This window comes from Rana temporaria, chromosome 3, assembly GCF_905171775.1.
Source record: "Rana temporaria chromosome 3, aRanTem1.1, whole genome shotgun sequence".
Classification (NCBI taxonomy): domain Eukaryota; kingdom Metazoa; phylum Chordata; class Amphibia; order Anura; family Ranidae; genus Rana; species Rana temporaria.
In genome coordinates, this window is record NC_053491.1 from 263012402 (window position 1) to 263295623 (window position 283222).

At 44.5% G+C, this 283222-nt stretch overlaps 2 protein-coding genes across 3 annotated transcripts; one reads left to right on the forward strand and one right to left on the reverse strand.

Moving 5' to 3' along the window:
• The first annotated feature begins 61604 nt into the window (after nt 1–61604).
• Nucleotides 61605–183021, forward strand: SEPTIN8 (septin 8). The gene is made up of 10 exons (XM_040344635.1): nt 61605–62026; nt 127592–127706; nt 145925–146120; nt 158042–158228; nt 165119–165280; nt 166519–166615; nt 168758–168926; nt 172135–172267; nt 172559–172749; nt 180375–183021. Exons 1-10 carry the CDS (start codon nt 61997–61999, stop codon nt 180376–180378), a joined length of 1284 nt encoding a protein of 427 aa, XP_040200569.1. The 5' UTR covers nt 61605–61996; the 3' UTR covers nt 180379–183021.
• A 39046-nt stretch (nt 183022–222067) lies between these two features.
• Nucleotides 222068–274998, reverse strand: CCNI2 (cyclin I family member 2). 2 transcript variants are annotated; one of them, XM_040344637.1, is made up of 7 exons: nt 274882–274998; nt 245520–245682; nt 242239–242373; nt 241945–242019; nt 228130–228270; nt 226430–226660; nt 222068–223171 (listed from the first exon to the last, which is right to left on the reverse strand). In XM_040344637.1, exons 2-7 carry the CDS (start codon nt 245631–245633, stop codon nt 222782–222784), a joined length of 1086 nt encoding a protein of 361 aa, XP_040200571.1. In that variant the 5' UTR covers nt 245634–245682; nt 274882–274998; the 3' UTR covers nt 222068–222781. The 2 variants fall into 2 exon arrangements, with proteins under 2 accessions (XP_040200571.1, XP_040200570.1); XM_040344636.1 differs by lacking the exon at nt 274882–274998 and adding an exon at nt 257975–258390.
• Between the last annotated feature and the right edge of the window lie 8224 nt (nt 274999–283222).

A 283222-nucleotide genomic window follows, 5' to 3' on the forward strand; every position in this document is an offset into this window, starting at 1 on the left:
GTAGATCGCAACCCTTGGTTGCTGACCCCAGAGCCTGGAGAAGAGGGGTGGCTGGGGAGGCATTTAATGGAACTGATTGTTGTATTCTCCTCCCTGCAGCAGCTGAATGCCGGAAATTCCGGCTTCTCCTCCTCTCCCTCCCACTGACACTCAGCTTCTGCAGGGAGAAAAATACAGTTATCAGTTCCGCTAAATGCCACCACCTGTCCTGTCCAGATTTCCCTTCCTGGTGTTGCCCGCCATATGTGCTCCCTTGCCTGCCCCCCCCACCAGCGCTGCTGGGTTCCCCTCCTCACTTCTCCTGCTGACTGCTGCAAGGAAGGGACTGGTAAATGTGTCATTTACCAGCCCCTTCATTTTCTGAATGAACGCAGTGGGTGATCATTGACTGTATTCATTCATAACTGAAGCAGTTTACTATGCTTTAGTTTGTGAATGAATAGAAAGCCGCACAGAGCATTTCCCATTCATTCACTGTGCACTGAGGCTGCAAAGAAAAATACTGGAGAATCGCTGTCCTTGGTTCCTTTTCTGTGTCTCAAAAGTGAGACATCAGGGGCCGGTTAGACCCTTGATATTTCACCAAAGCCCCCTAACGGGGCTCCTAAAAATTATTGTAAAATAAAAGCTAAAAAAAAATACAAATAAAAAAGCTACTGACACCAGTCTCTTGCCCTACTGACACCGTCCACTGCTCTTTTGACACTGTCCACTGCCCTACTGACAATGTCCACACTCCATCCAGTGCCATACTGACACTATCCACACACCATCCACGGCTCTACTGACACTGTCCACTGCTCTACTGACACCATCCACTTCCCTACTGACACTGTACACACACTGGCCACTGCCCCACTGACACTGTCCGCTGCTCTACTGATGCCATCCACTTCCCTACTGACACTGTACACACACTGGCCACTGCCCCACTGACACTGTCCACTGCTCTACTGACACCATCCACTTCCCTACTGACACTGTACACACACTGGCCATGGCCCCACTGACACTCTCCACTGCTCTACTGACACCATCCACTTCCCTACTGACACTGTATACATAATGGCCACGGCCCCACTGACACTGTCCACTGCTCTACTAGGCTAAGTTTATGTTTTTACAGTGACATTTTTGTAAGGTAACCCTGGTGATCTTTGCCTACCCCTGATCTGCAGTCTCCGTTCTCAAACACTAAACTGATGCTTTTTCCCTTACACCAGTTAAAGTGATCCATGCCTTATAACAGAAAGTGAGGTAAATATATACATGTCAGATAAGTAGCACTATTTACCAGCTAAAATAAAATCATTTTGTTGCCTTCCTAATTTTTGCTGTTCCTTTTTGCCATTTGCAATGATTGCATTATATAATGTTGCTACTAGGCAGTGCATCATTATGTTTAATCATTGCTTGTTTCTTGCACCAGGTGGCAAGGCTATCACATTATTTGGAAAAGACAAATAAAATGAAATGCCGGTGACATCACGCATGGTGACAGATTACACACAGTGTTAATTAGCGTGAGAGTGGTGACAGATTAAACACAGATTACACACAGTGATTTTAGTAAGTATGACAGTTTGAGTAAAGCATTGCACAGTGTGGGAGGATAGCCTGTAGACACTGCGGTGGGTTGAAGAAGAATATTGCCTGTTGTGGCTGAGGAGTGACCAGGCCAGTGTGGAGTCACCTGGAAACTTATTACTGGGGAGGAGGTGCAGCAGGTACTATTTCATGAGAAACTGTCATGGAGGCTACTTGTAGTGCATAGAAATTGTGCTGCTTCCTCAGAGAAGAGCTGCTCCATCAGGTGGGGTGGCTACATCAAGAGAAAGAGGTTCCATCAGGGAAAGCTGCTCCATCAGAGGGAGTGGCTACATCAGGAGAGAGCTGCTCCAGCAGGAGAGAGCTGCTCCATTATGGAAAGTGGCTACATCAGGGAAAAGAGGTTTCATCAGGTGGATCGTGGAGCAGCTACATGAGGGGAGAGCAGCTATATCAGGGGAGAGCTGATTCATCAGGGAGAGTGGCTACATCAGGGGAAAGAGGCTGCATCAGGGAGAGTGGCTACATCAGGGGAAAAAGGCTGCATTAGGGAGAGTGGCTACATTAGGGGAAAGAGGCTTCATCAGGGAGAGTGGCTATATCAGAGGAAACAGGCTACATCAGGAGAGAGCTGATCCATCAGGGAGAGTGGCTACATCAGGGGAAAGAGGCTTCATTAGGGAGAGTGGCTACATTAGGGGAAAAAGGCTGAATTAGGGAGAGTGGCTATATCAGAGGAAACAGGCTACATCAGGAGAGAGCTGATCCATCAGGGAGAGTGGCTACATCAGGGGAAAAAGGCTGCATTAGGGAGAGTGGCTACATTAGGGGAAAGAGGCTTCATCATGGAGAGTGGCTACATCAGAGGAAATAGGCTACATCAGGAAAGAGCTGATCCATCAGGGAGAGTGGCTACATCAGGGGAAAGAGGCTTCATCAGAGAGAGCTGATCCATCAGGGAGAGTGGCTACATCAGGGGAAAGAGGCTTCATCAGGGAGAGCTGATCCATCAGGGAGAGTGGCTACATCGGGGGAGAGCTGATCAACCAGGGGGGAGCTGCTCCATTGGGGAGATTGGCTACATAAGGAAAGGGAGGTTACATTAGAGGAGAACTACTCCATCAGGGAAGGGAAGACTTGCTCCACCAGAGAGGTGTTGCTTTAATGGGGGAGAGCTGCTCCATGGGGGGTGTGGCTACATCAGGAGGGAATAGCAACATCATGGGAGAGCTGTTCTGTTAGGGGACAGCTGCTGCCAAAAGTGTGTCACCTGTCTGTTCATGTAGTTTGGCACATGTGTGTCCTTTGACAGGTAAAACAGTTAACATTAAGGCTTCATTTCCACTGGCGTTTTTACAGCCACTTTTCTGAGCGTTTTTTACAGCTTAAAAACACCTGTCCATGTTATTCTATGGCTTCATTCCCACATAGGCGTTTTTGAGCTGCAAATGGCATAGGCGTTTTTGAGCTGTAAAAAAAACGCAGGACCAGGGCGTTCTGAAGCTCCAGCAATAGAGCTGTAAAAACGCCAGACGTTAAACGCTCAAAAATGCTCAAAAACGCTCCAGCTCACACAAAAAAAAAAATAAACATGGACAGGCGTTTTTAAGCTGTAAAAAAGGCTAAAGAAAGTAGCTGTAAATACGCCAGTGGAAATGAAGCCTAAGAGCCCATTCACACCTCCGCGACAAAACGCCCGACGCCGGACGCTCGTGCCGCTGGAGGGGAGAATTCCCATTGCTGTCTATGAGATGGTTCACATCTCATAGACGCCGTACGCCTGCCGCCTGAAAAAAAGTCCCGGACCCTTTTTTTCAGGCGGCATTGGCGTTCGGCCATACAAAGCAATGGGAAGGCTTTGTTAAAAAAAAAAAAAAAGTTACACACTCGCGGCAAAATACGCAACGTACGCGGCGTATCTTGTCGCGGAGGTGTGAATGCAGCCTTTAGGCTTAATTTCCATGGACGTTTTTACAGCCACTTTTCTGAGCATTTTTTTGCAGCTTAAAAACAGCTCTCCATGTTAGTCTATGGCCTCATGCCCACCATGACGTTTTTGAACTGTAGATGGCTGAGCCGTTTTTAAGCTGCAAACAAAAAACAGGACTGGTTCTGAAGCTCCAGAGTAGAGCTCAAAAACGCTACCGCTGCGTTTTTGAGCCCCTTTCACACTGGGACGGGGGCGGCATTGGCGGTAAAGCGCCGCTATTTTTAGCGGCACTTTACCGTCAGATTTGCAGCGGTTTTACCCCGGCTAGCAGCCAAGAAAGGGTTAAAAAACCACCGCAAAGCACCTCTGCAGAGGCGCTTTACCAGTGGTATAGCCTCGGTGCCCCATTGATTTCAATGGGCAGGAGCAATGGAGGAGCGGTATACACACCGCTCCTTCACCGCTCCAAAGATGCTGCTAACAGGACTTTTTTTACTGTCCTGCTAGCGCACCGCTCCAGTGTGAAAGCCCTCGGTTTGCAAGCGCTATTTTTAGCATTATAATGCCTGCAAACCGACCCAGTGTGAAAGAGGTCTTAGTGTCTGTCTTCAACTTGTTTAACTGAGATCTGAAATTGAAAGATTGTTGCCATGCATAGCAAGGCTAAGAGCCGGTTCACACTTAGGCGGCATGACTTCGGGGGCGACTCCGCAAGGCGTCCTGAAGACGCGACTTCAGAGGCGACCTGCAAAGTGACCTCTGTATAGAAGTCAATGCAGGTCACCCAGAGCCGCCCCCGAAGTCGTACAGGAACCTTTTTCTAAGTCGGAGCGACTTGCGTTGCTCCTATTAGAATGGTTCTATTGCATAGAATAGGACGTGACTTGTCTGGCGGCTGTGCCGCCTAAAGAGTCGCCCCAGTGTGAACCGGCTCTTAACTGCTTATTTTGGGTAGGAGAGAGGAGAAACACTTTACTTACCTGATCCTCTGCTCCTCCCAAAGACAGTGCTCTCCCATGCTCTAAGGACTGTCTCCTGGACATGGCTATGGACCCTGCATTATTCTTGATGACTTAAGGGCCTTATACTACTGGAGCACGGGGAAAAAGACACTGCGTTGACTGATCTAGCAGAGAAGTGGAAGATCAGGTAAGTCCATCTTTTTTTTCTGTGTCCCCTAGACCTAAACAAGCAAAAACAAGCAAATAATGCTCACCGTGTGGGCACAGCCTCAGCAGCATCATTTTATCAAATAACATTTTATTATTGTTTGAATTTGCGATACAGAATATGGAGGTACAGAATTTCAATTATGAAAACTGTGATATGCATCATTGCTGTCTGACAATTATCCATGAACATTGAAACTATGTTTAATGACAGTAGTTATTCTTTATCTAGCGTTATTATTTCGTCCGATATGTACTTCATATTCGTCTCATAAATCGTAATAATTTGTATGTAGTTAAAGGAAGCAGAATCATTTTAAAGTCTGCCACAGTCTATGTAAAAATAGTAGTTTCACAATAGATTGATAGTGATAAATAATCTAAGCAAACAAAAAAACAAGCTAAAGATTTGCGAGGAATAGATATTTGGTGTAGAAGCCATAGTACAGTTTCAATAAATGGAGCAGATGGGCGGAAAGAGCGGGCATAATTATGGCGGTGGGGGGTGGAGATGTCATGAATGGAGGAGGGTTTCTACTAACAGAAGATGAATCAGCACAAGGAACACATTCTGCTGACTAATGCCCTGTATACACGATCGGTTCATCCAATGAAAACGGACCGATGGATTTTTTTTATCAGATATCCGATGAAGCTGACTTTCATCAGTCTTGCCTACACACCATCAGTTAAAAATCCGTTTGTGTCAGAACGCGGTGACGTAAAACACTACGACGTGCTGAGAAAAATGAAGTTCAATGCTTCCGAGCATGCGTCGACTTGATTCTGAGCATGCCTGGATTTTTACCGATGGACTTTCCCACAGACGATCGTTTTTTTCTCACGGTTTTTTAACCATCAGATAATTTTAAAACAGGTACTAAGTTTTTTCACCAATGGGAAAAAAAACGATGGGGCCCACACAGGATCGGTTCGTCCGATGAAAACGGTCCATCGGACCGTTTTCATCAGACGAACCGATCGTGTGTACAGGGCATTAGCTATGTCCCTTGTGTTGATTTTTCTGCTTTTATCTTAGTTACACTCTGTGCTTTTACAGAGAGGCCTGGAGTGACAAGCCCAAAGGAAGAATAACAGAGGGCCGGGCATGACTGGGGTGGGGGTGGACAACGGAGAGTTAACTGGGAAGGAGGAGGTTCAGGGTGAGTGACTGTAGGGAAGAATTGTGTGTTGGGGGGTGGAGCCATATAAATAGGGGTGGGGTGCACGTGGCGGCATTGCGGGAGAATTAGCGTGCATGGAGGCAGGTTTTCCCACCCACCCTCCCTGTTTTTTGTTGTGCGTTTGGTGTTGTGTGTTTTTCTTTCTTTCAGGTTCGTTGAGATGGTTGTCATTACAGCTGTGGCGGTGTCCTTTGGTCTTTGATGGTGACAGTTAACAGATGGAATGGAAATGGTGGGGGGCTCATCGGTGGGATGGGCCCCTCCTGGGGTTACTCCAGTGCAACAGTGTCTGCTTGAATACGGTTATGGTGCACTGCGGGGTAAAAAGGGGTTGTCTCCGAGCTGGAGTCGGCTGGAGGCCAGTTATGTACCGCAGTGTAGTGGTGACAAGAAAGGTTAAGTGGGGTTGCTGTCAAAGACCAATTAGACTGGTGTTAATAAAGTTGTTTTGGTTAAATGTTAATGAATAAAGATTTGGAATTATTTTAATTTTATTTAAATATTTTAATTATTTGAGTTTGAAAATAGGCTGTTGTGGCCATTTTACTCCAACTTCTGTGTCTCTCTCGTTAATGGGAAAGGTGTGGGGGTTTAAATAAGAGGGGGGATAGGTGAAGGTTTGGCTATCCGATCTACACTAGTCATGGCAATTTCTTTTCCTTCCTTTATTCCCACTTCTCAGAAATGAATTGCAACAGTTAGCAGAATAATTCTTTTAAGCAACCTGTGTGTAACCACAGGACAATAGTGTCCAAATATTATATAATTTGGGGTATTTAGGTATGATTTTTCTAACATTATAACTTGGATAGCTCTTAACATCTGCAGAGTTGTTCTAATAATAACTGGTCACCTTTCTTACAGACATCAGCAGAGAGACACTGCCACATGCATCCTCCACCCTCAGCTTCCATCTCCCTATGCAAGGAGCCCCTCCTGTTCATACTTGAAAAGCAAGCAAGCATGCCAATGTAGAGCCTCATATTAGTCTTCCAACTGCACACTCTGGTGGTGACTTGGAGATGCTCCCTGTAGAGTGCTGCATGCCGTGAAGTCCTCATGATCCTCAAAGAAAAGGTAAGCAGTGAATACTGAGCCTGCAGGGACAAAATTAATTCAAATAAACTGTGCTGAATTAAATATGGAGACTGCTAATGCTAACCACCTTATGAAAATGCTTTTTGCCTGGCACTCATACTGATTTTCTGACTCCAGTACATTGAATAACTGATAGGCATGCAGCCACTGAAATCATAGGGAAGCCAGAACTTCTTATTTGCATGCTTACTCCATGTCAGTCATTTGGACTATATTGAAGCCATTATATCAACATGACAAGAGGCAATCAGGCGGGTAGTGGGTTAGGGACTGAGACAAATGGTGACATGGGAGAGGGGAGTTCCTGCACCTATTCTCTGAGAAAAAAAGCCCTGATTAGAAGTATTTATGGCAACGTCACTGACAGCTTTCTTTGTAGATGTTCCCTATATTGGCACAAATCTTCACTTTTTGAGATCAGGCCCACTTTAATTTAAAAGAGTTAACCAATTAAGGAGCACCGCACGACCATATACGTCGACAGAATGGCACGGATGGGCACATGGTCGTATATACACGTCCCTGCCTTCCCGCGGGTCAGGGGTCCAGTTGGCCCCCCCCTCCGGTGCCAGTGGTGGTCCGTTTGTCTGTGGGAGCGATCCGAGATGAGATGATTGGTTTCTGGCCACCCTCTCGCGATCGCTCCCAGCGAATGATCTGCTTCCTAATGTAATGATTAATACATCCCCGTAGAAAGCAGCGGCCTAGTACACCCTGGTCGTTCATCCAGCACTGCAGTAACACTTGGTGATGTGGCTTGTCCCATAAGTGCAGTTCAAGCTGGTGAGGTGGCAAGCACAAGTAGTAGTATTTGCGCTTATCACTTTACCTTTCAAGCACAAGTAGTGTCCTGCTGCCACCAAGAAGAAGACAAAGACAGGCCCGTCATGCCCATAGTGCCCTTCCTGCAGAATTCGCCTATCCTGATTGGGTCCCCACCACTTCTGCAGAACCCGTACTTCCCCAATTCACTGGCCAACCCAGTATTCAGATGGATATTGTGTGATTTTACACCACTTGATTTTTATTCACTGTTTTTCACGGAAGATCTCTATAGATCTATTGTGGACCAGAGTAATTTATATGCTGGTAATTTCTTTGCTGCTAATCCCCAGTCCGTCCTTGCCAGAGAATGGAAACCACTTACGGTTTCCGAATTTAAGACCTTTCTGGGCCTTTGCCTCAACATGGGCATACACCAATTTCCGAAGTTGCGGACGTATTGGTCCACACGTCCACATGACCATATGTCTGTGTTCTTTACTTCCATGGCCAGGAAACGATACGAGGCGATCTTGCAGTTCTTGCATTTTAACGACAATGAACTTTGTCGTCCACGTGGAGACCCTGAATACGAGCGGCTCTACAAAATTCGGCCCCTCATAAACCACTTCAAACGAACGTTTTGCAGCCTTGTATACTCCCCATCAAGTTGTCTGCGTTGATGAGTCCCTAATTAAATTTTCTGGCCGCTTGTCTTTCAAACAGTACCTTCCCAGCAAGCGTGCCAGATACGGGGTCAAGCTCTATAAGCTCTGTGACAGGGCAACAGGCTATACATGGAGCTTTATGATTTATGAGGGAAAAGATAGTCAGGTAGAGCCAGAGGACTGCCCAGATTACATAGGGAGCGCTGGCAAAATTGTGTGGGACTTGGTGTCACCCTTATTTGGAAAGGGGTACCATTTGTATGTGGACAATTATTACACAAGCGTGCCACTTTTTAGTCACTTGTTTGATCATCAGATTGGAGCATGTGGCGCCGTGCGACCTAATCGCCGGGGCTTTCCCCATCGGCTTGTAGATTCCCATCTCAGGCTGGGGGAGAGAGCCTGCTCAAGGTGTAATAATTTGCTCGCTGTGAAGTGGTGGGACAATAAGAATGTTTTGGTTCTTACCACCCTTCACGCAGACACGACAGTCCAAATTCGTACGGCGGCTGGTGTTGTGGAGAAACCCCTCTGTGTCCACCAATATAACCAACATATGGGAGGGGTGGACCTCAACAACCTTCACGCAGACACGACAGTACAAATTCGTACGGCGGCTGGTGTTGTGGAGAAACCCCTCTGTGTCCACCAATATAACCAACATATGGGAGGGGTGGACCTCAACAACCAGTTGTTGGCGCCATGTCATATTGCCTGTAAGGCGAGACGCTGGTACAAAAAAGTGTCTATATTTATTTCAATTGGCTTTGCTGAACGCTCATGTCATATACAGAGCTTCAGGACGGACTGGATCCTTCCTTCAATTCCAGGATGAGATCATCATAGAACTCCTGTATCCAGGCGGTTCTGCATCTCACCATTCCCAACCAAATGCAGTAAGCCGACTGCATGCGAGGCATTTTCCTTTTGTCCTCGAGAGTACCCCTACCCAAAAAGCCCCCCAAAGAAAATGTTGTGTCTGTAGAAATCGCGGATATAGGCGTGACACCCGTTATTATTGTCCACTCTGTCCTGACAATCCTGGTCTTTGCATTGGGAAACGTTTTGAACGCTACTACACACGAGTGAAGTTTTAGCGTAGGGTAAAGCATTTCACAGACTAGGACACACTTACACAGGGTCTCCCAAGATGCCATTGCATTTTGAGAGACCCAAACCTGGAACCGAAGAGTTGAACAGTTACAGTTACAAAAAAAGTGTTAAAAAAAAAGTAAACAATAAAATATATAAAAAAAAATAAAAAATAGTTGTCATTTTATTGTTCTCTCCCTCTCTGTTCTCTCTCTATTGTTCTTTTTTTACTGTATTCTATTCTGCAATGTTTTATTGTTGTTATGTTTTATCATGCTTGCTTTTCAGGTATGTAATTTACTTTACTGTTTTCAGCTGTTGCGCATATTCATTTATCTTGACAGCAACAGCGTTTGCTCCCACGATACATAAAGCCGTGACTCCAACGCTGTAGGAGGTGATTTTACCACCACAGTTAAAAAAAAGAGTATATATGCCGAAGCATGGGGGCATTAGGGGCGGAGGAGCGATTTTGCTCCTAATGCCGCGTACATACGGTCGACATTCCGACAGAGGCTTGCCCGTGGAAAAGTCCGACCGTGTGTACGCGGCATAACTTTTTATGCCGCGTACATACGGTCGATATTCTGACGGAGGCTTGCCCGTGGAAAAGTCTGACCGTGTGTACGCGGCATTACTGTTTTGAGGGAGGATGTGCCCATGCTTCAGCATATATAAATGGTGCATGTATGTCCATCATTAGAAGTGGGTGGATGAAGGGAGGTATTCTAATGGTGGGCATACCCACCGATCAATCTCTTTTTTTCGTTCAGCCAACAGGCTGCATGAAAAAAAAAAAAAAGATTACAATACATGTCCAACAAGAACCATCAACGTACTGGTATGTTGCTGGACTTTGAATGGTTATACCAGAATGATGCCTGTGGGTTTAAGTATCATCTTGGTATCATTCTTTTCAGCCAGCGGTCGGCTTTCATTTAAAAACAATCCTAGCAGCTAATTATCCTCTAGACTGCTTTAACAAGCAGTGGGAGGGAATGTCCTCCCCCCCGGATATAAACAGCGCCATTGGAAAATTAAGAGAGCATTTTATCACAACGATCTTGGTGTGGTCAGATGCTTTGAGGGCAGAGGAAAGATCTAGGGTCTAATAGACCCCAATTCTTTCAAAAAAAGAGTACCTGTCACTAACTTTTGCTATCATAGGGGATATTTACATTCCCTGAGATAACAATAAAAATGGTAAAAAAAAAAAAAATGGAAGGAAAAGTTTACAAAAAAAACAAAAAAAAAAGATACAAAAAATTATGAAAAAAAAACACCCCTGTCCCCCCCTTGCTCTTGCGCAAAGGCGAACGCAAGCGTCGGTCTGGCGTCATATGTAAACAGCAATTGCACTATGCATGTGAGGTATCACCGCAAAGGTCAGATCGAGGGCGGTGTTAGCAGTAGACCTCCTCTGTACATCTAATGTGGTAACCTGTAAAGGCTTTTAAAGAATAATGTATGTAGTTTGTCACCACTGCGCGTTTGTGCGCAATTTTAAAGCATGTCATGTTTGGTATCCATGTACTCGGCCTAAGATCATCTTTTTTATTTCATCAAAAAATTGGGCAATATAGTGTGTTTTAGTGCATTAAAATAAAAAAAAGTGTATTTTTTCCCAAAAAAAATGCGTTTGAAAAATCCCTGCGCAAATATTGTGTGGAAAAGAAAAATGCAACACCCACCATTATAATCTGTAGGGCCTTTGCGTTAAAAAAATATATATAATGTTTGTGGGTTCAACTTAATTTTCTTGCAAAAAAAAAAATGTTTTCATGTAAACAAAAAGTGTCAGATGGGGCTTTGTCTTCAAGTGGTTAGAAGAGTGGGTGATGTGTGACATTAGCTTCTAAATGTTGTGCATAAAATGCCAGGACAGTTCAAAACCCCCCCAAATGACCCCATTTTGGAAAGTAGACACCACAAGCTATTTGCTGAGAGGCATGTCGAGTCCATGGAATATTTTATATTTTTACACAAGTTGCGGGAAAAAGACAATTGTTTATATTGCTCACACATGCCATGGTTATATGTGGAATTACACCCCAAAATACATTCTGTTGCTTCTCCTGAGTACGGGGATACCACATGTGTGAGACTTTTTGGGGGCCTAGCCATTTACGGGACCCCAAAAACCAAGCACCGCCTTCAGCTGTGTAAATTCAAGAAAATGTACCCTTGTTTGTAGACGCTATAACTTTTGCGAAAACCAATAAATATACACTTATTGAAATTTTTTTTACTAAAGCCATGTGGCTGAATAAATTTTGGCCTAAATGTATGACTAAAATTGAGTTTATTAGATTTTTCTTATAACAAAAAGTAGAAAATATTACTTTTCCATTTATATTGGCAAAAATAAAAATCGCAGAGGCAATCAAATACCATCAAAAGAAAGCTCTATTTGTGAGAAGAAAAGGACGCAAACTTTGTTTGGGTACAACATTGCATGACCGCGCAATTACCAGTTAAAGCAGCGCAGTGCCAAATTGTAAAAACACCCTGGGTCCTTAACCTGCATATTGGTCCGGGTCTTAAGTGGTTAAAGGAGTAATGGGCCAGATCCTCAAAAGAGATACGCAGACTTAACTGCTGTTCAGTCTGTGTCTAACTTTGGAAACGATCCTCAAAATGCTTTTTCCAAAGTTAGGCAGAAGATCCGGCATGTGTAATTGAATTACACTGCCGAATCTTAGGATGCAGTACCGCATCCGCCGCTGGGGGCATTTCGAGTCGAAATGCCGTTTCTAGTATGCAAATTAGCACTTAAGGCGATCCACAAAGCTTTCCAGCTTCGTTTTTTCGCCGTAAGTGTTATTTTGCAAGTGTAAAACTAGGGCTGATGTTACAAAGTGTAAACTAGTCACACCATGTAAAAGCCCATTCCAGCGACGGCATTTGGTATGCATTCCCGAGGGAGAACTCCACGGCAATTTGTAAAAACAAAACCGGCATGGGTTCCCCCCCAGGAGCATACCAGGCCCTTAGGTCTGGTATGGGTTGTAAGGGGACCCCCCTACGCCGAAAAATCGACGTAGGGGGTCCCCCTACAATCCATACCAGACCCCCACCCTAAGTGAATGGATATGGGGTACATCGTACCCCTATCCATTCACCTGTAGGCAAAAAGTTAAAGTTAGTAAACACACAACACAAGGCCTTTTAAAATAATTTATTATTCTGCTCCGGATGCCCCCCCTGTCTTCTTTATTAGCTCTATTAGCAGGGGGGGCTTCTTCTTCCACTCTCCGGGGGTCTTCTCCGCTCTCCGGGGGGGGTTTCTTCTTCCGCTCTCCGGGGGGGGGCTTCTCCGGACTCCGGGGGGCTTCTTCCATCTTCTCCCCTCTTCCGCTGTTGACTCGGCGAACCCCGGTTCTTCTGCAGATGTCCGGTGCCTTCTTCTTCAGCGCTGGCTGCCTGCTATCTTTGTGTAGGCAAAAAGTTAAAGTTAGTAAACACACAACACAAGGCCTTTTAAAATAATTTATTATTCTGCTCCGGATGCCCCCCCTGTCTTCTTTATTAGCTCTATTAGCAGGGGGGGCTTCTTCTTCCACTCTCCGGGGGTCTTCTCCGCTCTCCGGGGGGGGTTTCTTCTTCTGCTCTCTGGGGGGGGCTTCTCCGGACTCCGGGGGGCTTCTTCCATCTTCTCCCCTCTTCCGCTGTTGACTCGGCGAACCCCGGTTCCACGTGGGTACCTGCCGGAGCATGATGGGACGGTGATGCCTATATAAATGGGATGCAAGGCGCGCTTCCATCATTACAGCGACAACAGGCGACGAGTCAACATCGGAAGAACAGAAGAGAAGAACCTGACAAAAAGTGTCAGATGGGGCTTTGTCTTCAAGTGGTTAGAAGAGTGGGTGATGTGTGACATTAGCTTCTAAATGTTGTGCATAAAATGCCAGGACAGTTCAAAACCCCCCCAAATGACCCCATTTTGGAAAGTAGACACCACAAGCTATTTGCTGAGAGGCATGTCGAGTCCATGGAATATTTTATATTTTTACACAAGTTGCGGGAAAAAGACAATTGTTTATATTGCTCACACATGCCATGGTTATATGTGGAATTACACCCCAAAATACATTCTGTTGCTTCTCCTGAGTACGGGGATACCACATGTGTGAGACTTTTTGGGGGCCTAGCCATTTACGGGACCCCAAAAACCAAGCACCGCCTTCAGCTGTGTAAATTCAAGAAAATGTACCCTTGTTTGTAGACGCTATAACTTTTGCGAAAACCAATAAATATACACTTATTGAAATTTTTTTTACTAAAGCCATGTGGCTGAATAAATTTTGGCCTAAATGTATGACTAAAATTGAGTTTATTAGATTTTTCTTATAACAAAAAGTAGAAAATATTACTTTTCCATTTATATTGGCAAAAATAAAAATCGCAGAGGCAATCAAATACCATCAAAAGAAAGCTCTATTTGTGAGAAGAAAAGGACGCAAACTTTGTTTGGGTACAACATTGCATGACCGCGCAATTACCAGTTAAAGCAGCGCAGTGCCAAATTGTAAAAACACCCTGGGTCCTTAACCTGCATATTGGTCCGGGTCTTAAGTGGTTAAAGGAGTAATGGGCCAGATCCTCAAAAGAGATACGCAGACTTAACTGCTGTTCAGTCTGTGTCTAACTTTGGAAACGATCCTCAAAAGGCTTTTTCCAAAGTTAGGCAGAAGATCCGGCATGTGTAATTGAATTACACTGCCGAATCTTAGGATGCAGTACCGCATCCGCCGCTGGGGGCATTTCGAGTCGAAATGCCGTTTCTAGTATGCAAATTAGCACTTAAGGCGATCCACAAAGCTTTCCAGCTTCGTTTTTTCGCCGTAAGTGTTATTTTGCAAGTGTAAAACTAGGGCTGATGTTACAAAGTGTAAACTAGTCACACCATGTAAAAGCCCATTCCAGCGACGGCATTTGGTATGCATTCCCGAGGGAGAACTCCACAGCAATTTGTAAAAACAAAACCGGCATGGGTTCCCCCCCAGGAGCATACCAGGCCCTTAGGTCTGGTATGGGTTGTAAGGGGACCCCCCTACGCCGAAAAATCGACGTAGGGGGTCCCCCTACAATCCATACCAGACCCGTATCCAAAGCATATCCTACCCGGCCGGTCAGGAAGGGAGTGGGGACGAGCGAGCGCCCCCCCCCTCCTGAGCCGTGCCAGGCCGCATGCCCTCAACATGGGGGGGTTGGGTGCTCTGGGGCAGGGGGGCGCACTGCGGGCCCCCCCACCTCAGAGCACCCTGTCCCCATGTTGATGAGGACAGGACCTCTTCCCGACAACCCTTGCCATTGGTTGTCGGGGTCTGCGGGCGGGGGCTTATCGGAATCTGGGAGTCCCCTCAAATAAGGGGGCCCCCAGATACCGGCCCCCCACCCTAAGTGAATGGATATGGGGTACATCGTACCCCTATCCATTCACCTGTAGGCAAAAAGTTAAAGTTAGTAAACACACAACACAAGGCCTTTTAAAATAATTTATTATTCTGCTCCGGATGCCCCCCCTGTCTTCTTTATTAGCTCTATTAGCAGGGGGGGCTTCTTCTTCCACTCTCCGGGGGTCTTCTCCGCTCTCCGGGGGGGGTTTCTTCTTCCGCTCTCCGGGGGGGGGCTTCTCCGGACTCCGGGGGGCTTCTTCCATCTTCTCCCCTCTTCCGCTGTTGACTCGGCGAACCCCGGTTCTTCTGCAGATGTCCGGTGCCTTCTTCTTCAGCGCTGGCTGCCTGCTATCTTTGTGTAGGCAAAAAGTTAAAGTTAGTAAACACACAACACAAGGCCTTTTAAAATAATTTATTATTCTGCTCCGGATGCCCCCCCTGTCTTCTTTATTAGCTCTATTAGCAGGGGGGGCTTCTTCTTCCACTCTCCGGGGGTCTTCTCCGCTCTCCGGGGGGGGGTTTCTTCTTCTGCTCTCTGGGGGGGGCTTCTCCGGACTCCGGGGGGCTTCTTCCATCTTCTCCCCTCTTCCGCTGTTGACTCGGCGAACCCCGGTTCCACGTGGGTACCTGCCGGAGCATGATGGGACGGTGATGCCTATATAAATGGGATGCAAGGCGCGCTTCCATCATTACAGCGACAACAGGCGACGAGTCAACATCGGAAGAACAGAAGAGAAGAACCTGACGTCACAGAAGACCGCGCCGGCTGCCTGTTAGAAATTGAGCTAACACACAAAGATAGCAGGCAGCCAGCGCTGAAGAAGAAGGCACCGGACATCTGCAGAAGAACCGGGGTTCGCCGAGTCAACAGCGGAAGAGGGGAGAAGATGGAAGAAGCCCCCCGGAGTCCGGAGAAGCCCCCCCCCCGGAGAGCGGAAGAAGAAACCCCCCCCGGAGAGCGGAGAAGACGCCCGGAGAGTGGAAGAAGAAGCCCCCCCTGCTAATAGAGCTAATAAAGAAGACAGGGGGGGCATCCGGAGCAGAATAATAAATTATTTTAAAAGGCCTTGTGTTGTGTGTTTAGTAACTTTAACTTTTTGCCTACAGGTGAATGGATAGGGGTACGATGTACCCCATATCCATTCACTTAGGGTGGGGGGCCGGTATCTTGGGGCCCCCTTATTTGAGGGGACTCCCAGATTCCGATAAGCCCCCGCCCTCAGACCCCGACAACCAATGGCAAGGGTTGTCGGGAAGAGGTCCTGTCCTCATCAACATGGGGACAGGGTGCTCTGAGGTGGGGGGGCCCGCAGTGCGCCCCCCTGCCCCAGAGCACCCAACCCCCCCATGTTGAGGGCATGCGGCCTGGCACGGCTCAGGAGGGGGGGGGCGCTCGCTCGTCCCCACTCCCTTCCTGACCGGCCGGGTAGCGTGCTTTGGATACGGGTCTGGTATGGATTGTAGGGGAACCCCCTACGTCGATTTTTCAGCGTAGGGGGGTCCCCTTACAACCCATACCAGACCTAAGGGCCTGGTATGCTCCTGGGGGGGAACCCATGCCGGTTTTTTCATTGAAAATTGGCATGGAGTTCTCCCTCAGGAATGCATGCCGAGCGACGCTGTCATTTTTTTTTTTTTTTCCCGACGCAACTTTTTTAAGCCGTCGCGATCCTCAAAACTCGGCGTAACGAAACTTTGCGCATGCGCAGTACGGCCGGCGCGGGAGCGCGCCTCATTTAAATGGGACTCGCCCCATTTGAATAGGAATGCCTTGCGCCGGCGGAATTTTAGTTACACAGCCTGAAATTTCTAGATAAGTGCTTTGTGGATCGGGCACTTAGGTAGAAACTTTAAGGCAGTGTAACTTAAATGGGATTTTTTAAGTTACGCCAGGTTTTTGTGGATCTGGCCCAATGTTCTTATTTATGGGGGTTGCAGTCCATCTGTCCTGATGTTAATGTCCTTGTCTTGTAACCAATTTTGTCAGTTCACAAAAAAAGGGTAGTATTTACCAAGATGCATTGCTAGTGCTTTACATTGGCACGCTCTGCCTCCATCCACTGGCATTAAAGCCAGGTGACAGGATGAGCTCCCTGTTTGACAGAGTTGGTTTTTCAATCAGACAGATGACAAAAATAATGTATCCACTTTCCTTTTATTTCCTGTTACATTGGCAATTACATTAATGCACAAAAACATTATCTGACACTTTTTTCCTTGATGCTGATGTGGCTTGAATGACATCACCACTCCAGCCTGAATGCTATAAAATATTTGTCCTTTGTGCCTGAATTGTGACTGTAAGGATGGTGATATTCCTAAAAGCTGCCGGCAAATATTTAAATACTGTGGTTGGAAAATACGTTTTTGTTTTGCGTGTTTTGTTTCATCAGTAATGTTTGACCATTCTTCCAAAAGCGCATTTGTGTGGTCAGGCCAGTGGCGTAACTAGAACCTTCAGGGCCCCGATGCAAGAAACCATGAAGGGCCCCCCTAACCCCCGGACAGGGCTCTTTTTTCTAAACCCGTTGGCGGAACAGGACTCGGTGGGTGGCTGCATATAAAGGAACCGATTTCTCCAGTTCCCCCTGCTTCTCCTCCTCTCCCTCCTGCAGGCATTCAGCGGCTGCAGGAGGAAAATGGAGGCATCGGTTGCTCTATGTCTGTGATTCTCAATATTTTTCCAGTCAGGGCACCCTTGAAGTATACTCCTAGGTGAATGAGGCTATACTGCAAACCCCCCTGCAACTGTGTGCATTGCGTGCAGTTGCAGCATAGCGATGATGCATTTAAGGGGTTAAAACAGGCGGTCAGTAGGCAAGATATTGCCTCTTTACCGGCTGTCAAATGCCTCTGAAAAGCGATCTGAGCATGGATCGCTTTTTGGAGGAACAGCCTTTTTTTGCTGGTACTATGAACAATCAAAAAATAAATAAACAAGTAGGTTCTGATTGTACACATATCAGTCAGGATTAAAAGCGCATACATAAAATGTGCATACATACATGTAAACACAAACACATATAAAAACACACACATATATATAAATGCACATATGCACGCACATATAAACTAGTGGCGGCTGGTGCTCCAAATTTTTAGGGGATGTAAGCAAACTGAAAAATTCTTAAAAAAACATAATTTGCAGTCACTGTGCCCTTCATTTACAGCCACCCTGCCCATCAAAAGCTGCCACTGTGCCCATCAAATGCTGCCACTGTGCCCATCAAATGCTGCCACTGTGCCCATCAAATGCTGCCACTGTGCCCAGCAAATGCTGCCACTGTGCCCATCAAACGCTGCCACTGTGCCATCAAACGCCACCACTGTTCCCATCAAATGCTGCCACTGTGCCCATCAAACTCTGCCACTGTGCCAAACACTGCCACTGTGCCCAAATGCTGTCACTGTGCCCATTTAAATGCCGCCACTGTGTCCAATAAATGCCGCCAGTGTGCCCATCAAATGCCAGTGTGCCCATTAAATGCTGCCAGGCTGCAACTGTGCCATTGAATGCCATCACTGTGAATCCCCCTGCCCACTCGGCCAGAACTTACCCTGTCTCGTGGGGCAGCAGGTGACCGCCACAAGCGGGGTCCTTCATGCGTCTCCTGCTGTCCTCATCTCCCTTCCTCTCCTCCTGATAATCGTCCAATAGCTGCTCCTATCATTTCAGCCAATCAGGTGACGGGTAATAGACCCGCACACCTGATTGGTGGAGAGGTGGTTCAGTGTTAGAAGGGCAAATTAATATTAACTTTCCTAACACACCTGGGTGGACTGTGAGCTCCCAGCATGGCGCTCGCAGTTCACCTATTTTAAAGCCTATTAGAGCCTATGGCTCTAATCAGGTGCTTCAAACCCTCCCCCCCACTGTAATTCAGGCACCCAGCGCCCGAAAAGGGGCCGGACATCTAAATATGGGGGTGGCAGCGGTGACCATGGATAGATTCATGCTATGCATGAATCTATCCATTAGTCATAGAGGGGGTGGCTGGAGAGAGGGGGCGGCACCCATGCACCCTTATGGACGCACCGCCACTGATAAACATATGCACATACATGCACTCACATACATACATATGCACACACACATGCATACATACATACATGCACACACACACACACACACACATTAGGGTGACCAGACATCCCCGGTTTCTGGGGACAGCCCCCGTATTGAGAACACTTTCCCCTGACCAAGTCTGTCCCCGGTTTTGTCCCCGGATTGGATTTAAACAGGGGCTGGGGCAATTTCAAAGACAGTCAGTGCAGAATAGAAAAAAAAATCTGAATTACACACCCGCCGCTCCTACTAGCTTAGGGGGGGGTGTAATTTTTTTCCATTATCTGTGCTCCTTTCTGATGATTATGCCTCTTCTGCCTTGGCTCAAGTCCCGGCCTGCTGCCTGCCTGCTTATCTCCTTGCTTTCCCCTGGCGGAGTGATCTTCCTCCGCTCCCCACCCAGTAGTAGCTGGGGCCCAGAGAGTGAGACTTGACAGGCTGTTAGGCGGGCGGTGGCGGCAACGGGCAGAGAGTCGCTGATTTCCATCATTACTAGTAAAAAAAAAATATGTTCCCGGATTTCCTTTTACAGATCTGGTCACCGTAAGTCCCCATTCACATCTAGGCGTTTTGTCGCCTGTAGTGCGACGCCGCTGCCGCCAGAGGGATGAAAAGACATTGCCCTCTATGGAGATGGTTCACATCTCCACGCCGAACGCCTGCCGCCTGAAAAAAACTTTTTTTCAGGCGGCTTTCGGCGTTCGGGAACCATCTCCATAGAGGGGCACATCTAGGCGGACAATCGCAGCGTTTTGTCGCCGCAAATCACGGTACAAAACGCCGCTATTTGCCGCCGCAATTCGTGGGACAAAACGCCGCAAATTTGTCTGCCTAGATGTGAATGGAGCCTAAAGTGGTAGTAAACTCTGTACTACCACTTTAACCTACAGGTAAGCCTATAATAAGGCCTATAATAAGGCTTACCTGTAGGTATAAAGAATATCTCCTAAACCTGTAAGGTTTAGGAGATATTCCCCCGCAATGCGCTGCTGACTGCAGCGGCACATGCGCAGCGGGGATCCTCGGCTAAAGGGCCGGAGAGAAGTCTCCTGCGTGCATGCGCGGGAGTGACGACATCGCCGCTCCAGCCAATCACAGCGCTGGAGCGGCGATACCCGGAAGACACGCCGAGGAAAGATGACATCTCCCTCGGCGTGGGCCAGGTTCGTTCCAAGGTAAGTATTTCATAATCAGCTAGTATGCGGTGCATACTAGCTGATTATGGCTTTTGCTTTTCAGGTTTAAAAAAAATGACAGTGGGTATACAACCGCTTTAACATACATACATATGCACACACACATGCACACGCGCACACACACGTATACATACACATGCATGCACACACACATATACATGCACATTGCACACACACACACACACACACATATAAACACACATACAGTAGATAGTCATAAAAAAAAACGGCAGACATTTACCTTGGCTCTTCCTGCCGTGTACTGCACTCTAGGGGGAGACAAAGAGCACACACTACTTTCATGTGACGATCTCCTTCCCTGCACAGTTCGGCTGACGATCGAGGAGCTCATCTCAGCCGCCCCTGCCGCTCAACTGCCGATCCTTCTATCGAAGAGTACAGGGGGCCCTCAAGGGCCCCCTGCAGCAAGGGGCCCGGTCGCCATTGCGATCTCAGCGACCCCTATAATTCCGCCACTGGGTCCGGCACTGATATTGGAAGAGAAGGTCTGGCTCACAGTCTCTGCTCTAATTCTTCCCAAAGGTGTTCTATCAGGTTAAGGTCAGGACTCTGCGCAGGCCAGTCAATTTCTTCCACCCCAAACTCGCTCATTCATGTCTTTATGGACCTTACTTTGTGCATTGGTGTGAAGTCATGTTGGAATAGGAAAGGGCCATTCCCAAACTGTTCCCACAAAGTTGGGAGCATGAAATTACCCAAAATGTCTTGGTATGCTGACACCTTAAGTGTTCCCTTCACTGAAACTAAAGGGCCAAGCCCAGCCCCTGAAAAACAACCCCAGACCATAATACCCCCATCACTAAATGATTTGGATGAGTGCACAAATCAAGCTCCATAAAGACATGGATGAGGAACTTGACTGGCCTGCACAGAGTTCTGACCTCAACCTGATGAATTAGAACAGGAACTGGGATGTCATTAAATAGGATGTAAACCCTGGAAAAACCTGTAAGACAAAGGCATAATGAACTAGTATAAAGGAAAGAGAAAGGCACCTCTAAGTGCAATGGTTAAAAGATTTATTACATGCAAAATGGGATTAAAAACACTTACAAGAGAGTAAGAGGTCATAGGCATATAATGAATAGCACTCATGCAGATCGCTGTAATCCTTGTCTGTCTGCCGGAGAGAGAAAGCCGTCCTGCAGTTGTCAGAGTCCCTGGTGATGTGGATCAGCGAGGAGGGGAAGATGCGATGAGGCGGCCCGGGTTCTGGAAACAAGCTGGAACACACACGGCCAATGTAACATCAGGTGAATGTGGTGGGCGGTATCTGGTTTCGGAGCATGCACGGCTCCTTCATCAGACCTACGCCCATGCTTGGAGAACATGCTCTGCTTCAGTATGTCACAGTACATGTTGGTATTCATGGTTCTCTCAATGAACTGTAGCTCCCCAGTGCCAGCACTCATGCAGCTCCAGACCATGACACTCCGACCACCATGCTTGACTGTAGGCAAGACACGATTGTCTTTGTACTCCTCACCTGGTTGCCGCCCCGCACACTAGTCTGCGTGTCTTCAGCAAACTGCTTGTGGGCTTTCTTGTGCATCATCTTTAGCAGAGGCTTCCTTCTGAGATGACAGACATGTAGACCAATTTGATGCAGTGTGCGGCATATGGTCTGAGCACTGGCAGACTGACCCCCCACCCCTTCAACCTCTGCAGCAATGCTGGCAGCACTCATACGTCTATTTCCCAAAGTCAACCTCTGGATATGACACTGAGCACGTGCACTCAACTTCATTGGTCGACCATCACAAATCCTTTTCTGAGTGTAACCTGTCCTGTTAAACTGCTGTATGGTCTTGGCCGCCGTCGTACAGCTCAGTTTCAGGGTCTTGGTAATCTTCTTATAGCCTAGACCATCTTTATGTAGAGCAACAATTATTTTTCTTTCCAATGAGGTGTCATGTTGAACTTCCAGTGACCAGTATGAGAGAGTGAGAGCGATAACACCAAATTTAGCACACCTTCTCCCCATTCACACCTGGGACCTTGTAACACTAATGAGTCACATGACACTGGGGAGGAAAATGGCTAATTGAGCCCAATTTGGACATTTTCTCTTAGGGGTGTACTCATTTTTGTTGCCAACGGTTTAATGGCTGAATATTGAGTTATTTTGAGGGGACATCAAATTTACACTGTTATACATGCTGCACACTCACTACTTTACATTGTAGCAAAGTGTAATTTTTTCAGTGTTGTCACATAAAGATATAATAAAATATTTACAAAAATGTGAGGGGTGTACTCACTTTTGTGAGATACTGTGTATATATATTAGAGCTGCACGATTCTGGCTAAAATGAGAATCACGATTTTTTTGCTTTGAAGATAGATCACGATTCTCTTGGCGTAACATCATCTTTCACATTAAAACAAAAAAAAATTGGGCTAACTTTACTGTTTCGGAATTTCCGACAACAAAAATCTGAGAGCTGTTTCTCAAATTTTCCGACAACAAAATCGTAAATTCTGAGCGTGTGTAAACAATTTTGACGCACAAAATTCCACGCATGCTCCTCTGAATCAAGTAGGAGACGGAAGCGCTCAGTCTGGTAAAACTGGCGTTCGTAATGGAGATAGCACATTTATCACGCTGTAAAGGACTGAAAAACACGAAGCTGAAAACGCGAATTGTCGCTCACCAAACTTCTACTAACATGAGATTAGCAGAAGGAGCCCAAAGGGTGGCGCAATTGATATGGAACTTCCATTTTATTGTGCCGTCGTACGTGCTGTACGTGACCGCGTTCTTGACATTCGCAATTTCCGACAACATTCGTGCGACCGTGTGTATGCAAGACAAGTTTGATCTAACTTCCGTAAAATTATCCACGGTTTTGTTGTCGGAATGTCCGATCGTCTGTACATGGCATTACAGCTTCTAATGGGGCGTACGTGGTGACACTGATGAACATGAATATTAAATAACTTAATTAATTTTTGAATAGTGCCTAACAAAGCAAAAGCTCAACTATGTATATTGTTCCATGGGTTAAGTACCTGGAAATGCAAATGCGTGTTGGCAGACCACAGCAATACTTACCTGACATTGGGTTAAGTCTTGTGCATTTTTCCTCCCCAAACAAAAATTCCTCTCCCCCCAACACAATGTCCCAAGACTAAGTTACCCCAGCACATTTTCTCTTCTCAAAGTAGAAGTTTGGGCTAAAACTAACTCTAAATCTACCATCTACCGTTAGCCACATTCTAAGACTAATCGATCTAACCGGCTAAAGCAAAAATCGATGTACACACCTTTTCTGCAGCTGATCCCGCCTGGTCCCATGCTGAGCTGTCAGCGGTGGATTCTCTGTGTAGGTGTGTGCAGAAGAGGCAGCCAACAATGGAAGCCCCATAGTAAGTCTATGGGTGACGTCACTCTTCATGCATTTCACAGCCGTTGTCGGCTGTCTCTTCCACATCCGCCTCTGCAGACGGACCGGCTTTAGAAAAGGTATGAATAGCAATTTTTGCTTTACAGGGTTAGATAGATTAATCTTAGAATTTGGCTTCCAGTAGATTTAGAGTTAGTTAGTTTTAGGCTGAACTTCTACTTTAAGGGGCAGATCCACAGAGAGTACGCCGGCGTATCTACTGATACGCCGGCGTACTTTCAAATTTCCCGCGTCGTACCTTTAGTTTGAATCCTCAAACCAAGATACGACGGCATCTGGGTTAGATCCGACAGGCGTACGGCTTCGTACGCCTTCGGATCTTAGATGCAATACTTCGGCGTCCGCTGGGTGGAGTTTGCGTCGTTTTCCGCGTCGAGTATGCAAATGAGCTATTTCCGACGATCCACGAACGTACGCGCGGCCGTCGCATTCTTTTACGTCGTCTCTAGTCGGCTTTTTCCGGCGTATAGTTAAAGCTGGTGTTTTGCGGCGTATATTTAGACTTGCCATGTTAAGTATGGCCATTGTTCCCGCGTTTAATTTGAATTTTTTTTTTGCGTAAGTCGTCCGTGAATCGGGATGGACATAATTCCCGTCTATGTTAGCGACGTCATTTAGCGCAATGCACGGCGGGAAATTTAGGGACGGCGCATGCGCAGTTCATTCGGCGCGGGGACGCGCTTCATTTAAATGAAACACGCCCCCTAATCACCGATTTGGATTCCGCGCCGTTACGCCACTTGAGATACACTACGCCGCCGTAACTTACAGCGCAAAATCTTCCTGGATTCAAAATAAAGCCAGGTAAGGTACAGCGGCGTTGCGCTGTACCGATGCGCCGGGGCAGATCTTTGTGGATCTGCCCCTAAGTGTTCTTACCAGACCTTGGCGTTGCATATGTTGCTGAGTGCTCCAGGTCCCAACCCCACAACGGCTTGCATTTTTTTCTCAACTGCCTGTCAGATCTGTAGCCCAGAGTAAAGGAGGACTTTCTGAGTACTTACCCTAGCTCTGAGACACAGATCTAATAGTTGGCTGGTGGGACGTTGGGCATGGAGAGAAGCAAAATAATGCAGGTGTATTGCAGACTGCAGCACATCAGCAACCAGGGGAGGGCTGGCAGCCTTAAGCCTGGGGGGCAAGTCGAGTCGGGTGGCCCATTGTGCCACCGAATCATCTCACCATCCATGCCCTCCGGGTTTTATAACGGATATTGATGTTATGAAGCAATACAAATATGACACAGCAATGACAGCATGACCCTGATCTTGGTAAATAGCCGATGACACTGCTCTTTACCCATGTGATTGGCTGTGTCCAATAACAGCCAATCACATGTAAATGACAGCCTGTGAGGAGAGCCGATTAGGGGCATCTCCTCACAGGGGACACCGTACAAATAATTAGGGCATTGATTACAGTGCAGCCCCAACAGTGCCCAGCAAATGACACCAATCTGTTCTGCTTTTTAGTGCCACCCATTAATGCCCATCATTGCTACCCATCAGTACCGCCTATCTGTGCCCCCCATCAGTGAACTTCAGTGAAGGAGAAAAATTACTTACAGTGCCCTGAAAAAGTATTTATACCCCTTGAAATTTCCCACATTTTGTCATGTTACAACCAGAAAAGTAAATGTATTTTATTGGGATTTTATGAATACTTTTTCAAGGCACTGTATTTACAAAAAAAAAAAAAACATAATTTTTTTTTATTTTTTCCATGTTTTAGCAAAAAATAAAAAAAAACAATTGTTAAATACCACCAAAACGAAAACTCCATTTGTGTGAAAAAAAAAGAACAATGTAATATGGTACAGTGTTGCTTGACTGCGCAATTGTCATTCTGAGCCCAGGTTCACACTGACATCGGGAATTAAATCGTGTGAGTTCAGCTGAATTGAACGATTTCATACTCGCATTTCAGTCCCGACTTTGGAGTGCGATTTCAGAGACATCTGTGCGGGTTCCTGTACAAATTTCTATTGAAATCGCTCCCCGAAGTTGCCAAAAGTAGTACAGAAACTACTTTTGGGAATCGGTGCACCACCACAAATGGAATCGATGCAACGTTGCATCGATTCGGATGGTGTCATCGCTGGCAATTGTCACCGTTTTGGCATGCGATTTGACATGTCAGATTGCATGCCAAATCGCTCCAATGTGAACCTGGGCTTAGTGTAATGGCTCTTTCACACGGAGCGGACCGTTTCTGTGTCCGCTCCGTGTGTCCGCCAAAGCTCAGCGGGGATCCCCGCTGAGCTGTCGGCGGATAGGGCGGTCCCCGCACACAGTGCAGGGACCGCCCTGTCTCTGCTCCGCTCTCCCCTATGGGGGACCGGATGCAGACGGACCGTCTGTCCGTCTGCATCCGGTCCGTTCCGCCGAATGGAAGAAAAATAGGGGTTCTTCTGTTCGGAAAAGCGGATCCCAAATGACGCGGACGCTAGCGGATGCTCCATCCGCTAACGGACGCGTTCCCATAGGGATTCATTACAAGTCCGTTAACAGACTTGTAATGAGCGGACGAACGGTCCGCTAGTGTGAAAGGACCCTAAGAGAACTGAAAATTGTACTGGGCAGGAAGGGAGTGAAAGTGCCTGGCAGGCAAGAGGTTAAATGATAAGGCTCAAGGGAGAGAGGAGTAGGAAAAGAGGGGGGAGGGGAGAGGCTGTTTACAGCTCACTCACTTGCACAGTCCTAGCAGGAGGCTCACTGTCACTGGCTCACTCAGCTTCTTCATGTTTAGAATATGACACTGTGGCTGCTGACTTCAAAGTTTCCCACCGGAATTTCTGCTTCAGAGAAGACATGGTCTGCATCGAGTGTGTCGGTGTGGGCAGGCATAGGGAGAGAGGGGCGGCATAGGGAGAGAGGGGCGGGAGGAGACAGTGCTGATCGTTCTCCCATTAGTGGAGACTGAGGAGGGGGAGGGCTGTACTCTGCAAGACGGAATACACTCACACTCACTGAGCCCTGTGCAGCTAACATTCTTGTCACAGGACACAGCACAGCTGCAGCATAGGCTGGATGGAGTGTGATCTTTCACTGCAATTCGGCCGCTAATTCACGATCCAGGGCCAGTGCAGGCTCTCTCTCAGACTCACTGATATTTCTCTGCAGGCAGCCCCAGCCAGCCCACGAGTCACAGATGTACGGCGCTCGTGCCTTAACCCTCCCCTGACGTGCCACATGACCTAAACTTCCTACAACTCCCACAATGCAGCACGGCAGCAGCCAGCCAGCCAATCGGCGCCCGCCGCTGACGATTTTTAGCAAAAAAAAAAAAAAAACAGCGCTGCGGACCTTTTTAAACATAATGTGAGCGGCCTGGGGGGCAATGTCCTCTTTTCCACCTGGGCCAGTCCGCCCCTGTCAGCAACACATGCAAGTGCCCCAAGTGCCCAGTGCTAGCGAAGCCCTTTCCTCTTACCTTTTTTGTTCTGGGGAAAATTCTAAAATGTTGGATTTCCCTAGAGATACACTTTAAATGAAGTAACAGGTTTACACTTTTTTTGTGATTTAGCAGCTGTCAAGCTCCTGGGAAGCTAGTCAAGGCAGGTTGCTGGATATCCAACATGTTGAGGGGCCGGGCTGCATAACCATCCACTGGCAAGAGAAGCACAAAAAAGTGAGGATGAGAAGACCTTGGGTAAGCTAGTCGCAGACATCTAATAATATTGCAGACATTAGATTGGATGCGCATGAATGATCCAGTTGTGGTCAGCACAAAGCAGTCTACAGAGTTGTCATCTCCACTCTGCTGAGCTAACAAGTTCACATAAAAGAGGAATGGGAGACAGCATAAAAGAGGATGCCTTAGCTGTCTTTTCAATGAAGGGACAATAGTGATTCGAACTCTAACCTACCAAAATGACTATTACCTATGATACTAACTTGAAAGAAAATAATTAAGTCGTTAGGTGGAAGGAGGGGCATTTGATACACCTGGAAAATCAATTGAGAAGATTTGGCTTAGGAAGGAGTAATACCAACAAGTGGCCACTTCCCCCACCTATAACTGGTCTATTGCAGTAAGGACCGCTGGAAGGGCGACATATGTCAAACAAATACAAAGAGATTTCCAAGCTCAAACTTGCCAACCAGCCAACGACCAACCAAATTGACCTGTCTAACAATATGCGTTAAGAACTGGGGTTTAGTCTGCACCAGGGCTTTTTTCCTCAGAGATTAGGTGCAGGAACTCCCCCTTCTGAGTCACTCATTGCCTCCGCCCCCTACCCACCCCTGAGCACTGTCCCTTGGTTTCACCCCCTACCCACCCCTGAGCACTGTCCCTTGGTTTCACCCCCCCTGAGCACTGTCCCTTGGTTTCACCCCTACCCACCTCCCAGTACTGACCCTTTTAGAGAATACAGAACCAAGTATTAGTTTGTGGTGCTAAGTAAATTTGTATGGTGTTTGTTGAAGTGGTGTTCTGGGAAATACCTGTCCTGCAGTCCCTCGATGTCGGCACCACAGCTGATGTTTCCATCAGCTGTCGGGTGCTGCCGCCTTCATTGCGAATAAGAGAACCCGGCAGTGTAGCCTTTCGGCTTCACTCTGGGAACCCTAATGTGCATGCGCGAGGCCCCGCTCCTCTTTCCTATTAGCCTGGCGGCTGGGGGAGGAGGAGGGAGCCCCGCAATGAGGTCACAGCCACGTCACGGCCGGACTTCCGGAAGTGGGAAAGGATACCTGTCAAAGTATCCTGTAACCCCCGAAAGGTGCCAATTGTGGCACCGGAGGGGGGGAGGAATCCAATGAGCCGAAGTTTTCACTTTAGGATGGAGCTCCGCTTTAATAATAGCGAGATTCTCTGCAGCCAGCAACACTAGACCCACCCCAGCAACAATAGATCCCCTAGCAATAATAGACACCCCAACAACACTAGATCCACCCAGCAACAATAGATCCACCCCAGCAACAATAGATCCCCCCAGCAACAAAAGACCCCACCCCAGAAACAATAAATCCCCCCAGCAACAATAGATCCCCCAGCAATAATAAATACCTCCAGCAACTCTAGAAGCACCCCAGCAACAATAGATCCCCCACACAACATTATACCTCTCTGCCCCAGAAACAATAGACCACCCGTTACAAAATACCACCCCCCAACGAAAATAGATCAAGCCCAGCATCCATAGATCCACCCCTGCAATAGACCCCCAGAAACAACAACACGTTTCCCAGCAGCCAGCCTCAATAGACCCCCCAGCAGCCAGCAACCATAGACCTCTCTTTCAACAATTACCCTCCCAGCAACATTAGACCCCCACACAAAAATTGATTCCTGCCAGCATACCCCAGTACCCATTGCCATTACATACATCCAGTGCTAGAGGTACCGGAACTGCATTCCCCCACGTTCCCGCTGAAAAAAAGGCAAGGCACACTGTTTTCTGTAGTCCCTAACTCTAAATTCAGTGAGTCTCTACAATGAGAGCACATGCATTTTAATGGATAGGCGGAGGGCAGGTGGACCTGGAAGGAACCCACCCCTCCTTAAAGGTACAGGGGCACAGTGCACACCCAGCACCATATCACTGTGGCAGCAAAGATGTCAGTGCCTTGCCTGACCAATATCATCAAAAATACAAACCAGTGGCCAATGTCCCCACCTATAACTGGTCTATTGCAGCAAGGAGCTCTGGAAGGGTGACGCATTATATGTCCAACAAATACAAAGGGATTTCTAAGCTCAAAGGGCCAGATCCTCAAAAGGGATACGCCGGCGTAACTGCTGTTACGCCGTCGTATCCCTGTTTCTAACTATGGAACTGATCCACAGAATCAGTTTCCCATAGTTAGGCAGAAGATCAGTGTAAGGGACTTACACTGCCGGATCTTAGGATGCAGTACCGCATCCGCCGCTGGGGGCATTTTGTGTCGAAATGCCGCCTCAGGTATGCAAATTAGCACTTACGGAGATCCACAAAGCTTTTCAGCTTCGTTTTTTCTCCGTAAGTTTTAGTTTGCAAACGCAAAATTAGGGCTGCTTTTACAAAGTGTAAACTGTTTACACCATGTAAAAGCAGACCCTTCTGTCCAGCGACGCGATTTTTTTTTTGTTTTGAATTTTTTTTTTTTCGCCGTATCTTTTTTTTTCCCGACGCAACTTTATTGACCCGTCGCGATCCACAAAGCTCGGCGTAACGTAATTTCGCGCTATGCACGTCGGGAAAATGACGTCACGAGTATGCGCAGTACGGCCGGCGCTGGAGCGCGCCTAATTTAAATGAAGGAATCGCACCCATGAAAAGAGGAACGCCTTGCGCCGGCGGAATTTAAGTTACACAGCCAAAAATTTCTAGGTAAGTGCTTTGTGGATCGGGCACTTAGGCAGTGTAACTTAAATGGGAAAATTTACGTTACGCCGGATCTTTGTGGATTACCCCCAAATTTACCAACCAGCCTGTGGCCAACCAAAGTGACCTGCCCAATAATATGCGTTAAGAACAGAGGTTTAGTCTGACACATTTGCAAATACATGTGTAAGCTATTTTCTGTAGTCCCTAACTCTAATTTCAGTGAGTCTCTACAATGAGCGCACATGCATTTTAGTAGATAGGCAGAGGGCAGGTGGACCTTGAAGAAACCCACCAGGGGCACACTGAACACCCAGCAGGTAGGAAGGAGTAAAACTGGCCATAGGTGGGTAGAATTTCGAACCAAAATTCATAGGAAAAGAATGTTATAAGAGAGTTTGTTTGTTTTGTCTAATCATTAATGGAGCAAATCAACATTCTTTTTTGACCGCAGCGATGAGAAAATTCAAAGAAGCAGGATAGACATTTTTTTTTTTTCGAACAAACCAATTTCTAACAGTGTATGTGGTTTTCGTTTGGTAAAGTAAATTCATTCCAAATTGTTAAAAGCAAACAAAATCTTTCAAACGATATTCAAATGTTCTGAGGATTTTGATACAAATTTTTCTAAGACTTTTCAATATTTGCTTGAAACTCTATCCTTCTATAGCCAGCTTAGAGATTCCAGAAATGAGAGACAACTAAATATAAAACACTTCTTTTGCACGTAATGTTTTATTTATGTAAAAAATGGCACCAGATCAACAGAGAACTAACAAAAGTAATGTGCGGGGGCGTGGCCTGGAGCGGCATGTAGGCGGACGTCTTTCCTAGCAGCTCCGTGATCCCTCTGTACAATCCTGCACCATCCTGCCATCCTGCCCTCATACACCGTAGGATAAACTTGCTAATCCCTCGGGGGACCCCTTGGGATACTTTTCGGAGGAGTCTGGTGGATGGGAAAGAGGAAAAAACAGCCCGCGGCCAGGATGAATGTCACCACGCGCTCCGGCCATGATGGCCGCCGCAGCATCGCGCCACTCTCCTCGTTGGCATCTACGCCGGAATTGTTTACTGACGACCCGGAATCGTCTCCCCCACCCTCTCCCAGGTCCTCCACCACGCCGGTACTGCCTGCCCCTGGGTCCCCCAGCGAGGATGGCCTGGAGGAAGGCCCGGAGCCGGAGCCTACGCTGCTGGAGGTCCTCAAGTTACTGAAGGTAAACCATGCAGATACTATGGGGAAGATGGAGGAACTAAAGCTGGACATAACTATTATGCGCCAGGATATGCACAAGATGCGGGACCGCGTTAAGGAGACAGAGCGCCGTATCAGTGACCTGGAGGATACTGTGGGCCCTGTCATTCCTACGGTTAAAGCCCAGGGTGTAAAACTTCGCGCAATAGAGGACAAAATGGACGATTTGGAGAATCGTTTACGCAGAAACAATCTGCGCTTGGTGGGCCTTCCTGAACGGGTCGAGGGGTCCGATCCGGTAGCTTTCCTGGAGAGCTGGTTTACCCAGGAATTTGGGAAGGACTGCCTATCCCCCTGCTTTGTCCTGGAACGGGCCCACAGGGTGCCGGGCAGGCCGCTGCCTGCTGGAGGCCCCCCTCGTACTATGGTAATGCGCCTTCTTAACTACAGGGACCGGGACTCTATCCTGAGGGCCGCCCGGATTAAGGGGAGCCTAAAGATTAATAACGCATCGGTGTCCCTCTTCCCGGACTACTCCCCTGCGGTCCGGACCGCGAGAGCCAAATATCAGCATGTCAAGCAGAAGCTGAGGGAGAAGACCATCCAGTATTCTATGCTATTTCCAGCTACGTTGAGAGTGGTACACCAGGGCCAGGTGAATTTCTTCCAAACCCCTGCCAACGCCTTATCCTGGTTTGAATCCCTGCACCAGCCTGGCCGTGCATCTGACAGGGCATCCGATGGGTGATTCCTCTACTTTTGTTGTTTTATTTTCCATATATTCGTTTTTCTTACATGGGATAGCCCCCCTTGGGGCCTTTTTTCTTTGGTTGAACTCCGCTCCACCAGAATGCCTCCGGGGCAGGAGGTTGTTCAGATACTCATCGTTACAAGAGGACTAAGGTCTCCTCATGGTGACTGTGCTGCTATTATTTAGCATAATACCGTTCTGTTTGAAACACGTTTATGTCAGTTAAGTGATCATTGACTGTTCCTAACTCGCTTGCTGGCGTGCCTGCGGCGGGCCATGTTCCCTGTGTCCACAGGTAGTTCGGGGTTAAAGCCAGCCCCGTGTTTTTTTGGGGGCCTGGCAGGGGTTAATTGTAAAGGGTTGCTGTTTAGGATGTGTATGTTTGGGAGTGTGATTGATTTCCTGCATGTGGTGTTGCGTGTTGTGTGCTTGTGTGCTTGTGTGTGTGGGTTTCTGGTCCTCTCGCTCCCCCCGCCTGTGCCCTGTCTGGGTCACTGTCACTTGATCCACCCTGTGTCCCACTGTATTTAAAGCTTTAACATGTCTGTGGTAAAGTGTATTTCATGGAATGTTCGGGGGTTAAACTCTAAATTTAAGAGGGCTTTGTTGTTTGATTTCCTTAGGGCATATAACCCCCATATTTTATGCCTGCAGGAAACGCATCTCTTGGGTTCAAAGGTTATGGCATTGAAGAAATGTTGGGTTATGCATGGTTTCCATTCCACCTACTCTAGCTATGCACGGGGGGTTTCCATTTTAGTGAGGAAGGGTCTCCCTTTCTCCTGCGAACGGGTGGTGCTAGACCCCAGGGGTCGGTATGTGTTCCTCCAATGCACAGTGCATGCCACGCCACTACTGTTGGTAGTGGTATACGCCCCCCCCCCTGTAACGGCAGACATTTTTACAGACTTAAGTGTGCAATTTGCTGCCTTCCCAGTTATGGCTGCCCTTATAGTGGGTGACTTCAACTCGGTGCTCGACCCGGTGCGGGACCGCTTGAGGCCCATCCCCTATGACTCTAAACTGTTCAGTCAGTGGTGTGACTCCTTTGGTTATGTAGATCTCTGGAGGCTCAGTCATCCGGGGGCTCAGGAATATACATGCCAGTCCCGGACGTACCGTACTCTTTCCAGGCTGGACTATGCTCTGGGGACTCCGGATTTGATTCCCAGTGTACAGACAGTTTCCCATCTACCTCAGACGTTGTCCGACCACTCCGCCATGACTGTGGAATTGGTGATGGGTCATAGGCCCTCCTTTCGGGTGTGGCGGCTCAGTCCCTTTTGGGTCTCCGCGCCTGAATTTCAGGAACAGATCAGGCAGGATATGTCCCACTATTGGGGGGGACAACGCTGGGTCGGCCTCCTTTGGTCCCACCTGGGACGCCTTTAAGGCGACGGTGAGGGGTTCATACATTTCTAACATCTCCAGTCATAGGAAATCCTCCCGGGCCGCTCTTTTGGCCCTGGAGTCCTCCCTGGAGGGGGCCAGGGCTCAATACTCTGCGCACCCCACCCCGGACTCCCATGGGGCCCTGGTGGGGGCGCACAGAGCCCTTGACCTTCACAGGGTGGATGTGACGCGGAAACAACAGCTATATTTGTCAGCTAGGATACTTGAGCATAGTGGTAAGAATGGCAAGATGTTGGCATTTCTGTCCCGCACGGAGTACGTGGATCGGACGATACCCCGTATTCAGTTGCCGGATGGATCTGTCGCTTCGGACCCCATAGCCATAAATCAGGCCTTTAAATCCTTTTATGAAAGTCTATACGCCGCCCCTCCCCCCCCAGAAGAGGAAGAGACATTGGGATTCCTAGAATCTCTTCGGTTCCCAGTCCTAGAGGAATCACATGTTTCGATACTGGACAAACCCCTAACGGTAGAAGAGGTCACTGAGGCTATCCATTCACTTCCCCCAAATAGGGCTCCTGGGTTAGACGGCTTGCCCGCCGAGTTGTACAAAAACTACGCGGAGGAATTGGCACAGAAGTTACACTCCTTGTTTGGGCAGGCTCTGCAGGAGGGTGAGCTCCCCTCCTCCATGTGTGAAGCCCTGATTGTGGTGCTCCCTAAGCCTGACAAGGACAAGTTGCTATGTGGGTCATATCGCCCCATTTCGCTTCTAAACAGTGATGTGAAGGTGCTAGCTAAAGTTCTGGCCCTGAGATTACAGAAGGTTATTCTCCATCTTATTCACAGGGATCAGGCGGGGTTCATGCCTGGGAGGAGTACGTACGACAATATCCGGCGGCTCTATTTGCACATTCACCAGGCGGAGGCCAGGGAAAAGGGGGGTTTGGTTCTGTCTTTGGACATACTAAAGGCCTTTGACACCGTTAACTGGTCGTTCCTGTGGGAGGCAATGCACCGAATGGGCTTTAGTGCCCGATTCATCAAGTGGGTCCGCTTGCTGTACACCAATCCCAGAGCCAGGGTTAGCACTAATAAAGATGTTTCAGATGTTTTTACTTTGCAGAGGGGGACCAGGCAGGGCTGTCCGCTCTCGCCACTCCTGTTCGCATTGGCCATTGAGCCTCTGGCTCTGGCGGTGCGACAGACGGCGGAAGTGGCTGGGATCTGTTACGGTTCCCTCTCTGAAAAGATATCTCTATATGCGGACGATGCCCTGATTTATCTCGACGGAACGGAGCGGTCTTTTGTCTCCCTGATGAGGGTGGTGGAGGAATTTGGGAAGGTCTCCGGGTTAAGAGTTGGTTGGGAAAAATCGGTTGCATTCCCTATAGGCCCTATGCTTGATTATTCCTACCTTTCAAGGTCCAAATTGTCCATTCAACCTACCTTTAAATACTTGGGGATAAATGTTAATGCAGACCTGTCTTCCTACGAAACTCTAAATGTTACCCCAATTGTTACACACATGGAGACTAGGCTCAAAACCTGGACCTCCTTGCCGCTTAACCTCATTGGCCGTGTGAACATTTTCAAGATGATTTACCTACCAAAATTTTTGTATGTGTTTCGGGCATCCCCAATTTTTTTGTTAAAAAAACTTTTTAAAAAACTTGACTCGATCCTTTTCACCTTTTTGTGGCAGGGATCGAGCCCTCGCATGGCCAGGGCCTCTCTCCAGGCGCCTAAACTGGAGGGGGGTCTGGCTTGCCCTAACCTACGTCGGTATTTTATAGCATCTCAACTAACGTATGTCTATGATTGGTTCCTGGAGGCCTCCCCATCATGCTCCACAGCTCTACTGACTGCTCAAGTAGGCTCCAGGGACTCGGTGGTCGATGACCTTCTCAGGTCTAGGGCGGGACGATGCTCCCGTTATGCTCCGACAGAGGTAGGCTGGTTGGCATGGCACGAGGGCAATGACTTGCTCACTGATTCAGGAGGGGTATCTCCTAGGGCCCCCCTATGGCACAATGCAAATTTCCCTGAGCTCCTGGGTCATCCCGACTCTGGGTGGTGGACCCAGGTTGGGATCACGCGTGCTTCCCACATTTTTATCAATGATCGGTTTCTCTCATTTGAAGAACTGCGGGCCCGCACTGGGATACAGGCGAAATTTCTATTCAGATACATTTCCCTCCGCCATGCGGTTCGGGCACAGTTTGGGGGTCTGGCCCAGGGGCTCTCAGAATCGCCTCTGGAGGCTCTCATGTCATACTCAGACTTAGAGAAATTGGTCACAGTGTTCTATACACGCCTACAGTCTGTGGGGGTTGCACCATTTCAAATTGCCCAAAGAAAGTGGGAGGTGGATATTCCGGGGCTGTCCGAGGAGGGATGGGAGGAGGCCTCGGAGGCGTGCTTCCTTGATCTCATAGGCTCTAATGATCAATACATACAATTTAAGTTCATCCACCAGTTGCACTATACCCCTGCCAGGTTGGCCCGTATGGGTCTGAATCCCAGTGCTTCCTGCCCCAGGTGTGACTCCACGGAGGCCAACTATTTACATATGTTTTGGTCATGTCCAGCTGTTTCACTATACTGGAAGGAACTATTTTCTTTTTTTAAGGACACTTTACACATCTCTGTTCCCCTCGCCCCGGAGACCGGATTGTTGGGGGTGCTAAATGACTCTGTACCTACCACCCATGCTCGAACTTTAATACGAATTGTTCTATTCTATGCCAGGAAACTGATTTTGTTACATTGGAAAAATGCATCTGCCCCTAATACCCAAATGTTGTATCGTATGGTGAATAAGGTATTACCTATGTTTAAGTGTATATATAAGGGAAGGGCCTGTCCCAAGAAGTTTTACAAGATTTGGCAGCCCTGGTTGGACATAGCGGACTCCTTTTGGGGGGACACCCCTCTCTCTCAGCCATAACTGGCTGTGGGTGGGGGGGGGCTCCGGGCGGCCTGGGCTGGGGTGTGTGGGCGTGGGGGGTGAGGGGCTACGAGGGCAGTATGGATGAATGTGGGTGTGAGTTGGAGTGAATGTCGGAGGTGTATGATATGCTATGTTTCTATCTGTTCCTTTGGCTGACAGCCATATGTTTGTGCCGGTGTACCAGCCTGGGCTCAGGCTGGGTCACCTGGCGACAAAGTATCCCTCTGTTGAGGGATCGGTGCAGCTATGCTCCGGGAGGGGATGGGGCATGGGGGTGTGAAATGTTTGTTTCTATGCCACCTCATGCTGACTCTGTGACAACTAATGTTCCCTTCCTTCCTTTCCGGAAGTGTATGTCAATGTAAAACCAATAAAAATTGTTTTCAAAAAAAAAAAAAAACAAAAGTAATGTGCACAAAGGCAGGTTCAATGAAGAATTTAATCACACAACAGATAAAGTACAAAATCCTTTTAATATTATTTTGTTTTTACTCTCATCTGTAAAATAGTTCCTGGTTAAAGAAGCAATGTTTAAAAATGTAAAAAAAAAAAAAAAGTAGGCTGCTCAGCCATTTGGGCAAAACTTAATTTTTTTTGCACACAAAGCATTAAGTACTATGTTGCCTACAGTATATCATATGGTTCCATCTTGATAGACCACTGCATGATCATTGTGTTATGTGCGCTTTTTTTCTGTAATTCTTATAAAACCCAATAAAAACTATTGGAAAGATTTTTTTTTTTTTAAAAGTACAAAGATTTAAAATAAATACTTCACAAAGTTAGGTGCAGTTGTTCTTAAATCAGATAAGCTTTTTCCTCAACTTGTTTTTCAAGTAAAACCTGGTAACAAGAATGTTGATGACTTGCCTTTGGTGACATAGTAAAATGTCACGCTCAGACAGTAATGCCACGTACACACTATAATTTTTCAGCATGAAAAAAAACAACAGTCTTTCCAACTTCAACATTAAAACGACGTTGCCCACACACCATCGTTTAAAAAAAATTATCTAGCAAAGCGCCGTGACGTACAACACGTACGACGGCACTATAAAGGGGAAGTTCCATTCGCCTTTGGGCTGCTTTAGCTGATTCCGTGTTAGTAAAAGACGATTTGCGCTTTTTTGTCTGTTACAGCATGATGAATGTGCTTACTCCATTATGAACGGTAGTTTTACCAGAAAGAGCATTCCCGCCTCATAACTTCTGAGCATTCGCAGGTTTTTAACATCGTTTTAGCCCACACACGTTAATTTTTTACAACCCGAAAAACGACATTGTTTAACCACTTAAGGACCCCTTCACGCCGATATACGTCGGCAGAATTGTCATGGTCTTACCTCTTTGCAGGCTTCTCATCACTGACCTGTGCTAGCAGCCATCTTGCTTCATGGGGTTCTTGTAACCTGTCACACCCTGCGGCTCCTCCTTTCCACTGGGAGGAGCTGGCTGCTCAGCATATATATATATATATGACGGCAGCTGCAGCATTCCCTCGCTTGGGCCTTTTGTCTGACACCCCTTCTGTGATCGTGCTGCCTGCTCCTGGTCACCGACCCGGCTACGGACGTTCTTTCTGGTTCCTGATCCCTGACTTCGTTTCACCCCGTCTCTGGCTACAGACTCCGGCTTGGCTGACTCTCATCCCTGGCAATCGACCCTGGCTCTGTTGGACGACTCTTCTGGCTGTTTCGAGCGTCAGTGTGGACTTTGACCTTGCTGTTTGGTTTCCAATAAGGTGCGCGCTGGTGCCCTGCCTCCGCATTTCCCATATGATTGTGCCATAGATTTACAACCTGGTGCCATTCCTCCTCGTGGCAGGGTATATACACTGTCGGTTGCTGAGAATGAAGCCATGGAGGAGTACGTGAGGGAGGCGCTTTCCCGGGGGCACATTCGCAAATCCTCTTCCCCAGCGGGGGCTGGATTTTTCTTTGTAAAGAAGAAGGGCAGAAAATTGAGGCCTTGCATCGACTATAGGGGCCTAAATCGCATCACGATTAAGAATGCATACCCGATTCCGTTGATTTCCGAGTTGTTCGACCGTCTCAAGGGGGCAACGGTCTTTACCAAACTCGACCTGAGGGCTGCGTATATTCTTGTAAGGATCAGGGAGGGTGATGAGTGGATGACCGCGTTCAACACCAGGACCGGTCATTACGAATCCCTGGTTATGCCCTTTGGGTTGTGCAATGCGCCCGCAGTCTTTCAGGAGTTTATCAATGATGTTTTTCGTGACCTGTTGCAGCAGTGTGTAGTGGTCTACTTGGACGATATCTTGGTATACTCTGAATCCATGGAAGTCCACATTCTGGACGTCAAGCGAGTGTTGCAACGGTTACGAGAGAACAAGCTTTTCTGTAAGCTTGAGAAATGCGAATTTCACCGGTCCCAGGTAACCTTCTTAGGTTACATCATTTCCGCGGAGGGGTTCTCCATGGACCCTGAAAAGGTTTCGGCAGTCCTACAGTGGCCACAGCCCACTGGTCTTCCCTCCCTGCAGCGCTTTTTGGGCTTCGCCAATTATTATCGGAAGTTCATCAGGGACTTCTCCATGCTGGCCAAGCCTCTCACGGATCTGACCAGGAAGGGCAGTAATTCCCATGATTAGCCGGCCGAGGCCATCCTGGCTTTTGAGGCTCTAAAATCAGCTCTAAAATCAGCCTTTGCTTCAGCTCCAATACTGTCTCATCCCAATCCTGGGTTGCCCTTTGTCCTTGAGGTGGATGCGTCTGAGACGGGAGTAGGCGCCCTTCTGTCTCATCGTCGGACACCAGAGGGTCCTCTGCTTCCCTGTGGGTTCTACTCCAGGAAACTGTCTCCCGCGGAATGCAACTACCAGATTGGTGACAGAGAGCTGTTAGCTATCGTGCAGGCTCTCAAAGAATGTAGGCACTTGCTCGAGGGTTCTGTGGTTCCGGTTCTCATCCTGACGGACCACAAGAATCTGACGTACCTTTCGGAGGCCAAGAGATTGACACCCCGTCAGGCCAGATGGGCTCTGTTTCTGTCACACTTTAATTATGTTTCACCTCCTCGGTTCCTCGGCCTCGTCCTGTCCAGATCATGAAGAATACGAGGTGAGCGATATCCTGGACTCACGCTTAGTCCGTGGCCGGTTGCAGTTCTTGGTCCACTGGCGTGGGTATGGTCCAGAGGAGCGTTCCTGTGTTCCTTCCGCAGATGTCCATGCTCCTGTCCTCCTCCAGGCCTTCCACGCGCGCTTTCTCCAGAAGCCGTATTTTGCACCGCGGAGGAGGGGCCCTTGAGGGGGAGGTACTGTCATGGTCTTACCTCTTTGCAGGCTTCTCATCACTGACCTGTGCTAGCAGCCATCTTGCTTCATGGGGTTCTTTTAACCTGTCACACCCTGCGGCTCCTCCTTTCCACTGGGAGGAGCTGGCTACTCAGCATATATATATATGACGGCAGCTGCAGCATTCCCTCGCTTGGGCCTTTTGTCTGACACCCCTTCTGTGATCGTGCTGCCTGCTCCTGGTCACCGACCCGGCTACGGACGTTCCTTCTGGTTCCTGATCCCCGGCTTTGTTTCCCCCTCATCTCTGGCTACAGACTCCGGCTTGGCTGACTCTCATCCCTGGCTATCGACCCTGGCTCTGTTGGACGACTCTTCTGGCTGTTTCGACCGTCAGTGTGGACTTTGACCTTGCTGTTTGGTTTCCAATAAAATCTTCTTATTCATTTATCTGTTTTGTATGTCTGATTCATGCTTCCTTGACAAGCACACAATCAATATTACAAAGGAGTGGCTATGGGACAACTCTGTGAATGTCCTTGAGTGGCCCAGCCATAGCCCAGACTTTAACACAGGTAAACATATCTGGAGAGATCTGAAAATGGCTGTGCACCAAGGCTCCCCATCCAACTTGATGGAGCTTGAGAGGTCTTGCAAAGAATAATGGGAAAAAATGCCCAAAAATAGGTGTGCCAAGCTTGTAGCATCATACTCAAAAAGTGATACAATAAAACAGGGTGAAATATCCGCGCTGTTAAGCATAATAAAGTTCCCAAAGAAGCAGCCAGCACAATTTGTTTGATAGCAAATAAAATAAATAAAATGTCCACATGCGGCTCTGAAATGGAACTATAGCAAACAGTCTTTGGAGAAGGAAAAGATGATCCCCTCACCAGCTTCAGTGTGACTGCAAAGCACACCACACCACAGTGTCACTCCAATCTCCTTACCAGAAGTATGTGTAATGCATGCATGAACATAGGACTCAGCATGGCCTCCAGCTCAACCCTCTAAACGAATAACTCAGTATCTCGTGGGAAGGACCTGCATCAACACTACTCAGGCTGTGCCCGTGCCGCTCTCTTCAACTCCCTCTGCTCCCTTACTCAAAAAGACTTGAGGCTGTAATTGGTGCCAAATGTGCTTCAATATTGATAAAAGGCTGTAAAAACTTGATTTATATTTTTTATTTTTTAATACATTTGCAAAGATTTCAAACTAACTTTTTTCACGTTGTCATTATGGGGATGTTTGTAGAATTTTGCGGAATATAATGAATTTAATCCATTTTGGAATAAGGCTGTAACATAACAAAATGTGGAAAAGTGAAGCATTGTGAATGCTTTCCGGATGTGCTGTTTATCCACAATATTTTTAGAGATTACAGTGTTTTATACTGTATGTGACTTGTTTTTCTGACATACTGTAAACAGTTGATTATTACTGTCACTTAATTGTTCTTCTTTCTGACATAGCACTGTATATGCCTTGCAAAAAATAAAAGAATAAAAAAAAAAAAAAAATTGGGAATAATCTAAACTGTTATCTGAAGACTTCCTCTACTATAGAGTTCCCTAAAAGCCTGATGTTTCCTGGATGAAATATGACTGTTTATGTTTATAACAGTGGTTCTCATCCCCTGTTCTCACAGTGAGTTACACATTCCTTTCAAATGATTCTATGTGTAATTACCGAGGCTGCCTGCCTCCTCTTTCTCTATTCACTCTGAGCACATCCAGTTGTAATGACAGGGCTTACATTATGCAGCGACACCCATAAACACATGCATTCCCTGTTCCACTCTGTCTCTCTCTTTATCCGGCTGAATCACGCATCAACTGTCACATTGCTAAAGCTGCTGTCAAGTGCAATGTAAACAATAGTGATTTCACGTAAATGTGAACTTCGCAAATTTGGGTTGTGGAAGGAAACGATTAACAACAATGAACTTGTTTTTTTGCTTATTAATTGGATTAACATATTTTACTGTTCTATGGTTAATGCGCTCAAATACTTCATTTGAAATAAGAAAATCCTGTTTAAATTAATTTAGAAAATCAGCTACTCCTTGAGGGTTTAATAAAGTCTGCTCACTAAGGAGATAAAAATGCAAACAAAACAGAATTAATTTATATACAGTAAAAAGAAAATAACTTCCTTATAGCAAGGGCCTTTGCAAATTTGTGGCTTACTGTGTATTCACCCGCTCCACACACTCATTCTACATCACAGAACAAAGCTTCAAAGTGTAACTATGTGTAATTGGGCCCCATGGCAAAACATTAATGGACCCCCAAGTTTGACTAATCTTTGTCACAAAGCAGGTCCTCTAGTAAAACAGAATGCTAATTGTTTTCATAGCAAATAGAAATTCTGAAACTTTATACAAATTAATTTATTCTAAACATATTTTCCCAATACTGTTGCTACTTCATAAATCACTGTATGGCCATACAGCCACCCCCCCCCCCCCCCATGTTAATGGACCCCATTACAGTTGCACAGTCTGATATGGTTAACCCTTAACCACTTAAGACCCAGACCAATATGCAGGTAAAGGACCAGGCCTTTGCGATTCGGCACTGCGTCGCTTTAACTAACAATTGCGCGGTCGTGCGAAGTGGCTCCCAAACAAAATTGGCGTCCTTTTTTTCCCACAAATAGAGCTTTCTTTTGGTGGTATTTGATCACCTCGGTGGTTTTTATTTTTTGCACTATAAACAAAAATAGAGCGACAATTTTGAAAAAAAATCATTATTTTTTACTTTTTGCTATAATAAATATCCCCCAAAAATATATAAAAACAATGTTTTTCCTCAGTTTAGGCCGATGCGTATTCTTCTACCTATTTTTGGTAAAAAAAATCGCAATAAGCGTTTATCGGTTGGTTTGCGCAAAATTTCTAGCGTTTACAAAATAGGGGATAGTTTTATTGCATTTTTATAAAAAAACATTTTTTTACTACTAATGGCGGCGATCAGCGATTTTTTTTTTTTTGTGACTGCGACATTATGGCGGACACTTCGGACAATTTTGACACATTTTTGGGACCATTGTCATTTTCACAGCAAAAAATGCATTTAAATTCCGGGGACCGATCTCGGGACTCCAACGGCAATCGGGTCCGCGGGTCCCGGTCACGGAGCTTCGGACCGGGTTGAGGGAGCGCGCCGCCCACGACTGGGCTTAAAGGACAACGTACCTATACGTTAATGTGCCCAGCCGTGCCATTCTGCCGATGTATATCGGCGTGAAGGGGTCCTTAAGTGGTTAAGCAGTGGTTCTCAATCTCAGTCCTCAAGTACCCCAACGGGCCATGTTTTGGGAATTTCTCTAAGATGAAATAGCTGTCCAAAATACCAAGCCATTGACTCTGATTTAAAGCACCTGTGCAAGATAAAGGAAAACCTGCAAACATGGCCTGTTGGGGGTACTTGAGCATTGAGGTTGAGAACCACTGCCCTAAAGGACACATTAGGCACCACCCTTGATCAAATCAAGCCCAGATCTATCCAAAAATAAAGTCAAGACAGTTGTAACGTGCAATGTATTGTATGTGGGTACGTTTTTAGGAATTTCTACTTCTTTGACATAGCAGTGGGGTTTGCTTGTGTAGTTAAATGACCCTGTGAGCTATCTGTGCCCCTGTTAGGGAGATTCACCCTCTTTGTTTGTCCTGTTTACCATTAACATCAAAAGTGGAAATAAAAGAAAATCACAAATTTAGGGTGGTCCCAAAACACTAATCAAGGGTAAATCTCCAATAGGGGCATTAGCCCTGACTTCTAGTGACCCTAGTGGCAAACAGGGTTTAGGGGCATTTCCTCTCATTTGCTGATATGGCTTTGGGACAGGAATTGAAGGGAAATCAACCCAATGGGACACAGATGGTAAAAATATACACATGACAGGGGTTAGAACCCTCCCTAAAAAAGCTTTGTCTTTGGTTCTGTTTTAAGTTAAAGGGGTTTTAAAGGTTCAATTTTTCCTAAATAGCTTCCTTTACCTTAGTACAGTCCTTCTTCACTTACCTCATCCTTCCATTTTGCTTTTAAATGTCCTTATTTCTTCTGAGAAATCCTCACTTCCTGTTCTTCTGTCTGTAACTACACAGTAATGCCAGGCTTTCTCCCTGGTGTGGAGTGTCGTGCTCGCTTCCTCCCTTGGACTACGGGAGAGTCAGGACGCCCACTAACACACAGCTCCTTTCTCTATCTGCAACGTAGAGAGCGTCCTGACTCTCCTGTAGTCCAAGGGAGGGAGCGAGCACGACACTCCACACCAGGGAGAAAGCCTTGCATTACTGTGTGGAGTTACAGACAGAAGAACAGGAAGTGAGGATTTCTCAGAGGAAATAAGTACATTTAAAAGCAAAATGGAAGGATGAGGTAAGTGAAGGAGGACTGCACTAAGGTAAAGGAAGCTATTTAGGGGAAAAAAATTGTACCTTTACAACCCCTTTAAGGGAAGACATGAGCAACTACAGAATAGGAGTGATACCTGTTCAAGAACTTACATGTAATGGAACAATGTAATAGATTCAAGTAATTATGCAATTTTCTATAAAGAACATTAAAGGGGTGTTCCAGTCATTTTTAATGTTTATTAAAAGTCAGCAGCTGCAAAAAGTGTAGCTGCTGGCTTTTAATAAACATGCACTCACCTGCTCCACGTTCCAGCGACGCGCCGGCCGGAGAGGGGGGTAGAGGAGTGGAGCCCCGGCCGGAGCGTCTTCATTCTAAGTGTGGGCACCCAGCCGTGACAGCTTCTGGCTTCACGGCCAGGCACCCACTGCGCATGCGCGAGCGGTGCTGCGCCATCTGATTGGACAGGCGATCGCCTGGGACCTGTCACGTGTCCCAGGCGATCGCCTACAGGGAGGGGCTGCCAAAAGGCGATATGACTATTCGCCTTAGCAGCCCCTCGGCGGAAGGCGGAAGTGGGACAGGAAGTCCCACTACTCCTGAAGCCCCCACTCCCCCCCCCCCCCAAGAATAAGTCCTTTGCTTGCTCTGGCAGCAGACGTAAAGAGGAAGTAAACCCTCTAAAACTTTCCCTTAAAAAAAAGCCCTGCAAGAGAAAGGCAAAATGAGCTAGTATGCATAGCATACTAGCTCATTATAAATTACTTACCTGAGATCGAAGCCCCCACAGCAGTGCTGGGACAAGGCCATTTGGTGCCCAGGGCGAAGATGGCAAACTGCGCCCCCCCCCCCCCCCGTTTTTAAGAAAGAGTTAATGTAGTTTTAAAACAATACAAATTCAGTTTATAGTGTAAAAAAAAAAACGCAGAGGTGATCAAATACCACCAAAAGAAAGCTCTATTTGTGGGAAAAAAAGGATGTCAATTGTATTTGGGTACAGCATCACATGACCACGCAATTGTCAGTTAAAGCAGTGCGGCAAAAAATGGCCGGATCATTAAAGGGGTAAACCCTTCTGGAGCTGAAGTGGTTAACACATACAAAGAAAAACCCTCTCTTACTAATAATAACTGGTGTGATGTGGGAAACCCAGCGATTTCTGTGCGGGTTCCTGCATTGCATCTAAATTGCCAGCAGTTCACACTGACATCTGCGAACTGCTGCGGGTGTCAATGTGAAGTTAAGGACCCCCCCAGATTGGTTTTCATATCCTAGTGTGTACTGTGAAATGGTACAGAAATTGGATGGCATGGGTGTGAACACCCAGGGCTGCTGACAGAAATCGCGGGGCCCCGTACAGACTACCGGACACCACCTAGGAAAATATAAAAGGCTATATTTCGCTAAAAATACAATAAAATCATTATTAGCAGACACAAATTCAACATAAATTACAGAATTCCTGCTAAATCTAAAAGATTATACTGAGTTATTAAATAAAAATGAAGATGAAATGAAAAAAATATACAGGCTGGGCAGTTGGAGACCTGGGATCAGAGAGACAGGGAAGATGAGAAGGGAGGAACTGCAGGGAGAGAAACAAAGTAACAGAGGTAACAATCTTAACTAGCAGAGCTAACATGGGAGGGGGGGGCTTACAGGGAGAAGGATTAGTGAGGGAAGACTGTCTCTTTCTCAGCAGATAAAAGCTGGCTGCAGGGAGAGGGGGAGAGACCAGCTTTCAGCTGCTTGAAGAAGAGATCTATAATTGTTGTCCATCACTAATCCCCCGCCATGTGTGGGCCCCCCTGTGTTCTTGGGCCTCCTACAAGAGGACTGGTGGTCCCCCCCTATCAGCAGCCCTGTGAACACCTATGCCAACTGATTCCAGATGCAAGTTCAGCCATACAAACTGTATATAAACTGTATGGCTGAATTTGCATCACAAAGACATTGCATGTGATCTGCACAGCAATGCGGTGCAAATCACATGTGATGTCTATTAAGGATGAGCTCCAGCGCGTTCGCATAGTACACGTGCAGAGTCCGCCAGGAAGTCTGCACAGCGCTGCGCTAATCACAGCCAGGGAGACATTGTCCCGATCCTTGGCTGCAGAGATCATAGTTTTGTGCTATAAACAAAAATAGAGCGACAATTTTGAAAAAAAATGAATATTTTTTACTTTTTGCTGTAATAAATATCCCCCAAAAATATATAAAAAAAAACTTTTTTTTACTCAGTTTAGGCCGATACATATTCTTCCACATATTTTTTGTAAAAAAAATCGCAATAAGCGCTTATTGATTGGTTTGCGCAAAAGTTATAGCGTCTACAAAATAGGGGATAGTTTTATGGCATTTTTATTAATATTTTTTTTTTTACTAGTAATGGCGGCGATCTGCGATTTTTATCGCTACTGCGACCTTATGGCGGACACTTCGGACACTTTTTATACATTTTTTGAACCATTGGCATTTTTATAGTGATCATGGCTATAAAAATGCATTGATTACTGTAAAAATATCACTGGCAGGGAAGGGGTTTGTAACGGGAGTCACTTTTGGGCATGTATTGAGCCAGGAAATAAGGGACATATATTGGATTGTTTTAGCATGGACAGTAATCCACCATAAATTCCTTAATGTCTGCAAAGAATATTCTGACCCTACCGGTCAATAGAATGACTCTTTCAATGCTTAGCCCAGGCTATTGAGTTGTTAAATGAGGCTGGCTCCTGAAAGACATTTCATTGTGTGATAACACTGTTTAAAGCCTATTGATGATCAGGTGTGAATACCTTTCTGTTGGAGACAGACCGTCTGTCTAAAGATGTGGATTGAGGGGAACTCATTGTGTGATGGTGTTTTGTTTGAATTCTATTGATAAAAGAATCTGATTGAAGCCCATGGAGTGATGTTGGGGGTGGAGAGTTCTTTGTTCCTTTGATGATTGTAACCTGTTGTACTGTATATAAGAAAGCTAAGTTACCATTAAAGGTGTTCATACATTTGACTCAGTAACAGAGCTTGTCAGTCTCGTTATTGAGGGAATTCTTATGGAATGGATCGGGTCTGCTGGATGGTTGGACTGGCGGAAGCTGTCTTGGGTTGATGGAATGGGAGATCGTGAACGATGTTAACCCCTGACCGTTACAGGGTCACGTTATATTACGTGATTTTGCGCAGCCGAGCCGACCTTCCCCGTAAAACTATGGTGGGTGGTCAGCAAGCGGTTAATAAAACTGTTCATCTTCAGGACAGTCCCTAGCATCGCCTTTTGACTAACACCCATCCACTGACTCTTCTAGCTGAAGGGGTGACCGTCACCTGTGGTGTTTATATTGGTCCAGCAGTGCACCAACACCTTTGCAGCCATTGTGCTATATGCTGGGTGTTTGGTGTGCTCCTGTACCTTTAAGGAAGGGTGGCTCCCCTTCAGTCCACCATCTATCCATTAGAATACATGTGCCTCCACTGTGGGGATGCTCATTGTTTAGTATTAGGACTACAGATTACAGGGTGCCTTGGCGCGGCTCTGTGGCTCACGCATACGTTTGCAAATGCGTGCGGACAAAACCCCTGTTTTTAACGCATACTGTTAGACAGGTTAATTTGGTTGTTCTACAGGCTGGTCGGTAAGGAGGCTTGGTTTTTCCCTGGGCATTCCCCAGGTTTTGTTGTTACCCATGACACAGATCTGTACTCACTGTAGGTCGAAACAGATTCTTTCTGGCGTGTCCCCCTTCCAGTCAGCTCTGTAGGACATCTGGGTTGCAGCTATTTTCAGATTCAGGCCCTCAGGTCAGCAACCTAAGGCCGCATGGCAGCTTCTTCTCCCTTTGGGATCTTGCTCTCCTGTCGAAGACCCCGAACACATGTGCCCTTGGCATATATACAGTCACCCAGCATGCACTGAGGCACTTTCCTCTGCCAATAGCCAGTGCTGTACCCTGCTCTCATTTGTCAGGTTTCCTCCCACAGTCCAATATGCCCCACTATTGGACCAGTGTGAAACATTCAGACAACATGAGCAGCACCTAAGCAGCATGAGCAGACCCTATCAATGGATTCCTGCTCCCTGGTAGGCAGAGAAAATCTAAATTTACCAGAGAGCCTTCCTGGGAAGCTGAAAGACTCAAAAACTATACTCTCCTCTAGCACCTACCTACAAGGGTGCTACACATACATTGGTCTGGCTGTGAAAAATGATGTCCCACAGGCAGGGTTCAAGTCCTGGGGAATAAAGTGTGGGAACTCCCACCCAAGATCCACTCCCCCACCAAAAAAAATGATACGCTCATATGCATAATTACTAAAGCACATGTTTTTCTTAAGCAAGTTCTTTCTAAATCGCGGCAGACCTCCGCAATGTCTCCTGGGAACAATGACAAAAGCTCCCAGGAGACATTGCAGCATCGAGGAAGTAACGGAATACCCGCACACTACCCGATGAATCCATATACAGGAATCGGCCAGTAACATTAAGGATTACTAAGGTTTGCCTGCCCCTGACAGTGACTCGAGCTGGGCATGGCCGCTGTCAGGAGAGTTTAGTAGACCAGTACTGTGTGCCTACACAGAGGAGACCAAGACTGTATGCAGTGAAATAAAGGTGTTTATTTACAAATAAGTGAACAAAACATGTGGGACAACCAGTGCACAATAACCAGCAAACAGTATGTACAATCAAAGGGAGATACCGTATCCATAAACAAAGCCAGGCCGAGGTCATACACAGGGGAAGTCAGCAGATGGGTGAGGATGGGAACACAGTGGATCAGGGAGCGGACGGATGGACGGGCTGCGAGGTAGGAATCCAAGGGAAGCAGGAATCAGGAAGGAAAGTCCAGGCAGGGATAAGGATCAGGATACAGGGAGGAAAGTCCAGGCAGGGATCAGGATCAAGGATCAGAATCAGGGTCCAAAAATCAGGGTCAGGATACAGGCTAAGGATCAAGGTAAATAGACAGATACCAGGGCGTGGACTGATTGCACACGCCGGGTATATATATGCTTGCTAATTACGTTACACCTGAACGCAGGAAGGGCTGTATGCTCCATACTGCCAAGAATCCCCCGCTGGTGGACGCCAGTACTGCAGCCCAAGGATAACATAACACCACCAGGGAAGAACTCCCCCGACAGTCCAAGACTGTCGGGAGACACCTGGTGGTGGGCCACAGTACTGCAGGCCAAATACCAGGCAGTAACACCAGCAGGGGGAACCTTCCCTGACAGCCGCTCAGTGAAGGATTGGCTCGGGTGGCTCGGCTGCTTTAGTCCTGCAAAGGAAACTACGTTCCTGCTGTGAAAAAAGTGCAGGAACTCCGTTCCCACGCGTTCCCACAGGACTTGAGCCCTGCCCACAGGGGTGAAGTAATCAGTTATCACCCTTGTGTTATTTTATGGTGTGTCTATGTGCATTCATTTGTTTTTGTCCTTTCCGACATACCTCACCAGTTTAACATCCATGATTGCATTTGTTGCATTGAATGAAATTATACCACCTTACTGGAGGGGCCGAAGTGTGATCCAGTAATACTGAAGGTTCCTGTTGTGTGTGTGATACTTTATAGAGGACTGATGTGGCTGCACAGGTTTTGTTCTATTGTTTGTGACCCTGACGTCAGAATTAAGTCTTCTGCTGATTCATTTAGGTCCGAGGTTTGGTGACTCGCTGCATGATGGTCAGAACTGGGGTCTTGAAAACTGAAAAAGAAAATCTCAATTATCACAAAGTGGGAAGAAAAATAAATATAAACAAATAGCTGGTTATAATCAGTGACCACATATAATTCTGCACTAGAAGAGATAGGAAAGATAACCACTGAGCTGCAACAGAGGATGAAATACTGAAAAAAATCTTCTAAAAACTTCAAATGCTTTCCTACAGGCAACCACCCAACTTCAGACATTAATGAATAGCAGGAAACTTCATTCTTACTACAGGAATGCGTTCAAAACAAAATTCAAAAGGAAAGTTACACTACAGGAAACCTGAAGTACTTAGCAGGTAGTTCCCTTACACATCTAAAGGTTTAATTTTTAATTATGAATGTTATGCATCATAATGAAGGATGTCTTTTAGACCAAAATTAGATCTGGTAAGATAGACTACATAAAGCAGAACTAAACCCTTGTATCCTTTAAAGCCAAGAAAACTTCCTTCTTAGTATCTGTTTGGTCTGCAGATGCCATGCACATGTGATTAGTTTTGAGGCCAGCCATTTAATGGCTTGACGGTTTGACATAACGTTCCTTAAGTGTAGCTATTTTTGCGATAGTTACGTCGATGGGTTTAGTTCCACTTTTATTATTTTTGTACAAATGATTTTGTGGATGAATTAACGTACTGAAGAAGTGGATAATGTCCATGAAACGCGTTGGGCCAAAATAAATCAGTATAGATTTTTAGCCACAAGCATGTTGTCAGGAGAATATAGTAGACCAGCACTGTATGACAGCACAGAGGAGACCAACAATGTATGCGGTGAAATGAAAAGGTGTTTATTAATAAATAAGTGAAGACAACCAGTGCGCAACAAATAGCATATACAATCGGGGGAAATACCGTATTCGTAAACGAAGCCAGGCCAAGGTCATACACAGGGGAAGTCAGCAGATGGGTGAGGATGGGAACACAGCGGATCAGGGAGCAGATGGATGGAAGGGCTGTAGGGCAGGAATCCAAGGGGGAACAGGAACCAAGAAAAATCAGGCAAAAGGAAGGATGGGTCCAGGATGGGCTCAGGATAGGGAACAGAATCAGGGTCCAGATAGCAGGGTACGATAACAGGCTCAGGTCCGGGAGGTAGAACGATACCAGGGCGAGGTCTGCTTGAGCTCGCCGGGTATTTGTAGAGGTGTGCAGTAATTGAGTTCAGGTCACACCTGAGCACAGTAAAGGCCGTCTGCTCCACACTGCCAGGGTCCATCCGCTGGTGGAGACCAGTACTGCGTCCCAAGGGTGATATAACGCCAGCAGGGGAAAGTTCTACCGACAGTTTGGAACTGTTAGGAGACACCTGCTGGTGAGACGCAGTACTGCAAGCCAGGTAACAAATAGCACCGGCAGATGGAATCTTTCCTTAATGCTTGTTTTGTAATGTTGTGTCTTAATGATATTTTGTACAACAAAATGAAGAGCATTTTATGGATGTGGACTTCAATAAAAAGTAGCGTTTTAATGTAAGATGATGTGACTCAAAAGTCCCACTTTTTAAAACAACCTTTTCTTTATATGCTATATACATGTATTGGGATGTGGCATTGTTTATATTCTATTAATTCTGATTTATATTAAACTGTGGAGGTAAGCAGCAACCTAAAGCCTAGTACACACAGGCCGAATGTTGGCTGGCAACGGCCAGTTTAATATAAACCATCCAACATTTGGCCCGTGTGTATGACAGGCTGGTCTGACAGAAGCTGGCCATTCGACTGGCTTCTGTCAAAGGCTCATGACTGAAAAAGGTCAGTCTACCGACTCCAGATCAGCGCACTCAGCCAATGGCTGAGAGAGCTGACGGGAGTTTTTTTAGCGGATGGGCCGTCCCCCTGTCTGAACACAATAGCACAGTAGGGGAGATCATTGTACTAACATTGAATTGTTAGTACAGCATTTTCGTTCTACCAAAAAACTAGCGGTGTGTACTAGGCTTAAGTGAGATCGACACAATGTTTGATAAATTTTACACAGCAATTTGGATTGTGCTGACGAAGATGTCTGCTGGTTATTTATGTAAATAAGGGGGCACAGCAACTACTCATACAATTCCGCCTCTATGAATCTTCATAATGAAGCCATTGTAAGTGACATTTTATATGATTTACATAAGTTCTAACTCAAGGGCAGTGTAAGCAAATAGTGTCATGAGCAGATCTCTTGATGATAAGCCTCTCACCAAGCGTTGACACAGAGCCTTTATAGTATTTTAAAGTGTATTCATCACCTACATACAATGTTGGTCAACTTCATTCATATAGTAGACTTTTGATGTGTTATACTAGAGCTTATTCAGTGCAGCTATCAGCCTGTTCAGTCAGTAACTCACAATCAGTAAATAAATCACTTGTATTGGTAGACTGAATACTCATTTTGTTAACACTGAACAATCGAACAGCTGGACTGCATAGTAAATAGGAACATTGTGGTCCAAATGATGGAAAGCAGAGTAAACTCTTAAGGGCCGTACACACGGGCTGAATATCAGGCAGCATCAGCCGGTTTCTATTGTCACTGACATTCAACCCGTGTGTACGGCAGCCGCTCCAACAGAAACCGGACGTTTGGCCTGCTTTAGTCAAAGGGGCATGATCCATAGAGGTCTGCCAACCGGCATGGCTGAAAGCGCTAAGTGGTGTGTTCTGGCGGGGGGCGGCCCCCTGTCAGAACACAATAGCTCAGAGGGGGAGATCGGTGTACTAACATTGCATAGCTAGTATTATGCTCTTCAGTTCGGTACTAACCCGCAGGGTTACACAAATAAAAACAATAAATGAATAGTGTCTGCTAGGCTTAAGCCTCATGTTTCTGTGCCATCAAAGGCTGTCACTGTGCCCACCAAATGCTGCGACTGTGCCCACCAAATGCTGTGACTGTGTCCACCAAATGCTGCGACTGTGCTCACCAAATGCTGCGACTGTGACACCAAATGCTGCGACTGTGCCATCAAATGCTGTCAGTGTGCCATGTGCCCAATGCTGCCAGTGTGCCCAATGCTGCCAGTGTGCCCAATGTTGCCAGTGTGCCCAATGCTGCCAGTGTTCCTAATGCTGCCAGTGTGCCCCAAACGTTGCCCCCCCGCATGCCCCGCTGTCTCCCCGTCCCTTACCTTGTCTCCGGTTGGCAGCGGGTGACGACAGCAAGCCACGAGCAAGTGGTGTTCTCCATTTCGTCCTCGATGAGGAAGACTCTTCTCCCGCCCGCTACTTCTCCGGAAAGTGATTTCCGCTAGCGGTTATAATAGCCGATTGCAATATTTGCATATAAAATCCGACAGATTTGAACTGTCTATGGCCAGCTTTAGTTAGGCAGAGCAATCTTAAACAGTTCAAGGAGGATACCCAGCACTCTTTTAAGCTAGGTAGCAAAAGAAGGACCTGTCACCTAACTAATCTGTTTCAACTATTCAGGTTAAAAACAGATATATTTATCCTTCCCAAGTGAACCTTTCTAATTTTCTGGTTTCAAACAGATCAGAGCAGCTGCCATTGTTTCTTTTCTTCTAGATTTAAATTTGACCTTTTGTGAAGATCCTCACTTCCCATAAATCAATACAACACGTCAGCATTACCAAATAACATAGTACGTTTTGTAATATAGATACTCTTGTGTTACCTCAGCGATGGCCAAAATCAGGGCTTTTTTTCAGCTGGAACTTGGTGGAACTCAATTCCACCACCCCTGGCTCAAGCCCTCTCTCTGCTCACCACTATTACCTGTAAACAAAGAAGACTGGCTTCTGTGTCTACCTGCTTGTACCAGCTTGTCTCTTGGGGGCAGTGGAGGGGTTGCATGCAGTGAAAGTAAGAAGTAGATTGAGAATTCAAAGGTAAGCAGCTATGGAGGAAGGCTGAACTCTGCACTCTGTGTGTAGTGCACCCCTGAACTCTGTACTCTGTATGCAGTGCACCCCCCAACTCTTCACTCTGTTCATAATGCACGCCTGGTATTTAATGCCCTTTTAAAACTCTCCCACTGTTAGTGAAATTTGACCACACCCACCATTTGATGCGGTTTAGAGGGTGTGTGTATGTGGTGGGGGTAGGGTTGCCACCTGTCCAGGATTCACCCGGACAGTTCGGGTTTTGAACCATGTGTCCGGGTTTCAGTCTGTCTGAAACCCAGACACAATATTCAGACAGGAATGTGGCTCAGAACAGGGCCTGATAAAAAGGGATATGGGGCACTATGCGCGCCGCATTACTATTCTTTTTGGAGCTCCCAATAGTGTCCCAGGTCTGTAACAATGTATGCAAAAAAATATTTTTTAGCTGTGCACCACTAAAGTGTTCGGGTTTGGCTTGAAGAAAAAGTGGCAACCCTAGGTGGGGAGAGGGGGGTTTTTAGGGGCTGTGGTTCAGTTCCTGTATTTTTTGAGAAAAAAAGCCCTGTAGCGTGTCCTTCAATGTGCACAAATGAGTACTTTTCAAATATATCTTAATCACATTTCACAATCAATGTGTTCAATCAAGATACATTCCCAAGTGCACTGCGTATACATTCTACATCATCCAGTGTCATCCACCAGCACAGAAGAACAAGGAGTCCTGGAAGTGATGGTTTGGCCCTCATAGAGCTCTGATCTCAGCATCATTGGGTCTGTCTGGGATTACATGAAGAGACAGAAGGATTTGAGGCAGCCTACATCCACAGAAGTTCTGTGCTTAGTTCTCCCAGATGTTTAGAACAACCTACCTGCCGCGTTACTTCGTGTGCAAGTGCACCTAAAAGAATTGATACTAGTTTGGACCCAAAGGGGTGGACTGGTCACACCAAATACAGACATGATCTGGATTTTTTTCTTCTTTACGCTCACTTTGCATATTGAAAATGACTAAAAAATAAACAATTAAGATACTGTATATATATTTTTAAAGCATTCTTACTTTACAGTATTTCATTACAACCGCCTAAAATGAGAGAGAGAGAGAGAGAGATAGAGAGAGAGAGAGAGAGAGAGAGAGAGAGAGAGAGAGAGAGAGAGAGAGGAGCAATTGAGTGCCAGTTCCCCTTGAATAGACGATTTAGAATGTCTGGGTTAAGGGTAAACAGGAATAAACAGCAAAAGTGAGCTCTTAGGACATGGATATAATAATGGAGGAGTTGCTGCAATTTCTACATATACAAGCAACATTAACAAATGTGTGACAATTCTAACAATAGTGTCATTCTAGAAGTGTGTATTTGTTATTCCTTGACAACCATAAAAACAAATGTACTTATAAGGATGCAACCAAAAATAGAGTAAACAGTAACATTATTGCAACACCAAATTAGCAAAGATAACATTCTAAAAAAAAATATACAACAACAAAAAAAATAATCAAAAAGAACCATATACTGTAAGATCTATGGGCCAGATTCACGTAGAATCGCGGCGGCGTAACGTATCCTAGATACGTTACACCGCCGCAATTTTTCATCGCACGTGCCTGATTCACCAAGCACTTGAGATGAAAACCTACTCCGGCGCAAGGCGGGCCAATTCAAATGGGCGTGTGCCATTTAAATTAGGCGCGCTCCCGCGCCGGACCTACCGCGCATGCTCCGTTTCCGAACTCCCGCCGTGCTTTGCGCGAAGTGACGTCATTTTTTCGAACGGCGACGCGCGTAGCGTAATTCCCGGACGGCTTACGCAAACGACGTTATTTTTAAAATTTCGGCGCGGGAACGATGGCCATACTTTACACAGCAATACGATTGCTGTGTAAAGTTAAGGCACCAAAAAAAATTACTAACTTTGCGACGGGAAACTAGACTAGCGGCGACGTAGCGAATGCGAAAAACCGTGGGGGATCGCCGTAACTCCTAATTTGCATACCCGACGCTGGTTTACGACGCAAACTCCCCCCAGCGGCGGCCGCGGTATTGCATCTTAAGATCCGACAGTGTAAAACAATTACATCTGTCGGATCTTATGGCTATCTATGCGTAACTGATTCTATGAATCAGTCGCATAGATAGAAACAGAGATACGACGGCGTATCAGGAGATACGCCGTCGTATCTCATTTGTGAATCTGGCCCTATTTTTCTACCTACTTCCTCTATAGCCTGTGCCCCCAATATATTCCTAGCAGCTAGTGTACAGAAGTTGCTAAAACACCATAACTGGTAATGAGCTCTGGATATCGGAGGAGATAACCCCCTCTCTAATACGCCAGTAAGAACATTTTTGGAAAATCTGTTACTGGCATGAATTCCAGTTCACAGCAGAATTCAGAGACATTATCTCAGGCTGAGGACAGAAAATGACTACGCCAACACCTCCATCCTTGACCCTTTAATTAATCCCTTCTTACTCCCTCCCTTTTTTCACCCCTTTCTTGTCACTTATCCCAACCCCTCTGGGTATCCCCCCCCCCCATACTCATATTTGACAAACCTCAAAACCCCTCCACGCATTAAACTGGAAATTGACAAGAACCAAGAAGGTCTTTAAGGACGGCAGTCCAGAATGTCTCACGGTCTCACCAATCTACCATTGTGGTTGGGGGGTGGTAAAAAACAGGTGGTTGAGCTGCATTTTTACTGCCAACCCCCCCCCCCCCGGCTTTAAAAGCAAAGCTGCCCGGGCATGAATCTCTGACTTGTGAAAGCTCACTACCCTACTGTCTTTAAAACACTGGTTTGCCAGAGTAGAGGGAGAGCTTGACAACGTCTCCTCATGGAATGGAGGATCAATTTAGAGATACTGGGTTGCCATGGACAGCATTTACTTGCATGTCTCAGTATACCAATGTTTTCTGCTATTAGAACAGTAGAGCCCAATGCATGTTGGCGCGTTATGGTCCTCAGTCAATGCCCACCCAGGGGGAGGGGATGGGTGCAGATGGAGCAGTGCCTTCTCACCCCTCTTGTCCACCTTTGATTCTAAAGTCCCCCCAACTCCCTTTCTCCTGTCCCTTTTTGTGTACCCCTTTTTGTCCTCTCAGACACAGAGAACAGCCCACTATACTGGCTTTCCTGCACTCTGCAATAGACTTCTATTATATTCTGCGGGTTTGGTGCATTTTCAGAAAGCTCACCAAACTCGCAGGAAATAACAGAAGTCTATGGCTTAGTGCATGTAACCTGCAGGTAAACTGCTCTGCATCAGTTGAAAGCAGCCCAGTAACCACTGCAGAACAGATATGCCCATACATACACTGTGATTTTAGTAATAAACTGACATTTAATAACAGTATTCTATTCTAAACCATCTAAGAGCAGGAGGTCGTGGGCCACATCAGAAGGCTCCGCGGGCCACATGTGGCCCCCGGGCCACTGATTGGGCACCCCTGTGCTAGATGTTGCCCTGAAGTCCATTACTTCTGTTTAGAATGTCTGGTCTTACATAATTATTGTATTGTAACGTCTTAAATTTATGTCCGGTGGGTCGTTGTTGGCACCTGTATTGTAAATGCACTAAATGGAAAAAAAAGCTGTAAAGGCAGAAGATGACCCTCCTGTGACTTTTGGCGGGTAGTACCAACTTTCAAGTGCAACTCATTAAAGCAAATGGGGCCAAGCTGCAACTTTGTACAATGCATGTGTTTGCGGCGCGGTAATGTGGGCTTTTTTTAGGGGTCAAAACAAGTGGTGAGAAGGCGATATAATGAGTGAAGCTTTTAGGGGTTGAAATAGAAGGTGATTCACAACAGGTCAGTTTTCAGAGGGTTTCTGCTAGTGTAACACCTGCAGTGGGGCTCCCTGCACTACAAGGGTTAAATGCTTTTTTCATTTAGGGGAACATATACAGCAGGTATACCTACATTAGTTCTTGCCCCAGCAAGCTTTGTCTCCTCCTTCTCTTCATCACTCCATCTACTGTACATTGGACGGTGTCAGTTGGGAAAAGATTGGCTTCAGTAGGGCAGTGGATGGTGTCATTCATTTTTATGACGAACAAAACAAAGTCAAGTCTTCTCTTCTCTCTCCTGCTGCAAAGTTAAAGGTGGGGAGGTCAGACAATAAAAAACGGGGGGGGGGGGGGGAAGTTAGTTTATAAAGGTGGGGAGGTCAAACGAAAAAAGGGGGGCGTCCGGGCCCCTGGGGACCATTGGGCCCCTTACAGGTGTAATGCCTGTACCCCCCTGATGGAAAACATCAAAATCAAAGCCTAGTCAAGTAACAAGGGACCTCCTCTTTTAAAATAAAAAATATGAAAGTAAAAAGTTGAATTCCAGGTATGGATTTTTTGCATAATTACATTGGTCCAGCTTGGAGCAATGGAGATATAGGCCCAGATTCTCAAAGGGCTTACGACGGCGCAACGCAATGTACGCCGTCGTAAGTCCTAATCTGGGCCGATGTATCTATGCGACTGATTCTTAGAATCAGTTACGCATAGATATCCATTAGATCCGACAGGCGTAAGGCTCTTACGCTGTCGGATCTTAAATGCAATTTTTTTTTTGCCGCTAGGTGTCGCCTCCGTCGTCTTCCCTGTCGAGTATACAAATTAGCAAAATATGCAAATTCCCGAACGTACGCGCGGTCGACGCAGTGAAGTTACGATGTTTACGTTAGATTTGCGACGCGTAAAGTTGCCCCTGCTATATGAGGGGCAACCAATGTTAAGTATGGCCGTCGTTCCCGCTTCGAAATTTTTAAAATTACGTTGTTTGCGTAAGTCGTCCGTGAATGGGGCTGGATGTAATTTACAGTCATGTCGAAACCAATGACGTCCGTGCGACGTCATTTGGAGCAATGCACCCTGGGATATTTTCCGGACGGCGCATGCGCAGTACGTTCGGCGCGGGAACGTGCATAATTTAAATGCTCCACGCCCCCTACCCGGCTCATTTGAATTAGGCGGGCTTGCGCCGGGTGATATACGCTACGCCGCCGCAACTTTACAGGCAATTTCTTTGTGAATAAAGCACTTGCCTGTAAAACTTGCGGCGGCGTAACGTAAATGACATACGTTACGCCGCCGCAGTTTTACGCCCATCTACGAGAATCTGGGCCATACAGTACATATCCCATACCTGGCTGATTCCTGCTTGAGTGGGGAATCATTGTAGTTGGTGATACTACAGTGATCCTTGCTGTCTTCTGGGTGCAGCTGCATACCTCCCAACATTTTGAGATGGGAATTAGGGACACCTATCAGCAAACGTATGTAGTCATAGGTCACGTCCCCCTGCCACACCCCTTTAAAGGTGAATTAACCAAAAAAAAGGTTAATTAACCCACAAGGGCTTTATTTTTACCACTACTATTCCTTTACGTTGGCGTTTAAAATTTACAAATGCAGCAATTTAGAATTTGGATGAAAGGTTTAGCGCTGGGAAACACATTGCTCCAAATCAGGGACAGTCCCTCGAAACCAGGGACAGTTGGAAGCTATGCAGCTACCCTGCCACGTAGTAACCACAGGGAGTCGCCCATTTGGCATGGGCACCATTCAGAGAACACCTTGCATTTTTCTAAATGAATGCAAAAAAATGATCTCCTTGGAAGAGGTGGGGGGAGGTGATGGCACGACCTCCACTTCCTCCAATCAGAGAATACTTTGCATTCATTGGGGAAAATAAAAGCATTCTCTGAATGGTGCCAATGCTGAATGAGCAACCTCCTGTGGTTACTATGTAGTAGGCAGGGGCGGACTGACAACTCATGGGGCCCTTGGGCAATAGGAGATTCTGGGGCCCCCGGTCAATAGGAGATTATGGGGCCCCTGGGCAATAGGAGAAGATTATGGGGCCCATGGGGAATAGATTATGGGGCCACACAGTATATGCACCAGTGGCGGCTGGTGCTCAAAATTGCAGCCTCACTGTGCTCATCAAATGCAGCCACTGTGCCATCAATTGTCACCACTGTGCCATGCCATCAAACGCAGCCACCGTGCCATTAATTGTCACCACTGTGCCATGCCATCAAACGCAGCCACTGTGCCATCAATTGTCACCACTGTGCCATGCCATCAAACGCAGCCACTGTGCCATCAATTCGCACCACTGTGCCATGCCATCAAACGCAGCCACTGTGCCATCAATTGTCACCAATGTGCCATGCCATCAAACACAGCCACTGTGCCATCAATTGTCACCACTGTGCCCTTTAATTGTCACCGCTGTGCCCTTTAATTGTCGCCGCTGTGCCCTTTAATTGTCCCCACTGTGCCCATTGTCCCCACTGTGCCCATTGTCGCCACTGTGCCCATTGATGTCGCCAGTGTGCCCTGTAAAGTGCCCCTTTCCCCCCCGCCCGGCACTTACCTTTACTGGAGTCAGCCATCCACGTCCCTCGATGTCTTCTACCACCCTCGATGACTGACAGGCGTCTCAGCCAATCAGGTTACCGGTAGCCAGAATCAGCCAACCTGATTGGCTGAGACGCCTGTCAGTCTTATCCAAGGAGCGCATCCCTAGTGCGTTTCTTGTATAAGCTTCCGGGACCCGAGGGCTGTACTCGGAAAAGCACTTCCGTACAGCCAACCAGCTGCCGTTATTCAGATGGCCGGATATGAGCGCCGACCATCTGAATAGAACAGCGGCAGCGACGATAATAACATAGATTCGTGCAATGCATGAATCTATGTTATTAGACTCAGTGGCGGTAAGAGCCAGAGGGGGCAGCGCTCCAGCGCCCTCTATGGACAAACCGCCACTGATATACACACAGAATACACATACACACACTGAAAAGGTACTCGAGAGGCAGGGCAGCTATAATGTTGGATTTTTTTTTTAAAACACAGATTTTTACAACCCTGGGCCCCCTAGTGGCATGGGGCCCTCAGGCAGTGCCCGAGTGCCCGAATGGTCAGCCCGCCCTTGGTAGTTGGGCACATGCCTGGCATGGATCATGCAAGACAACAGTGATCACTGTACTAGTACAGGCTACTACAATGATTCTCAACTTCCACAGGAATCGGCCAGCCATGGGATATGTATAGATCCAAGCTGAACCAATGTAAACATGCAGGAAAAAAACGAACCTGGACCTCAGTGTTAAAGTAGAGCTTGTTTTGCCATCTGTGTCCCTTTGCAACAATTTCCTTTAATTTCCTGTCCCATAGGCAAAACAGGAAGTGAAAGGAAATCCCTCCAAAGTGAAAGAATCCTGGGGTGTCACCATTGGAAGATTTCCCTTATATTACTGTTCTGGTGACAACCCAACATTTGTGATTTCCTTTCACTAATATTAAACTGGACAAATAGGGGGATGTGGGGATATGAGATATTTACAAATACGGCATGCGCCATAGACAATGAAGCAGGCACACTTTAGAAACAGCGATCGTGCCGGCCGGCTCCGGCCAATCACAGCACCGGAGCCGCAATACCTGGAAGTAACTCCGGGACGACATGTTGCCGGCCGGTGCTGTGTGGGGGACACGACGATGCAAACTAGCTCATTATGCCTTTGTCTTGCAGGTGTTTGTTTTTTTTATTTTATTCAAAAGTGGGTTTTTACAACCACTTTAAGGCTGGGTTCACACATATGTGAATTGGATGTGCGTTGCATGACAGGCAACGGTGACTGGGTCTCAATGGAGTCGGTTTACACATGCCGCAGTCCAGATTGGAAATGGGGTCCGGTGCGTCTTTGGGTCCGGTTCAGGTGTGACTTCAGGCTAAAATTCCGACCTGAATTGCACCTGAACCGATGTACAGGAACACACCGCACCCCGGGCATAGGGTTGCCACCTCATCCCTTTAAAAGCGAAAATTAATTAATTGCACAGGTTCTCTGGCTGATTAAGGTGCAAATTAAACTCACTTGGTGCCTTATCGACATTAAATTAGTCCCAGAACCTGTGTAATTACTACGGTATGTGTTTGGGTTTAAAGGGATGAGGTGGCAACCCTACCTGGGCATGAACTTGCGGCTGCACATGTGTGAACCCGGCCTAAAGGGGGAACAGACAGCGATAAAAACTGATGTGTGTTCTAATCCATCTACACTCCGTCCAAAACAAAAAAGCTTGTTCCTGTAGTTACACTTTAATAGCACGTTAGTGTTATTGAGTGAATCTGGTTTAGCTGTAGAATTCTCATTGTTGTAATACCCTCAGACGTCCAGTAGAGGGCATTAGAGGCCCAGGGCTGCCTTTGGCTCTGTACAATTTGAATACAAACACTGATATTACAGAGCGGAATCCTTCTATAGAACCATTATTATCAGTGTTTTGTGGCGGGTTATCTCTCGGGTGTGCGATCCCTTTGGATCCGCCTTAGGTGCTGTGTACAGAATACAGTGACAGCATCACCTTTGTAGCGGGGCTCCGCACTACAGTTCCCAGCATGCTCCACAGCGGGAGGGCGGGGCCAGGCCGGAGAATCGGTGACCGCCCGGTGTGTATGTAGCTGTGTGCTGTGAGCGGCCAGTGCTGTGTATACTGGGAGCTGTACGGAGCCGGGTGTACAGAGCGCTCAGTCCGGACCTAGGTGGGAGGTGATAGGACTCACTGATGCAGATGGGAGTTTCCAGGAAGTCCAGTGGCCATATTGGATCCCATTGAGATCTATGAGCTGGGATTGCATCAATTCACAAGAACACAGCAACCAGGGACACAGTGCCGGGGACTGAGCCTTGCAGAGACACCATGGCAGCGACTGATGTGGAGCGATGCAGTGTGAGTGATGAGGGGGCAATGTGGGGGGGACACGGGCCCGGGATGTGTATGGACACTCCGGAGAGATAGCCGGCACACATGGCAAACTTTTCATCATAGTACAACTTCTCCCTGCCATCCTACACCCAGCTCTGGGCTCTGCTACAGAGGGGGCATCACTTTATACAGAGCTTTAACTTCAGGGGCCCACTACTACTGGGGGACCATGTCACCGACACCAACTTCAAGGCTAGGGAAACCCAGTCCAATCATTGATATAGGGCCCCTATTTCACACTGTCATGATATAGGGCCCCTAACTTTACGCTGTGACATTATCATGTCGCGATATAGGGCCCCTAACTTTACGCTGTGACATTATCATGTCGCGATATAGGGCCCCTGACTTTACGCTGTGCTATTATCATGTCGCGATATAGGGCCCCTGACTTTACGCTGTGACATTATCATGTCGCCATATAGGGCCCCTGACTTTACGCTGTGCTATTATCATGTCGCCATATAGGGCCCCTGACTTTACGCTGTGCTATTATCATGTCGCCATATAGGGCCCCTGACTTTACGCTGTGCTATTATCATGTCGCGATTTAGGGCCCCTGACTTTACGCTGTGGTATTATCATGTCACGATATAGGGCCCCTGACTTTACGCTGTGGTATTATCATGTCACGATATAGGGCCCCTGACTTTACGCTGTGGTATTATCATGTCACGATATAGGGCCCCTGACTTTACGCTGTGGTATTATCATGTCACAATGTAGGGCCCCTGACTTTACGCTGTGCCATTATCATGTGGTGATATAGGGCCCCTGACTTTACGCTGTGCTATTATCATGTCGCCATATAGGGCCCCTGACTTTACGCTGTGCTATTATCATGTCGCCATATAGGGCCCCTGACTTTACGCTGTGCTATTATCATGTCGCCATATAGGGCCCCTGACTTTACGCTGTGCTATTATCATGTCGCCATATAGGGCCCCTGACTTTACGCTGTGCTATTATCATGTCGCCATATAGGGCCCCTGACTTTACGCTGTGCTATTATCATGTCGCCATATAGGGCCCCTGACTTTACGCTGTGCTATTATCATGTCGCCATATAGGGCCCCTGACTTTACGCTGTGCTATTATCATGTCGCCATATAGGGCCCCTGACTTTACGCTGTGGTATTATCATGTCACGATATAGGGCCCCTGACTTTACGCTGTGCTATTATCATGTCGCCATATAGGGCCCATGACTTCACGACACTTCAGTGTGCTATTGCCATGGCACGATATAGGGCACCTGACTTGGTGACCCTCCAGTGTGTTATTGCAATTGTATGTCATGATATGGGTCTCCTGACTTTATGATCCTTTAATGTGCTACAGCAATGGCATGGTATAGGGCCTCTGAGCTGGTGTCTCTTACATATGCTTTATCTCTATTATAACAAGATGTAGGTCACCAGACTTCATGATTCTTCATTGTGCTAGTGCAATGCTGTGTCATGATATAGGGCCCCTGACTTGGTGACCCTTAAATGTGCTTTTTCAATTCCCTGTCATGAATGGGGGTCTCTTGACTTGATAACCCTTCAATGTGCTGTCGCAATGCCATGATTTAGTGCCCCTGGCTTGGTGACTCTTGGGTATGCTTTTGCCATAAGATGTCATGATATGGTTCTCCTGACTTGATGAACTTTCAATGTGCTATTGCAATGCCATGTCATGATATATTGCCTCTGGCTTGGTAAACTTCAATTTGCTATTGCAATTCCATGTTATGATATAGGGATATAGGGCCCCTGACTTGGTGATTTGCGTATGTTTGTGCGGTGACGTTCTGCCCGCAGACTGTGGCCGGAAGTGGGTGCAAATACCTGTCACCTGAAAGGTGTCAAATGTGACACCGGAGGGGGGAGGGTTCCGATCAGCGGGAGTTCCACTTAAGGGTGGAGCTCCGCTTTAAGGTTTGACCTCAGATGGTTTTGGTAAACCCGAAGAGAAAAACCTGCAGGAAAACTGATGGTGTGTGGGGCTTTAGTATTGCAATACCATGTCACAATCTAGTGCCCACTAAAGGTGCTTTTGCAATGCTAAGTCATGATATACGGGCCACTGACTTGAGCTCCGAATTTACTATTGCAGTGCCACGATATGGGTCTCATGACTTGGTGACCCCTACATGTGCTTTCGCAGAACCATTGATGTAGGTAGGACCCCTGACTCGGTAACCCTTAAATGTTCTATAGCCACGCCATATCGTGATATGGAGGCTCCTGACCTGATGACTCTTAAATGTGTTCAGCGCCATGATCTAGGTCTCCTGACTTGGTAACCTATAGCAATGCCATGTTCCAGGTCTCTTGGGACTAGGTTGCCCTTAAATGTGCTGTTGCAATAGCCAAATAAGTTACTGATAAACTCGCTAGCTTAGAAAGGATCTTCAGAATACTTTTTAATTTTCAGCTTTTTGTAAGTAGAATGCGTCTTGTACAGCAGTGTAACGGTTAAATGGTGATTTGCATGTGACAGGTCAGCCTTCAGCCATGTGACAGTGACCTTCCTCCCCTGTGATGCCACTTGTGACAGCACCTCTGGCTCTTGCCTTTTCCAGGCTGGGCTTTGTTCATAGAAGTTCTTAGCGTGTTACACAATGTACGCCAGGAGCTGGAATTCCAATAAAAGTGTCCTGCTAATCTGTGTTTGCCATCTCCTCTGTGCTGGTACGGGTGGCATGACAAATTAACACATTCTTTGCCGAAGTAAAGCCTCTAGTCTCGTATTTCCATTTCACAAATCTAGAGTATGGGAAGTGGAAGCAAATGATAATGGGAGTCAGAAAAATGCATTGCGGTGGTGTGTGGGCGCAGTGCGCTGAAAAAGACTAGTGCATGCCTGTTTTTGTTTTTTTGCGATGCGCAAAGCACTGCACAGCAGGCAATCAAAAACTTTTATGGGAAATGTCTGTGTGACATTTTCAGTAAAGTTGGTTAAAAAAAAAAACTATATAGAGCAATGATTCCCACCATACTGCCCTGCACAAGCTGGTGTGAATGGACCCTTGGGGTGAGTGTTGGCCAGGGCACTGTCTGCATGTTGTTCCTGTGTTTCCTCAGACATTCCAAAGACATGCTGGTAGGGAAATTGGCTTCTGTCTAAACTGGCCCATGTACAGTATCTCACAAAAGTGAGTACATGAGCTGTATTAGCCACTTATTGAAGTGATACCATGGTCTGTCTTGGATTACACATATACAGTATCTCACAAAAGTAAGTACACCGCTCACACTTTTGTAAATATTTTATTATATCTCTTCATGTGACAACACTAAATAAATTACACTTTTCTTAGGGGTGTACTAACTTTTGTTTCCAGCTGTTTAGACATTAATGGCTGTGTGTTGCGTTATTTTGAGGGGACAGCAAAGTTACACTGTTATACAAGCTGTATACTCAATACTTTACATTGTAGCAAAGTGTCATTTCTTCAGTGTTGTCACATGAAGAGATATAATAAAATGTGAGGGGTGTACTTACATTTGTGAGATGCTGTCTATGTGTAGTCTATAAATCCAAATACAGACCGTGGTATCGCTTCAATAAGGCTGCATTCACACCTAAGCGACAAAACGCCCGACGCGGGACGCTTCTGTCGCTAGAGGGGAGAATTCCCATTGCCGTCTATGGAGATGGTTCACATCTCATAGACGCGCAACGCCTGTCGCCTGAAAAAAAGTCCCGGACCCTTTTTTTCACGCGACAGGCGCGTTTTCCCATAGACAGCAATGGGAATACTTTAGAAAAAAAAAAAAGAAACATTTGTAATCGTGGCAAATCTGCCGCTACACGCGTACGCGGCTGTCGCTTAGGTGTGAATGCAGCCTAAGTGGCTAATGCAGCTCATGTATTTGTGAACCACATGACTGACTTGCGCTGCTCATTCCAAAGGAAAGTGAAGGGGAAGAAGAAAGGTTTGGGAGTTCAGAGGATATTGATGAAAAATAGTTTACAGGGCTTCTGACCGGCACATATGCACTAGCAAAGAGGGTGGTCTTTCATGCACACATGCCACACATATCCATGGTCAGCATAGCTCAATCCAAGCACAGTGAGAAAAATCTCTAAAGGAAAATTGTACAATTTAATGTATGGCCAGCCTAAAGTCAGGCATACACTATTCGTTTTTTTGTTTGTTTAATAAAGCGGGCTGAATGCAAAAACCTAAAGAGCTTGGGAGGAACAGCTGTACTAATTACCCAATGTTGGTACAGCGATTTCCCCTACTGAGCTAGTGTGTTGCGACAGGAAGACAGCCCCCTCCACTAGAACACACAGGACATGGCTGAGAATGCCGATTTTTCTGGTCATACCCTTTTAACAGAAGCTGGCCTGGCTGCCACACACACGGGCCGAATGTTGGCTGGTTTCCACTGAACCGGCCAATGCCGCCCAATATTTGGCCTGTGTGTGTGGCCCTTAGGAATTGCGTCACTTTAATTCTAAGTAGGCATTCAGTTGATTGTTAAAGCGTCAGCTCACTTTTACAGAAAACAAAAAAAAAGTTCTAACACCGTACACCCCCCGTTGCCACTGTACTGACCTCTGGGGGTTGCTGAGCTATCGGCTCCCCACAGCCGATCCAGCGGTTCAAGGATTTGAAAACCGCGCTTTTCTCTGGGCAATGCTTCCAGGATGGAGCGTTGGCACCATCCCAGTGAATTAATCGGGTCTGTCCTGGAAGTGCTGCATGAAGAAGAGCAAGGATTTCGCTGGAGGGGCTGCGGGGATGCTGACAGCAGGGACCGGGTGGGGTATTTCTTTTTCTGTAAAGGTGAACTAACCCTTTAAATGTGGTGTAGCATTTTACTGACTTGACTAGGCTAAAGAACCTGCGCCAAGAGAAATATGGGAACCACCATTACAGTTTTATAGCTGCAGGCCCCAGAGCTGTCATCTTCATCTTGGCTTCTCGAGTGCCCCCCATGGAGAGCCACATTCCATGCTGTGTCCATTGATGCAGACAGCAGGACTCGCGCCCCCCCACCGGCTCCTGTGTCACTGGATTTGATTGACAGCAGCGGGAGCCAATGGCTCCTGCTGCAATCAATCTGTCCAATGAGGACCTAAGACTGCTGCTGGAACAATCGGGTCCAGGTAAGAAAAAGGGGTGCCTGAGGTCAGGTGCCGCTGCAGCAGCACAAAAGGTTGTTCACCTTAAGCTGCACGATTAATCGTTAAAATGGTGGTTGTTGCAATATTTTATGTCGCATCGTATTTGCGCAGCAGTTTTTCAAACACAATTTTATTTTTAAATACACTTTTATTCAAAAAACGAAACAGTAAAGTTAGCACTTTTTTTTTATTTTTTTTTTGTATATTGTGAAAGAAGATGTTACACCACGAGAATCATGATCTTTATTCTAAGCAAAAAAAAAAGTGATTCTCATTTTAGGCAGAATCGTACAGCTCTACCTTAAAGCGGAGGTTCACCCAAAAAATATTTTTTTAACATTGTATTCAGCCGAGTTGTCAGAATGACAATCGGCAGTTTTTTATTTTATTTTATCCCCGTACATACCGTATTTTCACCGCCGCTTCCGGGTATGTCTTCTGCGGGACTGGGCGTTCCTATCTGATTGACAGGCTTCCGACCGTCGCATACTGCGCGTCACGAGTTGCCGAACGTCGGTGCGCAGGCGCTGTATAAAGCCGACTCGCAGTCCGCGCAGTATGCGACGGTCGGAAGTCTGTCAGATAGGAACGCCCAGTCCCGGAGAAGACATACCCGGAAGCGGCGGTGAAAATACGGTATGTACGGGGATAAAAAAAAACAGCCGATTACATTCAGCCGAGTTGTCAGAATGACAATGTTAAATTTTTTTTTTGGGGGGTGAACCCCCGCTTTAATGCATAGAATGCATTAAGGTGGAAAACCATGAGTTTTCAGCCCCCATGAGTTTTCAGCCCCCATGAGTTTTCAGCCCCCATGAGTTTTCAGCCCCCATGAGTTTTCAGCCCCCATGAGTTTTCAGCCCCTTTGAGCCGGGTATACATGGTCCAAATTTTAAATATGGTTGATCCGGCTACTCTTCATTTCCACCTTCTGTTCATGTCCCCAATTCAGCTAGGGATTTTGAAGCTTCAGTGGCAACTCTGCACATGCTCAGTTTTGAGTGAGTTTCTATGCTGATCATTTCCTACCTATCACATCGGAGTAGCCCATGTGACTATATGTGGGCGTATACACCAAGGTATATGACAGCCTACTCGCTACCTCCTCCTCCATGCCCACTAACCAGCTAAACACAGTGGGGGTGGGATATTACATGTCGATTTTAATGGTGGCTTCACCTCCCTCATATTCTAAGACGCAGGCTGGAGGGGTGTGACTGGCATGTTTTTAATGTCCAGTCACCAGATGCATTCATGAATATTGCCACAAAATCTGCTTGCTGATCACCTGTCCCTTTCCAGCATTCACGGGTGCCACTGCCTTCAGAGCCCAATATGTTTTCTCACTAAATGCAAGGCTTTCTCTGATTGAATAAGGTTGGGAGGTGACATCACCACCTCCACCTCATCAGTCTTTCACCTTTCTTATCTGGCATTCTTCAAAGCTTTATCATTGGTTAGATTTGGAAGAAGTACTGAATGTTCTTCCTCCATATTTCTTCTGTGAAACTTCCAGCCTACAATAACTAGTCGATAGTGGTAGTTTGATTGTGAGAAACTCCTATTGTCATTGTTTCATCTGTGTTTTTTTTTTTCTTTCCTGTTTTGGATAGAGGTGAAGAGGGATTAGAACCCCTGTTGTTTTTTTTTTATTACTCTCTGCGTCTCATTAGCGGTTTTCACTCCTATCTATCTATCCTATCTATCCATCTCATTTTTGGGTTGTCGCTAGAACAAGAATAGCCGGGGGAAACAGGGATCCCCTCACTTTTCAGGAATTTTCTCACTTCCTGTTTTGGCTATGGAACAGGAAGTGAAAGGAAATCTCCCTAATGAGATACAGATAGTTTGAAAACAAATCCTGACTGGTTAGAACCCTCTTGCTCTATCCAAAAAAAAAAAAAAGTCTGGCCTTTTAATTTTTTCTTCAACAAATCTTAGCGTTTTGTGTCCATGCTTTTTATAGACAGAAAGTACTGTAGACATGATTTAGTGGGCCTTGAACACTGTACTGCAGTTATTTGTCTGTCTTGTTGACCCTTTTATTTATTTATTTTTATATATATATATATATATATATATATATATATATATATATATATATATATATATATATATATATATATATATATATATATATATATATATATATATATATATATATATATATATATATATATATATATATATATATATATATATATATATATATATATATAAAAATCTGTTAGTAAACCACCTATGCATACAATAAAAAAAAAATAGATTTTGGTCACTTTAAATAATTACATTTATTTTCTCCTCTACTAAAAGATTCCATTTCCACATACTTCCCACAACCACAATTAAAACGCTGTGTGCAAAGGAAGTCCATTAAATTGGAAGAGGGGGGGTGTCCTAATTGGATGGGATTCACATAATATGTTTTTAGTAAGATCTCTTTTCAGGAAAATTTCATGTTTTATTTGGCTGTTAACATTTATTCTGAAGGTTTCTGCCAGGCTTTGCAATGTTTTTAATACATTTTAATAGTTATTTTATACAAGGAATCAACACATAAATCCTTTAACCTGTTTAGTATGAACATTTGTTTTAAAAGGTAATTGGATTGTGTGCTAAAGTAACGTGGACTTGTATAAGAGTGGCACACCTCACACTGAACCCTAAGGCCCCTTTCACACTGAGGAGTTTTTTTTAGACTTTGAGTGCTAAAAATACCACCTGAAAAACTCCTGCCCTGCAGTCTGTGTGAAAGCCTGAGGGCTTTCACACTGGAGCTGTGCGCTGGCAGGACTGCTCCAAATGTCCTTTGGAGTGGAGAAGGAGCGGTGTGTTTAACGTTTAGTTACTTTGGGCCGACCTGGACCAATGTAGCTGTGTAAAAATTGCCAAACCTGGAGCTTTAAGGAAAACCACCAATAAGATTAGGAATTTTGTGGTGGTAGGGTAGGGCTGCTCACGTGGTTCTTGTAGTTGTAAGTTGACCTAATTCTATGGCTGCAATGGACTGTGGTGAGAATTGCTATATGGGTGCTGTCAGGGCCACTGATAGGCCAGTACAACTGGCCCTGTTGTACCGGGCCCAGCCAGCAGGGGGGCCCGGGCAAACTCCACAGAGAAGTTATTAATGTAGGTAAAAAAAAAAACTCAGCCCTGACCGAACATTGTTAGTCTGCCGTACACCATCCCCCCCACGCCCGCGAGTTGATTTCTATGATTTTTTTTTTTTTTTTTTTAGCACAATACCTTTTGTGCTAAAAAAAAATATTTTTTATTTCCGCTCGTGTAGGTGCACTGCAGGAGTCAGGATGGTACTATTTTCTCTATTTCGGGCGCGGAAGAATATCTCTTCTCTCCCGCGCCCGCTCCTCTGCTGGCTCAAGTTCTGGCCAGCTTGTCCTTCCCTGGCGCCACGGAGTGATTTTCTCCCTCCGCTCTTGGCCCTCTGACCTCGGAGAGAGGAAGCAGTGGCAGAGGAAAAAAAAAAAGAAGCCTGTGACCTGGCATCTGACTGTTTTTTTTTTTTTTTTTGTGACACTGTCAGACTGACTCTCCAGCGAGTCCAGGCAGCCAGCAACAGCACTACAGGTACAGGATCAAGGAGGAAGTGACTCCTGGGGCCAGAATAAGGTGTGTACTTTATTGGGGGGGGGGGGGGGGTTTCATGATCTACTATCTAAAGCAGCATCTAAACAATATGGCATTGGCGGCACTGTCTGCAGGTAGCACATGCGTTATGGCATGCGCTACCTGCAGACAGTGCCACCCATGCGGCCAATGCCATATTGTGCTGCAGATAGTGCAACCCATGACGCTAATGCCATGTGCTACCTGCAGAAAGCACATGGCATTAGCGTCATGGGTGGCACTTTCTGCAGGTAGCATATGGCATTAGCGTCATGGGTGGCACTATCTGCTGACAGTGCATCCCATGACGCTAATGCTATAACGCATGTGCTACCTGCTGTCAGTGCCACCCATGCGGCCAATGCCATATTGCGTTATGGCATTAGCGTCATGGGTGGCACTGTCTGCAGCACAATATGGCATTGGCCGCATGGGTGGCACTGTCTGCAGGTAGCACATGCGTTATGGTCCATAACGCATGTGCTACATGCAGACAGTGCTACCCATGCCGCCAATGCCATATTGTGCTGCAGACAGTGCCACCCATGACGCTAATGCCATAACGCATGTGCTGCCTGCAGAGACTGTGCCACCAATGCATTGATGGAATGGGTGGCACTGTCTGCAGCACAATATGGCATTGGCGGGCGGCATGGCATGGGTGGCACTGTCTGCAGCACAATATGGCATCTGGAGAGGGGCCAGGGGTGGAGCTACAGGGGGCCCAGTCAGGTAGGCTGTACGGGGCCCCGTGATTTCTATCAGCTGCCCTGGGTGCTGTGTGTATGTTGTAAAGATAACTGTATATAGGGGCTGCTGTGATGGGGGATGTGTATGTATTGCTGCCATATGGAGTGAAGAGAACTGTATCTAGAACTACTGTAAGGGTTCAGGATTACATCCATCAGCCCATAGTAGTAGTATTATTACTGGCTCCTAGATTTTGGGAACATTTATTCTGGCCTAAGCTATAGAGAGACTCTCAGGGGAGCTTCTGCTTGTGAAATTCACTAAAGAATTTGGGGTACAGGAAACATTTCTCTGGCTTTTATTACAAATGAACCACGGGACACGTATTATTATTATTATTATTATTATTACTACGTATTCCATTGTGGTACCTAAAAGATAAGGAAGAGATATTAACCACTTCAGCCCGGACCATATTGCTGGCCAAAGACCAGGCCACTTTTTGCGATTCGGCACTGCGTCGCTTTAACTGACAATTGCGCGGTCGTGCGACGTGGCTCCCAAACAAATTGGCGTCCTTTTTTTCCCACAAATAGAGCTTTCTTTTGGTGGTATTTGATATCGCCTCTGCGGTTTTTAGTTTTTGCGCTATAAACAAAAATCGAGCGACAATTTTGAAAAGAATTAATATTTTTTACTTTTTGCTATAATAAATATCCCCCCCAAAAAAAAAAAAAAAAATATATATATATATATATATATATATATACATATATATATATATATATATATATATATATATATATATATATATATATATATATATATATATATATATATATATATATATATATATATATATATATATATATATATATATATATATATATATATATATATATATATATATATATATATATATATATATATATATATAATTTTTCCCCCCTCAGTTTAGGCCGATATGTATTCTTCTACATATTTTTCGTAAAAAAATTGCAATAAGCGTTTTATTGATTGGCTTGCGCAAAAGATAGAGCGTTTACAAAATAGGGGGTAGTTTTATGGCATTTTTTTTTTATACTAGTAATGGCGGCGATCAGCGCTTTTTTTATCGGTACTGCGACATTATGACGGACACTTTTGACACATTTTTGGGACCATTGGCATTTTTATAGCGATCAGTGCTATAAAAATACATTGATTACTATAAAAATGCCACTGGCAGGGAAGGGGTTAACACTAGAGGGTGGGGAAGGGGTTAAGTATGTTCCCTGTGTGTGTTCTAACTGAAGGGGGGGGTGGACTCACTAGTGGAAATGACTGATCGCTGTTCATACATTGTATGAACAGACAATCGGGCATTTCTCCCCCTGACAGGACTGGGAGCTGTGTGTTTACATACACAGTTCTCGCTCTGTAACGAGTGATCGCGGGTACCCGGCGGTGATTGAGCCCGCCGGCGTCACGGACGAGCGGGGGGGGGGGGGCGTGCGTGCGCGCCCCCCTATTGGCTGCTCGGCGAGATGACGTAGATATACGTGATCTCGCCCAGCAGAGCCGACCTGCTGCCGTAAAACTGTGGCATCTGGTCGGCAAGGGGTTAAAGATAAAACACTCCAGGGAAATCCCCTGTGCAAAATGATGACTTTGCAAGCCTAACATTTTTCATTTGTTACAGTTTCTGTTTGAACAACTACTAGTAGTAGTCATTGTTGCCAAGTGACAGATTCCAAATGCAAATGACATTAGACCAGTGAGTCACAAAGATGCCCATTAAAGCGGAGTTCCACCCTAAAAATGAACTTTCTATTAACCGCTTGCCTTTAATGTGTAAAAAAAAAAAAAAAAAAAAATATTTTTTACTCACTTCTATCTGGCTGTTACTAGGCAGAATTCGTAATCTGCCTAGTTCCTGGTTCTAGGTGGTTCAACTTCCTGTCCTAAGACCCCATTGCCTTCAGGGAAATGATGACACTCATTTCCTAGGAGTCTCTGGGCATTACTGTCTCTAAAAATCTAAAGCACTCAGGCATGGCAGCACCTATGCAAGTGTGTGTTGTAGCGTACCACAATGTGCCGTAACGCACTCCTCTGCGTTTAAAGCACCAGGAATTTATTTAGCTAACCATATCTGTACCTAACCATTCCCTTCAACCATTGAAGTTTTGCCCTGTTAGCCGTCAACATGAACATCACACAGTCTGGGGCTCCTATACAGGCACTTGAAAAGGAAAACATGGTGCAAGATTGTTTCTTTCTAACTATGCATTACATTGTTTCTTTTTTATCTTTTGATAGACTGTTTTCATGATTTGCCACTATGGTAGACGTAGGGAGCGGTTTATATTTGGAGCTGGGACCAGCCTGTCCTTTGCCACTTTGACAGCTCTATCTTCAGCTCCTAATTGTGCATTATCTTAAAAAGCATATTGTAATCAATCCCTGGATAGAGATCAAAGTATCCAGCCAGCCGTAGTCCTTGGCACGACAAAAGTCCTTTATGTGTCTTCCTGTACTCTTGGAATACGTTTTATTTGTATTCCTGTTTAACTTTGCATCATCATTACCACAGGACCCTAATTTATTATTGAAGCCAAGTAGAGCTTTTATCACAATTGTGGTCTCTGGGTATTTGCGTTAACAAAATGATTTGATGTTTTATTAAAAACTATCCAATAATATTTGATTAATTAGGATGCTTTCTTAAGGTTTTATCCCTTGGATTAACAAGTCTGCACACCCCTGTAAAACGCCAGGTTTTTGAGATTTAAAAAAAATTGGATCGATATAAATCGCTTTTAATTTATAAAAAAAAAAAAATTCCCACACCTTCAACCTTTTCATGCCAGAGGGTAAAACAAACCTTAAAGTGATTGTAAGGCTTGTTTTTTTTTTTCCTCCACTGTGCAATTCGCTTTGCACAGTGTCCCCCTGGCGGCCCTGGTAGTTCCTCCCCCCTGCATCGTATAACCTCCTAGGAGAAGCGCTCTCCCGGGGGGGTTACCTTGTGGGCATGCTTCCGAGTTCGGCATTCGTCCATAGACGCTGAATATAGGAGTCTGCCCCGCCCCCAAGCGCCCGTGTATTTTTAGTGGTGCTTTACTGCCATTTTTGCAGAGGTTTTAACCCCCGCTAGCGGACAAAAAAAATGGAGTAAGACCACCTGCAAAGCATTGGTGCAGCGGCGCTTTGCCCTTGGTTTGGCGGCACTGCCCATTAATTTCAATGGGCAGGGGCGCTTTAGGAGTGGTGGAGGAGCGGTGTATACACCTCTCCAAAGATGCTGCTCGCAGTTTTTTTTTTTTTTTTTTTTCTTTTTTACGAGCCGTTTTTCAAGCACTTTACAGGTGCCTTTGTTAGCCCAAAAGCGCTTGAAATATGCCTAAGGCCCCTTTCACACGGGGCGGATCAGTAATGATCCTCCGCTTGCTCAGCGGGGATCGCTCCGTTGATCCCAGCTGAGCCGGCGGATGACAGCGCAGTCCCTGTGCGGGGACCGCCCAGTTTTTTTTCCGCTCTCCCCTATGGAGGGATCAGATGAACACGGACAGACGGTCCGTGTTCATCTGATCCCTCCAAGATGGAAGGAAAAGTAGTTTTTTCCTCAGTCACACTTTGGTGGAGCGGGTCGAATGTCAGCGGGCATGTCACCGCTGACATCTGCGGCTCCATAGAGGAGCACGGAGCGCCCGTTCAGGTCCACCTAAAAAACTGGCAGGCGGACCTGAACGTGTGAAAGAGCCCTTAGTGTGAAAGGGGTCTAAGGGCTCATGCACACTACAGCTAAAAAAAATAATAAAAAGCTGCTTTTAAACAGACATTTCGGCTTGAAAAAGCTTGTGCTTTTATTTTTGTGCTCTTGTGCATGTTTTTTTATTAGCTCCTTCAAGCTCATTTTGGGCTCCTTTAAGCTTCTTTGAGCATAAGCATTTATTTATTCATTTATTTTTAGCTCTTTGGGGCACTAACTCCTCTCAAAAATGTTGTATTTGGTTTTTTTTTTCTGCCTGGAAAAAGTGTGTAAGCGCTCCAAAGCCTGTCCATGAGCCCTTACTCTGACAGTCTAAAAAAGCTAAAAACATAAAAGTGGAAGAATAGTTTTTACTAAAAAATTCAAACGCTGCAAACCTCATTCTATAGCTAATGCTACTGGTGTTTTTCTAACTCCCAGTGTGCATGATGCCTTGCCATTAAAGAACAACCCTGAATAAATTCTCCTGCTCCTGACGATCGCAGCAATGTCACATATGTGCATGTTGTTTGTGTCTGTAGTAGGACCCAGAATCAATAGTACAGCTCTGCGCAGAAACCATCGGCTTCCATTTCTTTTTTTGGCCAAAGATTTCTTTAACAAGCTGAAGTTAGAAGACGATTGGCTACCATGCACAACTGTACCCGATTTTTCACTCTCCAGCTTTCGTTGATTAAACCCTAAGTGACGATGAGCCCTGGTTTACGTTGGTGCAATTTGACATGCAATTGCCGGGAATGGCAACATCCTAATCCTTTCAAAAAGTCGTTTGTGTACTACTTTTTTTTTTTTTTGCACAATTTCCATTGACATCTGTGCAGAAACTCACACACATGTCTCTGAAATCGCGGCCGAAATTGGGACTGACATGCGGGAGTTCGGCTGAACTTGCACGGCTTTGTTCCCGCAGCTCAGTGAGAACCTGGGCGGATACAGATTACATTTTTTTTTTCCTACCTTAAATATGCTGACCCTGACATTTGACCCTGGTTTTGATCTTTGACTCTAACCTTGACACTAACCTTCACCTAGATCAAACCTTGATCTAGCTATTTTTCTTCATAATACATTTTTTAGCACACTTTTACATCTTTCTATTCATTCAGAAGAGAGAAAAAAAACCCATATAGACTACACAGTGATCACTCTGATAGCCGGTCTGAGGCTATAAGTGTTCAGGTGACTGGGAGTCCTAGGTCCCAATTGTTGGTACGAGACCCAGGGCTATCGGTGAGAGTCACACAGCACGTTCTTGGCAGAAACACAGATACACATATATAAAGCCTACCTCCTGGATGCAGCGTGTGTGTGTGTGTTGTGACCTATAATCGGTTTTAAAAATGGATTAAAATAAACAAATCTTTAAAGGGTGATAAATTACAAATAAACTCACAATAGCGTAGTTGCATAAATGTACACACCCTTAAAATACTTTGTTGAAGCACACCTTTTTTATTTTTTTGATGGCATTCAGTCTTTTGGGTTTAGGCATCTATCAGCATTGCACATCTTTCTTTGGGAATCTCTGCTGCCTCTTCCTTGCAAAAGTCCCCCGAATCTACAGTAATTAGATCAGGGCTCAACAAATCCAGGTCGCCATGGCGACTAGAAATAGCGTCCTGGCGAGTGGGGTCTTGGCTTGGAAGGTGGGCAAAAAAAATAAAAAAAGTTCCATAGGACTGGCGCTCCGAGGACTAGGCTGAAGCCGCGGCCTCGCCTAAAACATCCTGCCCGCAGCGATCCTGGGAAAAGGCCGCAAGCGGCATCTGCCTAGTCCGCAGAGCGCCTTTTCCCCAGGATCGCGGCGGACTAGGCCGAAGCCGCGGCCTCGCCTAAAAGCTTAGGACTGGCACTCCGCGGACTAGGCCGAAGCCGCGGCCTCGCCTAAAACATGCTGCGGGCAGGTTGTTTTAGGCGAGGCTGCGGCTTCGGCCTAGTCCGCGGAGCGCCGGTCCTATGGGATGTACAATTAATAAAAAAATAAAAAAACTGCTGAAGTTCACACATGGCTTAGAACTCTGCCAGCTCCCATATGACAGTGCTAGACCAATCTCCAAGCAACACTGTTGTCACATGGATCAAATTCACTTGCTTTATCAAACCTGCAGGTACTGGCTATTTTCTTTGCTCCCTGTGACTGAATAGAGATGTAGGGGGATAAAGGAAAAAAAGGTATGCTGCTGGGGTAGTGGACATTAAAACAGGTTTGTCTTAAAAGAGAGAGAGAAAAAAAAAAGATATGTTTTTAAAAGGAGAAGCTGGCTAACCCACTAAATTTAACCAATATATATTTTTTATAGTTTATTGCAACAGTAATGCAAATAAGCAGTCCAGTTTTTGACAACCTAAAAGATAGATCAGTGCCATATTATTCTATTATGATGGTCAAAGATATAGGGACATCTAAGCAGTAAGTCTTCATGTAGAAGATCTGTTTTGAAAATGGACTAAAAGGTCATTACTGACTGGCATACAGTGAGGGGAAAAAAGTATTTCATCCCCTGCTCATTTTGTACATTTTCCCACTGACAAAGAAATGATCAGTCTAAATTTTAACTGTAGGTTTATTTTAACAGTGAGTGACAGAAAAACAAATATCTAGAAAAACGCATTTCAAAAAAGTTCTAAATGGATTTGCATTTTAATGAGTGAAATAAGTATTTGACCCCTTCGCAAAACATGACTTAGTACACATGTGTGGTTTGTATACCGTTTACATATGCGGGCACTGCTTGCGTATGCGTTCGCTTCTGCTCGCGAGCTCGGCACGCGTTTTCTGGCTCCTAACTTTTTTAGCTGGCTCCTAGATTCTAAGCAAAATTGTCAAACCCTGAATTAGATTCAGGTCTGGGACCTAGCTGGACCATTCCGAAACTCTGAGCTTCTTCTGGTGGTTTGTTTTTTTATTGAATTGTACATAACTTGCGTCCTAAAGGTGAAGAAAATTCAGAAATGATTTATCTTGGTGCGTGTGTGTGCGTTTGTGTGCGTGCGTTTGCATGCGTGTGTGTGTTTTTATGGTAGAACGAAGCCCTCCTATCCTTTTTGCAGCCAAGGAAGATGTCATCTTGGTGTCTGTTTATTCTTCACTTGCCATGGTGCTACACACATGATCTCGGCTATGACACCAGCTATTTGAGAGCACAAGCAGCAGTGACGGTTATCGTGCACAGCATGCTTTTAAATGTAGTTTTGGAAAACTGGCAAATCAATGGGTTTAGTTCTGCTTTTTAAAGCAGAACTACAGATGTGGATAATTTGGTAGTGCCCTTCCATGAAAAAAGAACCCACAATTTCCTCTGAAATCATTTTAAACCAAATGTAATTTCCTCCTGAAGTCATTAAGTTACCAAAGTAAATGTCACAGATCATTGTTTTTGTTATAAGATAAATTCACCTTTTTAGCACATGTTACACCCATATTTAGGATGAACCAGCTCCTGTCTCCCTCTCCACCTAACCACTTCCTTTGTGACAGTAGGCATCCACTGTCACGTTTTAAAATTGGCACAGCTGTGCGCGGCCCATTCAGTCACAGGGATCTGTAAAATGAAGAAATTCCAAGTCCCGTCTGTCACCGCAGCAGGCGGCTTCAGCTTGTAGTTCTCCAGTGGATGGTGAGAACGATGATGAGGGCCTTTTGTAGGTCATTTACACTTCCTACAGCTCTGAAACTGATAGCCTGTACAGAGGTATGAGCCTGACATTGCACCCATAATCCACTGCAGGTGGAAAACAATATATGCATCTTCTTTTTTCCTGCAAAAGTGCTTGTTTCCACATGAAGGTGAACTTTTCCTTTTTTAAAGTGGTTTTAAACCCTGGTCTGAACTAGATCAATGTAAATGATTATAGATGGAGAGATATATAGATGGAGAGATATATAGATGGAGAGATATATAGATGGAGAGATATATATAGATGGAGAGATATATATATAGATGGAGATATATATATATATATATAGATGGAGAGATATATATAGATGGAGAGATATATATAGATGGAGAGATATATATAGATGGAGAGATATATATAGATGGAGAGATATATATAGATGGAGAGATATATATAGATGGAGAGATATATAGATGGAGATATATATAGATGGAGAGATATATAGATAGATAAAGAGATGCCTGGAATTATCTTTTAGATTGTGTAGTCAAAATTGAGAAAATCTGCTCTATATGTCTATATTCCCATTAACACAACATGCCTATAAGAAATGATTAGAAATATTACTCATCGTATATATTTTTTTTTATATGTTTCTTAGGTGTCCTGGCTGACTGCAATTTTTTTTTTTTAAATAATGTCAGTATAAGGCAGGCCATAGACGGTGTAAATTTCTTTCCTGCAACCACGGGTTGCAGGAAAGAAATTCACACAATTCCTCCATAAACACTGACGGATCTGTCCCCCTGTAAACCTTCTGTTGCTGAGCAATTGTCTGCTCCCGGCGGGGGTGGAGAAAGGTGTCCCGCCGGGGAGGCTATAGCAGCCACTAGCAATAATCGCCAGTGAGTTCAGCGGGCTGGGTGTACCCAAGTTGATTGATCAAATTGGTACATTCAGCCTGCCCATTAATGGTTCGAATCTTGTCCAGTTTCTGCCTAACTGGCTGAGATTTGAACCGTCTAAGGCCGGCCCAAGTCTGTCAAGTCGTATCTCTTCTGTACTCTATCCTAAACTAAAATTTCTGGCTATACTGGCTGTATTCAGGGCTGGCATTGTTGTTGGGTTGAATACATTCTTGCATTTCTCCCCTATGACCCCCATGTGCTCTACATTTTACGTATTTGTTTAAGACGAATGTATTCGTACATACCATGCACACCTTAGGCATGAGAAGTGCTTGTTGGACTGTGTAAAACAATTTTATTCCTGTAGGTTATGTATGTCTATACCTTATAGTTCTCCAACAATTGCACCATTAAGTTTTTCAGATAAAAGGAGCAATTGCTCTCAAAAGTTACATTTCTTTTTTCTTTTGCATACCAATGTAGAAAAAGGCAAACATTTTATTCTTTTAACAATAGCTACTATATACATATAAATATAAATTTATTTATTTTTTATAACCACTTCAAACCCAGGTCAGTTCTGAATTTTCTCACATGTATGTAAAAATCTGCATATTTTTTTTTTTTTTTTTGCGTGAAAATTACTTGAAACCCCAAACATTAAATAGCCATCAAAGGCCATGGAGAATAAAATAATGGCTGTTGCAATTTATGTCCCATTTCCATGCCTTTTGAAAAGGTATTCATACCCCTTGAAATTTTGTCATGTTACAACCGAAAACCTAAATGCATTTTATTGGGATTTTATGTGATAGACCAACACAAAGTGGCACATAATTGTGAAGTGGAAGGAAAATGATAAATGGTTTTCAAATTTATTTTACAAATAAATATGTGAAAAGTGTGGCGTGCATTTGTAGTCAGTCCCCTTTACTCCGATACCCCTAAATATAAAATCTAGAGGAATCTATTGCCTTCAGAGGTCCCCTAATTAGTAAAGAGTCCACCTGTGTGTTTTTAATCTCAGTATAAATTCAGCTGTTCTGTGAAGCCCTCAGAGGTTAGTTGGGGAACCTTAATAAACAAACAGCATAATGTAGGCCAAGGAACACACCAGGTCAGGGATACAGTTGTGGAGAAGTTTAAAGCGGGGTTAGCTTCTAGAAAAATTAAATAATATTTTAAGCTTTGAACATCTCACAGAGCACTGTTAAATTCATCACTTGAGAATGGAAACAATTGCAAACCTACCAAGACCATGGAGGAGCTGCAGAGATCCACAGCTCAGGTGGTAGAATCTGTCCACAGGACAACTATTAGTTGTGCACTCCACAAATCTGGCCTGTACGGAAGAGTGGCAAGAGGAAAGCCATTGTTGAAAGTAAGCCATAAGATTTCCCATTTACAGTTTGCGAGAAGCCATGTGGGGGACACGGCAAACGTGAAGAAGGTTCTCTGGTCAGATGAGACCAAATGGAACTTTTTTAGCTTAAAAGCAAAATGCTATATGTGGCAGAAAACTAACACTGCACATCACCCTGAGCATACCATCCCCACTGTGAAACATGGTGGTGCCAGCATCATGTTGCGGAGATGCTTTTCTTCAGCAGGGACTGTGAATCTGGTCAAAGTTGGATGGAGCCAAATACAGAGCAATCTTAGAAGAAAACCTGTTAGAGCTTGCAGAAGACTTGAAAATTGCTGTCCAGACTCTCTCCATCCAATCTGACAGAGCTTAAGTTATTTTGCAAAAAAGAATGGAAATGTCACTCTCTAGATGTGCAAAGCTGGTAGAGACATCCCCAAAAAGACTTGCAGCTGTAATTGCAGCCAAAGGTGGTTCTACAAAGTATTGACTCAGGAGGGCTGAATACCAATGCACGCCACACTTATCACATTTATTTGTAAAAAAAAATTTAAAACAATTTGTTTTCCTTCCACTTCACAATTATGTGCCACTTTGTGTTGGTCTATCACATAAAATACATTTACGTTTTTGGTCGTAACATGACAAAATGCTGAAAATGTCAAGGCACTGTACGTACGGTGGTCGGAAAGCAGTTAGGCATGGGTGGGTAGAAGGTCAAGTTGCGTGATATTTAAACATTAGCTCCTAGCACTACCCTGTGCTTTTTGTGTTTTTATGTTGGAAAACCTTAAAAAGCAGTATTTAAACCCAAAACTAAATGTAATCTATTGCTGCTTACCAATCATTAGGTATGGTGGCGGAACTATTTATCCCCCCTCTATTTTTAACCTGGTGACCTGCCCAGTAACACCCCTCCTGTATTAGAGTGTCTCCATTATGAATGAAGGAGCACAGGGGGCACCTTTTGGACAGCCGCACTGTCAGTCTGGGGGAGGGGAATGTTGGATGTACTAGCAGATTTAGATACAAATTGAAGCCAAACTCCAGCTAATCCTTTATAAGCAGTTGCGGCAAATAGTTTTTTGTTTCCTTTTTTTTTGTGTGTGTGCTGAATCGCACATCACACCAGCATTGTGGTGTGAACAGGGCACAAACCTATTGTATGTGCCCAGCCCTTGTGATGCCTGGCAGTGCGGACAGCACAGCATTCTCTAACTAGACAAGGTGGAGATTATGATGTCGCTACTCTTCGTCTCTTCCAATTGGGGAATGCGTTGCATTTAGTGAGAAAAATGCAACGTGTTCTCTGAATGGCGCTGATGAGCGGGCGGCCTCCTGTGTTTGACACATTTGATAAAATAGCCATACTAGGGATTTGGCTTTAAATATCTTCATCTTCCTTTTTTGCTTTTAAAACTTTTTATACAATACTCCTTATAGCAGGGATCGACAAATCCCGAGCGCCAGGTCGCCATGGCGACTAGAAATGGTGTCCTGGCGACTTGGCTTGGAAGGTGGGCAAAAAAAAAAAATTTTTTTTTTTTTTTTATGTGAGCTGGTGCCATCTGGTGGTGAGCCGTTGGTATTACAAGTTACCACCAGATGTGAGCTGGCGCCATCTGATGGTGGCCGTTGGTATTACAAGTTAAGCATTACAAGTTAAACAGCAATTCTAATGTCATTTTTTACTATTTTCACTGCCATCTTCTTCCCTCTAATTGGAACCCCCAAACATTATATATATTTTTTATCCTAACACCCTAGAGAATAAAATGGCGATCGTTGCAATACTTTCTGTCACGCCGTATTTGCGCAGCGGTCTTACAAGCGCACTTTTTTTTGGAAAAAATTACACTTTTTTTAATTAAAAAAATAAGACAACAGTAAAGTTATCCCCATTTTTTTTTTATATTATGAAAGATAATGTTACGCCGAGTAAATTCATACCCAACATGTCACGCTTCAAAATTGCGTTTGAACAACGTTTACATATGCGGGCGCTGCTCACGTATGTGTTCGCTTCTGCGCGCAAGCTTGTCGGGACGGGGTGCGTTTTCTGGCTCCTAACTTTTTTAGCTGGCTCCTAGATTCCAAGCAAATTTGTCAACCCCTGCCTTATAGAATACTGTGCTCCTTTCAGACGTTTATGTAAACCTACCTTGCTCATAATGACCCCTAAAAATGAGAGAAAATACAGTTCCTCATTTTTCTAGAAGTTCTCGTGTTGTATAAAGTTTGTTGTAAAGTTCTCTTGTGCTGAAATGACTGTAGGTTTTGTGGTCACCTCTCTGTATGCACCATGTACAGATCTGTAACCAGCATGACTGCATTCTGCAGGAAACTTGCTCAGCCTGCAGTGTCACTTGGTGCTTCTATCTGATGAGAGCCGTGAGGTTATGCTGGGGAAAGGTCCACCCACATACATATTACACGGCTCAGATTGTACATGCTGATAAAACATACATTCTGTATTGTATGTCTTGTAATGTTTTGCAGTTATGGACGGCTTGGAACAGTTTGCTGATTCAAGTAGTAGGATAAAAATCAATTTTTGTTTAGATTTTAGATTTTTTTTTTTTTAAACAAAAATGTTTATCCACCCTGATTAAAAGAGGTTGTACAGGTAAAAATGTTTTTCCTAAATAGCTTCCTTTACCTTAGTGCAGTCCTCCTTCACTTACCTCATCCTTCCATTTTGCTTTTAAATATCCTTATTTCTTCTGAGAAATCCTCACTTCCTGTTCTTCTGTCTGTAACTCCACACAGTAATGCAAGGCTTTCTCCCTGGTGTGGAGTGTCATGCTCGCCGTCTCCCTTGGACAACAGGAGAGTCGGGACGCCAACCAACACACCACTCCTTTCTCTATCTGCAACATAGAGCATCCTGACTCTCCTGTAGCCCAAGGGAGGGGGAGAGCAGGAGAGTCAGGATGCCAACGAACACACCGCTCCTTTCTCTATCTGCAACGTTGGAGCATCCTGACTCTCCTATAGCCCAAGGGAGGGGCGAGCACGACAGGAAAGTACAGTGAGATTGTCTGTTTCTAGTGATCAGGAACAGCGATCTCTCTGTACTCCCAGTCAGTCCCATCCCCCCACAGTTAGAAACACCTCCCTAGGGAACACTTAACCACTTGGTTCCCCACTAGTGTTAACCCCCACCCTGCCAGTGTAATTTATACTGTAGTCGGTGCATTTTTTTTAGCGCTGATTACTGTATAAATATTGCTCGTCCCAACAGAGTAAGTATGTGGATAAATTACTGCACCACGAGCGTGGAGAAAAGCTGCTACACAACAATAAAGGCCTGTACACATGATCGGATTTTCCGACGGGAATTGTGTGATGTTGTCAGATTATCCAATCGTGTGTACACAAGTCCTTCGGACAAAAATCCAAAGTACAAATACGCATGCTTAGAAGCAATGCTCACCCATAACACAACAAAAATTGCCCAAAGGGTGGCACTAATGAGCTGGAAAACATCGTTTTGTGTTTGTTGGCCGGCAATTCTTTGCCGTTTTGTATGCGATCCAAGTTCCTGACCAACGCCCTTCAGACAGAAGTCCTACACTTTGTCAGATGGAAATCCGATCGTGTGTATGAGGCTTAAGACTAATTGTTTACAAATGTGAGTAAAAATGTGTGTAGCGCTGAAGATATGTCGAGTACACACTAAGAGCCGGTTCACACTTGGGCGGCACGACTTCGGGGGCGACTCTGCAAGGCGTCCTGAAGACGACTTCAGAGGCGACCTGCAAAATGACTTCTGTATAGAAGTCAATGAAGATTGTCCCGAGCCGCCCCCGAAGTCATACAAGAACCTTTTTCTAAGTCGGAGCGACTTGCGTCGCTCCTGTTAGACCGGTTCTATTGCATAGAATGGGACGCGTCTTGTCAGGCGGCTGAGTCGCCTGACGAGTCGCCCCAGTGTGAACCGGCACTTAAGGCATGCATATATTCAGCGCTACACATTTTTACTCAGAGTGTCCAGCGTCCGAAATGTCCGCCACAATGTTGCAGTCCTGCTAAAAATCGCTGATCAGCACCATTACTAGTAATAAAAATTAACAATAACAATTCCATAAATTATATTTTCTATTTTGTAGACGCTATAACTTTAGCGCAAAGCGATCAATAAACGCTTTGTGATTTTTTATTTTTATTTTTTTTCTCTCCAAAAATATGTAGAATACATATTGGCCTAAACTGATGAAAAAATGTTTTGGGGGGGATATTTTATTATAGCAAAAAGTTAAACATATTTGTTTTCTCAGAACTGTTGGTCTTTTATTTAGTTTTTTATAGTGCAAAAAAAAAGCAGAGGGGATCAAATGCCACCAAAAGGAAAGCTCTATTTTGGGGACAAAAACTTACATTTTTCGCATGACCATGCAATTGTCCGTTAAAACGACACACAGTGGTGATGTATTGCAAAAAATGGGTGTGATCATTAACCGGTTCCCGACCGTCTCCTGTACATTTACGTCGGCAGAATGGCCCAGCTGGGCAAAGTGACGTGTATATCTATGTTGCTTTGAAATTCCTGCCGTGGGGGTGCGCGCCGCAGGCAATGCGGACGATTCCCTGCCACAAGCTCTGTGGCTGTGGGACCCGCGGACTCTATGTCCACCGGTGTCCTGCAATCTGGTCACAGAGCCGCAGAACGGGGAGAGGCAAGTGTAAACATGCATCTCCCAGTTCTGCCTAATGACACTGTCACTGGTCGTCTGTTCCCTCTCATCAGGAACAGCGATCAGTGATGTGTCACTCGTAGCCACACCCCCTAACGGTAAGAATCACTCCCTAGGGCACACTTAACCCCTTCAGCGCCACCTTGTGGTTAACACCTTCACTGCCAATGTCATTTTATAGGTCCCAAAAGTGTCTGATGTGTCCGCCATAAAGTCGCAGTCACGATAACAGGCAGCAGCTCTCCACTTGGGGAGGTGTGAGAACCGAGCTATCGTGTGTAAAAAAAATTTAGGGAGGACACTGAACAGGGACTAAAAAAAACCTGACAGAGGTTCTAGCTCTCCCTATTTTATTCAAAGCAAAGACAACATTTTGGTGACTTTGTGCCTTTTACTAAGCATGTGATGTAAATGGAGAAGGGAGAGGTACAATTGGTAAGATCTTGGGCCCCCTTGCATGTAACAGGTGTTTTGGCACAGTACAGCGTTTATTTGTATGGATTGCAGCCACATACTTGGTGAAGCCTTTGTAACACATAGGTGTGGTTTTGAGGTTTTGGCACACAGCATGAGCTTGTCTGGAATCTCTCCGAAGTTGAATCTTGGCTTTGTATCTACAGTGTTTTACCCACCTATATTGGGACGAAGATTTACATAGCTGACGTCCCTGTAAATCCTAAGTAAATATTACAAAAATAATGTAATAGTTGAACAGTCAGTCTTGCCTATTATGTGTTCTAGTTCGGAGTTTTAATGAAATATCCTGTGTTTGACCTTCTGCAGCCACATACAAGGATCATCTTTGGTCAGATCATGTGACCTAAGGATTCCTTCTTTCCTAGAGCGAAAACCAAAGATAGTTGGGTTGCATTTGTAATGGTATAAGTGTACCAACTGCCTGCCCCAGACTTCAAGCGGGGGTTCACCCTATCGACGAATTTTTTTTTTTTTTTTTTTTTTTTTTTTTTACCATAAAATCAGGCATTGTAGCGCGAGCTACAGTATGCCTGTCCCGAATTTTTTACCCCCGTACTCACCTTGTTCTCGTAGATTGAAGATACCGGGGAATGGGCGTGCCTATGGAGACGGAGGATGATTGACGGCCGGCTCTGGCGCGTCACGCTTCTCCGGAAATAGCCGAAATAGGCTTGGTCTTCACGACGCGTGCGCATAGCCTGTGCGCAGGCGCCGTGAAGAGCCGAGACCTACTCCGGCTGTCTTCGGGGAGAGTGACGTGCCAGGGCCGGCCGTCAATCATCGGGGGGGGGGGGGGGTGAACTACCGCTTTCAGTACTGTCAATTACTAGTTAGTCTCCATGTGTATTGGCTGTCTGACTGGTAGTTAAAGCAGGGGTTGATAAATTTGCTTGGAATCTAGGAGCCAGCTAAAAGTTAGAAGCCAGAAAACGCGCCCCGTCCCGACGAGCTTGCGCGCAGAATTGAACACATACGTGAGCAGCGCCCGCATATGTAAACGGTGTTCAAACCACACATGTGAGGTATCGCTGCGATTGGTAGAGCGAGAGCAATAATTCTAGCCCTAGACCTCCTCTGTAACTCAAAACATACAACATGTAGAATTTTTTTAACGTCGCCTATGGAGATTTTAAAGGGTAAAAGTTTGTTGCCATTCCACGAGCGGACGTAATTTTGAAGCGTGACATGTTGGGTATCAATTTACTCGGCGTGCGCTTGTAAGACCGCTGCGCAAATACGGCGTGGCAGAAAGTATTGCAACGATTGCCATTTTATTCTCTAGGGTGTTAGGATAAAAAATATATATAATGTTTGGGGGTTCTAATTAGAGGGAAGAAGATGGCAGTGAAAATGCTGAAAAATAGTGAAAAATTACATTAGAATTGCTGTCTAACTTGTAATACCAACGACCACCACCAGATGGCGCCATCTTACACACCTGGTGGTAATAACTTGTAATACCAGCGGCTCACCACCAGATGGCGCCCCCCTTCCAAGCCAGGTCGCCAGGACCCTATTTCTAGTCGCCCTGGCGACCAGGATTTGTCGAGCCCTGAGTTAAAGAATATATAAACCCACCATTCCATATTCCTTGTATGAAAAAATATCCTGTTTTCTTTGTATTGCTTCCTTTTGTGTGAGATCCCTGGTGTTCCTGCCAGTCCCTCTGCTTTAAATAAGTACATAGTGCAGCGCAAATACAAAAAATCTCTAAATAACAAAATTAGTAGCAATTAATAATTAATAGAAGTCCATATAGTGCACAGTGATAAAGAAGGTGCTCCAAAAAAACCATGGTGACGAATTGTGCAGCAATCTTTCATAAGATCAGTGACCCACAGGAAAGGAATATCCTCCACCAAGGCTATGGATGGTCTCTCACCTCAGCAATTCGACCTGTGGCTAGGTCAAAAAGCATATAACATATCCTCCAAATAATAGATGGTAACAGCATACAAGAAGTCAGCTCTGTGCGTCCCCAGATGGAGCCAGCAATCAGTAAGACAACTCGGCAATCTCCCAAAACGTATTCCATGGACCGAAAAGGCAACAAAAGAAAAGGACTAGTGCTCTCCGTTTATAAAAACTTTAATCTAAAACATATTCAGTAAAAATCACTCACATTTGTAGACACTCTCAGCCGAGTGTATAGCAAGCAGCATGTACCGGAGCTCAACGCTTCCGGATCAATACAGTCAGCGTGTGGGTCTCGTGAGGCAGGCGAACGTGGGTGACGTCGACGTGACTCCTCCCCCTCGTACGCGTTGCGTCCCAGAGTTGGCGGGACTTCTTCAGCAGTCCCTCTGCTTTCCCTATTAAACTGGCCACACTAAGCAGAACACACTGTGGTCATTTCTCTACCTCTCTACCTCTGTTCTCCAATGATCAGACTTGTCCTGACAGCAGGACTCGCCCCCACTCCTGTGTCACTGGATTTGATTGACGGCAGCGGGAACCAATGTCTGCTTCTGCGATTAATCCAATGGGGACCCGAGACAGCAGCTGACTTTTTTTAGGCATGCTCCCCTAGGCTTCAGAGGGGGTCTCACTGCTGCTTTATTCCCATGTGGTGAACAGAACTTCCATAGAGACCGTTTTTCTGCATGAAAGAGACTTGTACACACAATTAGAAAATCATATGAAAAATACTGCTTTCAAAGCAATTGCCCGATGATCTGATCGTTGGTACACAGCGTTCAAAAGCTGAACATGGCAGTTTTTTTCAATTTATTATCTGATGGGGCAAGCACAGAAATTTTTCTCGTACGATATCAGGTTGTATGTATGAGTTTAATTTAATCGGTTCAAAAGTACACTACAACACATTACATCACTTCTGAATTTTTATTCTTTTGTACGAGAATTTTTATCCCTTTTTAATAAACTCAATATGAGACTAGCATGCCAAAATAAAAAAAATCATTGATCATTCGATCATCACTTTGTGTGTACCAGGCAATACTGCAGACCTCCCTTTCACACACTGAATCATAGGACTCAGGAGCTGGAGCTAACTGTGTACTGTATGCTGCATTTCTCTTCCCTGTTTCTCTCGGAGTATAATGGACTTGCTGAGTTCCGTACTGTATTGGGTGAAAATGTTCCTGTATTATGCACACAGAAGCAGTGAGGAGTGAAGGAGAGCTCAGGCTATTGTCTTTGCAATGCTATCTGGACTGTAAACACATGTAACACCAAGCATCTGGTTTACTATCTTCTACTGTTGACATTTAGGCAAAGGTCTGTGTATTTAGACTTTTTGTGTTGACTTGATGTCTACTAAATGTTAGTTACTATTTAAGTTGACGCGCACCCTAGAATTCTATGAAAGACAAAACCAAACTGTGGGAATTAGAAAAAATCTGCAAGGGGGGGTATGCTCAATTGTTTCATCCCTGTCCCTTGCTCCAACACTGACCTCTACTCCCCTATGCTCCAGTCTATTGGAGGCTTACAGATTCCAAAAACCCACCCCATCAAACCCCTACATCACCTTGGGGGCCAGTTATGGGGAGGAAGTCCTTATTACCTCGGCCTTTTTAGTGTGTGTGTGTGTGTGTGCACTTTTTGTCCCCCTTTACAGTGTACAGTCCAAATGTTAAAAGGCATGGCCTAGTAGGGTTCACATACCCAAGCTATGGGCCTGAATAAGGGTCTGGTATGAAATCAAAAGGGATCTCTGCACCCCCCACCTGGGAGATCCATCCCTGCTGATAAAACACGATTATAACTAGCCAATGGCAATAATTTCATGCTAGAAATCCGACATGCTGGTTGTACCCAAGTTACGATAATCCAGAGATCGACTTGGGTACAATCAGTCTACCCATAGATGGATCGAATCTCGGCAGGTCCCTGCTAAACTGGCCGAGATTCGAACCATTAATGTCCGGCTTGAAGCTCCAGGGAGCAAACAAGAAAGGTCCTGGGGTGACAGCCAACTAGCAGGTAAACGCAAGCACTGTGTCGCATTGATAGAAAAAAACACAGTCAAACATGTAGCTATGACTAAGCATTGAGGTTCAATGTGAAACGCGTCAACTGTTTATTTCCCACTGTATGCTGTTTTTTTTTTTTTTTTGTAGTGCATTTCTTTTTACCCAATAAAGGGCACGTCTTTTTTAGACTTATTGGAGTGCGGTTGTCCATATACAATTCTTCTTTTGCATGCTCTGTGCATTGCCGGCACCCGTTGGTTCCTGAGTGGACATTGATTGCCTTAGGTGTGCTCACCTGGAGCGGCAGTCTTCTCTATCAAACATGTGACCGGTGGAGGCTGTAGCAGCCTAAATCAGGGCCCATAATACAGTCCTTGGTTAGATTTCTAGAAAGGGTTTCAAAGATGGTGAAACGGATCATTACAGCAAAGAAGACGCCGTTCAGTAGTCGGATTGATTGCAAGCATTACAATTAGGGTTGTCCAGATACCGATACCAGTATCGGTATCGGGACCGATACCGAGTATTTGCGGGAGTACTCGTGCAAATACCCCCGATACCTAAATAGAATACTTTCCCCCCCCCGCCGCTGCCACCGCATCGCGCCGCCGCATCGAGGGACATGGCTAGAGGGACATTGCTGCATATGTGAGGGACATGGCTAGAGGGACATTGCTGCATATGTGAGGGACATGGCTAGAGGGACATTGCTGCATATGTGAGGGACATTGCTGCATATGTGAGGGACATGGCTGCATATGTGAGGGACATGGCTGCATATGTGAGGGACATGGCTAGAGGGACATGGCTGCATATGTGAGGGACATGGCTAGAGGGACATTGCTGCATATGTGAGGGACATGGCTAGAGAGACATTGCTGCATATGTGAGGGACATGGCTAGAGGGACATGGCTGCATATGTGAGGGACATGGCTAGAGGGACATGGCTGCATATGTGAGGGACATGGCTGCATATGTGAGGGACATGGCTAGAGGGACATGGCTGCATATGTGAGGGACATGGCTAGAGGGACATTGCTGCATATGTGAGGGACATGGCTAGAGGGACATTGCTGCATATGTGAGGGACATGGCTAGAGGGACATTGCTGCATATGTGAGGGACATGGCTAGAGGGACATGGCTGCATATGTGAGGGACATGGCTAGAGGGACATGGCTGCATATGTGAGGGACATGGCTGCATATGTGAGGGACATGGCTAGAGGGACATGGCTGCATATGTGAGGGACATGGCTAGAGGGACATGGCTGCATATGTGAGGGACATGGCTGCATATGTGAGGGACATGGCTAGAGGGACATGGCTGCATATGTGAGGGACATGGCTAGAGGGACATGGATGCATATGTGGGGGACATGGCTGCATATGGGGGGGACATGGCTGCATTTGGGGACACATTTTAAAAAAGTATCGGTATTCGGTATCGGCGACTACTTGAAAAAAAGTATCGGTACTTGTACTCGGTCCTAAAAAAGTGGTATCGGGACAACCCTAATTACAATAGCATACTTCCCAACTTTTTTGAGATGGTAATGAGGGACGCCTATTAACAAGTATGCAGACATAAGACACACCCCCTAAAAAAGAAACAAATAAAAAAAAAATAGTATTCCACACGTTTGCTAAAAAAATAAAAAATAAATAAAAAAAAAACAATTTAGCAAATGTAGCAATTTAGAATTGGGATGAAAGGTTTAGCACTGGGAAACATTTTTTGAAAGATAAATAATATATTTTCTATAAATCAGACCAAAATGAGGGACAGAGGAACTTCATTCCAAAATGAGGACAGTCCCCCGAAATTGGAGACAATGCATAGGCGTGTGCCAGGTGTGCCCAGGCACACCCTAATCACCCTGTGAGGCACAGATTCCCCCTACTGCCCTGGCTCCCATCTTTCCCCCCCGCAGCGCTGCCAGCTTCCCTCCTCAACTATTGGCTGTTGCTGCTGGGATGTTTTAGGAGTGGGGAAGGGGCCAGTAAATATGTAATTTACCGGCCCCTTCCTTTCTGAATGAACATTGTGAGTGATCGGTAGTGCGTGTTTGGGCTTTGGGGTGCACACCCTAATGCAATAGACTGCACACCTATGAGACAATGGCATACATTCATACAGAAAGATTTCAGAAGATGAAAATTTCTTGCTAGCCAGTCATTTTTCACTGTGATTAATTCAGTTTTTTTTTATACTGAGCCGGATATCATGCAGTAGTAAAAGGCACACCTTCTTCACACATGATAAATATAGGTGTAGCGGCAGACAGCCGGAAGATAAATGATCCTAGCATGCTCACTCTGCCAGCAACAGATGTCTGTTCTCAAATAGAAAGCCTCTCAGGTTCACTGTAAAGCCATTAATCAGTCTGGATGAGCGCGCGCTGGCAGGACACACTGGGCCGCCGAAAAACTGGAGACATGAGCTGGCCAATACTATACACAGACAATACACAGGTTCCCTGCTTGTAATAGGATAATGGTTATTACAAACATAGGAAAGGGCGTTATTTCTATTAGGTCAACTCGCACCAACCAAGAATTTACCATCGCATCAGGGGAAGCATGTTTAACGGAATAAAGAAACGTAAATTCGTATAAAGATTATTAAAACAGAAATCTGTGCTGCTAGAATATCCATACGTCTGTATTTATAAGTATACAGTATATAGAACAGCAAGGGCCCATTCACACCAGCTGTGTTCATTTCCATCAGTGGGGAATCTATGAACAGATCTCATGCTGGATTGGAGACAAACGATACGGATGTCACTTTTGGGATGTCCTTGTCAATGCAAATTTTTTTTTGGAGGTTTTTTTTAACTTGGAGGTAATCTGATGTAATGGCAACACATGCCCATTTACATCCACCTGCCCATAGACTTACATGGAGCTTCTGTTTGGATCCGCCTGAAAAAAACTGATAAGTGGATCTGATCAAGACCGCCTATATAAAAATAATAAAAAAAATCTCCCTGCAAGGTAATATCATAATTTGCTAGTAAGCATCGCATACTAGCACATTATGAGAGACTTGGACCCCTTCCGCACAAGCGAATCAGTTCAGCAGAGCTCTGAGTAATGCCCTTGCTTCTGAGCGCATGCGCCGATGATGTCATTGGCTGCTGCTCACTGGAGTATCTCCTAAACGGTGCACGTTTAGGAGATATTTATTTAACCTACAGATGAGCATTATTCTAAGCTTGCCTGTAAGTAAAAATGGATGAAAAGAGTTTACTACAGCTTTAAGTCCAACAAGGTGCACACCACCTTGTGGACCGATCTTCTTCCCTTTTTTTTTTTTTTTACAACTTGACAGTTTTACTGCCCTAACAATAGTAATGTCAATTTTAGATTAAAGAGATAAGTCAACAAGGTTGCATGCATCTCCTTGGACCTAACCCATAGTAATCGCGCTCATTTTAGAAGGTGGCTGAATTCCTGTAGTTTAACCTTGAGAAAATCGTAGATGGCTATGCCTTTTACATTGCACTATGGTCGATATGACCTTATGCCAGGGCTCGACAAATCCCGGGCGCCAGGTCACCATGGCGACTAGAAATAGGGTCCTGGCGACTTGGCTTAGAAGGGGGGCAAAAAAGCTGGCACCATCTGGTGGTGAGCCGTTGGTATTACAAGTTACCACCACCAGATGTGTAAGCTGGCGCCATCTGGTGGTGGCCGTTGGTATTACAAGTTAAGCATTACAAGTTAAACAGCAATTCTAATGTAATTTTTCACTATTTTCACTGCCATCTTCTTCCCTCTAATTAGAACCCCCAAACATTATATATATTTTTTATCCTAACACCCTAGAGAATAAAATGGCGATCATTGCAATACTTTCTGTCATGCCGCATTTGCGCAGCGGTCTTACAAGCGCACTTTTTTGGAAAAAAAATGCACTTTTTTTAATTAATAAATAAGACAACAGTAAAGTTATCCCCATTTTTTTTTTAATATTATGAAAGATAATGTTACGCCGAGTAAATTCATACCCAACATGTCACGCTTCAAAATTGCGTCCCCTCGTGGAATGCCGACAAACTTTTACCCTTTAAAATCTTCATAGGCGACGTTTAAAAAAAATCTAGGGGTTGCATGTTTTGAGTTACAGAGGAGGTCTAGAGCTAGAATTATTGCTCTCGCTCTACCAATCGCGGCAATACCTCACATGTGTGGTTTGAACACCGTTTACACATGCGGGCGCTGCTCACGTATGTGTTCGCTTCTGCGCGCAAGCTCGTCGGGACGGGGCGCGTTTTCTGGCTCCTAACTTTTTTAGCTGGCTCCTAGATTCCAAGCAAATTTGTCAAACCCTGCTTTATGCATTCATGAAGCTGAATACTTGTTGAATATCCAGATCTGGCAGATTTTTCAAAGCCAGATGTGGCCAAATTTTGTAAAAAAAAATGAGGATGCATCACATGGTGTGATAACTGTTTACAGATTGAGACATGAAAGTCTTCAAAGAGTGACGTATAAAACTGAAAACAGAGCTCCAGTCTGCAGCAGCCTATATTTCATATTCCCTGCATGTTGTGCAGCTTTCTTCCCGGATTTCAAACAGACTCTGCTGCCAGACCATTCATTTCATCCAAATAAAAGGTTCTAAGTGCGTTTAACATAGTTGTTTGCCGCATGGCCGATTTAAGGCCTAACTCCAGCCAGGTTTTTTATTTCTTGTTCTTTGTCCCCAGTAGTGAGATTTCCACACTTCCTGTCTAGTAACATGTTGGAAAAGTTTTCAGTAGGATGGGAACTACAGAATTGCCTCCACAAAATGAATGCGGGCATCAACTTGGCAGAACTTTTTCCACTCTACTGAAAAGTTTATGTACTAAGAAGTATAAAGCCTCGGGGCCGTGAATATGCCAGCGGTCTGAATGAAGCTGCCAATTCGGCTAGCTTCTGTCATATGATCATTACAGAAAAAGGTCTGCAGGGGAGATTGCTGTACCAACATTGGATTGTTAGTACAGTGCTTCCGACCTGAGCTGTCAGTTTTTTTTTTTTCTGTTCAATCCACTGGGTTGCACTTTTTAGTGTAGACACTTGACCTCACTTCCTGTCCCTCTGACTAGGAGATAAGAAATCTTTTGTAATACCGTGTGGGTGCAGTACAGACTTATGTGATAAGCTTGTGCCAAACACTTTAAATGAGGTATGCAGCATTAAGCAATAGCCTGCATAGCAGTGGTTTACACTTCACATGTGGCAAGCCAATAAATGGATTATATCTTAAAGCAGAACGAAACTTACAAAAATACTTACCTCAGCTTTCTAGCAATGAGGTGGTTAGTCCCTTGCAGACCACTGTGTTCTTCTCCCCGGCTACTTCAGAGTCCCAGGTTTTCAGCCTCTTAATTTGCTGATTAGAAAATTGCATCATCTCGCACATGTGCACAGGAGTTAGTCAGGCCCCTTTCACATGGGGCAGGGGAGGTGCGGTATAGCGGCGCCACTATGCCGTAAAATTTACGATATTCGGCAGCTAGCGGTGCGGTTTTAACCCCCGCTAGTGGCCGAAAAAAGGGTTAATACTCTGCAGAAGCGCATTGCCGGCGGTATTACCGCGGCTTCCCATGTATTTTAATGGGAAGGAGCGGTAAACACCCCGCTCCTATATCGCTCCAAAGATGCGGCTAGCAGGAATTTTGAAGCGGTCCTTACGGCTGTCACACTGAAGACTGCAGGGCACAATTTTTTCCCGGCGGTATAGCAGTGCTATTTTTAGCGCTAAACCGCCTGAAAAACATGTCGGTGTGAAAGGGGCCTCAGTCATTCCTGCACAGCTGGAGTGTACCAGGAATGCACATTGAGCTGCACATGCACAGCTCAGTGTGCATTCAATAAAAGACTGCAAGCACGCAAGTTTTTTTTTTTTTTTTTTTTTTATAGCAGGAGACTTGACATATGTCTCCTGCAATAAAGGGCTATCTGCTTGCAGTTTTTCATTCGTCAAGTTTAGTTCCACTTTTAGGCCTCATGCACACTGGAAGTTATATAAGAAAAAAAAAAAAGCCAGTAGCTTAAGGCTCCACGTACACGGGACGTTTTTACAACTGCTCCTAATAATTAAACTTGACAGATGGTAACCCATGTTTAAAACGCCCATTTTGCCGCGTTTACATGCCATGTTTAGCGGCGTTTTGGAACGCTGCTAAACGCTGGTCACCGTGTTTAGCCACCTGAAATGCCGAAATCTTCTGCGTCTGAACCCTTTTTTTTGCTTTCAAAAAAACTCTGTGAAACGCAAGTGCCTAAAAACTGCAATAAACGAGACTTAAAGGGTCACTAAAGGAAATTTTTTTTTTAGCTGAAATTACTGTTTACAGGGTATAGAGACGTAATAGTTAACCGATTCCCGTTAAAAATGATTAAAAATAGATAAAAAACAATCATATAATGTACCTACAGTTTAGTTTCGTTTTTGCTGTTGTTTCCTGGTTCTCTGATGTACAGAGACAAAGAGCCAATAGAGGGCAGTGATGTTTTGTAAAACAAAACCGTATTGGTGCTGACACACAGTAATCACACCTCCTTGATTAGTCACCACAGTGTGAAATCTCCCAGTGAAGCTATTTAGCTAAAAAAAAAATTCCTTTTAGTGACCCTTTAAGCAGGCCATACACGGTCGAATTTCGAAAAAAATTTCTTTTCAAAATTCATTTTTTTGTGATTCGATTATGCCACCATTGATTTTCGAACCTTCATGTTGCTGAGAATATTCTTTTCTCTCTGGGAATATTCTTTTCTTGCACATGCGCATTTTTTTTTCTATTACTTTTCTCGCACTATTCTCCCATCATTGATCAGAAAATCGTTTTTTTTTTTTTTTTTTTAAATTTCAACATGTCGGATTTCTCAAATTTTGTTTGCCGCACGAAAATCGGCTGTTTCTGCAGCCCACTAACGGTGCGAAATTCGTACGAAAATTCTTTCAAAATTCGAACCGTGTATGGCCACCTTTAGGCCTCATGTACACTGCTGGTAAATGCACATTTAGGAGCAGTTGGGAATTTCTTTCAACTGCCCCTGAACTCTCCTCTGTTATCTTATCAGTACATGTACACAGGGTCGTTTTATAATTGTTTCTAGGCAGTTGAGTTTAGAGGCTTTTTCTGGAACCCAAAAAAATGCGCTCCAAAGCTGTGTTTATAGGCATTCTAAACGCGGTAACTCGCGTTTAGCAGTGTTTCGTTTTATAGGCGTTTTTCATTTTAACAAAATAATAAACTTATTTTTAAACGCTTCTAGATGAAAACGCGGCATGCAAACGCAGCTAAACGGCTTTTTTTAGACGCCAGTTTCTAGCTGTCAAGTTAAATCGTTCAGGAGAGGTTGCGCAACGTCTCGTGTACATGAAAGCTGTAGAATTGTTTAAAAAAAAAAAAAAAAACTCCTCAAATTATACTCCCACAAAGGCTTATGGCTCAAACACTGATAAACGCAGAATAACGTTTTTTGGTGTTTAAACTTTTTTCACAGTTAGCGTTTTTACTGCTGAAAAACTCCTCTAAAAACCCACTCCAAGCCATAAAACATCCATGCCCATAAAAAATGCTAAAGACAGGCTATGTGTGTATGGAGCTAGTGGGTTTTGAGGAGTTTTTTTAGCTGTAACACTCAAACTCTTAAAGCTTAGAAACGTGGCTATTCAGTGTTTTTTTTAGCCTTATTTTTATAAGCTTTTGTGGGAGTATAATTGTGCTAAAAAACAAAAGCTAGAAAATGCTGAAAAGCGCTACTGCAAAAACAGCTGAATAACTCATTCAACAGCTATAACGCCATTGGCGGTTATTTAATGTCCACTGTGCATGAGGCCATGGGCTCCATTCACACATGAGGGTATCGATTTTACTGGTGTTTTTCCGGGCTTTTATTTTTTATTTTATACTTATTTTTTTTTTTTGCAGCTTTTTACAATTTTGCTTGTTGGGCATCTTGAAGCTTCAGAGCTTAGCGTGTGTGTGTTTTTTTTTTTTTTTTTTTTTTTTTAAAGCTGAAAATCACTCCGGTGTGAACGGGGCCTAAAGCTGAACTACAAGCAAGCGACTAAATTACACAGACGCATGCATTGAAAAGAGCTCTTTTTACCTGTTTGTATTTCTAGTAATCCAGTTCCGAGAGTTACACAGCTGTGTTGTACAGCCACCAAGCTTCCCTCCACCTTCCTCATGTGTACATGTAACTGTTTGGGCAGATGAATGTCAGTATTGGGGGACTGGCTGGCACAAGCATATCTGTAGTACTGAATTACTGGTCCCATAAAAGCAGTGCCAGTGAGGGACACGCACATAAGCGTGTATAACCGCCAACGTGTTTTTTTTCTCCCTTAAACGCAGAATGGCTACGCATGGTTTTACTGCCATGCACATGAAGGTTATGTGTGGACATAAATGCTTTTAGCAGGCTCAGCAGTGTTCTGTGGCATGTCAAGACCTTTGCTATGCAGTGCAGTAACATGCAGTAAGTCTGTTTTACCACACCACACATTAATACAATGCACTAGCGTGAATGGGCTTTTAGGAGCTCATTTAAGGCAAAATGACCGTGTCTGCGAATAGTCGTTGCCAGGGCGTGAATAGTCGTTGCCAGGGCCGTTGAATTGGGGATTGTAAGGGGCTGATGCCAAGTCAAATTCATGTACTACATGTTTAATGATTTACAGGCAGTCCCCAGGTTACAACCAAGATGGGTTCTGTAGGTTTGTTTTTAGGCTGCTTTCACACTGAGCAGTTTTTGGGGCACTTTTTGCGTAAAAAAAAAAAGACCAGCAAAGCTTAAGAAAAATGCATCCCTTTAACTTCTATGTATATCTTCACACTCCTCTGTTGTGCTTCCGTTGCGGTGTTGAAAAATCCTGCTTGGTGCATATGTGGTCAGTTTAAAAAAAAAAAAGAAAAATGCCAAAACCTCACCTCCCCTTTTGAAATGCATTTAAAAAGGCGGGAAAACTAATTTTTTGATGCAAACACGTATATGCGCTTTTACCACTCTTTTGCTGCAGATCAGTGTGAAAGTAGTCTTAAAACGGGAGTTCACCCGAATTTTTTTTTTTTTTAACATTAGATTCATGCTCATTTTGTGAAGGGGAATCGGGTGTTTTTTTTAAAGTCGAAGCAGTACTTACCGTTTTAGAGAGCGATCTTCTCCGCCGCTTCCGGGTATGGTCTTCGGGACTGGGCGTTCCTATTTGATTGACAGTCTTCCGACGGTCGCATACATCGCGTCACGAGTAGCCAAAAGAAGCCGAACGTCGGTGCGGCTCTATACGGCGCCTGCGCACCGACGTTCGGCTACTTTCGGAAAATCGTGACGCGATAGATGCAACCGTCGGAAGACTGTCAATCAAGTAGGAACGCCCAGTCCTGCAGCCCATACCCGGAAGCGGCGGAGAAGATCGCTCTCTAAAACGGTAAGTACTGCTTCGTTTTTAAAAAAAAAACTACCCGATTTCCCTTCACAAAACGAGCCTCAATCTAATGTTAAAAATGTACATTTCCGGGTGAACCTCCACTTTAAAGAGGAACAGCAATTTGCTCACATCATTTGTAATAACATCTTTGCCATTCTGAAGCTTCCCTCCAACCACTTTGCTTATTTTATATATATATATACTGTGATTCTGTACTTGCCAAATATGCTGCAGAAATCTCCCTCCACAAAGTCTGGGTGCATCCATTTTACCTGTGGGCAGCTGAAGCTGCTGCCTGTTCACTTCCTGGATTCACACAGACACCCCTCCAGCTCTGCAGCTCTGATTGTCCCTCTTATGACTAATCCCCCTGTTAGTACTTATTGACCACAGAGCTGCAATAATTTGCTTTAAAACTGCATGAAGATTCTCTATTAAAGCTTAAATGTAAGTGTTCTTAAAAAGAATCCCTCCTTCCTATTTTTCCCAACCTGTATAAAAAAGATCTGTATACTTACCTATTTTTATTCTGCTCCGATTACATGATCCTGCACCTCCTGTGTAATGGAGCACTTGATAACGACGGAGCCGTTGTCACCAATAGGCCCCCATACTCTCCCTCTTCTCCCCTGCAGCAGCCACCTGCTCACTGACACGGGAGCATGAGTGGCCTGGGGAGGATTAAAAATACGCAAGTACACAGGTTTTTTTAGTGTGTGTGTGTGTGTGTGTGTGTGTGTGTGTGTGTGTGTGTGTGTTGCCCCTAAATAAGTATTCTATACTGCTTGACTATGTTACTGGTAATTCTCTGAACCTTTCAGACGGTTTAGGACTTCCTTGGCCCAATGTACTGGTAGAAAGATAGTCTGTTGCTGTCCAGCTTTGCACTGTGATCTTGTATGAGATGTCTGCTTTAATTTATTTGTTCTGTTTCAGAGGCCTGTGGCTCGCGTTACACGTCTACATGACTGACGTTTCGATTATTTCTTTAATTTAATAACATTTTAGACATGTCTAGGGGACTTTGGGCTTGCACTGGGCAGGGTGCAGAATAACAAAGCTTCATTTCCTCCGAAAATTCCTCAGATTCTGAAATGGTGCACGTTAGGCCTCCATGCACAAGATACTTTGATCTCCCAACAATGCTATGCAGTTTATCATGTTGATATCATTGACTTCATAACACAAAAAATGAGTGTCTAGCAAGAATGTTGCGCTTTTTTTTTCTTCCTGGTTTTGTTACCTAAATTCCATCTCTTTTAGAAATGTAGGAAATACTGTAAACTATGCTTATTCTTGTGATGTCCATGAAAGTGAATAACTAGCTTGCTGGACGCAGTCTACATCCAGGGCTGATCGTTGCATTAGCAGCCTCCTATTGCTTTCAAAGGGGCGGCCTCCTGCAGCCAATTGTTGTGAACCATTGCTGTTTTTTTTCACATTGCCAAGTGGGAATTTAACCTTTTTAACTCCACTTTCGGTAGAAAAAAAATGTTGGCAAAAAAAAAAATATATATTTATATTATGTTTGCATCACAAGTCATAATGTAATTAATTTGATAAAAAAATTACCCTTCCCTCTCAATCTGCAGCTTTGCGATTTTTCTGATATGCAATATTCTACCTGGAGGCATTCTGTACATAGAATCTTCCCCCCCAGTTATACAATTTTCTGCTTGTGTAATTGGCTTACTGACTTTTCCAGAAGTCTGCATAAAAATACAAATATACATTTTTGTAAATTTTTGCTAAGCTACTCTCAAAAAGGGAAATCGCGTTTAAAGGGATGCAGACCCAGCAGCTTTCCTCAGAGCCCTCCAGGTGCAGCAGCTGATTGATAATTTGAAAACCACTCCCATACATTATCACTTTGCACATGGACACAGACAAACACTCAGAGTAACAAAACGTAGGACTCCACCCAGGGGGAAGGTTTTTTTTTCCCCCCAGCAAAAGTAGAGTTACTCTTTAGAGAAAACACTGATGTAGAAATGTATAGGTTGCCATTGCTGAATTTTAATCTAATGGTGTTTGTTGATTAGTGTAATGCCAATTCTCTGACTTCGTAATATTCAAAGCTGCTGACCCTAAACTAGAATGCAACAGTAAGGGGCCCATTCACGCCACTCATGTTAACGCTTGTTAACATGCATTGTATTTAGGCAGTCCATATATATATAAAACCCAACGTGTGTGTGTGTGTGTGTGTGTGTGTGTGTGTGTGTGTGTGTGTGTGTGTGTGTGTGTGTGTGTGTGTGTGTGTGTGTGTGTGTGTGTGTGTGTGTGTGTGTGTGTGTGTGTGTGTGTGTGTGTGTGTGTGTGTGTTCCAGCATCACGTCCAAACGGCTAAAGATATTAACATGAAACTTGGCACACATGTTACTTGTATGTCAGCAACAAACATAGGATAGGTGGTTTAACCCTTACCCACCCCCATTTGCCATGGTCGGGGTTTTTCTTTAAAGTCCCATTCAACTCCATGGGAAATACATGTTACTTCATAACTTCCAAACGGCTGTAGATATTTCGATAACACTTGGTCACATGTTACTTATATGTCCACTTAAACTATAGGAAGTTAATTTATCCCTTAACTACCCCCATTTGTGAGGGTCGGGGTTTTTGTTTAAAGTCCCATGCAAATCAATGGGAAATGTATGTTCCCACATAACTTCTGTACGCCTGGAGATATTTCAATAATACCTGGTACACATATTACTTATATGCCAAATAAAAATATATGACAGTTAAATTAACCCTTACCTACACCCTTATATAAAAGATGGGTATATTTATATTACTATGATTTTCCTCCCCAAAAGGTTAAAGCGGATCTCCACTCTAAAGTGGAGTCCCGCTGATCGGCACCCTCCCCCCTCCGGTGTCACATTTGACACCTTTCAGGGGGGAGGGGGGTGCAGATACCTGTCTACAGACAGGTATCTGCACCCACTTCCGGCCCTACGATACGGGCAAAAGACGGGTTTTTTTCTCCGCTTCCCGTCCGTCCCCCGTTGTATGCTGGGAACACTCGGCTCCCAGCACACAGCGGGAGCCAATCGGCGGGCGCAGCGCGTCTCGCGCATGCGCCGTAGGGAACCGGGCAGTGAAGCTGGAGCGCTTCACTTCCTGGTTCCCTCACCGTGGATGGAGAGGGGAGCAGCAGGGTGACGAGCGATCGCTCGTCATCTGCTGCGATCGGCGCTGGACTCCAGGACAGGTAAGTGTCCTTATATTAAAAGTCAGCAGCTGCAGTATTTGTAGCTGCTGGCTTTTAATATATTTTTTTAGTGGCACATCCGCTTTAAGATAGGAAGACCGGGCAACGCCGGGTATTCAGCTAGTTTTAAATAAACATGAACGTGTTGCTTAACACACCCCAACAGATCTGTAATATGTTTTGTATTGCAGCGCAATCCACAATAGTGTTACCTTCTGCGCTGCAATTCGTAGGTTTTTCCAACATTTCTTTCTCACGCTGTTTTAAAAGATTAGTTGTGGCAGATTTGCAGTTGGGATTGTTGGGGTAGATCTGCAGTTGGGGATGGTTATGGTGGATTTGCAGTTGGGCGTGGTTAGGGTGGATCTGCAGTTGGGCGTGGTTAGGGTGGATCTGCAGTTGGGCGTGGTTAGGGTGGATCTGCAGTTGGGCGTGGTTAGGGTGGATCTGCAGTTGGGCGTGGTTAGGGTGGATCTGCAGTTGGGCGTGGTTAGGGTGGATCTGCAGTTGGGCGTGGTTAGGGTGGATCTGCAGTTGGGCGTGGTTAGGGTGGATCTGCAGTTGGGCGTGGTTAGGGTGGATCTGCAGTTGGGCGTGGTTAGGGTGGATCTGCAGTTGGGCGTGGTTAGGGTGGATCTGCAGTTGGGCGCGGTTAGGGTGGATCTGCAGTTGGGCGCGGTTAGGGTGGATCTGCAGTTGGGCGCGGTTAGGGTGGATCTGCAGTTGGGCGTGGTTAGGGTGGATCTGCAGTTGGGCGTGGTTAGGGTGGATCTGCAGTTGGGCGTGGTTAGGGTGGATCTGCAGTTGGGCGTGGTTAGGGTGGATCTGCAGTTGGGCGTGGTTAGGGCGGATCTGCAGTTGGGCGTGGTTAGGGTGGATCTGCAGTTGGGCGTGGTTAGGGTGGATCTGCAGTTGGGCGTGGTTAGGGTGGATCTGCAGTTGGGCGTGGTTAGGGTGGATCTGCAGTTGGGCGTGGTTAGGGTGGATCTGCAGTTGGGCGTGGTTAGGGTGGATCTGCATTTGGGCGTGGTTAGGGTGGATCTGCAGTTGGGGATGGTTAGGGTGGATCTGCAGTTGGGCGTGGTTAGGGTGGATCTGCAGTTGGGCGTGGTTAGGGTGGATCTGCAGTTGGGGATGGTTAGGGTGGATCTGCAGTTGGGCGTGGTTAGGGTGGATCTGCAGTTGGGCGTGGTTAGGGTGGATCTGCAGTTGGGGATCAAAAGTGTAAATGTTTCACAGCACTTTGTATTGGATGAGGAAGCTGCTGATCTATAGCTATTCTAAAGCTGTCAGGTAAACCATTATAACTTCAGATGCATTTTTTGTTTCTCAGAGCCGAATATTACTCAAGTATGTATGAGATTATACCTTGAGACAATTCTGGTGTAAACCCAGGGGAACATTTGGCTGATCAGTCTGTGGTTATCTGACTATGGATTAATTTTGTTGGCACATATTTTGCTTCTCTTGAAGGGCCACTTTCATCATATCAATATAACCTTTGGGCTCAGTTCACATATATGCAAATTGGATTCGATTTGACCGCATCTGATTTGCATGACCTGAAATAATAGTTTTAATTGAAACTGTTCTCATATGTATTGCAGCTGCAGGACAAGTTTAAAAAGAGTCCGGTGTGTTTTCTGAGCACGGCAGTGCGGTTCAGGTATGAATTCCAGGCTCTATGGGATTGCTTCTGAATTTCAGATTTTCAGCACGGATTGCTCTCCTTATAAAGGAGTTGATACTCTTTATTATGTATTGGTCAGCACTAAAATTGCAGCTGTGACAAAAATCCTCTCCTGAGCCCTGCAACTTTGTGTCAGAACCACGCCCAAAATGCACCTGAGCCGCCAATCCAATGCTTTTCTTTTTATTTGCAGTGAAAACGGGCATATGATTCTCACCAGATATGTGTTAACCCAGTCTTAAAGCGGATGTGCCACTAAAAAAATATATTAAAAGCCAGCAGCTACAAATACTGCAGCTGCTGACTTTTAATATAAGGACACTTACCTGTCCTGGAGTCCAGCGGTGATCGCAGCAGATGACGAGCCGATCGCTCGTCACCCTGCTGCTCCCCCCTCCATCCACGGTGAGGGAACCAGGAAGTGAAGCGCTCCGGCTTCACTGCCCGGTTCCCTACGGCGCATGCGCGAGTCGCGCTGCGCCCGCCGATTGGCTCCCGCTGTGTGCTGGGAGCCGAGTGTTCCCAGCATACAACGGGGGACGGACGGAAGGTAAGGAAAAAACCCGTCCTTTGCCCGTATCGTAGGGCCGGAAGTGGGTGCAGATACCTGTCTGTAGACAGGTATCTGCACCCCCCTCCCCCCTGAAAGGTGTCAAATGTGACACCGGAGGGGGGAGGGTTCCGATCAGCGGGACTCCACTTTAGAGTGGAGATCCGCTTTAAAGATATTCTTTACCAGACCTTTTTATCCATGGAGCCTTCTGGGTTCTTCAGGAGTGCCTTAGCAAAATGCCTAAAAATTGCCCAAAAAATTATCAAGAAAGTCGAGGGATCATGACTGATTTTTTTTTTTTTTTTTTCGCACAATGCCACAGTTTTTTTCATTGTGCAGCGCTGCAACCGTGGGTATTGTGCAGCGCTGCAACCGTGGGTATTGTGCAGCGCTGCAACCGTGGGTATTGTGCAGCGCTGCAACCGTGGGTATTGTGCAGCGCTGCAACCGTGGGTATTGTGCAGCGCTGCAACCGTGGGTATTGTGCAGCGCTGCAACCGTGGGTATTGTGCAGCGCTGCAACCGTGGGTATTGTGCAGCGCTGCAACCGTGGGTATTGTGCAGCGCTGCAACCGTGGGTATTGTGCAGCGCTGCAACCGCGGGTATTGTGCAGCGCTGCAACCGTGGGTATTGTGCAGCGCTGCAACCGTGGGTATTGTGCAGCGCTGCAACCGTGGGTATTGTGCAGCGCTGCAACCGCGGGTATTGTGCAGCGCTGCAACCGCGGGTATTGTGCAGCGCTGCAACCGCGGGTATTGTGCAGCGCTGCAACCGCGGGTATTGTGCAGCGCTGCAACCGCGGGTATTTGGCAGCCGATTATGTAATTGGTTGACAGGGAGGATGTGGGGTGCCTGCACAGCATCTTGTTGGCCTCTCTCCTCCCCTCTCATCATTGGGGTCACATTAAAGGGGTTGTAAAGGTACGTTTTTAATTATCTAAATGGGTTCCTTTAAACTAGTGTATTGTTGGTTCACTTACCTTTTTCCTTCCAAAAATTATCTTTTACAACCCCTTTAACTGAGGGAGAAGAGAAACATTGGAACTTCTGGCATTACCAGTGTGCAAAAGTTTGCTCTTTGAGAACAGATCTCCTCTAATGTTGGGTGTCCTTCATGTTGAACATTTTTCAGGCCTTCCCATTGAAGTCTATGGGCCCAAGCTGCCTAAAAGAAGCTCCATGTACTTTTTGGAGCTGGCATTTTTGATTTGTTAAAAAAAAGGCTCAGATGTGAGCCATTTGAGCGTATTGGAGCTACAAGCTTTAAGCCCTGTTCACTCGGAGTGAATGGGGCCTGAAGCGCAAACGGTTTTTCATTTTGAACTCTGATCTGTGTATCAATTTGTTGGCAGAACTGACAAAAGCCCAAAAGTACTCTCTTTAATGGGATGGGTTTTTGCATTCTAATATCAGCAGGAAATTGGTTAAAAAAAAAAAAAAATTACTTTTAGCAAACTTCTTGCTAATACAGGTAAGTCTCTGCCTGGTAGTCTTCTTGATGGGGCATGTGGAACAATTTTTCTCAATGATTAAATGCCTCAGCTATCAGGCAGGGGCCATTCACAGTCCGAATCTCAGCCAGTTCAGCAGTAACCAGCCGAGATTCGAACTGTTCATGTACAGTCTGAATGTACAAAGTTGATCAACTTGGGTGCAACCAGCCTGCCGGATTTACTTGCGCTTATCGCTAGCAGGCATATATGGCCTGCCTTAGGAAACCTTAGTCTAACGGTAAAATTGTGGAATTGGTGTCCTAGGTGCCTATTTCAAAGGGTAATCCAGTTCGCTGGTAATGTAAAAAAAAGCGAAGCCCTTACCTGTAATAACAGACCTGATTTCTATTTTTACTAGGAAGTATAGAAAACCAAATCTAACGTGCAACTAGTTGCTATGGTAAATGTCATGTAGGGGGCTCTTCATGATTTAGATTTTCAGTGAACTGCTTTCATTTGGCCATTATTGGTCATGCTGGGGAATGGCGTTCCTCATGTCTAGAAGGTTTAACCTTTCTCAGATGAGAAGGACGATGAACTTGTCTGTATCGTCTCGAGAGAATTGCATTTTATAGTTTTAAAGGATTATTTCAAAGGAATTTTTTTTTTTTTTACCCCCACAATACTGCATTGTGATACTATTAATTTTAACTGTGAATCCCTGCATGGATTTTCTCAGTGAATTTTGGCTTCCTTTTCTCTATCCCAGTAATGACCGGGGTCAGTTCAAGAGACTTCCCAGCTGGGATAACAGAATTATCATTCCTTCAGTCCATTCCCATAACCTCCTGTCATCCCGGAGCCCCTGAGCCTCCACTCCATTCAGCAGTGAGAATTGGTTTTATGTGGTATTTTTTGTTGTTGTGTACATTTTATAGTGGCTACATATTTTGATTGTATTTCTGGCATACATGGTAAGAAATGTTCAGCGCTTAAAGGTAACTTGTTACTAGACAATACAGAACAAACTGTCCTAGCGGGGTCATAGTATGTACTACAGGGTGTCTAAAAGGCAATGGCTTTATTCCTCTCTGCTGGGATACGGGCGCAAAGCAGGGCTTTTTTCTCAGATAATAGGTGCAGGAACTCCCCCTTTCTGAGTCACCCCTCTTCTTTGCCCCTACCCACCTCTCAGCACCTTCTCTTAGTTCCATCCTATACCCACCTCCCAGTACCGCCCCTTTTAGACAATACAGAACCAAGTATCATTTTGTGGTGCTAAGAATTTTTTTTATATATGTGATCACATTCCTTCTGTTCTCAGGTACACAATTCCGCACAAAAGAAGCAACACAAAGAGAAAAGGATGCTTTAGAAAGTACATGGTACAACAGGCACAAATCGGGAATTTGAAATGTTGGGTTTACGTATTCTTTAAATTTTTCAACAGTAGCACTGACATTCAAGCAGCTCAGCTCACCTTTTACACTTAAGTGCTTCCAACACATACTGTGAGGGATAAATACTTGTTCAATCTAGAGTGATTGGCGTAAGCAGTTCTACTTACCTAGTTTCTTGTTGCCTGGTAGCCAGTGCTCTGGCGTCCTGGGTTTTGGCCCTTGCCATCCTCCTGTTACATTCAGGACTACTGGTCTCGCATTGTACTTGATATTAAAGAGCCTCCGGCTGGAGGGGCAACAAAGAAAAGCGGCTTCAGGAGAAGCATACAAGGTTTTTATTTATTTATATAGAGAATATATATATATATCTCATCTCTCCATCTCTGCTTGGAGTTGGGCCTTAATATTTGCAAATAGTAACAGTTGCTCACTGTGTATGTTGTAATTCAGGACTCGACAAAATCCGGGCGCCAGGCCGCGGAGGGCCCCGCGACGGCCAGTAATTGAGGCCACAGCTTTGCGGCCTTGTGAAGTCCCAAGCTTCCTTCTGTGACCTGGTGCCATCTGGTGGTGGTTGTTGGTATTACAAGTAAAACCAGTTCTAATGTGTAATTTTTCACCGTCATCTCCTTCCCTCTAATTAGAACCCCCAAACATTATATATATATATATATATATATATATATATATATATATATATATATATATATATATATATATATATATATATATATATATATATATATATATATATATATATATATATAATATATATATATATATATACATACACCCTAGAGAATAAAATGGCGATCACTGCAATACTTCCTGTCACACCGTATTTGCGCAGCGGTCTTACAAGCAGGCTTTTTTGGGGAATAAATACACTTTACTGTTTTATTAAAAAAAAAAAAAAAAAAAAAAAAGTTATCCCTTTTTTTTTTTTTTTATATTGTGAAAGATAATGTTACGCTGAGTAAATTGATACCCAACATGTCACGCTTCAAAATTGCGTCCGCTCGTGGAATGCGGACAAACTTTTACCATTTAAAATCTCCATAGGCGACATTTAAAATTATTCTACAGGTTACATGTTTTGAGTTGCAGAGCAGGTCTAGAATTATTGCTCTCGCTCTAACGATCGCGGCGATACCTCACATGTGTGGTTTGAATACCGTTTACATATGCGGGTGCTGCTCACGTATGTGTTCGCTTCTGCGTGCGAGCTCGTCGGGACTGGGAGCGTTTTCGGGCTCCTAACTTTTTTAGCTGGCGCCTAGATTCCAAGCAAATTTGTCAAACCCTGTTGTAATTGTTCTTTTTAATCTCTCCTACTTGGTTTGTTGATGCAATGAAAGCATCTGAATGGCAGGAGCACTCTTGTTCTAAATTTGGCCTGTATATATTCCCGCTTCTATTCTGTCCCAAGATACATTAGCTGTTTCCTGATTGCCCTTCCCTGGAGATTCATGCTTTTATTTTCTAAGGTTCCCAAGATTTTCTGCATGTTTTAAAATCTGTGGAAATTACTTTCTCACAGTGTGCATAAAGTTGCAGCGTGTAAGGCTTCATGTACACGGCACGTTTTTACAACCTCTCCTGAACGATTTAACCTTGATAGATAGTAACCGATGTTTAACCACTTAACCCCCGGACCATATTGCTGGTCAAAGACCAGAGCACTTTTTACGATTCGGCACTGCGTCGCTTTTACTGACAATTGCGCGTCGTGCGACGTGGCTCCCAAACAAAATTGGCGTCCTTTTTTTCCCCCACAAATAGAGCTTTCTTTTGGTGGTATTTGATCACCTCTGCGGTTTTAGTTTTTGCGCTATAAACAAAAATAAAGCAACAATTTCGAAAAAATTAATATTTTTTACTTTTTGCTATAATAAATATCCCCCAAAAATATATAAAAAAACAATTTTTTTCCTCAGTTTAGCCCGATTTGTATTCTTCTACATATTTTTCGTAAAAAAAAATCGCAATAAACGCTTGATTGGTTTGCGCAAAAGTTATAGCGTTTACAAAATAGGGGGTAGTTTTATGGCATTTTTATTAATATTTTAGGGGCGGGGAAGGGGTTTAGTATGTTCCCTGGGTGTGTTCTAACTGTAGGGGGGTGGCCTCACTAGGGGAAATGACTGATCGCTGTTCATACATTGTATGAACAGAAGATCAGCATTTCTCTCCCTGACAGGACTGGGAGCAGTGTGTTTACACACACTGCTCCCGGTCCCTGCTCTGTAACGAGCAATCGCGGGTGCCCGGCAGCGGCTGGTCGGCAAGTAGTTAAAACCTTGGTTTCGCGGGGTTTAAATGCTGCGTTTGCATTTTAGAAGCGTTTTACTTATTTTTTTTATTTTTTATATGAAACGTGCCTAAACGCGAGTTGCCACTGCTCCCCCTGGGCTGTACAGCATAGATCTCAGGAGTGTAAGGCTGGGTTCATACCTCTGTATTGAGGTAAGGAATGTGTTACTGCAGTCTTTACCACAGTACTGCACCATGCACACAATAATGCATTGGGGTGCCATTAATTTTTAATGGTAACCCTGTGTACTAAAGCAATATATGGGCTGTCAGTTGAAAATGGGTCACAGGAGTGCAGAACGAACTGATCCTGTGATCCAAAGGCGAATCCTAGCCAAAAAAGCTTTGGCTATACTTCTTTAATATTCTGGCCAAAGAAATGAATGCCTAAACGCGTTTGCACTAAGGTGGCTTTTCTCCTGCCAGGAGGAAGGCGTTTAGAAGAGTTGGGCAAATGCCCAATGTTCACGGGCCTTAGGAACTGGACTTCTGTTAAATAAACATTGGTAGTATTGCTTCTTTCAACAGACATCCTGTTGTGGTTGGTGTATTTTGACAGCCGGCCACACTGGCAGTCTAAATACCCCAACAGCGGCTGCATCTGATTTTAAATTCTGCTGACCAATTTCTGTCTGGCTCTTTCAGTTTTCCAGCCGTCGCGGTTATCCGCTAGGTGCAATTTGCACAGCATATTATTAGCCTAATGCACACAGACAAGTTTTCATTAGTGCTGTAGTGGCTCCTTGGTTTTTAGGATCTTCCTGGTTTGTATGATAACAGCAAAAATAAACTGCAGTGTTCTTGTTGGCATAGTGGCATGTTGGGTGATTTCTCCAATTCTACACTTGAAGCTTGGCTGGCGATTTTTGCCGGTTACACAGTAGGTGGTCTGTTCTGTTGAAGTAAGCTCTGCTGTGAATTCCTGACACCTATATATTCTGGCTTGCTATTTGAGGCCAATGCCAGTATTTTTAAATAGCATTTTCTGGCGCACTTGCTAGTTAACTCACACGGTGTATGGAGAGGTGCCTCCTACTGTATAACCTTATTGGGCATTTAGAGGAAATCTATTACAAGGGAAATGCAACGTGAGTTACGTCCATCCCTATTCACGGACGACTTGCGCAAAAAAAATTATCAAATTTCGACGCGGGAACGACGGCCATACTTAACATGGCAAGTCTACCTATACGCCGCAAAATACCAGCTTTAACTATATGCCGGAAAAAGCCAGCTACAGACGACGTTAGAAAATGCGACGGCCGCGCGTACATTCGTGGATCGTCGTAATTCGCATACCCGACACGGAAAACGCCACCCAGCGGACGCCGAAGTATTGCACCTACGATCCGAAGGCATACACCTGTCGGATCTAACCCAGAAGCCATTGTATCTTGTTTTGAGGATTCAAAACAACGATACGACGCGGGAAATTTGAAAGTAAACCGGCGTATCAGTACATACGCCGGCGTACTTCGTCTGTGAATCTAGCCCCCTGTGTTCTGCTTGTTTTGTAGTGCATTTTTTATCATTTTTTTTACAATAAAGACAACCTTATGGTTTTTCTTGGAGTGCGGCTGTCCATCCCGTCTTTCCTTATATCAAATAAAATGTATGGCCTAATAGAGCTTTCTTTTGGTGGTATTTATTTATCACCTCTTGCGTTTTTTATTTTTTGCACTATAATCAAAAATAGACCAATAATTTTTGAAAAACAAAATGAAAATATATTACTATGTGATGCAAACGCTACAGGATCTTCCTATACCTTCCCTGATTAAGCCAAATCTGCCTTTCTTGTTTTATTCCACACGCTCCCCTCCCAGATCACCCCTGCAATATTTTCTCATCCCACTGTAAACACAGCCTATATAAGAATAGCAACTCTGCTCTGACATTAGGAGCAGTGCAGCATTGTTGCCACACCATCACAAGGAAGCTGCATTGGGTAGACACTGGCGGGAGAAACAGGTATTTGTGGGATTTAATAAGAAGATTGAGAGAACCAAGTGCAGCAGCACATATATTGAGGTGTTTTTTAGAATGTATATAAAGGCCAATGCTCTACTAAACTAGTTAATACATCATGGAGGCTAATGGAATAGACAAGATGCCAAAATCTTTGATCCTGAGAAAGTTCTGAAGACATCTAATCTGGCCACAATGCTTGAATGTTTAAGAATGTATTCTGTACCAGAGCCATGAAATGACAGAGCTGAAGCTTGTGGTTGCCTGGGAACAACACCCCTGAAGTCCTGGGATGCTTTCTTTTGCCTAATCAAGCTAGTTGGATAAGCTGCATATTCACTAGATCATTTGGGAAGCTTGGTTATCTGTTGGCATAGGGTTTTTTTTTTTTCTTTCTTCTGCCTTTCAAATCCTGTTTTACAGACCGAGCTGCAAATGAAAAGCTTAAAATATCTCAACCAAGTGAGAATGTAATTCTAGGAAAAACAAATGCAGCTGTGCTGAGAGGAAACTCCTTTCATACACGGAGAACTCTGGTTAGAAGGCACCCATTGGTTAGAATTAGGATCTCGAAGGTGCTACGATCTAGCAAAGGAGGCATATCGGAGTGGGGTTAGAAGTGTCTCTTGTGCATATGTACTTTTCTACCTTGCCTAGTTTCTGGTTGTTATGTGTGTTTTTTTTAAACAAGTGAACATCTCAAAGATTTATGCTTCCGTCTCTCACCTCCTGACCTGGTGTAAACTTGTATGCTGTTGGGGTTACTGGTGTAAACTGGTATAATGTTGTTTAATGGTACATCAGCCTGAAGAATGCATAGGAAGCGAAGAAGTAAGGCAATAGCTATATAGGCCTTAGGGATGAGCTAAGGTGGGTTTATATCTTAATCTAAACCCACCAGAGCTATCCCGCCAGAAAGTGGTCATCGCAAAAACTGCCAACGAGGCATTCCCCGCCCCACAGCCGCATGCATAAGTGGTAAGGAAAGCCTTGGCCCAATGTGATTGCCAGTCCGCAGTGACCGAATCCTGACAGGATAGCTCAGGTGGGTTCAGACTAGTGTCACTTAAGCTCATTGATTATGCCAACTTTGGGGGTCTTTGCTTCTTTTCAGCTTGGAATTTTATTTCCCTTTTACAAAAGCCACAAAATCGAAATAGAATATTTTGAAAGCCCAATACAGGATTTTTCTTGCTACAGATTAGTATTTTGTTGCTCTTCTTCTAGCAACCTTGTCAGTACAAAAGCCTAAATGGGCAACTGTAATACAAAGTGTGAATACCGGTATTTGTTTACCGTTCTTGCTGTGTCTGCCACCAGAACAGCGTTCCTTTCGAGAGAAAACTATAGCTGAAGAGTGCTGGGAAATCGACAAGTCTTAATGTGTGAATCTCATTGATCCCCATCATCTAGTCCTTGCATAGCAGGTGGTGCCGGGTAGAGGGAACACACAACCGCTCTCCTCCCCTACTAGTTGTTGACCCAGAAGTGACGTGTGTTGTCACTTCCAGGTCCCCGTGGACAGTTTCCCTGGCCTTCAATGGCAGGAAAGAATGTAAAGCAGTGTGAGGTGCATTGCATTACATTCAATAGAGCACAGGGGAGACATGCAGGGCCTTTTAGACCATGGAAAATATAGGGTACTAACCTGTTTAAGGTTTGACATGTTTGGTATCCATTTACTCGGTGTAACCTCGGCTTTTTATATTTGATCAACAAATTGGGTACCGTAATGTTATTATTTGGTGTGTGTGTGTGTGTGTGTGTGTGTGTGTGTGTGTGTGTGTGTGTGTATATATATATATATATATATGTGTGTGTGTGTATATATATATATGTGTGTGTGTGTGTGTATATATATATGTGTGTGTGTGTGTATATATATATATATATGTATGTGTGTATATATATGTGTGTGTGTTTGTTTGTTTGTTTGTTTGTTTGTTTGTTTGTTTGTTTGTTTGTTTGTTTGTTGTGTGTGTGTGTGTGTATATTTACCTTTTTGTAATACTATATTGGGACCTAAAAATTAAAACCATCACTATTTTATTATCTAGGCCCTAGATCAGTGATGGTGAACCTTGGCACCCCAGATGTTTTGGAACTATATTTCCCATGATGCTCATCTAAAGAGTGCATGAGCATCATGGGAAATGTAGTTCCAAAACATCTGGGGTGCCAAGGTTCACCATCACTGCCCTGGATTCTAGGGTTTCTGCTTTCGGAAAATTATATAATATCCCTTCTAGACCGTAAGCTCTAACGAGTAGGGCCCTCTGATCCCTCCTGTATTGAATTGTATTGTGACTGTACTGTCTTCCCTGATGTTGTAAAGCACTGCGCAAACTGGTGGCGCTATATAAATCCTGTATAATAATAATGTTTGGGGGTTTTAAAAAGGAAAGATTCTGTTTAATGTGTGGTACTTTTCTGAGTAAGCAGAGATAAACTGGAGGTTAACATTGCTCTTTGCTTTCACACTGAAAGCGCTGGCAGTTAGCGGTAAAGCGCTGCTTGTTTTACCTCTGTTTAAAGTGGTGCTTTTTGGCTGCTAGCGGGGCAATTTTAACTCCAAAGAATGGGTTAAGAACTCCCGTGTTGCGATGCTTCCAAATCGCTTTTCGAGTGCTTTGGAAGCGCTGCCCATTCATTGCAATGGGCAGGGGCGTTTTGGGAGCGCTGTATACAACGCTCCCAAACCGTCCCCAAGATGCTGCTTGCAGGATGTCCCGCAAGGGCACCGCTCGTATATGAAAGCACTCATTGCAGAGAATGGGAGACTGCCTCGGTGTGAAAGGGGTCTAAATATTGTATTTGCATGTTGGTTACAGAAGGTTCTGTGGTGGCCTGATGTTGGCAAACAATATATTGGTACGTTTCAACCATACCTATATTTTTTGTGAGATCATTTGATGCAGGCTGCTCCACTTCACTGTAGCTCTTATTGGAGAAACCAATTTAGTTTGGGGTAGGTAGAGTTAAAAAGTGATTCTATAATGAAATCTTACTGGATCTTTTTTTAGTTGCATAGCCCTTCAGTAAATTCTAGAAAAAACAAAACCTTGCATGTTCAAAAACTTGTACTCATATGGTAAGTTATGCTGAATTGCATGTTTGTTCGTTTTTTTTTTTTTTTTTTTTTTTAGACAGCGACTTTTTATTTCTCCCCATTTGAAATGTAGATCTTCACTTACAGGCAATGTCACAGATGCACAGTGATGTCGATGTGGAAATGAGTCATGCGTGTGCTAATGTTAGAGGTGTGACATGACATGCTCTCATCAGAAATGGGTTTCCTTTTTAATTGAGGGTTGTCGGAGGAACATGCACATAAACGATCACTAAATACATAATGGGTATGGATTTCGTATTAAAGTGTTGCAATATAAATAAATAAAGAGCGTTAAAAAAATAGAAAAGTGGGACTTACAATTGTGAACTCTTTAAGTAGAAATGTGGATGGAGGCATATTTAAAACCTGGAATGGGTCTGTTTTTAAAGTCCACCTATACACCACTAATTTTATTTTTTTTATTTTTAATTTTACAATATTTGTATTTAATTGAAATTATGATATACAGGCAGTTGAATAACCACAGTACTGATATTATATTGTGTAGAAACATGACAGAGTATTCCATTACATTAGAAAGATATACAATGTAAGAATTCCCTGCAAGTGGAAGAAAAACAAATCTAAAATCCTGTAAATCTTAACAGCCAAGAATTGATAGGTGTTATGGAGAGAAGGATTAGGACATAGAATATAAAAATAGTCCTAGCTAAGCAACGCACCCATTTCCTTTAGATATACCTATACCATGACCTAAAGGAGACGCAGTTGGATGAGCGAACAGACATTCACATACAGTAAATACAACAAGCACATACTCATACTAGGGTTATACTTTGAGGAGAGTGCAGGAAATCATGTCCTGCAAAATTCCCATGATCTATAATAAAACTGGAAATACTGGAAACTGTGTGAATCACCCTGATGAAGATTTATTACTGTGCTCCTACAAATAAAAACAAAAAGAATAATGTAGATATTTCTCATAGGGTCTGACAGGCCTGGCAGCAAATGGTTTGTATATGGCCTTTCGTTGACGTGATGCAGTTATTTCTACATAAGGCCCCTTGCACACTGGGGCGTTTTTCATGCGGTACAGCGCTAAAAATAGCGCTGCTATACCGCATGAAAAATCATGCCCTGCAGTGTTCAATGTGAAAGCCTGAAGGCTTTCGGCCTTTTTAGGCCACTAGCGGGGGTTAAAACCTCACCGCTAGCGCCCGAATATCGCAGTGAATACGACGGTATAGCCGCGCTACAAATAGCGCGGCTATACTGTCACTGCGGCTGCACGCCTCAGTGTGAAACCAGCCTAAGAGTACACACCACAAAAATAACTATTTTTTATTAGTTTAGAGCTTCTATGAAGTTATTTGTTTGTGTCCCTGTTGAAGATTTCCCCTTTCTTCCTCTTATGCCCTGTACACATGATCGGAATTTCCAATGGGATAAAATCTGATGGAATTTTCCGTCGGAATTTCCTTCAAGCTGTCTTGCATACACACTCAGACCAAATTCCGACTATCTGAAACGCAGTGACGTACAAGACTACGACGAGCCGAGAAAAATTTAAGTCCAATGCTTCCGAGCATGCGTTGACTTGATTCTGAGCATGCATCGTTTTCTCCGTCGAAGTTCCACATAGACGATTAGAATTTCCGAAAGGATTTTTTTCCATTTGAAAAAAATAAAACATGTTCTATTTCTGAACTCCGAAAAAAGTCAGATGGGGCGCACACACGGTTGGATGAAAAAATTCCGTCTGACTTTTTTCATCGGAAATTCCGATCGTGTGTACAAGGCATTAGTAAAGAAAGTAAAGGGAAATTTCCCAAACAAAAACATCAATAAAAAGTCGTCGGATGTTCTTGAGGATTTTGGAAGTAGGAGGGACCCCCCCAAAAACTCTTTGAAGGAGAAGAAGCTTGTTTGGCTGTACTTCTGTGGATCACAGGAGTGATGTTTTTTTGCACTCTTGTGACCTGTTTTCAGCAGGTTGTACCCAAGTCAATTGATGGAACGACTTTGGTACAATCAGCTTGCTTATACATGGATCGAATCTCGGCTGGCCCATCCTAAATTGGCAGAGATTCGAACCATCTATGGCCAGCCTTATAAAGGTTATGCTGAAACAATAGAACCAAAGCTAAAATGTAAGAATTGTTTTGTCAATAAGGTATATTATAGGTATGGGCGCTTAAGTTGTTTAACCACTTGCTGCCCGCCATATAGCAAAATGACGGCGGTAAAGTGGTTGCGATATCCTCACTGGATGGCATATGATGTAGGCAGGATATCAAGCCGCTGCGCTCCCCCGGTGGCGCACATCGCGGCAATTGGTGTTGCGGTGTGTCAGTCTGACACACCGCAACTCAGATCTAGGTAGACAGAGACTCTTTACCATGTGATCAACCGTGTCCAATCACGACGTAACCAGGAAGAGCCATTGATCTGCCTTTCCTCACTCGCGTCTGACAGATGCGAGTAGAGGAGAGCCGATCGGCTGCTCTCCTGATGGGGGGGGGGGGTCTGTGCTGATAATTTATCAGCGCAGCCCCCCCTCGGATCCCGCCCAGAAACACTAGGATGGCCCACTGGACCTCCAGGTATGCCCCCCTAGACCACCAGGGAATGCCAATCTGTGCCCAGGCAGCTGCCGATGCCTACCAGTGCCACATATCGTTGCCACCCATAAGTACCCATCAGTACAGCCTTTCAGTGCCACCCATGAGTGCTCATCGGTGCTGCATATCGGTGCCACCTCATCGATGTCGCCTTATCAGTGCCCATCAGTTAAGGAGTAAACAAAGAAAAACCTTTTCAAAAATGTTCTGTCTCTCTTTATTTGTTTAGCAAAAAATTAAAACCGCAGAGATGATCAAATACCACCAAAAGAAAGCTCTATTTGTTGGAACAAAATGATAACATTTTTGTTTGGGTATGCAGTGTAGCATGACCGCAAAATTGGCTTGGGCAGAAAGGTGTTTAAAGGGGTTGTAAAGGATTTTTTTTTTTTTTTTTTCACCTAAATAGCTTCCTTTACCTTAGTGCAGTCCTCCTTCACTTGCCTCATCCTTCCATTTTTGCTTTTAAATGTCCTTATTTCTTCTGAGAAATCCTCACTTCCTGTTCTTCTGTCTGTAACTACATGCAGTAATGCAAGGCTTTCTCCCTGGTGTGGAGAAAGCCTTTTGAGGGGGTGAGCAGGAGGGTCGGGACGCCCACTAACACACAGCTCCTTTCTCTGCAAAGTAGAGAGCGTCCTGACTGCCTGCTCACCCCCTCAAGAGGCTTTCTCCACACCAGGAAGAAAGCCTTGCATTACTGTGTGGAGTTAGACAGAAGAACAGGAAGTGAGGATTTCTCAGAAGAAATAAAAACATTTAAAAGCAAAATGGAAGGATGAGGTAAGTGAAGGAGGACTGCAATAAGGTAATGGAAGCTATTTAGGGGGAAAAATAATTCCTTTACAACCCCTTAAGTGCCCTGTATGGAAGTGGTTTAAAAAAAATCTGCTTTAAACATCAAATTTATTTCTAAGAAAAGTAATAAATTTAACTTTCTCTATCCTACATCACGGGACACAGAGCGGCATAGTAATCACTATGTGGGTTATAGTCTACCTTCAGGTGATGGACACTGGCACTCTCAGACAGGAAGTTCCTCCCTATATAACCCCCTCCCCTAAGGGAGTACCTCAGTTTTTTCGCCAGTGTCTTAGGTGGTGGTCACAGTATAAGCAAGGTCCTTTGTGGCTGAGCTTAGGAACTGTTTTAACCGGATCCATCCAAGGTGCTTCATAGCCAAAGTGGATGGTACCCGGGCCCCTGGTGGACGAGGGGGTTTTGCCTATAATGCTTCTCATTGAGAGCTGGATTCTGGGTTCCAGAACATTGGTCTATGTTAAACGGCCAAATGTCATCTGCTGCCAGGATGCTGTATAGGTCCAGGGGAGCGGTGACCTGCTATGGACCCCAGTCCCTGAAGGTTTTTCGAACAAAGCCCACGGTGAAGGGTGAAGGCTGGGCCTCTTGCCTTTGGCAATACCCTGCAGCGTGGACAGGTAAGTGTGAAATCTGCGGGACGTGGTCCGTCGGCAGGTTTCTCTAGTAAGGGGAGTATGGGAATAGCCCAATTATGCTGCTATGCATGGGCAAGTCTGCCACTATGTCTGTAAGACAGGATGGCTGTAGTCGCTTCTCATATATTTTTTCCCCTGTCTGGTACTGGTAATCTGTGGGCAGCAGGTACTGGAGGGATGCATGGGGATGTCTAAGCTAGAAAGAGCTTACCAGCCTGAGAAGCAGAATTGTTTGGCTTGGCGGTTCCTTGGTCCTCCCTGCGGCGCGTGTCTCCAGCCCATACTGCTGCGGTGTTCGTCTGCTGTCACGCGCGCACGTAAATAGCGGCGTGACGCTGGGGGCGTGGCAGAATGGCGCACGCGGGTGCAAGTTAAAGGAACGCTCCCTCAAGCAGTCGCGACCTTACAGCGTGAGGGAGACACAGAGCGCGGTGCCAGGTGGATTCTACTGTCGACAGAGTGGTCAGGTTGGTGGACCAGGACGCCTCAGGGTGCATCTGTTCAGGGGCTAAAGAGCCCATATCTGGACATCTGGTAGGTGCCTGCCTGTAAGGCCTCCTCCCCCATAAGGACAGGTTACATTAGGTACCAGGCTATCCCAGTGGAAGCGTGTGCCCTTAGGCAGCTCCACAAAGTTCCCAGGTAGTTCTGCTACATAAGGGGTACTTTTTTTGTGGCCAGGTTCCTTCCAAATTGCAGGGAGTACCTTGGATTGGCTATGGCTCCCAAGGGATTGGGTTCAAAAGCGGCTAAGTCCGCAAAAAGATCTAAGGGATCCCCATCCAGCTCGGAGGACCTAGGCCAGGCCTCAGCAGCGGCCCCTCTCCCTGAGGATCCGGAGCCTATCGGTGGGCAGGATCAGGTAGCTGGTGCTGTAGCAGGCCCGGTCCAGCCAGCCCCAGTGTTTGTAACACAAGAGGTACTGGCTACTACTCTGGTGGGACTTGAAGAGAGATTGGCAGCCTTAATTGCTGCATCTCTTCCCGAGAAGAAGCGGGCTAGATCCCCTTCTCCTAAGGTGCGGTCCCAGAGTCTTGAAAGTCTTTCCTCTGAGGTAAGCTTCCTAGAGGATCAGGAGGAGGACCTGGAGGAGAAAGTATCAGAGGAATCTACCATTGAAGAGCCTTTTTCGGCCTCCCAGGCTGAAAAACTGTGGATTCAGTCCTTAGCTGACATGGTCCGCTCAGCATTTAAATTACCGTTACCGGTGTCCCCTACAGGGGTAGTATCCTCTCTAGGGTCTTTGAAGGCTCCTCATGCTAGCACTTTCTTTCCGGTCCATCCTCTCCTAGAGGAGCTTATGTATAAGGAATGGGCTCACCCTGACAGAATCTTTATTCCACCAAAAAGATTTTCTGTGTTATATCCCATGGAGGAAAAGTTTTGCAAAAAATGGTCTGTACCTGCTGTGGATGCGGCCATTTCATGCGTTAATAAGTCTTTGACCTGTCCTGTGGACAATGTCCAAATGTTTAAGGACCCGGTGGACAAGCGTTTGGAAACGTTATTAAAGTCCTCTTTTTCCACGATAGGGGCGGTGGTTCAGCCGGCTATAGCAGCTATTGGGGTGTGCCAGGCCCTGAAGGACCAAACTAAACAGGTACTAAGGGATTTGCCAGACCAGCAAGCTCAGGAACTATCTGATTTACCTAGAGCTCTTTGTTTTGCAGTAGATGCGATAAAGGATTCTATCCAACAAGCATCTCGTCTCTCCATGTTTCTTGTGCATATGCGCAGGCTTTTATGGCTGAAGAACTGGTCAGCCGAGACTCCCTGCAAAAAGCTGTTGACAGGTTTTCCCTTTCATGGGGAAAGATTGTTTGGAGAAGACTTGGACAAGTATATAGAAAAAATTACAAGTGGGAAAAGTACCCTGCTACCGGTCAAGAAGCGGTTCAGGGGCCCCACCTTTAAGCGTCCAGCAGCTCCGGCACCTGGGCCATCTAATACTAGGCAGTATCGACGGCCGCCGACTAGACCCAACAATGACAACAAGCCGCAGGGTCAGTTTTTTACAAACCAAAGACCCTGGGTCCGTAAGCAGAGTAAACCTGCCCCCAAGGCATCCTTGTGAAGGGGCGCCCCCATCCGTTTGGGTGGGGGGAAGACTCCAACAATATTCCGATATCTGGAGGAAGGGAGTCTCCGACAAGTGGGTTCTCTCCGCGGTAACCTCCGGTTACCAGTTGGAATTTCGAGAAATCCCCCCGCCTCATTTTCAAAAGTCAAACTTGCCGAGCGACCCAGAGAAAAGGGCCTCACTGTTGGCATCCCTAGACCATTTGTTGGCCCAAAAGGTGATTGTGCGGGTACCCACTCAAGAACACGGTCTGGGGTTCTACTCAAATTTATTCGTAGTCCCAAAGCCAAACGGCGATGTCAGGCCGATTTTAAACCTAAAACGGTTAAACAAATTTCTGGTGATTCGGTCCTTTCGGATGGAATCCATTCGTTCAGTCACGGCATCATTGCAGGGGGGAGAATTTCTAGCGTCTATAGACGTCAGACGCATATCTCCACATCCCCATATACCCAGGACACCACAAATTCTTACGGTTCATGATAGGTCAGCACCATTTTCAATTCGTGGCTCTGCCGTTCGGCCTGGCCACAGCTCCGAGGGTCTTCACAAAGATCCTGGCACCAGTGTTGGCAAACTTAAGAACTCGGGGTGTCCAAATTTTGGCATATCTGGACGATTTGTTGCCAATAGAGCACTCGGCTCTAAGCTTGGAGCGCGCAGTCCGAACCACAGTTCAGTATTTAGAGGCCTTAGGTTGGCTCATAAACAAAGCCAAATCTGCCCTTCTTCCTACCACAAGCCTAGAATATCTGGGCTTACGCCTCGATACAGCTCAGCAAAGAGTTTTTTTGCCCCAGGCCAAAGTCGAGTCTCTGACACTGATCATTCGGTCACTGTTAAGCAAACAGAAACCAACTGTTCGTCTCTGCATGCAGTTGCTGGGGAAGATGGTGGCTACTTTCGAAGCGGTCCCCTACGCTCAGTTCCACTCCAGAAAATTGCAGAGCGCAATCCTGGCAAGGTGGAACCGAAAAGTTCAGTCCCTAGACTGCCCTATGAGGCTTGTTCCGTCAGTCAGGGGAAGTCTCTGCTGGTGGTTAACACCCCAGAACCTGAGGAAGGGAAAATCCTTCAATCCGGTGGCTTGGGTAGTGATGTCTACAGACGCCAGCCTGAGGGGTTGGGGTGCCACCCTAGGGGAGTTCTCCCAGCAGGGGCTTTGGTCAATAAGGGAGAGTCTCTTGCCTATCAATCTGTTAGAGATCAGGGCTGTGCGGTTGGCCCTAAGGGCCTGGACGTCCAAATTACAGGGCTCCCCGGTAAGGGTACAGTCGGACAATGCCACGGCTGTGGCCTATATAAATCATCAGGGGGGCACGAGAAGTCGATCAGCCCAGAAAGAGGTGGATCAGATCTTCGTTTGGGCAGAGGCTTACATACCTTGCCTGTCGGCAGTATTCATACCCGGCATACAGAATTGGCAGGCCGATTACCTCAGCCGCCAACAATTATTTCCGGGGGAATGGGCTCTCCACCCCGAAGTTTTTCAGGCCATCTGTCAAAGATGGGGTGTGCCGGACGTGGACCTATTGGCATCCAGGGAAAACACGAAACTGCCCAGGTTTGTCTCCCGGACAAGGGATCCATGGGCCTGCGGAACGGATGCCCTGGTATGTCCTTGGCACCAGTTTTCCCTTGTTTATGCCTTCCCACCGTTGCAGCTGCTGCCTCGGCTTCTGTGCCGGATCAGGTGGGAGAAGAAGCCGGTGATCTTAATAGCCCCGGCGTGGCCCCCAAGGGCTTAGTATTCTCTGATTGTCAGGATGTCAGTCGGAGACCCATGGCCTCTTCCCTTACGACCGGACCTGCTGTCCCAGGGGCCGATATCCCACCCTGCCTTACGGTCACTAAATTTAACGGCTTGGCGATTGAATCCTTTGTCTTAAGAAAGAGGGGTTTGTCAGGCTCTGTCCTGGCTACCCTAATCAGCGCCAGAAAGCCAGTTTCTAGGCAAATATACTACAGGGTGTGGAGATCTTACATATCCTGGTGTGAGGCCAGGAAATGGCACCCTCGTAAGTTTGTAATTGGCAGGATCTTGGAGTTCTTGCAACAGGGGCTAGACATGAAGCTAGCTGTCAGTTCCCTTAGGGGCCAGGTGTCGGCCTTATCGGTGTTTTTTCAGAGACCGCTAGCCACGCATTCTCTTTTTTCAGGGAGCTCTACGGATTAGTCCTCCGATTAAACTCCCCTTATGTCCATGGGACTTAAATTTAGTCCTTTCAGTCCTTCAGAAGCAGCCTTTTGAACCCTTGGGTCAAGTCCTAATAGTCTTGCTTCCAGTAAATTAGTCTTCTTGGTGGCCATGGCTTCGGCCAGGAGGGTATCAGAATTGGCAGCTTTATCCTGTAAGGAACCGTTCTTGATAATCCATGAGGACAGGGTCGTACTCCGACCCCTAGCTACTTTTTTGCCCAAAGTAGTCTCAAGCTTTCATTTGAACCAGGATTTGGTTCTTCCATCCTTTTTTTCCCTCACCAAGGTCTAGGGAAGAAAGGTTACTGCATACCTTGGATGTGGTAAGAGCCGTAAAAATCTATTTAAAAGCTACGGCAGACATTAGAAAGACAGATTCCTTATTCATTCTGCCAGATGGGCCCAAGAAAGGACAGGCGGCTTCAAAAGCCACCTTGGCCAGATGGATTCGGCAGGTAATCGCTCAGGCCTATGGCCTGAAGGGTAAGGAGCCTCCGGCTTCTATTAAGGCTCATTCTACAAGAGCTTTGGGGACTTCATGGGCAGTTCAGAACCAGGTTTCTATGGCCCAGGTATGCAGGGCAGCTACCTGGTCATCAGTCCACACGTTCGCGAAGTTTTATCAGCTGGACGTGGGGAGGCGCGGGGACCTGGCCTTTGGGCAGGCTGTTTTACAGGCAGCCCTTTGAGTTCCCTGCGCTCGATGGCACCTTGGATCTTTTCTTTTGGTTTCTCCCCCCCCCTCATTTGGCATTGCTTTTGGACATCCCACATAGTGATTACTATGCCGCTCTGTGTCCCGTGATGTATGATAGAGAAAAAGGGATTTTTATAAACGGCTTACCTGTAAAATCCTTTTCTCGTAGTACATCACGGGACACAGAGCTCCCACCCCTCTGGGAAAATTGGGAATAATATTGCTTGCTACAAAACTGAGGTACTCCCTTAGGGGAGGGGGTTATATAGGGAGGAACTTCCTGTCTGAGAGTGCCAGTGTCCATCACCTGAAGGTAGACTCTATAACCCACATAGTGATTACTATGCCGCTCTGTGTCCCGTGATGTACTACGAGGAAAGGATTTTACAGGTAAGCTGTTTATAAAAATCAATTTTTTAGAATTTTGAAAGTTTTGCTATGAATCCAACCTCTCGCAGTGACAAAATGTTCATATTTCTGTGCTCCTAAGGAAAGTAAGTGTCTCGCACATACTGTATTTTGAAGCTGCTTGGAGGGTGTCGGGCCAGTCTATTCACACGTCCTGGGCCTGCTGTGTTTGGCTTTTCACTTATGTACACACTTTATGGATAAATCATGGCATATTGTGCTATTTTCAGATCAAAGAATAGGAACGTGAAACTGCAGTGCAGTTTGCATTATAGTGCTTGCTGTAAATTAATGAATATTGTTTGGAAGAGAAAAATAGCTGGGTGACTTTTTTTGTTAACCCATGCTGTGTATGTGTGTGTTTTGAAGGGAACATGGCTTATTAACAAAAGTAGCAGTGTGTGGGCATGTAGAGTAAAAGTAATGTTTTCTTATGACTGGGTGGTATGTGGTCCACAAAATCAGAATCAAATCCCTTTTTCTTCATTATGACTATGACTGGAATGCAGCATATCAAAACAAAATGGACGCTGACTCCTTGGGACACATCTGCCATGGTATGGTCCCTCTGCTCATCCCAGTAATAGGGTCTGAAGCAGATGGCACAGGTATTGGCACTCAGGAGGCTGCTTGCACACACCTCTATAATTTTAGTGGCTTTTCATAGATGTTTGTTTAACCTTTTTTATATATATGACCTGAGAAAGTGTTACCTAAGTTGGGGGGCTGATCTATGATGGTGGAAGCCCCCTTTTCCCTCAGCAGCCCTGCCCCACAGGACTCGTTCTCACCTGCATAAAGAAATTGCTGAGTGAATAATTTTTGAACATTGCTATGTGTATAACATGCATTAAGGAGGCCTAATATTTATAGTATGCTTTGGCTTGGCCTCAGCAGTATATTTAAAATGTTGTTTCTTTCGGTTTTACTACTTGAGGTCTGGACGATTTTTTGCTATTTAACACTGTGCTAATTTAACTAGTAATTGTGCGGTAATGTAGCACTGTACCCAAATGAAATTCTGTGTATTGTTTTTCACACAAATAGAGCTTTCTTTTGGTGGTATATGATTGCCTCTTTTTTTTTTTTTTTTTTTGCGATGCAGACAAAAAATACCGAAAATGTTGATTAAAAACAAAGCAATATTTTTAACTTTCTGCTACAAAACATATCTAATTAAAAGAATTGTAAAAAAAAAAAAAAAAAAATGTAATTTCTTCATACATTTTTAAATATATAATCTCTTGCATGAGCACTTCAAGCCTCGCTTTCAGATTGCTCTACTGTAGGGTAGTCTTCCCTCTCATGATTGCAGACTGACAGTGGTGAGAGCAGTGGGACCGTCCATGTGGACAGCTTTACCCCAGATGCCTCTCTCCTCTTTTATACTCTGTAGTTCCTGCTGGATTTTGCTTTGTGGAGACTTCCATTTGTGGATGGACATTTTATGGTTACACAACCTATCGCATCTTTTTATATGGACTATAGACTGAAGGACCTATGAATAAATGGTTGTGGAACAAATTATCTGAGTTTCCATTATTTCTTAAGGGAAAATTGAAGTTTCTGGAACAAATTTATGCTTGTAATCCAAGGTTTTACTGTGTGGGGGTGTGTGTGTGTGTATGTATATGTGTGTGTATGTGTGTGTGTGTGTGTATATGTATGTGTGTATATATATGTATATATATATATATATATGAGACTGCGATAGTGCAGCAGACAATCTGCCACTGACATCGCCAGCGATAATACATTGGCTTGGAAGAGTTTAACATGTAGGGGGATAAAGGGGTTAAATGTATGGCTAACTGTGTAAATCGTCTGCTTTTACTAATAGATCTCTAAGTTTCTCATCCCTAATTTGCAGGGATGAAAAACTGACTTATCGCTCCCTCTGTACAGAGCTCAGGGCTGTGATTGTATACAGTCGACCAGCCTGTCCCAATGAATCATTGGCCAGGACTTGCTGACAGGCTTCCGTTGTGTACACTACTGAATGCACGCACCCTAAACTCAGAAGCATGCAGCGAGGAATGGGTATGTTGCTTTGCCAGTGCGCGCCACCTGTCCGCAGTACATTGCAAGCAGGTGGTCTGCAAGTGGTTAAAATCTGTGGTCAAAATAAGCATCAAAAATCAATACAAGGTACACAACTTGCTTATTAATTCCTGTTTTCCTTGACGTTTTCATCTGTCAATTTCTGAATGAAATGTGATCTGTGAATGGAGGACTATTCAATCATCTGCCTGTCCATAGAAGCTATAGTACCATAGTATTCATAGTGGGTTTTCAAAGTGTACATCGGCCGCCTTGGCAAGGCTTTTCTGGACTTTTTCCGCTAGATAGCAGCGATGGTGGGAGATCCAAAGTTTTCTGTGCTCCCCTACTATTCAGTCTTTCACCTAGGTGTTTGCCCAAGAATATGACAAAGTAATGAAGAGTTTAAAGACGTTCTGTGTGCCCCAAGTCTAAATTGTACATTCCTATAACCTGTAAAAAAAAAAAAAAATTGTAGTTGTAGTTTGAGATAGTATTAATAACATTTTGGCTTCTCAACTTTGCAGCTTTAGGTTGAGCGTCCTAATCTGATTTTTTTATTTTCCCCCGCAGATCCTTGTTCCCTGATTAGTAGTATGTCTGGAATGTAGCATATCAAAACAAAATGGGGGCTCCGTGCTTAGGACATATCTCAGTAGCACAGTCTGTTTAACCCTGTGACAACCAGCACAAATATTAATTGTCTCTTTTTTTCCTCCTTTGTTTTTGGCAGAATGACGAAAAACGGAGCCTGGCACTGGGAGGCCATGTGGGTTTCGACAGTCTTCCGGATCAGCTTGTTAGTAAATCTGTCACCCAAGGCTTCTGCTTCAATATCCTCTGCGTGGGTAAGCTGCCTGTAGACTTCTAATCATAGCCTTTATTCACAGCTTCATAAATATATCTAGTAAGCGTGTTACCGTTTACATTTTTTATGGTAGCAGTACTTTTTGACTGCAATCGTTCTTTCTCAGAACCCTCATTACAGATCCACACTGTTGTACATAGTGCTTTGTTTACAGCTGGCCTGTCTGCATTAGAATAGTGAGAAGGAAATAATCAAGGCATTGAATCAAATGGATACAAATTTTACTGCCTGTAGCCAAAAATGATTATTACTTATTTGTAATGCACTTACATAAACAATGGAGATCACATACAGTTTGTGCACCTACTAACGGTAGTCACTAAAAAGATGCACACCAAGGTGTTGGTGTTTACAGACTGCCTGCACTTGACAATGGTTTACTGGCAGACAATGCATATAAGAGGAATGGGGCGCAAAGCTGACATTCCTTTTGAGAGCTCTGTCTGCACTACACATCTCTGGATGGGAATGCTACTGAGGCATGCTGAAGGAGTTGCCAGTAGTGATCTGGGCAGCCATGAACTGGTTGGTCGATATCCCTGGGTACCCGGAAGAACCATTAGTCTACTTGGCTGAATTTTGCTTGCTATCCAGCAGTGCGGCTTAATGCTGCGCAATTACCATAGCCGCTGGAAATAGTATTTTACTAATGTATGTCTGTTCCCATATGGAGAGTTCTCATGTGTACCGGATAGATACATACATACATACATACATGCTTCTGTCTGTGTTGCTGCTACATTTCTACGACAAAGCCTGCTGTTTTTTCTCCTCTGGATTTGCATTGTATGTGGATCTGCAATTTGCATGGTCATAGTCTGGAGCCTGTTGTAGTTCTGCTACCTTTTTTGTAGTCAATATCTGCTTTTTTTTTTTTTTTTTCATGGCTTAGGTATTGTGTAGGGAGTTCTAATTTTCTCAGACATCATCCTCATTGCCATTTGGAACTATACATGTAAAATACACATACCGTGCATTTGCATGCTCAGTCACCATATAACTGATTTCCATCTATATGTGGAATATTTCCTGTAGTGTCATGCTTGTCCATATTGCATACAGACTTGCTCTATTTGTACATTGCTCAGTTTTTTCGTTCATGCTGCCATGCTTCTGAGCTTTGCTATTTTGCCAGTGTCTTGCCTTTTGTCCTTTTTAATTACCATAACTGGTTAATGTACAGTAAAACCTTGGTTTGGGAGCGTAATTCGTTCCAGAAACATGCTTGTAATCCAAAGCACTTATATATCAAAGCATTTTTTTTCCAGGGTATAAAAGAGAAGAGAGGCGCCTCTAAGTGTAGCAATAAGTTGCTAAATGTTGTACCTTCATTATATGTAACCATATTGCTACACTTAGAGGCGAGGCTCCTCTCCTTTTTTATTCTCTGTTGTGACATGACACTACTCTTATATCAAGACATCGCTTGTATATCAAGGCAACCTTTATTAAAACATTTTGCTTGTCTTGCAAAACGCTCTCAAACCAAGTTACTCTCAAACCAAGGTTTTACTGTATGCTGCTGTTCAGGTGTATGGCAGACTAGGGGGAGGGTAACATTTTCACTACATTTTAATCAATTGGATGTTTTTAGATCAGGGTTTGCACTTGCTGTACTATGTGATTTAGTTTATTCTGATATCGTCATATCATTTCCAGTTTGTTTTTGTGGAAGAAAATGGCCATAAATTCCCTTAAACTCTTGTGCAATACGAGCTACTATAAACAATATTATTATTATTTTTTGCTGTTTTCTGCCAGAGGTTTTGGCTTTTTTATGCTCCTAGTGTGCATAGCATGGACCCCTAAAGTGGAACTCCCAGGAATGATAATTTTTGCAAACGGACACAATGTAGGCATACATCTCTGATAACTATAGGGTCACTGAAGATGCTGAAAATCGGTTTGGTCGCCCACACTGCATACTGTGACGGAACCAATATTCAAGGTGCTACTCCAGCGGCTTCCCCTCGGCACAGTGAAAACGGGGGGTTACTCACTCAACACTTCACCATTCCTTTTCTCCGTAAATAAAAGACGTTCTCTGATTGGATAAGGTGAAGATTGTGACATCTGCAAACCCCCCCTGTTCTTTCAAACTCCCTGAAATAAATAGGTATCCTCTGAATGTTGATGAGCAAGCATGGACTATTAGTGATTTTCAGCATCCTCAGGGGTCCTCAAGATATCGGATATGAATACCAATTTGACATCAAATCACGTACCTAATATGTCATTTGACGTCAAGCAGTTGTACCAGGGTGATGTTTGCAACTGCAGGCATCTCCCTGGTTCAGTGTTTTTTAGAGCCGATGGTCAGCTCTCTTGTAATGGCAGTTGGAGCGACTAACTAGTCGCTTGATTGCTATTACAAGTAGCGGGAGGGGTTGTCCCTCCCACTGCCTTCTGCAGCTTTCTCGGCTCACCTGTCCCACTGGGAGACCCAAGCTAACAGCCAGCACGTCTGCCAACTAAACTGAGATCCATACAAAGCCGAGATCGGCTTTGGTCAGGTCTCCGCTATGATAACCTGGAAGTGATGTCAAGTATGGATCTCTGACTAGCCGGCGGATGTGCTTGCTGTTAGCTCGGGTCTCCTGGTGGGATTTTCCCGGGTGTCAAAGGCGCCCCAACCCCTCGCTGGAGTATCTCAGGCTTTCCGTTTCCAATGGCATGCCCAAGAAAAGATCCGACGGTACGGCTGGCTAGTCGCAGAGATCGTCTGATCATCTCTATGGCTTAGGAGGACCAGAGTGACGTCATGATGTCACATCTGATGCAGGATGGAAGTTTGGGGTCTTTTTGACCACAGATCTCTCCATAAAGAGAACCTGTCCTCCATATTTCTATTACAAGGGATGTTTAAATTCATTGTAATAGGAATAAAAGTGGTTAAAAAAAGCACAGTGTAAAAATAAAATGAATAAGATATTTTTTTTTTTTTTTAAAGCACCCCATCTCTCCGTGCTTGTGCGCAAAAGCGAACGTAGAAGTAGATCATGCACACATATGTAAATGGTGTTTGCACCACATGTGTTATCACCACTAATGTCCCATCATTGAGCCGATCTGGACCATTGTAAATATGGGAAAAAAGATTTCTTGAAGTTCTGCTTTTGGTTCTGGAGTCTAATGCCATGGTATCCCATACAGTTATTAGCTGGTTGTCTGCCGTTAAGGTTTGAACGAAAATCTGCTTTAGGGCCAGTTCACACTACTGCGACTTCAAAATCGTGCAATTTCGTGGTCGATCTTGCCACCGTTCACGGCTGCGATTTCAGGAAAGGCCAGTCTATAGAGCTGAATTCGCATTGCGCATGGATCAAACTCGCACAGGACCCATTAATGCAGCTTAGATTCGCAACGCATTGATGTTAACGGCACTCATGGAAAACTGTTAGTAAAATGACTTGCGAATTTGAGCAATTGCAACGGATCAAATTCGCAATAGAATTCGCAGCAGTGTGAACTGGCCCTAACTGAACTTTGACTTTCTGTCTAAATATATCGTGGACCATCCAGAATATGGATTTGTTTCCAACTGGATCCTATAGTGAATAGTAAACGCAGGACAATATTACATGGCTGATCATACTGAGAAGTAAGATCACCCTTTTCCCCCTCGTGGCTCCAGCTTACCTTCTAAAAACCTCCCAGTTTTTGACTCCTCTAGGATAATGTCCAGCATTCCAGGAGGGCAGTAGACTGTGCAGCCTTTCAAGTGCAGGGTCTCTTCTGCACAGATGTTATTACTGTTAATCTTTCACATGTTCATGACAGTTTTTAAAGGAGTTGTAAAGGAAACATTTTTTTTTTTTTTGCTGAAATGACTGTTTACAGGGTATAGAGACATAATGGTTAACTGATTCCTTTTAAAATTGATTAAAAATGGCTAAAAACCAATCATATAATGTACCTCTAGTTTCGTTTCTGCATGTTATCATGCCTGTGTGCTATATAGAGCCATAGAGCAGTGATGGTTTGGAAAATGAAACTAGAATCTCCCAGTACTGTGGTTATCAGGAAACAGACAACCAGGAAGTGTCCAGAACAGAGAGGAATTACAGCAACATCAGAGCAAAAACAAACAATGGGCACATGAAACCAGGACTGCAGTAAGGTAAAGGAAGCTATTTAGCTAAAAAAAAAAATCCTTTAGTGACCCCTTAAGGTTTCTTTACTGCAGAAGGAGTACAAACTATTTACTGGTACGTTTGTGAGGTTTAACATGTACATATAGCCACAATACTGGTCACCCATGAGTGACATATTAAATGGGGGGGGGGGGGTACACATTAATGTCAAACTGAGAAAGGGGCAATCTCTAGAAGACCCCAGATCCCTCCTCTGCCCTTAAAAGCATTTGATCGCCAGTGTTTGCTGGATAGGGTTGGGGAAGAGTAAATCAGGTATTAGTTTTTACTGTTCTCTGTGGCCCCATTGGGATGTTTTCCCTAATTTGGGTGACAATATTTTAATACTTTTTTTCTTTTTGTCCAATCACAGCCCAAGCAAACAGAACTTTAAAGTGGTTGTAAACCCTTTACAACCACTTTAGCCTACAGGTAAGCCTAGATTAAGGCTTACCTGTAGGTGCTTGAAATATCTCCCAGATCTGCACGGTCTAGGAGATATATTTTTAAATCGCCGTAGGGCGATTTCCCCTGCGCATGCGCCGAAGTTAGAAAGGGCACGCTGTGCCTATCTCCGATCATGCCGTTGAAGGCAGCTCCTGTGACGTCACGCGACTCTGGCCAGTCACCGTGCCGGAGTTCGTGGTCCTGGGAAGAAGAGGGGTGAAGAATGGCTGCTCGCTACTAACCAGGAAGACGGGGACATCGCGGGCTTCTCCTGCAGGTAAATGTCACATAATGGGCTACTATGTGATGCATACCGTGTTTCCCCGAAAATAAGCCTGGGTCTTATATTATTAATGCCAACAAAAGACACAGTAGGGCTTATTTTCGGGGGAAGGTCTTACCATGTAATGTGCTGTCTTCTCTCCCCCTCTCCCTCCCTGCCTGTCAGGAATCCCCAGTGTGAACTGAGTTAAAATGCTTGTAAAATCCTATAATCCACTCTATTACAGTATTATATAATGTACAATGTGTGCGTTTCTGTAATATAATTGTGCCAAATACTTTTGTTATAGCGCCGCTCTGCACTTCTGTTACCCACCGGAGCTCTCTTCCCTGCAAATATATTACAGAAACGCACATTGTACATTATAAATTACTGTAATAGAGTGGGTTGTAGGATTTTACAAGCATTTTTAACTAGGGCTTATTTTCAGGGGTAGGGCTTATATTGCAGCCCTCCTGGAAAAAAAAGCTAGGTCTTATTTTTGGGGAAACAGGGTAGTAGCCCATTTTGCTTTTCCTTTTACAGGAAAGCAAAGAGGAAGTAACACCCATCAGGGTTTACTTCCTCTTTAAGACTTATTTCAAGGCTTGACAAATTTGTTGGGAATTTAGGAGCCAGCTAAAAAAGTTAGGAGCCAGGAACGCTCCCTGTCCCGCCGAGCTCGCGCACAGAAGTGAACGCATACGTGAGTAGCGCCTGCATATGAAAGCGGTGTTCAAAACCACACGGGAGGTAGAACGAAGGCAATAATTCTACCCCTAGACCTCCTCTGTAACTCAAAACATGCAACCTGTAGAATCTTTTTAAATGTCGCATATGGAGATTTTAAAGGGTTAAAGTTTGTCGCTATTCCACGAGCGGACGCAATTATGAAGGGTGACATGTTGGGTATTTTACTCGGCGTAACATTATCTTTCACAATATAAAAAAAATTGGGCTAACTTTACTGGTGTCTTACTTTTTTTTTTTATAAAAAAAAAAAGTGTTTTCCCCAAAAAAGTGTGCTTGTAAGACCGCTGCGCAAATACGGTGTGACAAAGTATTGCAACATGTTTGGGGGTTCTAATTAGAGGAAAGCAGATGGCAGTGAAAACGGCATTGCTGGTTGTCTTCTCATACCAACGGCCACCACAAGATGGCACCAGATCAGACGGAAGCATAGGCCTGCAGAAGGCCGCAAAGCCGCAGCCTCAATTACGCGCGGCTGGGGAGGTGGGGGCACACAGACACAGGATACCCCAGCTATGCCGCCCCAGGCGCCGGGTCGATAATTCTGGTCGCAATTGCGACCTGGCGCCCGGGGTTTGTCAAACTCTGACTTATTTAATATCTAGCACTCCCTTTTTAGATGCAAATGTTTCAAGGAAAAGGTGTTGAATGGTGTTGAACCTAGCTATTAGGAAAATTGAAAGCAATATTAAACCCAAAACAAGTTCTATATTGCACCTTCTTCAGATATGGTGGCTGAATTTGTTCTTCTTTTTTTTTTTTATGTTTTCACCTGGTGATCTGGCCAGTAACACACCTTCTGTATTGGAGCACCTGCACTCCGGATGAAAGAACGGGGGGCACTGCAGACAGCTGCATTGTCTGGAGGGGAGGGGAGTGTTCGATGTATTACCAGATTTGGATACGTTAACAAATTGAAGCTAAATGGCAGCTCATACTGCACTGACTCGAGCAGTTAAAGCAACAGTGCTTTTTTTGGGGGGGGATAAACACTTTCTACACTTTCTGCTACATTGGCTGGAGAGCTTGTTCTGTTGAAAAACACTTTCTGGCTGGATCACAAGGTGAAAATAAAGGAGAAAGCCTAAAAAAAGAAATCGAATGCAGCTATTAGAATTGGAAAAGTGCTATAATTTTTGCTTTGGGTTTAATACCACTTTAGGACAGAGAATTGGGGGGGGGGGGGGTGGGGCGAAGAATCTGCCTGAATTCTACGTTACGATTCATGGTGAAGAAGCAGGGTGCTGCTTCAAAATGCATGCCATTCTTCTGAGGTTTTCTCAGTGCTTTTTATGTGGAATCTGGCATGTAGTGATTAGAGGGCATCCTGGTGTTTTTAGCGTATTCTTTTTTGGGAGAGTCATTAGTGCTGAATGCACAGTTGATAATTATCTCGTATATATTCAACCAAGGACGGAAGATTCTTTCTGACAGGAACAAGTGTCGATTGCTGTAATACACCCAGGCGAGCCTGCTTCAGGACTAGGGTGAGGGTGCCAATTCTGAGTACAGGAGGCATCATGCAGGTTTCATTAAAGTGGATGTAAACCCAATTTTTTATTTTTATTTTCTGTCACAATGTACAGTATAACATTTCCTATCATCTGTGCCCAGTCTTGCCACACAGTTAATCCAGCTCTGAGCAATCCTCTTTTATTCAGTGAAATACAACGGACTTACAGAGAAAAACCTTGGTGCGTTCCTCCCCCTTGCTGTGAGTGACAGGTTATTTACATATCCCATGCACTAGCTTCAGACAGGCATTATTTTTTAATTGAAAAAGGATTTACAAACGGGGGGGAAAAAACACTGCGCTAAAAGGTAAATGAGTGGATATGAAAAAAAGATTTTCTCACAATTTATAATGGGATAGGAAGCTGCCAGTACCAGAAAAATTTAGATACCACATTTTTAAAACAATATGTATAGCAAGGTGCAGCGCTAAATAACTAAACTGTGATAAACTTAATGTGTGAACACAAGTGTGAATAAATGACTGAACATGAATTAGTATTAATATCAATATTTAAAAATGAAAACATTTATATATCAAAGAAAATAAAAAGAATGAAAAACAATTCCAAATCGAGTAAGAAATGAAAAACAGAAGAAGCAAAAGTCCATATGCTATGATTCACATCGGTGCACATAAATGTGTGAAAAGAGGAGGAGTCTTCCACCAGTGAAACACCCAAGGTAGTGGTCATGTAGTCTCCTTACCAGAAGTAGATGACCGTTATTACAGCGGTCTCTCTGGGCACAGGGGTTTAAAGTCTCCCAAAAGACTCAATCCAGATGGTCAATAGGCACAGGGTGATGACTCAATGTCTCATAGGGTAAGAAACAAAAAGAGGTCCCATAGCGTAATACCATTTAAAAATAGTTTAATGCTGCTAAAAAGTTGCACTTACATTTAAGCTGTCAAATTCCGGCAGTAAAAACAACGTGGAGGGAAGCGGCGTCTCCAAGATTTCCCCTGTCCGTGGAGCTCTGTAACTGTGTGTCTCCGTGTAAGAAGCGTGATGACGTCGAATCGGCTAGGCCACACCACTGATTTTTTTTTTTTTTTTATATTGTGAAAGATTACGCAGAGTAAATTGATACCCAACATGTCACACTTTAAAATTGCGTCCGCTCGTGGAATGGTGACAAACTTTTACCCTTTAAAATCTCCATGGGCGACGTTTAAAAAATTCAAATTCTACAGGTTGCATGTTTTGAGTTACAGAGGAGGGCTAGAATTATTGCTCTCGCTCTACCAATCGTGGCAATACCTCACATGTGTGGTTTGAATACCGTTTACATATGCGGGCGCTACTCGCGTATGCATTCGCTTCTGTGCGCGAGCTTGGCGGGACGGGTGCGTTTTTTGGCTCTTAACTTTTTTAGCTGGCGCCTAGATTCCAAGCAAATTTGTCAAACCCTGCAATAAGAATATCGGATAAATGATCATCCGTGTTTGTGGGTGTTTGTTTTTTTTTTTTTTTTGTTAGTAGGCTAATCTCGTATCAAAAACCAATAGGTTGCTAAAGTTGCAAAAATTCTGTTGCAACGGAATACAACTTGGGAAGTGATATAATATCTTGTATTTCATTTCCAAACATGTGTGGTCTTTGTTCACACGTGTTTTTTTTTTTTTTTTTAAAGCTGTTTATGAATGATCTGATTATTGGACGAAGTGGTATTTTTTTCATCAGATTTTCTCATTGTGTGTACTAGGCTTAAAGTGGTTCTAAAGCCTCATGTTTTTTTACCTTAAAGTGATTGTGACGTCTCGTCTTCCCCCCCCCCCATAAAAATAATTGCACATAGCAGCCCAGATCCTACTCTTCTCGGGTCCGTCTTTGCTGCTCCTGGCCCCTCTCTCTTGTTCAGTGCCCCCCACAGCAAGCAGCTGGCTATGGGGGCACCAAACCTGAGTCACAGCTCCCCGTGTCCATTCAGACGTGGAACCCTGGCTCAGCCCTCTCTCTCCCCTGATTGGCTAGCTGACTTTGACAGCCAGTTGCGCCACTGCTGTGTCTCAGCCAATCAGGAGGGAGAATCTCAGACAGCTGAAACACTCATGGACATCGCTGGACAGAGAGGGACCTCGGGTAAGTATTGGGGGGGGCGCTGAGTGGGGCTGCTGCACATAGGCTTTTTATTGAAATGCATAGAATCCATTAAGATAAACCTTTTGCCTTTACAACCCCTTTAATGCATTCTATGCATTAAAGGGGATGCAAACCCAATTCATGAAATTTGAGCTGGGCACATATATCTGCAGTATTTTGTTATCTCTCTTTAAAGAGCTAAGACCCATTACTCTCTCCTGACCCGTTTCTCTGTTATCAGCCTGAGAACTCCTGACAAATTCGCAGACACAAAAACAGCCTGAAATTTCTGTCCGGGGAGGTTGCTATAAATTAGCAGGGAGATGGCCCTGTTACAAAACACCTCTGAAGTCTCTGCCTATGATGAGAGGGGGTGCGTGCCTTTCCTCCAGTCAGCAATGTTGGCTATCTTGGCTGTATGCCCAGACAGTGTTAAACAGGAAGAGAAAATTTCCTAACACGATCTGAACTTTCTAAACAGTATATAAATGTGAAGACAGCAGATATACATGTAAAACCTATGTAGCTTGATTTTTTTTCATCTGTGTATAATCTGATGCTGTTCACTTCATTGGGTGTATGGTGTGATGTCCACGAGTACCTCGTCAGTCCCAGACTCTCTCTCCTGGCTGAGACACAGCAGCAGCGCCATTGGCTCCCACTGCTGCCAATTCAAACTCAGCCAATCAGGAGAGAGGAGGCGGAGCCAAACTTTGGCTCAGGGTCTGAATGGATACACAGAGCTGCTGCTCGGCTAAAGTGCCCCCTATAGTAAGCTTGCTGTGGGGGCACTCAACAGGAGAGAGGGGCCAGGAGCTCCAGCCAGGGACCTGAGAAGGGGAGGATGGCCGGATTACCCTGTAACTAAAAACACACGCTTATCACACCAGGTGCCAGGCACCAAACCATGTGAGTGCTTCCCATATGTTTTTTTGGGTGCCCCCCTTCTTTAAAAAAAAATTCTTCCCATCCATGGCGGATCATTCTGACCTTGGAATATACCATCTAGGGCCCCCCTTCCCACAAAGTGCAAGTGAGCACTCGAGCAATAGGTGGTCAACATCTAGGGGTGAGTTTACATCCATGTGGGGCACCTCTGTCTGAACACTGAGTATTCGCGCACCAATTTATTTATCAACGTACAAGTACTTTATTTCAAGTAGGAAGTTTACATCAATTGAAATGTTTAATTCACTTATTTATGTTAATTATGTTTGAACTTTGTACTAGCTAAGCGTGGTGTTTTAAAAATTTCAATAATCGAAAGCAAAGCTATGCCCCTTTAAGGCAGAGTATAGTGTATTTTATTTGAGTACATATTTTAAAGTCATTGTAAAGGCTTGTTTTTTTTTTTTTTAAATAATAAACATGATATACTTTTGCAGCCTCTGTGCAGTTGGTTTTGCACAGAGCAGCCCAGATCCTCCTCTTCTCGTGTCCCTCTTTGCTGCTCCTGGCCCCTTCCCTCAAGTGCCCCTCAGCCAGCAGCTTGCTACAGGGGGCACCCAAGCTGAGTCAGAGCTTCGTGTATCCATTCAGACACGGAGCCCCGACCCCTCTGCCCTGATTAGCTGACTGACTTTGACAGCCTCAGGAGCCAATGGCACCCTTTCTCTCTCAGCCAATCAAGGAGGAGTGTCCTGGATGGCTGAGGGGATTGTGGATATCGCTGGAGAGAGGAGGGGCTTGGGTAGGTAATTAGGGAGTTGTTGGGAGGGCTGCTACACAGGTTTTTTTTTTTGCATTCTATAAGATAAGAAACCTTCTGCCTTTACGCCATGATTTATCCCAATGTAATTTTTTGGTGTCACTTTGACATTCACTTTGCCACTAGACATGGTTGGGTATTTGGCTTATTTAACCTGCCTAACAACTGTTGGGTTAGGATTTCCACCACTGTATTATTATTATTTTTTTTTTTTTATTATTGTTTAGCCGACAACTGGAACGGCTTTGACGGGAGCAGCAGTAAGGCCTTTTGCATACGACAGAAAGAACAGCGTATGGGCATACAATGCAAAATACTTATGTTGCCCACAGGAATACTTAACTGAAAACGCTGTGCTAGCGTAACTGCCAGTGTTATGTCAGTGTCCCCCCCTATCGAATAGTGGCCAGGTAAAACAACGTATGCACCGCAGAACAGCTGAGTTTACTATCAGCTGTTGTCTCGTGTGGCCGAGGCACGTTCATGTAGGTGAGGGGCAGATATTTATATGAAGTGGTCAGATTTTACAATGATGGGCAGTGCTGGGGGCAGTTTTTTTTATCGATCGCAAAATAAATCTCATCTGCTATTTATTTTGAACGCTTGTGGTGCGTGTTTAGTCAATTAAAGGGCGGATTTTTCTATATTGGATAAATATTTATTTCGTAGATTTGTTTGGCTATCGCAAAATTTCGCCCCAGCACTGCCCATCATGTATCAAATCTGCCCCCTTCATGTAAATATCTGCCCCTCTCCTACATGAACATGCTTCAGCATGGCGAGACAATAGCTGATGTAAACTAAGCTGTTCTGAGGGTCCATTCTGCACATGCGCGGCACATTTTCCGATAAGGGGCATTTCTCGTCAGGACACCGGCACAAACTTTTAGTAAACACTGGTACCTGCACTTATGTGCACACAGTGTATTTGGCAATGCATACCTAAGGGTAACAAATATGTTGCAGCTGTGTCTCCCAGGCACCACAACACATGCATCTTTACACTGTACCCCCATATGCTATTCTTTACAGCCATGTGCAAGAGGCCTGAAGCACAACCGTTGTGTCACAATGTGCAAGGACAATGTGCATGCGGGTGCAAATGTATTGCTAATGGCACCCCAAATGCAGATCGTAAACATGGTGTTTGCAGGCACCAAATCGCACAGTACCGCAGTACCATGCAGTTTGGTGCAGCGCATATTTAAAAGTAGTGCAGCGCTTTTTTTTTTCTTTCTTCTGAGGTTGTGTGTTTTTTGCAGCCCATTCAATTTAAAAAAAATACAGGCAATAGAAGACACTTGGATGAAACTGTAAACTTTAGCGGGAAATCTTTCTGTGAACTCGTGTCATTTCAAGAAATATTTTCTGAAGCCCTACGTCAGCAAAACCAAGGCATTTCGCAAAATATGTCAGACATGTTCACAAACGCCTGATCTCTGTGTAGATACAGGTGGTGTACTCCTGCTGTAAGTAATTTATGTGACTCGCATTGGGATTTTCTATATATGCGCTTTTATATCTTGTATGTCTTATCTGAAATATGTTTTAATTTAAAATGCTGTAGTTTGTCTGGGTGGGAAACAAAATTATGACAATCCCTTAAACTCTGAAATTTGAGGTTATTTTAATTCCACATTTATCTGTTTGTTAACATAATAATTTTAAATTAACCCCTGGAGAGTCCCTGCTGTTCTTATTAAATATTGACGGAAATGATGGTTGTGAGAATAATTGAGCTACAATTGGCCTCATGCACACATACTCTGGGTCAGGACTGAAAACGGCTAAGCTAGCTGAGCTTGCCTCGGTAGTCATTAAACTGAACACCTGGCAGATATAGAAAACACAATTTAATCCTGTTATGTATCTATTAACATGTATTAAAAGTATTTCAGCGCACAACTCCTTAATTAGCCTTGCACAGTAGCACCCACACTGTGGGGGTGCGGAATCTAATGCTTACAGGATGGATGAGCACAGGTATCACTTAAAGCAGTATTAAACCCAAAACTAAAAATGTAATACAGTGGGTATAGAAAATAATTGCCCCCTTTTCAAATAATTTACATTTTGTCGCTCTGCTGCCCGAAATGAAGATGCACGTTTTTCTCCTTAATCCAGCCGCATTTACTCAGTGCAACGTATAACATCCAAGAGAAAGACATGACCCCAACATATCGGACAAAATTAAAATAATTCAAAAACATATTTCCTGAGTTGGAAAAGGGATCACCCCCCCCCCCCCCCCCCCCCCCCAAATAAAAATTAATCAATGGCACATAAACCCATTTGACTTTCAACTGTGATCAGCTGTGGTCATTTTAATTAGCTTGGCATGAAAAGAGCTTTCCTGGAGCAATTCAGTCCCTGTAGTGCAACTGAAGCCAACAATTGACTTTAAGTGGCAAAGCACTGTGAAAAGATCTCCAGGATAAAGTTGTGGATGGAGGTGGATACAAAAAAATGTCAAAAGCTTTATCGTTAGCCTTCACTGTGCTTCTAGGTATCTATTAACACAGATCTTCCCTGGGTCAGGACGTTGCCCCAAACTGGATGAAAGAGCCAGGAGGAAACTGGTCCGAGAGGCCTACAGCAACTCTCAAGTAGTTACGGGAATTTGACAGAGTGGTCATTGTGTGCACGTGACAACAATATCACAAATTCTCCACAAATGTGGCTTGTATGGAAGGGTTGCAAGAAGAAAGCTGTAAGATTGCTGGTTCAACTAGACCCGGGCTTTAAGGACAATCTGGATGTATGGAGGCTACCCAATGCATTGGCCAGTGAAAACATCCACACACAGATATGGTATGTCCAAACTAGACTTTATTTCTAATGCGTACTTGTTCATAATCAAATCATACAAGAAAGGAACGCCCTTGTCCCAGCCAATCATATATAAGTTATTCGGTTATACAAGTAATATTTGTCACAATTATACACCGTGTGTAAAATATAGCAATCTTATTTTTGCCCGACAGACATCTGGTTTCTACACCACCTTATCTATGTTATGTTATTCGCCTAGTACGTAATAACATGGCAAGGTTCTTAGATTTTGGGTACCTAATCCTAGAAGCTCAAGGATACATCTTCATACCATACAAGCATTAATCACTATGGGGGAACTCTAGCCTTTCAATGTATTGATATTATGGGGGAACTCTAGCCTTTCAAAAGCCACTCAATAAAGATCACATGCATTTAGGACTGAGCTTTGCCAAAATGAACCTTTGAAGATTCTGAGGTTACATGGAAAAGGGTGTTATGGTCAGATGAGACTAAAATGTAATTATTAAATGATATGTCTGGTGGAAATCCAATACTGCTCACCATCCAAATAACACAGTTCCTACAGTAAAGCATGGAGGTGGTAATATCCTGTTATGGGGTGTTTCTCTGCAGCAGGGACTGGAGCACTTGTCAGGATAGAAGGAAAAATGGATGGAGCAAAATACCTTAAAATTCTTGCGGAAAATCTGCTGACCTCTGCCAGAAAGTTGTCAATGGGAATGTTTACCTTTTCAACATGACAATGACCCAAAGCACACAGCAAAAATTACCACACAGTGGTTGAAGCAGAAAAATGGGAATGTTTTTGCAGGGCCTAGTCAGAGCCCAGACTTAAAACCCATGGGAAATCTGTGGCATGAAGACTGCAGTCCACAAACGGCCACCATCAGATTTACCTGAGCTTGAGCAGTTCTGCAATGAAGAGTTGGCAAATATTGCAAAGTCTAGATGTGCAAAGTTAGTAGACATCCCCCAACAGACTAACGGCTGTAATTAAAGCAAAATACTGACACAAGGGAGTGATCCTTTTTCCAACTCAGTGATTCTGTTTTTGAAATTTTATATATAATTCTGACATGTTGCTGTTATCTTTCTCACTTGGATGTTATAAGTTGTACTGAGTAAATATAGCTGGCTAAAACAAAAAAAAGTGTCTGTCTTCATTTTAAGCTGCAAAGCAACAAAATGTGATTATTTTGAAGGGGGTGTTTCTTTTCTATACCCACTGTTTTTATATTTCAATAGTTTGCTTAGAGTGCAGTGTTTAGTCAAGGTTTACATTGATGCGATTTGGCATGTGATTGGACATGTCAAATCGCATTCTAAATCGACGGCTGTTGCCGGAAATGGCACGTTATAGTACCCCACCAATTCCCAAAAGTAGTTTCTGTACTACTTTCGGCGATTTTGTGTGTGATTTTTCAATAGACGTCTGTGCAGGAACCCGCACAGATGTATCTGAAACTGCCCCCGAAGTCGGACTGACATGCGGATATGAAATCGTGCAAGTTCAGCTGAACCCACACAATTTCAATCCTGCAGCAGTGTGAACCTGGGTTAAAGGCTAACTCCATGTTTTGCACCATATTACATCTGTATTTAGGTTGTAACATGGTGCAGATGGACCAAGCTGCTGTCACCTTTTAAATTGTCATGGCTGTGCGGAGCTCCACCCACACAGCTTCAACATTCATTCTAAAGATCTGTAAATGAATAAACTTCAAGTCCCATCTGCCACTGTGGCAGACAGACCTGTGGTTTTTAATGGGAGATGAGTGAAAGAATATGCAATTTTTTTTTTTATGGCCACACGTAGGAATGTATCTCTGGAAATTGATGGCAACTTCTACCCCTCATTAAAAAATGAAGTACATGGGTACCACTGCACTAGCACCTGTTGTGATCCACAAAGTATATCTAAAGCCAATGCATTTTACTTGCAAAAAAAAAACCAAAAAAAAAAAAACCTAATGTCTGTCATTAGAGAGATTAACAGGCCTTATTCTATACAGTACAGCATCCGCAAGAATTTAAGAGATATTTGTACTTCTAACTACTTCTAACATATATGGTCGAATTTCGAAAGAATTTTCCTTTGAAAATCCGAAAATTTGTGCGTTTTGTGATCTGACGGTGCCACCATTGATTTCGAAATTCGACCAACCAAACCTTCAATTTCACCTCGTGTTCCTACAGAAAAGAATTTTCGCGTCTGATAATTTTTTCTTTCCGGGAAATTTTCTTTTCACATGCACATTTATTTTTCAATTACATTTCTCGCATGATTCTCCCATCATTGATTCGAAAATTGTTTGTTTTTCAAAAAAATTCCAACATGTCCAATTAAAATTTAATGGCCGCACGAAAATCGGCTGTTGCTGCAGCCCACTAATGGTGTGAAATAGGAATGAAAATTCTTAGATAATTTCGAAAAAATTCTTTGGAAATTCGATCCATGTATGTCCTGCCTAATTAGACACGTGTCGCAAGAACAGGTGTGCCCACTGGAAAATTCTCCCTTTGCTCCTATTCTGACAACCACTCAGAATTCTGGCTTTATCCTTCCGTTCATTCCCAGAGACACTGTGATCAGGGCTATTTGAGAACAGATCTCCCTATCGGGAACACAGACAGCAATTTAACTTGACAAAAGTTTTATCTTTTTAGGTATGCTTTAACTGCGGGCAATAACAGCATATTTGCGCTACTTTCATTCTTTCCACTGTTCCTTAGTTGAAAACAGGATTTCACTGAGTAAGTTGGAACATCTGCTGTAAAATAATTAAAATATGGAAAGGCAATTAATCAAAGATGTGGAAGATTTGTTATGAATAAAACTTTGTTAAATGTTACAATAATAACTTGGTGAAAATATGCAATGGCTTCTCTTCAAATTGCAATCGGGACTTTGTTTCGCTTTTAACCTTCCCTACAAAATGCTTGGAATCTGACTGGCTGCTCTGGGCAATTCCTTTATTGCAGTTTTTATTATGTATAATTTGAATTCGGCCCAAAATGATTAATCGATTACAATTTTCGTAATCGATTAATTGGCCAGTAACATAATGGTGTTTAAAAAACTAAAATTAGCCCTTTATAGTACAAAAAAGCAAATCACTACTGTAAATATTACCGTATTTATCGGGCTATAACGCGCCCCGGCGTATAGCGTGCACACCCGAATTGAAGGAAGATTGCTGCGCAAAAAAAAATTACTTAGTTTGGATGCCCCTCGTCGGTGTCTTGCCTGTCGTCCATCGCGTCCTGCCCGTCATCCAGCGCATCCGTCGGCGGCCTCGTCCGGTCCGGCGTCCTTCTGCCGCTTCCCGCGCTCTGTTCGAACCACTGCGCCGACATATACCGAGCGGAGTACACGTGTATAGTCGGGCGGGCTAGGCTCCTCTCGCGTAAACGACGTACAGGACGCACACGACGTGACCGCAAGAGGAGCCGAGCCTGCCCGACTATACCCGAGTGTACTGCGCTTGGTATATATCGGCGCAGTGGTTTCAACAAAGCGCGGGAAGCGGGTATCAGCGTATATCTCGCACCCACAATTTTGTCCTGTTTTTCAGGGGAAAAAAAGTGCACGGTATACGCCCATAAATACGGTACTTTCACTGTCCCACAGTAAAAAAAAAAAAAAAAAATGAACCCCTTACCGTGGCGATTATTTGCTCTTTTTGTACTTATTTTTGTTTTTTTTAACCATTATGTTACTAAACATCTTAGGCCGGGTTCACACCTCTGTGTTTTGGTGCTTTTTGCAGAAACACACTACAGTTCATTTACATGTTTTCCTATAGGACACGTTCACAGCCATGATTTTTTTTCAGCTGCTGCGTAAGGACTTTTTAACGCAAAACGGTGCTATTTTGATTTTTTTGGTTCAATATACTTCAATAAGGAAGCTGCAGAAAAGCATGTAATGTGTTTTTGCGGCAATTTGTGTTGTGTTTTATCTGCCCAACAACAAATTGGCCCAAAAATTTTTTTTTTAAGGCTATTATCCAATTAACCAAAACAATAATTGGCCAACTAATCGATTATGAAAATAATCGTTAGTTGCAGCCCTAATTTGAATACTAGATGAGATCACTAGGGAAGTTCAGCTGTTGTAAGACTGTATTGTATAAGTAGTAATACGTGTATGTAAATCCTAACCGTGAACTTCTTAAAATCCCAAGCAGTGGTATCCGCACTGATCTATTCTCTGTAAATTTACAGACTACTCCAACCCATATTATGGAGGTAGGAAAAGGTAGCGTTCTGTAGTTCAAATTAGGCGTGACCAACCTAGGGGTAAATCCACTGATGGAGTACAATTGGTAAGTATTGTCAGCCTAGGACAGGGGAGTATGTAACTGCCAGGATTAGTCTGAAAAAAAGGACTTCTGCAGCCACCACAACTTAGTACTGGTATGCTGCAATAATATAAAAAAAAAGTTTTAATTTAGATATGGTACCATAATTTTGTATAATTAAATTACCCTATTTATCTCTTAGGTGAAACCGGTATTGGAAAGTCCACATTAATGAACACTCTCTTTAACACAACGTTTGAGACGGAAGAAGCCAGCCACTATGAGAATGGAGTTTGTTTACGACCACGGACATATGAACTTATGGAAAGCAATGTACACCTGAAACTGACGATTGTGGACACCGTGGGCTTTGGGGACCAGATCAACAAAGACGACAGGCAAGCATCAGAGATTGCTCAATTTTGTTTGGTAGATTTGGGATAGTAGGGTAGGGACTGTCTTGAAATTCTAAACTTCTATTTAGTTTCACTTTGTTGGGTGGGGGTGGAGGGGCTCTCCCTGACTTAATCTCTGCGCTCCATTAAACTTCAATTCTGCCATCCAAAGAGAGCCTTAAGCTGCTAAGACTGCTAAGACAGGGCAGTGGCGGTTGGCAAGGCTTGGCCCTCAAGATGAGAAAGTGTGACCCCGAACACAAAGGCTTTAACTTGTAAATAAGGGTAATGGATGGCATTGTAATGTGTCTTCTCTCAAGTAGGACTATTACAAAAATATTGTATTTACATGACTGTATGTGGTTAGTGCATTTAATAAGCATATCCAGTATATAAATACCATTTCTTTTTTTTGCATATAGAAATCAAGGAAATGAAAAATAACCTGTCCAGCATAAATAACGGTTTTGGACAAACTATAATTCTGAATATTCCTCGTAACCTAGTTAAATTGATCCAATGAAGAAATACTTTTATTCCTTCCTCCTCTGTTACCAGTCCCCTGAAGGCACTTGATTTTGCTACTTGCCCGGTTGCAGCTCTCTGATGTCGATAGTAATAACGATAATTAAGAAATTAAATGATAAATTAAATTAAATTAAATGATAAATAATAAGTAATACATTTAAACAATATACAATGAAAAAGAATATTAAATAGAGGAGTCAGATAGGGCACAATTTTCCTTGTGTTTCTATCTACAAAATGCTAATAACAGTATATATAATATCAAAAGAAATATGGAATAATACTTATCTCTGCCATGAGCAGAAAGAAAGAGGAGGATTTACAGTAGGACAGTCCTAGTTATAGGCTCAGACCCCTAGAGGGCGGGGGTTATACGGACGCTGGGACTGATGGGAAACGTAGTTTTTAAGTTTGTTTTAATGTAAAAATGTTTCTGCTATGAGCATTAAAGTGGAAAGATTAATGCAAGATATGAGCCTCCTGTCTGATATATAATTTGGAGTCGGCAGTCCTGCATTGTACTTGAGGATGTAGATGGCCAGGGAGGGTAGGAGAGCCCAGGCTGCTGGGGGGGATTAGGAATAAAGGAAATATTTATGCTTGGAAAAAGGCGCTAAGTTTTTTGCTTTAACAAGCAGATATAATGGAAATTGGGGTAAAATTATCAAACCTGACCAAAAGCTACTTTCGTTTGACTGCTTCTATTGAGATGTGATAATCGCCTGAACACACAAACTGCCTGAATTAGCCGGCAGTCAGTTCACGTCTTTTCCTACATGAACAATGAACTTGATAATCTATTTGGCAACTATAGCAAGTATTTTCAGTCTGCCAAACTCTCGATAGATCAAAGTCTGGAAGTCAGACAGGACTGAAATATTTTCCTTAACCTGACAAATGTGATTTCCTAATTATAGGTTGCAAGCTGTTACCGTTTCCCTATGTGATTATTCCAGATATGTTCATGTCTTTTGGAGGAACCATTCTAGGAATGTGTAGAGGGATTGTGTAAACCAGACCCTTTAATAGTATAAACCTCTAATGTCCTGACACTAAAGGAACTCCATTTTCTTGAGCATGGTGATATAGCATGCCTCTTAATGACAGGCTTGGAGGCTGTCTGCTACTGACACTAACAAAGTACTTGTAAAAGGTCATGGTTAGGTGAACCTTTTAAATTACACTACAGCCAACCACCCATATTTGTAATTCAGTAATTTTTGTTGAGCAGGACAAGTCATGACTTGTTGGCCTCTATATCCGTTCATCCATTCCTTCACAGGGTGTACTATTGCGATAACTGCGATTGGTCCGGTGGACACAGAGAGTAACAGATCATGCTGCATTGTGGCCCATAGGGTGCACGCAAAGTGCGTGACTAGGGCGACTTCATATGATGTCCTTCCGGAACTGTAGTGATCCTGCTCAACCGTCATGTGTCTATATGCTGAACGGGAAGTGGTTAAGCAGCACTGACTGAAAAACATCCACCGGCAACTGTCCCCTTAAGGAGAAATGATTTCTGGAACAAAGGCAGACATGTTTGAAGGCCAGCCTATATGCTCACCATGACTTCCTCAGCAGATAGAATGGAGAAATAAGCGATATAAGGCAGACAGGAAGTATTTGCAAGCTCACCAGCTGAAAATAAAGGGTAAAAAAAATATGTACTTGTTGCAGTCACCACATCTAAGAGTTCATTAACAGGTGTACTGATCTATATGTCTGTGTGAGGAGGCCATCTTCACCTGTGAGGGATGCAGATGTGTTCCGCACAGCCCAGTGCAGACAGTCTGTTCAAATCGATGAGAGGCAGCCAGCTGCACGGATCTCCATGCATACCTTGAGGTGTACATCTGTGTGCATCCAATACACAGTTAATACATTCAGTGTCCTCAGCCGTGCATTGCACCCTCACAAATATACACTCCAGGAACTTGTGGAGGTCTGTGCAGCCATTGATGTGAACAGACTGCCTGCAATGGGCTCTGTGGAACACCTCTGCATCCCACGTGGGTAAAGACAGCACTTTTGCATAGGTGTAGAGATCGGTATGCCCGTGTGAATGGGACGTAAGGACTGGTAAGTTGCAGTGTATATTTTACTTTACATTTTTGTTTTTTTGGGTTTGCATGAAGTAAGTGCCTCTAAATGTAGTATTCCATGTCTAGGTTCCTTTTTAGTAAGGCTTCTATTTATATGCTTACATATACAGTACATGCAGACATGACGGTGGTAGGAACTGGGATGCACTAGCTCTGCTAGGAGTAGTAGAAAATTTGCACCGGGAAATGAACATTTCTTTGGAAATATTTGTCTATTATAAGGTGCATGGAAGCATGCAGCCACAAACATCCTGTTATAGGGGTGTCAAAGAAAATGTGGTAACACAGATGTTCTATTTGTGTAGACAAAGAAAGATTAAGCAAAAGTGACAAACCTGACCAGGTTTTTCCTGGTCTCTGACCGACATCTCCACAGATATATATATTTGTACAGTTCTGTGCTGCAAATCATAGTTTGACTCTGAAGAAGCACCTTGTCTATCAGCTTCTGTGTAGCCCAATTCATTCTGTCTCCCAAGCCAGGTGAGGCAGCCATATTTTATTTTTCTGTCATACCCTGTAATTAAACTAATAGAGGTAACACTTTTCTGTGCGTGCTGAAGAGCCCTTTTCTTCAGAAATATTTGAACTGTCTGAAGCACAGCAGCCAGCTCTGTGTCTGAGAGAGATAAATCAGGCACAAGTGTCTCTTGCATGCTTTCCAGTAAGTCTTGGCTCTGCCATGACATGCCTGTGGCTTCCTATTCTGTACTGACTGATACATGGACTGTCAATTTAAGTCATTAGTACTGGGGCTAGAGTGTAAACTTCTAATGGACAATGTGGTTAAATAGGCTTTTATTGTAAATTGGGACATTTTAAACTGAAAGGGGTGCTGGGCCCAGAAGCATTTGCCAGTAATGTTGCTCTAAATGTGGCAGCAAGCCAGCACTTGATATACCACTCTTTTATCTCTACGTCTGTCTGTCCATCCAAAGTTTATTGTGATTGTATGTGTGTTGTGCTGGGCACACACTAGCAGAGCACTAGCTTGTGAGCTGATTTATAAAAATCTAACCGTTTCCACCTTCCACACTATATACAGTGCGATAGAAAAATCTCCTCATGACATTATTGAATTCTGACCACTGTCCGACTACACTGCCCCGGTGTATGAGGTTCCAGTGTTTAGGTGTGGGTGGAAGGCACAGTTGCATTGTCCAGTCCTGCTGCTGGCAGCCTGTAAAACTCTGAGAGGCTGTCAGCTGCTGCTGCGGGGACAGTGTATGAAGCAGTACTTATGTTTGGTAAAGTATGTGCCCAGGGACAAATGTGCACAACACAGACTACTTGCATTCCAGATGTTCATCCCTGGGCACATACTGCATTAAAATAGCTGTAAACTCAATCTATTTTTTTTTATTTATTTTTTTAACCTTAACCACTTGACCATTGGGCACTTAAACCCCCTTCCTAACTAGACCATTTTTCAACTTTTGGTGCTCTCACATTTTGAATGACAATTACTCATGCAACACTGTACCCATATGAAATTTTTGTCTTTTTTTTTTTTTTTTTACACAAATAGAGCTTTCTGTTGGTGGTATTTAATCACTGATGGGTTTTTTTTTAAAAAACATTTGCACTAGAGAAAATTCTGTAAAAAAACAAATTAGTTTTTCTTCGTAATCATCATCAATTTTGGCCAAAAATGTATACTGCTACGTATCTTTGGTAAAAAATAATCCAAATTGGTGTATATTATTTGGTCTTTGTGAAAGTTAGAGTCCACAAGCTATGGTACCAATCTCTAAAAATTGATCACACCTGGTGTACTGAAGGCCTATCTAATTTCTCGAGAACCTAACATGCCAGGAAAGAACAATGACCCCTTTTTGGAAAGTAGACATTCCAAGGTATTTAGTAAGGGGCATGGTGAGTTTTTTGCAGTTATAATTTTTCCCCACAATTCTTTGCAAAATCAAGTTATTTATTTTCTTTTTTTTTTTTTTTTTTTTTTTCCCCAAAATTGTCATATTGGCAGATTTTTTTCTCACACACAGTATATGCATGCCACAAATTACACCCCAAAACACATTCTGCTATTACTCCTGAGTATGGCAATACCACATGTGTGAGACTTTTACACAGCGTGGCCACATACAGAGGCACAACATGCAGGGAGCACCTTCAGGTGTTCTAGGAGCATATATTACACACCTAATTTCCTGACTATATATAGGGTAAACTCCTGCGCTGTCTGAAAAGTGAAAGGAAGGGGAACAAACTAAAAATACTGCTGCAAATATAAAAGTCTACCTCGATAGACTAAGGTGAAACAGAAAGATTAAATTGCAATACTTGCGCTGTAAAGTGTGGGGCAGGGAGTATATAATGGGCGGTAATATATATAAGTGACTAGTGAAAATATTATTTAGTGAGAACAGTATTATAAGACATATATAACAATGAAACCAATACAAGGATAGTCCTTAATGAAAAAATCTGCACTCTGAGGAGGTCCAGATCCAGTGCAGTCCTGCCGTGTATTAGTGTGCTCCAAACAGAGATAAATCCTAATCTCCAACGGTGCAGGTATTGTGTAAAAATAAAAATCAAAAATGGAAATGCAAAAGGTACACAGAAAAAAAGTTCTGAAGGAAATATATATGAGACCCTTAGATCCGTAATATAGGTGAAATAGGATAGTTGAGCCAACACCAAAGTTACATGTAAACACCTTTGGTGAACCCAGCTGCTCACCTCGAGTTGACCACAATATGTCCAGGTCAAACTGGTCTAGATGGTTACAGTCCACAAATAACACATGTAAATCTCCATCCGATGTTTAACATGAAAAAACAAAGTAAAAAGACAAAAAGAGGCTGATGGTGAAATACCGTCACAAAAAAGATATTAACAATTGGGATCTTGGCGGGTGGGAGTGCACTCACATGTGAGTGAGAGATCTCAGACTCATATCCACGAGTACCGCACTCGTCGGTCCCTCTATCTTTCCTCTGCTTCTTTCCACTAATTCTCAGGGTTCAGATGCTGACTGTTTTGGTCTCCCCAGGATTTTTCAGTGTGTAACGCTGTCTCAGCTACTGTGGGCTTATGGTAACTCCTATCCCTCTCTCTCATTAGCTCAGGTGGAGCGCTCAGGTGGCGTTGCAATGGGAAAGGGGTGAAAGAAACATACCCATAGTGTAGCCCAGTCAGCAATGTAAACCGATTTTATTAAAAACAAAAGTTAAAACTCACATATAGATGCAGGAACTCTGCAACAATCCTTACGAGCGGCGAACTCGTATGTCCGTTCGTCAGATGCTGTGGTGTGTCCTGCCTACCAATCCCGACGCGTATCGTCACGGTCACGTGACTTCATCAGGGGATGATGTAGGGGACACATAGACAGACATTTATAGTCTGTGTTAATGAGCACCCGGCGGCCATTTTGTCGGAGCTCATAGAAAATGACGACGCTGCCTGTGATCTGCTCGCGCCGTGCTGTGTAGTGCAAGCCGCGCCCGTGGACAAATCAGAGAACGGGGGTTCAGAACATGCAAAACGCACAAAAAGCGTCCCATGCAATCGGACCAGCAATGGAATATCACGGTGGACAAACCAATATAGGACAATATAAAAAAAGATAAAAGCACAGAGAGGGGGCTGAGGCTATAAAAACGACATATCCTGATATTGTGTGGGGCCGTAATAAAAATTGCATATCTGAACAGTGAAAAAATATATATATGGCCCAAGTCTATATTCTATTAGTATACACAAAGGAATATATAGAGGGATATTGGAGCTGGTTAGAAGGGGAGAGGTGATGGGTGGGGCAAAAAGAGGGACGGAAAGGAGAAAACTGGCATGGGGATATAGAGAATATCTCCTTAAGTGAAACATCTTGGAAAATACATATGTGCCAGGTAGCCAGCTTAGGTGAAAGGTGACCATAATAGTGTCAAGTGTAAACATACCCAAGCATGAGGGTATGTCAAGGGGTGTCAGGCATATCGATTCTAACTTTGTGTGATGTGAAGTATGTATTCATGTAGCACAAATGCTGCATGGATACAGGTGGTGCAGTGACAGTGCGACCCAGTTAGACTTATGATATTCTACTCTTTCCCAAAATTGAGAAAGTGGCAAATATATACAAGAGCTGCATGTGTAGCCAACGACTATAGCTCACAGCGGGGGGCCTAACTAGGGGGGCCTGGTGTCGTGATGAGGAAGTGAAAAGAGAGGGGGCCTGTGGAACTCGTGTGCCAGTGAGTAAATGGCCATACATATCAATAATGGGCCAACATTCACTGGTTTTGTGATAATGGTGACTCTATTACATAGGCCAGTATTTAAACGAATTTTATAATATAATTTAAAAAAAAATTTGAATTTAGTTTAGAAAGCTATAAAAGGGACGGCGTCAGGTAACAGAAGAAAAAAGACCGTATCGAAAAAATGGGGCATGATGTACCACAACATATGACGTACAGCCAAATGCCATCTGTAACATATACGTATACAGTAAGAGGGACCATCTGCAAAGTAAAACTAAAAGTCGCTAAGAAAACAATTGAGGTCAAATTCTATGTTTAAACCTTTGGGTGCAAAAGTGTCCATGGAGAATATGTACTTTGACTCTATTTGGCTCAGTGTTCTGACTTTATGGCCGCCACGCCAAGGCCTGGAGTAGGGCACTATCCCCCAAAATCTTAAGTGTGTAGGATCTTTCTGATGTACTTCGGCGAAATGGCGGGATACACTGTGTTTTGGGAAACCGCTCTCAATATTTTTAACGTGCTCCTTAATGCGAATTTTCCTGACTACCTCTTACACTTCTGAAGACCCTGGAACACCAGAATAATGGAAACGCCCCAAATTTTTGGAAAATGTGGGAAGAAAATAAAAACATTAAAAAAAAAAAAAAAAATGTCCATTCATACAATATTTCTAACACATAGCATGTACATGCAAAAAATGACACACCAAAATAGATTCTCCTACTACTCCTGAATATGGTGATACGTGGGAGACTTTTCCACAGCCTGGCCACATAGAGAGGTTGAGTATGGCTGGGTATGGTTGGTGTGACGGTATCGGTATGATATCCCCGTCAAAGATTCCCTTCTTCCATAAGAACATCACCCCAATATTCCACTAGGAGGAATATTCCTGAGATCGCCCATTAAGCCACACATTAGTCCAGGCTTACTGCTAGAACAAGACAGACTTTAATGTTCTATCACACAGCTTATATGTCATTTCCAAAACTGTTACAATGACAAATCTCCGCCCCCCTCACACTGGGGCTTCCATACAGATGATTAGGCAGACACGACGGAGCCGATGCTGAAAACACATTTTCTTTAGACAATGACATCAAGGACGCTGATTACTAGTTGTACTGAATACATTAACTAGACCGCTCGACCCCGCATATAGAGAGATAATTACCACACTGGAGCAATCAGAATAATTAACACAAGCCACTTAAACACAGATCTCCTTCACACAACACAATAGATCAATTAACCTTTAGAAATGGTGAGGGGACATTAGCACGTCAATAACCTGTTAGCCGAGGACAGAATTACACAGGGCAAGCAGGGAGAATTAGACTGAGACATATAGGCAAATGCATCACAGTTGGGTATCGCTGAGTATGGCTGGGCATCACCGGGTATGGCTGGGCATGGATTGGATGGATGTGACTGCAATTGTCACAGAACAACGCTGTGGGCACTACAGATCCACCCCACAGCACTGTTGCCATGATCTCTCCCCCTCTCCTCTCACACTGTACCGATCAGTACAGAGAGGGGAGAGAGGAACTGAGGTCATGACATGACGCCGGTTTATTTACAAGTGATCGCTACGTCATTTGACAAAGCGGTCACGTGGTAAATGGCCGCTGTCATCGGCCATTTACCATGAGAGGACCCAGCGGTCACGGACACTCCCGTGTGTTCGTGTCCCAAGCGGCGTGCGGGAGCGCGATTCTTGGAGGCCATCAATGTACGCCCTCCCATAATTAACAAACCGCCTTATAGCCGTCATTTGGATATGGGCCGGTCGTAAAGTGGTTAAAATGATTGTAAAGTCAAATTTACATGCTTACCTGCTCTGTGGAGTGAATTTGCACAGAGCAGCCCTGATCCGCCTCTTCGAGTCTCAGCTCATTGTGTCCATTCAGACACGGCGCTGCGGCTCAGCCATGCCCCTCTCTCTCCTGATTAGCTGACTGATTTTGATTAACGTCAGCGTGAGCTAATGGCGCCACTGCTGTGTCTTGGACGGCCAAGACATTCGTGGACAGAGATGGGGCTCAGGTAAGTATTTGAGTGCTGGGGAGGCTGCTGTACGTGTTTTTTTTTTTTTTTTTATCTTGATGCATAGAATGCCTTGGGATAAAAAAAAAAACACCTGCCTTCTCAACTCCTTTTAATGCATTCTCTGCAATAGAGTCAAACTTTTATTGCCTGCTCTCCCCCCTCTCAACCCCCCTAAATACTTGCCTGAGCCAACACTGTGCTTCAGAGTCACGCCTGCTTTCCTTCTTCCTCACTGGACACTCTGAGAGCTGTGAGAACCATTGGCTCCTTCTGCTCTCAGTCAAATTCAGTGATGAGGGAGCAAGGTTCTATAGGCGCACATATGGCACCATAGGAAGCAGCTTCCTGTGGTAGCACCCTGGAAGAGCAGCCGCCAAGAGTGCTGGTGGGGGACCTCAGAAGAGGGGGATCGGGGCTGCTCAGTGCAAAACCTTTGGTAAGTAATAACGTGTTTGTATGGTTTGTAACCAACGTGTCAATTTGTGCCCAGTCCAGCCACAGCAGCCCGCCGATTGGCTCCCGCTGTGTGCTGGGAGCCGAGTGTTCCCAGCATACAACGGGGGACGGACGGAAGGTAAGGAAAAAACCCGTCCTTTGCCCGTATCGTAGGGCCGGAAGTGGGTGCAGATACCTGTCTGTAGACAGGTATCTGCACCCCCCTCCCCCCTGAAAGGTGTCAAATGTGACACCGGAGGGGGGAGGGTGCCGATCAGCGGGACTCCACTTTAGAGTGGAGATCCGCTTTAAGTTATATCTGTTCTTGCACTTTCCGGTCTTCTTTTTTTTTTTTTTTTTTTTGAGGTCACCTGAAATATCTGCGCTTTGTTGCTATTCTGAGATGTAGCAATGACCCTGCGCTATTAATGTAAAAAATATATATTGACCAAAAATAACACAAGCAACAGGTCTGCCGCACCCCAGGCTTATCTCCATATTCTGCAGCTCTTATGCTATATAAGCATGAATAGCTCAAGGGAAATATGCAAAGAAGATCCAATACTAGTGTAATAATGGCAGTGACATTAATTAAACCGGTTAAAAAAGAATAACACTCACAATGTGCCTTGTGACACTTACACGTGTCGATTCACAGCATAGATATACATAATGTCGCATTACAGATGCCACAAGATGGTGCCTGGCCCCTCCCAGCATAATGTTACACAGGCCTCGCCTGACATGTTGCGTCCCTGTGGGCTTTCACCTCCGGGGTGCTGCTGAACTGTTGCTTGTGTGATTAAGGAGCTTTTGACCGTCTTGATTTGTTTTAAGGGTGCCCCCACATCAATTGATGGGACCCCCAATTGGGTGCATAGGTGACACTGGGGTGTCTGTTCATGGTGGAAGATTTCAGATACTGTGAATTATATTTTTATGGCACGTGATTTCTGGTGACTGTTTATGAACCCATACAAAAATATTGGACTTTAAATAGAGGTCTGTTTTCACATTTCCAATTAAATGATATGGGATTGTTTTTCATATTTTTGGTTTAATTATTGCATATGATCTGATGAATGTCGTGGATACTATTTGTTACGGTTAATATTTTCTGATTGGTGCTTTAGTGCCGGTTCACACCGGGGCAACACGACTTCCAGCGCGACTTTGCGAGACGACCTCAGCGCAACTTGGAGCGACTTGCAACGCGACTTCAAGTCGCCTCCAGGACAGGCGACTTTGCCAGTGGCCAATCAAACAATAATCGGCTCTGTGGGAGGGAGGAGTTTGCCTGAGAAAACTATTTTGTCTTCCTGTAAAGTTGCTTCAGTTTAGACAGTGATCCGACTTTGGAGGCGACTTCCGTTGAAATCAATGGGTACAAGTTGCCTTGAAGTAGTACAGGAACCTTTTCTGAAGTCGCAGCAACTTCAGTCGTGTGCATTAAGACGGCTCTCATTCACTTCCATGTCATTTTTCGCGCCACTTGGGGCGACACTCGTCGGATCCCGAGTAACGGTAGTGTGAACCGGCACTAAAGAGTGCTTCACTGTTTATTACAATTCTGCCAAATTTTTAGTAAAGAACAATTGTCTACAATTGTCACTGCTTATAAAGGTGGCACAGTTGGTCACGCTAACTCGTATCGATTAGAATGCCTGGCTCTTCTCTCTGTTTACCAGCTTTTCCCTCCAAGATCTCCTTATACTAGAGATTCAAATACTTTGCCCATGATGACAAATATTAATCATTCATACGTTTGTTTTTTTGGTGAACAAGACTGGCATTATTTAGATTGGCAAAGATTAAGATCAGATCCTTTTTTTTTTTAAGGAGTCTTTAGAGCAGACATCACGCTAATCCCCCAAGGGTTTACATTTGTATATGAAATAGTTGAGATTTTCCTGACTGGTATGTATGTTCAGCTGTTTTTATGATGGCTGCTGTTACTGCTTTTAAAGATAATAGTGATGGGGATTCTAAATCCTTTGTTTCTTGATGTGACTTTCTCTGGTCCCTTTACCCTTTGCTGCTACTGTGTTCTTTGAAAGTTTGAACTTGGCTGAACTATTGGGCGCGTGTGCTCTGGCCCACACTTACTCCCATTGATGCCCATGGAGGAAAACTGTTCAGCTCTTTTGGGTTAAAAAACAGAAGCAGCATTGTTTAGTAATGAGCAACAATCTGACCCACACAGCCTCTTGGGCTTTTGGCTAGTTTAACAGTTTATGTGCCAATAAAACCATATTGTATTGTTCAAAACATTTCCTTACACTTGGTCAGATCAACACTGTGCCCAGCCGCTTCATTGTTGTGCCATGCCTTATGACCACAGTTCAAAACTCCTCATCTAGTAATAGGTTGGTTTATTTCTCTCTCTTCACATGATAGTATATTGAAACAAGCGGGCAGCTGCACATCCTGGTAAAATCTTGCAATTGCAATAGGCTGTGTGATTTTATTTTACAGATTTGGTACCACAGACTGTGTATGGTATATCGTACAAATTAAATGTAGTGGCAAAATGATTACACGAACAGCAGCTTTACATAGTGTCTTTGTGCAGTTACAGGTCAGTCGTTGACTACATCGATACTCAATTTGAGAATTATCTCCAAGAAGAGTTGAAGATCCGGCGATCCCTTTTTAACTTCCATGACTCTAGGATACATGTCTGTCTGTACTTCATTACACCAACTGGGCACTCCCTGAAATCTTTAGATCTGGTCACCATGAAGAAGCTGGATAGTAAGGTAGTGACATGTCCTGACTATTTTTACCTTGATGTTGCTTGTTACATGGTATAAAACAAGTTGAATGTTGTCCTGTCTCTATATGTCCACTTTACTAGGAAGTCTATTTGAAAAGTGCTGTACAACAAGGTTGGGATATAATATATATATATATTTTTTTTAAATAAGACACTTGAGATCAGTACAACTTTATAGTTTTGTATAGTGATTTGTGCCTATATTTCTATTTGTTATGGTAATGACTGAAAAGTAAAATAAAGTGTAATACTGTAAATGTGTGTTCTTTCATACAGCCAGCAGATGGAGCTCTAGTGATCTTTTAACGTTATCCCAGTTATCCATATCTACTTTGTAGTGAAGAGACGTTTTTTTTTACATAGCTTAGTAGCTTGTACTGAAATTTATACACCCAAGTAAACTTATCCCACTCCATCTCTCTGTCTTGTCAGAGGTTTCAGTCGGAGAGACAGAGAACATCTGCTGTGCTCATTTTTAGTCGACAGCGATCAATGCTAGTATGGATGATTGGGGGTGATTTGTGCTAGTAGGAAGAATTTTGGGGGGAGGATTTGTGCTCTGAGTAGGGGATTTGGAGGGGGTAGAGGATTTATGCTCAGGGAAAATTTTGGGGGTAGAGGATTTGTGCTAGGAGGTGGGATTTGTGGAGGGAGAGGATTTGAGCTGGGAGGGGAGATTTGTACTGAAAAAGGGGAAATTTGTGTTTGGGGAGAATGTATGCTTAGGGGGATAAGTGTGAAGAATAGTGCTCAAATTTTAGGGGGTGAGGGAAGAGATTTTTGCTGATGCATAATGCCCATTCATTTTGGTGGGTAGGGAGGGAGTGAGTGAGTGAGAGACTTGTAAAGCGCAACACATGCAAACTGAATTGCCTCTGGGAGGGGCACCAGTTGGTATTTTCCGCCCTGGGCTCTAGATGAACTTGTCCCAGCACTGTCCCACCCCTAAAGTCTGAAGGACAATAAACTAACCCTGTGTTTAAAATGTTTGGAGACCCCTGGTCTATTGTATAGAGAACTCACTTTTTCCTTTTGGAACTTACAATGCAAGAGCATTGTGATAAGTGGCCACAGATCTTGTAGATTATTATTACACAGGATATATATATAGCGCCAAAAGTTTGCGCAGGGAAGACAGCACAGTTACAATACAATTCAATACAGGAGGGATCAGAGGTCCCTGCTCATTAGAGCTTACAATCGGATGTGCCTACAAGATCTAATCCAAAAATCTACAATTTTTCTTAAGCCCCGATTTACATATATGCGGTGTGGGAAACGCAGCAAATCCTGAGCATTTCCCGCACTTCATTGAAATCGCACTCCGTTCTTGCGATCTGCTACAGGTGTCAATATTAAATTAATGAAACTCCAAAACAGGTCGCAAAATGCAATGTGATTGCAAGAATTTGATCGCATGGATGTGAATACCTATGCGATCCGATTCTGGTGCCGCAAAAAATAAAAATACCAGCACCTTTTTCGTGTGGTGCGGTACGAATTGTGCCCATTCAAAATTATTTGGCTCAAATCGCACTGCAAAGAATCGCAGTGTGTCAAAGTGCTGCGTAAACTGTCGGCGCTATATAAATTCTATATAATAACGTGATTTGAATAGGAATGCGTATGTTATCCAAGTAACAAAGGCAGTGTGGCCCGACACCTCTAGCCTAAACTCGGGATCCTGAAGGGTGCGTCTGATTGGACAACATCTTCAGTACGTCTGGGCACTATTTTTCCCTGAGATCATTCAGCTGGGGATTTCTACAGTGCCCATGTGTGTGGGCACAATCGCATTAAACGTTTTCCTACATGGCTACATTCAGAATAATAGGTCTTGAGATACTTTTCCTAATGGTGTGACTGGAGAGATAATCTGGGATTAAATGAGACCGTGGTCACTGAAACTAGAAGTGTGTGGAAATCTCTTCAATGGGGACACATTCGACCAGTATTTAGGAAGGATCTCGCACCTTTTCAGGTATACAGCTGTTTGCATTCCCGTTGGGGAATTTTTCTGTCACTTGCGGTTTCTGAAACGGTGATTCCAGGACAGAAAGCGCAGCCAATAAAAGACAGCAATAAAAACCTGAAAAGTTTTAGATGGAATCCATTTTGTTATTTTCTTATAAAATGTCTACATTGTTCAATGCTGCATAGAGCAGTGCAGGCCCTTCTTATGAACATCTGTCCTAGTCTTTGTTCTTGCTTATTAAGTTGAAAGCATAATAGATGTTTGCCGGGAGGATGTAGCGTTGCACACCTCCCTGTTTGATCTCACCCAACATAAGTTAACAGCCTACAGTAAGCGTTCATTGGTTAAATGATACTGTAGCTGTTGGCCATCAAATTGACATACTGTCAGCGGAGGACTCACAAAATGTGATGCACATTGACAATGGAGTAACAACTAGGGGGTTTTAGGCGGTGTGGATAAGATAAACTGTCTGTCTGAAAAACACTGGCCATTTATATTGCAGAGAGGAGAGTGGAGAAACACTGCACCATTTACATAGCAGCTGGTCGCAGGGTCTGTTCTCAGTTGTCTTGCTCCTACACACTTTACTCTTCACATGAATGCACCCTCCTACCCTGTACTTAGCTAGTGTTCCATACTAGGAAAATATCCCTGCTATTTAGTTTCTAGATGCAGTAAATTGATGATTGTGGTTATTGCTTTCAATAGGTTGCTATTATGAGAAGAGATTTGCTGCTGAAGAACCATGCTCCCCTGTATGTACCAAGATTTCGGTTGATAATGAGCTCCCCATAGGGACCTTTTTTATATATATATATATATATATATATATATATATATATATATATATATATATATATTCACAGCAGGGACTCCATACATAATAGATGATTGTCATCTAATACAGCCAATAATGATTTAATTGAAAAAACATGGTTCCTCTATGGACAGCTCCTGGGTGTAGGCACCTCTGGTCAGCAGACTTCAAGAGAAGATACTACCTGAAATGGACTTTACTGACCAACACTGCTGTTCCCATAAGAGAAGACCAGCCCCAGGGTGTTTGCACAAGACATAAACATGTATGCGTAGCTAGTACAGTCGTGCATGTTTGGATTATAATCATTCTCCTTTATTTCACGTATAACAAAAGGCACTTTTTACTTTGTTTCAGATAAAGAGGGATTAGAATAAGTGTCAGGCTATCATTGCTGTTTGTGTCCTTGTTAAACCCCATTTTCACCTAGCTCGAAGCTCCAGAAGGCTCCCCATCCAAAGTGTAGTGTACCTTGAAGCTCAAAGTATGGGAGATTCTTTTGAGTTCCAGTAGATTTAAATAGGGGGACACCTGGAAAATGTGTATATTGTATTTTTTTTTTTCTTTAGTAACTAGCTTTCCATTGGCTAAAAACAATTAAACAAAAAAACTTAACGCAGAAACACTCAAGGAAAAAAAGCCTGTAAAAACAACCAAAAACACTTGGCTTAAGTGTGAACGCAGCCTGAGGTACTAGGGAGAGGAGAGCATTTCTTACAGGCTAAAAATCGCCTGAAATACGCCTGAAAATGCTTGATTCAAATATTTACAGGCATTCCTTCAATATGCTTGAAGGACAAAAATGCCCAAGTCTGCCCAAGAAGCGCTCATATAGTATGTGAACAGCCACCATTTAAATTACGTAGGATTTTGTTGAGCGTTTTGGAGCTTTGAGTTACTGAATGCTCAGGTGTAAATGGGGCTTACAGGAATAGAGGGGAAATACCATTTTTAGTGACAAGGGATTTCCGCTCTCTTCCTGTTTTGGCTTTGGTACAGGATGTTAGGGGAATTCTCCCTAATGGGACACAGATGGCAAAAATTAGGGGGGAAAAAAAATGTGCCTTCGGTTCTACTTTAATGGTCATGTAGTACCTACTGCCATCGTATGTCCATAAACAAACTTCAATGGTTCTCAGAGCTCTTGCTATCCTGAGCCAGTGCAAATCTTATGCAATCGCTTTTCTCTTTCCCTTCTAAACATGTAACACGGTCCAAACTCAAACGTACAGGGCTCTAAACCTCTCCCTCTAAACACTTAAAGCAGAACTTTACTCTATGTAAGCACCACAAACCGAAAACAATATTCAAAGTGATTGTAAATGCTCAGCTTTTAAATTTTTTTTTTCTTAAAATAATTAACAGGTTATCATTGCCTGCTCTGTGCAATGGTTTTGCACCAAGCTGACCCGAACAACCTCTTCTGGGGTCCCCTGCTGGCGCCCTTGGCTCCTCATTCACCTCTGTGTCTGCCCTAATAGCAAGTGCTTGCTATGAGGGCAGACTTGCAGGCTTGATCCTGAGCTAGGTTGCATGCATCCATAGACACACACACACACACACACACACACACACACACACTGGCTTCGACCCGCCCCCTGTTTGACAGCAGCAGGAGCCAATGGTTCCTGCTACTGCCTCTGTCCCTGTAAATGGAGAGAGCATTAATGCTGCTCTCAGGCACAGCACTGGATCAAATGAGGAACCGGGTAAGTATTTGGGGGGTGCTGAACCAATAAATTTTTTAAATTTCACGTTGTATTTAGTTAATGGAGCCCATCTGTCCTTAACTCAGGCATGCAACGAAAGGGTGTGGTTTGCTGAAAAAGCCCTTCCTCTTTCCCCAGATGAAAGAAAAAAATATCCATGAAGACTCCTGGGATGTATGACATTATTTTTGCCTAGGCCAGAAATCAACAAAACATTTGCGAGTAAATAAACTTTTCTGCCCGACGGGTTGTGTAAAATGGGGGTCAGAGCGGATTCTAATTGCCCCAAATGTGCGAGAGATCATGGGGACCTAATCCATCTGTTGTGGAGGTGCCCCAAGCTACACCTATACTGGACAGGGGTTTTAGCCATAGTTGACGGAGTGTTTCAGACCACCATACCTACAGTTCGGAAACATGCATACTAGGAATTTTGGATGACATCCCCATGGACGATAATTCAAAACAGGCCATAACTAGGGCCCTGTTTCAGGCCTGCAAATGTATTCTTAGGCATTGGAAGGCTACTGAGCCACCAACGGTGAGGGAATGGATTACCCAAATGGGTGACACCATTCGCTTGGAGAAATTTTATATATCAGCATAGGGGTCGGTCGGGGAAGTTTGACAGACTGTGGGCACCTTGGCTAGATACCCCCGGCCTGTCTCCGGTTGATCTGGTGATGGATCGACTGTTGAGGTAGAGGGTGGGTGAGTGATGTAAACAATGGGTGAGCGGAGAGGGTGACCTTCTTGTGGTATACGTGACGTATCGTGGTGTGGGCTTCTGCAAGGACTATGCTCGGTGAAAGCAAGACCTGAATCTTTGTGCTATGCGTGGTGACCGCTATTGGCAGTACTGCCACCGTATTCCTCTTGTTCCGTTCTTATGTTATGCATTTTACTTTGTTTCTTTTTAATAAGTTTCCCTGAGTTGAGGGAAAAAGAAAAGAGGAGAAAGAATTGGATGTGATTTAGTGCAGTACCATGAATGACACTGTCTAGAACAGTGTTTCTCAACTCCAGTCCTCAAGGCGCCCCAACAGGTCATGTTTTCAGGATTTCCTTCAGATGGAACGGCTGTGGTAATTACTAAGGCAGTGAAACTGATCAAATCACCCGTGCAAAATAATGGAAAGCCTGAAAACATGACCTGTTGGGGCGCCTTGAGGACTGTAGTTGATAAACACTGGTCTAGAATGTTGTATGGGTACAGAATACCTTGCTCTGTAACCTTTTGTATGAGTAGAGAACTGTGTTAGGATTAAGCCTGTACTCAGTATTCTTTCTGCTGCACCATGTAATGTGCATGTTTGTAACTTTGTATGGTTCTTTTTTTCAATAAACACCTTTTCTGATTAAAAAAAAACAAAAAAAAACTTTTCTATCCATTTACTAAGGCTAGCAGCATATGGGTTAAACATGGTCAACTGTTAACCCCTTATTTGAAGACATCCAAAACTAACCTAGCAAGGCAAGCAGTAATATAACTGAGGTTAATGGTTCTAATACTGGGATTGGGTATCTGGAAGTATAGGTATAGTTTACCAGTAATTGCCATGTGTCTGTGATGCTAGGGACTACAAAGAGCTGTCAATGTCTGCTCTGAAATTAGTCTCTATTGTCCAATACATGGATGGAAGGCCAGCGTCTACATCTGATCTTACCACATGCATATGGCAGGATTGGTTGCATTTATTGATGGGCCAGATCCTGAGCTATAACCAATAAATGGCACTCTCAGATTCTCCATAAGTTTGATATGGACAGTTGTAGATGGCAGGGGTTGTGTCCAGCACATAATTAACGGGTTAGAACTATTGTGCCCGATGATCAACCCTGTATTTGAGGCTACGATCACACTAGCCTGCCAGATAAAACGCAGCATTTTACTGTGCAGGCTTGTGCCGTGCCAACTTTGGCAAGTTGCAGTGCAATGTGTGTTTTGGCTTTCACACCGCTTGTTATGTGTTTTTTTTTTTTTTTTTTTTTTTTTTTATTCCCGCAACTTTATTCATGTCACTGCACACCAGCACAGTGTGTTGCGCTGATGTGCAATGACATTCGGTGCCATCCAGCGCAGACGCGCTGCACTTTTCCCGCATACCGCACCACACCTCGCCAATTTTTTTTTTTTTTTTTTTTTTTTTTTTTTTATGTGACTAGGGCACATAAAATATAACAGTTGTCTGTGAACATGAGCAGATGAACATGGTATGCGCAAGCTCTAGTTCACGTAAAATGACTATTGGACTTTCTTTGTTTTAGTCTTTTGTGTGATTTTCAGTGGCATTATTCTATCTAAAAGCATATTTTCTAATTGCTGGTGTGTAAATCTTTTCTCTTAAATTCCCCTTTCTGTTCTCTAGGTGAACATCATTCCCATAATTGCTAAAGCGGACACAATATCTAAGAGTGAACTCCACAAGTTCAAAATCAAGATTATGAGTGAGCTGGTTAGCAATGGTGTCCAGATTTACCAATTCCCGACTGATGACGAAGCGGTGGCTGAGATTAACTCTGTAATGAATGTAAGTAAAAAGAATTTGGAATGGCATGGCATTGTAAATATTAGTGGGTTGGTTAGAAATCAGTTTTTCCTAACACAGCCCATACAGAAAGAAAATGCTTGCATTTTCTGAATGAAGGCAAAGCATTCTCTGATTGGACGAAGTAGAAAGCATGTCTTCACTGCCCGGCCTCTCGACCAGTCAGAGAATACTTTGCATTCATTTTGAAAAATCCAAAGCATTCTCTGAATGGCATCTGTACCAAGCACCTGTGTTCAGAATGCAGCAGGGCAGCCAGCATAGGACGTGGAAGCAAGTGGAGATCAATATTCATACTTGAAATTCTTCTTTATATATTTTGACTTATGTTTATAGAAAACCTTTTCACAAAGATCTTGTCGAGCTTTAGTCTTTCTAATGCGATTTTTTTATTTATTTTTTTGAATTTGATATAGACCTAATCTTGGCTTATACATTGGAATTATGTAATCTATCATTCTACATCATGTTACTACATCCAGCATTGATTTTTATTTATTTTTTCTCTTGAGAACCTGCTTGCTTGTTGTTACTTGTATGTATCTTGTAGTGCTCCACTGCTCTCTAGTGGCAGACAAGTGACTGCACAATCTGCTTTTAGCTATGGTGCCATGTTTGTTTTTTATCTGCAAAATCTTGGCTGCTTCAGCAAATGTTTTTTTAAGGCTTACTCTCAATACATTTAAAGAGATCCCCAAACATTGAAAAATTGCTCTTGTATCCTTTTTGTTTGTGACACTGTGTGCTTTTGGATATCTGTGATTCATTTTGTTATCTACGGTTTCACTTGAAGATCAGTGCATCTAAAAATGACACCTGACTCCACTCCTACAGAAGTTTTCCTGCAGGTTCAAACAGTGCTGCAAATCATGGCAAATTCTTTTCATAGTAGGCAGGATACAGATTACCTGTGCACTTTCAGAAGTGCAGGTTTTATTAATACAGCAGCTTTTCTTTTCTTTTCCTGAAACAGAGTGGGACAAATTGTAAGCGTGAGAGTGAGTGTTACCAAGGAGGAAGCTTTGGGGAGCAAGGTGCACCAAAATATTCAGATTACTTTTTTGGACGTTCCTTGTACGCCCAACTTTTTTTTTTACATGGTTAAATATTGCCTATTATTGTTTACATCATTTGTTGTTGCCCTTGCGTTACTGTTGGCTCTCATGTCTGATCCTTTATCATATGTATTGATATATCCCCATTATCATTTTTGTGTTTAGGCTCATCTCCCATTTGCTGTAGTTGGGAGCACAGAAGAAGTGAAAGTTGGGAATAAGCTGGTGAGAGCCAGACAGTACCCATGGGGTGTTGTTCAAGGTATGTGTGAACGTAAAAAAAAATTTTTTTTGTGTGTGTAAATATTTAAAGTGGATGTAAACCCCATTCATGAAATCTGACCTGGCCACGTCTATCTGTAGTGTTTACTTATCGCTCTCTCTTTCTCTCTCTCAATCCTGAGTCCTATGTCTATCTGCTGCTCCGTTCCTCTGTTATCAGACTAACCACTTCTGACAAGCTCTCCGACACATGCGATAACAGCAACTGGGCGTTTTGTAGGGGAGGAAACTTGGAGATAGATAGGCAGAGAGCTGGTCTATTCACAGCACAGCTCTGCAAGTTTCTTTGTTCCCTATGTGGAGAGGGGGGGGGGGTGAGCCTTTCCTCCAATCGGCTTATATACAGTGTATGCCCAGACTCCCCTCCCACTGCTGAAACAGGAAGAAATAATTCTAACAGGATGTGCACTTTAAGAGTCTAGAAAGCTGAAGATGGCTATTCATGTAAAACTTATGTAGGTGTGTTTTCATCCACTTTAACATGCTTTTTTTATGATCAGAAATTGTATAGTAAACAATTCTACTTGTAGCTTTGAAGAACTTTTATCTAGACAGTTGAGACCAGCACTGCTGCTGCTTGATTGACCTTGTTCAGCAAACCTAAAAATCGGGTACTGAGAAAAATATAGATGCGGCTGCTGGTCTTTCCCTCTAAAAGTATTTTATGCCTGGCTGTCATGGTGATCATGGGGCTTTAATTATTTCTGAGCTAGGATCTTGGAACAAACATGTTGATCAGGGACAACCAGGCAACTGGTAATCTTGGAACATCAGGAGTATCTCCTGTATCTCTGTAAATACATATTTCTTTTTGATGGCATGAATGTTAACCAAAGTTTCTAGCTGTTTTAACAAAATATGAATGTTTATGATATTAGATAAGGAGTCTATCAATACAGGTAGTGTTGGGTGGGCCATATCCCCTAGAACACACGTCGGACTCAAGGGCCACAGATGAATCTGGCCCGCCAGGCAATTTCATGTGGCCCTCGCACCTTTCCTGCAGGTGCAGCACCCCCCTCGTCCCCACCACCGCCACCTTGTCTCAGCAGTCAGCAGCAGAGAGGACAACAGAACTCCTCCACCAGATCCTGTGGTTTCCTATTCAGCTGCAGCACCCCCTAGTCCACCTCCCCTGGTCTCAGCTTTGATCCGACTCCGGCAGCTGACTTTAGCCTTCCTCTGATCCTCATTCACACCCTGCTCTTTCTGCTTCCCAACTCTGCCCCCAACTTACCACAAAGTAAAGGAGATGCACTGTGATATAAGAAATGGTGGGGGACTCTTGACTTCTGTTTCAATCGTTTTTATTGGTATTTTGAAAAATATAGAGTAAATGAACACAGCGCAGAGCAGCAAACAATCCTTGCATGTTCTGAATCGTACAGCAAGAACGTATACAAAACAAATGAGGGCAGAAGATCTTGGTAAACCGGTTAGGTCTTTTAGTAAGGCAGCAGTGGAACATGTGGGCATCAACAGAAATAGACGAGAAAAATAAGCTTTAGGTTATGAACATAGTACATTCCGAAGACGTTATTATCCATGACCGGTAGCTGTCAGGAATATTGCCCTGTATATCAGGATGAGGATCAATGAGATCCTGAGGTTGAGACCTTGCTGAAACATAATCACTGTGGGAACTCTTGACATCTGATGTATGGGGGAGTGGGGTGTTCAACCGGCCTTTGAGGGCAACAATAATGCTGATGCGGCCCACAATGAAATGGAGTTTGCCATCCTGCTCTAGAAGACTTGATCTCCCAAGTGTCCCATTCAAAGGTCACTCTGTGACATAAATCCATTATTATCTCTTAAGTATGTTGTGCATATTGTGAGGTGTTCTTCATAACATGACTGAGTGCTTTCTTATTGGACCCTAGTTTAAATACTATTCCAATCTTGTTGCTGTTGTGTATCCCACTGAGGAATGTTTACCGCTCAGGTGAGTGTACTTGCTATAGTCCCATTCGGGGGCTCAACACCATATATAGTGAAGTAAAAAAGATAATGGCCGTACACTCTCCTGTTGTGTATCATTTAAAATTAATTTTTTCCAGGTGCAGTTGAACCTTTTTACATGTATTTTATAGTATTTCTAACACATTTGTTTCTCCCATAGTTGAAAATGAGAGTCACTGCGACTTTGTGAAGCTGAGGGAAATGCTGATCCGGGTCAATATGGAGGATCTCAGGGAACAGACGCATACGCGCCATTATGAGCTGTACAGGCGTTGCAAGCTTGAAGAGATGGGTTTTAAAGACACTGACCCAGATAACCAACCTTTTAGGTAGATACTAGGGGAGGGTTGGAATGCTGGAACATGCTATTAAAATTCCCCAATGGGACTGTTTAAAATGTTTGTTAAGCCATATAAGAGAAACACTGCGAGACCCTCTATTAGAGCCTGCCAGAGCACACTACATCAGTCTTTTATTAAAACAAGCGCTGTAAATACCGGTTTACAACGAGCTTCATGCCGGTTACGTGACTCGCAGCAGCTTTATACATGCCGATTGATGGCTTCTGCAGGAGAGGCCATGATCTCCCTCTGATATTAGCGCTGGAAACCATACGAGAGTACCATTTCCAGCCTAAAGATCGCACAAACTGTATTTAAGCTTGTTTTTTTTATAAAAGACTACTACAGTGTGGTATGCCAAAATATAATAGAGGGGCTGGCCATGTGCATTTACAATTTTTATTTTTACTAATGTCGGTGGAGGGCGGAGACGGAGACACACAGATGCAAGCTGACAGGCAGGAGTGAGGGGGAGAGGAGAGCAGAGGGAGACAGTAGCATATGACAAAGGGACACACTTGGACCACGGTGGTCAGGGCTCAGTAGCCCTGATTTTCGTTGTCTGTATAGAGGGCATGCAGGAAGTGGAGTGTTGGGTTTGTGGTTTTTTGTTTTTTTTACAGCTTAATCTGTGCTGTTTAATCTGCTTTAAGGGACCAGGAAATCTATTTTTTTTATTTATTTTTTTACAACATTTCCATGGTGCATACATTCGGATGCAAAACCATTGTAAGAAAAGAAAAACGGAATTAAATCTAGTAACTGTGCAGTTCTACATTATATACTATCGCAGTCATTTGTATAATGCTTATTGACATGCTATCTTGTGAAAACAGCTGAGCTCACATTTATTTTTAATATGAAATTGGACGTTACAAGAAAAATGAAAGGCCTTTGTTACATCTAGTCCCTACCCCAAACTAAAATAGTAATTTTAAAAGAATAGCTTTCAGTAAAGTGTAACTAAAGGCAAAACTGTTTTTTCTTTTTAGTTTTGGATAAGAGTGCAGAAGGATTGGAACATCTGTAATGTATTATTTCTGTCTTTTCTCCTGTCAGGGAGATTCATCCCCTCTGTACGTCCTGTTTACTGTTATTCTATGGGGACACTGGTTCTGGTGACGCACTGGGATCCCCTCTCTTTGCAGGGATTTTCTCTCACTTCCTGTTTTGGCTTTGGGACAGGAAATAAATGGAAATCTCCCTAATGGGACAGATGGCGAAACAAAAAAACCTGACTGGGTGCGCTATCCAAAATGGGGGGAAAAAAATGTTTGCCTTTTTATTTACAGTTAAAAAAAAAAAAAATATTGTACTTCCGGGTGATGCAGACAATATCCCTATGCCCCACTGATGCCATCCAAGAAAGCAGGGGGATGGAAATCGTGCAGAATTGCAGTCTTACAACGGGCCCCCAGCCCCCAGCTTTCCCATGATGCAAAGTCAATAGAATTTTTAAAACGGCCCTAATGGCACTTTTCTGTCAGTACCATTAAAGAACATATAAGTTATATCTGTGCTAGATTTGCTTAAAAAGTACATATAATATAAAAATAGCGAATAATAGACAGCTGCTAGAGAGGTCAATAGATGAACAACCAATAACAATCAATATACATATAGTGCAGCGCTATCACTCAATGAGCATCTATAGCATGATCTCAATTTTTTTGATGAACATTGTTAAAGGTAAATGTGATAAATGAGAAACAAAAAGGGGTACAATAATGAGATCATCAATAAAATGAAGTTGATCAAGCATCCAAAAAGGCAAAAGTCAAGGAAAGAAGAAAAGTGATTTCCCAACAGGTGAGGACTAGAACAGATGATTATGCGCATAAGAGCCAGCTTCCCCAGATCCTCTGTATAAAACACCTCCAATGCAATGTGGTAGCTTCCAAATTAATGCAAAAGCCAACAACACAGTGGGGAAAACCCTTTCCCAGGTGTATCTATAGAAGTGCTGGCGGTCCTGGTGTGCTTCAAAACAAACTCATACCCGATGCATGTGCATCAAAATATAAATAATCATATCGCGATACTGTATAAAAGGTGGTTTATTGAATATAAAAGAAGCCTTTACATTATCATTGATAAAAATGAGCATGTTGTCATATAAAAGGCTGCAGCAATGACCATGGACAGAATATCGAGCGGCCAAGGAGCGTGGTGATGTCACGTCTGCTCCCACCCATTAGTGGGACAAGACACGACGTCGCTACGCTCCTCGGCCGCCAGCACCTCTGGATACACCTGGGTAAAGTTTTCTCCACTACGTTGTTGGCTTTTCCATTAATTTGGAAGCCACCACATTCTGGTAAGCTGCCATCCTTTTGCATTGGAGGTGTTTGTACACAGAGGATCTGGTGAAGCTGGCTCTCCTATGCACATATTCATCTGTTCTATCCCTCACCTGTCAGTAACGTTGCCAACATGCAGCAAATTCAAATTGTTCTTCCAACCACCACTTTAGGAATCTGTCAGTATGGCAGTGACATATTCTTAAAGAATTACAACCAGTTCTCACATTAGAAATCCAAAATGCACAATCCCATTATAAGATTATTGAACATTACTGTCTGACAATGTTATGATGTGCAATTCCTAATAAAGCCTTTTTGTTTGGATAAAAAGAAAACCAACAGTGCAGAGGTACGCCAACACAAAGAGCAGGCAGTGCATGTTGTCATGTATGTGATTCTCACACAGAGCTGTGGGCTGGGATATTCCCTAGCCCAAAACTACATGTAAATGAGGATGTGATGTAATTGCCCATATGTGGCAGCAGTGTGCGGAGCCTGATGGGGAACTAGTCTCTTAGTCTGCTTTACTTTTCATTGACCGCACATGGCAAAGGGCAGATTTGAAAGCTTCTTTTGGACTGAATAGCGGATCCACCCATTGCTGTGCGCTGTCGATCAAAAAGTAAAGCAGCCCTGATGGGGAACTAGTCTGTCAGTACAAAACTTCCGAGCCGTGTGCCTGACAGTGTGATGTGTGCACCGGAGGGGGAAGTGAGTGCGCAGAGGAAAGACTGTACATTGTGGACAATCCTTGGTGCACACACAGACAAATTCATGTACCTGTCTGTGACGAGTACATGAAACGGGCACAAGCACCTTATCTGGTTTCTAAAGGGTGTATGCCACTTCCTGTGCTTTGTGTACTTTTCTTTTAATAATTCTTGTGCTCTCAGTCTTCAGGAGACTTATGAAGCTAAAAGAAAAGAGTTTCTGGAGGACCTGCATCGGAAAGAGGAAGAAATGCGGCAGTTGTTTGTCAGCAGAGTGAAGGAGACAGAATCTGAGCTGAAGGAAAAGGAGAGGGAAGTAAGTGCCTCTTTCCGATGATCCTAGTTTGATCCAAGCAACTAAAACCTTATATTTTCAGTTATTCGAATAAAATAGAAAACAAAACAAAGGCATTACCGCCATCTAGTGGTAGCTTGTCTGTTCGTAATGTAGAACTTGATTTTATAGAGCAAAATATACATAAATGTAATGAAAGATGATAAACATCAGATCTCCACAATGATATGATATCAGAAATTGCCTTGAGGAAAGCAAGACGTGATCTGTTTTTGCTGCAGGCTTCATGAGAATATCTTTTTGTGCTTGTAGCTTCAAGATAAGTTTGCACATCTGAAGAGGATACACCAAGACGAGAACAGAAAGCTAGAGGAAAAGAGGAAGGAGCTGGAGGACGAGATGAACTCCTTCAACAGGCGGAAGATGGCAGTGGAATCATTGCAGCCTCAGGGATACCAAGCAACTTCCCAGCAGCCTTTAAAGAAGGATAAAGACAGAAAAAAGTAAGTGTTTACTTGTGCACTTATCACAGTTTTTACTTCAGTATTTCTATTCCTATTGCACTACACAATGTCGATATGAGGCAGATTTTTCTTTCCTTGTAATGTTGGATGTAGGCACATGCGGGCAGTAAATTTTGCTGGCACCTACCAAACTTAGAGGAGCTCCGCTAAAGCCTGGTAGTTCTTACTGCTGCCATAGACATAGGTACTATCTATCTGTGTAACTAGGTCTATGGTAGGCGTAAGAACTCCCAGGCTTTAGCTGGGTTTCCCTAAGTTTGGTGGGTGCCAACAAAATTGACTGTCCTCGTGTACATGAGATTGCAAAGGTGCAATTTTTTTTTTTTAATGTATAGTCTTTGGTAAATAAGGCTGTTCATTCAGATGAAATAGTGTTCACTGAGCTCTATTTTCTAAGTTATCAGGAAATAGCTGTGTCTTTGCTTAGCCCAAAAACTGACATGATTATATTATTACAGGTATTTTATTTACGTAATGCTTTAACATACTGTACATTAATGTCAGTCCCTGCCCTCAAGGATTGCAATTTCTAGTCCATATCTCACATGCATACCCGCACATACTAGATCTAATTTAGTCAGGAGCCAATGACTCTACTAACTTGGAGTGTGGGAGCTAACCAGAGTACCCGGAGGAAATGCACACAAGCACAAGGAGAGCATGCAAACTCCATACAGGCATACTATGGTTGGGATTTAAACAAAGGACCCAAGTGGTGCAAGACAGAAGTAATAATCACTAAGCAACTGTGTTGTCTTGCCTTAAACGGTTTCCGAATTCCAAAATCCTTCCACCACTACATGCCCAGTGCAGGTAAAAAAGAAACTCCATGAAGCAGATTGCACCTTCTCCCTAATCAGGGTAATTGTAGGTTTCAGGATCAGAACTAGAAAATGTGCTGCTCCTGATTTAACAAAAAAAAATCATATTTAATCTTTAAATGCATATGTTTTCATTTAGACAGCTTTCACATTGGTGCGCTGTGCTTTGGTTGCAGCGTCGGTGCATCTGCAATTTTTGTGCACTTTACCTACGGTTTTAACCACAGTCCCATAGACTTTCTATTACGCTGCATGTTTTTGCAGATGATGCAGCATGTGGGACTTTTGATGCACTTTCAGAAAATGTGTCAATGCACAACCTAATAGAAAGCCTATGGGACTGCAGCTAAAACTGAGGGTAAAGCACACAAAAAAATCTGATACACCTGCACAGGGGCCAAACCAACGCACTAGTACTTGCACTCGGCGCATAAAACCTACTAACTGAGCAGTTTTTCCCTTGATTTTTATCTAGTGCACTGACTGCTCTTTTCTGACTGTATAGGCTAGACACAAATGGCCCCATTTATCAGGGGGGGGGGGGGGGGGAGGTGGTTGGGCTGCACTAGCTTATTAGTGGAGGAAGGTGGGGAGAGATATAGTATTAGTCAAGATGTTGCAACACATCAAATCACTTCTACTCCTGACATGGCAGTTGGTCCGTAGATTTGGGCTTATCCCTCAATAGAGTCAAAAACCTCTGGAACAGGGGACTGTGTACTAAAGTCTATGGGTACCTACACCGAATCTAGCAGCTGGGGATCATAATGTAAATGTGTTACAAGAGAGGCTTGGAGGCTGCCATTGCTGACCAGTTCTTTGGAAAAAGATATTTGCCTGGATGCCCTGTTGATCCTATTACTTCAATATTTTCACTCTCTGATCTAATAAAAATGTGCAGATAAGGTATAGGGTATGTATTCTGCATACTTGTTCTAGATCAGTGACTCCAAAAATATAAAGGTCAGTGTTTCGAGCAACTAGGTAGTTGGCAATAGCAGCCACAAGTGGTCTTTAAGAATTTAGCACAATAGCATTTGTTCCTCGATAGCAATTCAGATGTTAGCTGGTGCCAGGAATTGCCCTTCAAAAGCCTCATTCCATGCAAAAATATAACCACCTTTCCACCCACCTCTAACCCATACTGCAGAGAATCTTTTTTTCTTACCTGGCGATATAGTCCCCTGCTAATTCAGCAATGCAGACGGTCCCTCATCTGCTGATTCTCTACTTCCCCCTCATGCCAATTCTCCTGGATTCTGAGAGGACCCCACCACTGGACAGCCGAGAGGAAATGTCCATGCCATTCAAGCAGTGATGTGGACTCCTAAAGAAGGACTCCGTGGGTAATAAAGAAAAAAGGCTCAGGACTGCAGAGTCACATGACTGCAGCTTTAGGGGTAGTGCAAAGGGACTATCTATCTCTATCTATCTATCTCTAGATGGATATAGAGATAGATATAATATCTTTTTTTTTTTTACTGCAGCGAAACAGAGGTGGTGGGCTTTAACAAAGGTTTCTCAGTATGTGATAAAATATCCCTTCCACGGATTCCATGCTGTTCTCTCCCAGGATTATCTTCTAAGCAAAGAAATTGCTTACTGTAGTTTATCTGCTGAGTCAGTTGAGCAGCATCTGCTGGAGCATGTGCTTGCAAAATTTCTGCATGAATGAGAACTCGCTGAACGGAAACATGTATTTATAGCTGAATCTGCCTAAAGTTTTCATTCCTGGGACTAACCTGTCTAATGTGGCAATGTGCGATGTGACTGAGCTGTATATTTAACACAGAATAAAAGACTGAGAATGAAAAAGTAATTTTAAACAATAATAATGCAACCTCCAGATATATGAATGATTAATTGCAAATTCATCCGTTCTGTTACCCCCAAAATCCTATTAATCCACTGCAAGTAGAAAGCAGGCTGTAGCTGTTTTTCAGGTTAATGGAAAATCTCAAGAGTGTCCTAACCTTAAAGGGGAGTTCCAGCCTTTTTATGTTTATTAAAAGTCAGCCGCTACAAAAAGACACTTGCCTGCTCCACGGTCCAACGATTGCGGCCGCACGGAGCATCGCTTCTCTCCGCTGGCGCCTCCATTTACACCGTGGGCACCCAACCATGACAGCTTTTGGCTTCACAGTTTGGCACTCGTTGCGCGAGTCGCAATGCTCTCTAGGAGTGGACAGGCGATCTCCTGGGACCTGTCACATTTCCCAGGAGATCGCCTAGTGGGAGGGGCCGCCTAAGGCGAGAGTCGCCGCAGCCTAGGTGGCCCGTAGGTGGAAGTGGGACAGGAAGTCCCACTCCCCCCCCCCCCCCCCCCAAAAAAAATGACGTGCCAAATGTGGCATGTAAGGGGGTGAGGAGTGCCTAAAGCGGAAGTTCCACTTTTGGGTGGAAGTCCGCTTTAAATGAAGAAAGTGAAACCCCCCTCAGATTTTTGAAGCAGTCCAATGTGCTAGGGAAACCTGGCATAACTTATCTGTGCCCACCTGTCACGTGTATATAATAGTGGGTTGAAGGGCCTTGGTTATGTCCAGGAGAGACCAAAAAGTGGAGGAAAGAATCGAAGTGGAAATTAGACTGTCATGGATAACCTATTTTGAATATACTGCTTGCTAGGCCGTCCTGCTGATCCTCTCGCTTTATTATTTTAAGTAGGTGATGTGTAAGTAAGCAGATAAGAACTTGTCTTTTAACTTCCTGATCTAGTGACACATGAAGTATTAATGACAGGAAGTCAGCATAACCGCCAGGCTACTAGCGTTTTTATGAGGTGGTCAGCAATAGCAGCTCCACTAGCCTCACATGACTGGTTTCCTTTGAAAACGACGTATAGGCGCTTTCCCCTCTTTTTCCAGGGGCAGTCCCAGGTTTCAAAACTTGTCATTGGAAAAGGCCCAATTTAAAGCAATTGCTCACCTGCGCACCTTTTTCTTAGATGTAGATGTTTAAGAGATTTGAGTATGCCTGATGTAATATGAGGAGCAATTTATTGGCAATGGATCCAACAATAAATCTGCTCTATTAGCAGTTTGGGCCCAGTTTAGTAAGCTGAAATTGTCACCCACAGCACCCCCTGCTGGCGATCTATTGTATTACCACAGTAACCAATTACAATGCTGATGGTTTGCATCTGGATAAAGATGTTCTTTGAAGTCAGTACTGTATTTCCTATTACAGGGGTTGGGACAGAGGTCAGCAGGACAACACGAGGCACTGAATACAGGCGAAAGCGCCTTCATATACTAAGTTCCATGCATCATCATGGATGTGTTTGGCTGCGCTTCACTGTACAGCTTTTTATATGGAAATGACTAGGGTGTAAATCATTCATCTTATTGCAGACATATGAAGTTTGTGCTCTGGCTCTGTCCAAAGGGGCTGCAAGGAAACCTGAAGTGTTTCTGTGACTTAGACAAGTGATGTAGATTTGTAGAGGCACTGGAGCAATCATTGCTTTGTAAAACCAACAGAACAGTGAGATTTGGTATAAGAACATTTTTATATTGTACATCCCAACCCACTTCCATGTGAAATTTCTATGGCTAGTCCTCTGACATAAACTAAGGGGCCAATTTATTAACAAGTATGATCCAACCACATCTATACTGCCTCCTTAAATACAATTAATAGCTTGCCACATTTGTAAAGCACTGCATTGTGCTTTTACAGATTTGATTTTTGCCCCTCTAATAAAACCAGCAAAGCCTCAAAAATTGTAATGAATGGGTAAAGGGTCAGGAGCAGGACCTGTCATCATGTGATCACACTCTCCAACTATCATGTAGGAATAGTCATTGCAGTGTGGAGTAAACAGCCTTCCAATTAGAAACCCCTGTTTAGTTCCATTTTGCACCACTTTAGACCCCCGCAGTTGCCATTCGCAGTGGCAGGGACTCCATGTCGGCGAGTCCTGTAGTGTACCATAGTGTCCTATGCAGACCTCAGTGGATTACTTAACTTCTCTCAGCAAATGTTGCTGCATTTTTCTTTTTCATTTATAATGCCATATCTGAATCTAGTTAACTGGCTGATGTTCAGTATTCTTGTGTTTTAACCACTTTGCATCCTCTCAGTACTGTAAAAGCGATCGGGCAACTCTACGACTGAAGTTGTGAGCTTGTGTCAACCATGTGCAAGTCAGGTTGTTTTTATATATGGGCTGTGGATGGTAAATGTGATCAGACCAAGCACAATTCTTTTATCTGATGCGATTTGAAATTAATTATTGGACATCACAGAAAAGCACCATCATTAACAAACCATAGAAAAGCAAAGATTTACATACTCCTAGCTTTTTAAGTAGTATTAAACCCTCAGCGCTTTTTAGCACAATAAAATACATTCCCCATAAACTACTTGCAGTTTTACAACTTTCAGTGCTGCTGGCTCCACCTCTCTGTGCTTTTCCCCTGAACTTCTGGTCTTCACAGGAAAGACTGAACAGTATAATCTCCAACCAGTCTGTTAGTTTGGAGAAGCGAGGGGAAGGGGGGGAGCAAAGAGCATGGGGAGTGCCATGCCATCCTAGGCTACAGGGTTGTGTTTCTATTGATGGACATAGTGTAAGGTGACACAACTCTAGTCCCGGTATACAAGATGGCATCCTATGGAACATATCCCGAAACCAGAAACCTGGGGCAGTCATGGCACCAGCTTAAAGTGGAATCAACTTTTTTTTTTTTTTTTTATTGAAACTGGGCATTTAGGAGCTTTATGTCATAATGGGCTAGCATGCACAGTATATTGGCACAATATGGGAGACTTGCCTGTCAAACAAAGCTCTCCAGCATTACACTGTGTCAACGCACCAGCTGGTCCCATGCTCTTCATCTTCTCCTGGTCTTCCTTCCGGGGGCCAGGCCATGATGATGCATTTTATGACTCAAAGCAGTGACTTAAAGTGGTTGTAAACCCTTTACAACCACTTACCTACAGGTAAGTCTAGATTAAGGCTTTACCTGTAGGTGCTCGAAATATCTTTTAAACCTCTACGGTTTAGGAGATATTTACAAATGAGACAGGCGCCGATGACTTTAGAACCCTTTAGTAACGGCGAGCGTGCCGTCTCTAAAAAAAGATTGTGCCGTGACTGGCGGTTCCCGCATGCAGAAGTGACGTCATTGGGCCTTGCGCACGCCCACAATGCCGCATCTTGAAGGGGACATACAGGTACGTCCATCTGCCCAGCCATGCCATTGTGCTGACGTATATCGTCGTGCGCTGGTCCTTAAGCAGTTAAACGTATTCTGAGAATGCAATGCTTAAAAGAACTGAGTTGGATGTCAATTTAATCGGTTCACCTGTACACTCCTTATGGACCAGAGCAGTTTTTACATTTCTGATTTGTGCCTGTTGATTTGGCAATAACTTTGTTACCTAAAGTAACAAAGTAATACATATTTTTTTTTAAATACAAGAACAACTTTTTTGTAATACGTAGATAAATATGATAAAATATTTAACCAAACAAAAATTTGCACTTTTTTTTTTTTTTTTTTTCTACTGTAATCGGTGTTAATTTAAAAAAGAATTTTAGTTTAGAAATGTTATTGGTTAGAACAGTTTATCCAATTTATTTGTCCTGGGACTTTAAATGACGTCCTGCTGGAATTCCCTTACTTTGACAATGTTTTGTCAATAGGGCAGCAAGTGAAAGTGAAATCTCCTCCTTCATGGGATGCAGATGGTTAAAAAAAAAAAACTGACTAGGTATAACCCTCCCTTAAGCCTGGTGCACACTACTCGTTTTTTTTTTTTTCCGTTCAAGAATCTAATGTTCGTACTGTGATCTCCCCTGCTGTGCTATTGTGTTCTGACGGGGGGGGGGGCGGGGACGCTAGCTGCCAGAACACTCTGCTTAGCCAATGGGGAGCAAGTCGGCAGACCTTTTTCGGCCATGACCTTTCGGCAGAAGTCGACCCAGCTGCCGTACACACGGGCCGAATGTCGCCCGGTTTCTATTGAACTGGCCGAAGGCGCCGACATTCAGCATGTGTATACTAGGCTAATGAACTAACGTTTTCCTTTCAGTTGGGTTTTAAAATGAACTCAAGCCAACCTTTTTTTGGATAGAGTGCAGAAATATTGGCACCTCTGTCAATTTTCTATTGCTTTTTTCAATTATTTTTATTTATGTGAACACAACTGAAATTTTGTTGTGCACAAGGTACATTCAATCACACGTAGTTTTGCACAATTTGTCGGCTTGATGGCTTTTTTATTGCTACATGTATGCGAGTTAGGGAATTTTCTCCTCGCCCAGACAGCACAGGTAGGAGCAGAAATCCTACCACCTATTACAGAAAAGGAAGAGGGCAAACTTTCTTTCTTGCTACATATAAATAGATGGCATTTAAAGTTAATTGTAGCCTCCCCAAACCTAAACACCATAAATCGATTAACTAAGTAGGACTTGCTGAACGAACAATGCCAGATTTGGTAATATTGTGGTTGCAGAAAAGAAAATGGTTTAGTCTACGGCAGTATCCCAAAAAGGGAGATTTGATAATAGTCTTAAAACATTTTTAAATTTATATGGGTATGGTCTAATGCTGGCCATACACAGGCAGAAATTCATAAGTACCAGTAGACAAACACGTGTTCATACAATTTTCTATAGGTGAATGGTTCCGCTAGACTAAGACCAGTAACTAGGTATAAATATCACAAGAATACATTGTCCAGTTTTATTTTATGTTCTGATTTAAACTTTTTTTTGTTTACCATTCTTTTTGTTTTAAACTCACCTTCATTTTATGTTTATTTTCTTTTCAGTTAAGATGCACAGGCTTACATGACAAGATTGGACTTGCAGGTTCATGTCATTTAGTTGCTTGAATTGTCACCACATGCCATCCTTTTCTCTTAACATTGTGAGCGGACCAAAGCATACAGGAAACCTGGAGACTACACAGTTTACAGCTAATCAAATTCTTTTAATAAGTGCTACAGGTATAATGTGAGACTTGTTTATTCTAGAAGCTTGAAGCTCTCTAACCATCTATGCAACACCATTTTGTATATATACAGTTCTTAAAGATGCTGTATTTTTAATATGTTCATAATATAACCTATCTGGGACAGCCTTGTTTTATGACTTTATAGTATTGACTTGGTATGGTTTTGCTATTTTTTTTATTTGTTTTCCAAAATAAGTCTGCAGTGGAAATAAAATGTACAACAAATGCCCATTTCCTCTCGCATTTGATGCAGATAAAGTTTGACTCCACCGCAAGTGAAGTGGAGGGAATAGAGTTGCTTTAGCGTTTAAATGGCAAAATATTACATGAGCTAAAAAAATCAATTTTCTTTATTTTTCAAATATTATACACATTTTACATACATTTGATAGATAAAAATGGCAATCTATTTAGTGCTAGGAGGATGCTGACTTTTTAGGTCAGTGCAGGCTTCTTACTAACTGCTATAGAAGGTACAGCCTTTAGTAGGAGTTCTTTAGCCTCTTGTGGTTCTCTGGCTTTTACTTTCACCCAGACAAAGCCTAACAATGACCATAGCCGGGGAATATCCAGAGACTCCTGCTGCCGGACCTTATTTGTGTAATCCAAGTATTACCTAAAATGGTGAATAATGTTGGATTTTGCCAGAAGTGAAGGTGCTAGTTTACTTTTCTTAAAGCAATAAAAAAGAAACCATTATTTTATTTTGACAAGTTCTCAGTGTGGTGATGTGTAGACTTTCACCAAGTGTTTTTCATTCCATTATTTTTCTTTCAGTTCATGTGGGCAGATCAGCGTTTTTGTTCATCGTTTTTAAAGCATCAGTTCTATACATTGTCTACCAATACAAGCACTTAGTTGTGTGTTTTTTTTTTTTCTTTTTAATGTATTTTTTTTGTAAACAAAGCTTAGGGTTCCGCAGCCTTAAAACATTCAGGTTATATATATTTTGTCCTGGGTTTGTGCTTACCGCCAGTTTGTCTTACAACTTGGCATTTTATCCGTTTGCATATAATGTCTTTTTTGGAACCAGCTTACACGTCGCTGTGCTTTTGTAAACGTATTTGCCTATAGTTCCTTTTGACAAAGTTGTTTTGACTGCTATTATTTTAAAATATATCTTTAAGTGTATGCAGGGAAGGCGTCCAGTTTTTTGCTTGCTTTGGGCCTTTGCTGTAGCATTTCCCTGTCAATAGGGCATTTATAAAGGAGCTATCACCTATATGGTTTCTCCTCCTATACTTTCTCCCGAAATCGGCTATCTACCTAGAATTTTATCAGCACAACAGAGCCCGGTGTCGGGTATTTAAAGACATACAAGAACTTGGCAGCATTTTTTGGGGGGACACTAGCATCTTTACTCCAAATTTCTTATCTGAAGCCTTGTGTCTGGAAAGTTCCTAGGGCTGAAAAGGTTAGAACTGACAATCCAGAGTATTTATCTTTTTTTGTAGGTGAAGCCATTTTACTAAGAATGCTCTTCCAAAGCTGGCCATACATTATACAGTTTTATTATAGTCGCAACTTACCCAAGGTGATCGATGGATCAACTTGGATTGATTAGCCTGCTCATACATGGTTTGGTTTGAATCTCGGCTGCTCCCTGCTGAACTGGTTGAGAGTCAAACCTTGGCTATGGCTGGCTTAAGACTACCCGGTTATCATTGCACTAAAACGATGGGTTGTCCATATGTGAAATCGTGGGAAACCTGTCTGGAAGGAAATAGAGGCTACACTGCTAACTTCCCTTTGAAAATACTAGCTGATTGGCTGTTATCTTTACTCACTGGTTCAATCAAGTGTTAGAAGAAAGATCGCTTACCAAGGACAGCCGCCTCCATGTCTCTCATGTCTAGATAAAACATTAAACCCTAGATACCTATTGGATAAATACATTTTTTCATCCAGGCATAACTGTAGTCCATTTGTCTCCCTTTTGTCGGTATTATGAGAATCCCTGCTTGGAAAATAGGAGGGAACTTCCTAAATGCACTTCCTGCACGCTGTCTCTCACGTACAGAAAACCTAATGTAAGAAAAAAAGTACAGAAGCCACCTTCAGTCTGGATATGATTAGTGATGCAGAAAGACAGGCTTTAAGAGGTACACACCTTGTGAGGTGTTCCCTGTATTCTGGTGCATTGGACTGCAGAAAACTTGGATCCAGGTACAATGAATTTTCTGACTTTGGCACTGATTTTTGCAGTGCTTGCTGGATACCATTTCACTTTTTTTTTTTTTTTTTTTTTTTTCATTATTTCAGTTCACTGATCTTTCAATTGTTGCCTACAATTAGACTCTAAAAATAAGCTACAGAAAAGCACCTGACATCTGCATTCTGTTGTGCATAGTTTAAGAAGCTGCATTGTTTCTGCAAAGTGCACCAAATGAACTGACATATGTATATAATTGCATGTTCTTTTTAAGGGCTCATTTTTTGTGAAGGACTTTAAAAAAAATAAACCTTTGACACCGTTTATCCACATTTCTAGAGATACCACAAACCATATAGCAGTATTCTACAATGTAATAATGTGCAGCTGCATCCTGTAACTCCTAAATGTCTTCAAAATTTGTATTGACCCAGTAACACTGAGATACTCTACGCCAGGGGTCTCCAAACTGCAGCCCGAGGGCCAGATACGGCCCTTCAGTTGCCTTTATACGGCCCTTGGGGCACTATTCATCCCACTAATGAGACACCATTCTGTCCTCTAACACCAACATTTCTTGCAACTGATATCAACAATGGGGTGCTATTTCTCCCATAGACACCAAGAATGGTGCACTATTCCTCCCCCTAATACCAAAGGTGGGGCACTGTTTACTCCCACTATTGCCAGAAAAAAAAAATCTACTACCGCTGGTCACAGTCCACCCCCCCCCCCCCCAAAATTTGAAGGACAGTAAACTGGCCCTTTGTTTAGAAAGTTTGGAGACCCCTGCTCTACTCCTTGCCTCTTTCTAACACCATTTTCTTCCACCTAAAGCTTCATCATGGGGCTCTATGCTAAAAGCGTTAAGGGAGGTAGTGCCTGAAAGGTCTCAACATTGCTGGATCAATAAAATCATATAAGCTCTTTATGATGTTATGGATTGTACTGCATGTTTTTTTAGTTGTGGAACATTGTTGGGGGGCGGGGGGGAGAGAGCCTGGAGGCTGAGGCCCGAGTGGCAGAAAGCATTGGATCTTGAAGCAATATCAGACCTGTAAATGACAATCTAGCAATCCCATTATATAGGACTTGGTAATCTCAAAGGGTGCGCGCCCATGTACATACACTGAGGGTTAAAAATGCTCAGCTGGTTTCTGGAATCAAAACTATATTCTGTACTACAGCAAGATAATCAGCATGTACTGTAGGTCAGTGGAGGAGAAAATGTTTCTATGTAACCACTGACCGGTATTGCCCAATATAATAAATGAGCGCATAGAACATTGATGGTGAACCGTGGCACCCCAGATGTTTTGGAACTACATTTCCCATGATGCTCATGCGCTCTGTGGTGCAATTGAGCATCATGGGAAATGTAGTTCCAAAAACATCTGGGGTGCCAAGGTCTGCCATAGAATAACTTTTTTACAAAAGAAAAAAAAAATAACTACATATTACATATATAACTAAATATTATTAAAGCATCAAATGGACAACTCCAAGTGTTGCCTTAGATATTATATATTTTCCTATTGGATGTTTAATAAGATTGAGTGGTTTGATAGTGTACAAATGGTTTCCAGACTGCTTAACTACTAAAGCATGTAAGTATAAAAGCAATTTATCCTGGTAGGAAATGTCATTTTGTGGTGGCCAAATAATAATCCTGTGTTAAGATACATCTTTAAGATCATCATTAAGAAAACATTTTTTTTATATACATGTTTTTCATTATACCATTGTGACTGTATAATTTTAATCTTTTCACCTTTTTCTCACTTTGTACTTTTTTGTTTCTTTGTATTAAATCTCACTTTGGGTTTGCATTGTGTTTTGTGTTTTATTTCCATCAACATTATTGTGTGATACAAATGTCTACATCTAACCTACATGTACAGTAAATTAAATATGATAACACCATAGCTAAAACGGCTATAAGTGGGCAATATCTGAACCCAAAAATAAAGGGGGGGGGTGTATCTATCCCTATAATGCAATACACAAAACCCCACAAAGACTATACAATACTTAGGAGATAATGCAAATAAATGAAAATGACGTAGAGATAAAAAAAAATACAAAATTATTGCAATGTAAAAAACCTCAAGAGTATTTAACAACACTAATAAAATAAAGTCACATCGTAGTTTAAGTATGGTAGATATCCTTTTTAAGTGGAAATCGTCATCCCTAAAGAAGATAATTTGTTGAAACGCATTGGGGTGTCTTTGTCCGCTCAGTTCACCCGTACTCCACATGTATGGAGTTCACCCCTTTTGTACTTGCCATACTGAAACTATGATGTGACTCTGTTATTGGTGTTTGTTAACCACTTAAAGTGGTTGTAAACCCACTTTTTTCACTTTTGCCTACAGGTAAGCCTATAATGAGGCTTACCTGTAGGTATAAAGAATATCTCCTAAACCTGTACGGTTTAGGAGATATTCCCCTCGCGATGCGCCGCTGATTGCAGCGGCACATGCGCAGGGGGGGGTCCTCGGCTGAATGGCCGACCCATGCCGGAAAGGAAATCTTCTGCGAGCATGCACGTCATCGCCGCTCCAGCCAATCGGCTGGAGCGGCGATACCCGGAAGACACGCTCATTTTTAAAGTGATTACGTATATGTACGTGAGCCGGTCCTTGAGTTTTTTTTACATTGCTATAAATACATTTTTTTTTTTTTCCCTCCATTTTCACTTCTTTGCATTATCTCCTGGCCATCGTATAGTCCCAATTCCCTCCTATACCCCTTTGTGTTTTTTTTTTTTTTTTTTTTTTGATCTGCAATGCTAATATATAGTTTGATTTACTTTTATTTTGCATGCCTTTTTATTATGTTTTTGTCCACATTTTCATGCAGACCAAGTTGTCCAGCAAAAGCTGTAGTTACAGGGGTTGAGACAAATGTTATCAGGAATGCTTACAACAGACCATCATTTATATGGTTTCACCTTTTTTTTCCTGCCAGTGACGCAAGGCTTACGTTGGTGGCAGCGGCAGCATTCTTGATCACTTCCACACGCACCAAAATCTAACCTCTGTTTGCTGATCCTTCTTCAGCGGAATGAACCCATGTGCTACATGTTATATATCGCCATGCATGATCAACTCTGAACAATTTTTAGCACAGACTTTTGGTTTTGCGGCCACAATTTTATGGCTTGACATGTTGGGTACGCGTGTACAAAAAAATGCAAACACAGCTCTAACAGAGGTTTAAACCTTTTTCCCAATTGAAAAACAAACTGTTGTAAATGTTGAAATACAGATGAACTAAGGCTTTAATTTGTCACACAAAGAGGAAGTAAACTCTGCCTCTTTTTTTTTTTTTTTTCTCCAGACCTGCAAAGTAAAGGCATAATGTGCTAGTATGCATCACATACTGGCACATTATGTGATGCTTACCTGCAAACAAAGCCCTCATTGTCACTGCTGGAGGCCAGATCCATCTTCGCTCATCTTCCTTCCGGGCCACAGACTCCGGCTGCATGACATCACTCCCGCGAATGCGTGCGGGAGCCGCCGGTCACGGCAGAGGGCTCTGAAGAAACTGCAAAGTCGGCTATTCCTTCAAAACGCATGGGCTGATGTCATCTGTGGCATATACAGTAAATATCTCCTATAACAGTGCATGTTTAGGAGATATTTACAGTACCTACTGTATAGGGAAGCCTTATTGTAGGCTTACCTATAGGTACAAACAATCCATGGAAGTTTATGTCCTCTTTAATTTAAATCCAATTAGAACTACATGTCCATCTAAGCCTTGTACACACGGTCGGACTTCAAACAAACTTTTCTGTGGATTTTTGTCCAAAGGGAGTTGGCCGGGCACACCTATAGCATACACATGGCAGTTTTCTGCAAGCTTTACCGCCACCCTTTGGTCAATGTCTGCTATTGTTGGTTGATTTTAACATTGGTTCTGGGCATGTGTATTTGTACTTAGGACTTTGCTTGCCGAAAAGTTTGTCTGTTTGCAGAGCAAACTTTTGTCCAATGAAACCCAAAAAAGTTTGGCCGATGGAGCGTACACACGGTAGAATTTTTTTGAAAACCTGCTAATTTTTAAGTTTGTTGTCAAAAAGTCCTACCGTGTGTATGGGGCTTAAGACTACCCTGTCTTTTTTTTCTTTCCACATAGCTACACTTTAAAGAGAACCAAACTCAATTGAGCTTATTCTAGAATAAATTAAAGTACAGCTTTACCCATAACTTAATACCAAAATAATTTTCTTTACCAAGGAACGTGCCTTCCACAATAATAAATTTAGATTTTCCTAGCTTGTGACGGAAAATATTAGTTATATGAAGACAGGAGGCGAGTATCTTATGCATTATTCTTTCTTTAATAATGCTCATAGCAGAAAATTCAGTAATCCATTTAATGTAACTGAAAAAACTTCAAAACTACACTTCCCAGCAGTCCCTGGGCCACCATAGCCCCTCCTAGACTGTAGCCTGTATATAAGGGACTGTCCACTGTGAATCGTCCTCTTTCTTTATGCGTAACAGCATCGCCCAGGAACTTGAACTCCACCCAGACATCTCCACCGTTGCACGAAATCACGACCGGCCAGTCCGCAACTTCCGATTCTGGAGGTAACTTCGAGGGAACATGGCCAACTGTGGCCCAACTTCATCCCAATGGGGACTGTAGAGAACCCAACCATCTGGAACCGACAGATCAGCCGCCTTCAGGACAACGGTCAGAGTGTTCAATATCCTGAAAGAAACAAGAATCGTAACAGGGTTGGGTAGGGAGGGAAGATACTCGCCTCCTGTCTTCATATAACTAATATTTTCCGTCACAAGCTAGGAAAAATCTTGATTTATATATCAGACAGGAGGCTCATATCTTATGCAAGTTCAAAGCTAACAACAGCAGTGCTATCAGTATAGAATAATCCAGACATAACATCATAAAACTGACATGGACACGTGGTCCTCTGGTCTGAAGTAAAAATGGCGAAAGGTGGTCAAAGAAGACCAATCGGCAGCCATTAATAAGTCAGAAAGGGAGCCTCCTGAGGTGACTATTTTAGTAGCCATAGCGCCCCTGGATGAGTGAGCTCCAAACAGGGAGATGTCTATGCCCGCCATCTCCATGGCGGAACACACCCAACGCGCTAGTGTAGCAGAAGAGACTGGGTGATGAGGTCTGACATAAGAGACGAGAAGTTGGGAAAAAGTCGGAGAGCGCAGGTTAGCTGTCTGCGATTCGTATGCCTGTAGGCAACGTACGACGCAGAGCCGTGGATGTGTAGGAAAAAACGGATAAAAAACCGAGTGAATACCCGTCTTGGTCCTACGGACCACCGAAAATTTGACCCCCCGAGGCGAGATTTGTTGCCTAGAGATGTCCAACGCTCTCACGTCCGAGACGTGTTTGATGGAAACTAAGCATAGTAAAACAGTCAATTTATATGACAACAGTCTTAGGGAAAGGTTGTCATTGTCCTCCCACGACGCGAACATGTCAAGCAACCTGGAGACATCCCAGGTTGCCTGATATCTAGGCCTAGGGGGACGCTTGAATTTAATGCCTCGCAGAAGTCTACACACCAGTGGGTGTTTTCCCACTGGTAGAGAGTCCACTGGGCAATGATATGCCGAAATAGCTGAACGGTATACATTGATGGAACTATAAGATTTGCCAGATACAAAAGAATCTGCCAAATAGTTCACCACTACCGACACAGGTGCATGTATGGGATCAACCTGCCGTTGATCACACCAACGAACCCAGAGTCTCCAGGCAGATCGATAGGCCGATCTAGTCCCGGGGGCCAAGGCGAGGAGAGCCCTAGCTGATCTTGAAAGATCGATATCCGTGTTCGGGACCCCGAAACCAACCATGCTAGGAGATGAAGGTTGCCCTCCACTACTAGAGGGTGGAGACCTCTGTTCGGGTTGGTCAGAAGTTGTGGAAAGTGGGGAATCAGCCTGGGGTAATCCACGGCCATCCCCAGGAGGAGAGGGAACCATGGTTGCGTCGGCCACCAGGGTGTGATCAACACAACCATCGCCCTCTGGTTCGCCGCATGTAGGAGAAACCTGGAGATCATCTGGAAGGGGGGAAACGCATAGTGCGTTCCCCTCGGCCAAATGTGGCGGAAAACGTCTACCGCAGACGCCTCCGGATCCGGCCTCCAGCTGAAGAAGCGAGGTAATTGGTGGTTGAGACGAGAAGCGAAGAGGTCTACGCATAGCGGGCCCCAAAGCTGTCTCAAGCGAAGGAAAACGGAACGATCCAGTCGCCAGAATCGGCAAGATAGCGTGAATTCCAGTCGGCCACCACGTTGGAGACCCCCGGAATATACTCCGCTATTGGGACAATGTTGCGTGCCAGGAAAAAGTGCCAGAACTCCTTCGCAAGGTCTGCTAGGATCCTGGACCTGGTGCCTCCTAAGCGGTTGACGTACTGAACCGCTGCCACGTTGTCCATGCGGAACAACACACAACAATTGTAGGCTTGAGGTATGAAGCTCTTGACGGCAAAATATCCCGCCAGAAGTTCTAATGCATTGATATGCAGATCTGCTTCGGAGGAGGACCACGTCCCTCCTGTGGAAGCTTCCCCGCACTGAGCGCCCCATCCGCGACGACTCGCGTCCGACTCTATGATGACATCCGGGCTGGAGTTGAAAATGGCTTTGCCGTTCCATTCGACGGCATGACGAAGCCACCAATGTAGTTCATCCACAGCCTCCGGACAGAGGGGGACCTCGTCTGCGTATCTAAGGCCCTGGCGTAGATGCATGATCTTGAGCCTCTGAAGGGCCCTGTAGTGAAGAGGGGCCGGGAAGATAGCCTGGATGGAGGCCGCTAGAAGCCCCAGACGGGCCAGAACCCTTAAAGACAAGGAACCCTTGCGTAGAACCGCCCTGATTTCTTTGCGTATCAGGGCTAGTTTGGCTTTTGGGAGGCGGAGAACGGCTCGATTGGTGTCTACCAAGAAGCTCAAGAACTCCATCTCTTGGGCCGGGGCCAGAACCGACTTCTCTAGGTTGACTAAGAACCCTAGGTTCTGTAGTAGTGAGACCGTCCACGACATGTGGAGGGAGGCTAGGGTTTTGGAGCGGGCCATGATGAGGAGGTCGTCCAAATAAATGATCAGACGTACCCCTCTGCTCCTTAATGACGCCACCACCGGTTTCATCAGTTTGGTGAAACACCACGGGGCGGACGACAGGCCGAATGGGAGGCAAGTAAATTGCCACATCCGACCCTTCCATAGGAAACGAAGCAGGTGTTGTGACTCCGGGTGGATCGGGACGGTGAGATAGGCGTCCTTCAGGTCCACCTTCACCAACCAGTCTCCCGGTTGCAAGAGATCTCGGAGGAAGTGAATACCCTCCATCTTGAAGTGTCTGTAACTGACATGTTGATTTAGATCCCGGAGGTTTATCACGGGACGGTAGCCGCCCCCTTTTTTCTTCACTAGGAAGAGGTTGCTTATGAACCCTGGGGAAGTGTGTTCGGCTTCTAGTATCGCATGTTTGGACCTGAGTTCCGTCATTTCGTTGTCTATGAGAACAACGTTTTGGGCCGCAAACCTGATAAGAGGAGGTATTATGTTTAGGACCGGTGGTGAGAGGAGTTCTATTTGAAAACCCGAGACTGTCTGTAGTATCCACGCGTCTGCCGTAATCGCAGACCAAGCGTGGATAAAATACATCAGGCGTCCCCCCACTGGTATGTGTGATTGTGGCATGCAAGGTATACTCACCGGTAGGAGGACAGGAACGGGGGTAGCCACGTCCGCGCCAGGGTGGAAAGAAAGGTGCAGGTTGCGCCACCGGAACGGTGTAGGAAGGAGGAGCCTGTTGGTAGTGGTAGTGGACAGCTGGTCTGCCCTGCGGCCTATAGGAAGAATAGCGGCCGGCAGATCGGCCTCTACCTCTGCCGGCATTGGGAAAAAAAATGTTGAACCTGACTTTTTTTAGTGAGGCTTGGGCCTTGTCTAATCCTGTAAACAGGCCGACGAATCGGTTTTTATCTTTCATAAGATTGTCCCCAAACAGCATGCCAACCGCCGCTGGACCGGGTTTGGTTTCGGTCAGGTGGGAAAGTTGGGGATCTAGCCGCATGAGAATGGAGCGGCGCCTCTCCACCGAGCAGGTAGTGTTGGCGGTGCCTGCTAGGCATATAGCCCTCTGGGCCCACCCGCGTAGTTGAGCTAAGTCAACCGGCTGCTCTGATGCGGCCACTTGCTCGGATAAATTTAGAATTTTGGTGAGAGGGCCCATCAAATCTAGGATACGCTCCTGGATAGACCTGAAAGAGCGCTCTATCCCCTTTTTGGGAAGTTTGCCTGATTTTGCCAGGTATTTGGCTAGGATAGGGTCCACCTCTGGTGTGGCCACCACCTTGTTGGGAATAAAGGGCCTAGGACATTCAGCCCGCAGCTTATTACGGGCGGTCCTGTCTAAGGACTTTCTGGCCCAAAGCTCTACTTACTGGGAGACATGCGGGAGAGGTGACCATTCGCCTGATCTCGGGTGGGAGATGGCGTCGGGGTGAAAAAATGGTTCTCCTAGGGCGTCTAGGATCACCTCACCCTGCGTAGCAGGGGTGGCGTTGGAGTCAAACGCCGTATCCCCAGCATCCATATTACTAGCATCAGATTCGTAACCATCAGACTCATGGTCATCAAAATTACCCGATGAATCCCCGTCCGAGGAATCTATATATGAATCGGGTTTTGTCCTTCTTGAGGACCTGTGCCTCTTTTCCTCTAACTCCCTGAGGTCGATCGGAGTCTGGTGGATGCTGGGGTTGGCAGACCGAGGAAGGAACTGACTGAATCATGTTGTTTACTTCCCCTGTCGGGGAGTCGGGTGCCGCCATAAAATGCTTCCGTTTTTGAGAAGCTTTCCCTTTTTTTGATTGGCGGTTTGCCACTCTGAAGTGGCGGGGCTGACAGACTGGGTATCGCTAGTGGCGACCCTGAAGGCGGGATGGCCGAGGCCAGAGCTGTCTGGACCGACCTGTTGATTAGGTCCTGGATCTGGTTTGCTGTCATGAATTGGGCAGAGTCCAGTGAAAAACCCTCCCCTCTGGGGGGAACGGATGTGGGTTCCTCAGCCATGACTATAGGCTTTAGTATGGGGGTAATGTACAAAATTGCTCTGCTGTGATAGAATCTAATCCCTCAAGCCAAAATAAATTCCGCTGTAATAGGAGGGAAAACTAACAGGAAGGACTGTAGGTATCCGTAAAAACCTGCAGTAACCTAAGGCAGTAGGTACCTATGTACTATGGTATGTTAGGCCTAGTAGGTACCTATAATAGTGGGACAGGCTCCTTTCCTCCTCACCGCTAGCGCTGTACTGGCACAGCCTATGGTGGCCCAGGGACTGCTGGGAGTTGTAGTTTTGAAGTTTTTTCAGTTACATTAAATGGATTACTGAATTTTCTGCTATGAGCATTATTAAAGAAAGAATAATGCATAAGATATGAGCCTCCTGTCTGATATATAATTAGGGTTACAGTGATACCACTTTTATTAATACAGAGTACTAGTACGATACCTTCCTGCCCCCCTGATACTGTTACTTTTGTTTTATATCATGTCACAGGGCACTGATAAGGTGTGGACTGTATTTTTTGAAAGGTATACAGGGAGATTTGTGCTTGTAACTGCCCGCACCGATCATCTGTGAGGTCAAGTATCGGAGCATTTGAAAATGCTTGGTATCGGCACAACCCTGTTAATACATAGGCTACCAACATAAGTGTGTGCTGTAAATTGCCTCCAGCATTGCCCCCTGTGTTTTATTGGTGAAGACTGCAAGTTTGCTGAAGGCCAGAGCACCTGAACAGTATTAAAACTTTAGGCTGGCAGCAGATCGACTGCTACAAATTTGGTACAGTGCCTAAAAATAAAGAGCCACCAAGCAGGGTTAGACTGTGTGTGTGTTTATGTGATTTTAAACGGTATAGGTGCTTATTGGAGGTATTTAAGGTAATGCACTTGGAGGTTAAAAACATCAACGCAAACTACTTGCTAGGGGGGAGATCCTCTGGTGTAAATCAAGGATGGAGAAAGCTCTGGAGGTTCTAGTAGAAGACAGACTGAGCAATAGCATGCAATATCAAGCTGCAGCTACCAAAGCTTGCAGAATATTGGCATGCATAAAAAAGGGGATGTAGTCCAGAGGTAAAACTGTAATCCTGCCACTTTGTAAAACTCTAGTCAGGCCACATCTGGAGTATTCTGTCCAGTTCTAGTCACCAGTCCTCAGAAGTGATGTGCTGGAGAGCGTCCAAAGAAGGGCAGCAAGATTAATAAGGGGATTGGAGGACCTCAATTACGAGTAACAACTACACGCACTAAATGTATTCTCACTGGAGAAGAGGGGACATGATGGCAATAGTGATCCCAGCATAGGAAAAATCTATTCCATCTCGGGGAGTGTAAAGCCTCGTACACATGATCGGATGTTTGAAGGGTGTGGGCCAAAAACTTGTCTTGCCAACAAACACGAATGTAGTTACGTACTATGTATTTTTTCAGCTCTTTAGCGCCACCCTTTGGGCACCTTCTGCTAACGTTGTGTTTGGTGAGGATTGCTTATGAGCATGCGTGTTTGGACTTTTCTCCGGCGGACTTGTGTACACACGCTCGGAAAATCTGACAACAGACTGTTGTTCGTGGAAATTTTTTAAAGCCTGCCATCCAACATTTGTCCACGGAAAAATCTGACAATTGTCCAATGGGGTATACAAACCGTCCGATTTTCTGCCAACAGCCTGTCATCACACAATTCCTGTTGGAAAATCTGATTGTGTGTACGAGGCTTTAGAGGACACAGAGCTACACAATGAGATTGGAGGAGAAGCGGTTTAACCTTAAAGCTGAGTTCAAAAAGTGTAGCTGTACTAACAGATGAACAAAAATAAACTAAGAAGTTATCTAAGATATATGGATTATTACTCCCCTTAGGACCCATTAGAATTAACAGCTATGGGAAAAGGAAATAGGGAGATCAATATTAGAAATGGGAGAAAATATTCTCAATAATTCATAAATAACCTATAGCAAATAAATATCAAGAAAGAAATTACAAGATTGCAATGAGATGGTATTGGAGCCCAGTAGCATTAAATAAAATAATTAGAGAACAAACGGATATTTGTTGGAGATGTAAGGTCGAAAGGAGGACCATGGACCATATTTGTTATGGATGCCGCCTAGTGAGAAATTTTTTGGGGAAAAGTTTGAGATATATTGGAAAATGTCAGGAATAGAGAGGAATCAAGGTTTAGATATATCACTGCTATCTTTAACTCCAGATTCAATAAATAGTCTAAAGAAGGATATGTTCCATCATATTACAACGTCTGCTAGAACAATCATAGCTCGTAACTGGAGAGAAAATATAAGTTCAAACATAGCAGATTGCATATGTGAACTGAACGAAATACAATATATGGAAAAGCAAATAAGAGAAGAAGGATATATAAATAATCAAATGCCAGAATTAGAGGATGCCTCCACTCTGTTTCATGGAGGGGGCGCGGCCTAACAACATGGCGCCGTAAGGACCTTGGGCGGTAACAGCAGCAGCTCCATGCTTCTCCCCAGGTGATCAGACAACCGGGACGCTGAAGCTGAATCACCCTCATCTTACCCGGTGATTCCGATCTGTGTCCTCGCGGCCTTCCGGGTGGGGCCGAGGGCAGCCGAGCTTGTGTTGCAGTTGGGCTGGGCGGACGGCCTGGAGTGTGGACCGTGGCCGCTAGCCATAGCCCCGGGGGGTGTGTGTGTACGTCAGCGGTGCGACACCCTGGATGCCATCGGGTGGAGTAGCGGCTGCCAACCACTAGGCGGAGTGGAGTGCCAGACCATCAGGTGCAAGGACGGAGTGAGAAGAGCGGATACCTCACGAGACTTCGCCAGGTCCCGCTACAGACGCCGACACTCACACGCACACGTGCGCGGATGCTCACGGAGGAGAACGCGGGGTGCCGCTTTGGATACGGATGCGGAGGGGCCGGCTGTGGAGATCTCAGGGACCAGGGAGAACCTAGCAGTGCCAAGCCACTTCCTCACATCCATTGAACAGGCGAATCCCTCATCCCTATGAATGTTGTGGACCGTTGCCTGGAGGAGGTGGTAAGAGGATTAAGAGGAATAAGACCTGTATTTGATGTTCCACAGCTGTGTATTTTTGACTGTCATTTTGCCCTGCTGGCTGCAACCGTACACACATAAGAGCCATCCAGCCTACAGAGCCCACAGGGAGGCGCCGGAAAGATCCTGTAGTTGTGTTTGAACTGAGGGGTTAAAGGATTGATAAAATCAATGTGGCAACAAGGATTCTTTTTAAAAACGGCAACTACTTGACTAAAATATGCTGGTTATAAATGTATGGAACGGTGCATAGAATAGTACGCAAGGGTACAAAAGTTCTAGGGAGTGCTGTAAAAAGCCCTGAAGATCTGTTTTGGGTGAAGTGGCATTAAGCACCAATGACTGTTTATCTGCTGATATCCTGTTAAAGGAAATAAGCTTGCTGCCTGACTATTTGCAAAACTTTTTGTTTTTTCTTTTTCCCTTTCTGTGAGTGGAAATTATACCCTGATAAAAGAAATATGATGGATATAGCCACATAGAAATGCACACAGAGACAGAGCCCTTAAGTGTATAGAAGTCCCAGCGAGTAGGGGTGAAGCTCCAAGTAAAGTGGATATAGGATTGTGCGGGGTGGATATTCCATCAAAATTATTAAAAGGGCAAAATGGTACGCAAGGCCCCAAAAAACACGCAGGGAGGTGGATCCGGCCGCAGTACAATGAGGTCATATCTTGTCTCTGAAGGACGGGAGCGGATACCGGGTAGTCCTAAAGGAGACGGGGATAATGGTATACCTGAGACACCTGTAAAAAAACAAGGGACAGACTGAGGGAGAGACCCCAGGGAAAAAGAAGGAGAAAAATAAAGATCAATCCCCAGCAGTGAAAGGCCAAAGTAAAGTCTTAAAGACCCCTGAGAGCCGCCAACAACAACAACCAAGCATGTTCTCTGATATCCCCCCTGAAGACACTCAAGCCCCACCAACTAGACAGGATATGATGGATATGTCAGAAATGATATTACGTCTAGAGAGAACTATTAAGGGGGAAATGGGGGCAACAAGAAGAGATATTCAGAGTGTGCTACAGAGAGTGGAAGGGATAGAGGAACAATTAGAGGAACATAGAAATGCAATAACGGAATTAAGAGAAAGAGCTGATATGGACTGGATTGAAATAAGAAATGCCCGATATAAACTAGAGGATCAAGAGAATCGCAGCAGAAGAAAAAACTTGTGTATAAGGGGCCTCCCAGAAGAAGTCAAAGATATAGAATTGGGGGAGGTGCTGCGAGGGATATTCAATACAGCTCTAAAAAGGGAGGAGACAGCCCCTATGCATTTTGAACGGGCCCATACGATACAAAAATCATTTAACACACAAAGAGACCTACCAAGAGACACTATAGTCAGATTCCTAGAATACAGTCAAAAAGAGCTGGTATCTCAAACTACGAGGAATTCAGCAACCATGGAGTATAAGGGGGTCAAGTTACTCTTGTTCTCAGACCTCGCACCAGAGACACTAGCACGAAAAAGGGCGCTGAAACCACTAACTAGCCACCTACAAACAAAGGACATACCATATAGATGAGGCTTCCCAGCCTGCCTGTCGGTTAAGAATCAGGGGGTTTCAGCGGTTATTCGCTTCCCTGAAGATGTAAAGGAATTTTGCAAAAAGCTGAGTATTCAGCCGATGCAAATAGACAACTGGGAAAAGAGACCTCCAGCCTGGAGAAGATGAAGGGAACAGGAATGGAATAGGGCATAGTTTATTCAGGTTCACTTTTGATGTAGGGTGCCTTTTTCTGGGGACTGGGACGGGAGGAGGGTGGGATGGGAGGATGGGGGACAAGGGTGGCTGATCACCAGGTATCCGCGGGGATTGTCCCCTGCTTCTGATCTCCCCTCGGCCCGCTCTTTTTGTAATGAAGGCTGTCAGTAAGGACAGGAACCCAGAGGAAGAATAAAGGATGTTGCCTGGGGAGGGGGGAAACATGGAGCTGATATACCGCCCCTGGACCAGGAGCCGTCCTACTTTAGCGGACGGGGCCTGGGAAATGGGGGGTCATAGTAGACGCCCCGAGGAAAGGCCCACTCGGCAAGTGGCCTGGATGGGCACAGACCGAGTGAGTCTTAGCATTGAGGATCAATGCGCTGGGGGGGGGCATATGTTATTTATGTTGTTTGTGTGGTCTCAAGGTACCTCGGCTGAGATTTTTTCCTGGAATAATATTAGTTTGATGTTGAATCAGGAGTATGGTTTAGATTTTCTTTATAATGAGAAAGGGCCTGAAGTCTCTCATGTCCTGTGGGGATAAGATGCGTGCTCCCAATCAGGGGGGGAAAAAGAAAAGAAAAAAAAAAAAAATATGAATTATAATAAATGGCTGCATTAAAGATTGTTACGTACAATGTACGAGGGTTAAATAGCCCAAGCAAGCGGTATCAGATACTACAGGAGATGAAGAGACTCTCGGCCAATATAGTGTTCCCTCAGGAAACCCACCTAAAAATAACATCAAAAACTAGACTAAACTCAAAGGAGTTCCCTACATGGATTCATAGTTACTCTCCTAACAATAGAGCAAAGGGTATTGCAATAGGGTTCGATAGGAACATAAGGTTCTCCCTAGAAGCTACAGAAATAGACCCTGACGGAAGATTCCTATTCGTTAAGGGCACTGTTTTAAATATGAGATATACATTGGTAAATGTATACTGCCCCAATGTAAGGCCAGCTGTATACCTGAGACAAATTTTGAACAAATTAGAAGGATTTAGAGAGGGTATGGTGATTCTAGCAGGTGACCTAAATTTTGTATTTGATCCACTATTAGACACCCAACCCATCTCATTGAGATCAGAGGGGAAATATCTCAGAATGATTAAACATAAATTACATCAGATGCAACTGGTGGAAGCCTGGAGAATTTTCCATCCAAAAGACAAGGACTTTACATATTTTTCATCGGTTCATGGGTCATATTCAAGAATCGACCATGTCCTGCTAGATCATCGGCTGCTTGAGGGACTGATGAGGATAGAAATAAAATCTATAACGCTATCCGATCATGCTCCAGTGGTAGTGTCCCTAGATTCAGGGGAGATCCCGGCTGGACAGCATGTATGGAGATTAGATGAGTCCCTAATAAATAACACCAAAACAGCCGATGACCTAGAAAAGGATATGTGTATATTCTTTAAAGAAAATGATACTGAAAATATCGCACCAGCCACTCTCTGGGAAACGCACAAGGCATTTATGAGAGGGAGGTTGATAGCAGAAAAAGCCAAGCGGAGGAAGATCAGGCAGGCACGGAAACAAACATTACTAGAGGAAATTCAGGCCCTTGAACGGAAACACAAAGAACTACAGGAAGAACAGGTCCTAAGGGCACTAACTAGTAAAAGAGAAGAGCTCCGTGACCTCCTGGAGCAGGAAACAAAATGGGTTTTTAACAATGTGAACAACAAATTTTACGCGTTGGGTAATAAACCGGGGAGACTGTTAGCAAGGACCATAAAATCAAGGAACACACAGAACTCTATTCTGAAAATAAAAGATAGGAATGGAGATATGAGACACTCCACTAGGGAAATAGCTAAAATATTCTATGAATACTACCAAGACCTATATAATGTTAATAAGGGGCAAGGCGACACAGATGTCCAGAATAAAAGGGAAAAAATTAAACAATATCTAGAGAAGGTTAAGACCCCAGGTTTGGCAGAGGAAGTAATAAGTAACCTAGAAAAAGAAATAACAAAAGAGGAAATAAGCCAAACGATTAAGAGTATTAAAATGGGTAAGAGTCCTGGCCCCGACGGGTACACGTCATTATATTATAAAAGGTTTGGGGAGATATTAGTGCCATTTTTTCAGAAATATATGAACTCCACAGGAGGGGGTATGGTAATGCGTAAGGAGGCCTTGAACGCTCACATAACTCTGATAGGGAAGGAAGATAAGGACCCCTCCCTATGTGCCAGTTACAGGCCGATATCTTTAATAAATGTGGACATAAAAATTTACTCAAAAATCCTTGCTGAGAGAATAAGACCACTCTTAATAGGCCTGATAGATGATGACCAGGCAGGGTTCATACCCGGGAGAGAAACGAGAGAAAATATTTTAAGAGTGATACTTTTGCTGCAGAAAGCAAAAAAGAATAAAGAACCAGTAGTTTTCCTGTCTTTAGATGCCGAAAAGGCGTTTGACAGGTTGGATTGGGAATTTATGATAGCAAACTTATCCCATATAGGATTTGGTCCAAGTATGCTCAGGTGGATAGGAGCTCTGTATTCGGCTCCCTCGGCTCAGGTGAGGGTGAATGGCACCCTCTCGGATAGCTTCTCACTTTTTAACGGGACCCGGCAAGGATGTCCGCTATCGCCTCTCCTATTCGTCCTATCATTGGAGCCTTTACTGGAAACAATTCGAATGAACCAGGAAATAGAAGGGATAAAATTGGAGAAAAGGGAGCACAGGATATCTGCATTTGCGGATGACATGATGCTATTTGTATCTAACCCTAGGGAGACACTACCTAAAATAATGGCGGAATATGAAAAGTATGGGGAGATTTCAAATCTCAAAATTAATAAAGAAAAAACGGAAATACTAAGTATAGCATTAAGTCCGCAGGACCGTAGGGAGCTTGAGGTCCTCTATCCATTTAAATGGAAGCAGAGGAGGATGAAATATCTAGGTATATACCTGTCTAGCACAGAAAGATACTTCTATGAAGATAACTATATACTATTACTGAATAAAGTAAAATCAGACTTAAAAGGTTACAGCATAGACAGAGTATCATGGTGGGGAAGGGTTAACACTATAAAAATGATGATTCTGCCAAAAGTCCTTTATATCTTCCAAACACTTCCGATAAAAATTCCAGAAATGTACTTTAAAGTCCTGGAAAAGATAATAGGAGGTTTTATATGGAGGGGAAAAAAGCCGCGTATAGCAGTGGATACTCTGATTAGACCTAAAGAGGAAGGGGGAATACAGTTGCCGGACTTTAGAAGGTATTATGAGGCGGCGGTATTGAAGAGGATCACAGACTGGGTGCAGGGGGAGGATGGGAGTAAAAAAAAGTGGGTAGAAGTTGAAGAAAGTTTAAAGCGGTTCTCCACCCTAAAGTGGAGTCCCGCTGATCGGAACCCTCCCCCCCTCCGGTGTCACATTTGACACCTTTCAGGGGGGAGGGGGGTGCAGATACCTGTCTACAGACAGGTATCTGCACCCACTTCCGGCCCTACGATACGGGCAAAGGACGGGTTTTTCCTCCGCTTCCCGTCGCCCCCCCCCCGTTGTGTGCTGGGAACACTCGGCTCCCAGCACACAGCGGGAGCCAATCGGCGGGCGCAGCGCGACTCGCGCATGCGCCATAGTGAACCGGGCAGTAAAGCCGGAGCGCTTCACTTCCTGGTTCCCTCACCGTGGATGGAGGGGGGAGCAGCAGGGTGACGAGCGATCGGCTCGTCATCTGCTGCGATCACCGCTGGACTCCAGGACAGGCAAGTGTCCTTATATTAAAAGTCAGCAGCTGCAGTATTTGTAGCTGCTTGCTTTTAATATAGTTTTTTAGTGGCACATCCGCTTTAAGTAAGAAAGAGCTGGGAAATATAATATGGGTACCGAGGCAATATAGAGGATTACCCCCGGACACGCCTGCAATAACAAAAGAAACTCTTAGAATATGGGATAAGGTCTGTAAGAAAAATAAACTGCTCTATAATAGCCCTCTGCTGCCTCTTACGGGTACGGATTTCTTCCCGCCGGGTAAGGAGGGGGGGATTTACCTGAGGTGGGCAACCTCGGACACTTTAAGACTGAAGGATATAATGAAAGGAAATGAACTATGTACGATGGGAGAACTCCAAGAGAAATATGGTCTGTCCTTAGGGGACATATGGAGATACAGACAAATCCAACATTTTGTAGGCACTTTGCCAAAGCCCCTGCGAGATATAAGTGATCTAAATCTCTGGGAAAAATATATGACCCAAGATGAACTTGGGAAACGGGGAATATCAAGTATCTACAAAATGTTGACTACCAAGATAGAGATAGGGAAATTGAAAATAATAGAAAGCTGGGAAATAGAACTCAATCAGACTATACCCAATAAAAAGAAGAGACAGGTATTAGAATATGTCCAGGCCTCATCGATGGATGCAAAAGTAAAAGAAACTAACTATAAGTTACTAACTAAATGGTACTACGTTCCAACTAAATTGCATAGAATGAATAGTGAGGCCTCCCCCCTATGCTGGAGAGAGTGTGGGATGGAGGGAACTCATGCCCACATATGGTGGCAATGCCCCCCCATACAGGTTTACTGGCGTGAGATATTAGGACTGATTAAAAAAATTAGTGGATATGAGATAAGATATGACCCATGGGAATGTCTGTTTCATACCACGAGTCTGTCCAGGAAAAAGTATAGAGGTACCTTGGTCCCGTTCCTGTTGAACGGAGCCAAGGCACTAATACCTAGGAACTGGAGGGAAAAAAAGAGCACCCTCGACAGGGGAATGGCTCCAAGAAATTGATAGAATTAAAGTGATGGAGGAACTGTGGGCCTTCCATGTAGAGGACGGGCCAAGATTTGAAACGATCTGGAAGGGATGGAGAGACTTTAGGTCCGGGGGACGAGAGGGGGGAGATAGGGGAGGAGGGAGTAGGGGGGATTAGAGGAGACCGCTAGCTAGGACTTCCTCAAGAGTACCCCCCCCCCCCTTTTTTTTTTTTTGTGTGTGGGGTGGTTTCTATTTTAAAATGTGGGTAAGGTTCACAATAAGGGGAAATTATAGTCCCTATAATAGATTGTCTTGTCTCTGTTTATTTTTTATTTTTTCTTCATAATATAGGGGAAATTGCTTATTCCCCTTCTGATTTTGTAATTGTTATTATCTTTTTATCTATTTTTTTTTCTCTTTCTTTTGTACACAGAATCACATTCATAACAAGGGGAATTAACCCTATGTTCTATATTATATCCTAGATAGGCCTAATGTTTGTTTTTTCTTTGTCTTCACTACACAGGGGAACTTTAAAAAATTTGTCCTTTTTTTTTTTTTTTTTTTTGCTCACTGAAGTAAATACACAATTAGGGGAAATGATCCCTATACTTTATATAGATTTCCCACAGATTTATTGGTTTTTTATTTCTTTTTTTTCTTCACAATTTAGGGGGAAATGCCCTTTTTCCCCTTCCTACTATTTAGCACCTGATTTTTTTTTCCTTTTTTTTTTCTTTCTCCCTTTTTCCTTTTTTCTTCACAATTTGGGGGAAAGTGCCCTTTTTTACCCATCCTACTATTTAGCACCTGATTTTTTCTCTTTTTTTTTCTCTTCCCCCTCTACCCCTTCTTCCCTCTCTCTCCCTCCTTTTTTCCTCCGTCTCTATCTTTGCCCTACCCCTGGGTATTTTCCATGGACAAGAGATAGGGAAAGACTAGTCCAGGAGGTAAAAAGGGATGGAGAAACCTAGGAGTAAGATTGGCAGAGGACTACCCAGCTTTTATACTATTTTTAGGAAGGGGTATATCTTGAGACCTTGTATGTTAGTTTGTATATTGATTTTATGTTGTATTTATTGTACTGTTTTGTAAAGAAATGAATAAAAGATTTGTTATATAGAAATGCCAGAATTATGGCAAAAATGGGATGAATATTGGCTATCGAAAGGAATGAAAGAATATATATATATATATATATATATATATATAATGGAATAGTAGTAGAAATATGAAATGAAAAAGAAAAGGAAAATGGGAGAGGATTAGGAGGAATTTTTTATTTATTTACTTTTTTGGGATGAATGGGAATGCAAGATAAGGGGAGTATGCATATGTAAGGTATTGGGTTTTAGGAATAAAGTAATTAATAGATATTTTTTTTTTAATCAAAATAAAATATTTTATTGAGACTAAACATACATCACATTACAAGCAGGATGCACGGCATTAAAAACAGGAATACAAACTCAGCATTTACTCATTTAACCAAGGCAAAAAAACAGTAGGGGATGAAGTGGAGGCCTATTCCTCATCTTCAACTAAGTCCAATTGAGCTCCGCGTGTTCTATCCCCCCTTGCATGAGGACCCATGGTTCTAGGCCTCAAATATATGGTGATTAATAAAGATCTATAGTCAGGCTGTAATCCTACGACCTAATTGGTCATTTTATCTGCCTTTTTACTATGTACCCGTGTCTCATGTCTAATAATATACTCCACAATCTATTTGGTAACCTAGTGTACCCTGAGCCCGCTCCCACACCCGTGTCTCCAAACCTTACAAAATTCCGAAAACATGTATGTTCTACCACATCTCTCTCTGCTGAATTAATAGATATTTAACAGGATTCTGTACATTGAAAAGGAAATGAAATACATTTTAAAAGAAATCATGTATAAATGTAAAACTTTTTGTATTTGGTAAAAAGAAATCGAAAACCAAAAAATGTAGCTGCTGACTTTTAATAAGCGGAGAAATAAACAGACACTTGCCTGTCCCACGATGTGGCCGCCCCGAAGCCTTGGTTCTCTCCACCTCTCCGCTGTGCCGGCATTGCAAGTGTGGGCACCTGGCTGTGACAGCTTGCGGCTTCACAGCCAGGTGTGCAGAAAGCATGCATGACCTGTCCCAGAAGATTGCAGGGGGGGGGGGGGAGAACTTACACTCTGCGCCATGAGCGGATGTGGGAGCTGGGTAGCAGTCAAAACTAGGTATCCCCCCCTCATAAAAAAATAATGTGGCATGTCAGGGGGATAGGAATACTTAAAGCGGAAGTTCCACTTTTGGGTGGAATTCCGATTTAAGCTGCGCAGGTTTTTTTTTTGCACTGTCTGTGCGATAAAGATGTGGAACACATTTCCACAATTGGTGGAAGCAGGGATTGATTTATTTATTTTTTAAATGCTCTTGGACGTGAATCTTAAAGAACACAACATGCAGGGATATGGGAAATGATTTTTGACACTGACACACATACACCTACACAGGTATGCAACTATTTTTTTTATGTTCTACATAGCTATACCTGCAAAAGTGGCCAGCTTGAAGTGATTTAGCAGGACTTAATTTTCTGACTAATGTTTAAGGACACTTTCACACTTCTTTGTTCATGTGAATTGTATTAAAGAAAATCGGCCTGTTCGTGACTGGTAAACTTTTTGTACTTGGTTTTTTATAGTGTGATATTTAGGGGCTGTTGGCTCAGTGGTAGAAGCATTTTTAGCGAGTCCTTGTGTGGCTAACTGCCACCTGGCTTTCTTCAGCAGTGTCGCAGCCCAGGCCCTAACTTGGACTATGGATTTTGACTGGACCCCCTCCGGCTGTGTCAGTCCCCTAAGACCCCTAGTCATCTCGGCTCTCACAGTTCTCCAGACTCACTTGGTCATCTCCACTCTCTCAGCCCTCTGGACAAGAAATCTCTTGTCTCCAGCATGGAGTACTGTCTCTGAAGCACACCTATCGGTATGATCAAGCATGTCATTATAATGGGTGTGCACACCTGTACATTCGGCCTACGGATCTTCTGCAAGATCTTGATCCTGGGTTGCAATACATTTTGGCCTAAATTCATGAAGAAATTTGAATTTGTTTACAATTTTTATTGGATATGTTTTATTGGTGAAAGTAAAATAAATATTTTTTCCCAAATTTTTTGGCCTTTTTTTTATTTATATAATAAAAAAAATTATCTCCAGTGGTGCGCAAATACCACCAATAGAAAGCTCTGTGTGTGAAAAAACTGTTATCCAGAATGTGGTGGGAGGGGAGGGGGGGACACAAATCCTTTTGTTCTCTTAGGATGCCGAAACCACCTCAGATTGCAATCCAGTATGGATATAAACACTAGCCGTATAAACCAAGGCCCAGATCCTTGCAAACCTCATGACTGTGGGGGGGGGGGGGGGGAACCTTAGCCTTTATGATCAAGTCTTTACTTAAAACTGACCTGAAAGAGATCACATCTGGAGCTGCAAGCTGCCAAAGTGTCCTAAAGCCCTTGATTCTGGCAAACTTCCTGCTGGAGGATATAGTGCTTAGAGGGAGCGTCATCATGGCTCAGTCCTAATCTGACTGGAGGTGGTCCCACCCCGAGCTATCGATCCCCAAAGGATCCTTCCTAGCCTATAGCTCTAATCTTGGTAAACTTCTTAGCTGATAGCCCTTAGAGTGCATGTCTTCATAGCTCAATCTTTACCCAAGCTGGACTGAAAAGTGATCTCATCTGGAGCTGGCAAGGAAGTAAAGCAAGTAGTAAATCCCACCTAGAGAGCCTTGGCTCTCCCTCGAGTCTCAGGTGAAGGCCCTCCCCTCCCCCATCAAAGTATTGGATGAGGAGTCCACCCATGAGATACGACAGGGACTGCAGAGATCTGCCCTCTAAGAGAGATTAAGATCAGGTGAAGTCCAGAATTTATCGGACCTGAGAACTGAGGCAAAAGAAAACAAAGCAGTCCAAATTGAACAAGCTTTATTCAAATTCTGTTGTAGGATTTTCAGACATCAGCTTAGAGAAAAAATGCCAAGCCTGATCAGTCACTTCCTCTCAGAACAGGGCACTGGAAGAGATGAACAAGGGTGGAGTATTGCACCCTGCAACAGAAGATCTCACCTGAGAGAGAGAATTCTGGAATCCGATAACCTGGTATCAAAAGCCGGAACCAAGGCTTGTTGGACAGTGTGGAATTACCACAATAATTGCCATGGTCTTTAGCAACAGATCCAAAAAAAAAACTGGCATGTGGATTAGAATTGAGCAAAAGCGTATGGCTTGCGAGATCTTTCCTGATCTGTCACAGCATCCATACCCAGGCTCTTCGTGAAAGAGCTTTCCGGCTTGTAATAGTAAGGACATGCTAGGAGATCTAACTCTGACATCTTGCCCAGAGATTAAATCCACTTGAAGGAACCTGAATGGAGGAACCACTTGTTGCCCAATTGGGCCACAAAATATGGATTCTTCCCAGAAGTTCTGAAAGTAGACTCAATAAAATGTTGAAGAGATTCCTCTCCACCCAGATCAGTCATCTCTACCTGTTTTTTTTTTTTTTACTGATCCTGCAAGTTCTGACCTGCCCCTTGATGTAGGACACCACTGTGATGTTATTCAGACTCATCGGATAGCAAAAAGCCTATTGTCAGGTAATGAAAGGCAAAGTCCGCACAACTGCTCCCACACGAGACCCAGCTGCAGACATTTCCAAAAGGTAGGAAAACTTCCAACAAAATCGGTCCTATGAGTGAGGAGGACATAAAAAAAAAAAAGAACGTAGGAGTGGGGTCCTATGGGGTAGGAGCGAGAGCCTAGCTGCCCAAATGTAGGCTGCCATTGAGTTTGTCAGGAAACACATTTTCTCTTCCGTTCATGGATGGACACAGCAGCATTGACCTTAGGGGTTATGTACCTTCCTTCTAGGAGAGACTAGGCAGAAAGAAACAGCACTTTAAGTGTTAAAAAAACATTTCTCTCAGTACAGCACCTCCCAGGGGGTGTGTCCCCCGGGTACATCCCACTGTCTGGAATATCCAGCCTCAGTTTTAATCTGCCTAGCGTCAGGAGAGGACATGGCCTTTCTGGAGCCCATGTGCTCTGGAGACTTTTTGTGTTTTTTTCGCTTTATTTGATTTTGTTCCTGCATTTTTGGATCCTGGGATCTACTATCAACTGCCGACTGGGTGACAGGCTGGATCTTGATCCTTGTAGTCCGTCCCCCCATGTTCGGCCATCGAGCGTGTGGCGGTCTTTAGCTAGGCCGTCCACGACATGCCCCATTGCTCCAGGGGCGGCCGGTGAACTGCATGTTCCAGGACACATATGACCGGTCTCTATGGCTGTGTCAGTGTGCCGGGCCGACAGCCATGCCGTATCTACCTGCGGACATTGGGTCTGTCTGGAATGCCTCCAGCCGGTGTTTGCAGGATGGGTAAGTAGTATCCCCTTGCCTCGGCAGAGTGTTTTCGGCTGGTGCATTCCTGGGGAGGTCAACTGAGGGTCCGCCCTTCTTTCCTCTCTCCCTCCTTCTCCATTCTGGGTGGCGGCTGTGAGGTGGGGGGTCCACCTGAGGGGGGGCTCTGCTACTGCCGGGGGGGCTGTGCTGCTGTGGGGTACTGTATTTTTTTATTGTGCTGGTGCTGTATGTTTTTATTGTGATGGTGCTGTGACAGTGTCTGCTGTGTTTCACTGTGTGTTTAACACATGTACCGCCGCCATTTTGCCGGAGCCGCGGTTCTATATGTCGGCGGCCATTTTCTTGTAGCCCGCATGCTGTTTTTCTGCATGTCGGTGGCCATCTTGAAAAAGCTTTGGCATCTAGTGTCTGGAATAACGCCGTCAACACCGCAGTTGTTTTCTTCCTGAGGGAACAACACAGCACGGACAGCACTCTTGGCTCTGCACAGTGGTATAGCCTGGTTCTAGGTGGTGAGTCCCCGGGGGGTCCCCTGCTCTCTGTGAACACCGGGGGGGTGGCCGGTGGGTCCCGTTTTTTCTGCAGTACTAAGGTGGGACAGCATGGAGTCTGAACCAGAGGCTTCTACCTCAACCATGCCAGAGTTAACCCTTAGTGCCCCCTGCGGCCTCGTTGGATGCTATGATGGCAGTCCTGGAGGCGTTTGTTGCCAGGATTGAAGCGGCAAGTGGCCAGAAGGGGGGTAAAAAGCCCCCTCCCTGAGCCTGCTTCTGGGGATATCTCCGATGCAGAATCAGGTGCTGCTTCTGCATTTGGCCCTGGTTCTGTTGTGTCAGATGATGAAGACTTGGACCACGCGGAAAGTGAGGATGACTCTGCTACAGGGTGGAAGCAGGATAAGGAATTTGTTGGAGCTCTGTTGGACTCAGGAAGAGTCCCGCCTGCCAATCAATGTATTGGAGCTCCGAGCAATCAAGTATGGCTCTCCAAGTGGTCCCTGGGTCTGCAAGGCCGACTGATCAGAATCCAGTCAGACAACGCCGCTTGCCGCGCTGGGCGGACCAAAAAAAAAATAAAACGCTTGTGCGCGGTGAAGGAGGGCCCTTGCTTATGGTGTGGCGGATTCCTTTTGGATTGTGGGAGCAGCATACACTTACCTCCTGTGGCATCTTTAATAATGTCATCCAAAAAGTCTGTCCCCTCTAAAGGGCAAATCCATCAGGGCCTTCTTGGAAGATTGCTCTGGCTAAAGTGTTGGTCTGCGGATCAGACGGCATAACACCACCGCATAGCTTGAGGCTCTGGCCAGCAGAGTAATAGTGTCCAAGGCTGACTCGCAGACAAAATTTTAGGTCCTGTACCAACTGGTCGGCCAGAGCTACCTCGCCCGAGGGAGCCTGATGTGCTTTTAACCCGTTGTGCTGCATCTTTGCCCATCCAGTGAGTGTCTGAGACACCAGGGCCCCAACTATTGTTGGATGCACAGCCGAGCCCACCCCCTGTGTAAAGGTTGCGAGTGACGGCCTCAGCCTTCTTGTCCGCAGGATCCTTTAAAGCAGGAGCCCCTTCCACCGGAATCGTGGTTACCTTGTTTAAATCTGGACACAGGAGGGTCCACTATCGGAGGAGAGGTCCATTTTTTCAGGAATCTCTCCTCAAGAGGGTAACGCACCGCCAAATTTTTAGGGACTGTAAAAAAAACCTTCTGTGGTTTGTTCCACTCCTTGTATAAAAGTTTGTCTAAATAAGACACACAAGAAAAAAACACCTTAGCAGTGCGGGTCGGCTTACGGAACCCGAAAGGGACCAACGCCTCTGTTGCTTCTCGCACTGCGGTGATAAAGATCACCTACCAGAGCCTTGACGCGTGCTGATCCGGAGTCATCCTCACTGTCCGGCCGGTCCTCAGAGCCAGGGTCATGAGCCATAGTTGGACCCAGCTCTGCAGAGTTATCCCCAGAAGGGGGCAGGGGCGCTTTTTACCCCCAATTGCTAGCTCAGGTGTTTCAGGGGAAAAGGTCGTCTGCTTCTGACGCCATGCTGCCCACGCGCCTGACACCCACAGGGACTCCAAGGCAAGGTACAACAGCCCACCCTCCTAGCTGCCACAGAGATGAGGACTCACCACCCTGGGCAGTACCGCACAGCTGCCAACCGCTTCCTACTTGAGCTGCCTGTGTCCGGCTGACCCTCCGCAGAGTTGCTCTGCAGACTCGCGCCGTTTTAATACACCTCTAGCTGGCAAAAGCCCCCGAGAATAAGGCCAAGCGGCCGTACTGTAAAACGGTGTGGAACACAAGAAAATGGCCGCTAACCGGCCAACGCAGGCGTGGACCTCAAGAAAATGGCCGCTGAGCAGCAGATAGTGGCCAAAACAGGTGTGGACCAACAGCATGGAGGGAGAAACACACAGATAAGCAAACTGACACCCCCTAAGCGGATGTACAGCACAGTTCCCGCCATAGATGGAGCCCGCCCCAGCAGCCAGCCTAGCTCAGAGAGCCCAGGGAGGAGGAGGGAATGGAGAAAAGGAAGGATGGGACCCCTACTTGACCTCCCCGGGAATGTCCAGCTATGTCCTGCCAAAGCAGGGGATTACTACTTACCCTTCCTGCGTGGATTATGCTGGAAGCATCCCAGACAGACCATCTTCCGCACAGTTACGAAGGTGACTGTCGGCCCGGCACGCTATACCGGTCACATGCGTGTCCTGCAGCGTGTTGCTCACCGGCCACCCGTAGAGCCACTGGCATGTCGTTCACGACCCAGCGCATAGCTACGGTCGGCACACGCACGATGGCCGAAACTGGGGAGACTACAAGGATCTGGGATCCAGCCTGTCACCCAGTCGGCAGTTGATCACAGGAACAAAAATTAATAAATAAAAATAAACCTCCAGGCCTATGGGCCCGAAGGGAGCCATGTCCTCCTTTGCTAGGCAGAAAAAAAAACTGAACTGCAAGATGCAGAGAGGGGTTAGAAAAACCCACAAATAACTTCAGGTAAAATGCAGGACTCTGAAAACGTGTTGTGGCACAAGGTGCACAATAAAGGAGGCACGTGAAGAAAGATAGGCTGCATCAGGGGTGGCAAACACAAGGCCCGCGGGCCGAATCCGGGCCGCCAGCCCTTGTCATGTGGCTCGCACAGCAGCACGCCAGCCTCCACCTCTTGTTCTCACAGCAGCACAGTATAAGCCCAATTTTCTCCTGTCCATAAACTTCTATGGGACAGGAGAAGCTGTGTGTAAATGTAGGGGTGTCTGGCTGCATCTGCGTTGGCTCACTGTGATCATTACAATGTCACAGTGCACAGTTCCCCCCTACACAAAATGGGAGATGCTGAGTCGGCTCTGCCTTCCCCCTCCCCTCTCCCTGTGTGAAGTGCGTGCAGTAAATGAAGAAGCTGTGCTTATGAACAGAGCAGCCTGCAGAGAGGTGGACAAGATTTCTCTGAATGATAAAATGACCATTAAAGTGTGAGCTCAGTGGGGTAGATTCAGGTAGGGGCGCGCAATGATACGGCAGCTCAGCGTATCGTATTTACGATACGCCGCCATAACTTACAGGAGCAAGTGCAGTATTCACAAAGCACTTGCTCCGTAAGTCGCGGCGGCGTAGCGTAAATCAGCCGGCGTAAGTGCACGTAATTCAAATGATCCGGGTAGGGGGCGTGGATCATTTAAATTAGGCGCGTTCCCGCGCCAAACGTACTGCGCATGCGCCGTCCCTAAAATTTCCCGACGTGCATTGCGCTAAATGACGTCGCAAGGACGTCATTGGTTTCGACGTTAACGTAAATGGCGTCCAGCCCCATTCACAGACGAGTTACGCAAACGACGTAAAAAAATTCAAATTTCGAAGCGGGAACGACGTCCATACTTAACATTGGCTGCGCCTCCTAATAGCAGGAGCAACGTTACGACGAAAACGACTAACGCAAACGACGTAAAAAACTACCGCCGGGCGCACGTACGTTTGTGAATCGGCGTATCTAGTTAATTTGCATAATCTACACCGACAACCACGGAAGCGCCCCTAGCGGCCAGCGTTAGAATGCACTCTAAGATACGACGGCGTAAGAGACTTATGCCAGTCGTATCTTAGGCAAATGTCGGTGTATCTAGCTTTCTGAATACGCTATCTATGGATACGCCGGCGTCATTGCTCTCTGAATCTACCCCACTGACTCTTTTCTCCCTTCCCCTCGTTTTTTAACTTTTTTCCCCAGCAGTAGCTGTTATAACTGCAGCCAAAGAGTTTAGAATTACGTCATCAGCCTGTGGTAGTGCTTGGTTCCTTGTGCTTTTAGGGGGGGGGTTCACACTGGTTTGCTGTGTTTTGTCCAATGGCTGGTGTATCTGCAGTTTTCCTGCGTTTTACCCACAGTCCTATTGATTTCTATTAGGTTGTGTGTTGACTCTGCATTTTCTGAAAGCGCACTAAAATTCCTACATGCTTCATCTTTGGCACACTGTCAGAAAATGCAGCAAAAACCTGCAACCTGATATATATCATCCCTGCCCTCTGTAGGTGGCGCACCCCTGAATCCCTGCCCTCTGTACATGGCGTACACCTGAATCCCTGCCCTCTGTACGTGGCGCACTGCTGAATCCCTGCCCTCTGTACGTGGCATAATCCTGAACTCTGTATGTAGTATGACCCATATACAACTGGTCCTTTGAGGGCAACCACACTGCTGATGCGGCCCTCAACTAAATTGAGTTTGGACACCCCTGGGCTGCATGGTTGAGTCACCAGAAGAAAGCCGTTACTACGCAAATGCCACAAAGCTTACAATACGCCAAACAGCACAGAGACAAGCCTCAAACCTTCTGGCACAAAGTAATTTGGAGTAATGAGACCAAAATTTAGCTTTTTGGCCACAACCATAAATGCTTTATTTGGAGAGGCGTCAACAAGGCCTATGATAAAACGCAGAGGTGGATCATGTGTGAGCTACAAAGGCACAGGAAATTTGGTCAAAAATCGATGGCAAGCTGAATGCAGTAGGTTATCAAAAAATACTGGAGGAACATTTGCATTCATCAGCCTAGAAGTTGCACATGGGACGTACTTGGACATTCCAACATGACAATGATCCAAAACACAAGGCCAAGTCAACCTGTCATTGGCTACAGCAGAATAAAGTGAAGGTTCTGGAGTGGTCATCTCAGTCTCCTGACCTCAAAATCATTGAGCCACTGGGGAGATCTCAAATGTGCAGTTCATGCAATAATTTACAGGAACTGGAGGCTTTTTGCCAAGAGGAATGGGCAGCTTTACCATCTGAAAAGTTTGTGTTATCATTCATATTCTCCGAAAAATGGCCAAGAAATCAAATTCTGCCAGGGTATGTAAACTTATGAGCACAACTGTACACTTTAAGCTTGGGAGCTAGATTAGCAGATTGTGGCCCCTTGGTAATAAACTCATTCAGAACAGGTTCAGGAGACTACTCATTACACAGCCCATCTAAAAACAGAAGGCTGAGGCCCCATACACACGTCCAAGGAACTCGACGTGCCAAACACGTTGAGTTCTGTGTGAAGCCGCCGAGGATCTTGGCGGGCCAACTTTCCTCATTGAACAACGAGGAAATAGAGAACATGTTCTCTATTTGGCCCGACAAGTTCCTCGTCGGCTTCCTCGGTGAAAACTGTACACACGACCGAGTTTCTCGGCAGAATCCAGCTCCAATCGAGTTTCTGGCTGAATTCTGCCGAGAAACTCGGTCGTGTGTATGGGGCCTGAGAGACTACCATGGTTCCATGAATATTAGACTAGCAATCTGGAGGGTAAGCCATAGAGTTATGCTTATGGCCCTTGCATTCTAAGTCAGCTATCATGGTAGCGATTTTGTTTCTATAGGGAGGGATTCTCTACAGCTATGCTAGATTTTTATAAAGGCAGGGGAGGGCACAACTGAATGGCGAGACTCGAATGGGTATGGAGATGGAGCAGGTTGTGCTGCTAAACTTGAGAAAACCAATTAACACAAAAATGTAGGTAAAAAAAAATGTTCCTTGGAAATACAGCAATAGGAAGAAATGCTGAAAACTGGTAGAGTACATTGTAGCTAGTGCCCAATAAAAGCAACATGTCTTGTATTAGGAATAGTGCACGACAGGTCGTCTTTATGGATAGAGCTGGGGTTAAGAAGACGTCACATCTCTCCTTCAGGATGGAAAGCCTGAGAACACAAATAAAAAAAAAAAACACACACACACACACACACACACACACACACACGATGCTCTTGGCTTTCAAGTTGAGTACATGGCAGTATTGTTCCTTCCCGTCACCTGCAAGAGGAATCAAGGGGCTGAACTGCTGCTATGATTGTTTTTACAGTGCAGGGAATCGCCAGCTGAAAATAAAGATACTGGGTTGATAGCTGTAGGTGCAGGTATCAGCCCAGTATAACCACTGACACAAGACCATCATGGACATGCCTTTTGGACCACAAGGATGTTAAATCAAAGCTGCTGAATCTTCTCTGGTGCATCCATTTTCCACAGAGCCAGTTTCATCCAGAGGAGAAAATAGGATTTTTGTACTCACCGTAAAATCCATTTCTCTGAGTTCATAGACGGACACAGCCTTCATTGACATTAGGGTTATGCTTCTTCCTACCAGGAGAGTTTAGGCAGAATTTAACAGCACTTAAGTGTTAAAACCTTTCCTTTGTGCTGCTCCTCCCAGGGAGCGTGGCTCCCCAGGCATAACCCACACCCTGCTCTAGGAGCCTCAGTCCGTAACAAGCAGTACCAACGAAGGAGGGGTGGGTGCTGTGTCCGTCTATGAACTCAGAGAAATGGATTTTACGGCGAGTACAAAAATCCTATTTTCTTTTCCGTTCATAGACGGACACAGCCTTCATTGACATTAGGGACGTCCCCAAGCAGTGTCAAAAAGTTCGAGGGGTGGGAAAGTAACACAGCAAACCAGGTTACACCCCAAACAAAAACCAGAGTTGCTCAACGGAGACACTCCAAACATAAACTGCCACCCATAACACCTGCGGCTGAGGAAGGCATTAAAAGATGCACCCCGTAAAACTTTGAAACAGCGTGGATTGACAACCAGGATGCATCCTAACACCGCTGTAACACAGAGGCATGATGCCGGAAAGCCCAAGAGGCCCCGATCGTCCTGGTCGGAACCACCTAGGAACGGTGGCAGACAAGACTGCCAGGCCCTCTTGTAGGACCAGCCACCGACATGAACAGTGAGCCCGACTTCCGGAACAGAACCGTAACATATAAGTACATTAATAGGGCCCGAACCACATCCAGAGGATGCAAAGTGGCCTCCTCTTGGCATTTCGGCCGAGGACATAAGGCTGTAAGAACAATATCCAAGTGAAAAGCCGAAACGACCTTAGGGAGAAAAACCGGCTGGAGCCGCAGCACCACCTCATCCTTATGGATGAGCAAGCAGGGAGCCTTGCAAGACAAGGCCGCCAGAACAGACAGACACCCGTCTGATCGAGGTAATTGCTACCAGAAATAAAATCACCTTTTGTGACAATAAACAAAAAACCTCCCGAATATCCTCAAAGGGAGCATCCCGAAGCACTGAAAGGACTAAATTCAAGTCCCATGGGGGTAATGGAGGGCCACCTGCCAGACCCCCTGACCCCAATGCGCACACACCCAGGAGTGCGATGCAAGTAAAAACAGCCAGAGCAGAAATCTGGCTCCTAACCGTACGCAAGGCGAGAGCCTGAACCACTCCCTGCTGCAAAGACAGCAGAATCCTGTACACAACGCATGTACGAGAGTGCCAGTTCATCTCCCCCACACACAGAGAAGTAGGCCTTCCATGTATGAGGAAAAAACCTACGTGAGGTAGACTTCCGTGCAGGCAGCACGGTAGAGACCACCGAGCCCAATAGTCCTCAGTCCTTAAGCCCCTGGCTCTCAACAGCCACGCCGCTAAGACCGGTGGCTGTGAAACAGGGTGGAAGATCGGACCCTGTAACAGAAAATCAATTCCCAGGGGGGAAGACGCTAGAGGGAGTCTGCCACCAGACGCACCTGGTCCGCGTACCAGAAGCGACGCGGCCAATCTGGGGCAATCAGGACCGATGGAATCCCTACAGCTTCCACTCTGCGCAGCAGGCATGGAAGAAGCTTCCGAGGGGGGGAAGGTGTAAAGCAGGCAACAGTGACCCCAATGAGCCATCAACGCGCCTGACGCATCCCCCCACGGGTCCTTAAACCTGGCCACGAACCGTGGCACCTACCGATAGAGACGGGACGCTAGAAGGTCCATGTCCGGAGTTGCGGGTGGAGAGACCACTCTCCTTGGCCCCGTGCAGTGCGACTTAGGAAGTCGGCTAGCCAATTCCATATTCCCGGAATGTACCCGGCCGATAGAGCCGGAACGGACCCTTCGGCCCACCGAAAGGATGTGCGCAACCCCCATCGCTGCAACAGAACTCCGTGTGCCTCCCTGATAACACCACGTCCGTGGCGTAGGTTGATCATCGGACAAGATCCTGACCGGTCGGCCCTGTAGATCCAGGGACCACCTGGCAAGGCAAAGCTTGATTGCTCGGAGCTCCAGAACGTTGATCAGTAGGCAGGACTCCACCCGAGTCCGGTGCCCCAAACGGAGAGGCTGGCATCCGTCGTGACAAGTGGCCTGCAGAAAAATGACTTTCCGGCCGGAAACACCAGCCACCACACCAGGGGAGACATGATCAGATGACTCAATTGGATCTGGTAATCCAGAGATGACGGAAGCTAGTCCCATCGTGACAGCAGTTCCCTCCGTAGTACCCTGGCGTGGAATTGGGCATACAGAACCGCCTAGAAAGAGGCTACCAACTGACCCAGAACCTTCCTGCAGAATGGCAGAGATGACCGCTTCTGGGTCGGCAACTGCTGCACAGCAGAGTCTTAAGTTTTTCCGTTAGGAGAAAAACATTCCCATCCAGGACTAGTCCCAGGTATTCCAGTCCCTGATATGGAATCAACCCCGATTTCAGGACAATCCAGAAACCAGCCGAACACTCGGAGAGCCTGACACGTGATAGACACGGCTCCACCAATGCAGAGCTCGTAGGAGAATGTCGTCCACACATCCCATGATAACAAACCCCCGCTGTCACAGCCGTGCCAGTATCGGGACGAGCACCTTGGCGAAAACCCGCCGAATGGGAAGGACACCAATTGAAAATGGTCCCCCCCCGACCGCAAAGCACAGAATCTCCGGTGGTTTGAGGATATGCAGGTACACGTTCATGACATCCAAGGATGCCAGAAAATCCCCCTGATGGAGTGCCGCTATTACCAAGCGAATCGACATCAACCTAAAAGTTTGCACCTTGACAAAACAAACGAGGGCCTTGAGGCCCAGGATTGACTGGGTCCCATCCTCCGTGGGGACACAAACAGAATGGAGTAAAAACCCAGAGATCGTTCCAACGAGGGAACTGGCACAATCACTCCCCCTGACCAGAAGATCCTGGACAGCCCCTGACAGAGTCGGCCGGAGGGAAAAAACCTGTTTGGCAGACAAGAGAGAAACTCAATCTTGTACCCCTAGAAAACACTTGCGAATGCAAAGCCAGTCTCCCACCCGAGACACGGGTGGGAGCAGACCTTCAGGCGGAAGCAGGTATGTCCGCAGACTTGTTAGGCATGCGGTATCAGGTGTGCTGCTACCCCGCAGCGGGCATTCAAGCACCATGTAGACCTACCCCCACCACACAGGGCGAGCGAAAAAATGCTCAGAGGTCGCCAAGGAGGGTCCTTGCACAGGGCGAGGTCCCTAGCCCTTCCCAGACTGTGGTGACAGCATGCGCTTACCACCCGTGGCATCCTCAATGATGCCATTCAGGGAAGTCCCAAAAGGACCGTTCACCCTTAACGGCCATCACCAAGGCCACCTTAGAGGACTAGTCCGCAGACCAGCTCTTCAGCCACACAAGGCGGCGCAGAACCACTGCATAGACGTAAGCCCCAGATCGTATCCATGGCCGCCTCGCAGAGAAAATTTTGACCCTGAACCAATTGTTCAGCCAGGTCCCTAGAGGATTCGGAAGCCCCTTCTTCCAGCTCCTGCAGCAGAAGCTTCGCCCTTTTAGTCAGGGCCCTGGCCAGAGCCGGCCTCATCGCCGAACCCACCACCGTGAATAGGGAGCGGGCCACGGCCTCCACTCTCCTATCAGCGGGATCCTGAAATGCAGGAGCCCCTTCCACAGGCAACGTGGTGGCCTTGCGTAGTCTGGACACAGGGGGGTCCACTGGCGGAGGAGAGACTTTTTTTTTTTTAAAAGCCCCCCTCAAGGGGGTAACGGGTTGCAAAACAAGAGCTCCAACAAATTCTTGCCAGCAACTGACTGCAGCAGAGTCATCCTCACTATCCATTAGGGTTAAACCCGCAGCCTCTGACATAACAGAACCAGAAAAAAACAGCGATTCTGTGTCATCCCCAGAAGCAGGCTCAGGGAGGGGGCGCTTTTTACACCCCATCCGGGCACTAGCTGCTTCAAACCTGGCAAGAAACCCAGGACAGCAAACATAACAGATGTGGCAGGGAAAGGGGCGTTAAGGGTTAACTCAGGCATAGCTTGAGAGGGAGACCTGGCTCAGGTTCCATAGTGTCAGCGCTGAGTCACCCACCCTGCAAGGCAGGACAAAAAAATAACCCCACTGGTCACCTCCTTGCTGCTATTGCAGAGCATGGGGGCCCCTGGTATTCACCACCCCACCCAGCTGCAGAGGGAGCTGAAAAACCTGAGGTGTGCTCTGATGTGCTGGCTGTGATGTGTCTGTCACCTCAAGGAAGATTCACAGCACTAAAACTGTTACAGCACTAAAACTGGTACAAGATACCAGAGGCTGTGCTGTTTCTGTCACCTCATTGAAGAATCACCGCGTTACCAAGGAGATTTCCAAGATGGCCGCCGTCTGAGGTAAAAATCAACTCATAGAACACAGCAGCACCCCCCAGAGTAACAACACAGTCCCTCAACACACGGGCCCCGGTGGTAATAAAGAAAACCCAGGAGGCCACTACCCAGTCAGGGGAAGGAGGGAGAGGAAGGGGAGAGAGGAAAGCAAGGCGGACCCTCAGTCGACCTCCCCAGGGAAAACACCAGCTAGACCACTTACCTGAGTAAGGGGCCACTACTTACCCGTCCTGCGACTACACGGCTGGAGGTATCCCAGACAGAACCAACGTCCGTAAACGGCATGGCTGTCGGCCAGACACACTGTGACAAAGCCATAGAGACCGGTCATATGTGTGCCCTAGAACCGAAGTTCCCCGGCCGCCCCTGGAGGAACGGGGCCTGTCGTGGACGTCCCAAAGCTGAGCTAAGGGCCGGCACACGCTCGATGGCTGAACATGGGGGGGGGGGGACTACAAGAGTCAAGACCCAGTCGGCTGTTGATGGAAGAATCACAGGATTCAAAAATGCAGGAACAAAATAATAAAATCGAGAAAAAAAAACGCAAGAAAAAAACTCCAGAAGCGCCTGACTCCTCTCCTGTTAGGCAGAAAAAGACTGAGGCTCCTAGAGCAGGGTGTGGGTTATGCCTGGGGGAGCCACGCCCCCTGGGAGGAGCAGCACGAAAGAAAGATTTTAACACTTTAAGTGCTGTTAAATTCTGCCTAAACTCTCCTGGTGGAAGAAGCATAACCCTAATGTCAATGAAGGCTGTGTCCGTCTATGAACGTAAGAGAAAAAAAAGGGTTAGCTGCAGAGTCTACCCCCTTTCCCTGTGCACACCAAATCTCTAGATTTATGAAATCCCCTGCAATTGGTAAGCTGCTCAAGAGTAGTGATCCCTTCCTCTCCAAATGCAGTTTACCTTCAGAGAACCAGATACAGTATTCGTCTGCAGCCATGTTGCTTTGAAGGCAATCTTGTTTCTCTGTGGGTACAAAATGATTTACTGAATTCCTTATTGCATTAGACCATATTATCCACTTACATATGAACTGTAAACTATGGAAGGATAGTTTAGACTAGCGCCTCATGCTGTGCAGTGTGATGCTTTTATTTTTTAGGCTTCTAAAAACACACCTCAGTATTATGTCCATGTACATTGTGGCATGTATATTCATAAATTAAAGCCGCTATTGGAGCAAAAAAAAAAAAAAAAAAGCCCCAAACCTGCATTTACAGAGAAGTGTACTTGCATAATGTATACATATTTGCATATAAATGCATGCAATTTCAGCCTAGTAAGTAATATTTTAGCCAAAAGGATAAAATTATGGTGTTTATGCCTTGTGCACGTGTACATACACTCATTAATCTATGTAAAAAGGCACCAGATCAAGCATTTTAAGATGGATTTCTCATCAACTCCTGGCAGAAAGCTAAAACATAAATGGGCAGATTTTAATAGGCCCGTGTACACAGCCCAAGACTGATGACCACTTCAGCAAGGACAGTTTTTTAAAGCAATTCAGTCACTACTAAAAAAATAAACAACGTCCTATATAAAAAAAAATATTGTAATGTCAGGCAGTTGGTGACTATAGTAGTGGCCGTAGCTTTAAGAAAACGGTTAAAAAAATAATATTGTTAACAGTACCATCATCTAAAAATGTTTATTGAATAGAAATAGGACTTTTGGTCCCCAAAACCAAGAAGGCAGGGCAGTTGGACTATTGCGGTACAGGTAAATAAGTAAACTCTAATATGCAAATACATATATGGAAAAAAGTATAAACTATAAATACAACATCAAATAAAACAAACAAAAATATACAATATAAAAACGTTGTGACAAACTATACGTGTCACTAAACTAATGATATCCAAGAGGGGAAAATCCCGGTGGAGTTAGGAGTCACAGGAAATGTCTACTAGTTTTGTAGCCAGTTGCCACTTCGTCTGTATGTAAATTAATTTTAAAATTTCTCCTGACGAAGTGGCAACTGGCCACAAAACTAGTAGAGACATTTCCTGCGACTCCTACCTCCCCCAGGATTTTCCCCTCTTGGGGATCATTAGTTTAGTGACACGTATGGTTTGTCACAACGTTTTTATATTGTATATTTTTGTTTGTGTTTTATTAATAAAAATTTATACTTTTTCATATATGTATTTACATATTTGAGTTTACTTATTTACCTGTACCGCAATAGTCCAACTGCCCTGCCTTCTTGGTCTTTGGCAAAAGTCCTATTTATATTCAACAACTGTAAAAAAAAAAAAAAAAAAAAAAAAAATAGTAAAAGTAGAGTACTTTTTCAAACATAAATTTTTTATTCAATGAAACAAAAAAACAATGTATGCACCATTTAGGATAGACATGGCATCAGTAATTTTTTTTTCTACAAAAAGTTTGCAAAAAAAAGTTCACAGTTAGAAACAAGTGTATTTATATATAAATACAGGCACGTGAAAATACTTTTAAAAAAATAAATAAAAAAAATAAAGATAAATTATGATACAAGAGATCAGTAACCAGTGCAAAGGAGCAGTCTTTACTCACTGATTTGGGTACAGTAGACTGATTTGCTATGGTCACATCACTTGTGCTGCCTTGTAAATTCCCCAATAGGAAACACATGAGCTTAAACTTCCAACTTTTACAGCTCCAAACACTTAGAAAACGTATAAAATTAATTTGAACTGTATTCACAGCTTTTTGCAGACAGTCTCTGCTTTAATGAAGAGTCTTAAAATAATAAATTGGATAAATATGTTTGAACTCACAGAAGTCACTTTTCACAATATTCTTTAGGGAACAAAAAAAAAAAAAAAAAAAAAAAAGGAAGAAGGTGTGTAAAATCATTAGCTGCCCCAACCAAACAATAATAAAAAATAAAAAAAAATGTACAAGCCTATAATATGGCACATACGAATTAAAATGTAAGCAAAACAAATATACACACACACACACACACACACACACACACACACACACTAAAAAATAGAAGCAATTAAAAAAAAAAAAATCCAAGGATGGAATTATTGCAAGCAAGCATTAGACTGCTTGTCTAAATAAAAGTGATAAACTTTAATAACTGCATAACACTATAATACTTTTAAATGCAAAAAATAAAAAAACAGAACTATACAGTGCGAATCTTAACACAAGGTGCTGACATTTGTTTTCTGTTATAATCAAAACACACACACACACACACACACACACACACACACACACACAGTCAGATGGTAAAGGACACAAAACTGATTATGAAAGGTTTTATGTAGATCTTTCCTGTGCTTCTTAGAAAACTGGTAATGCAAAAACTATGAAACCCCCTGAGCATTGTATGTTAGCTTTAGAGCCAGGCTGCATGGAAAGCACAAGTGCAATAGGAAGACCTCATCTGACAATGACCATAGAGTCCTGGAAGTTACTTTTGGTCTGACACATAACTATATTACAGGCAAAGAAAAGGCTTGCCCGGTTGTATCTGGATGTATTAAGCTTGTATGTGATTGTATTGTCCCAGGAACAATAGGTTGGACTAGCCATACATGAGGAGATTGGTCTGGGATGATCACAAAATTATCACAAGTTCTTACCAACAAGCACCTTTCTTTCCAAGATGGATGCAAAAAGTCCAATTTATTTTATAAAGCTAAAAGACTGAGATATACAATGGATCTCTGCCATCAACATGGCTTGCAAGTGTTTACCGTTACTTGTCTTTCAGAAACTACACGCGACACTCACATTATCAGTAGGTTACACACAACTTTGCTCTCACACATTAAAGGGTTAGTTCATTCTTACCAAAAAACTGCCTATGCAGATAAGGGAAGTCTATAGATAAAAAAAGTCAGACTAAAGTTGAATAATGCCCTTGCTATAGGTGTAGGCAATTTACATACCACCTGAAGCCTGACTGGGATACTCTCAGGATGTTGCAAGAGGCCTAGTCATTACTGCTCACCCCATCACAGGAGAGAGAGCTCACTCCTGCGATTGTGATCAGCAAGAGCTGGGCCTCTCTTACCATCCAAGAAGTATTCCAGTCAGGCTTCGTGAGGTACAGAAAATGGCCTACACCTATAGACAGGGCATCATTCAGCTACACAGCCCTTACCTCTATAGTAGTTTTTGGTAAAGGTAAACCAACTCTAACCATCACACACACACACACACACACACACACACACACACAGGGGTGAATTTACTAAAACTGGAGAGTGCAAAAGCTGGTGCACCCCCTGTTTGGTAGCCAATCAGCTTCTAACTTCAGTTTGTTCAATTAGGCTTTCACAAAAAATAAACTGGTGGCTCTAGTTTTAGCAAATCAACCCCAAAGATCCATGTTGGCACACATTAGAACTGTCAAAAAGGATAAATTCACAAAGCTAAAAACAAGGAAATTTATTTTTCCAGCAGAGTGTAATGAGGTTTGAGAATGACCGTCACATCCTTATCCTTGTTGTAAAGCTTTGTGTATTCAGCCTAAATTGTAACGAGAGCACAGGTCCCACCATTCTGCCAGACATTCCATCTCCCACACTTCCCTGACCAAAACAGGAATCTGGTTGCCCTAGGCAAGACCTATTCTTTCACAAAAGGCCTGGCATTTAGAGACAGATATAAAAAAGTCACCAATACAGCATTCATCGATTTAAAAAAAAAAAAAAAAAAAAAGCAAAAGAAGCCCCAATGTACAATACAGCATTTCTAACATTCTAGAACCGTTAAAACTATACCGTTACAAAAGAAACGTGTATGATGCCATTGCTAGCCTCATTGTGATCTGCATGTAATATTTGAGTCATAGATCCAAAACAAGAAGGTAGCAAGTGATAGTCAGAACGCCAAATCTTCATACTTGTCCTGTGTCAATGTTTTAGAAAGTGCTGAAGCCAAAGCACTGACGTGACAGTCAGACAATGTTTCAGAAGAAGCAAGCAATGGCCTACATATTTCAGTCATGACAGGTTTTCTTTAGACCTTTCCTGCGCCTTAAATTTGGTTTGCATTAGACGGAACAAACAAATGCATTTATTTGGCAAGACTACAAAATGTATTGCTCTGGAATCCCTGACAACCTCCAGTACGTTTTGGCAGTGGTCTTACAGCGAACATCTACTAGATTTTTTGTGGTGGCTGTAACAGGGGGCACTGCCCGCTGCCTTCATCCTCCAATTGTGACTTGGCATCTAGAAGGACCTCGGTCATTTCCTCACTGTCTGGAATACGGTCTTGATTATAAAGATACTGAAAGCCATCATAAAAGTCATCGGTCTCCATTACACTTTCACAAGCAAACTCATTACCAGAGGTTTTGGACAGAGATTTTCTCATGCCTATCCGGGAGACTGGTGGACAATAGCTTGTTGAAGGAATGCAGCAAGAAAATTGCTCCTGGTCAGAGTTTGCACCTTTACTAGCTGAGATTAATATGTAGACAGGATTGGATGGGGCTTCAAGGCATTGGTCAACTAGTTCCTTACAATCAATTAAATTGGTGCCGTCAACCTGCAAGAAGACATAGCTTTATTATTTTATCCCATTATAAAAAGATTAGCAAACTAAACATTTCAGTCTAAAATGGCAACACAGTCCTTGTTTTTCTAGAAAAAAAAAAAACACATTCATTTATATAGTGTTATGCATACATGCTTCTAACAAACATCCAGAAATGTGATCTAAACCTCTTCCGGTGTGCACCAAGTAGTTATAATGCATAATTTTAACATCATCATTTTACGATGCCCCTTTAGCGATTAGCCCACAACTGTTTGAGCCACCAATTGAATTTTAACAAAAACAGAACTTATAGAAACATGCTACCATTGTCATCCTAAAAATGCAAAATTGCCTGGCTAACATACCAATTTGCTTGATTTCCTTTAAAGATGAAATTTCAGGCACAAATTTTTATTTTTTTTACATATAGTTAGTTACATTGGTCAAGCTTTGATTCCAGTGATCTATACTTGCTTCCACGTTTGGTGTTGAGCAGCTGGCCTGCTGCATTCTGAACACAGGAGGTCAGCCACTCAGCAGGGGAGCCATATAGAGAATGCCTTGCATATTCCGATTAAATGCAAAGCATTCTGATTAGACAAGGTGGAGAGCTTGCGGTCATTGCCCCGCCTCTCCACTTCATTCAATCAGAAAATGCTTTTTATACCAGCCAGGCATATCAGGATCTGGTAAGGAAGTGGAGCCGGAGAATGGGCTTGGTGCCAGTTCAAGACTGCCACTCTGCCAAAGGCCTTCATCAACACTCAACGTTTAGAAAAAATGTTTGCTTGAGTTTTTACTGTGGCTATATTTCACACCCTACTCCCAAGAGAAGGCTTACCTTCCCCAGTAGTTATGGCAGAAAACAGGCAAAAGCCTGTTTTCTGCCATAATTACTGGGAAAGGAAAGCCTCCCTTTAGGAGTAGGGTGCGAAATATAGTGTGAGTGTCCAGAAAGGCATATGCAGAAACCGGTGTACAGACTGTCTTGTGGCAAAAGGGGATGGGAGGAAGCACCTGTGTATCTTTATAAGGTCTCTAGGCAGTGGAAGTGGAGATAAAGTGTGCAACCAGTGGTGCGAGGTACCACCTGGTCATCCACCCAAGCCTATTGGTTTGAAGAATTTACATTGTAAAATGAGTACACTATAAAATAGTATTTTTTTTATTGTTGCAGTCAAAGATAAGAGTGACCCTGTCAATGAAGCTGGTGCCTGTATTAAAATCCAGGTTGTCATACCTCCAAAAAGGAGTCTGGGTTACATAGGGATGAACCATAGCCCTAGATGTGTATAGCAGCCTTTTGCAAACTATATGCTAGCCGTGTGTGCCCAGTCTGTGGTTCCTAGGACACCATCACGTGTGCACCCTGCCTGTGGTTGCTGGGATACCGGCACTCTGATGGGAACAACTGATGTAAGGGGGGGAACTCTGATGAAGAAACCTGATGTAAGTGGGCACTCTGATGGGGACACCCGATATAAGAAGGCACTCTGACAGTGGCAACTGATTTATGGGGGTAGTCTAATGGAGGCACCCAATGTAATTAATCTGGTAGGAGCGCCTGATGCAAGAATGAATACTATTGGGGACATTTACAGAGTATTACCAGAGTGTGCGTAAGAAATGGTAAAAAAAAGCACTAGAGAGCACGGCTAGTGCCATAAAAAAGGAAAGAAGATGCTTACAATCTTTTATGGCACAGACTTGTGATTCGGATCTCGGCCAGATTTTTTTTATTTTTTTTTATTTAGTGACTGGACCTCCTTGAATTTGTATTTACTACCCTTGCTATATGCATTGCACAAAGTGCCAAGGTGAACGCAAATGCAGGATGCAGTGCCTGAAGCAACAAATTCAGGGCGTAATTATATATATATATATATATATATATATATATATATATATATATATATATATATATATATATATATATATAAATAAATGCATTTATCACACCACACAAAAAAATAAAAAAAACCTTTACATTCTGCTATAATACATGTCCAAATAAACATAAATAAATCACAATTGTTAGCAGGACTGCGACATTGCAGCAGACAAATCTGACCCCGAATTACTTTTTTTGGGTGCCAGTGACATTACATTGATCAGTGCTATAAAAATGCAGTGATCAATGTAAAAATGACACTGGCAGGGGAGGGGTAACACTAGGGTGCGATTAAGGGGTTAAGAGCGTTTCCTCTGTAGGAAGTGGGCTTACTGGAACATGACAGATCGCTGTTCCCCAATGACTGGGAACAGTAGATCTATCATGTCATCTGGCAGAACAGGGAATCACCTTGTTTACAAGGGGCAGTTCCCCCTCTGCTTACCGCGATTGGCAGGCACGCGCCGCTATCCTCCTTGCACAGACCGACATACAGATACATCGGTTTATGCAGTAAAGCTGACCTGCCGCAGTATATCTGCACGAGCTGGTCGGCAAGTGGTTAACAGAGCGAATACCGGAGCTTGATTTGGCTGCTCAGTATACTTCCATGTGCGAGGGAAACCTGAAAGAATAACATTTTTTTCCTCCATTGGGGCCAGTGCCTTGTTTACTTGCTCAGCAGATGTGCTTCTGCTGAGCATTAACAGAGCCTGACACTCTTTTCCTGAAGAGCACCCAGTCGGTGCTCATGCTGCAAGGTCTCTTTTCCGCTCTACTAGTCCCTGGGTGCAGTGCTGGGGGTGAAAAGAAGAAACAGTGCAATGTTAAAAACATAAAAAGTTTAAGTCGCCGTAAAGCCACAGATATTCCCAAGAGCACTTCTGCCTAAAAAACAAAAACACACCTTCACTTTATTTAAATATGGTATAAAAAAAAGTAGAATTGGAACCTTGATTTAGTCCCTTGGACAAGTAGTTTTTTTTTTATTTCCACCCCCCCCCCCCCCCTGAAACACACCTATATAAAACTCAGGAGTCTGATGACCGCTCTATAGATATGTGTCACCATTTGCTTCAGTCAGGGTTTATGGCATTTCAATAAAAAATTAGACACAAATGATATTTAGTGGCCTCACAAATTTTAGCGTGAATACCCTACAAGACTAAAATTACACCTTTCTCTTTGGCCAGGAAATCATCTGGGGATATGAAGTAAAAACGTATTAGGTATATAAAGAACTCCAGGCAAGATTGCCAGCAAGTATACCATATAGTAGAATGTGCCCCTTTTATTTTTTTATTATGCACTGTAGAACTACCTCATTGGCAAGAAAAAACAAAAAACAAACACAATATTAAATGTGTTCTAATTACTTTTGTTTTCTTCATCAGGTCACTCATAACAGGGAACCAGTCAGCCGTCATCCTCTCCAACTCCAAGGCGATAATTGCTAAGGCCAGCGTAGAACCCCTAAACTGCAGTAACTGGTGGCACGCCATGCAGTGCTGCAGCTGCCTTGTTAAGAGCGCCACGTGGCGAGAAGGATTTATTTGAGAGAAGCTGCCGAAGAGATGAGGCCAGCTGAACATCACCATGGCATGAAACTGCAGTAAAGAAAAAAACATAAAGGTCAATTTTCTCCATCTTTCACTATTGTTGACCAAATGTGACAAACAAGAAACACAGTTGGACATCAGAAAGGCTGAGCTGTGGCCATTTCTTTGTGTGTCAGTACATGCTGTATTTATACGTTGGACTATTAAGCTTATAACTGAATGTAACAATGATGTGTTGCCCAAGAACACAACTGAGCTATATTTGTGCGTTTTGTTCCTTGGCTACTTGAGTAATCTTTGCTTCTATTTCAAGCAAGCAACCACAGTTCCCCCCCCCCCCCCCCCCCCTCATTACCTATAACGTGAATACTTGTTTTGTGAGTGTACCAAGACCTGCACCACATGTTTGGTTATAAAATCTATCAGTTTAAATCAATACTGGCAGCAGAATAGTAACTGCAAGCCCACTTAGCAATTCTGCAGTCTACCCTTTTTTTCCCCCCAAAAGGAAAAAACAAAAACGTTTACACTGCAGTGTAAACAATATGGTTGCCAAACAATGAGCAAGAAACAGCTGCATTACTGTGGCCAAAGATCTAAAAAAGGTCAGTATTAGGTATATAAAGAACTCCAGGCAAGATTGCCAGCAAGTATACCATATAGCAGAATGTGCCCCTTTTATTTTTTTTATTATGCACTGTAGAACTACCTGCTTGGCAAGAAAAAAAAAACCACACATAATTAAGCAGAAACTGTAATGTAGTCACAGTATTTGGAGTCTGAGCCAAGTGTTTTTTTTCCTTTAAGGGTGCATCCTAAACAGATGCAGGTATGAACCACATACCATACCGAATACTAAAACTCAGTGTCTTGTCTGGAGATCTCTTTAAAACTACCACTCCTAAAAAGGAAATTGTAGTGCATATAACAGGGTTTGGGATCACTTAAGCAAAAGCTTTATGATTAGATGCATCAGGGTAATCTTCCTTTAGAGGCTGGATAAGTAGTCTGTATTCTGGTCTGCTGTTGATAATTAATAACCGACAGCAGACAATGCGTGTAAATTTGTTTTGTTGTGTGAAAAGGTTTAGTCATGTCCCTGTACCATACAGTTTTTGCCTTAACATAATAACGTTTCCAGATGAAAAAGGAAACTAGGCACGCTATGTGCTTCTACACTCATGTGATAAAGTGCCAGACTGATGAGCTTCAATTTTGTTAAAAGGGGGAGGTTTTCTTGGTGACAGATGTACAATGTATGAAAAAACAGCTTTATGTACAATGTTGAAAAAAAAAAATAGTAACAAAGTAAAATATTTTTGCAACATTGTTTAGAGTTTTAAAAGTGAACGAATATTTTTTCCCCCATTAAAAAAAAAAAAAAAAAAAAAAAGCAATAGTTTTTTTTGTTTATACAGGTCAGTGACAATAGCTTCTCCAGTCCAGATGCTCTGTAACATGCTTGTGCATACAATTCTCTTGTTTACATTATGCACCAATCATTTTGCTATCCTTACAATGTTCAGGAAGTCAACTGGTGTGGCTGTGTACAAATCCCATTGCAGTTTATCCAGTATGATCCTTTCCATCCTTAAAATTTCAGCAGATGAGTACAGGCAGCCACTCTGCACTGCAAGCTTCTTCACTGATGGAATTATCTGTAATAGATTTAATTCAATAATAAAAAAAAGTTTAGCCAAACTTTGCGCATGGTCTCTGTATGTTAGTGTTATTAAGCAATACTAAATACACACTGTTTAATTTACATTGTCCCTTTTATTTCTGTATGTGGATGATGGCACTGTAATTGTTCTAACCACTTCAATACAGGGCACCTTCACCCCCTTCCTGCCCAGGTCAATAGCACCGTCACACTTTGAATGATAATTGCGCAGTCATGCAACACTGTACCCATTGGTAAAAAAAAAAAAAAAAAAAATTCCCACACAAAGCTTTCTTTTGGCGGTATTTAACGACCTAACCCCCGGACCATATTGCTGGTCAAAGACCAGAGCACTTTTTGCGATTCGGCACTGCGTCGCTTTAACTGACAATTGCGGTCATGCAACGTGGCTCCCAAACAAAATTGGCGTTTTTTTCCCACAAATAGAGCTTTTTGGTGGTATTTGATCACCTCTGCGGTTTTTAGTTTTTGCGCTATAAACAAAAATAGAGCGACAATTTTGAAAAAAAATAAATAAATAAATAAAAAAATGAATATTTTTTTTACTTATTACCATAATAAATATCCCCCAAAAATATATATATATATATATAAAAAAAAAAAAAAAACGTTTTTCTTCAGTTTAGGCTGATACGTAGTCTACATTTTTTTTTTTTAGAAAAATATCGCTATAAACGTTTGATTGGTTTGCGCAAAAGTTATAGCGTTTACAAAATAGGGGGTAGTTTTATGGCATTTTTATTAAGAGTTTTTTTTTTTTACTAGTAATGGCAGCGATCTTTTTTTCGGTACTACGACATTATGGCGGACACTTTTGACACATTTTTGGGACCATTGGCATTTTTATAGCGATCAGTGCTATAAAAATGCATTGGATTATTATAAAAATGCCACTGGCAGGGAAGGGGTTAACACTAGGGGGGTGGACTCACTAGGGGAAATGACTGATCTTCTGTTCATACATTGTATGAACAGAAGATCAGCATTTCTCCCCCTGACAGGACCGGGAGCTGTGTGTTTACACACACAGCTCTCGGTCCTCGCTCTGTAACTAGCAATCGCGGGTGCCCAGGGGCGATCGCACCCGCACGGGAGTCAGGGACGAGCGAGCGGCCCACGCCCCTAGTGGCCGCTAAGAGCCGACATTATTGTACGGGCTCTCGCGCAGGGGAACCGACCTACCGCCGTAGAACTGCGGCGGCAGGTCGGCAAGTAGTTAATCACCACTTTTTTTTTTTTATAATTATTCATTTAGCAACACACACACACGTTTTAGTTTGTTATAAAAGTTTTCAAATCAAAAATTTTGGTAAAAAAATGACACATTCCCTTGGTTAAAATGACCCCAAAAAAACAGTGTTTATTATTTAGTCTGTAGGAAAATTGAGTCCACAAACTGATAGCGATATGGATATATCTGAAAATCAATCCTGATGTACTGACACCCCATCAGACCCCCCCTCTTGGACAACAGCCGGGAAAGCACATGACCACTGTGCTGTCCGCTCAACCCCTCCCGTAGCTGTAGTGGTTTTGGAGTAGTGACAAGTAGTGTTCCGCCTATCACGGATGCCTTCTCATCCTCGGACGAGAGGACATCCGTGATAGGCGAAACACTGAACAGAGGCTCTGCTGGGAAAATTTGTGTTCCTCCCATCACGGAACAGCCTGAGGAGGAGGCGCGGCTTTTGAATAATGGACGCCTGCAGCCTGAGAAACTCTGCAAACAGGAGAAGGTAGGAAGATAGTCGAGGCAGGCATACTGGCACAGTGAGGGGTCGTCTTATACAGAGAGTATATCCCAAAACCAGCATTTTAGCTGTAGTGCAGGTCCTCTGAACGCACTGCCCCTTGGTTTTTTACAGCTTGAAACACCCTGTCTGAACCAGCTAAAAGCAGCTGTAAAAAAAAAAAAAAAAAAAAAAAAAAAAAAAAACACGCACGGTTGTGCATGAGGCATAACATCAATAAAACATATACAGCAAGACCAAAAATAGTTTTTTTAAGCAGTTAAAACCACCATGTTAAAAATATACAGATAGCCAGTTTATCAACACTTCCTGCTTTACTTCCCTTTGTGGTTTGTCTTCTTAACCCTATGATTGCATGTAGATATAGGGGTTAATTTACGGAAACTGCAGAGTGCAAACTCTGGTGCAGCTGTGCATGATAGCCAATCAGCTTCTAACTTCAGTTTGTTCAATTAGGGCGCTTTCACACTTGGGCTTTACCATAGTTTTTGGAGGTATTCAGACCCTAGCCGGGCGCTTTTAACCCCCCGCTAGCGAAAAAAAAAAAAAAAAAAAAAAAAAGTTAAAACCACCCGCAAAGCACCGCTTTGCTGGCAGTTCCACCGCGCTGCCCATTCATTTCAATTGGCAGGAGCGGTGTATACACCGCTCCAAAGATGCTGCTTGCAGGAGTTTTATTTATTTTTAACGTCATGCCAGCACATCGCCTCAGTGTGAAAGCCCACAGACTTTCACAGACTGCATGGGAGCCATTTTTCCCCCCAGGCGCTTTACAGGTACCATTTTTAACCCAAAAGCACCTGAAAAATGCCCCAGTGTGAAAGGGGTCCTAGAGTGACAAAAAAAATTGGGATATTTACCAATATAGCGCAAAAATTTTAAATGACCTAAGCCATTTCCACACCTGTATGAACATTAAATGAATGCATCAAGACAACCTATTGGAGATTGTACGAGACAATGTTAAAGGTCAGGTAAAAGCCTCCCAATTCAAACAGCCACATATACAAATGAGGTTTATTAGAACTATTAAGTTCAGTTTCCACTAGTGCAACACGCCATGTGACCCTGGATACAAAGTCACATGACAGGTCTTGGCCCATTGATTTCAATGGCACGAGTTCCCGTCTATGCGACTCAGAGTTGCAACGACCTAGAAAAGGTCCCAGCACTACCCTGATGCAACCCCGATCCAGAGACTCTAAAGTTGGATCAAAGCAGCACTCCAAAGTCACAACTGGAAACGTAGCCTCAGGGAGTCCATACATTAGATCACATAGGCATGAACCACAATGGTACCAAAAGAATATAACCCAAATAACTATAAGTAATTAATGCCAACCATTCGCATAAACACATGTCATAGATATAGCCTAATCTCTGGCTACCAATCAATCATACATCTATTCAGTGGAGGAACCCAGGGAGCTCCAGGTGATAGAAGTCTGGGCACACAAACTGGACTGCATAGCAGATTCTGTTACCCCATAATAGATACAGCTTCAGCTCCTAGACATAACCAAATATTTCATTTGGAACAGAAGTAAAAAGCGAGTCTCCTTACACTAACTATTTAACAATGTAATTACAGTCCCTCCCCCTTCGGTGGGTTGGTACGGCTGGGCATTACTGGCGCTTGGGGGGTCCTCCTATCCTCCCTTCCCTGCTCCTTTTTCCTCTGCTGCATTACATTACTGAGGAGGGGGGGCACCTTACTGAGGGGACTGCGGTATTTTTTTTTACTGCAGGGGTGTTTTAAAAAGAGGAGTTTGGACACCGTCTAGTCTCTTTGGGCTTTTACTGTTCAAAATGCTGCGTTTTGCCGCAGCGCTGTTGCCATTACTTGGGTGATTTTCAGTCATCAGTCTCGTAAAGTCCGGCTTCCAACAGCCATGTCATGCAAGCCAGCGACTGTACCACAGGAGGAAGTATGGGACCTTGAGACGGAAGGTCCTCCTGCCCTGGCAACCACCAGGTGCCTGAGATCGGTGTACCAAGGAAACCAAGGCCAATCTGCAGCAATTAGAAACATCGGCATCCCCTCGGCATTCACTCTGTGGAGCAGCCAAAGGAAGCAACTACAATGGAGGAAAGTCGAAGTAGTCGATACAGACCCCACAGGGCCACTAACGCGTCTGTACAGGGATCACTAGACCTGGCCACAAACTCCAACACCTTGTGGTCGAGACGAGCGGCCAGGAGATCCATGCCCTGCGATTTCCACCTGCTGCAAGAGAGCTGAAGCACCTCCAAGTACAGAGACCAGTCACCCTGGTCCAGCATCTGGAGACTCCGGTAGTCCGCCTGATGGTAGACCGAAGCCACGGCCGTGGCGTTGTCCGGCTAATTCCAGATCGGGCGACCCTTCAACCCTCCTCGACCACGAGGAGAGGCATAGCCTGATCGCCCAAAATACTAGGACATTGATCGGTAGACAGGAGTCCAGTGACCCTGGGCCGACTGGACCCGCCAGGCACCCCCCTCAATCCATGAGGCTGGCGACCGTCATAATCACTATCCACTGAATGGGAAGAAACGACTTCCCGGACCGAAGAGTCGGGATCCCAGCCACCAATTCAGAGAGACCGAGTAGGTGGCTCACCAGATCTGATGATCCAGAGACAAAAAGATTTGTACCACTTGGACAGTATCTCCCACTAGAAAACACGTGTGGAACTGGGCATACGGTACCGATTCAAAGAAATCTACCAACAGGCCCAGGACTGGCATGCAAAAAACTGAGAAATTACCGATTGCATGAAGCCAACACCCTCACTGCAGACTGAAGAGTCTGCAATTTCTCCAGGGGGGGAAGAAAAACCTTTGCCACCGAGGAGTCCGGATCAACCCTAGGTACACCGAGTCGAAACCAGGACCGACTTCAAAATGTTTAACACCCACCCGAATTTTCGGAGAGTCCACAATGGCTATAGACACATCCTCCACTAATTCTGAGCCAGAAGCTGCTCTCAGAAAAAGGGCGTCTAAGCAGCCCATGATGGTAAAGCCTCGCTGTCCCAGCAAAGCTAGGATAAGTGCGAGCACCCTGGTGAAAACTTTGTGCCGACGCTAGATCAAAAAGGAAGTACCACAAACTGACAGTGGACCTCCCCAATCGCGAAGCACAGAATCTCTGACTTGAGCAAAAAGTGGGACATGCATGTATGCATCCTTGATGTCCAAGGACGCCGGAAAGTCCCCCGGATGGAGTGCAGCTACCACCGAACGAATGGATTCCGTGCGGAACTACCCATCATTCACAAAGGCATTTTAGGCCCTTGAAGCCCAAAATCAGATGGACCCCGTCCATCTTTGGTACCGAGAACAGATTTGGCTAGAATCTCTCAAACCTCTAGTCCTGCAGGACAGGTAAAAATTACCCCGCAGTGACCGGCCGCGCGATCCGGACATTTTGCTATAAAATTGACACAGTTGTTATTTTGTCGTTGTGTACCTAATCCATTACGTGTAGTGTGTGTATCATTGTACCATGTCGGCTTGTGCGGCCTTGTCCCTGTTTACAAATAAAAAAAAAATTGAAAAAATTAAAATAAAAAAAATTACCCCGCAGCATAGCAAGCACCAAACTGCCTCAGGGCAGACAGACGACCCGCAAGACTTGAAAGAAAATCTTTTCGGTGGATAGGAAGGAACCCTATCTAATACTCCGAAGAGACCACCCTGCAGACCCACTGGTCGGCGAGCAGGGAGGTTCACCGAGCTGTGAACCTGCAAAGCCGTGCCCCCACCCAAGATACAGGCAGGGGGAGGCTACATACATTGGCGGGATAGGGTGCCGGCGTGTTCAGCTTATGCACCCAGGGATATTTCAGTCCCCCAGTTGAGCCTTTAGTCGGCCCGGGAGGGTCAACCCACGGGCCCCGACTGACGCAAAAATACCGCTTCTGAGCGGGGACTGAAGGACTCTGCCCATGGCACGGCTCCCTTCCCCTGGTGGACTGAGGGAGGAGAGTGCTCACCCCCAGTGACATCCTGGATAATGTCATCTAACGAGGTAACAAAAAAACTCCCACCCCTGAAGGGCACATCAACCAGGGCATTTTAACATGCTAGGTCACCAGACCAGCAATTCCGCCCAATCAGACGGCGCAAAACCACTGCTGAAACAGAGGCTCCGGACATCAAGGATGCCCCGTGTGGCATCACAGACATATAGAAGGCCCTGGACCAACTGGTCGGCCAGTCTAATAATTTAGGGAGGGAGCTGGTGCTCCTCCACAATCTGTGCAAAACGTTGCCCATTCAGAGAGTGTCAGACACCAAGGTTGCAATGCATAACACAGCATGGTAAACATGGAGCGGGTCAGCGCCTCGGACCTCCCATCAATAAAGTCCCTGAAGGCAGGGGTCCTTTCTATAGGGAGAGCAACAACCTGAGAAGAATTGTTTTTTTTTAACTCCTCAAAAAGGGGGAAAACCCCAGGCACCGAGGAACTAAAAAGACTTCTGCAGCATCTCCCATTTCTTATAAATTAACTAGTCAAAGAATAATAATAATAATAATAATAATAATAATAATAATAATAATAATAATGCTTTCACAGAGCGGTCCGATTTGCACAAAAAAGACCGAACCCTCAGACGAAACCTCCACTGCACAGATAGCATAAGGGAGTTCCATACAGTGCACTGACGAGTGACACACACACACACACACACACACACACACTAGGAGTGTGGGAGGAAACCAAATTAACTGGAGAAAACCCACACAGACATAAGGAGAGAGCATGCAATCTCCAGGCAGTTTGTGTTGGAGTCCAGATTTAAAGCGGAGTTCCGGCCACAATTTCACTTTTTAAATATAAATACCCCTTTAATACACAAGCTTAATGTATTCTAGTAAAGTTAGTCTGTAAACTAAGGTCCGTTTTGTTAGGTTGTTACAGCATTTAGACACTTTATAAAATAGAAATTGACTGGGGCCATCTTAAGTGTGGGCATCATGAAGCCAGACTGTATGACTTCCTGGATTTCAGCCTTGCAGATCTCGCACATGCTCAGTAATAGGTTTCAGATCAGGTTTCAGCACCTGTACTGAGCCGCAGCCAGGTCCTGGTCCGATATAGATCATTCCTCAGGGGATAGCGGGGGGAGGGGGCGCCTTGTACCCCCCTCACATCCGGTCAGTGTTTGCTCCCAAAAACACTTCCTCTACTCCGCTTTCAAGGTAGGAGGGCAGACCATTACGCCATTGAGCTGAGCACCAAACTTCAGGACACCATAAGTCCGCAGAGTTAGTTCTTACCAGCAACTCCATTTCCATTTGTCCTCCAGGGCAGCCCTTGAGAGATGGCGCTCCTCCTCACACACGGGAAACACATTGCCATTACATTTCTTTAAAAGGGCGGTCCCTCAGGTCCCTGGTCAGTCATCCAGGAGAAACGAAAGTCCGGAATCTGAAAAACATAAAACACAACCCCACAATGTTAAACATAAGTGTGGAATCATGCTGCCCTGGAAAACTAGTGGAAACAGTGTTACTGGCAAGAACCAATGCTGCTTTTCCCCCAGTCTTCCAGGTCAGCCCTTGAGAGGATAACCAAGTACAGTGGAACCTTGGATTACGAGCATAATCCATTCCAGAAGAATGCTCATAATCCAAAGTACTCACCTAGCAAAGCGAGTTTCCCCATAAAAGTCAATGGAAAACAAAAATAATTTGTTCCGCATGGACTTCAAATGGCATGCAATACCACATGTGGCCAGAGGTGGGGGTGCTGGAGAGCCTCGGAAAAGCCAGGACAGCACGGCTGACCTCGGGAACAGAGTATTTCCGTGTCTGAGCCTTTGCGAACGTCTGGGATCGGCTCCAGCACCCCCCCACCTCAGGCCAAACAGTACTGCACACCGCTTTGGCATGAATCCTGCTGGTTTTGCGAGACACTCGCAAACAGGATTTTAAAAAGTACAGTGCTCGTATTGTGAAATGCTCGTTAACCGCGTTACTCGCAATCCGAGGTTCCACTGTACTCAGACTAGGGTGGGACAACGGCTGAGGACTTTCCTACCAAAAGCCTGGTCATGACAATATCAGATCCAGTCTAATGCTGAACAAAAGGTGGAGAATCTTGACCAAGTTGCTGCCCTGCAAATTTGCTCCGCAGTGGCTCCTGCCTTCTCTGCCAATGAGGCTGCTGAAGCCCTTGTTGAATGAACCCTTAGATCTTTTGGTGGTGCTACTTCCATAACTTCTTAGCACTCCAGTATCGCTGACTTGATCCATCTCACAAGCTTTTTTATGTAGGCTTGTTTACCTTTTAGAATGTCCGATTCTCTGAACTCATTGGTGACTTTAAGGTACTGAAGGAGACAGCTTCTAACTTTAAGGCTTAGTTCTTGCTCTTTATTAGCTGGTGAACTACAAAATGAAAGCATTATATCCTGGGATTTATGAAAAGTTGACGTCACTTTCAGTGTAAATACCAGAAAATTTTGAAGGACGATTGTCATGACGTATCTTTAGAAAAGGTTCTGACAGACAGAGCCTGGAGTTCCCTATCCTACATGCTGTAGTGATAGCCATGAGGAACACAGTTTTGAGTGTCAACAGGCATAAAGATGTTTCCTGTAGCGGCTCAGAGGGGCTTTTGATGATCCCCCCTCAATATCTCCAACAGATCCCATGTGGGACATTTTTATGTCTTGAGTGGCCTGTACTTAGCCAGCACTCTGCAAAAGCGAGAGACAAACGGGTCTTCTTATAGTGTATAGATCTACCAACAGCGCTGCAATCTGGACCTTCAGCGTACTGAGCTCTAGACCTTCCATCAGCACCCTGCTGTAGAAACTCAATAGTCGGTGTATCTACCTTTTGTCTGTTTTTTTGCCAGCGCACCAGCTGTAAAATTTTATCTAGTTCTTTCTGTAGATGGCTTGGGTTTCGGTTTCCTAGCTCTCAGAAGCGTGGCCACCACTTTATCCGAGAGTTCCTTCGATCTCAAGAGGTCTTCCTCGGTAACCAGGCCATTTGAAGCTTTGTCTTAGGTCTGTTAGGGGTCCCTGACATCAGGTTGTCCCTGCGAGGAAGTAGCCACGACTCTTCTGCTGAGAGACTGAAGAGCTGAGAGAACCAGGCTCTTGGGCCAATGTGGTGCCATCAATATCATCTTTGTTCCTGTAGGAATTTCTTCATTACTCAAGGAATCTAATGGGGGGGGGGGGGGGGGATACGGGGAAGTGTAGCACATCTTGAAATCCCACTGGTTTTGAAGTGCATATATACCCAGAGGCCGGTCTTGCAGCTCTAGCAAATAGAAAGAAAAACAAAAAAACAAACACACACCACTTCACCTTGGTGTTTTTCCCAGGATGCAAATAGATCTACATTTGGTATTTAACAGCGGGCTGTAATTACCCTGATCATCTCTGGGTGTAATGACCATTCCTCTTGGGAGATCTCTTGGCAGCTGAGGAATCCATCTCTCTCCCAGCAACAGTAGATGCCCATGGACAAATCTGGTTGAAGATGTGGCTTAAGGAGGGGCTCCTCATGCCCCCCTTGCTTGTTCACATAAGCCACTGCCATGGTGTTGCCCGACAGGATCAGGATGTGACAATTTCTTAGCTGGTCTTGGAAGTGTTCTTTGGCTTTTGCCCTAAGCTCCCTCCAATTCTAAGATGCCTGGGCTTGTTCCGGGGACAGTTCTCTCCCCCCCCCCCCCCCCAAGTAGGCCGACCTGCTAGGTGGGCTCCACATCCAACCACTTGCAACTGGTCAACTTTCATGAGGTTGAGAGCCTGGTTTAGGTTTGTGTGGACCCACCACCAGAGCGACCTCTTCAGAGGTTGGGAGTAAGTGTCTCGTCTAGATTCTCCTTTTTTTTTTTGGAGGAAGATTTGTAAAGTGCTTAGATGATACTTGGCCCATTGCAATGCTGGTATTGTTGAGATCAGACATCAGCTCCCTGATGGATAGTGGGAGGTTCTGTACAGAACTTACTCTTGGTGATGCCTTGAATTTTCTCCTCTGGAAGGGTTGTTTTCTGCTCTATGGAGTTGAGCATCTATCCCAAGACCAGATGTTCGAGGTTGGATTTTGCGATGTTTAAAATCCATCCCAATGACTTTAGCCATAGTTGAGCTTCTGCTAGGTCTCTTGCCAGCTGTACTTCTGATGGTGATTCAAATAGTAGGTCGTCTAGGTACAGTACTATGGTCACCTTCAACCTCAGAGGGGGAAGATAGCCCGAAAGGAAGAGCCCTGCTCTGCAAATTATACTTCTTTCCCTCCATCTCCCATGCCAACCTCAGATATCTCTGGGACTCTTCTCATATGGTAATGTGGAGATAGGTATCCTTGAGATCCATGGTTACCATGAAAGATCCTGGTTGAAGAATATTCTTGACAGATTATGGACTCCGTGTAGATTTTTTTGTATTGCATCGCTTGGTTCAGGGGTTTTAGATTTAGCAACCAAAAAACTTCCCAGAAGGTTTTCTGATCACAAAAAGGAGAGGGTAAAAACCCCTTCATTTTTTCTCCTCTGGGACTGGAGTCAGGAGTTTCTGGTCTAGCATCTCCCCCAGAAACAACGGGAGAGCCCTTGCTTTTTCTGGATCCCTGGGAAGTTTTCGTTAATAGAAATCTCTCTGGAGTAAGACAATTGAATTCCAAGGAGTAACCCCTTGCGAAAATGTTGAAGATAACATTTGTTGGCTGTCTTCTGTCATTGAGGTAGGAAGGTAGCCAGTCTTCCCTCTACTGGCGTTCTTTCATCGTTGTTTTGGGGCTTGGTTAGAAGAGCCAAAGAGGACATTACTGTTCGGCTTCCCCTTGTGACCCGTCCAGTGCTTTTTTGGGTACTCTTCTCTTCTTGTGGACACTCTTCAGCCACGAACCCCCCCCCCCCCCGCCCCCCCCCAAAAAAAAAAAAGTGGATGTTTGCACTTCTATCACAAAGGCTTTCTTCCTGTCCGTCGTTCTTTTTAGGGCTTTGTCCAAGCCTGTCCTGAATACAAGATCTCCAGAAAATGGGAGGTTACATAGTTTCATCTTGGATGCAGGATCCCCTGACCAAGTCTTCATCCAGATAGCCCGTCTGGCTGCCACAGCTAGACCCCCTGATCTCACTGCCAATTTGAGGGATTCTGCGGACGCATCCGCTATTTAACCGACTGCCTTAGAGAACCAGTAGGGTTTTCAAAATCTCTTTTCTAGAGGTACCAGTTTGATATGGTCTCAAAAGTTGGGAGAGCCAAAAATCAAGATGTCTTGCCACGCAAGTGGTGGCGAGCACAGGCTTCAGGCTGGCGACACTAGTTTCCCAGGCTTTCTTTAGGATAATGTCTTCTCTTTTCCATACAATCTTTTAGATGCCCCATGTCCTCAAAGACCAATGAGGACTTGAGACTTTCAATAGTGGCGCATCCAATTTAGGGTTCTTATTCCACACCTCCTGTGGATTGTCACTGAAAAAAAAAAGGGAACTGCTTCTTATGGCTAGCTTCAAAGAAGGGCTTATTTTCTGGGTCTGCCGAACCTATTCCTGACATCAGCCATCACCTGGTGGACCGAAAAATACTTTTGATTTTTTTTTTCCTCCTTAGACCTTGGTAAATCAGGTTGTGTTTTGAAGAAAGTTCTTCCTCTATTTCCAAAGTCTCATATATAGCCCCAAGTAAGTCCATCTTCTAGGGACAATTTGTACTTGGCCCTCTTCCCCCCCCCCCTATTTTCCTGCTTTGAATGTCGCCAACCGGGCTGCTACTCGCTCATTCCCTTTGCCATTCTCCTGCAACCCTGGAGGGGACCAATCTTGGCAAGGCTATGGGAACTTCTAGGAGGGAGCTGTTGGAGGTTTTACCTCTGAAATTAATTTAAGATCCTTAAAAAAAAGGTTGTAGCCATGTCTTCCCTTACAGATCCAAAAATTTGTATGTAAATTGCATCAGACGTTTTTTTTAACCAGCCTGACTTTACATAGCATCTCTGTGCAGGGGCGTACCTAGAGCATTTGGCACCCGGGGTGGATCCTATATCTGGCACCCCCATCTTAAAATGTAAAAACACCCCACTGTGCCCCCTGAATCCTTCAATATCTTTGTCACAACTGTGTACCCCCTCTTCACAACTGCACCTCTGGACCCTTTTACATTACACTGCATCCTACACCTCTGGACACAGGGTCTCCAGGCATGAGAAAAGGATACTCTTAACCAGCAAATTACAAATTACAGAGTGCACACCCAGTGGCACTAGCTACCACCTGTAGTGGCCCAGCTGCTAGATACCACCACCTAGCCTGCTGTTCCCCCTACGGACAACAAAAGCTCACTGGTGCTTACCTGTGTCCCGCTGGTGCCTGCGTCCCTGGGCAGATGCAAGTTCATCCTCCTCCTGCATCCTGGACTTGTTGTGCCATTCACGCTGTTCCCTGCAGCCATGATAAAACCCCACCAGCCGGCCATTCCTGCTCGGCGTGCCTTTAAGGGGGCCGGACCAGCTCCCCTGGCGCACGCCAATGACTTGGTCCTCCCCCGGAAGTGATGCCCCGTGTCTTCCGGGTCAAACAGCCTTCGGCCGCAGGTACACGCCCACCTCCTCCACCAACGGAAAAAAAAAAAAAAAAAAAAAAAAACGGCCCTGGTAAGGCCCCCAGCCCCCCCGCCGCTCGGAGGCTCCCACTCCACCTGCTGCTGCACCTACAGGACACCTGTCCCAGTCAGCCCCTCAGGCAACATGTCTCCTCCATGCAGAAATGCAGGGACATTTTTTAACATGGGTTCCTATGGAACATGTTCAATGCATTTTTGTGCCTCTGCTGCATTTTTGGAAAGGGAAAGGGTCAGGACTCCCCCCCCCCCCGCAAAATGCAGCGTTTTGCATGTAATAGAATTCAAGGGACCAGAATCCAAAACGCAAGTACCTCAATTTGCGTTTTTTTTTTTACACTGTATATAGTAGCTGGTTGCCAAGGAGGGGGCCAGGACCTTAAATCAATGATTTGTCAGCTGGCTTCCCGCCCAATGTTAAAAACAAAAAATGTGGGGGTCCCCCCCACCCCGAATCCATACCAGACCCTTATCCGAGCATGCAGCCCAGCATTGTACCTCTACCCATTCACCAAAAAATACAGTAGACAGTTTGACAAGTCTTCTTCCTCCGGTTAGATATATTTTTTAAATAAGACTTGTCAAAAACTACACTACTTTTATTTTAGTAAATGGGTACAATGTACCCCATACTCATAGGGGGGCGAGGGATCTGGCCTCCCCCTTGTTATAGAGGGCTTCCAGATACCGATAATCCCCCCGCCCGCAGACCCTGACAACCACCGGGCAAGGGTTGTCGGGAAGAGGCCCTTGTCCCCATCAACATGGGGGGGAAGAGGCCCTTGTCCCCATCAACATGGGAGCAAGGTGCTTCGGGGTGAGGGGGCACAGAACCCCCATGCCTCAAAGAACCCCATCATGTTGAGGGCATGCGGCCTGGTATGTCTCAGGGGGGGGGGTTTGGGGGGGCTCTCGCTCGTCCCCTCCCTTTTCCTGACCTGCATGCTCGGATAAGGCTCTGGAATGGAAAAGCAAGAATTTATGGCAGGAAACTAAACTCACGAAAATGCATTATCTGGTTAATTAAGCTCAGTCGTGAAACCCTGATTGGAGTAAGTAATATGGTCTGATAAGCATTTTCTACAAAGGAGCTTCAACCCACGATGTCTGGTAATGTGAGTGATCAGTATTGCCATTTCTCTACCGGTCTTATAAATGGCCAAGATTTTTTAGGCCTAGATGCATTCAGTTGTTTCCCCGTTGCAGGACAAAGTCACACACACACACATTTTTTATCCATTAACATTTTTGGATTTTTTACATTCAAATGAAGCAAGAAACTCTGAAAGCAAATATGAAAACAACCAGAACAATGCCTTTACCTCATCTTCTTCATTGGTTTTGGCAGCAAGATATAAGCACGTGATGGCAATACATCGAAGATACTTCACCTGGACCTATAGGTGACAAAAACATAGGGGATACTCACTACAAAATGCATGTCAATTTCACTTGCGCTAGATTACTTTTTGCAAGTGCTATTAAGAATGTAATCTTGTCATTTAGTAACAAATATGTTTTGCGCAATTTGATTGGCCTGTGTTTGCAATATGCATTAAGCCTATTCTGACAAGATAAAAATACTGCAAAAAAATAAAAATGCACCGAGCACTCACTTTTACAGTTGCCAAGATGCGATTGAGAAAACTAGCAGCCGAGCCAAATGTTTCAGGATAAAATTGGAAGTGTAATCTCAATTCATCCATCCAAAGAACTACTTGCTCATACTGCATTGGAGAGATATCTGTACCCTGCAAAACAAAAATGGTTACCAAAGATTTAAAGGATCCACAAATATTTTGCCAATGAGTTCTGGTGAAATGAAAATATGGAACTATTAATATGGAGTACTAGTCGTGATTTTTCACACCAACATCTAAATTTTCAGGACAAGTTTTCCCCTTCAAGGTCCAAGCAGCACCTTGAAGAAAAAGGAAACATCCTGAAAGCTTATACTGAAAATTTGCATGTTAGGCCCCATGCACACGGGACGTGGGTGCAAACTCTGCTAAACACACATTTTTAAAGGCTAAAACCGGCATTTAAAAACGCCCGTTTTACCACGTTTGCGTTTAGTTTAGAAACATCATAAGACCCTCCCTTAGCTCAAAAAACAGTATTTAACCATTTCAGCCATTTTGTGAGACCAGAGTGCGTAGCAACTGAGAGCAGCAATGTACTTGTATTTAGCGTGTCACTTGCCACAAGCTGCGAATTGTCCACTTGTCACGTCACCTGGCCACGTCCGCTGCCACAAGTTGTGGATTGTCCACTTGCCACAAGTTGTGGATTGGCCACGTCACCTGCCACAGGTTGTGGATTGTTCACTTGCCACAAGTTGTGGATTGTTCACTTGCCACAAGTTGTGGATTGTCCACGTCACCTAGCTACATCACCTGGCCACAAGTTGTGGATTGTTTACTTGCCACATCACCTGGCCGCGTCACCTGCCACAAGTTGTGGATTGTCCGCTGGCCTCGTCACCTGGTCACAAGTTGTGGATTGTTCACTTGCCACAAGTTGTGGATTGTTTACTTGCCACATCACCTGGCCACATCACCTGGCCGCGTCACCTGCCACAAGTTGTGGATTGTCCGCTGGCCTCGTCACCTGGTCACAAGTTGTGGATTGTTCACTTGCCACAAGTTGTGGATTGTTTACTTGCCACATCACCTGGCCACATCACCTGGCCGCGTCACCTGCCACAAGTTGTGGATTGTCCGCTGGCCACATCACCTGGTTACAAGTTGTGGATTGTCACCTGTTCACGTCACCTGCCACAAGTTGTGGATTGTCACCTGCCACAAGTTGTGGATTGTCCACGTCACCTGCCACAAGTTGTGGATTGTCCACAATGCAATGCAAGCAATTCGTTTTTTTAATGTTTTGTCATCATTTGCCATCATTGAGATTTCTAATGTAAAATAGGTCACCTTTAAAAACGCCTATAAACGAAATCGTGGCAAAACACCGGTACCCATTTTTTGCTCCTGGAAAAACTAGGTTAAACGCAACTGCCTAAAAACGGCAATAAACGAGACTGTGTGCATGGACACATAGGATAACCGTGAATGTGTTCAGGGGCAGTTGAAAAAGCTGTCCAACTGTCTCTGAACACGCGTTTACCAGCGTGTCATGTGCATGGGGCCTTAGTGCAAATAAAGTATCATGGACAGTACTCAAATGTTCTTTTTTGCAAGTGCACAGAGGAACAAAAATTGTCTCTGGACAGCCACACTCTGAACAAATTGTAGTCTTTATTAAAAGGACAGGACTACAAGTCACAGCAAAATAAAACCTGACTGCTGACACGTTTCGCACTGAAACTAGTGCTTAGTCATATGACTAAGCACTAGTTTCAGTGCAAAACGCGTCAGCAGTCGGTTTTTATTTTATTTTGCTGTGACTTGTAGTGCTGTCCTTTTAATAAAGACTACAATTTGTTCAGAGTGTGGCTGTCCAGAGACAATTTGTTCCTGCTTTGCATGCACCCGAGTTGTCTGCAGGCGGAGGATATTCATCTGGGTTCCCACCTGGAGCGGCTACTCCCTTTTCCCTTGCAAGTGCACCAACACTGCTGCACTTACCTCAAGCACTGCTCAATAAAGAAAATTTGCATTAAAAGAAGTATAGGTTTCAGGCTCTGGGCATCTCGCTAATAGGCTAAGCCAGGTGCCGAACCAGGGCTTGTGGGCGGAACCCAACCATATTGTCTTGATCTTTCCCCAGCTCTGACGTCAGCAGGCTTCAGCCCACTGTGTTAAAAAGGTGGTCATAGGAATGCATGACAATCTGCACTCCTGTGATACACAGGAGTAGTACAGCCAAACAAGCTTTGGCTGTACTTCTCCTTTAAAGGGGTTGTAAAGGTTCGTTTTTTATTTTCTAAATAAGTTACTTTAAGCTAGTGCATTGTTGGTTCACTTACCTTTTCCTTCCATTTCCCTTCTAAATGTTTTTTCTCCTTTGTCTGAATTTCTCACTTCCTGTTCCTCCTCAGTAAGGTGTTCAGTAAGTTGTTCCAAATGACTTTCCACCACTCAGATGATGGTGGAAAGCTTACTGAGGAGAAACAGGAAGTGAGAAATTCAAACAAAGAAAAACAACATTTAAAAGGGAAATGGAAGGAAAAAGGTAAGTGAACCAACAATGCACTAGCTTAAAGGAACCAATTTAGAAAATAAAAGACGAACCATTACAACCCCTTTAAGGAGTAAAGGGGTAGCACAGCCTCAGGGTCTGGATTGCAAATATGTGACCAGTTATCGGTGTCTAGGTATTCAAGTGGACTTGAACACCAAAAGTACGATTTTACATGTTGGAATTTAAATGTGCCCAAGTGCTCTGAAAAATGTAACTTTTGTCTGAAGTTCCTCCTAAACAGCAGTGCACAGTCAGGTATGTGAGAGTGCCCAGGCACTCCTGTTTTTTAAAGCCTTACATCTACAATGTTAGGTCTTAGTCATTGAAGCCTCCGACTGCCAATTCCCCTTGCTGGATGCTCTGACAAGGAAGCAAAAACCCCCATTTCTAGACGGCCACCCCCACAGAGTACAGAACAAGGAATAAGGGATAATTTACTAAAACAGGAGGGCAAAATCCGGTACAGCTCTACTTGATTGAACAAGCTGATGTTGAACTAGATGGACTTGTGTCTTTTTTTTTCAACCTGATTATGCAACGATACAAGTTAGAAGCTGATTGGCTGCACCAGATTTTGCAAGGAGAAGCCAGGAGCACCACCGGGAAACCCAATAAGAGAAGGATCGGGGCTACCCTGCGCAAAACCATTGCACCAAGCAGATCAGCGTAAACAGGTTTATTATTTTAAAGAGAAACATTTGAGGGTTTACAGTTGGTAAAGTTAAAGTAAAAATACAATCTAATTTCTGTGTACCTTGATAGCGGAATCTAGAAAACATGGCACCTTCCATTTGCTCGTTTCCATAAGAAGTGCGTTTTCCAACAAGAACTGCAAGCGCTGACACTCGGACAACCCCGTACACTTCATTGTAAAAATGTACTTCTGCCCTTCCAGTTTCTTTAGCTAGCACAGATATCTAAACAAAACAGAGAAAAAAAATGCATCACATCAGTCATTCAGTTTGGAAAATGGGAATGCATTTTAAAGTAAACTAAGGGCGGCCATTGCTGGCCTCCTTTTAATGCTAGGTGGTTGGCTATTAAAGAATGTGTTACCCCAACATTTCATATTCCTGATATGTGCTTGCTCTACCATGTACTTGCAATACAAAGAGAAAAGGTTACTTTTCATACTGTGAAATATCTGGTCCTGCCAGTCCCTCCGCTTTCCTATTAGGAATTGATCACACTAGGCATTAGCGCACAGCATAGTCAGTTTTCTGGCTGTGCAGTGAACTCGGCCTGTTCCCCTCAGATTTGTGCTATTTTAAAACCAGCAGCTGACTGACTCTCGATTAGCACTCTCAGCCAATGGCCAACAGCTCAGCGGGGGTGGGGAAGAGATCGCTGGACTAACCTTGCATGGTTAGTCCAGCAGCTCCCTACCAAAGCTGTCAGTTTTATGCAACCCGCAGGCAGGCTTAAAGGGGTTGTAAAGGGTTGTTTTTTTATTTTCCAATTAGGTCCCTTTAACTGGTTGCTGACCAGCTGCCGTCGTTTTATGGCGGCAGGTCGGCTCCCCTGTGCGAGAGCCCGTAGCTATACGTCGCCTCTCGCCCAGGCCACTAGGGGCTCGTGCGCGCCAACGGAGGCGTGCTCGCCCCCGACTTCCGTGCGCGTGCCCGATCGCCGCCGTGCACACGCGATCGCTCGTTACAGAGTGAGGACCGGGAGCTGTGTGTAAACTGATCGCCGCCATTACTAGTAAAAAAAATTTTTTTTTTATAAAAATGCCATAAAAATACCCCCTATTTTGTAAACGCTATAACTTTTGCGAAAACCAATCAATAAACGCTTACTGCGATTTTTTTTTTTTTTTTTTTTTTTTTACGAAAAATATGTAGAATACGTATTGGCCTAAACGAAGGAAAAAAAAGTTTATATTTTTGGGGGATATTTATTACAGCAAAAAAATATTACGAACCTTTACAACCCCTTTAAATTCGCTTTTTGTCCCCATAATCCCTTCATCAGTAACAAATTCATTTTCAACAGAAAAGCAGTTCCATGGTAATAAGACAATAAAACACATTGGTATACTTGGCTTAAAGTGGAAGTCCATGCAAAAAAAATCACTGCATCTACAGCCACCATGGAACCAACACTGACCTCTAATCCCTGTGGAAAAAAAAAAAAAAAAAAAAAGAAGGAGTATACATCACTTTTTGGATACCGATTTGACCCGCTCTCCAGCAGCGGAAGCTCTGCAGAGGACATGCCTGACAACGACTGAATTAAAATGGAAAGCGATGTCACCCATAGAGTTATTATGGGGCTTCCGTTGACCTCCATCTCCTCTGCACCCTCCTCCACAGAGAAGCCGTGGCTGGCAACTCAGAGTGGGATCCGGTCGGAGCAGCTTAAAAAAAAAAAAAGTAAATGTATACTCGTTTTCTTTACAGGGATAGAGAGGTTAGCGTTAGATCCATGCAGTCTATAGATGTAGGAATTTTAGTTGTTGCATGGACTTCCCGCTTTAAAGTACAATCGAGAAAAGATGGCATCTAAACACCAGAATGGATTGTAAAAATTTTAGATTATACCTAGTGTCAGAAAAATAAATAAAATAAATAAACCCCCACACTCACAGGTTTTTAAAGTCATTTGTTAGGCAGCTCCAGGGGTCTCTTCCGACTTCTCTCTTCCGCCTCTTCTCACGGGCTCCTCCGATATCTTCTGGTATTTTTCCCGCTCTTACTAGCGGTGAACCGGTCTGCTTCTCCGTCGACTTCTTCCCTCCGATGTTGACATAATGCTCTCTCCCGCTGTAATGCCACGTGCGCAATTACTTATATAGGCATGGAGCCTATTTATCCGGATCACCGGGTGATGTCACCCGGTGACCCCGCATGAACGTCACCACCCCATCATGTCCCGGGCGGTGACGTCATAAGGGATGGGGTCATCGGGTGACGTCACCCAGTGACAATGCCTATACAAGTCGTTGCGCACCTTGAACACGGCATTACAGCGTGAGAGATCGTCGTGTCAACATCGGGAGAAGAGGGAAGAAGATGGCGGAGAAGACCTGGCCACCGCTAGTAAAAGTGCAGAAGATGGCGGAGGAGCCCAGCAGAAGACACCGAAGAGCGGGAGAACAGGCCGAAGAGAGCGGAGAAGGAAAAAAAAATACACTAGACAGGTTTTTAAAGTAACACTTTTTTCCGCCAGGTGAATGGGTAGGAGGTACGATGTTCCTCCTACTCATTCACATAGGGGACCTCACAGATCCCGGCCCCACACTCTTAAAGGGGCTCCTGGATTCTGATAAGTCCCCCGCCTGCAGACCCCAACAACCAACGGCCAGGGTTGGCAGGAAGAGACCCATGGCCTCAACATAGGGACAGGGTGCTTTGGGGAGGGGGGGCCGCAGGGTCCCCCTTCCCCGCATGTTGAGAGCATGCATCCAATCAGGACTGTATGGTAGAGTGCCCAGATGGAAGCCACATGACAGCCCACATGGAGTTTGCCAAAAGGCACCTGAAGGACTCTGACCGTGAGAAACAAAAATTCTCTGGTCTGATGAAACAAAGATCGAACTCTTCGGCCTGAATGGCAAGCGTTGTGTCTGGAGGAAACCAGGCGTCGCTCACCTGGCCAATACCATCTCTACAGTGAAGCATGGTGATGGCAGCATCATGCTGTGGGTATGTTTTTAAGAGCCAGGAACTGGAAGACTAGTTAGGATCAAGAGGAAAAATGAATGCCGCAATGTACCGAGACATTCTTGATGAAAACCTGCTCCAGAGCACTCAACCTCAGACTGGGGCAAAAGTTAATCTAACAGGACAATGGCCCTAAGCACACAGCCAAGATAACAAAGGAGTGGCTACGGGACAACCCTGTGCATGTCCTTGAATGGCCCAGCCACAGCCCAGACTTGAACCCGAATTAACATCTCTGGAGAGATCTAAAAAATGGCTGTGCACCAACGCTTCCATCCAACTTGATGGAGCTTGAGAGGTTCTGCAAAGAAAATGGGGGAAACTGCCCAAGGGTGGCACTAAAGAACAGAAAAATTACGCAAGTTTTGTGTATGTTGGCTGAAAAAGTTCTGCCGTCTGTATGCAGAACAAGTTCACGGCCTACCTCCTTAGGATAAAATTCCATGGATTTGTCTGACAGAAATCCAATCGTGCATATGAGGCTTAACAGTCTACTTCAGGCTCTGGTCCATGCGTGATAGGAGAGATGCTGGGAATGGAAGCACTGGGTATTGGTCAGCCTGCAACAGTGCAAATTCAATAATGCTATTTTAGAGCACTGCAAGACCAATTACGTTTTGGATTAGAAGGCAAGGCGTGGCTAGAAGCATATGAAACAATTTTGCTTTTAAAAGCCAATTTCACCTTTTAAAAAAATAAATGCACATTTCCAGATTATATATAAAAAAAATCACACACACACACACACACACACACACACACACACACTTTAATATTCTTTTAGAAGCCAGGATCAGCAGCAGATTGAAGGTGCAATCTCAGGCTCCTGCAGACTATCAGGATAGCTGTCTGAATGTACCTCCTACAGGCAAGCAGTTACTTGAGAACAGGAAGATCAATGAACTACGATCACCATTGTAGCTCATTGAGAGCTACAAGCCATCAGCCGCAATGGCTGACAGTACTTGTTGTCTATTCATTCACAGGAAACTGAATAAAAAATGCGGCTGTGTGTGCAGCCGCACATAGCCACACTGTAGTGACAGTGGGTGCCAGGAAAAGATCCTCCACCCCCTGTCATGGAGGGGTTCTGGGGAGAAGGTGGAGATTCTGAAACATGTTACATCCTAAAAATGTTAAAAACATCCTTTAACCACTTCAGGCCCGGGCCAATTCTGACACTTCGTTTCTACATGAAAAGATCATCTTTTTTTTACTATTTTTTGCTAGAAAATTTACATAGAACCCCCAAACACTATATATATTTTTTTAGCAGAGACACTAGAGAATACAATGGCGGTCATTGCAACTTTTTATCTCGCACAGAATTTGCGCAGCAATTTTTTAAACGCGTTTAAAAAAAAAAAAAAAGTTTCAAAAGTAAAGTTAGCCCAATTTTTTTGTTTAATGTGAAAGATGAAGTTACGCCGAGTAAATAGATCCCCAACATGTCACTCTTCAAACTTGCACACGCTCGTGGAATGACGCCAAACTTTTGGTACTTAAAAATCTCCATAGGCGACGCTTTAAATTTTTTTACTGGTTACATGTTTTGAGTTACAGAGGAGGTCTAGGGCTATAATTATTGCTGTCGCTCTAATGTTCGCAGCAATACCTCACATGTGTGGTTTAAACACCATTTTCAAATGTGGGCGGGTCTTGCGTTCACTTCTGCGTACGGGGACAGGGGCACTTTAAATATAAAAAAAGTTGTTAAATTTTACTTTACATTTTGACACAACATATTTTTTTTTTTTTATCACTTTTATTCCTATTACATCCCTTGTAATAGGAATATGGCATGACAGGACCTCTTTACAGTGAGATATGGGGTCAATAAGACCCCACATCTCACCGCTAGGCTGGGAAGGCAAAAAAAAAAAAAAAAAAACACACCACGGCTTCACAGCCGAAGCGGCGCAGTTTTTTTGAATGCAGAGGCCGGGCGTGGCGTCATAACATCGCGCTCGGCCTCCGACGATCATAGAGACTTTGGCGATCATCTGGTCCGCCGGAATTCTGTGATCTGAATCCCGGGGCCGGTGGTTCCCGTCACCGACCGCACAGGTGAGTCGGTAGAAGCACCGGAGGGCGGCGGAGGGGGGATGTCCCCTTTCGGCGCCCGTAGGAACGATCAAGCGGCGGAACAGCCGATATCTGAATGATGCCTGTAGCTTATAATAAACGTTGCTTTGCAGCTCCTGTGGGTCCGGAGGAAACAAAACAACTGAGGCCCGCAGGCAAGACTGAAATTTATAATGGTGACTAATGCGTTTCCTGTTTCAGGAGGAGGAGCCTCTCTCGGATGCTGCCCTGGACAACGAGTTGGGAATTTTATTTTTTTGCTGCTGGGGGATTTTAAATAAGCAGCTTTGATTTTACTGCATTTAGTTTCACCACTTAAACAGCACATAACTGAGTAACAGATATGTTGGAAACTATCGGCCAATTTGGGGAAAAACAGAAGGGTTTTTTTGTTTTTACACATGTGCGCCTCTGAAAACTATCACAATCTAATGCAGCAAATACAGCTGAAAGTTATAGAAATTCTCCCTAAGTGATGGGAATTTCCACGTTAGACAGTTGTCAACAGAACAGGTGTCCCCACTGGAAGGTTTTCCCCAATTTCTCATTCTGGAAAAAAAAAAAAAGTTGGTTTTGGTTAAGTCAGATTGTGCTCAGATTCCCTTTAGCTGAAAACAATGGTCATGTACCTTTTATTGGATGACCGATTGTGAAATCCCATGAAGCACTCCCTTCTTTGTCTCCACCTTCCCCATAGTGGTGGGTCTGTACAGCAGCAACAAGCAGGAACTGTATGTACGTCCCCAGTCTGTACACTGCATTCCAGCAGGCTGATTCATGCTCCCACAGACCGTACCTTCAACACCGCAGAGCTGGGCAAGGGGGAAATGGGACATGACAACAGGAGATACAGGCACACCCTGCGTGTGTACAGCATCCTGCATCTCCTAACAGTGTCCAAGAGACGCAAACTGGATAGTCACATGCCAACACAGGTTATGTTTCTGTACATCTGGCCACACAGTATTAGCAAGAACAGGTAAAAAAATTAATAAATTGGCTACATTTATTAAAGGACTTTATGATTAGGCCAAACACAAGTAATCTTCATTGTTGGGGGTAAAACTTTAACTCCAGGTGCTTGCTGTGGGGGGCACTGAACAGGAGGGAGGGGCCAGGAGCACAGAAGAGGGACCTGAGAAAGAGGATCCTGCAACAGAGCAGGCAAGTAGAACATGTTTGTTATTTTTATAGGAGAAAAAAAAAAAAAAAATAAGACTTTACAAATATTTAAAGCCCCACTTCTGGATACACTTCAGTTAAACAGTCCCCATCTCATAGCCACAACAGGAAGCAAGAGGATCCCACCAAAGTGAGCTCTGTGGTACAATGCTTGACGAATCCAAGTAAACTGTTAAATCAAAGCTCACAGAAAAAAAACAAAAAAAAGTGCACAAGTACAGTAATAGACCAACCTCTGAAGAGGAGCGTCTCAACTACTGAACTCCCCCTGGGGGTGCAGAGCTCCTGACATGGGCCAAGTACTCTGGTCCACCAAGACCAAAGCCAGACAGACCGTGATCCTTAAGGGCATACTAAATCTGGTTCTCCAAGTACTTGGCGAGGGCCCAAAGAGACCCCCAGTGTGAATAGTAAAAAGAACACTTGCTAGTTTTTATTGCTGTCTGTGCTCTCGTTGAAGTGATAATGGGTTGTTTTTTTTCTTGTTTTTTTTTATAAACAAACATGCTATACTTACCTGCTCTGTGCAGTGGTTTTGCACAGAGCAGCCCAGATCCTTCTCTTCTTTGGTCCCCCACTGGCACTCATGGCCCTTCCCTCCTGCCCAATGCCCCTATAGCAAGCAGCTTGCTGGGGAAGAGAGTTTGCTGCACAGGTTTTTTACCGTCATGCATAAAAAGGTAAAAAACCCATCAGCTTTTACAACCAAACCATACAGGTTATACTTGCCTTCTCTGTGGAGTTGCTTTTGCACAGAGCAGCCCAGATCCTCCTCTTCTCAGGTCCCACTACGCTGCTCCTGGCCCCTCCCCTCCTGTCAAGGGCCAGAGCTTTGTGTGTCCCTTCAGACACAGAGCCACAACCAGGCCCTGCCCCCTCTTGCCCGATTGGCTCCTGCACCTATCAGTCAGTTAGCCAATGTGTCTCAGCCGATCACTAGAATTAGCAGCCTGGCGCGGCACAGCTGGGGTATCCCGTCTCCGTGTGGACACACCCCCGGCGCGAGCACATTGGGCCGCACCAGCCGGTAATTGAGGCCGCGTATTTGCAGGAATCTGGCGCCCTCTTGTGGTGGCCGTTAGTATGACAAGACAACCAGCAATGCTAATGGCTCTTCTCCTGTCTGACACACACACACACCATTTTTTTTTATTCTAACACCCTAGAGAATAAAATGGGAGTCGTGGCAATATTTTCTGTCACACCGTATTTACACAGCAGGTCTTACAAGCACACTTTTTTTAATTAAAAATAAAACTGTAAAGTTAGTCCAATTTTTTTTTATATTGTGAAAGATAATGTTACGCCGAGTAAATGGATACCCAACATGTCATGCTTCAAAATTGCGACAAACTTTTACCCTTTAAAATCTCCATAGGCGACGTTTTAAAAAAATAAAATAAAAATTCTACAGGTTGCATGTTTTGAGTTACAGAGGAGGTCTACGGCTAGAATTATTGCTCTCGCTCTACCAATCGCGGCAATACCTCACATGTGTGGTTTGAACACCGCTTTCACATGCGGGCGCTACTCACGTATGCGTTCACTTCTGCACGCAGGCTCGGCAGGACAAGGGGCGTTCCTGGCTCCTAACTTTTTTTAGCTGGCCCCTAGATTCCAAGCAAATTTGTCAAGCCCTGCTTTAATACCATTTTAAGTAGAGCAGGGGTCCCCAAACTTTCTAAACAAAGGGACGGTTTTACTGTCCTTCAGACTTTAGGGGAGCAGGACTGTGGCGAGCAGAGGTGAAATTTAGGGATGCAGCAAACATTTGGTGGCCGAAAATGGTGTTGCTGATAGAAATGATCCCTACCCCTCCTTGGGGAGGTGCCAGTGCAGTTGCGCAGTGAAGATAGGGACAGTCAAGATGTCTGCGCTGGATATCCATCAGGAGGACAGCCGGGGTCCGCTGCCACGCAGAAGCAGTCTGGGGAAAACAAAGATGACATCACCGAGCACATTGCACAAACCGATGTGCCCGTATGCCAATTCGCGCAGCCGAGCCAACTTGTCCCAGTATAACTGTGGTGGCTGGTCAGCAACTGGTTAAAAATCGTAAAATTTAGGTTTCGGCCAACTGCATCTGGAATTTTCAGTTTCCGCGCCGAAATTTACAAATGTAGCGCACCACTACTAAAAGTTGCCCTGGGCATCAGTGTGAGTAAACAATGCCCCATCTTTGATATTAGTTATAATAATACATATAATGTTGGCGTCGGTGGGAAGAATAGAGCCCCAAGGGCTGAAAAAAAGTCTTGGATAGCAGTATAACACTGACTGGGGTTCAGGCCCTTCTCCACACAAACCTATACAAAAGTTTAATACAAGCAACCAATGAAAAAGCAGTAATAAGTAGATTACAGAGCCGATATAAAGCTGGGAGGAGTGCCCAGGTACATAGAGGGGGTGTACATAGACTTTATATAGAGGTGAGGGAGGAGTGCCCAGATAGAGAGAGGGGTGCCCAGGTACATAGAGAGGGGTGTATATAGAGGTGAGTGAGGAGTGCCCAGGTACATAGAGAGGGGTGTATATAGAAGTGAGTGAGGAGTGCCCAGGTACATAGAGAGGGTGTGTATATAGAAGTGAGTGAGGAGTGCCCAGGTACATAGAGAGGGGTGCATATAGAGGTGAGTGAGGAGTGCCCAGGTACATAGAGAGGGGTGCATATAGAGGTGAGTGAGGAGTGCCCAGGTACATAGAGAGGGTGTGCATATAGAGGTGAGTGAGGAGTGCCCAGGTACATAGAGAGGGGTGCATATAGAGGTGAGTGAGGAGTGCCCAGGTACATAGAGAGGGGTGTATATAGAGGTGAGTGAGGAGTGCCCAGGTACATAGAGAGGGGTGTATATAGAGGTGAGTGAGGAGTGCCCAGGTACATAGAGGGGTGTATATAGAGGTGAGTGAGGAGTGCCCAGGTACATAGAGGGGTGTATATAGAGGTGAGTGAGGAGTGCCCAGGAACATAGAGAGGGGTGCATATAGAGGTGAGTGAGGAGTGCCCAGGTACATAGAGAGGGTGTGTATATAGAGGTGAGTGAGGAGTGCCCAGGTACATAGAGAGGGTGTGTATATAGAAGTGAGTGAGGAGTGCCCAGGTACATAGAGAGGGGTGCATATAGAGGTGAGTGAGGAGTGCCCAGGTACATAGAGAGGGGTGCATATAGAGGTGAGTGAGGAGTGCCCAGGTACATAGAGAGGGTGTGCATATAGAGGTGAGTGAGGAGTGCCCAGGTACATAGAGAGGGTGTGCATATAGAGGTGAGTGAGGAGTGCCCAGGTACATAGAGAGGGGTGTATATAGAGGTGAGTGAGGAGTGCCCAGGTACATAGAGGGGTGTATATAGAGGTGAGTGAGGAGTGCCCAGGTACATAGAGGGGTGTATATAGAGGTGAGTGAGGAGTGCCCAGGTACATAGAGAGGGGTGCATATAGAGGTGAGTGAGGAGTGCCCAGGTACATAGAGAGGGGTGCATATAGAGGTGAGTGAGGAGTGCCCAGGTACATAGAGAGGGGTGTATATAGAGGTGAGGGAGGAGTGCCCAGATAGAGAGAGGGGTGCCCAGGTACATAGAGAGGGGTGTATATAGAGGTGAGTGAGGAGTGCCCAGGTACATAGAGAGGGGTGCATATAGAGGTGAGTGAGGAGTGCCCAGGTACATAGAGAGGGGTGCATATAGAGGTGAGTGAGGAGTGCCCAGGTACATAGAGAGGGGTGCATATAGAGGTGAGTGAGGAGTGCCCAGGTACATAGAGAGGGGTGTATATAGAGGTGAGGGAGGAGTGCCCAGATAGAGAGGGGTGCCCAGGTACATAGAGAGGGGTGTATATAGAGGTGAGTGAGGAGTGCCCAGGTACATAGAGAGGGGTGTATATAGAAGTGAGTGAGGAGTGCCCAGGTACATAGAGAGGGTGTGTATATAGAAGTGAGTGAGGAGTGCCCAGGTACATAGAGAGGGGTGCATATAGAGGTGAGTGAGGAGTGCCCAGGTACATAGAGAGGGGTGCATATAGAGGTGAGTGAGGAGTGCCCAGGTACATAGAGAGGGTGTGCATATAGAGGTGAGTGAGGAGTGCCCAGGTACATAGAGAGGGGTGCATATAGAGGTGAGTGAGGAGTGCCCAGGTACATAGAGAGGGGTGTATATAGAGGTGAGTGAGGAGTGCCCAGGTACATAGAGAGGGGTGTATATAGAGGTGAGTGAGGAGTGCCCAGGTACATAGAGGGGTGTATATAGAGGTGAGTGAGGAGTGCCCAGGTACATAGAGGGGTGTATATAGAGGTGAGTGAGGAGTGCCCAGGAACATAGAGAGGGGTGCATATAGAGGTGAGTGAGGAGTGCCCAGGTACATAGAGAGGGTGTGTATATAGAGGTGAGTGAGGAGTGCCCAGGTACATAGAGAGGGTGTGTATATAGAAGTGAGTGAGGAGTGCCCAGGTACATAGAGAGGGGTGCATATAGAGGTGAGTGAGGAGTGCCCAGGTACATAGAGAGGGGTGCATATAGAGGTGAGTGAGGAGTGCCCAGGTACATAGAGAGGGTGTGCATATAGAGGTGAGTGAGGAGTGCCCAGGTACATAGAGAGGGTGTGCATATAGAGGTGAGTGAGGAGTGCCCAGGTACATAGAGAGGGGTGTATATAGAGGTGAGTGAGGAGTGCCCAGGTACATAGAGGGGTGCATATAGAGGTGAGTGAGGAGTGCCCAGGTACATAGAGGGGTGTATATAGAGGTGAGTGAGGAGTGCCCAGGAACATAGAGAGGGGTGCATATAGAGGTGAGTGAGGAGTGCCCAGGTACATAGAGAGGGGTGCATATAGAGGTGAGTGAGGAGTGCCCAGGTACATAGAGAGGGGTGTATATAGAGGTGAGGGAGGAGTGCCCAGATAGAGAGAGGGGTGCCCAGGTACATAGAGAGGGGTGTATATAGAGGTGAGTGAGGAGTGCCCAGGTACATAGAGAGGGGTGCATATAGAGGTGAGTGAGGAGTGCCCAGGTACATAGAGAGGGGTGCATATAGAGGTGAGTGAGGAGTGCCCAGGTACATAGAGAGGGGTGCATATAGAGGTGAGTGAGGAGTGCCCAGGTACATAGAGAGGGGTGTATATAGAGGTGAGGGAGGAGTGCCCAGATAGAGAGGGGTGCCCAGGTACATAGAGAGGGGTGTATATAGAGGTGAGTGAGGAGTGCCCAGGTACATAGAGAGGGGTGTATATAGAGGTGAGTGAGGAGTGCCCAGGTACATAGAGAGGGGTGTATATAGAGGTGAGGGAGGAGTGCCCAGGTACATAGAGAGGGGTGTATATAGAGGTGAGTGAGGAGTGCCCAGGTACATAGAGAGGGGTGTATATAGAGGTGAGTGAGGAGTGCCCAGGAACATAGAGAGGGGTGCATATAGAGGTGAGTGAGGAGTGCCCAGGTACATAGAGAGGGGTGCATATAGAGGTGAGTGAGGAGTGCCCAGGTACATAGAGAGGGGTGTATATAGAGGTGAGGGAGGAGTGCCCAGATAGAGAGAGGGGTGCCCAGGTACATAGAGAGGGGTGTATATAGAGGTGAGTGAGGAGTGCCCAGGTACATAGAGAGGGGTGCATATAGAGGTGAGTGAGGAGTGCCCAGGTACATAGAGAGGGGTGCATATAGAGGTGAGTGAGGAGTGCCCAGGTACATAGAGAGGGGTGCATATAGAGGTGAGTGAGGAGTGCCCAGGTACATAGAGAGGGGTGTATATAGAGGTGAGGGAGGAGTGCCCATATAGAGAGGGGTGCCCAGGTACATAGAGAGGGGTGTATATAGAGGTGAGTGAGGAGTGCCCAGGTACATAGAGAGGGGTGTATATAGAGGTGAGTGAGGAGTGCCCAGGTACATAGAGAGGGGTGTATATAGAGGTGAGGGAGGAGTGCCCAGGTACATAGAGAGGGGTGTATATAGAGGTGAGTGAGGAGTGCCCAGGTACATAGAGAGGGGTGTATATAGAGGTGAGTGAGGAGTGCCCAGGTACATAGAGGGGTGTATATAGAGGTGAGTGAGGAGTGCCCAGGTACATAGAGGGGTGTATATAGAGGTGAGTGAGGAGTGCCCAGGTACATAGAGGGGTGTATATAGAGGTGAGTGAGGAGTGCCCAGGTACATAGAGGGGTGTATATAGACTCTATACAGAGGTGGGGGGGGGGGGGGGATGTGGAAACCGTTGCAGAACCCCTCCCTGGTCAGTTGGGATTTGGGCGGGACGGAGGCCCCCCTCTCCTATATAAGGGTGTGTGAAGATGTTCTCACCTCTCCAAGGCTGCAGGCGCTGAGTGAACTCCTTATGTGCGAGGCTCAGATGACAGAGTCCATGGTTCCCCCTGCTCAGTCCATTCCCCGTACAGTCCCGGTCGGGCTCTCCAGGCACTTGGCTTTGTAGAAGTCTCGCAGAGCCTCAGCCCTGCAGTCCAGGCACATATCAGGCTCCGCTCACAGGCAGGGTACAGAGAGCGGCCGCTGGGGCTCATCAGAAGCGGGATAGGTGTACAGAGGACAAAACTAGTGACACCGTACACTACACTGACCTACACCTTTTGTGTTTACAAAACTCAGGGACGAAGAAGTCTGCGGGGCGTTTGAAAAGCAAAGACCACGCCCAGGGCGGGGCCTTTACGGTGACGTCGAAGCACTGGGCTGGATAAGGCTTGCTGTGGTAACAGAGTGCCTACGTGAGAAATGGAGGGGGAGTGGTGTTACTTCGACCTTATTGCTCCGCCCCCCGTTCCAATAAATATTATCACAAGTTCCTTCGGTTACTTTCACACTGAGGCGTTATTCAGTCGTTTTAGCGCTAAAAATAGCCTCCCATGCCACCCCAGTGTGAAAGGCAGAGTGCTTTCACACTGCGACGGTGTGCTTGGGGGACGTTTCACAAAGTCCTGCAAGTGGCATTTTTGTACACAGCTCCTAAAGCACCCCTGCCCGAAGCGCAGCAACACGGGTGCTTTAACCCTTTCTTTGGCCGCTGGCAGGGGTTAAAAGCAACACGATAGCAGCTGAAAAGCGCCGCCAAGACAGTATAGCGCCACTAAAACTAGCAGCGCTTTACTGCTAACATAGTGCAGCCCCAGTGTGAAAGTGCCCTTCATGTACACTGGCAGCTCCCAAGGCTACTTTCACGATGTGGGCGCCTTCGCGGTAAAGCGTGTTCGTTTCAGCGGCACTTTACCATTGTTTTTGCGCTTTTTAGCCGCTAGCAGGGTGCTTTTAACCCTGCTAGTGGCCAAAGAATGGGTTAAAGTTGTCGCATTGCTGCGTTTCCGAAGCACCTGAAATTCATTCCAATAGGCAGGGGCGGTTTAGACCCCTTTCACACCGAGGTGGTTCTCAGGTGTGGTAGCGCTATAGATAGCGCCTCCCATTCATTGCAGTGTGACTTTCCTTCTGCCCATTTAAATGTATGGGCATCGCTTCCAAAGCACCTGAAAAGCGATTCGGAAGTGCCGCAACACAAGCACTTTTAACCCCTTATTTGGCCACTAGCGGGGGATAAAAGCACCCTGCTAGCGCCCAAAAAGCGACGCTTAAACAGCGGTAATTTACCGCTAGCGCAGGGTGGTCCAAGTGTGAAAGGCCTCTCTGGAGCGCGGTATACACAGCTCCCAACCCCCCCCCCCCCCCCCAAATATGCTGCTTGAAGTATTTTTTCCCTTTCCCGCAAGCGTACCACCCCAGTGTGAAAAGTACTCAGGCTTTCACGCTCGGGAGGCGCTTTACAGGCGCTATTTTTAGCGCTTAAAAGCCTGAAAACTGCATTCAGTGTGAAAGTAGCCTAAAGTTGGGTGTAGGAACTGTTGGCGTTGGTTTTGCCAAAGCTCCTCAATTCCATAAAAGCCTGTGTGTCCATGTACTCATAGGCTTTTAGCAGAGTTTGGGAGCTGTGGTGGTTAGGTGAGCTATTAGGCGCTGGTCACAGTCTGCATGTACTTTCCAGAAACCCACTGCCCTATATCAGATGTGCAGCAGTGCCACTCAAGTGGTTGTATAGGCTGGATTTTTTTTTTATCTTAATGCATGAAGGTAAAAAAACCTGCAGCCCCCCTAATACTTACCTGAGCCCCATCTCTATCCAGCCAGTGTCAATTTTGTCAACTAATGCCGCTTACACACGGTCGGAATTTCCGACAAGAAAAGTTCAATGAGCATTTGGTCGGAAATTCCTGACCGTGTGTACGCCCCATCAGACTTTGTTGGAATTTCCGAAAGCAAAAATTTGAGAGCTGGTTCTCAAATTTTCAGACGGGAAAAGTTCTTGTCGGAAATTCCCATCGTCTGTGTGCAATTCTGACATGCAAAAAAAAACAAAAAAAAACGCATGCTCTGAATTAATTAGACGCATTCTCGGAATCTTTGGACTTCATTTTTCTCGGCTCGTCGTAGTGTTGTACGTCACCGCGTTCTTGACGGTCGGAATTTCTGACAACATTTGTGTGACCGTGTGTATGCCACATAAGTGTGAGCCATAATTACGTCTGAAAAAAAAAAAATCCACGGTTTTGTCGGAATTTCCGATCATGTGTACACGGCATAAAACATTTTAGTCTACTAAAATTTGACTAAAACTAAACCAATTGAGAATATTAAAATACGACTAAAATGGCATTTTAGTCAAAAGACTTATGCCGAGTGCACACGACCGTTTTTATTGTCCTAGAAAAAAAAAACTGTTTTTCCTCGACGTGATTCTTGTAAAGCCTGCCTTGCATACACACGATCGTAAAAAAAAAAAAAAAAAAAGGTCTAGCAAAGTGCGGTGACGTACAACGCGTACGACGGCACTATAAAGGGGAAGTTCCATTCAGATGCTTTTGCCGATTTTGTGTTCGTAAAAGTTTGGTGAGAGACGATTAGCGCTTTTCAGTCTGTTACAGCGTGACAAATGTACCATCTCCATTACAAACGCTAGTTTTACCAGAACGAGCGCTCCCGTCTCATAACTTGCTTCTGAGCAATGCACGTTTTCCCCCCATCGTTAAAGCCTACAAATGACAGTTTTTCACGATGTGAAAAAAGACGAGAAAAAATAGAGCATGTTCTAAATTTTTTAATAGCCATTTTTCACGTCGAGAAAAATGCTCTGGAGCCCACACATGATCGTTTTTAATGACCATTTTTAAAAAAATGCATTTTTCACGTCATGAAAAAAACGGTTGTGTGTACGCAATCAGTTTTCCTGACAGGAAAAGTGCGATGTGAGGTTTTTGTCAGTTTTCCTGCCAAGAATCACGTTTGTATGCAATTACGACACGGAAAAAATAAATAAACGCACATGCTCAGAATCAAGCAGAATAGCGAACTGCCTATTGAACTTCATTGATCTCGGCTCGTTGTACGTGTTGCAAGTCACCGTGATCTTGACGTTCAGAATATCAGCCAAGATTTGAGTGACTGTGTGCATGCAAGACAATTTTGAGCCGTTTTCCTGCTTAACCACTTAAGACCCGGACCTTTTTGCAGGTAAAAGGACCTGGCCAGTTTTTGCGACTCGGCACTGCGTCGCTTTAACTGACAATTGCGCGGTCGTGCGATGTGGCTCCCAAACAAAATTGGCATAGTTTTTTCCCCACAAATAGAGCTTTCTTTTGGTGGTATTTGATCACCTCTGGTTTTTATTTTTTGCTCCATAAAACAAAAAAATAGTGAAAATTAAAAAAAAAAAAAACAGCAATATTAACTTTTTGCTATAATTTATATTTATATATATATATATATATATATATATATATATATATATATATATATATATATATATATATATATATATATATATATATATATATATATATATATATATATATATATATATATATATATATATATATATATATATATATATATATATATAATCTCAGTTTAGGCCGATACATATTCTACCTATTTTTGGTTAAAAAAAAAAAAAAAAAAAAAAAAAAAAAATCGCAATAAGTGTTAATCGATTGGATGGCGCAAAATAGCGTTTACAAAATAGGAGATAGTTTTATTGCATTTTCATTAACCATTTTTTTTTTTTTACTACTAATGGCGGCGATCAGCGATTTTTTTTCATGACTGTGACATTATGGCGAACACATCGGACAATTTTGACACATTTTTGGGACCATTGTCATTTTCACAGCCAAAAAATGCTATAAAAATGCATTGTTTACTGTGAAAATGACAATTGCAGTTTGGGAGTTAACCACTAGGGAGCGCTGTAGGGGTTATGTGTGACCTCTGGACGTGCAACGTCATTGATCGTGTTTCCCCTATATCAGGGAACACAGATCAATGAAGCTGCCACTGTGAAGAACGGAGAAGCTGTGTTTACACACAGCTCTCCCCGTTCTTCAGCCCCAGGGACCGGTCGTGGGACTCCGGCGGCGATCGGGTCCGCGGGTCCCACGGTCACGGTGCTTCGACCCACGGCTGGGCACTTAAAGAGGAAATACAGGTACGTGCTTGTGCCATTCAGCTCTCCCCGTTCTTCAGCTCCAGGGAATGTCGTGGGACTCAGGCGGCGATCGGGTCCCACGATCATGGAGCATCGACCCATGGCTGGGCACTTAAATAGGAAGTACAGGTACGTGCTTGTGCCCAGCCGTGCCATTCTGCCGACGTATATATGCAAGAGGCGGTCCTTAAGTTGTTAAAAAAAATAAAAGGTTTTCCTGTTGAAAAAAAACTGATCGCATGTACGAGGCATAAGACTAAAACGAAATTTGACTTCAAAATGAACACTGGTCTGTAGTGCATGTTCATACCTCAATGCCATAAACACATTGGATTTTTCACTCCTGCAGTATAAGAAGTTTGGAAATTGTAGAGAAATGTTAAGTAATGCATTACAATTTAATTACACCCATTAGAATATAGACGACTAAAATGAGATTTAGTTGACTAAAATATACTGGTGATTTAGTCGACTAAATACAACTAAAAAAAAAAAAAAACACATGCAGAAGAACTAAAAATGCCATTTTAGTCCTAAGGCTAATGCAGAGTACACACGACCGTTTTTCAGGTTGTAAAAAAAATTATTTTTTTTTATGTCATTTTAGAACTATCATGTGTGGGCTCCAGAGCATTTTTCACGATGTAAAAAATGGTCATTAAAAATTGAACATGCTGTAATTTTTCACAACGTTTTTAACGTCATAAAAAATGGTCGTGTGGGCTTTAACGACGTGAAAAAAATGTGCATGCTCAGAAGCAAGTTATGAAACGGGAGCGCTCGTTCTGGTAAAGACTAAAAAGCGCAAATCGTCTTTTACTAACACAAAAGCGTTTTTTTTCACGATCGTGTGTAGGCAAGGCCGTTTTAAAATGATCGAGTTGAAAAAAACTGTTTTTTCTAGACCATTAAAAACTTAATTTTTTACAACCCGAAAAACGGTCGTGTGTACGCGGTATTAGGCTAAAACGAAATCGAAGTTTGCTGCCAGAATTAACTGTATCCAGCATGTCCACAAGAGCCTCGCCTCTCCAGGGACTCGCACTCCTAATTGGCCTTTAGCAGTAGAAAGAGCCATTGGCTATCAATCACAGCCAGTGAGCCAATCAAGAGACTGAGGTGGTGGACCTGAGCTGTGAGTCAGGGGCGTGCCTGCTTGGGTCCCCCCAGAGAAAGCCGCTTACTGTGGGGGCACCCAGCAGGAGGAAGGGGCCAGGAGCACTGGTGCGAGACCCAGGAGGAGGAGGATTCAGGCTGCTCTGTGCAAAAACAACACTTCTTCACGCCCTTGCTATAGCCGAAAGACAGCTACAGCACAGGCATAATTTTCTCGGGAGGTCATATATGGACGTCCTGCTGTGATTGTGCTGCCCAGGCACCCCCAGCGGCAGGCTCTGATCACCAATTCTGTCAGACTCAGCTGATCACAGAACAGGGTAAATGGCCAATCACAGTGATCCTTTACCACGTGATCAGGTGTGTCCAATGACAGCTGATCATGGAAGTAAACATAAGCTGCTTGTGTTAACCACTTCTCTACTTTGGGTGTTTTTCAGATTTGGTGTTTACAAGACTAAAACAGTTTTTTTTGCTAGAAAATTACTTAAAACCCACAAACATTATATATTTTTTTTTTCTAATACCCTAGAGAATAAAATGGCGATCATTGCAATACTTTTTGTCACACCATATTTGCGCAGCGGTCCTACAAGCGCACTTTTTTTGGAAAAAAATCACTTTTGAATTAAAAAATAAGACCGCAATAAATTTGGCCCAATTTTTTTATATATTGTGAAAGATAATGTTACGCCGAGTAAAATGGTACCCAACATGTCACGCTTACAAATTGCGCCCGCTCGTGGCATCAAACTTTTACCCTTAAAAATCTCGATAGGCGACGTTTAAAAAATTCTATAGGTTGCATTTTTTGAGCTACAGAGTAGGTCTAGGGCTATAATTATTGCTCTCGCTCTAACGATCGCGGTGATACCTCACTTGTGTCGTTTGAACACCGTTTTCATATGCGGGCGCTACTCGCGTATGCGTTCGCTTCTGCGCACGAGCTCGTCGGGGCGCTTTAAAATTTTTAATTTTTTTCTTATTTATTTTTAGTTATTTTATTATTTTTTACACTGGAAAAAAAAAATGATCACTTTTATTCCTATTACAAGGAATGTAAACATCCCTTGTAATAGAAAAAAGCATGACAGGTTCTCTTAAATATGAGATCTGGGGTCAAAGAGACCTCAGATCTCATATTTAGACTAAAATGCAAAAAAAAAAAACAAAAAAAAAAAAATTGAAACTGTCATTTTTTCAAATGACAAAAAAAAAAAATGTTTCTTTAAGAGGCTGGGCGGGACTGACGTTTTGATGTCACTTCCGCCCAGCAGAGCTATGTGGACGGGCGAAGAAGATTTTTCCTTCAGTCTCGTCCCCAGTCAGCAGCCGAACGCACCCGATCTCCTCCGCCGCTACCGACGGCTCCGGTAAGCGGCGGGAGGGGGGGCCCTCTCCCACCGCCGATAACGGCGATCTCGCGGCGAATCCGCCGCGGAGAACGCCGTTATCGTTAACAGAACCGCTGACACTAAAGATGGATATCTCAGTTGTGGCAGCAGCTGCTGCCGTTACCAAGATATCCATCTTTAAAGTTAGGCCGTATAAAGACGTACGGCGGTTTGGAAGCTGTTAAGCTTGTGATTATCAGTGTTCTGATTATTAGTGCAGTCCCAATAGTGCCCTCCAGTGCTGAAAATCAGTGCCACCTATCAGCGCACATAAGTGTCGGAGAAAAATTACTTGTTTGCAAAAGTAGGCAAGTGGTTTAAAAAAAAAAAAAAAAAAGTGTAATATTACTTTAGTTCTTAAAGCGGATCTTCACTGAATCTTAGCACCACAAACCAAAAACACTGTGCGACAGACCCGACCAGGACAGGAGCTTATGGAAGGGACTGCAGGGTAGCACAGTCTAATGACCATGGACCTTGGCTTTTGAGGGGGTTCTATTCTTCGGGAGATGTGTGCCTGGGGGACCCTTGGAGTGGTCTTGCTTTGGATTCGAGTCCATGTCTCCCCAAAACACACAGACTCTGGGAATATAGGACCCCAATACAGATTTTGGGCCTTTGTGTCCAAACCATCAAGGACTGCTTTAGACCGAGACTCAAAGCAGATGTTAATATAATCAGGTGAAAACAACCTGATGCTGGGATATCATGCTATAATCTATTTGAGCTGTTGTGTTACGTGTCTGTACCATTGTGTGCCTCATAGGTGTGAATTTCCATTGTTAATTGAGTCACCTATTGTTTGTCTGCTCATCTCTTGGAGATGTGATTAATATTGTGTCCACTTTACCTTGTTATTGAACCATTGTGGGATGTTTACGTCAGCAATGTGGCCGATTTCTTCCCCATTCGTAAAAGCAGCACATAATACACACATTACACTTTTTAGGCACACAGTTAACCCCTTCCCGACCAGTGTCATTAGTATAGTGACAGTGTACTGATCACTGCATTAGGCCTTTTTCACACTGGGGCGGTGGGTGCATTGGCGGTAAAGCGACGATATTTTTAGCGGCGCTTTACCGTCAATTTCGCAGTGCTATTTGGCTGCTAGCGGGGTGCTTTTACCCCCCGCCAGTGGCCGAGAAAGGGTTAAAACCACCACAAAGCGCTGCTGCAGCGGTGCTCATTCATTTCAATGGGCAGGAGCAGTATACCCACCGCTCGAAAGATGTTGCTAGCCGGGTCTTTCACATTGGAGGGACAGCAGCGGCTCTTTCAGGGAGCGCTTTGCAGGTGCCATTTTTAGCATTATAGCGCCTCAGTGTGAAAGGGGTCTACGTGTCAATGGTGATGTCAGTGTCAGTCAGTTCCCACCAGCATTAGTCACAGCTTGCATGCCCAGGGCCATCTTTTCCATTGGGCACGCTGGGCAGTTGCCCGGGGGCCCCGCTTACCTGGGGGGCCCCACCGGCTGCCCAGCAACCCCAGTAAAAAATTATGGAGAGTGACGGGTTAGAACTGCCCATGCCCAGTTCGCGGAAATCACAGAGAAGATCCGGTCCTCCACGAGTGCGGGATGGTTGCTGATGTAAGGGGGGAGTGAATGCAAAAATGTAAGGGGGCACTGATATAAAGGTTCCCCCTCCTATATTAGTGACCCCCCTTACCTTAGTGTATTTAATCTAAGGAAGGTGGTCTCTGGTCACCAGAGTACCCCCCACATCAGAGTCTGCAGGATTCCCCCTTACAATGCAAGGGGGAACTCAGTCTGCGGACCCTGATGTAAGTGGGAAAGAGAAAGCAGTGGACTCTGATATAAGGTTGTCTCTGGTCACCATAGCCCCCCTCCACATCGGAGTTCCCCCCTTCGATCATGATCTGCAGCGTTCCCCTTTACATAAGAGTTCCCTTTCACTGTAAGGGGGAATCCTGCAGACTCTGATGTAAGAGGAAACTCTGTGCTGGCTGGGTTATAGAAACCTGACCTTCATGTCAATGAAGACATTTTTTTTTTTTTACTTTTGTTTAACTTAAACACATTTCTAATAGCACTAGCTATATGTTTATAGTTTAAATACTGACATTTGCATTGTTGGGCACTGAAAACTGTAATTTTAGGTACTTTTTTTGCAGTGGCAGTAAAAAATGTGGTTCTGCCAGTAAATGTTATGATTTTTGTCAGTAAATTCTAGTGTGTGATTTTGTAGACAGGGCCCCACTGCGCTGTATTGCCCGGGGGCCTATAATGCTCTTAAGATGACACTGTGCATGCCACACTATCACAGTCCCACTTTAACTTGCTGATTGCCACTTACTAAAATAAATTATATATACAATTCCAGTATATGTACACCAATGTATATATAGACGCTATTACTTTCAAACAAACCAATATACACATATTTTATTTAATGGTTTTTACCAAAGACATGTAGCAGAATTTTTTTTTTTTTTATGAAAACATTAGAAATGATGTACACACACACACACACACACACACACACACACACACACACACACACACACACACACACACACACACACACACACACACACACACACACACACACACACACACACACACACACACACACACACACACACACACACACACACACACACACACACACACACACACACACACACGTTTCCAATTCGAATTTCCAAAAATAATAATAACCATCTTCTTAAAATCAATTTTAAAACAGAATAAATTAAACTATAATAGAATATAACTATTTCCCAAAATTTGAATAGAAAATAAAATAGCATATGTAGCACCCTTTAGTGTTCTTGAAATAAATTTTTTTTTATAAAAAAAAAAAAAACCTTAGACTTACCGGTAACGGTATTTCTACGAGTCTTTCAGGACAGCACTTTGAGAGAGCGCAGCTCCACCCACTTCCCAGGAAACACTGCAGCCATTGCTTAAATTCCGCCCACTTCCACCATGACCTCAGTTGTTAACGAGTACCTCCGGCCATGCTGAAATTAGATAAGCAGAACATAGCAACCATACACATTAGCATTTATACATTAACCTTTATAATACAAAGGGAGGGTTATCGGTGCTGTCCTGAAAGACTCGTAGAAATACAGTTACCGGTAAGTCTAACTAAGGTTTTCTCACCTCGTCTTTCAGGACAGCACTTGGAGATAACAGAGTACTTACTCTAGGGTGGGACCACCGCTTGCAGGACTTTCCTGCCAAAAGATTGCTCTGCTGCGAGCAAATCCATTCTGTAATGGCGAGTGAATGTAGAAAAACTTGTCCACGTGGCTGCTTTACAGATATTTTCTGGTGAAGCTCCAGCTCGTTCTGCTCAGGATGTTGCCATTGCCCTTGTAGAATGAGCCACCACTCCCATGGGAGGTTCCATATCCATGGCTTTGTAAGCCTCATGAATAGCCATACGAAGCCACCTAGCTAAAGTGTTTTTGGAAGCTCCATAGCCTTTCTGAGCTCCCGAGAACACCACAAAGAGAATTTGCTTTCCTAAATTCACTAGTGAACTCTAGATAGTGTACTAGACACCTTTTCACATCTAAAGTATGAAAGTCTCTCTCCTTCGGACCAGATGGATTTGGACAGAATGTAGGAAGAACTATCTCTTGTGTTCTATGAAAAGCTGATGCTACCTTAGGTAGGAACCTCGGATCTGTCCTTAACAACCCTATCTTGGAAGATGGTCAAAAAAGGTTCAATAATCGACAAGGCTTGAAGTTCACTGACTCGCCTAGCTGAAGTGACTGCTACTAGCAAAACCAACTTCAATGTCCAAAACTTGAGTGAAGTCTCTATAGGTGGTTCAAAGGGTCTTTTAGTCAGACCTCTCAGAACAACCGATAAATCCCATTTGGGAAAAAATCTAAACGGTACAAGCCTAGCCCTAGCTAAAGCCTTAAAAAACCTGATAATATAGGGATCCAGAGATAACATTCTCTCTAGAAAAACCGAAAGTGCAGCAACCTGAGATTTCAGAGTGCTGGCTGCCAGACCCTTGTCCATCCCGTCCTGTAAAAATTCCAGGACCGACAAATTACTTAGAGGACAATCCTTGGACTCACACCAAAAATTTTAAATTTTCCAGGTCTTAAAATAAATAGCCCTGGTAACTTCTTTCCTGCTACTAAGCAAAGTATTAACTAAACGTTTGGATAATCCCTTAGGCCCCGTACACACCATAGAATCTATCCGCAGATAAATCCCATCGAATGGGTTTCAGCGGATAGATTCTATGGCGTGTACACTCCGGCGGATATTTATCCGCGGATCTTTCCGAATTCCAGCAGATAAATATTTGTCGACATGCACAGAATATCTATCCGCTGGAATCGGATCCCACGGATGGATCCGCTGGTCTGTACAGACTCACCGAATCCATCCGTCCGAAGGGATCCCCCGCATGCGTCGTAATGATTTGACGCATGCGTGGAATTCCTTATATGACAGCGTCGCGCACGTCGCCGCGTCATAATCGCGGCGACGGCGCGACACGTCATCGCCAGAGGATTTCGGCGCGGATTTCAATCTGCTGGACCGTATCCGCGGATAAATCCTCTCGTGTGTATGGGGCCTTACTCTCTAGGATTTGCTCCTCAGTAGCCAAACCGCAAGCTTTAGATGACTTGCGTCGGGATGTAGAAGGGGACCCTGGAACAACAAGTCCTTCCTGACTGGAAGTAGCCAATGAGCCTCTATTGCTAGGTCCAACAGGGCTGAAAACCAGGGCCTCTTAAAATTAGAGTCGTCCTTTCCTCCTACAATTTTCTGAGAACTAGCGGGATCAATTGAACCGAGGGAAAAGCGTAGCACAAGCAGAAGGACCAACGCTGTACTTTGACAATTTTTTTCTTCGGAGGGAAGATCTTTTCCTGAACCGAGTCTATGGAATACCCCAGAAAGACTATCGCTTGAGAGGGAACCAGGTTCGATTTTTCTTTGTTTAAAATCCAACCTAATTCCTCTAAATGGGACTAAGTCCTCCTCAGGTCTCTGAGCAACCGATCCTCTGTTTTGGCAAACAGCAGGAGTTCGTCCAGGTATGGGAACACAGATACTCCCTCCAACCTGAGTGGCTCTAATGCTTCTGCCACTACCTTCGTGAAGACTCTGGGGGAGGAGGAGAGCCCGAAAGGGAGGGCTCTGAACTGAAAGTGTTTCACCTCCTTCCCCGTCCTGATCGCCAAGCGAAGGAAGCGTTGCAATGAGGCTCTTATTGGGACATGCAGGTATGCATCTCGCAGATCTATCGAAGCAAGAAAGCATCCTGTTGGGAGAAGCTTCCTTACCGAATAGATGGAGTCCATCCTGAATTTTTTGTAATGGATTGACCTGTTCAGGATTTTTAAGTTCAGCATCAATCTGAACCTTCCTGACGGCTTCCTCACTAAGAACACGTGGGAGTAACACCCCAAACCCTCCTCGTGCTGGGGTACAGGAGTGATAACCCTTTGCTGAAGAAATTCTTCTATTAGTGTCATCATTGCCTGAGATTTCTCCTGATCTCTGGGCAACTGAGTCACATAAAACCGGGACGGTGGATTCTCCGAAAAGGAGTGGAATGTGAAACCGGACGCTTTTCTAGGAAGGAACGGAACGATGAAAAAGTCTCCTCCAATTCCTTCCTGAAGGAGGAAAGCATCTCCTTTGGTTGTTCAGAGGGTGTACTGGCGGAGGCTTCCTCTCTAACCAAATCTGAAATGCAGGTTTTGCATAATGGCTTATGCCATGACCCCTTAAGGGAAGTTTTGCAAACGGCACACTTTCTCTTAGGCGGTGGCAATGCATCCTTAAGCTTTTCTTTACATTTCTGAAAAACATCAAAAAACAACAACGCTATGCTTACTTTTTGTGTATCAGACCATAGCAAACAAATATGCCACCACAGACAGTGAACAAAACACCCATCCCCATCACCGCTGTGAAAACACAAACAAAGCATTTCTCCCAAAGACATTCATAAGGGATAGTGCTGCAGGCTCCCCTCCCCCTTAAGGGGCAACAGGAGGGACACAGAACCCAGGAATATGGAAACCGCTGTTCCTACCTGGGCCAGGCTGGTGCTTGTGGCTCCTGCTCCCGCCACCTCCGCTGCTTCTGCTGGCTCCATGTCTCCCAGCATGTAGCAGCCGTCCGGTTCTCCATTTAAATCTTCCCGTGTTAACCTCGTCGCCACGAGGCCCGGAAGTGCACCGCCAAGGCCGCCTCCCCCTCTGCGCTCCAGCAGCTGGAAACAGAAGCTGCCGCGCACTGCCGGAAGTTCCGCCCCCCCAGAAATGACGTCGCCCGCCATTCCCGAATGGCTCCACGTGAACCCGGAACAGGCACCTGACCTGTTCCCTTAGCCCACGCTGGCCGCCTATGGGGGAAGATACCTCCAGAAGTCTTCGCCCTCGCTGGGCTCGAGAAAGGGGAGAGCACCGGAGCATCCCCCACCCGTCAGAGGGGATGCTGGGTCTGCCTAGAATGAACAAAACCGATCGCAGGTATGCCTTTGCCACCTCCACCTGAAGAGAGTACAGCACACCCCTGGTTCCCTGCAGCGCTTCCACCATGGCCGGAGGAAACACAACAACTGAGGTCATGGTGGAAGTGGGCGGAATTTAAAGCAATGGCTGCAGTGTTTCCTGGGAAGTGGGTGGAGCTGCGCTCTCTCCCCCCAAGTGCTGTCCTGAAAGACGAGGTGAGAAAAATATGTAGTGTAGGTATAGGCTTGGCTGGCAGCCACAGCCTGTGTGTTTTGAATCTGGGTCAAGGTGAGTGACTCAGGGAGGCTGGATGACTTATCAGGCAACACCCATGTTACCTCCCCCTACTTACTGGAACTTTGAAGAAACTTTCAGAAGAATGGGAGGAAGGTTAGGAGGAGCTGCCTGGAGTATTGATGAGGGCCCTGACCAATCCCTGGCAGGGGAGGGACCTCTTAAATATTCTGGGCCAGGCCAGGGACAGTAGATTTCGGGTAGAAGCTGGAGATGGAGTGCCCATTGGCAAAGGAGCAGGTGTGAGGACAGCAGGAGACCGTGAGCACGTCCAGGGAGAAGACAGCCGGATGGCTGGTGAGTGAGGCAGTTGGGGAGGACTGAGAGACTGCCTGAGAGTACTAAGGAGTGGCAGTCTTAGATGGTTGTAGAGTTAGCCTTTGAGAATTGTGGAAGATTAGCTAGGAGGGTTAGTGAAAGGGGCAGCTGCAGCCAAGTAGGCTGGCAGTGCCCAGGGGCGGACTGACAACTCATGGGGCCCCCAGGTAATAGGAGATTATGGGGCCCCCAGGCAATAGATTATGGGGCCACACACACTGAAAAGGTACTGGAGAGGAGGGCAGTTATAATCTGTTTTTTTTTTTTTAATATCCCAAGATTTTTACATACTGTCCCTGGTTTTATTGGGGCTGGCAACCCTGATGGGGCCCCCGGGCAGTTGCCGAATGGTCAGTCTGCCTATAGAGGTTGGGCTGGGATCAGTAGCGAAAGGAAGGTTGCTGGACACCGAGACTTTTTCTACACACCAAAGGGGTCCACGGTCCCTGCCTGTAATAAGCTTTTGTTGGATCTGACAGTGTGCCCTGTTAGATCCCCCTAACAGTGTTCCACCTGGATCTCTGATTTTGTTTTGCAAGCAAGTGATGTGCTGGAGGAAGAGGAGTGTATATAGTGCAGTGTCCCTGAAGAGACCTTTGTTCCAGTCAAATGGGCATCCCATAATACCTCTAACCCCAGCCAAGGTATTAACCACTAAATAAAATAAGCTGCATGGACTGTTTCCTGTTTCAGTGAGTCTGTGGAAAATTCAGTATGCCTGGCTGTGCAGGGTGGGGATCCCTATACAACAGCGGCTTTTACAGGGGTAGCACTACAAATGGAATATAAAAAATAAAGAATAGATACAACCATTCCCGAAATTTGAATTACAATAGAATAGAATCAAATAAAAAGAAAAAATATATATATAAATCACCTTCCGATATAAATTTTTTGGAATAAAATACATTTTAATTCAAATTTGAATAGCATAGAAAAGAACAGAAACAATAGAAAAGAAAAGGCAATAGAAAAAAACAAAACAATGGAATAGAACCATCTTCCGAAATTCTAATTTCTAATAGAATACATTTTAATTTAAATATAATATAATATAATATAATATAATATAATATATAATATATAATAGAAAAGAAAAAACATCTTCCAAACAAAACAATTTCCGAAAATGAATTTAACTTAACTAATTTATGTAATTAACAAATCAAAAAGGAAATTTTTTTTCGTTCTGCACATGTCTACAATAAATACACATCTGTGCAACACACTGACTTAAAGTGGACACTTAAAGTGGAAGTCCAGTCAAGCGCAACATACATGCAAAAAAGCACCTGACTCACTTCACCCCAAAAACACCCTCCCTCTCTTCTCTCACCACCCTACAGCTCCCAAGAAATTGATAAATTTTACCTAATTTCAGAGCGGCGCTCACATGACTGTCCGACTCTTCTCTTCTCCTCCTGACATCAGCGGTGGAATCTTGGCCCCGCCCGCTGCAGCTGTCAGATGGGGAGAGGAGAGAGCCCTCTGGTCACGTGAGCGCCAAGCGGGGCTCTGAAATGAAGTATATACTGTGTATAGGTTTTATAAAAAAAAAAAAAAAAAAAAAACACACAAACAGGGAGACACAGGATTAGGAGATTGCATGCATGAATACATGCATTTTTGCTGGTTGGCTTTGGAAGTGCCTATCAGAGCAATATGGCAGCACTTTACAGGGCACAGTGGCGACAATTGATAGGCACAATGGCTGTGTTTGGCATGGCACATTGGCAACAATTGATGGGCATAGTGAGGCTGCAATTGTTCCCCCCCAAAAAAAAAATTGGAGCACCAGCTGCCACTGGCTGATAGTATAAAGATGTTAGAGTGGCTTAACAACCACTTTAATTTTACTGTGCATGCGCTCAGGATGAATAAAAATAAATAAAAGCCCTTGTGGTGAGAACAAGCCACGGGCATCAACGGCAGAACACTCAGCAGGGAAGGTCATTGGACAGATGTTGACAGCATGATTGACAGCTCTCCTATGTCTATGGACAACCCTGCATTGGATCCTGCAGAGCAGAGAATATAGTTATGGATCCATACACATCCACTACTTAATAGCCCTGTAATCTATTTTTCATGAAGTAATTTTACTGTGTTTTTTTGCCTTTTTTTTTAATGTCCTCTGTGAGCTCCCAAATTTCTCCTTTCCCTCTCACATCTGTTTTAGAACAAACAGTGCACGTTTTTTGTGGTCACGTGCCCCGCTTTATGCGCACTACAAATCCCATAGTCTAAGATTACAATCCATCTCAGGAGGGAGCAAGAGACGGTGGCTATGTTCCCACATACAGGGGGACCATAGAGAATGAAAGTAGACACTGATGCCGCGTACACATGACCTTTTTTCCTGACGTTCAAAAGCCTGTAGTTTCACAACGCGATTCCCCTCCAGCCTGACTTGCATACACACGTTCATGCAAAAAAACATCCGACCAAAGCGCGGTGATGTACAACACGTACGACGGGACTATAAAGGGGAAGTTCCTTGCAAATGGAGCCACCCTTTGGGCTGCTTTTGCCAATCCTCGTGTTAGTAAAAGTTTGGTGAGAGACGATTCGCGCTTTTCAGCCTTGTGCTTTTCAGTCCGTTACAGCGCGACGAATGTGCCATCTCCATTATGAACGCTAGTTTTACCAGAACGCTCCCGTCTCATACTTTACTCTGAGCATGCGTGTCCCCCCCCCTCAGAAAAGCATACACATGACCTTTTTTCGCGACGATAAAAATCCGGACGTGAAACAGAGCAGTTTCATTTTTTTGCAGGCAGTTTTTTCGTCGAGAAAACTGCTGGGGAGCATACACGACCGGTTTTCTCGGCCATTATAAAAAAAAAATGGCAGTTTTCTCGTCGTGAAAAACGGTCCTGTGTACGAGGCATAACAGGAAGTCAGATCACAACAGCAAAAATATAATAAATTTGAAGTAGGCAGAGAAGAATAGGAGGTACAGAGTCAAGACTACATACTGGAAGATTTTTTTTTAGCATTCGGTGTCACTTTAATATCCACAGTGGATCTAACCCTTCCCCATTTTATGTAAAACCACAAAAACATTTTGACTGGAGTTTTTTTAATGTAGAAAATTTTAAACCTTGTAAATAGCTTCAAAATCAACCTACCTTAATGTACATTCCAGCAGTCTATTCCAGTGTAAAACATAGTCTGAAGATCCTACTGTACACAGCTCTCTGTAGTACGCAGCTCTCTGAAATGATAAAGTAAAACTGGTCACGCCAGGTATGACCATTAGGAATGGCAGATGATACAACTGATGATGTAGGAGTGAATAATAGCAAAGTAATTTCTATGATGAAATTATTTATTATTCAGTTTCTCCACACCTGCTAATCACTGTCTATGCAGCTTATGACTAAAGCATTGGAGAACACACCTTAATCTATATTCCTCTATATTTTTATTAGAATCACTAATATATGTTCACTATATATAGTTGAGCTCAAAAGTTTGCATACCCTGGTTTGCATATGACTGATCATGCCCAAAAAAAGAAAAACCCCTGTCTTATTTTACCACTTCAGCCCCGAAAGATTTTACTCCCTTCCTGACCGGAGCACTTTAGAATTTGGCACTGCGTCGCTTTAACTGACAATTGCGCGGCCATGCAATGCTGTACCCAAACAACATTTGCATATTTTTCCCCCCTACAAATAGAGCTTTCTTATGGTGGTATTGGATATGATTTTTTTGCGCTATAAACAAAACAAAGAGTGACAATTTTGAATTTTTTTTTATATTTTTTACTTTTTGCTATCACAATAAGCGTATATTGATTGGTTTGCAGAAAAGTTATAGCAGCTACAAACTATGGTAAAGATTTATGGCATTTTTTTTTTTTTTTTTTTACTAGTAATGGCACCGATCTGCGATTTTTAGCCATACAGATCGGACACATTTGACACTTTTTTGGGACCATTGACAATTATACAGCGAACAGTGCTATAAAAAATGCACTGTTTACTGTGTAAATCTCACTGGTAGGGAAGGGGTTAACACTAGGGGGGGGGGAATCAAGGGGGTTAACTGTGTTCCCTCAGTGTGTTCCAACTGTCTGGGGATGGGAGTGACTAGGAGAGGAGACATGTTTTTTCCTACTTAGGAACAAATGATAGGTTTCCTCTTCCCTGACAGCACAGGGATTTGTGCATACACACACACACACACACACACACACACACACACACAAAAATCCCTGAGCTAGAGCACGTGCACACGATCGCACATGGCCAGCGCAGATCGTGCCTGCCAGCCACACGCATCGGGTCCCCCACCATGCAGCAGGTGCGCCCTCTGGTGGCCGAAAAAGGGAAGGACGTATTCGTAAGGGATTTCGTCCAGGGGAGCCATTCTGCTGCAGTATATCCGCGTAAGCCAGTCCAGGGTATGTAAACTTTTCATCAGGGCCATTTGGGCGATTTATGTTATTATAATTTTAAAAAGGAGCCAAAAAACTATAATAAATGGCTTCATGCGATTACTATGCTTGAATAAAAGACAGTTTTTTGGCATAATTAGTCATATTTTCAATATAAATGCCCAAATTTCACAATTTCTGCCAGGCTATGTAAACTTTTGAGCACAACTGTATAAACAGCGTTCTGAACTTTTTTGCAGCTGACAGTATACTTTTAGGCCTCATTTCCACTAGTGGTTGAGGGGTGATAAAACCACTCGGTTGCGCTGTGGTTTTACCACATTAGCTCCCCCTTTAGCTGCAGCAGAGGGGTCTGTACCGTGTACATATGTTGTGGCAAAATAGTATCCCTGCAGGAGTTAATGCATATTAAGAGTGTGTTTTTTGTCCTTTGGGCATTTTATGTACCACTATTCATAGTTGACAGTGTGGTAGGTTAGGCAAGCTCTAATAAAGAGGGCACAGCCCTTAAAAAAAGCATAAGCCACACCTCTGTGGATAGACACAAATAAAGCATTGGGACTAGACTTGATTATGTTACATGCACTTTATCCTGTACATTGGAATTGGTTTTATTAACCACTTGAGGACCGAGCCCCTTTCTGAGATTTGGTGTTTACAAGTTAAAAACAGTTTATTTTGCTAGAAAATTACTTAGCACACGAACACACACACGCGAACACACACACGCGGGTTTCCCCATCAGGAAACAGGCCGACAAGAATCTTGACGAGAAAATAGAGAGCAGGTTCTCTTTTTCTTGTCAAGATTCTGGCCAGATTTCCAGCTCTCACTCCCAACGATCGCAACAATACCTCACATGTGATACTTCACACCATTTTCATATGCAGGCGCTGCTCACGTATGCATTCTGTTCTGCACGCGAGCTGGTCGGGACTTGTTCACACACACACACACACTTCTGAGATTTGGTGTTTACAAGTTAAAAACTGTTTATTTTGCTAGAAAATTACTTAGAACACACACAATAATTTTTTTTTTTTTTTAAATATGTCCGTTTAAGAGCCATGATGTCACTTCTGCCCTGCAATGGTATGGAGATGGGTGGGTGCCATCTTCTCCACACTCGTCTCCATACTAAGCCAGGAAGAGGACCCGATCACCTCCGCTGCTACCGGCGGCTCCCGTAAGCGGCGGAGGGCCCCTCTCTTGCCGCCGATAAAAGTGATCTTGTGGCAAATCCGCCGCAGAGATCACTTTTATCTGAAGGCAGACTGCTCGCTGAAGAGGATACAAGGGTTATGGTATGCACTTGGTCGGTGTGTATATTGCTTTTCTATCCTAGAGAGTGTTGAATCTGAAAATAATAATTTTTCTCTTTAGTGTTCATTACTCACCATATACAGTTAGGTTCATATATATTTGGACACAGGCACACATGTCATACTTTTGGCTCTGTATGCCACCAGAATAAAATTAAAATGAAACAATCCAAAAGAATTCGAAGTGCAGGGATTTCAGTTTTACTTCAAGGGGTTGAACTTAACCACTTCACGCCAACCGTACGCAAATTTGAGATTTAATGGCTTGAAGGGGTTATACCGGGATGATTCCTGCAGCTGCACGCATCACCCCAGTACTGTTTTTTTTGAGCAAAACGTTTGACTTTTTAGTGATAACAAAAAAAAAAAAAAAAAAAATGTGTTTAAAAGCCGCCTGGCTGTTAACCTAAAAGGAGCGGGAGGGCTCCTTTGGCTCCTGGCTGAGACCCGAACAAAGCCGAGTCAGGTCTGATCGGGTCTCCGATGCAAAATCCAGGAAACAGTATGCAGAATAGACAATTTTGGCGATCTGAATACTTTTAAGCGCAGAGGAGGGATTTGAGGTTTAGGGATTTAGACCTCCGATCCATCCATAAAGAGACCTGTAACTAACCCGATAACCGTTTTTTTTTTTTAAAGCGTCCAATGGAGATTTTTTTTTTTTTGGTACTGTAGTTTGCCATTCCGCGAGTGTGCGGAATTTCAAAGCATGACATGCTGGGTATCTATTTACTCTGCGTAACATCTTTGACATTATACAAAAAAAATAAAAAATTGGGCTAATTTTACCGTTTTTTTTTTTTTCATGAAAGGGTTTCCCCCAAAAAATGTGTTTCAAAGACTGCTGCGCAAATATGTGACATAAAATATTGCAGTGATCACCATATACTCTAGGGCAGGGGTCTCAAAGTACCGGCCCGCGGACCGGTTATAAATGGCCCGCAGGCAGGGCAGGGGGTGCCGTGGAAGTGGGGGGGGGGGGGGGAGTAGATTTTCTTCACATGCAGAGTAGCGCAGGAAGCGTCTGTAATAAGTTCACTTGTCTGTCATGTCACGCTGCGGCTGCTCTCCACCCCCCCTCTCTTCTCGTCCATCCCTATTTGCTTGTGATATCATCTGGGATGGAAGCCGCAGCGTGACATGAGAGAGAAGTGAACTTATGACAGACGCTTCCTGCTTTACTCTGCATGTGAAGAAAACCACACGTAAACACTGACCTGTGCCCCATGTACCCCGATTGTGCCCCATGTACCCCGATGTGCTGGGTTCTGTACCCTGATGTGCCATGTGCCCTGTCCTGATGTGTTGTGCCATGTGCCTTGTCCTGATGTGGCCTGATGTGCTGTGCTCTGATATGCTGGGCTCTGTACCCTGATGTGCTGACTCTGTACCCTGATGTGCGCTGTGCCCTGATGTGCTGGGCTCTGTGACCTGATGTGCTGTGCCCTGATGGTGAGTGGGCAGTGTGTAGTGTAGTGGTCAGTGTGCAGTGTAGTGGTCATTGTGTAGTGGTCATCGTGCAGTGTAGTGGTCAATGTGTAGTGTTCAGTGGTCAGTGTAGAGTTCAATGTGCAGTGTAGTGGTCAGTGTGCAGTGTAGTGGTCAGTGTTAATGCGTCCGCTCACACCAGTACTGATGGTAATAATGTGTCCGCTGACACCAGTGCTGGGGGGTTAATGCGTTCGCTGACACCAGTACTGTTGTTTTTGAAGTTTGAAAGTTTGCATGCGGCCCCCCATGGGATATGAAAACTCGTCTTGTGGCCCTCAGGTAATTTGAGTTTGAGAACCCTGCTCTAGGGTTTCTGAAAAAAATAAATAAAAAAAGAATTGACCTGTGTCGAAATATATATGGACCTTACTGTATCTATTAACAAACACCTACAGCAAGTTCCCAAAAGAAGGGACCCCACCAGAGGAGAAGGGTATCTATCCATTTCTGATACATCATCATTAAAATTCTCTACAGCAATAAACTCATAATGCTTATCCATTACAAGTTTGAATAAAAGTTTCACCACTTCTCATGAATATGGAGGAGGGATATAAATATTAGCAATTATACATTTAACTCCACCCAGTTTCATACAAAACTACATATAATCAACTTTTAGTATCCCATTTCTGAATACAACTAAACTGTATTATCCTGTATATCAATATGCCAACACCCTAAAAATGAAGAACGGACCACCTGAGTGGGCTTCAATACCGGGCATCCCCTTCCTAGCAAGGCCAATTTCAGCTTTCAGTGCTGTGACACTTTGAATGACAGACAATTGCGCGGTCATACAGCACTGTACCCCATTTAACATTGTCTTCATTTTTTTTCCCACACATACAGTAGCTTTATTTTGGTGGCATTTAATCCCCACTGAGTCTTTTTATTTTTGTTAAAGAAAAAAATTTTTTGTAAATAAATAATCTTTCCTCATAAATTTAGGCCAAAATGTATTCTTAGCCCCTTTCTTTGGTGAAATTAACCCAAATCAGTGTATATTTTTTAGTCTGTAGGACAGTTAGAGTAAAAAACTATGGTATCTTCTATATAGTTTTTAAGTTTAAGAAATTAAATGTTTTTGTTTTTACACACGCTATCCCTAGTGCAGTGTCATCATAGAACTGGTGTGGCAGCAATCAAGGACAGCGACTGCTGACAGTATGTACAGTGCCTTGCAAAAGTATTCACCCCCTTGGCTTTTTACCCATTTTGTTACATTACAGCCTTTAGTTCAATGTTTTTTTTTTTTAATCTGAATTATATTGATGGATCAGAACACAATAATCTAAGTTGGTAAAGTTAGAAAAATATATACATAAAAATATTCTTCAGAAATAAAAAACTGATAATTGTCATGTGCGTATGTATTCACCCCCTTTGTTATGAATCCCATAAAAAGATCTGGTGCAACCAACTACCTTCAGAAGTCACATAATTAGTGAAATTATGTCCACCTGATCTGTCATTACATATACACACCTTTTTGAAAGGCCCCAGAGGCTGCAACACCTAAGCAAGAGGCACCACTAACCAAACACTGCCATGAAGACCAAGGAACTCTCCAAATAAGTAAGGGACAATGTTGTTGAGAAGTACAAGTCAGGGTTAGGTTATAAAAAACAAACACACAAACACATCGAAATCTTTGATGATCCCTAGGAGCACCATCAAATCTATCATAACCGAATGGAAAAAAACATGGCACAACAGCAAACCTGCAAGAAGACAATTGCACACCAAAACTCATGGACCGGGCAAGGAGGGCATTAATCAGAGAGGCAGCACAGAGTCCTAAGGTAACCCTGGAGGAGCTGCAGAGTTCCATAGCAGAGACTGGAGTATCTGTACATAGGACGACAATAAGCCGTACGCTCCATAGCATTGGGCTTTATGGCAGAGTGGCCAGAAGAAAGACATTACTTTCAGCAAAAAACAAAATGGCACGTTTTGAGTTTGTGAAAAGGCATGTGGGAGACTCCATGTATGGAGGAAGGTGATCTGGTCTGATGACAAAAATGTAACTTTTTGGCAATAAAAAGAAAAAATGCTATGTCTGTAGAAAACCCAACATCACAACCAAAGAACACCATCCGCACAGTGAAACATGGTGGTGGCAGCATCATGCTGTGGGCTGGGGAGGCTGGAGCCCCAAATGGGTAGCCGAAAAGCCCAGAGTCTCAGTAATGCAGAAGTTAATAAGTAGCCCCGAGTGCCGCCAAGCAGGGACCATTCTTTTGCAGAGTGTGCCCGAAGACACAGCAGGTCCCGCCTTCTGGAACCTGCAGCGCCTATGATGGACGTCCCACTGCTCCAACCCGGGAATTAGAATGCCACCCGGCGCGCCATGATGTCATATCCCCGCTCGGTTAGCGGCTCTCCTCCTGAGGGCTGCATCTGTATGACAGGATCAGGCACATTGGGCGTGCCAGCGCCGCATCCCACATCCCAGCTCCCTGCTCCGTTCAGCGGCTCTTCTTTCCTCCCCGGCTCCTGAGTCTCCTCGAGTCCTCTGGCTGCATCTCTACCACGGCTGAGGTAGGTCACTCAGTGTTAGTGTAGTCAGGTGCAGTGTATGCCCGCAATCACGGCAGGACCATGGATCACACAGATTCATGTCCTGTCAGAGGTGAGGAGACCGATGTGTGTTCCCAGTACAGAGGAACACACATCGGTCGCCTCCCCTTGTGAGTCCCCTCCCCCTACAGTTAGAATCACACATTAAGCGGCCTAAACTGTGGAAAACATTTGTTTTTTTATAGATTTTTGGGGATATTTGTGTAGCGCTACCCCCGCAGGAGATGATGAAGAAGACGATGAATGACAGAATGTCCAAAAAGCAAGGTGTCTTTTTCTGCGCTTTTATTCTTGCCCAACGGCAAACAGTGAACTTGAGGTAGATAGAGAAAGATGGGTGAAGAGGAGAAGTTGCAGATTCAGGCCTGGATAGATCAGAAGCAGTCCTGCTTCAAATAACACTCACTTTCATTGCCCATCAGCCAAGGGGGTATAGTGTACCTGGACAGGCCTCACACTGACCTGGCAGCCAGGGTATCACTCGGAACCTTGAGAAGGAACAAGTCTCTGCCACAGACTTGGCTGAAAGGAGGATAGAAGTGGAACCTCTGCCACAGGCCCTTTTCTCTGGAACGTAGATAATAAAGCGGATCCTTCTCATTAATATAATTTGCCTGAACCTCCCTCAGGTAGTCTCTCAAATGGTCACCGACTGACAGGTTGCCATACAAACTGTCAATGTCTGGTCACCTCGATCCCCGATGGACTGCCTAGGCCCCGCTGGATCGCCTGCCTCCGGGCTCACCTCAGACTGACTCCCCACCGAACAGCACAACTCGCTTGGGATCTTCCTCACAGAAAGTGGGGACCCAGTCGATCACTGGGGCCCCTTCACAGCTTCAGTTGCTCCGGGCCAACATGGCCCAGAACTGGAAACACCACGTAGCAAGTGCGCCCCAGCCTGGTAGGCCATATCCCCGGGGCCTGTGATGTGCTCACACCCTGAAGGTGGGTGCCGCACCCGGAACCAGAACAGCCACACAAAATGGCGTCTGCCCCAGAAGTACCCTCCCCCTGCATGCCCCGCAAGGGCGAAACCCCTCTCATTGGCCGCCAGCAGAAAGGCGCCTCAGACTGAACTCCACTGCTGCCACCTGTCGCCCAGAGATGGAAAGATATCTCTGGAACACAGAATGAACTGGCAGTACAGCCCAGCTCGGCAGAGACCCAATTTACACAGATTAACTGGATGAGAGCAAAGTAACTCTCATCTCCCTTCTAAATTTAACATAGCACCTGGACTGAAAGTACACAGGCGCTACATTTATTATAGCAAAAAGTAAAAAAGCATTTTTTCCAAATAGTCGCTTTATTTTTGTTTATAGCGCAAAAAATAAAATAGCAGAGGTGATCAAATACCACCAAAAAAAAAGCTCTATTTGTGGGGGGGGGGGGGGGGGGGGAGGACGTAAATTTTGTTTGGGAGCAATGTCGCACGGCCGCGCAATTGTCAGTTAAAGCGACGCAGTGCCAAATCGCAAACAGTGCTCTGGTAAGGAAGGGGGTAAATTCTTCCGGGCTGAAGTGGTTAAAAAAGTGGTACAGATAAATCGTATATACAACTACATAGATCAGACCAAAATAAGGGACAAATGAGGAGCTATGAGGGACAGAGGGACTGTGTTCCAAATCAAGGACTGTCCCCGGAAAATCAGGGACAGTTGGGAGCTA

What these genes read in the sequence shown, in the direction of transcription:
- SEPTIN8 (XM_040344635.1), top strand. Translation starts at nt 61,997, where the DNA reads ATGGCAGCGACTGATGTGGAGCGATGCAGT. An exon ending in CAGATCAACAAAGACGACAG is followed by an intron (nt 146,121 to 158,041) that starts GCAAGCATCAGA and finishes GTCTTTGTGCAG; the next exon opens with TTACAGGTCAGTCGTTGACT. An exon ending in CCCATGGGGTGTTGTTCAAG is followed by an intron (nt 166,616 to 168,757) that starts GTATGTGTGAAC and finishes TTTCTCCCATAG; the next exon opens with TTGAAAATGAGAGTCACTGC.
- CCNI2 (XM_040344637.1), bottom strand. Translation starts at nt 245,633, where the DNA reads ATGAAGTGTACGGGGTTGTCCGAGTGTCAGCGCTTGCAGTTCTTGTTG. An exon ending in CAGTTGACTTCCTGAACATT is followed by an intron (nt 226,661 to 228,129) that starts GTAAGGATAGCA and finishes TCTTTACTGCAG; the next exon opens with TTTCATGCCATGGTGATGTT. An exon ending in ACCTGATGAAGAAAACAAAA is followed by an intron (nt 223,172 to 226,429) that starts GTAATTAGAACA and finishes GTCTTCTTGCAG; the next exon opens with GTTGACGGCACCAATTTAAT.